At 40.3% G+C, this 288,358-nt stretch overlaps 1 protein-coding gene and 1 long non-coding RNA gene across 4 annotated transcripts; one reads left to right on the top strand and one right to left on the bottom strand.

Annotated features, from left to right (window-relative positions):
* Window positions 1-12,582: 12,582 nt before the first annotated feature.
* LOC124720316 lies at window positions 12,583-22,030 on the bottom strand. The gene is made up of 3 exons (XR_007006125.1): window positions 21,559-22,030; window positions 21,265-21,430; window positions 12,583-13,465 (listed from the first exon to the last, which is right to left on the bottom strand). It is a non-coding gene; the product is annotated as an uncharacterized LOC124720316 (long non-coding RNA).
* A 41,843-nt stretch (window positions 22,031-63,873) lies between these two features.
* On the top strand, window positions 63,874-260,308 carry LOC124720062 (dynamin-like 120 kDa protein, mitochondrial). 3 transcript variants are annotated; one of them, XM_047245329.1, is made up of 21 exons: window positions 63,874-64,028; window positions 82,728-82,989; window positions 97,696-97,831; window positions 109,241-109,402; window positions 112,262-112,303; window positions 125,718-125,783; window positions 134,691-134,851; window positions 156,475-156,638; window positions 173,208-173,346; window positions 178,677-178,802; window positions 184,525-184,755; window positions 186,782-186,927; window positions 204,758-204,919; window positions 210,742-210,929; window positions 217,812-218,026; window positions 228,720-228,839; window positions 230,632-230,769; window positions 243,001-243,201; window positions 247,043-247,136; window positions 256,430-256,540; window positions 259,769-260,308. In XM_047245329.1, the coding sequence occupies exons 1-21, from the start codon at window positions 64,000-64,002 to the stop codon at window positions 259,831-259,833; spliced, it is 2,958 nt and encodes a 985-aa protein (XP_047101285.1). In that variant the 5' UTR covers window positions 63,874-63,999; the 3' UTR covers window positions 259,834-260,308. The 3 variants fall into 3 exon arrangements, with proteins under 3 accessions (XP_047101285.1, XP_047101286.1, XP_047101287.1); XM_047245330.1 differs by lacking the exon at window positions 112,262-112,303; XM_047245331.1 differs by lacking the exons at window positions 112,262-112,303; window positions 125,718-125,783.
* Window positions 260,309-288,358: the final 28,050 nt, after the last annotated feature.

The following is a 288,358-nucleotide window of genomic DNA, read 5'->3' as shown; positions in this document are numbered from 1 at the left end:
TAACACGTGGAGTTAACCACGGTCAGACTCACGATTAGCTAACCTCGGTTATCTCGCTTCTTAATCGGCGTTGGTGCAGTTAGTCACAGTGTTAGAAGTGATGAGGCACTGGGGTGTCACAAAAATTGATGAAGTATTAAATGACTGCAAGTCACTGGAAAGCAATTTTCATGGCCTTCATGCACGTACACACACAGAAACAGTAGTAACCTGCCAGACTGAAGGAAAAAAGTAGCATGTTAGAGTTAATTTATATCTCTCCAAAGCATACGATACCATCCATCGTGGTACCCACTTAGAAAAATTTTAGGCACAAGGAACATGTAAAAACTGATTTGAATCACACCGTACACAGATTGTAGAACTGATTTCAGCTTACTCCACTCACAAAATCATTTCAGTATCAGATACAAAAAAAGTGCAAACAGGAGTACCACACAACAGACAGCACTAATGTGATCTGTGAACCTAAGCAACTGCTGTGAACTACTACTGCTTAAGTCCCAAAGCATGTCCACTCACAGTTCAGTTCAAACAGGTTGACAATGACAATAAATTGAAATAATTACATGTGACTTGGTAATTTAAGTCAAAACATAAATCCACATCTAGTGCTGAGCGACAATTAACAGCTACAAAATTGCTGGGGAGTCATGTCGATAAAAACAAATTTTAATGACCACATAATAAAACTAGCACAGAAACTCAAATCAGCCTGTTTTTCCCTTAGTATTATGGTAACATTTGTACCTCAGAAGATTCCAGGATGGCAAATTTCTGCTATTTAGTCTCTTACAAAATAGTGAGTAAAATAGTGAGTAATATATTGGAGTTCCACCACTTACCGCACGAAACAACTTTTTTCTTTCTTTTTTTTCCATTGCAGAAGAGGGCTATACAAATAACACACAGCCACCTGCAGATACACTGCAAAACCATATTCAGAAAGCTTAAAATACAATATCTGATCAAAAGTATCCTGGTGGACATTAACAGGGGATATGTACACCTGCCACCTTTACAATAACTGGAGCTCGGCTGGGACCTTTCAGCAGGGTGTCTCTAAGCCTGTGGAGGAATTTTAGCCCCTTCTTCCTCGAGAACTGCACCCACACGAGGTAGTGATGTCGGATCTGAAGTGAAATCTACGTTCTAGCTCATTTCGAAAATGTCCCAGGTGGGGACTGGGCTGGTCAGACCATTTCAGGAAAGTTATTGCCGACAAATCATTGCTTAACAGATGCTACTTTATAGCAGGGTGCACTGTCCTGTTGATAAAAATATCCACTGTAAGTGCACCTCTACTGCACGTAGTACACAATTCTGTAAAATGTCTTCATGCCCTTCCATATTTAGTGTTTTCTTAAATGCAATTATGACACCACACCTAACCACAAAAAGCACCCCCATACCGTAACACCACCTCCTCCGTACCCCACTGTTGGCACTACACGACAGCAGGTAACGTCCTGAAGGAATTCATCACACCTGAATCCTTCCATTGGATTGTCACTGTACACGGTGCGACTGAACAATCCAATCACTCATTCCCAGTCATCCACTCTTCAGTGACACCACTCTTTACACAATCTCAAGCAGTACTTAGCACTTACTACAGAAATGTGTGTCCAATGAGGAGCTGCTTTGACCACTTTACGCCATTTTTGCAACTCCCTATGCACATTCACTGAGCTGGCTGGAATGATGATAGCAGTCTGGAACACACCTGTGATTCCTGATCCATTCTCCTGATTTTGTGCAATTTTTTTATCGTCCTCTGCAATCCTCAATTGGCCCTGTCCATCAGTACGTGACATTTGATTCGTCTCTGACTGTTCCTTCACATTTGGCTCCAAAACTTCATGCTTGTCACTGTACAACTTGCCTCTTCCCCCCCTTCTTCTGAGCCTAAATGTTTCAGCAGATCATCCACGTGTTTCCTCCAGTTCAATTTCTCATCAATGCATACATCCAGAAATTATGAATATTCTGTCTTAGCAACAGACTTCTGTTCAAATTCTATATTTATCAACGGCGTTATGCCATTTACTGCGCAGAATGGTATGTACAGTATTATCTCAAAATTTAGTGAGAGTCCATTGGCAGTGAATCACCTCATATTTTCTGAAAGACACTATTTACAACTTCCTCATCTAATTCTTGTTTGTTGTGTGTCATTACTATACTTTTATCAGCAGCAAAATGAACAAGCTTTGTATATTCATGAATATAGAGCGCCAAGTTATTAATATATATAAGGGAAACAAGACTGAACCCTGATGGACAGAATTCTTTATACCTCCCCAGTTAAACGACACTGCTGATTTTTGCATGCTATTGTACGAGGTGCATTGAAGTTCTAAGGCCTCCGATTTTTTTTCTAATTAACTACTCACCCGAAATCGATGAAACTGGCGTTACTTCTCGACGTAATCGCCCTGCAGACGTACACATTTTTCACAACGCTGACGCCATGATTCCATGGCAGCGGCGAAGGCTTCTTTAGGAGTCTGTTTTGACCACTGGAAAATCGTTGAAGCAATAGCAGCACGGCTGGTGAATGTGCGGCCACGGAGAGTGTCTTTCATTGTTGGAAAAAGCCAAAAGTCACTAGGAGCCAGGTCAGGTGAGTAGGGAGCATGAGGAATCACTTCAAAGTCGTTATCACAAAGAAACTGTTGCGTAACGTTAGCTCGATGTGCGGGTGCATTGTCTCTGTGAAACAGCACATGCGCAGCCCTTCCCGGACGTTTTTGTTGCAGTGCAGGAAGGAATTTGTCCTTAAAAACATTTTCGTAGGATGCACCTGTTACCGTAGTGCCCTTTGGAACGCAATGGGTAAGGATTACGCCCTCGCTGTCCCAGAATGTGGACACCATAATTTTTTCAGCACTGGCGGTTACCCCAAATTTTTTTGGTGGCGGTGAATCTGTGTGCTTCCATTGAGCTGACTGGTGCTTTGTTTCTGGATTGAAAAATGGCATCCACATCTCATCCATTGTCACAACCGACGAAAAGAAAGTCCCATTCCTGCTATCGTTGCGCGTCAACATTGCTCGGCAACATGCCACACGGGCAGCCGTGTGGTCGTCCGTCAGCAATTGTGGCACCCACCTGGATGACACTTTTCGCATTTTCAGATTGTCATGCAGGATTGTGTGCACAGAACCCACAGAAATGCCAACTCTGGAGGCGATCTGTTCAACAGTCATTTGGTGATCCCCCAAAACAATTCTCTCCACTTTCTCGATCATGTCGTCAGACCGGCTTGTGCGAGCCCGAGGTTGTTTCGGTTTGTTGTCACACGATGTTCTACCTTCATTAAACTGTCGCACCCACGAACACACTTTCGACACATCCATAACTCCATCGCCACATGTCTCCTTCAACTGTCGATGAATTTCAATTGGTTTCACACCACGCAAATTCAGAAAACGAATGATTGCACGCTGTTCAAGTAAGGAAAACGTCGCCATTTTAAGTATTTAAAACAGTTCTCATTCTCGCCGCTGGCGGTAAAATTCCATCTGCCATACGGTGCTGCCATCTCTGGGACGTATTGACAATGAACGCGGTCTCATTTTAAAACCATGCGCATGTTTCTATCTCTTTCCAGTCCGCAGAAAAAAAATCGGAGACCTTAGAACTTGAATGCACCTCGTACTGTTAATTTCAGTCTCCTGCATTCTTCCAGTTAAATATGGATTAAACCGTTCGTGCACTGTCTCACTCTTATCACATTACGCTTATCTGGACGAAATTCAAGATTCACAGAATCAAAAGTGTTTGATGGCTAGAGAACTTGGATAATCCAAAATACACATAAATACATGTCTTTACCATAAACTTCTGTTTAATTAATTTGCAAAATGTGATACATATCACTCGAACCCCACTGCATTACATTCACACTGTTCGCTGCAAAACAACAATTTATTTATTATTAAACTTGCATTATTACAGCTGCATTAGGCACGAAAGTCGCACATATTGGTGAGGCACGGAAATTTGTGCCGGACTAGGACTCAAATTTATTTGCAAAATTACAGCTAAAATACACTATTTTGATCGCTTGCTTTCAGTTTATTTTCAGGAAAAAATTGTTTAGTTTTTTTTGTTTTCAACAAATTTTGTCCATACTTTAATGACAGGCCAACACATTACAGTGTCTCAGTGTGCACAAGAATGGATTCCTTATTTTCACTCTCTTCCTCTACCAAACATACTCTGCTCACCATATCCATCTTAACTCACTCAAGAAAGAAAATCGGGATCTGCGATCGAAGCCAACACTAAGTGAAGTGATGCAAGACAAAAGTAATATATCGTCTGAGTGGGTAAAAGTGCCGTACAAAAATAGTGTTCCAACTACAAAAAGAACAACAAAGTCTGCTAAAACTGTCACATTTTCGGAAAAAAACAAATATCATGTTTTGCAAACAAGTGACTGTGACAACGACTCTCCAAATGATCGTGAACTTGAAAAAGTCAGTGAACTGAAAATGAATAGCGTTTTTTCAAATAATGTCAACAACAAACACAGATCAGGGAAAAAGAGTAGTGTACTATTACTAACAGACAGTCATGGCAGGAATCTATCCAGCATGCTCCGTGAGAAAAATCGCGACATAGCAGTGACTAGTGTAGTGAAACCAGGAGCGGGATGTAAAAATGTTGTAGACATTAACTCTCAGACGAAATTAATGCAAGAAAATGACTATCATCTGTATAATGGGTTCAAACGATGTGGCAAAAAATGAAGCAGAGGTTTGCATGAAAACGCTACATAATTTTTTTACAAGCTAATAAATGCAGAAACACAGTAGTTGCCACACTTCCTCATAGGCACGATCTGATTTATAGTTCGTGTGTAAACAAAGAAATTCGGAAAACAAACATTAAAATAAGGAAACTGTGTTCTCAATACACTAAGTGCGATGTACTGGATATAAGCAAGCTGCATGGAAATCTGCACACGAAGCATGGAATGCATTTGAACTATGAAGGGAAAAGATTTGTTTGTGATCGTGTTTGTGAAATAATCAAAGAAAGACTTTTAAGGGATAGAACAATTTATCAGCTTCCTGAACATCCTTCCAACAGCGAGGAAAACAAAATAAACAAGAAAGAAGAATGAAAATACAACACTGCTGACGTTCCTAATTTACACTAGAGGTATGTGATGCTGTAAATATGATTCCCAATTACCAAATCGTGAATACGCACGAACTAAAAATTTATCACCATAATGTGCAATCCCTGCATAATAAGATTGATGAAATTAACGTTCTATTAACACATGAACTGAATGATATCTCAGTGTTATGCATTTCTGAGCACTGGCTTAACCCAGAATTAATCCAGAATACGAAAACAAACAAATTTGTCTTGGCTGCTTACTACTGCAGGAAAAACAGCAAGCAGGGTGGGGTAGTAATTTACACGAAGGATAATGTAGATTTTATTACACTACCTGACTTAACTAGGGCAAATGTCGAAAAGGATTATGAAATTGCAGCTATAAAAATTACTCAGTTCAACCTGGTTATTGCTACAGTTTACCGATCACCGTCCGGGAATTTTGAACTTTTCTTAAACAAAATGAAGTCATTGCTAAATAAAGTAAATAAAATGGATTGTGAATTGATAATCTGTGGTGACATCAATATTGACTTCCTCAAGAACAGTGGAAATAGGGAGACCATTTTGAACCTTGCAACGTCCTACAATTTAAAGGCTGAAGTAAAAGCAGCTACCCGAGTATCAGAAACTTGCCAAACAGCTCTTTATCAGTTTCTAGTAAAGAAGAGTTTACACAACACCTCACTAAAAATTTTCAATGCAGGTTTTAGTGATCATCTTGCTCAAATATTAAGCATAAAAGTACAAGGCAGTATTATTAACAACATGTCTTTTAGAACAGCATATCGAAGCTATAATCAGCATAATGTGAACTACTTCAACAACTTATTACAGAAAGAAAAATGGCTAGGAATGTACAAAATGAACGATATAAATGAAAAATTTAACACTTTCATTGATACATTAACCCATTTCTTTGAACTTGCATTCCCACTGAAAACATTAACCATACGGGGAAACTCTAGAACAAACAGCTGGATCACAAAGGGAATAAGGGTTTCATGCCAGAAGAAAAGACTACTTCATGAAATATGTAACTCAAAAAATACCTCACCTGTAGTACGCGCATACTATAAAAAATACTCCAAAATATTAATAAAAGTAATAAAAGCAGCAAAAATAATGCATAATGATGAAATCATTTATAATTCAGCTAATAAATCAAAGGCTATGTGGAGTGTTATAAAAAAAGAATGTGGAGAATACAGACAACCTTGGAAAAATATAACACTATCACATAAAAATAAAAAAGTAACAAACCCCTTAGAAGTAGCCAACACATTTAACAACTTTTTCACAGGTGTTGCTGAAAATATGTTACAATCAAACTTTAAGAGCATCCAGGCAAATGAATATAAAATAAGTGCATGTAGAGGATCAATGTACATCAGTTCTGTTTCACAAGATGAAGTAGCTAAAGCAATAAAAGGACTAAAAAATTCCAAATCGGCAGGTATTGATGGTATACCTGCAACAATGTTAAAGAAGAGCGCATCAAACCTAATTGAAGTACCCACACATTTATGCGACTGCTCACTTTAGGCAGCACTTTCCCTGATGTGTTAAAAACATCAAAAGTTATTCCTGTGTATAAAAAAGGGGATAAAGACAATGTAAATAACTACAGACCCATCACAATTTCCTCCTGCATCTCTAAAGTACTGGAAAAAGTTATGTATGAGAAACTTATGAAATTTATAAATAAAAACAGCATCCTATGTAATGAAAAACATGGATTCAGAAATAAGAGGTCAACGACAACTGCTGTGTATGAGTGCACCAATTCCATCCTAAACCTGATGGACAAAAAACAGGAAACAATAGGAGTCTTTATTGACTTGTCAAAAGCTTTTGACGTGGTGGACCATAAAAGTCTGCTATCAAAGCTAGAAAGATATGGTATTCGAGGTCTGTCCAACAAGTGGATCAGTTCCTTCCTGACAAATCGTATGCAGCAGTGTGCGTCAAGCACACAAATACTGAACTAAAAACTGTATCTAATCACTTATCTGACTATAAACAAATAAAATGTGGTGTACCCAAGGATCCGTATTGGGACCCCTTCTGTTTCTTCTGTACATAAATGATCTAAGCTTAAATATTGATGCACACAAAACAATAATATTTGCAGACGACACCACGATTCTACTAAAAGGAGACGAAACCAAATTCTTAGGACTTTGGCTGCAGAGTAACATCAGATGGAATAAGCATATTGAATATCTCTATGCAGAACTGAGCAAAACATGTTATCTTCTTTGTTCATTAAAATCAAGCTGTAGTGAGAAAACAGTATTGAATGCATATCATGCGTACTTTCATTCTCGTCTTAGATATGGGATCACCTTCTGGGGAAACTCTAAAATAGCTAATAGAACTTTTAAACTACAAAAAAGGGCCATTAGAATCTTGTTTCGGTGCAAGCCTAGAGACTCTTGTAAACCCCTGTTTAAGAAATCTGGTATTCCCCATTACCGTGTGTATACATTATGGAAACCCTTTTGTTCTTTAAATTAAATGTAGTAGGCAAGGACCAGAGACTACAAAAAAACTGTGATATACATGAGCACTTTACCAGACAAAACAGAAACTTACATATGACTCAAATCAACACAGCACTGTGCCAAAAAGGTACTTTTCACATGGGAGTTAAGCTTTATAACAAACTTCCTGAAAACATAAAAGCTATCACTGAGGTCAATACGTTTGTAAAATCTCTAAGGTAATATTTACAGCATCACTGCTTTTACTCCATTGAAGAATATTTAAATTTATGAAATGTGTTATATAAATACTTACGTGTAAAGTTTATTATTGTAAGTTTAAATATGTATGCCTTGAAATTACTTTCAGCCTGTATATTTATAACTTGACCTGTCCAATGTCTTAGGCATAAGCTGCTATGTAGACAACAGGACCAATAAAATACAATCTACAATCTATGTCACTTAGTAGCTCAGATCTCTGTCCATAGGCACTACTATTTAGCCACTCACAAATATTTTTATTGTATGTCTTTACTACCGCAAATGGGTGTTTTTCTTCCCCACCCCCCAACCCCAAAAAACTGCCGAACTTTGCACAGATATGCAAGCTAGAAATCCAGACCAAGATGATTAGGAACTTGATCCCATTAATTTTGAAAATATTCTTGCACTAGAGATTAAAAAAGGAGTGATCTTTAATCTGTCAGTCATTTCTTAGACACTGCTAATACACTCAACTTTCCTGGAGTTCTTCAAAGTAATATGTTGCTCTGTTGGCTAAATCTGATTAAAAGCAGGCCTTGTCAGTTGTCATACTACTTTCAGCACTGATTGTTTTTCTTGCCTGACAGTAACCCTTGGCAACACTCATTGACAAGAGGACACAATTCCATACTACCCCACACACTTCTAGCAAGATCACTAGCACTTTATTAACAAGAACGCAGTTTGTACGTCTATATGGATGACAGAAATTATTTTATGAAATTAATGAAGAGATAACAAATACCTTGTCAAATTTCCAAGTGGCTATTGCTTCTTTTCATCGACTTACTGCAAATGTACTCTGAATTATTACTAATGCCACAAGCTGGGTTTCCTTGCATACATGGGGCAACTAGAATCATTTAGAAACAAGTGTTGCAAATACCCATTCATGCGCAATAACAGACCCGAGTCAGAATATCAGTAAAAGATATGTTCAATAAGTAAGGCAACACTTATTTTTCTGAAAGCCAGTTGGTTTTATTAAGGATTCCAATACATCATATTATTCCCAACCCTTTTGCTTACAAAACCCTATTTTTCAATCATAATATCTGTTCAATGCGTCAGCCTTAAACCATCTTATTGGGACGACCTGAATGCCTGCACGGTACCATTCCACCGATCGATATCTGAGCCAATAGAGACGTCCTGTTGTGTGTTTGTGATCTGCCAATCACCTCGAATGGGTGCGTCACACATTCCAATGTCGCAGGAGAGAGAACTTCGTGTCGGCAAGTGGGAGATCGAACAGGTTTGCGAGACCTTATTGCGACAATGACAGGCCTCTTGCCCAATGACTCACCATGCTTTTGTTCACTGCCTGATCTTTGTAGACATTCTGCAAGTACCTATGAATATCTGTGACGCCCTGGTTTTTTACCAAAAGAAACTAAATGATAGCTCTCTGACTGGAATGCACCTCCATTACAGATGTCATTTTCAAGGTTACACATGATGTGTGATCAAAATGTAATGGGAAGTTTTTAATTTCACAGGCTTTGAAATACATATAATTTTTTTTATCTTGTTGGTACACATGTTCCTGGTGTAGGTTTCATTTTTAGTTGTATTGAATTTTTAGTTTATTATTAAGAGTTGAAAAGGTTGTGTGTGTTTTCAAGTGCTCATGAATTTTTACTTTAGAAAAAGATAGATCAGAAAATTCGCTTTGAATTTTGCTTGAAAAATGGGATAAAGCAGAACACTGCATTCGAAATGTTGACTGGCTTTTGGCGAATCTACTATCAGCAAGACAAGAGATTACGAGTGGCATAAACATTTCAGAGAGGATTGAAAAGATGTAGTCGATGACAGCCCTGGATGCCCTAGCACATCAATTACTGAAGACAATGTGAAAGTGGTAAAGAAAATGCTTTGATGTCGGCATATCCTTCAGCTTATAACAAACAATATTTTTGGCTGATTTCGGCACGAAACATGTAGCAACAACATTTCTTCCAAAATCACTGAATTTTATTTAGAGCGAAAATGACATCATACAGATATTGCTCAGGAATTTCCGAATGCAGTCGACAATGATCCACAACTTTTATCCCTTGTATCAATTGAAGACATACATTAGAAGCTTCACATTATTAATATTTGCACCTTTATGTGGATCTTAAGTATGGATCCACTTCATGTGTGTGATGTCCTTAGGTTCGTTAGGTTTAAGTAGTTCTAGGGGACTGATGACCACCACATGGAGTATGTGAGTACACGTTTTATTGTCAGATGCTTGTTTTGCCATGTGAAGAAATTTTAATTAATAACTACACATACCACATTTTAACCCTTATAATGGTGATACTGGTTAATCATGTAGCCTAGCTATAGCGCCCTCTACTGGCCTCAGTTTCCTTGCATAAAAACCAGACATATTCTGGTCACCAGCAGCACTTATTATGCACCTACATGTTTAGTTTGATGATACTAGATCAGAGTATTTTATGGTATGTATGGCAGGTATACATGGCTGTTAATCATGTAAACATTTTATCTTTCTTATGTAGCACCAAGACTTTTATAGAGTTAGCATCAACAAACTAACTCTGTTCGTTACACACTGTTCTGCTTTTGTAACAGATCTGAAGATGGCAGGAGCCGAAACCGGTCATAGTGGGGGCATAAATATATATATATATATATATATATATATATATATATATATATATATATATATATATATATATGTCTGCTTGTGTCTGTATGTGTGGATGGATATGTGCGTGTGTGCGAGTGTATACCTGTCCTTTTTTCCCCCTAAGGTAAGTCTTTCCGCTCCCGGGATTGGAATGACTCCTTACCCTCTCCTTTAAAACCCACTTCCTTTCGTCTTCCCCTCTCCTTCCCTCTTTCCTGATGAGGCAACAGTTTGTTGCGAAAGCTTGAATTTTGTGTGTATGTTTGTGTGTGTTTGTGTGTCTATCGACCTGCCAGCGCTTTTGTTCGGTAAGTCACCTCATCTTTGTTTTATATATATATATATATATATATATATATATATATATATATATATATATATATATATATATATATATGATCAAGACAGACCTGTAAAATAAAGTGCCAAAAATTTAACCCTTGTGTAACCTTCATAACACCCAATTTTTCAGATGAACTGAAACTAGTGTACACAAATCTCAGGTTATTCCTCATTTGCATCTTCAAAATAAGAGCATTTAAATAGTAAAGAACATAATGGACACTAATCTGTATTCAGGTTACCCAGGTAACCAAATATCTCCATTAGAACTGATACGAAGTTCACAAATGAAGTACTTTATTTTATTTAATATATTGATAGTTTTATTATTTATTATGCAACCAAGTAATAATAAAACAGATTTAGTCATAAACACGTGCAAAATATATCTTTCTTTTTTTTTTGCTGTGTGTGACAAAGTAAATTACACAATATTATATACCTACTCACAACATTATATAACTAGGCCTACAAATGTTTGCTGCTTGTTACAATGGAAAGATAAACTTGAAATTGTCATTTATTCACAAAGCCCACATACTGTTGTTGTAATGCAATGCTCTCACATACTGGATTTTTGCATTGCTTGCAATTTTTTCTTGTTTTCCTCTTCCTTTTTTTTGCTTGAGATTTGCATACAAAACGATCACCAATGATTTTCAGCTGTCCAGAAGAATCTCATTTTGGCTGAGCCTCCACTTGGATGGAACCAGAATTAGAGGTCCTCCTATCATGCACTCAATACCCCATTTTCACTGAAAATTTCCTTAAGCAGTTGGGATATGATGATCTTGAGATAATGGAAGGCACTGCCAAATGTTTTCCCAAAGCTAGTAGAAACCGTCTGAGTCTATGAGTCACACTTTTTGCTTAATGATTGTTTCCTGTGTAAACAATGTATGCCGCCATGCTAACAATACCCAGAATGTTGTAAAAAAAATGCTAGTGGCCATATGCGTGTCCTCCTTTTTACAGTGTAATGAGAACACTTCATATTATTAACATGTTGTATATACGGTTCTCGGGCGAGACGTCGGATGTCATAGTGAAAACTCCACAATATTTCATCAGCGCAACTGGCCGACATCTTCAGGTGCGACGAACACACTGCTAAGGCAGGACCAGAGTCCCCTACTTAGGCCCAGCGCACACTGCACGAAGCAGAGGCAGAGCCGCTTTTGTAGAGCACGCTTTCCAATGGGGCACCGCATACTGCACGCAGCCGAGGCGCAGGGGAGGATTAGCTGGGTCAGCACTCTGTCCCGCTGTCCGAGCCGCACAGTTTTCCTCTGCCTGCGGCCCGAGGGGTCCCTTATCTCAGGTCCCATCTGTCAGCAGTTCGCACCAGCAGCACAGAGGAAGCTTTGCCTGTGGCACCGCGCTGCACTCGGCCAGTAGTGACTTCCCAGCAGCAGTGTGTGCGTCTGCGACAGTACCTCACTTTCGTTCTTGAACGAAGTCTTTTTAGTTACGGAACACCTCATTCAGTTAGTTCAGGACAACCCAGTGCTGTACGATACTAGTCATCCGGACTACATGCGGAGTAAATTGAAGGACCAAATATGGAAGAAGGTAGCAGAGGAATTACATTACAGCAATTGTAAGTACTATTTATTAATTAATTTATTTATTTTATATGCATTTTCACAATATACATTTAATATTGATGACATAAGTCATTCTCTTTAGTATTGGCCTCTCTTTATAGCTGCATACTGCCATCGAACAGAACCTTCATTAAATTTTTCTCTCTTAAGAAAAGCTTCACTCGTGTTTCTGCACCTACTTGGAGCAGGCGACAGAAGTTGGTTGGTACTCAGTGGTCCCATGTCGTCCACCTCGGCGAGATCATTTGACGTAATGTTATCAGTCCTCAAGTAATTGTGAAGTACACATGCAGCTGTCACAATTCTATCTACAGTCTCTAGTTTACACTCAAAAGGCCATTTAAACACACGAAATCGGGAACTCAAGATACCAAATGCACACTCTACAGTTTGACGAGCACGAGACAGTCTGTAATTATAAACTTTATTTTTGTCATTGCCAGTAACTCTGCATTTAGGGTGCGGTCGCATTAAGTTTTTTAATAATGGAAATGCCTCATCACCTACGAAAACGTAAGGGGCTCTATTTTGTTGTCCAGGAAGCAATTTATCTCCTGGGATTTTTAAAGTTACGTCAGTTTTCTTCCTAATGCTGAATTAGAAAAAATATTTCCATCACTAAATCTGCCCATTGAACCAACGTCTATAGAGGTAAATCTGTAATGAACATCGACAGTAGCCATTAATACTACAGAGCAATGCTGTTTATAATTGAAAAACGAGGAACCAGATAATTGAGGTTTTCGCAAAATGATATGTTTCCCATCAACAGCTCCAAGACAGTTGTGAAACTGCCATTTCCTCTCAAAGTCAGAAGCAATATTTTCCCACTAACTGTTGTTGGCTGGGGTAGATAAATGGGTTGTAGATGCTTCCATATCGCTCCACACACATCACAAACTATCTTCGACACTGTCCTTTGACCCATGCGGTAGCTTAGAGCGATGGTTTTAAACATGTCCCCCGTCGTTAAATACCTAAAATGAAAAAAGACAACAATCCGTTTATGTCGCATAAGCAGAGTGGGCAGAAAGTTACTAAGTGTTTTGACATTTATGGTACGTGTACACGAAATCACAGAATGTTTCTGACACTACTAGGGGAATGGGGCAAAACTATTTGAAAATGTAACTGTTCACCTTTCTTATGTCACTTTATACAGAAATATATGAAAAACTAAATTCAGGAATTCCTTGTTGCAGGGGAAACAGCAAAAGAAAATTGGAGAAAACTTAGGGATTGTCATCGAGATGCCCTCCGTAGACAGAAAAAGAAGAGTGGGCAAGCAGCCAACTCAATCCGCCCATGGCTGTACCAAAAAATCAGATGGTTTAGTTCCATATATGGCCAACAGAGGTACAGTAACAACTATAACAGAAGAGGTAAATGCTACAACGAGTGTTGCAAATGATGGTGAAGGAGATGACGTAACAGACACACAGAGGAACGAAACACAAGACGACTTGGGGACGCGATTGTCAAAGAAGAAGAAGAAGAAGAAGAAGAAGAAGAAAGCAGGTGTCAGTAAAATCATTCTTTAAAGTATTAACAGCTACGAAGAGAGAGCTAAGAAAAGAGACATTTTACGCAAAAGATCACTGCATCAAGAAAATGACACCTTACACCAATTTTTCATGTCGATGTACCTATCGACAAAAGAGATGCCAAAGGCGTACCAAGTGTTGGTAAAGAAAAAAGTGTTTCAGATAGTATCTGAAATGGAGGAGGAAATTTTGACTGAACCAGTGGCTCAACGTCATTCATCAATATCATCATGCAGCACAGAAAATAGTTCGTCTACCACGTCAATATCTGACTCTCCTGGTACGGAGTTTGAACCTTCAGCACCACATTTACTATAAACAGTGTTATGTCCATTATTTTAACAAATTTACAGACGGAAATTGTTTCTCTGAACTTTAATAAACACTGAGAGAAAAAATACTTCATTTCAATTGCATACCTTAAACATACAGCTAATTTTTCTTCTGAAGGTATGGGCTCCCGCATGTGACTTGGTTTTCCTCTAATGTCTTGCTCTATCAGTGTATGAACCTCTTCAAACTGCCGTCTGTTCAGTCGGAAGCTTTCCCTGAATACGTGAGAAGGAACTTCCGTAGACAACACATATTCGCCATGTGTTCTTCGCTTTTGCACGTACTTGCTTTTCCATAGAGATCTTTCTCTGTTCTTGTATGCACTGTACAATAAAATAACACTCCCGAGTTCCGAATCAGAATCGGAATCTAAGTCTAACTGCATAGACAGACCCGCGGGGGACATTGCTGGGCATTCTGTGTTTCGCGAGCGCTGGGCCACCACTGAGCTCTGCCGTGCCTCTGCTGCGTGCAGTGTGCGCTGACCGGCAAAACTTCTGTCATTCTGCTACGCCTCTGCTCTGCCTCTGCTGCGTGCAGTTTGCGGCGGGCCTTATGCCAGTCTTAGGCTGCGTTCACACTGCCGGCCGGGCCGGGCCGGGCTGACGCGTACTGGCTCAGCTCGTGCCTAGCCAGCTCAGGCCGACGAGTAGTGCATTCACATTGCGCGCCGCGCCGAGCCGGGACGGCGAAATGGGGGAAAATCCACTTCTCCGATTTTCATGTTTTAAAAATTCTTAGCGGTACATAAGACTTCGCCACATCGTTTTATGAACTTATTTTTTCCTTAAAAGCGTTACTTACGTCGTGAAAAAAGAAAAAGTCTACTTTTCGTTTCGCGTGATTTCTTAGTTTCGTAACGCTTCCCAACCGATTGTGAAGAAAGTATGCGGCTAAAGAATCTGATTTTTGTACATGTGGTAGTGCAACATCTTAGCTTCGTATTGAATCATTTATCTTTCCATGTTTCTTAACAGTCATTGTGAAATGATGCTATTTGTCAACGTTCTGCACTTGATTCACAAATCTTGTAGTGAAAAAGTTATGTAGCGGGTAGCTTACTGTTAGATCCGTTTTAGACCATACATTGTTGCGAATGAAATGTAGCTAAAAGTACCAAAAAGTTTTTGAAATGATAATGACACTGATATCTGTCTCTGGTCACAAGTAATGCGAGATATTCAGTGGCGTCAGTGCCGCGTCCGCAAGCCACGGAGTTCGAGCGGTTACAGCTTGGTTTAATGTAGTCATATAATGCAGGACAGAAAAAAACTAATTACTAGTGATCAGTGGTGTAAAACTAATCACAAAAACAAACTGGAGATTTGTGATACGTTTACTGCAGAAACTGAAGCGCAATTCTGTAGTCTCGTTGTCTACTTTGACAGAAAAAAAAATAATGGAGAGTTAATGAAACTACTGAAGATCGACACAGATGTCCGTTTCATTGTTCTTCATTATTTTTTTCCTTCCTTGGCGGGCTGCGCTGCACCGTCAAGGTAATCCCTACTCTTTGGCTAAATGGCTGCTAGTTGCCGAAGGCCAAATAAATAAATTAAAAAAAATCCCCACCCTTCGACAGCTGACAAGCAAGTCACTAGAAAACGCAGCTGCAGTCAACAGTTGCTCGCCTTTGGCTAGTGTGTGCTGTCGTGTAGAACAATGTCTTCACTCTTTTATTGGTATTGTTTTGACTCTGCAGTTACTCGTCGAGTTTTGAAGTACAGATGAACTAGGAGGTTATGGATTCATCCCATAAATAGCGACAGACATTTAGGAGAGTTTTTTCCTTTACATGAAGAACTTAAAAACTATTCTGAAAAATTTTATTCATATTACAGAATGAATCATAATACATTTCAGTATGTGCTGCAGAACATTCAAGACAAAATTTCGAAACAGAACACAAATTTTCGCAGAAGTATAACAGCAGAAGAAAAATTGTGTATAACGATAAGGTAAGATTCGTTAGTACACACTTTTTGGTTTGCAGTAGAACTTTGTGCAGCATTCACTACCTCCAATTAATTGTAGTCATGCTTTTGTATTTTAAATTTCACAAACGCTTACCTCTGAGGGGAAGAGAGTTTATGGGACTCCTGAGAATCATCAGTAAGTAATTAGCTTCGTCATTTTGGGTAATGTCTTGCTGTGCCTTCAACGAAGAATCGCAGATACACTCCTTCAGAATTTTCCAACTTTTTCTTCGTTTTTCTTCATGATGCAGCGCTTGGCAGTGGTGATAGTTCATCATGTGGAGCCACTGATGACCTCACAGAATTCTTTTCATTTCCTTGTAAGATAGACAGACTGATATGCCCTTTGACTCAGTGGTTCTATTTCCACTGGTAAGGAACTGTGCATAGCTCTTGGAACTTAGGAAAATCATATGACAGAACAAAGCCCAAGTGGAATTGCATTTTAATATACTATTCCCTGGATCACATGACCTTATTTTGCCAAGTTATACAAGTTATTCTCTGCAACTGTCTCTCAGGTCTTTGCATTTCGATTTCATTATTTTAATTGAAAGAATATAGAAGGATGCAAGAAAATGTCTCTTTAATTATTTATTGTTGTATAACTATGAAATGACATGGACTAAGTAAATATCTACTGTGCAAACAAAACTGTAAAAACTTCGCCCAACACCACACTTGAGTAACACATTTTACGATTTTTTTTCTCAGGTATCTGTCCACTGGCATCTCCTTTCATGCACTAGCATCGTCATTCCGATTAGGAGTGTCCACCGTATCAGTGTTGGTGAAAGACGTTTGTATGGCCATATGGGAGTCACTTGCTCCCATTCATTTACCAACGCCAACTGTTTCTCGATTTAAAGAAATTGCCAGTGAAATGCATACGAGATGGGGATTTCCAAACTGTGTTGGATGTATAGACGGGAAGCACATACGTGTCCAATGTCCTAAACTTTCTGGCAGCACGTTTTACAATTACAAACAGTATTATTCGATTGTACTCCAAGCAGTTGCTGATGCAAATTACAAATTTATAGCTGTGGATGTTGGTGCCTACGGTAAACAGTCTGATGCAGGCGTTTTTAAAGAAAGTATGTTATATAAGAAACTTACAAATGGGGAGCTGTTATTACCGCCACCAACAAGACTTGAAGGAATGTGTCAGGAACTACCGTACGTCATTTTGGGAGATGAAGCTTACCCCTTATTAGAGAATTTGATGAGACCTTTTCCTCGCAGAAATTTGGACAACGAGAAGATTCTATACAATGATATGCATTCCAGAGCTAGAAAAGTTGTTGAATGTGCATTTGGTATAATGACCAATAAATGGAGACTACTGAGGAAGGAAATTGAAACATCCGTTGACGTAGCTGATCACATAGTCAAGTGCATTTGTCTACTCCATAATATTGTCATTGACAGAGAAGGATGCAATGTTGAAGCTGAAAAGTTTTGTAACAATGCTGATATGCAGACAGCTGGTGCCACATTCAACAGAAATTCCACATTACGTTCGAAAACTGTCAGGAACACTTTTGTTGAATATTTCGTTAAAAATGCAACTTAAAATAATTAAAAAACCTCTCAAATAAATTTTGGAATTGAAAGTACTTTGCTATTTACTGTATTTTTTTTTATCTCATTTCACTGTAAATAAAACAAATAAAATTATAAAGGAAAATAATTCATATTTGTGCGTACTATCTGAAACACACTCCTTGGTTACTTCGTTCCATAATCTGGAAACTGCATCATTACTGTCATACTAGCCGAAATTCTGATACCAAATTGATAGACACAAGTTAATGTCATGTATATGTTATTCTGCATCCATTAAAGTAAGAACATCGCAAAAAGATGTCACAGACAACAGCTTATAGTAACGTGCCACAACATGACTTTACAATGCATTGTCATCTGGTAGGGACACATTTCCGTCCCTCAGTGACACTCATATCTGCCTCCGTTTACAAGTAAATGCGAACTATTCAGTGGCAGCAATGCCGCGATCGCTGGCAAGCTATTGTTGTAAATGCATGTAGATTAAATAAATGAAATAAAAGTAATTTCGCATGTATCATTATAATAAACGTAATTTTTCCTCACTTATTGTGAAATGTGAGGTAACATCTTAAAATAAAAGACGTGTGCAGTCACACTTGTGAAGAAAGCAGAAGGGAGACGTGTGATGCGTGTACTGCAGAAGCTGTAGTGCTGCTCCACAGGCTCGCGCCTGCGGTCGGCTCGCGTCGGCAATATTAAACACTCGGAATGTCGTCGGCTCGGCTCCGGGAGGCTCACGCCGTGTCGGCGCGGCCCGGCCGCCAGTGTGAACACTGCAATTCAAAACCATGTGTTTGATATCGAAGCGGGCGGCGGCCCGGCCAGGCTCGGCTCGGCCCGGCCGGCAGTGTGAACGCAGCCTTAGGCAGGAAGTCGCATGCGTGGAGGCGCCAAATTCGATGGCCAATGGTGACAATATCAACCGATAGCTGGAAGGACAGCAATGCCACCTACAGGATGATGAACCAAAGACTTCAGCGAACGAGCGGAGTCCGCCACCGCTGCTCTATGCTGCCATTGGCCGCCCCAGCGACCTCTGCTGGAAGCCGCAAGCAAAAATGCGCGTCTGCGTAGGCGCCTTGATTATCCTCCCGATGCCAACGGAATATTTATGTTGCTGGCCAATCGTCATCCGCCTTATGACCAATAGTACTCCTATCTGCTCAAAGCGACTTCAATATTGCCAGTGCTGGATCCCAAGCTGCACTAAGCTGAAAGCCCGTGTCTCTGTTTACAAGACTCGTCAAGCTACGTATTTCCACTGCTTCCTTAATAACACTGTCCCAGTACGAACTGGTCGATGCGAGAATTTCGGTATGTTGATAATTCATAGAATGGCCTGTACTGAGACAATGCTCGGCCATTGCAGACTTTTCTGGTTGCTCCAGACGAGTGTAGCGTAAGTGTTCAGTACATCTCTCTTCTACAGTGCGACAAGTTTGTCCGATGTATGACATGCCACAGCTACAAGGAATCTCGTGAACACCGGGTCTTCTTCGGTCAAGGCTGTCCTTAGATGAGCCCAAGAGAGCTCCAAGTTTTGCTGGCGGACGAAAGACACATTTAACTTTATGCCTCTTCAATAATCTTTCTATTTTTGAAGAGACACAGCCGATGTATGGCAAGATGACCAGTGCCGTTTGTTCTTCACCTTCTTGCTGAAGGAGCTGAACACCATAACGAAAAGTGAGTTCCACAAGTGCTTCCGAGATTGGAAAAAGCACTGGCACAAGTGTATTACATCTTCATCTGTGAGGGTTTACTTTGCATGGGGCAAAGCTGATGATCAATGACTAGTCTTTAAGAAACACAAAAATTCCTGTTACCTTTTTTATTCCTTTTAATCGCAGCTTGTGTAGCACTGTCAATCGTCGCAACTTCATACAACTATGCGGCTGAAGCGGATATATTCCACGATGTCCCACAACAAATTCCGCATTTTTTCAACCAAAAGCCGGCCGGGTCGGCCGAGCGGTTCTAGGAGCTACAGTCTGGAACCGCACGAACACTACGGTTGCAGGTTCGAATCCTGCCTCGGGCACGGATGTGTGTGATGTCGTTAGGTTTAAGTAGTTCCAAGTTCTAGGGGACTGATGACCTCAGAAGTTCAGTCCCATAGTGCTCAGAGCCATTTTTTTTTTTTTTCAACCAAAACTATAGTTCAATTCTTTTATCTTGGCAGTTCGCGCATGCCCGCCCAGACGCGGGAGATTGCTGCATTGCCAGTTGTACACGCCAAGAGAAGCAGCGCCATAGTACAGTTCGCAAACTTATGTTTAGGGGGGAGCGCGCAGTTTATTAAGTAAAGCCACCACGGCCGCATTAACCCTTTCGCTGCTACAGAGACGTGCTCCCCGCTTCCCGCGCTGTGCGCGAATTTGTAACTGCACTGCTCGCCTGTGCAGACACACGGTATTCCGACTACTTTGACACTTTATCATTCAATTTGACAAAAACAAATGTAGTAAACCATTGCACGAAATTTTGAAGAGTTTGCAGAGGTTAAAGTCCATAGCGTATACTTTCCGTATGGTTGATTTTAGTTGCCACTAGAAATTTCAAAAAATTACTTTCAAATGAATAAAATTCATGAAGGAAGACACTTCGATATTGTTTATAAAATAAAGAAAATATTAAGCACCGATCATAGTTTGAACTCTGAACCTTTCGCTTAGTAACCACGCACTTTAACCATTACGCTAACGCAGCTCGTCATTCAATAATTCTCCCGGAGGACTTTAAAATATCACGCAAAATACTGACAAACATTGTTGGTATGATTATGAATTACTCACGTTTCGTCAAAGTACAATAGGAAATAAACAATTACCGCTTTTCTTTATTGCGAAAAAGCGGTTAGTGAGAATCATACAAACACTTTTCCTTGCTATCGCCTGCATTAGGAGGCTTATTGCTTGTTTGGTTTAATTAGTTAATAGAATATGAAGCAATTGGTATAAAGAATGCTTTTTCCAAACTTTCTATAAAAAGAAAGTCTGCTATCAAGACATTGCTTTTGCTCTATTACTTTATTTTTGACTGAACATTTCTAAAACTGAAGACACTCGTCCATGCTCTGCACTGCAGTCGAGCTCTGGCAACGTCGTTCTCTGTTCATTGGCTGACTGTGTTTTGTGACGTCAGATGCGCAGAACGAACCTAAACCTGGCCGCCGTCGTAAATGACGTGCACTTTAGCAGAGGGAAAAAAGTGTTGCATTACTTATTGAATGCCTCTCATCAATAGCAACTCTCGAATGAATAAAAAAAAAAAAAACATTACTGTAACCACGAGGTTTGGTCTTCACAACAAATTCTACTTAGCAGCATAAATTCAGCAGTCATTACGAACCTCATAGAACCAATAAGCGAGTTGTCTGTCACCGATGGCAACAAGCTCTGCCACAATGTAGGTCACACACATCTTGCAGGGTATTTGATGTACTTCACATTAGAGATGTGCTTAGTACGGCTCGCCTCACCATCTCATCTGCAAGCGGGCCATTCGTTCAACTAGCCTGAAAATTATTTTCTTACGTTATTATCAGAAGCTAATTATTCTAAAGTAATGTATCCGACACACAAGGTCTCCACACACTGCCAGAGTCAACTCTTGACAGCCAGAGTCTTAACTGTAATGACTTACCTGGTAAGAAAAAGCAATCAAAACTTTATGAGCAGTCTTCCAACTGGTTTGCTGCAGCCTGAGTCAGTTTTCTCTTCACCTGGGAGCAGCAGTTACACCAAACATGCACGAGTTGTACATTTTCCAGACTCACTCCAAATTCTTAACTTGTGAAAATTACAGCATCATCTTTGACAGCTGTGTTTGCCCCGACTACTGTCGGGCTCCCCACTGTTCTCTTTAGTCGAAACGTCACCAATTTCATCCTAAATTTTATGTTTCCACTTGTCCATCTATCCTCAGGTGACTGAAATTCACACAAGTGGGAGAAAGTGGTGCACAAAGCCAGAAAATCTCACTGTCTCCCCACACGACCCGGTTATCGGGTTACAGACACCCGACAGCCACCGTTGGCATGAAACTGAGGAAAACTGGAATGTCGGTGTAACATCTCTCAAGTGATCCAGTAATAATGTCTTTGTGAAAGTATTTTCCAAGTATGTACAGTCCAGCACTTCTAGTTACAGACACCCGACAGCCACCGTTGGCATGAAACTGAGGAAAACTGGAATGTCGGTGTAACATCTCTCAAGTGATCCAGTAATAATGTCTTTGTGAAAGTATTTTCCAAGTATGTACAGTCCAGCACTTCTACTGAAGAGCCTACTACATTCATTACGGACCCGAACAGCATAGACCGACGGACCTTGTTTATCAGACACGGCTGCCATCTGAAAAATGAAGACAAATAAATTTTTCACATAAGCCTCATTGGTACCCATATAAACAAATTACAAACTTCACTGAATCTTCTGATAAAGTAATTCATAATGAAATCATAAATGTTGAATTTTAATGAGGTAAGTTACTAAGTATAATGTGTACTAAGTCTGCCTCAAAATAAGTTTGTAAACATAAGACAACTAAGGAACTCCTGTCCCTAGTATAAAACAGCTTCAAACATCTGATTACTTTACAAATTACGATTCAATGTGTTAAATACCTGACATTAAGCACCTAAGGAAGAAAACGTTTAAAAAAGATTTCAAATTTGTTGGAAGTTGCTAAGTCTACTCATTATGAAACAACAGGTGAATACAGTTCGGGTAATTCATTTTCTGTTTCAAGCAAGCTTTTTGTGGATCTCAACATTTATGGCATAACTGGATGGATAAAAAAATTGACTCACCAAGTGGCGGCAGGAGAAAAAACATAGAAATTATGCATGTGCAAGCTTATAGAGCCAGTGGCTGCTTCTGGCAGGAAAAGTGAATGGTAGAGTTAGGTGGAAGTTACAGAATAGTCACCCCTCTCATCCCATCTGGTAAGTCTCCGCTGCCCCAGAGTCCTGGGCGACAGTTCCGTAACTCTCCCATTTCCTGTACTCGCTAGTCCTTTTCCTTAATCCCTCTTCCTTCTGCTTCAACATTTCTGCCACAAGGAGCCACTAGCTCAGAAAGCTTGCACACTTTTATATGCTTTTTTCCTCCGTCGCCTCTTGGTGAGTAGATTTTTTACCATCCAATTAAATTTTCAACATTTGTTGTCATATCACCTGAACTGTGCATCGTACAATAATTTAATTTCCCAAGTATATTCAGTGGTCTACATGGATTCCGTCTGAAAACTGTGATGCAAATGGAGTCAGTAGTACAGAAGTAATCAACTACAACATGTCTGATGCTTTTTACTACATGGACAGCAAAAATGTAGTATGTGATAAACTTTTTTTTCTTTCATTGTCTTTTGTGGGTGCAATGAGGAAAAGTTTCATAAAGGTTTGAAAATGTGTTAAGTTTCTTTGAAGTCCAGATGTCAGAGACTCAGATCGGTACCAAATGATGTGTGTCAATAGAGTATCAACCAAAACTCCGACTTAGTTCATGATGTGCTGTCATAGGGCAGAACGGGAGTAAGTGTTAATTAAATGTAACAAGAATTACTATGGAGCACATCAAAAGCACACCTGTGAGTAACAAACACATTTTACTTCTGTGGGGAAATTGGTAGGGAGTAAGATCCTCAGATTCAAACCCCAATGACGACAAATTATTTTCCAGTAATATGCGTGAAAGTGTTATATGGGACAACATGTTTATGACGTGTAAAAGGGCTGTTTGGTGGTTACAGCCGTGTTCTCTTGACAGTCTTCTTCCATTTTGTTTCTCTGAAAGTAGTAAACCTATAGCATACATTTGTAGTTTCACAGCATATACAACCAGAAAAGAGAAATAAAGAAACAATTGCATCACACATAAGAAAGTAATGGTAGTAATAATAATTAATAATAAACAAAATAATAAGATCAACAATAAGCCCACAGTGCTCAACTGATGAAGCAAAAGCAAACTGCCGAAAGAACATAGCTATAAATTCCAAAGAGCCCTTTTAAAAGTCAGGAAAATGTTCTCCCATATAAAAATTTCCACACACAAGCGGTTAAAAAAAATTCATCAGTGGGGTTTGACTGCTCTACCTTCTCATCCATGTGAGATCTACAATACAATCACTCACAGGTATGCTTTCCTGTGCTCCATACCTCCGGTGGTACTTTTAATTACCGTTTATGCACGTCCTACTGGACGACAGCACAAAGCACGAACATACAATGTTTGGTACCAATCTCAGCGTCTGAAATCTGGATGTTTGGGTGTAAGTGCTCTAATTCTCAAGTACTGGGTGAATACAGTCGCTTGACTTCTTGTGTTAAACCTTTAATGTACGATTATTCCTGTTAATGAGAAGGTTGAGCATTTTAAGTTTATCAAATTGTTCAATAACTGTCCGAGACATTCTAAATCAAAATTTTTGTTGCCCTTGAAAGTCATTAGATAGCCAACCTGCAACGGGAAGTGTGCCCTGGATCAGCTTTTTATAGAGAAACAAAGTGTCTGAATGGCGTAGCCTATGACTTTGGTAAAAGGAAACTTACACTTTGGCCACACTAAGGAGCTGTAAAACTTATGTATACACTGTAAAATGAAAATCAATGCATCACCTATTGAAATAACTGTTTCCAAAGGACTACTTTGATACAGCTTTTCACAATAGTCTATACAATGTAGTTTTTTATCCTGCATAACCGCTGGTTGTTTAGTCATTCCACAGACTATTTTCACATTAAACATATTTTTTTTCTCTAAAAATGATTATTTCTACTCAATAACTCACGTAATTGTTAAGGGAAAACATCTTCAATTGACATTTCTAAACATTTCTGCCGCCTGTGAGACATATTTCCGTAAGTAGACTGACAGTTTTATAGCTACATGTTTCACACCTTTCTGTGCCAAAGTTCGAGTCATCACAGGATAATACCGATCTCTTTCCTTCTAGTGTTCTACTCATGAATATTTCTATTACTCGCTAAACCTATCTGACTGTTGATAAATTCCTCACGTGAAGGCTGTGGACAACACTCACAGTTGCTTAAAGGGGAGAGGGAGAGTGAGCGAGTGGGCGAGCGGGCGGGCGGATGAGTGAGTGTCTTGAGCAGTGAATACCTAGCATTTGTTTACCCCAGAATACTTTCCCATAAGACATCAATGAGTAAAAGAATGCAAAATATGCTAATTCACTGATGTCTATATCCCCAAAATATGCAATTATTCTTATGGCTGAAATGCATAACTCCATTTTCAAAGTTCTTTTCCAAGGGAAAACCCAGAAGAAATGCCCCAATTTAATCCTCGTACCACTGAAAAGATGACTTGAAGTAAGTATTAGTATCAGCGATGTTGAAAAACAGCTGAAATCATTAAAATCGAACATAGCTACAAGGCCAAATGGAATCCCTGTCGGATTCTATACTGACTCTGCAGCTGAGTTACTCCCTCTTCTAACTATAATCCAGCATAAATCTCTTTAAGAAAGAAACCATTTCCAATTCTTGGAAAAAAGCACTAGTCACACCTGTCTACAAGAAGGGTGGTAGAAGTGATCCACAAAACTATCATCCAATATCCTTGATGTCAATTTGTCGTAGAATCTTAGAACATATTCTGAGCTCAAACATAATGAGATACCTTGAACGGAATGACCTACTCAATGCCAGCCAGCACGGATTTCAAAAACATCATTCATGTGGAACCCAACTTGCACTTTTCTTGCATGATATACTGAAAGCTTTGGATCAAGGCAGTCACGTAGATGCAGTATTTCTTGGTTTCTGAAAAGCACTTGATTCAGTACTACATGTACGTCTATTGTCAAAAGTTCGACCATATGGGGGTTTCAAGTGAAATTTGTGACTGGATTGAGGACCTTTCGGTTGGAAGGACACAGTCTTATCTTGGATGGAGAGTACAACCAGATGTAGAAGTAACTTCAGGTGTACCTCAGAGAATTGTGTCGGGATGCTTGCATTAATGTTTTATATTAATGACCTTGCAAACAATATTAATAGTAACATCAGACTTTTTGCAGATGATGCTCTTATCTATAATGAAAAGCTGCATAAACATTCAGTCACAGCTTGATAAGACTTCAAAGTGGTGCAAAGAATGGCAACTTGTTTTAAATGTTCAGTAATGTAAAATTGTGCACATCACAAAATGAAGAAACGTAATGCCTTACGACTATAATATAAATGAGTACCTGATGGAATTGGCCAGCTCATACAAATACCTGGTGTAACACTCCGTACGGATATGAAACGGAATGATCACATAGGCTCAGACATGGGTAAGGCAGATAGTAGACTGTTTTAGTGGTAGAATGCTGGGGGAGTGCAATCAGTCTACAAAGGAGATTGCTTACAAATCATTGTTTGATCAGTTCTAGAATATTGCACAAGTGTGTGGGGCCCATACAAAATAGGTTTAACAGGGAATATTGAACATATACAGAGAAGGGTAGCACAAAGTCACAGGTTTGTTTAATTCATAGGAAAGTGTCACGGGTATACTGAAGGAACTGAACTTAAGGACTTTTGAAAATAGATGTAAACTATCCCGAAAAAGTCTATCAACAAAGTTTCAAGAACCGGCTTTAAATGGTGACTCTAGGAATATACTACAATCCCCCATGCATCGCTCACATAGGGATCATGATAACAAGATTAGAATAATTACTGTATGCACAAAGGCATCCAAATAATTATCCTTCTCACACCCTACACATGAATGAAATGGGACGAAAGATTAACAACTGATACAACGGGACGTACGTTCTGCCATACACCTCATGGTAGTTTGCAGAGTACAGATGGCAAAAGTAACTGCACGTAAAAATTTTTCAGATCTACTTTACGAGTTTTCCAGTTTTAAGTTTTTATCAATACGCACATCAAAGAACTTATAGTATATTCTACCCTGTTTCTTAGTTTGTATCAGTATACTATGTTAACAGCTGGCAGAATAATTTCAACAGTAAAAAACTGGGTAACCTGCCCCCCCCCCCCCCCCCCAAAGTTCTAAGGCTTGTCCATTTATTCAAAACTAGTCAGCAACTATCACAAACACTTCATTTATTATTTTCACTATTGATGCTTCTCTGCTTTCCTTTGCAAAAATGATTAATTCTGTCTTCTGATTAACAATGCCTCTGGCTCATTTTTCTGATATACTTTAAAATCACCACAAATTAACAATACCATTCATCTGTCTGACAGAGCACAACAATCCATCAAAATTTTCCTACTGTTCAGTGGAGGCCTGCATTACAAAATCACAGGTATGAGATTCCCCACTATGAAATCATACAACCTGATCTACACAGAATTTACTTATGTCTGCATTTCAGTATATATATTCCTTTTTCAACTGACAATTACTTCTTTATCCATACTTCATCCACATGAATATGCAACTGATTTATAACCACTTATATTAATATACTGCATCCCTGTTGTCCCATGGTTTTCATACAAATGGCCCCTCAGCTTCCTGTTTACTTCCTTTACAGTAAAGTTAATCCAGTGCTGCTCATAGCACCACATAACTTACACCAAATCCACAATTATGTGAAACTGTAATTGTGCACAATTATGCGCTTCGTAGCTTCTTTTGTCATAGGTCACCCCCCACCCCAATTTTTTGCTTTTAGCTGTGCTGTTTCCAGCTGCTGACTATCAACACCTGATCCGTGTTAAGATTTTAACACATTTGTTCCAAGTTTTGTGTTATCTGGCAAAGACTAGCACTTGGTTTCACAAAATTTGTGGCCTGGTACTCTGCACCTAATTTTTCCTGTAGCTAATGGCTCTCTCCACTCCCATGACTGCTACCTAAAAGCACAACCCTTCTTTTCCTCTCCTGCTCTCGACTCTACTTCTCTGAATCTTATATGGAATCCACATCCATTTAAATTTGCTTAGAATAGTTGGTGAAAGTTATGCAGCACCCCCCCCCCCCTGCATTTTTGTAGTTTATGTAAAACCAATGCAGACAACATGCATCAAAACACTCATTATAGATTGTAAGTCTCAAACACACATTTTCTGAATTTACTTTGAAGTTTTACTTTATTATGATGAAAAGGACGTTAGATTTAGGAACGTGTGTATAAATATGATGCAAACGTATACACCACACTATGGTGCATGCCAGTCTGTTGCTACATCCTTTATTTGGCATTCATAGTTGTTGACTCTGACACGTCACAACCAAATTAACAGTTTTCAACCCAACCTAGACATCGGGATATGCTATGTTACCATTACCAAGATTTCAGGCGGTGTGTCCCAATAGCACTCTCTAGAACAACATTCAATCCTTTGTCTCCTACTGCAATTTAAGCCTCCACCCCCCCCTCCCCCTCCTCCACACCTTTAACCTTCATTACCAAATTAGCTACCGATAATTCATTATGCCTCAGACATTGTCCTAACCCATACATTCTCTAAAAAAGGCGTGAACACAAATTCCTTTTCCCAAAATTTCTTTCACACCTAACTGTAGGGCAAGATCAAATTTCAAAATCTTTCTAAAGCTGCCTGTAACATAAGATTGCCCAACATTTAAATTTGTGTTGCCCTCTTTTTTCTGAGATTTTTTTCCCCAATTTCACATCCACTTATTAATTTTACGGCATTGTCAGACTTACGATTACGGAAACAGTAAAAAATAGAAACAGCGTACAGAATAAGTAAAAATATTTCCAACTGAATAAATACAAAAAACGCTGAACAACAACATAGCGAAACAGCCCAATAAGACGAAATGACGACTATGTATCATTCAAAGGACTTTATATATAAAAAATACGACAATATGGCAACAATAGTTCAAGTGTACCTGAGACAATACGATTTGAGAGGTTAAGAGATTTAAAATTACGTGACCTAGAAATCAGTAAGAATTTATTACATGAGGAAAGTCTTAAAATTCTAAGATAGATGCGATATGACCAAATCTGTAACGGCATACAAACATGATGAAAAGGCAACATATTAAACTCAAAGCAGCACACAAGAAGGAATTAACATTGGCATGTGACCCTCAGCAACACACAAGGGGAAAAATTAATGAGAACTGTAGAACAGTGTTCTTCTCTTTCCCGGTTTACATTCATATCCTCAAATTTCATTGGTTTCTTAAAGAATCACATGACTCTTTTCAATCCACAATACTCAATCACAAACCGGCAGAATCTACGAAAACAGCTTCACAGTTCGTTTCTTCCACGTTAGCTTGTGCAGAATCTGGAAGTGTATTTGGCGAAATACGTAAACTCACCTTCCAATCTGTCACTTCGTTCCAAACAACAAAACCGCGCGTTATAATCCACTTCCCGTCTTCAAATGCGCAGCGCACTCTGCCGGCTAACGCCAAAGATACTACAATTCCATGGTTGCCAATTGAATTTGGAATTGCAACTGAGGTAAAGACAGTTTTTCTTTGTATTCGTCGTTATTTGATTTTTCCAGAAGGCCGATTCACGCTTGACAATGAAAAGAAAGTCAAAACATTCCACAGTGCATTTCAAATGGCGGCATTCACACGGGCCCTCCATACCGTAAGCACCGATCTGCGCAGAATGGAGCGGAGTGCTGGTGAGTGAGCAGCGTGGTTTCAGAGTGCACGGTAAAAATGTAAGACGAAACTCTAAAAACTGCAAGCGCCGCTTCCAATGTTTATCGTCGGCTGAAGGGAGAATAACAAAACGTCACTAGTATGTAACACCAGTGCTGATAATACGAAAGATATGTTGTTGTTGTTGTTGTGGTCTTCAGTCCTGAGACTGGTTTGATGCAGCTCTCCATGCTACTCTATCCTGTGCAAGCTTTTTCATCTCCCAGTACCTACTGCAACCTACATCCTTCTGAATCTGCTTAGTGTATTCATCTCTTGGTCTCCCTCTACGATTTTTACCCTCCACGCTGCCCTCCAATACTAAATTGGTGATCCCTTGATGCCTCAGAACATGTCCTACCAACCGATTCCTTCTTCTGGTCAAGTTGTGCCACAAACTTCTCTTCTCCCCAATCCTATTCAATACTTCCTCATTAGTTATGTGATCTACCCATCTAATCTTCAGCATTCTTCTGTAGCACCACATTTCGAAAGCTTCTATTCTCTTCTTGTCCAAACTATTTATCGTCCATGTTTCACTTCCATACATGGCTACACTCCATACGAATACTTTCAGAAATGACTTCCTGACACTTAAATCTATACTGGATGTTAACAAATTTCTCTTCTTCAGAAACGCTTTCCTTGCCTTTGCCAGCCGACATTTTATATCCTCTCTACTTCGACCATCATCAGTTATTTTGCTCCCCAAATAGCAAAACTCCTTTACTACTTTAAGTGCCTCATTTCCTAATCTAATTCCCTCAGCATCACCTGACTTAATTAGACTACATTCCATTATCCTTGTTTTGCTTTTGTTGATGTTCATCTTATATCCTCCTTTCAAGACACTGTCCATTCCATTCAACTGCTCTTCCAAGTCCTTTGCTGTCTCTGACAGAATTACAATGTCATCGGCGAACCTCAAAGTTTTTATTTCTTCTCCATGAATTTTAATACCTACTCCGAATTTTTCTTTTGTTTCCTTTACTGCTCGCTCAATATACAGATTGAACAACATCGGGGAGAGGCTACAACCCTGTCTTACTCCCTACCCAACCACTGCTTCCCTTTCATGTCCCTCGACTCTTATAACTGCCATCTGGTTTCTGTACAAATTGTAAATAGCCTTTCGCTCCCTGTATTTTATCCCTGCCACCTTTAGAATTTGAAAGAGAGTATTCCAGTCAACATTGTCAAAAGCTTTCTCTAAGTCTACAAATGGTAGAAACGTAGGTTTGCCTTTCCTTAATCTTTCTTCTAAGATTAGTCGTAAGGTCAGTATTGCCTCACGTGTTCCAGTGTTTCTACGGAATCCAAACTGATCTTCCCCGAGGTTGGCTTCTACTAGTTTTTCCATTCGTCTGTAAAGAATTCGCCTTAGTATTTTGCAGCTGTGACTTATTAAGCTGATAGTTCGGTAATTTTCACATCTGTCAACACCTGCTTTCTTTGGGATTGGAATTATTATATTCTTCTTGAAGTCTGAGGGTATTTCGCCTGTTTCATACATCTTGCTCACCAGATGGTAGAGTTTTGTCAGGACTGGCTCTCCCACGGCCGTCAGTAGTTCCAATGGAATATTGTCTACTCCGGGGGGCTTGTTTCGACTCAGGTCTTTCAGTGCTCTGTCAAACTCTTCACGCAGTATCATATCTCCCATTTCATCTTCATCTACATCCTCTTCCATTTCCATAATATTGTCCTCAAGTACATCGCCTTTGTATGGACCCTCTATATACTCCTTCCACCTTTCTGCTTTCCCTTCTTTGCTTAGAACTGGGTTTCCATCTGAGCTCTTGATATTCATACAAGTCGTTCTCTTATCTCCAAAGGTCTCTTTAATTTTCCTGTAGGCGGTATCTATCTTACCCCTAGTGAGATAGGCCTCTACATCCTTACATTTGTCCTCTAGCCATCCCTGCTTAGCCATTTTGCACTTCCTGTCGATCTCATTTTTGAGACGTTTGTATTCCTTTTTGCCTGTTTCACTTACTGCATTTTTATATTTTCTCCTTTCATCAATTAAATTCAATATTTCTTCTGTTACCCAAGGATTTCTACTAGCCCTCGTCTTTTTACCTACTTGATCCTCTGCTGCCTTCACTACTTCATCCCTCAAAGCTACCCATTCTTCTTCTACTGTATTTATTTCCCCCATTCCTGTCAATTGCTCCCTTATGCTCTCCCTGAATCTCTGTACAACCTCTGGTTCTTTTAGTTTATCCAGGTCCCATCTCCTTAAATTCCCACCTTTTTGCAGTTTCTTCAGTTTTAATCTACAGGTCATAACCAATAGATTGTGCTCAGAGTCCACATCTGCCCCTGGAAATGTCTTACAATTTAAAACCTGGTTCCTAAATCTCTGTCTTACCATTATGTAATCTATCTGATACCTTTTAGTATCTCCAGGGTTCTTCCATGTATACAACCTTCTTTCATGATTGTTAAACCAAGTGTTAGTTATGATTATGTTGTGCTCTGTGCAAAATTCGACCAGGCGGCTTCCTCTTTCATTTCTGTCCCCCAATCCATATTCACCTACTATGTTTCCTTCTCTCCCTTTTCCTACACTCGAATTCCAGTCACCACACGAAAGATATATGGTGGAAATAATATTTTAATCTTGCCCTGCGGTCACAACCTTAAAGCACTACCACCAGATATATTCTACATAGTAATTTGCATAGTGCCGTGAGGAACCATCTCGGCAGTGACTATTTTTTTATCACCAATCCCACATCTTTAAAAACTTTTAATGTCCTCTCACTATAACATATTTTAATTTTTCTTTTTTAGATGCAGGCAAATTTTAAAACTTGTTCTGTAACAGCAAATCTCACCAATCAGCAATTTTTTCTAAATGAATTGAACATGTCTTCATTACCTTTTGCTCGCCATATTATTGACAAAAACCACTGAATAGTAAATTTTGACTAGGAGCGATGAGTGCCTATGATCTTTTATCGTTGCAAGTATATTTTATTCGGACGTTTGTTAATTTCAATATTCACTAAAAATGTGATGACTCTGTACTTTGCTTTTCAACATGTAGGCTGCACCTGGAAATGCAGCTGTAGTCCACGAAACCGTTTGTGTTTTAATAAACAACAATGTTACCAGCTGTTAGCGGATTTCTTCCTAAATTCATAGTTACAATAATACTGCTCTTGACAGAAACTGATTTTTCTCTTAAACTGAGTAAGTGTTAAGCCAACATTGACAGTGTAAAGTACAATTAATCTACTTTTTGCAGAATCTGATTTTGCTCTTAAATTGTGCTAATATTAAACAAACTTTGACCATGACAGAAATAAATCAATTGACCTCCGAATTAGTTGAACCAACTAGGTGAGATTAGCACTGTGGAAGGAAGACTGTATGGAAGAAACGGTACCACCATGTCCTTATCTTTACAGTTCGTTAAAGCAAGATTAAAGAAACTAAATTCAGATTGGAGTTAAGTCAGAAAATCAGCTTGCATTTTCAGACATATGAAAAATTAACTGCTCGTATTAAGGATTGCACTATCACGGACAGCGAAAACTCACCTCTGCCCCAAGATGGCAGAATGCTGCAAGCAGCCACATGTCACAAGCATCTTCTGCCTTCTTCAGTCAGTTTCTGCATCACTCGAACATCTGTTCTCTACACCCCCAAAAAACTCTTTCCCCCTGACCAACTTCAAATCTCTCAAAAATTACAGTTGGAGAGACTAACTGTGTAATATTGCCAACATGATGGCCAAGTTCCTATAAATCAGGGAAAGACAACCAATTTCTACCTCTCTGCACACACGATGCACATTTAACTTTCACAAAGTTATTTATGTTTGGTTAGTTTCTCTACACTCTATGCTAGACAAACTAAAGCACTCTCACTGGCTAAATTATGATTTTGGAGAGAAGCATTGGCACCATTCCATTGTTCTACTGTCACCAGGACATTAGTCTTTAAAGATGCCAGCACAGAGCAGCTGGTTACTGTACTCACCTAAGGAGAGTGGTGGAACATACTCCAACTGCCATTCCTTTGGCACTGCTCATCAACACAGAAAAGGCAGGAGGGTGGGACGTTCAGACTGATGTCAAAAACTCAGAGCTGTGGAGCAGTGAGATTTGTCATTGGATCCCTCAGACGCTACAAAAGGACCTTCAGCCCAAAGCGAAGACTTTCTCTTCCAGACACACAGCCCCTCAGACCACCAACGTAAAAATGGAAAACTATACTGGCCTAGAAATGAATCGGTATCGCATAATGGTATGTGACGATCAGATAACTGAAGTTTAGTTTTAACTTTGCTACAAAGCAAAAAATACGGTTCTTCTCCTTGTCACAAATGATATCGACGAAAATACCATCACATGCAGTGTCTGGCTGGTACCTTTTCTGTCTCAAATTGATGAAACTAGGCTCTGAAGTTCAAACTGACTGTAAGGGTGCATGCGGCACCTGACTTTCTCAAACATCTCCATTTTTTTTGTTGCAGCTATAAATTTAAGTGTTTCCTCTTCTCGTCAGTGGCAATTGCTTCCTTCTTTATACTTCAATTTAGTATTTTCTCCTTTTTTCGTGAGTGATAACTGGGGTAATCCATGACAATCTTTATTCCTATTCTAAATCACATAATAAATCTAAAAATCAGTGGTTAAATCCATCACCATTAATCTTTTCATGACACTCACTTTCTTTGTAAGTTATAAATGTTAGCTTTGTACCTTTTATAAGCACATATTCAGATGAATTTGCGTGACAGTCGGTACTTTCAAACTACAATTGCCTTTGGTATCCTGTCGGATGTTATTTTTGGTATGACTTTCTTTGAGCTATGGCGACAATGATTCCCTTTTGTAACCCTGAGCTTTTTTCTCAAAATAGCGGCCCTTCCTGCTACATTATCGGACCTGTCCATCAGAATGCGACTTCGGTCTTTTAATTTTCTGTACCATATATACAAAGATTTCTCAGTTCTTCTTGTCGAATGATGGCCCACTGTGGAAACAGTCTTGACCTGTATAATATCTGCTACAATTTGCCTTGTAAGATACATGCCACAGTCGTAAAATTCCGATGCACTGTAATAAATAATGTCTTTCTGGATATCGTCCAAATCAGTGACAATTCTTTTTCCAGTAATATCTTTCCTTCGAGGATGAGACTGTATTTCTTGACCACAGGTTTCCATCCAATGCCCACGTTTCTGCAAATATCGTCTGTATGGTTTGTAACGAAACAACATATTTACCACTGAAGTGCATTGTCGATAGGAATACGTTTCTTCTGGCTATGTCTTTAAGGTCTATAAGAAATTCATAAATCACTCCTTTTGTCTTTGTGTATCTTGATACTTAGTCCTCTTCACTGCCAAATAAAAATAGCACCACTACATGATGAATATCACAGCTTTCTTTGCAGGAGTACAACACTTCTACAGCGAACGTATAAGTGAAGGCACGGTAGCAAAAAAAATTGCAAAGCCATGCTCACAGTATCATGAATTAAGCACAGTGTTGCCCATGAAGCCTGTTAAAGATAAGTGTTCATTAGTTAACTGTTGCTTGTTGCAATGCTACCTAGACGACACCTGTCGTTGAAATTACGCTACAGCAACAGTGTGAGCTTAGAGTCAGCGGCCAAGCCAGATAAGTTGCCAGTTAGAAATGTAGGGAAGATGAGGTTTGGGAGAACTGACCAACCACTCTCAGTCGCCATGTTTGGCTCTCCCTAGAATAGATTTTCCTACTGATATATTGAATCCAAAAAGAGAAAAGTGTGAGGTGTGAATGAGCTGGTATTGGATAAGAATTGTGGAAGGTGGATAGACGCAATATGGAAGGCAGAGTGCATGTATTTACAAGATTTTAAGAGATCTGTAGAATTTAGTAGAGGTAACATTATTACTTCCTACTGCAATATTTATCAGTGAACATGAGCTCCACATCTTCATAACTACAGGCATTACAACGAGAAATTTTTTACGCTAATGAAATGTCAATTGTATAAACAATTCTTAATACTGCACCTAAGAGAACTGGGTGTCAATATGGAAAAAGTGCAAAATTTTGTACATTTTTCTTTTGCATGTTAACTAAACATACCACAAACATTTAAATTCTACTACACCCAGAAAACTCTAGCTCATCTTTATGAGTTAGCTTGAAATTTCACACTGCATTGCTGCGTTTACATACATCACAATTTCAGAAGAGGTAAACCAAATTTCGTGCACAATATTCCATAATAAGGCATCAATGGATTTTGCTAACCCAGTTAAAACTTGGTTTCCTGGTTGTTAGTTATTTAGTGAACAGCCTGTGGTAATCAACTGTTCCAGTTTGTGATTTAATCAACATGATAGCTGTTTCTCATTGGTTAAATATTGAAGGTGGATATTTTACTGGTAACTCCAATATTTCTTCTTCTCCTTTGCTATACAAAAACCAATTCCATCCAGATTAACCCACATTTCTAAATGCAATTAGGTACGTGATTATTCCATCAAGATCCAAAATGGTAGAGAATTTAAATGGGAATGAATATCGATTGTGGAAAATGAAATCCAGCAGCTATATATGTGGTTTCAGGCCGAGAAATGGGATGTGTACATGACTAATCAGAAACATTGAGAAATTCGTTTCTGAAAACAAGTTTTTGGACCCCATGTAAACACAGTTATGACATTATAAAACGAAATTAATCAAAGTCTGTCAGCTTCTTCATTTTCTAACCCGAGTCGAAAAGGTCATATGGCATCGCACTACTTTCCACGACCAATCCATATAGGAGAATAAGGTTTAATATCTAATGCTAGAATTATTAATGTAATTTTTGTGCCTGTCTGCAACTAACTTGAAGATCTACGTGAGCATGATCTATGGTTCATGAACAGCATTGAATTTAGGTATTCCTACTGGCAAGTTTCGCTGCAAATCGATTTCATGAGATATATTCCTTTTCTATTTGGTAGTAGGAACTACTAGTTTAAAGTTTTACCCTTTGACTTATATGTCAGATTGGGTTATTTGTTGCAAGCCCTTGATAAAGTCCTTGCACAAGAGCTCCTGTAGCAAGTCACTGTATATACTGATGATTTGCTGATTGCTGCTGCCACTGGTTCATGTCACATTAGCCTAATGCAAAAGATCATGCAAGCTTTTAGGGATACAGGAGTCACTACAGCTTACAAAAGTCAAAATGCACAAAGCAGTCCATCATCAGGCCACGAGTGGCCTACCAGGACCATCCGACCGCCGTGTCATCCTCAGTGGAGGATGCGGATAGGAGGGCCATGGGGGTTAGCACACCATCCCCCAGTCGTTACGATGGTATTCTTAACCGAAGCCGCTACTATTCGCTCGACTAGCTTGTAACCTCCCCACAGAAATGAAGGATAATAATTAAATGTAAATGGACATCGTGCTGTTAAACGTAACCATCCAGCAGAAATAAAGAAAATTCTATGATAATGAAAACGAGCCAAATGTTTGCTCCCCACAAAAATTATAGAATAATAATGACCCAAATGTAAACTGGACACAAAAATTAAGAATTGAAGATTAATCATTAAACCCACAATAATAGGGCAGCAGCGCTGACCTTAGGCCCTGTGCAACAATTAATGTGATAAATTGATTCTGGGAGGAAAAGCATAGGAAATATTGTTTCAATTGGAATGATTCTTTTCTTAAAAACGATTGCTTTGAAAACAAAATTATTATTGGGGCATTTCTTGAACAAATTAATTACAATTAACAGATGTTATTGGCTGAGTGCAATGCTGCTTCATTACCTTATTTAACAATATACCTCATCCCGAACCGTGACCAGAGACCCATGTCGACGCCCGCCGACTCCTCACACACAACTTCCGACTGAGTACAACTTGCAACTGAACTCTCGCGCGGTCAAGCGCAGACTAGCAACGATAAACAACTCTCTGGTCAGAGATTCTGTCATGCCTCGCCATCGCTGGTACTGAACACATACGCGTTTCAAGCTCCTCAATCGGCAACACGAGGATGAGGTCACCCCAAAAAATGGCAACAGCTCATGGCGACCTGGATGGTCATCCATCCAAGTGCCGACCACGCCCAACAGTGCTTAACATCGGTGATTTCACGGGAACCGGTGTATCCACTGTGGCAGGGCCGTTGCCCAAAATTCATGAAGAATAAATATAATTATTTGGTCTTATAATAACACAACTATGTATATTAGCTAACAAAGAAAAAAATAGTGTGATAATAAACTTTCCACATCATCAAACACAGAAACAATTGAAGTCAATCCAAAGGCTTTGCTCCTCCTGTCAGTGGTTTGTGCCTAACAAAGTACTCAGTAATGATGTGTGACAAATATGGACAATGTCTCTCATCAGAAAGATTGATGTCATACGAACCCGACATGAGTGTAGACTTTTGTCTAGTGATGGATGCCTTGCAAATATGTTTGGGTTTTCACTATTTGCAATTAAATAAGTTGAAGGGAAACTGTGATTTATGTTATAGGTAATTCAACCCATGTCCTTAATAGATGTGAATAGGTTAGAGGCATTAGCAGTGGTGTGAACGTGTGAATACTCCAACTATTATTTAATCAAACACCACACTAAGTATACTGTGACCACAAGGCATTAAGTTTCTTGCTCAGCTGCAGATTCTTGCATTCATGACTAGCGTGTTGGTAGCCATCACTGAAGGAATACAGTATAAGTCATGGATGCAGACTATGTGTTGGATGATGCATTGTTGTGGTTACTGCAAGGATTAGGTAATATTACACAATATCTGGACACCAAAGGATAATAAAATGATAGTAGTGAAAACTGGTGTTTACAGGAAATATTTTTTAGATCTATGTGCATGTATGTTGGAATTTACGAGAAGCTGAACCTACCTGGCACAAAGTTAAGGAAAGACTCTCAAACAAATATCATGACCAGATCACATCTCATTATCTAGTTTCATCCGAGAAATCTGAGTAGGAGGTTGAAGAAAAACTTATTTGGACACATTCTGTGAGGCCACTTCGAATTAAGAAAATGTTCAAATAAGCTGTATGAGTATAATAACTTTCTTAGTAAGCTCTGAAACATGCAACAAATTACAAAAAACCTATGTGATTTGTCAAAAAGCAAAAGCCTCAAATATTTGTCATGAGAGTCACTTACATCCTATCATTCTCACCTGACTGTAATAATTGTTTGCAACTGACATTTATTGAGCCCTTCCTCAAGCAAAGGCTGGTAGCATTCTACAACGTTTTTCGTTAGTATTTGCTACTGTACTGAGTCAGAAATGAGACAAACATGACTATAATTATACATACACAATCAGACAATTTCGAGACTATTGGTAAGCCTGAAGAACTTCTCTCGGATAACAGGCCTCAATTTATCGGTGACAAGTGGATAAATTTCCTAAGGATAATGGGATAAAACTAATTTTAGTGTTAAATATTATCCAGAAGGGAATCCTGTAGCATGATGTTTCCATTACCTGCATCTGCTCATGCATACTTACACATCATAGGGCTGGATACAAATGGACAAATTACCTGGAACGTTTTGGAGCAATTGTAAATACTTTGCCAAACATGGTAATAAATTGCACTGCACATGGGTTGTTGCTTGACAGGGAAAAAACGATCAATGGTGTAAACTAATTTTTAAGATTGAACATGAAAACAGTGCCATAAGAATAAATTCAGGCAAGCCTTAGCTAACTTTGTATGAAGGGCACTTCAAATAAAACGAGTCACTCATGGATGTTTTGACCCAGTTAACAGAGACCATTATTAGCCTTAAAGAAAAAAAACAAATGGAAGTTGTGGTTTGAGCCATCTGAAGATGTGTGTATCCCACACCTGTGATCATGTTTACTTTGCATTTAGGACTTGAAAAGAATAAAATGGCCATATCTGAACCAGGGTACAAACCCTTTCCGCTTAGAAGCAAATACAAGGGGCAAAAATGGTGTCTCTGCCTGTAAATAGTTTTCCTATAAATAATGCAATAACATTATTCGTTGCATATTGTAAGCTTATTTTTCAATTTTTGTGCTGGTATGCAAGATATTTCCCCTTTCATCTTAGAATGATTCTTGGCGATTGTTAAGGAGCCTATATACTTCTTAATTGGACATTTTTTTTAGGTAACATGCAGGGTTAAACTAATGTTATGTGATGCAATATAATTTACTCCTTTAGGCTGACAATATTAATTTATGTTCGGTGGTTTTGGAATATTTGCTATGTCTTGTGTTACTTTTTCTTGTATAAATACCGGTACTAGGTGACAAGACTTTGTGTTCCCATGGAAGATCTACGTCTGCATCTACGTACATACTCCACAAGCCACAGTGCGTTAAGTGGTGGAGGGTACCCTGTACTACAACTACTTGTTTCGTTCCTGTTCCACTAGCAGACAGAACGAGGGAAAAACGGCTGTCTATGTGCCTTCATATGAGCCTACATTTTTCGAATCTTTTCTTCCTGGTCCCTATGCGAAATTTATGTTAGCGGCAACAGGATTGTTCTGTAGTCAGTTTCAAATGCCAGTTCCCTAAACTTTCTAAGTAGTGTTCTTCTAAATGTCTTCTCCACTGCAGCGATTCCCGCTTCAGCTCCCAAAGTATATCTGTAACATCTGCATACTGATCGAACCTACTGGTAACAAATCTAGCAGCTCGCCTCTGAATTGCTTCAATGTCTTCTTTCAGTTCGACGTGATGTGGATCTCAAACACTCGAACAGTACTCACAACCAGGTCACACGAGCGTCCTATATGCAGTCTCGTTTACAGATGAACCTCACTTGCCTAAAATTCTGCCAATAAGTCGACCAATCGCCTTCCCTACCACAATCCAAGCATGCTCGTTCCATAGAATATCGTTTCACAACGTTATGCCCAGATATTTAAAAGACATGACTGTGTCAAGCAGGAAATTACTAATGCTGTATCCAAACATTACAAGTGTGTGTTTCGTACTGATCTGCGTTCATGTACATTTTTCAACATTAAGATCCATTTTGAAAACACTGGATTATATTGTTATTTATTGTGACTTCAATTAATATGTGTCATAGAGTTTTTTTCATGTAGGGGAGATGCTTGTACCTTGAATGTGCATGAACCTTGAGCAAATCTTATATCTCTGGTCTTCACTCTTTGATTTCAATCACACCAAAGGTTGCCTACACTGATATGAGTATAGTCAGCAGTTGTTACAGGAAGAAGGAGCAACAGTTCCAATTTCCTACAAAAATCGTCATTTTGTCACCTAAAAGTAAGTCTTTCTGTTCTTAGTTCAATGTTAGTACAGCTATGTACATAGCAATAAATGGGAACTGAAATGCTTAGTATATCCTAAAAACCATGCTGTGATAGTCCTGTCATGTTGTTACTGTAGGTTAAATGTAAACCATTTGTTAAAGTGGGGGAAAATTTTACCTTGTACTTGGTTATATTTTATTTTGAGCATGGCACAAGGCACAATGCAATGTTAGTAGATAACAGAATGTGTTACTAAAACTGCAGTATTAATTTTGAAAGATGCCAAGGAGTAAGATTATCCCATCTCTGGGAGCTCTGAAAGAAGCTGCAGCTGTTGTGGACTGCCAGTGAGAAAAACAGTGAGAGATTTTCGTGTTTCAAGAGTCACTCTACAGAGATATTTACAAAATCCTACGTATACTGCCTACAGAAACTGTGCTGTCCAACGGATATTTAGTCCTGCAAAAGAGAATGAGTTGGTTGATTACCTCATAACTGCCACAAAAATGCACCAATTGAATTACGAACATTTGCATTCCTGAATAAAAGCATGTCTCCATCTTGGGACAAAAAAGGAGAACCTGGTAAACGATGGTACATCGACTTCACGAAACGCCACAGACGACTATGCTTAAGAAACACCGAAACAACGAGTCTAACTCTTTCAGCAAGCTTTAGTAGGCACAATATTACCACACCCTTCAGCACTTTACAATCAATAATGGACAAAGTAACATTAACATCAGAAAGAATATATAATGTTGGTGAGAGCGGTAACTCCATTGAGCATGTGCCAGGAAAAATATTGGCAGCTAAGGGTTGCAAGCAGTTTGGACCTAAGAGATCAGCTGAGTGTGGCAGTAATGTATAATGACTGCATGCTTTAATGCATTAGGCAACAGCATGCCACCCATGTTCATATTTGCAATGGTCAACTGTAAGGAACATACATTGAAGGGTGCACCACCTGGGTCTATAGGTTGTGCACTACCAAGTGTATGGTCCAACATCAGTATTTCTTGGAAACACTTGGAAAACTTCATCTCCCATGCGAAGCCCAATTAAAATGACAAACTGCTGCTAATACTTGACAACCGCAAAACTCATATCATCATGGGCAGTTTCACATCAGCAAAGGACAATTGTATAATCTTACTTACGTTGCCTTTTGTAGCCACAAGCTGCAGTCTCTACATGTCTTTGGTCCACACAAAACTATCTACAATGGTGCAAAAGCAGAATGGCTACAGTCACAACCTGGAAAACCTATAACCATTTACAATGTTGCTCAAATTGCAGGTCGACCTTATCCATTACCATTCACACCTGTGAATATTCACTCTGGATTTGGAGCAACTGGGATATGGTCTGTAAATGGGAACATATTCCAAGATAACGAATTCCTCACATCATGTGTTATGGATAGACAGCAACCTACTTTGAATACAGAGGCTTCCCTAGGAACATTCAACTGGCGTCAGGACAAAGTGGTATTTCTACTCATCCACCAACGAAATTACAGTCATCCCCTATAGGGTCACTATGACCATAACTGAAAGCTCTTCCACGAAACAGTGGGTCTACAAAAGTGTGATTCATCAACAATAGAAACACAGCACACTGCATGAGAAGAAAAAACGAAGGGGCTGTCAGCCAGAAAAGGCAACTATTTAAGTCGAATGCAGAAGGAAGGAAAACTAAGGAGAAAATGATAGAGGATTCCACATCAGACAGTGACTCCTGTCAAAGTGATTTGTGTGAGGATAGTGCCAGTGATGTGAGTCTGACTAACTTCTCATTGCAAAATCCGTCAGACAAAAAGGAAGCAGACGATATTTCATTTGATTGAGGCATACACATACAAGAAGCTATGCGTTCTGGACAATGGGTTTTGATGAAATTTGAAAAAAAAAATAAAATACCTTGTGGGAAGGTTTATTTCTGTAAAATATGGAGACCTGACTGTAAAATTTGTATAAAAGGGGGAGAGTAGGTGGAATATTTGTATGGCCTTTAGTAGATAATGTTGGTGAAATTTTGCAAGAACACGTTGTCAGATTACTTCCAGAATCAGCATTATGTAGGTGTGGGAAACTGAGATTCCCTCTTCATTTGAAGGTTACAACATAAATGAATCAAAAATGGATTAAGCTTTCTAATACACATTAACAACGGCTCTGAGCACTATGGGACTTAGCATCAGAGGTCATCTGTCCCCTAGAACTTAGAACTACTTAAACCTAACTAACTTAAGGACATCACACACATCCCAGCCCGAGGCAGGATTCGAACCTGAGACCATAGCAGTACCGCGGTTCCGGACTGAAGCGACTAGAACCGCTTGGCCACCACGGCCGGCCACATTAACTATGTGCCAATAGAGATTAACAATATAGATGTGTTACAAACGCTTCAGACAGTAAAAGTACCTTTTGTTATTGAACTGTTAATTAACATACACTTTGAGGCCTAATTGTTTGCAACAGGTATAGTACTATTGTGTGTGTTTGTATGGATGTTCCGTGTTTATTCGAAGTAAATGACTTGTCATTTTACTTTCAAGGGTGGCTCATGGTATATAACCACACTATACCTTGAGCCAACTACAACATTTTGTAAAAATGTCTCCATAGCCCAACTGTTTAAAAATCTGATTATGTGTTCTGATCATTCGGTAGGAAATAAGACAAGTAATGCAATGGGTAAATTAGCACACCAAAAACCTTACAACTTCGTCTAAATAGACGATCCAAAAAGACGTCACCAAAGTACAAGCCCTTCCTCTACATCCTCATGGACTACATAACAAGATGACTGATGAAAAAGTAGACTGTTGTTTCTGCTGTCATCACATTCCAATTGTCAATACAACTCAGATGCCTGATGCAAAATTATGTCGTTAGATGCAAGACAAATACCCGAGGCCATCTCACTGTTGCTTTTTGGATTGGTTTCTGGTAACTACAGAGTGAATCCCAGGATGAAAAACCAACAAATCCCATTCACATTTACAGGTAAGTATCAGGTCTGGCATTTATACAGGGTGGTCCATTTTTAGTGACCGGGCCAAATATCTCACGAAATTAGCATCAAATGAAAAAGCTACAAAGAGCTAAACTTGTCTAGCTCGAAGGGGGAAACCAGATGGCGCTATGGTTGGCCCGCTGGATGGCGCTGCCATAGGTCAAACGGATACCAACTGCGTTTTTTAAAAATTTTATTACATATTCGTGTAGTACATAAAGAAATATGAATGTTTTAGTTGGACCACTTTTTTCGCTTTGTGATAGATAGCGCTATAATAGTCACAAACGTATAAGTACGTGGTGTCACGTAACATTCCGCAGTGCGGACGATATTTTTTGTGGACGGTATTTGCTTCGTGATACATTACCCATGTTAAAATGGACCATTTACCAATTGCGGAAAAGGTCGATATCATATTGATGTATGGCTATTGTGAACAAAATGCCCAATGGGCGTGTGCTATATATGCTGCTCCGTATGCTGGACGACATCATGCAAGTGTCCAGACCGTTCGCCGGATAGTTACGTTATTTAAGGAAACAGGAAGTGTTCAGCCACATGTGAAACGTCAATCACGACCTGCAACAAATGATGATACCCAAGTAGGTGTTTTAGCTGCTGTCGTGGCTAATCCGCACATCAGTAGCAGGGAAATTGCGCGACAATCGGGAATCTCAAAAACGACGGTGTTGAGAATGGTACATTAACATTGATTGCACCTGTACCGTATTTCTATGCACCAGGAATTGCACGTCGACGACATTGAACGTCGTGTACAGTTCTGCCACTGGGCACAAGAGAAATTATGGGACGATGACAGATTTTTTGCACGCGTTCCATTTAGCGACGAAGCGTCATTTACCAACAGCGGTAACATAAACCGGCATAATATGCACTACAGGGCAACGGAAAATCCACGATAGCTGCGACAAGTGGAACATCAGTGACCTTGGCGGGTTAATATATGGTGCGGCATTATGGGAGAAAGGATAGTTGGCCCCCATTTTATCTATGGCAATCTAAATGGTGCAATGTATGCTGATTTCCTACATAATGTTCTACCGATGTTACTACAAGATGTTTCATTGCATGGCAGAATGGCGATGTATTTCCAACATGATGGATGTCCGGCACATAGCTCACGTGCGGTTGAAGCGGTATTGAATAGCATTATTTCATGACAGGTGGATTGGGCGTCGGAGCACCATACCATGACCCGCACGTTCACCGGATCTGACGTCCCCGGATTTCTTTCTGTGGGGAAAGTTGAAGGATATTTGCTATCGTGCTCCACTGACAACACCTGACAACATGCATGAGTGCATTGTCAATGCATGTGCGAACATTACGGAAGGCGAACTACTCGCTGTTGAGAGGAATGTCGTTACACGTATTGCCAAATGCATTGAGGTTCGACGGACTTCATTTTGAGCATTTATTGCACTAATATGGTATTTACAGGTAAACACGCTGTAACAGCATGTGTTCTCAGAAATGATAAGTTCAGAAAGGTACATGTGTCACATTGGAACAACCGAAATAAAATGTTCAAACGTACCTACGTTCTGTATTTTATTTTAAAAAATCTACATGTTGCCAACTGTTCGTCTAAAATTGTGAGCCATATGTTTGTGACTATTACAGTGCCATCTATCACAAAATGAAAAAAGTGGTCCAACTAAAACATTCATGTACTAAACGAATATATAATTAAAAATGGGGGTTCCTATTTAAAAAAACGCAGTTGATTTCCGTTTGACCTATGGCAGCGCCATCTAGCAGGCCAACCATAGTGCCGTCTGGTTTCCCCCTTCAAGCTAGACAAGTTTAGTTCTTTGTAGTTTTTTCGTTTGACGCTTATTTCGTGAGATATTTGGCCATGTCACGATCAATGGGCCACCCTGTATATGAAATGGTGTGATCAATAAAATATAATAAATTCTGATGACTTTACTCGTGTGTCGCTGAGCAACTGTTTAAACTTTATTTTAATGTAAGTTGTGTTTCATTGTACTCATATATTTAGTGATTTCATGACAGTGTTTTACTTCACAAGTGGAATTTCTACAGTAATAATATGTAAAACACATCTGAAATCAGATATTAAATGCTATCATTTTGTTATATTGATCTGTTTATGAAATATACTGTGACTGCCATTATAAATCCAGCTCTTTATATTACTGGCTACGATTTTTAAAAAATGTGTTTGAGATACATCATGAACATGAGAAAAACATAGAGACAATTCAGATGATTTGCACACTAATTACTACATAAAATGTGTCCGTGGTGTATGTGGTCTTGTGACAAGTAATGCCTCCGAATTTTTTATGTGAAAACTCCCACATCTTTTTAAATACAATGAACGTTATTAACATTCTAGATCTTTATTCTTTATGTCTGCATATTTTCAGCCATCTGCCACTCGAGAGCTCCGAATTGTAGCATATAACGTGGTGGATGCAACATAACCATGCCAGTGGGTGAGAAACAGTGTGTTGCAGTCGAGTATAGAATTCCAAGAGTTTCTCCACACATGGAGCATCGCCTCCATCAGTATGACAATGCTAGACCATGGACCAGAACTGTGACATCTGCAACAATACAGCATGTCGGATTCACTGTCATCGATCATCCTTCGTATAGTTCCAGCTTGGCCATATCCGAAATTTATCTGTTCCCAAAAGTAAGAAAAGAAACACCTTCTAGGACTTCACTTTGATAGTGATGAAGTAGTGCAAGCAGAGGTGAGGTTGTGGCCCCATCAACAGAGTCAAACATTCTACAGTGACGGTATCAACAAACTGGACTCTTTTTCGGAGAAGTGTCTTCGTCGCCAGGGTGACTATGCTGAGAAATAAATATATAGACATGATGAATAAGGGTGTAGAATGTTAAAAAACGTTTATTTTATATAAAAAGCTTTAGAAATTTTCAAAGAAAAATTCTAAGATGTTACGTTTCAAATGGTTCAAATAGCTCTGAGCACTATGGGACTTAACATCTGAGGTCATCAGTCCCCTAGAACTTAGTACTACTTAAACCTAACTAACCTAAGGACATCACACACATCCATCCCCGAGGCAGGATTCGAACCTGTGACCATAGCAGTCGCGCAGTACAAGACTGAAGTACTTAGAACCACTCAGCCACACCGGCCGGCTGTTACGTTTCAGTGCACCCTTGTATATAATTATGATTGTGGTCTAAACTTTCCCTTTTTTATGTACTGAGAGGCTGAGTAGAGACACCTCTGTGTGAAGTCAGGATAGCTGTTGGGCACCTGTAAAGTGTCTTTGACACTGCTATAATGTTATTAGAGTTCAACCATTTGTTCACAATATTTACTAGTCGTCATTATTCTGCACCAGCCTCGACTGATGCCTCACTAATCTTCTTGTTGGATTCTAGCTGATGTATGTCCAGTCAGCTCAGCATCTGCATTCGCATGCGAGGTCTTAGAGTCCTTGGCCCTGTGGTGGGTTGCTAGGGATCAGCCTTAGCCATTTCCCAGCATGAAGTGGCCTCATGTAGGATGCTGGATTGTCCTCGGTTCCATTCCAAATTCTATGCTGACCACTGATCATCAGTCAGGGGTGTTGGTTGTCATGTGATCAGTTGATTTCCTCACTACCAGGTGTGGTAGGTTCCAACACCAAAGATTCCTGAATATTGAAGAGGAAATAGACCCTAAGAGGCACTGTTGTGGGCTAACATGTTGAAGAACGAATATGCTTGTCTCACTTCCTTTGGTTTTCTATCGTAGTCTTCTTTCTATTGAAAGCATATTCTCACTCAGCAGACAATGTCAAGTGTCTGACCCACCTGAGACATACCGACTTGCTTAACGCTTCTGTCTCTGTCTCTAGCATGACTTGCTTTTACCTGTGGCAGTGTTGATGAGTTTTTATAAAGTAATTTCCTACCCCTTACTATCCTGTGCCACAACACATCCCTTCTCTTTAAGAAAGCGTCCCGAATTTTCGATTTCATCCACTTATTACTAATTAGTCCATGCTTGTCTTGTATTTCAAAAAAAGTTACCATATAATTGTTTTCTGGGCTGCTTCCAAACCTAAGTCTTGAATGTTAGCTTAATTAATTAATTAGTTTTTCGTTATGTCCTGGTTGCATATCCCATATACACTACACACATACATTACTTATTACTAGTTCATATCCATTCCAGTTATCTAATGGATGGTTGCGTCTTTTGAATGAGATAAGTTGCACAAATAGACGCTAGAACCAAGATTATGCTGGTCGTTGATGTGCTGAAAACAATGGTACTTTGACTATCTTTCTCACGATATTGTTTAACATGTTACAATATTCAGTTGACTGAAATTCATACTCTTTCTGACGTTATTAATTTTGCTAGGGATTGCAGCCAAGTGAAATCTAAGGTATCGCTAATAAAAGTTACGGTTTGGTTAGGCAGTATGAGTGGTGATTCGCCGGCCAGTGTGGCCGAGCGGTTCAGTCTGGAGCTGCGCGACCGCTACGGTCGCAGGTTCGAATCCCACCTCGGGCATGGATTTGTGTAATGTCCTTAGGTTAGTCAGGTTTAAGTTGTTATAAGTTCTAGGGAACTGATGACCTCCAATGTTAAGTCCCATAGTGCTCAGAGCCATTTGAAACATTTTGAATTTGAAGTGGTGATTCCTTCATCCAACACAACATTGGTCAGGACATGATAATGATTATTATGCCCTGCTGGTAGGTAGAAAGTGAAATTGTCTTCCTGCCAGTTACTGTTCCAGCTATAAACATGGAATAAACCCATTGATCTCCAATTTTCTGGGATTTGGGTTAGGACCTAAGACTTTTTTCTTGAAATCTACTGCTTCCATTTTCTACCCCTACATCTCATCATGCTCTTCAAAGCCACCACAAAGTGCATGGTAGAGGGGAATCCCATTGTATTAGTTTTTAGGGTTTCATCCCATTCCACTGACATTTCGAACACAGGAAGAATGATTGTTTGAATGCCTCTGTGAGTGCTGACAACTACTATATTTCACATGACTGTTTGTTTTATGTATCACTATTGTAGCAAAAAAATAATATTTTCTCCAATACAATCTTTGAAATCTGCAACAGATATAACAACATGTTATGCTGTATAGTAACTAATAAGACTTCATGAGTTTGTGTCTGTATCCATTTCCCAACTGTATTTTTTTAAATTGGAAGTGGGTGTACCATGCGACACTGGAGGTACATGTTTTATATCTACTACTGAAAACTGTATCCTACTGTGCAATCTACCTTGATCACTATCCACTTTTCCATCAGACAGGCATAAAATAAGGCTATATTCTTATTTATTAAGGGTAAGACATATTGTAGTCCTTGTGTAGTCTCTTTCTTGTTTCTGTAATGCCATCAAAATCTGCTGTGGATTTAACAACATTGCACTCAATTCCCTATGTCCTGCTTCATGCAGATTTTTGTCTTCAATCCTTGCATTGTCTAATCTGTCTGGTAAGGTTCAGAATGGTGGAGCAGTTACCACATTGCTATCTAGTTTTGCTTAACTGGGTTTGTATTTTCTCTAGATCACTACTTAAGACATTCCTGTTGTTCTGTGCACATTGCTCTAATTCTGCTATTCAGTTCTGTACCATTTTAGAGAGTTGAGCATTCCTTGCTCCATGTTTCATATCTGTGTTGAGTGCCAGTCTACTTTTGCTTTTGTATCTTCATATCCTCATTATCTGCTGTTCCAAACTCTGTTTTTAACAGTTTCCAACCTCATTTCTTATGTATTGCCGTTCATGGCACTACTTCTGTTAACAGTTGCAACTGAGTCCTCAATTTCTCATATGAGGTTTTTAATTCCTGAATGAAAAATAAGTGCCATCAGTCCCGTCTGTCTTTTATATGAGTATATAAAGACTGAACATGAGAAGTAAAGAATATTAATACTAACCTAAGTAACAAATACCATAAGTGCATTTCAGTTGAGAATTTATGCTATTTATTCCTAGACCTAAGTGCATAAGGTACATTTCTCTGATGTTCCTTTTTCCTTGGTAACTCTTCTTTCTCCATGATGGTTTATGGAATCTATTGCAATGCATCAATGTCACATCGAAACGGTTTTACTCTACTTACATTGACTATAGACATTCTAGCTGGCAACTGTAATTTTACGTTGACTGGTGAAGTCATTTCCCTATCTTGGTAAGGTCCATGATACTTCGTTAACAGCTTTTTTATTTTGCTGTTGGGGTAATATCCACTGCCCTATTCTATATAGCGGCAGTTTGCTCATCTGTTGCCCAATACGTTCTTGCTTCTCTAAAAGATTATTGGCATACTTCACCTTTTGTGAAATTTCTTTCAATTCCGTCACAAAATTCTCCAGGTTTCACAGTGTAGACCCAGTTTATGTTGAATTACTGCATTTTTCGCCCATATATCGCTTCGTATGGTGAGAAACCAGTTGCAGTATGAACTTTTGAATTATATGTAGTGACGACAAAACTTAAACATACATCCCAGACTGAATGCTGTGCATTAACGTAATGGCTTAACATCTTGGATAACGTCCACGTCTCGTGGCCTTGTGGTAGCATTCTAGTTTCCCGTGCACAGGGTGACCGGGGTTCGATTCCTGGCGGGGTAAGGGATTTTCTATGCCTCAAGATGGCTGGATGTTGTGTGTCTTTCATCATCATTTCATCCTCATTCACTCGCAAGTCGCCATAGTGGCGTTAAAGAACTTGTGGAGCGGTGGCCGAACCGCCCCGCGAGGGTTCTCCTGGCCACCAATGCCATACGCCCATTATTATTATCTTGGATAATGTATGGTACATCACTTCGTTCCATCCATTTGTTTGAGGATGGAACAGGCTGGTATGCAACTTCTTAATTTGCAGTAAGTGACATAACTACTTCATTAGTTTGGGTACAAATTTCGTTACCTGTCCTGTAATAATGGTTTCTGCCATGCCAAATTTCAGTAACTGATTCTTTCTCATTGCCTGTACTACCATACTCGTCTTCTGGTCTGGGACGACTACCATAACTAAATATCATGAAAAATGTTGTAACAACATAAGAACATATTTATTACCCGCACGTGTTGTATTAAAAGGTCCTAAGGTGCCCAACTGGTACTCAAACGCAATACCTTTGTCATTTACAGACAAGTTCTCTACCAACTGAGCTATTCAAGCATGACTCACAAACCAAATTCAGAGCTTCACTCACACCAGTACCTCTTGCCTACTTTCCAAACCCTGCAGGTATTCGGTGCACGTAGCGGGGCTAACATTCCTGGAAGAAATGGCTTACCCACAGCCCTAGGAATTGTTTCCAGAATTAATTTTCACTCTGCAGCGAAGTGTGTGCTTATTGAAACTTCATGGCTGATTAAAATTGTGTTTTGCAAAACTCAACTCGCTCTGGCCATGAAATTCAGAGCGTCTTAACGCGGGATAAAATCGTGTTCATTGATTTCTGGAAGCCATTCAGTACCGCTACACACTGTCGCTCAGTGAACAAAATACCAACTTACCGAGTAACAGAAAAGATTTTTAACTTAATTCAGAACTTCCTAATATTTATTAGTCAATATGTTGTTCTTAAAGGAACAGAATCGGCAGATGTAAAGCAAATTTTGGGAGTAGCCCCCATGATGCTGTTCAAACGAGGCTGCTAGCTATAGGAAATTAGCATTACTGGGAGACTGTAATGAAATACAGGAAGATATGGGAGGGTCAATGATTCGACAAACAAAAATCTTGCGAAATGCAGATCTCCCTGTTCATCCATAAAATTCAGAGTGTTCTAGACAAAGGCTCCCATGTTGATAATGTGTTCCTTGACGTCTGGAAAACATTCAGTGCCGTTCCTCACTGCTTTTCCTTTAACAAATCACGAGCTTACTGAATATCAGACCAGATTTGTGATTGGATCGTAGCAGATAGAGCTCAACATGTTATTCTTAACAGGAAAAAAATGACAGACGTAAAGGTAATGTTGGGAAAACCTCAATGGAGTGTTACAGGACACTTATTATTTACAGTATACTTAAATGATATAGTGGATGATGACAGCAGTTCTGTCAGGCTATTTGCAGACGGTGCTGGTGCCTACAGGATGATTGAAACCCCACAAAAAGCTGTAGCAAAATGCAGAAAGACTGGACGATGCTCAATGATAGGTGAAGTGCTTGACAGTTGACCAAGAATACAAATGCATTTAACTTAGTGTGCATAAAAGTGTAAAGTAATCCAGTATTTTTTTAATGCACTATTTGCAGTAAAGTACTAGAAACATCAACTTCTGTAAAATGACTGGAAGCAACCATCTGGAACAGCCTAAACTGGACTGATAATGTAAAATAATAGTAGGAAACTCAGATGCCAAGCTGAAGTTCATCACCAAAATTGCCTTATAAAACAGTCATTCGACACATTCCGGAGCATTTCACATCAGTTTGGAACACTTATAAGGTGAGATTAATAAAAGTGAAAAGAATAACTGAGAAAGAGTGGTATTTTTCATCATGGGTAGGTATGAGATCATCACAGAGATGCCTAAAAAACTCAAGTTGAAGATGTTAGAAGACAGACACTGTGTTTCATGGAAGATTTAATGTTGAAATTTTTACAGTGTACATTCATGTAAAGGCCATTGTATATGATCAAACAATTTGTCAAGCAGTACTAGGTTCCACAATTATTTGACTAAGCATAGTGCTGTTTGATGTGTTTGTAAAACATAGAGCATATTTGTTGTTTTTGAGTGAACTTATGATAGACAGCACATCTGACAAAATGATGGACGTTGTTTGTATCGATATTTTGCTACACATCTAGCAAAAAAGAGTTTCATTACAATTTATCTCATTGTACTGTGAGTTTCCACAACCACGAAATGTAAATAATATAACAGTGGCAATTGCCAAAGTGGTAGATGAACTGTGTCTTCCCAAGCCATAAATTACACAGTAGGAGTTTAAGAAGAAAATCCGTATTCTACACGCAACATACAAGTGAAAATGCAATAAAATAAAATAAATCGAAGCTATCCAGATCTTCCATGGACGATGTGCATGTTCCCATGTTGTGCTATTTTATTGAACTGTTATTAGAAGACATAGTAGAAGAAAATAATTTTTGCATAATTGTGTCTTCTTTTTGAATGTTGGGGCAAAGAAACTCCGACAGCAATTAAAAGTCTGACTGTCAATTTGGAGGAAGCTGATGTAATCATAGGTTCCTGGTGTATATTTTCATGGGTACACTTATATCTCAAACTTAAGCATTCTCTAGACCAGAGTCTTGTTTTATTTTACTTCTATATACACAGTGCTAGTTCAAAGCAAGCAATAGTTTGTCTGCATTGGTGTCAAAATACTTTTCAACATGAACAGCATCTGCTTCAAAAGTAGATTAAATTGACAAACTTTGTTGGTATGTGTATGGGCTTGTTTGAGAAATTCATGCATAGAGAAGAACGAATTTGGTAAACAATATGATTAACTGCTTAACATATGATTCCCCCCCCCCCCCCTACCCCATCCACGCACGCACAGACAAGAAAATATTTTGACAATTAGAGCCCATATGGTGGTTCATCAACAGTTGTTCTTCCTGCATGCCATTATTGAATGGATAGTATCAGAAGTACCCTCTGCCACAAACTGTAATGTGGCTTGCAGAGTATAAATGTAGGTATGACCTATAGACACAAAAGTCTTGAGTGGTATGTGTTATACAGTCTATAAATTATGAACATTTGCCTTTAAAAAATCGTGCTTCATCAGTAAATCTGAATTTTCTGAGACCCATGTGAATGATGTAGAAGGTCTGTGTTCTCATCTGGATAAAATTCTTCAAACATCACAGTCCAGAGAACGTTTCTGAGTATTTGCAGCAAACAGACGTTTTTGGCTCGTGATAATGTGCTCTTAGAATAAGAACCTAACCTAATAAGTTGCACACTATCTTGGTAATGTTTACCAATTGTGAACTATTCTGAATATTATTTTAATGCCATTTAAGGAATAGTGAAATATTTTAAAATATTGTTTGTGTTTCCTCCAGAAGAGAATTTACTATATCTTTCACAACTGAAGTCAGCTGTGATCCAATGACAGATGCTACAATTTTTATGGTTCTGCAGGTACCGCACATTCTCTATCTGTTCATGGATGTAAGTGTGAAATAATATTCAAGAATACTGCTAGAAAGAGTGGAAGTTGTAACATAAAGGTTTAAGGAAGTAAAGTCCATAATAAAGAACTACAAAGTGTAATTAAGTTTGGCAACAGGCAAAATGTTACAGAAGAACCTGAAAAAATAGAGAAGAAGAAGAAACGAACTAAGGAAGTTAAACCAGACCTGTGGAAAACAAATGGTCAGAAGTAATAAATTCAGTAAAGGAAAAGAAGAGAAATTAATGAACGCTACTATTGGATTGGTGGTGTAAATGCACGGAGAAACTACTTAAATTTGTTAGCTGAATCAGAGAAGTCAGTGTAGGACCAAACCTCACGTGTGATGCATGATAAAATTCATTTCCATGAGTGCCATTTCATTATAGTCATAAAGACTCTGCAAAAGAGTACCTACCAGCAGATCATGAAAGTTTGAAAAATTTTGAACTCTATATAGAAAAATGTGGAAGTCCACATATTTCTCCCAAAAAAGACATGAGTATATGGGAACAGATTGAAAGATAACTTTGATCTGTCTTAATAACCAATGTGTGACAAATGCCATATGTTTGAGGAAAGGAAGGACAATGAAACTCTAGAAAAACGGTAGAAAATGAGAAAGATCTGAAAAGTAAAGTGGTAACTGGGAACAATTGAGATACATTCACTGTGGCTTGAACGAGAAGCTGCAAGAGGATCCACTGGAGTAGCCTCCAGTGTTCTTGATAATGTGAAAAACAAGAAAAATTGCTGATAAACTGAGGGTGCTAGTGTGGGATCTGTGTAGTGGACAGAATCAAATTAGGTGTTTTCACACCGAATCTATAGTTACTAAATGTCCTGAATATAGCGCAACTGTCAACCCTATGACACAAGTCTATGATGCCGTAGTCTAGCTAGTCGCAGTACCATCAGAGTCCTTGATTCAAGCCTTCCACTCGACTCAAAAGCAGAAGGCCACGAGCTGTTGTGGGAGTAATACTGTAAATGTGAGCTTCGTTAACTCCATGAGCAAAGCCGGTATTTTCAGTCCTCCCTGCTAGTCACTGGAAAGATCCAAGTATGATCTCAGAGCCCAGATGCGAAACATCATTTGTTCCAATATGTGTCACAGTCTGTAGTTGATTGCACACTATTCCCTCAATGGCTGCTAGAATAGTCTCTTCAGCATTCTGAGTGAGGCCTACAGTCATACACACTGTATGTAGCCAGTGTTCCTTCCCATCCCTTGCTACCATTTCCCTGAGCATTACCATTATTCACCACATGTTTGAACAGCCGATGATTGATAGATTTCTACCCTTTTGTGTTTGCCTCTTCTTGACACTAGACAAAGCAGGTTACCCCAAAACAAGTGCAGTGTGTCCCACTGGCTCAGTTTCACTTTCAGTGCAAAGCAGTGCCTCAGACATTCGTTAGAGGGATTAGTATAGCACCTTGAGCCTTCTCTGGCCCCTTTACACTATGTATAGGATGTCTTGACATGCCACTCATTGTCAAGTGGACATGTAACAATGGGGTTTTTGAGGGCATGGTTACTAAGAAAGTTCGACAAGAGTATTATTTTACGATAAATGTAGACAATATACACTCCTATTAAAAGGGAGAACTAATGTGACACGACACGTTACTTAATCAAGTGACAGTAAATCACAAACACCGATTGAATACGAGAATGGTTATACAAAATACTTGTAAATTGCAAAAATCTTTGCAAGCTTCTGAAATGATTCAAAATATACCTTTTACATTTAAATACTTAAAGAAATATGGGAAATGTTACTTGTGATTGAGGATACTGTAGCCAAGATTTCTAAAAAGCACAGTTAACTTAACAGCTGATGATATAGCACTACACAGTATAACATGTCCCTGCAAAGCGCGGGCTATGTTTACAATTGACAAACTAATACTACACAATATATATTGACACCAACAGGAGTTTTTAGAAAATCAACAGTATAAAGATGTTTAAATTTTACATCAATTTATTGTACATAACTTTTCAAAAGCTAATTTATGCAGGCTGATGCTAATAAAGAGAAAGGAAATGCTGGGACTCGGTTTATATACTTAAGTATAAGTAAATAGACGTGCGAATTTCACGAATTTGACCACTTAGCTGATTTTGCATCTCCTTTTACACTAGCAAGCCAAAAAAGAACACTGCAGCTTCAGTGTAGCTCACAACAACGACGTGAAATGTCAGAGCACAACAGGTGCACATCTATAAGGAGTTACCAGATGCTCAACATCGTGTGTGAGAGCATGAAGTTGCTGAGGTTCATACTATTGCAGAACAAACAATATTGTAACAATATCTTAATGTCCGTATAATACGTTTTTGCTTTAGTCATTGCGTCTAAATATTATGATGAAGTGGAGATTTTATTTATTTTATTTATTTATAGAATAGGGATTTACTTCCATTGTTGACCCAATTAAAATCCCATGATGTTTCCTTGTTCACACTCACTGAATGTTGTCCGCTTCTGGAAAGTAGTACAAAGTTTGGTTACAAAATTAACTGAAGGTAACGTTGTATTTACAGCACCAGTGAGCTATAATAGCCTTGACTAACCCTAAAAATAAAAACAATTCACAAATATTCTTGTAAATGGCACACAGAACAACACACGAAAATTTAGAAACTGTGCATTTAGGAATTCACTAAACAAACCACACTGATAATAAAGAAGTCTCCTGCTGTCAGGCACCTCAGTGTTACTTTTACTTTAATGAGTGTCTCAACATTATCTTTCATATGTACATCTAAGTTCTATATAGATGTATACTAATGTTGGGTTTCCACAGGCATGAATTTCTTATGCACGTATGATCCCATTATCACTTGTTTCATCAACTTCCATTTGTAAACAGCCCACTTGCGCACTATCATGACAACTTCCAATTATGTTACAAAAGTTAAAAGTTGCTTAAATCTCTTGCACGATTTCACATTCCCCATCATCGCCTAAGAGTTTTAGCAAGTGGCACTAAATGGATGTGCCTTCATTTTCGTCTTGTTCATTAGACAGTTCATGTCCTGAATCGTTTGTTTATGTACATGAATAATTAGTGTCATTTCAAAATAACAAACTAATCAGCTTAGTCTTCAACTAAATAAATAAGTACTTTTTAAAGTGGCAAAATGTTCTGAATCCAAGCAACAACAATATAATTCAGCAATTGTTTATATTCTCTTATTTATAGTAACACAGGATAGTTTCAAGTAACATACAGATTCAAAAGACATTGCAACTCAGAGTTCGATTTTCTAAGGCTCATACTATGGCAGTACAGTTAATACTGTAAAGATGTCCTTTATTTCAATATAATAATAATAATAATATTTCTTGCTGTAGTCATTCAGAGTAAATGTTATGGTGAGACGAAAGTACAACAAATTTAAAATTGGAGTTTGTAGAAATGACAATGCCAAATACGTAATTTAAACTAACTGTTGACAGTAATATGCTCACAATGCTTAGTTTTGATGAAAACGCAGTTTCATAATGTGCTTTTACTTGTAATAATTTCTGACAATCAGTAAAGAAATCGTAAATCCACTTCTCCCAAATTCAGTCCACTGCATCTTCTAATTCAGTCAACTCCATCTTAAGTCAATTTCAGCCTTCATCATGATTCTGTTCCACAGCGATCTGCCCATTAATATGTTATAAATTTGTAACTAATAGCTAAAAAAAGATCAGTGAAAATCTGGAAGCTAACCTTAGACTGGTTAATAGGTAGGAGAGGAGGCAATGATAATTGTAAATGTTTGAAAATGTCGTTTTATGGAGAAACCTAGTTAATGCCATTTCACCCTGGCCATCACATCATGTCCAGCTATTCCACAAAGAAGTCACAAAGGTCAACAATGGACATGTCACATAATGTCAAGGTTTCTCAGGAAGAATGATTTCGCAGTGTTATCATCTGCTAAAGTCGGAAGTTAACCAGTATTCATAGCGCTCATGGTTATTATTGTTAGGACAAAAAAATATATATCCAACCTCTAAATGATTGCGGAAAGATTTATTAAAGTGCCACAACTTAACGTAAGATCAACAACAGATCAACTCTATAAATATTTTTTAAAGCTTCACAGATCTCTAATACAAAGAACAAATACATCAAATATTAACTTTGCATCAAAGACACTTGCACACATGTAACAGAAACAAATATGAACTTGTGATATTATTTACAATCCTTTAACACTCTCCCACAAGTTCATATTTCATCACCAAATCAAGAATTTAACTTAGTCTCTATTTTCATTAGTTACTTCCATCCCAATCAGAGTTTTCATTCTTGACAGTTTCTTTGCTGATAATCCCTTAGTAAGAATATCAGCTACCTGAACTTGTCTTGAAACATACTCAACATTGATCTTCTTCTCATTGACTATATGTTGTATATACTGATAGCATTTTTCAATATGCTTAGAACGTTCATAGAATCCTGCGCCTTGGACATATTTAATAGTACTTTGATTGTCAATGTGTGAAGTAGGAATGAACTCTTTTCAACACTGTCAATATCTTTCAATAAAATATCAAGCCATACTAAAGATTTACTTGCCTCACTGGCAGCAACAAATTCAGCTTCCAATGATGATTGTGCGACACATTTCTGTAGTTTACTTTTCCACATTACTGGACCACCACATAACTTCATTAAAACTCCACTTGTTGAACGTCTAGTCAATTTTTCATCTGCATAATCAGGATCGCTATAACCTTCTATAGCAGAATTGTTCGTTTTCCTAAACTGAATTCCATCATTTATTGTACCCTTCAAATAGCGAAGAATCCGTTTAATTAATTATAGGTGTGCTTCGGTAGTCGAATCTTGTGCTCTTGAAGCAACATTTACAGCATAAACTAGATATGGATGTGCCCCCAATGTTAAATATGTGAGACTGCCTGTAATTTCTCGGTAAGTGCCGGTATCAGTAGCTGATGGTGAATTACCAGATATCCATCCAGGCTCAATTGCTAATGATATTGGCTTTGTATCAGTCATATGATACCTGGCTAACAGTCTTTTCACATATGCAGTCTGATTAATCTTCATACAGTCATTAAATTGCAAGACTTGCAAGAAAAGATAACAATCCACTTCACCTACTACCATATCAAACTCTTCATGTAATTGTTTTGTGTAATTATTAATTGTTTCACCAGGTCCCATTATCAATCCATCATCCACACCAAATGAAACGATAAAATTTTCATTAAAATACATACAAGGATGAGCATTACTCTCCCGCAAATTTGATTTCTTAAGGTATAACTTTAAACACTCATACCAAAATTTTGCTGCTTGCTTCAGTACATACAAGCTTCAAAGCAATCTGCAAACACGACCTCTACCATCATCATAACCTTGTGGTTGTTGCATATAAATTTATTCCTCCAGTTTACCATTCAAGAATGCTGTTCTAATGCCAAATTGTTTGATGTTGCAATTTGTTTCAACAGCAACACACGAGAGCGTTCTCAGAGTTTCAAACCTAATCACAGCAATGAAAGTTTAAGAAAAATCAAGCCCTGGCCTTTGGTTAAACCCTTTTGCAACTAACCTTGCTTTGTATTGTACCATGTATTTGTTATTATCCAGTTTAATTGCAAACACCCATCGATTTCCAATAGCCTTCTTTCTAGCTGGTAAATCAACTAATTTACAAGTACCAACCTTTTGATGTGAGTCCATTTCTTCATCCATTGCAGCTTTCCAATTTTCTACATCTGAGGATTTCACTGCTTCGTCATAGTTCCTCGGAACTTCTCTCAGTATCACCATCTTTTGTCGCTCAGATTCATCTCTGTATCGTATCGGCCTTCTAATTGTTTGTCTGTCCCTCAAAACTCGATGACCATCTGCATTTTCAGTCGCTTCTACATGATCTTGACGATCCAGTCTTGTAATATTTTCTTCTGATATTTCTTCATCATTAGAATCAGATGTTTCTGTTGGGGATATGTGAACAAACATTTTCCATCGTGCATAGTGGTGTACAAGATATTATACGGCATATACATGTTCCGTGTTTGTTGATGGGGCAACGTAATATAATTTGGTAGACAAATGTATTAATATGTGTTGTGCGAATAAAGCATAAGTTTATTTTGTCCCTCAAATCGTGTTAACTGTCATTTAGCTGCGTTAACCTGCATAAACTACAACAGTTTCTGTATCATTCATACTCGAGATGTCAATTAATTTGGTCACTCTTCAATAATTGCTTAAATATTTCATCCTTGAATTTTACATCTCGGCTAACAATAACTAAATATTTATCTGGAAGGTATACACGATGCCACAGTAATCATAACCAATTATATAACCTTCCAGAGATTTGGCATCAAATTTTCTCCATTTCTGTGCTGGAATCCAGACAAAACATCGTGTCCCAAATACATTTAGATGATTAAACTGACCCCGCCTTCTCAAAAATAATTCTGTTGGTGTCTTTCCTTTATCCTTCGTTGCCCTGCCCCAGTTCATTTCAGAGTATGAGTAGCTGCAAGTACAGCTTCTCCCCATAAAGCTTTTGGAATTTGCTTTGCTGAAGCCGTGAACATACCATTTCGCAGATAATCATGTTTCCATGCTCAGCAACTCCATTTAGCTGTGGTGTATGGAATGTCTCAATCCAATTGAGTCAGTAAATCTTCTCACATCACACATAGCCACCATTAGTCTTCAGTTTTTTAATGGTACATTGAGTTTGTGTTTTCACCATCTCAATACATATAGGGAACTTCTTCTTTACCTCCTCTTTTTTCCGTAAAAGCGAAGATTAATTCACCTGGGCTAGTTGACTTGTCAACTCGTGAACTAAAACCTAGATTATGATGTTTACGTAGCATACAACCTTCACATAATTCATTGTCTAACCTTACATTGATATCATGCACTGTCAAAAATATTTGTACATGTTGTTTGTTCTGGTGCCAAAATCTTTCATACCACAATTGAAGAGTATCAGAAGCTTCCTTTATTACACAGGACTTTATATGCTTAATCACTTTCACCGCCAAGATTGAAGTTCATTTTTGCTTTTAGATAGAGCAATAGCAATTGGAATATCGTCTCTAGAAAACGGCCATATTTTACCATCATTTTTGATACTTTGATCAATACCTTTTTCTCCGGCCTTTTTAACAGAAAATGAATTACAAGCACCATCTGGACAGTACCATACATTTTCAAAATACCGTCTGGTCCACTTTCGTCCATTCAAACTTTCAACATCAATACGACCACTCCCAAATGCTTCGATATGCACATTATTTTTAGCACTGTCCATTTTCTGTGGTACATCAAAAGAAGTGTATAAAACATACCAGTCTTGACGATTTGTAACGTGATGTGTCCCGCCACTATCAATATACCACTCGACACATTCTGATACATCTACATTTGTAGGTAAATTACATACTTTAAGCAAAGTTTCTTCTGGAATTTCTCGTAACATTGCAGAACCACAACTACCACTAGGACAATTCCTGGAGATATTACCTTTGCTCTTGCATTTAAAACACACAATGGGCGTTTTGCAGCCTTTCGAAATGTGTCCAATCTTACCACATGAAAATCATTTCTTCACATCGCAGCTGCTTGAATTTTGCGCCTTTTTCGTACTACGCAATTTAATTTTGCTTCGTTACTGATAGGTACACTACCCTTGGTTCTTGAAAACATTGCAGCAGCTACATTTGTTTCTTCTCTGTCTTGAATTCGCAGCTCATAATTCAAACACCTTTTCTGTAATTTATGCTATGTTTTGTCAGCTTGTGACAGATCATGCCAAGTTACGTAAATGTGATCAAATTCTTTTGGCAGTGGCTGAAGCAAACTTGCACACAAATAAGCTTCCTCTATTGGCTTAGTTAGCATAGACATCTTTACTTGTACTTCTTCAAATTTTGCTAAATGACCTTGCATACCGCCTGACCATTCCCATTCGATATTGTGAAACTTATGTCGCAACAAGTCGATATTTTCAGCAGACTGAATAACATAAATCTGGTGTAACTTATCCCAAACATCTTTTGCAGTTTCAAATGTAGCTAGTCGAAGTAGCGGTTTTGTTTCTAGTGACAAAACAAGACGTTTCTTCACTTTTGAACTCGCTTTCGTCCAAGCATTTAATTTCGTTACATAATCTTCAGCATTTGTTTCCGGTTTCACCAAAGATCCGCATACAAAATCGTAAAGAGCGTCACATTCTAAGACAGGCTTCATGAGAATACGCCAGGTAGCCCAAATTTCTTCGCCATTTACTTTTTCAACTGGTTGTTTTTCTTCAGTCATAATGTTTTGCCCTTATTTTCTGTTTACGCTTACAAACACGACGAATATGTTCGTAAACTGTCTGCAAAAAGGGTGATCGCGTCACGAGCCGTCTGCATGAATTAGTCGAATCTTACACTATTAAACACGTCTCAGTTATATATCAAATCAATGCTGATCGCAACCACGCTCCTCTGCTACCATTTTAGGGTACAAAAAATTATATCCAACCTCTAAGTGCTTCCGCAAAGATTTATTGAAGTCCCAGAACTTAAAGTAAGATGAACAACAGAACAACTACATATATTTTTAAAACTTCACAGATTTCTAATACAAAGAACAACTATATCAAACATTAACTTTGCATCAATGATACTTGCACAAATGTAACAGAAAGAAATATGAACTTGTAATAAGTAGCGGATTTCGTGCTTCTTTGTTTTATTCATCTTTATTTTATTATTGTATTTTGTTATCTTGGCCAACTGCAAATGTTCCGTGATAACCTGGATTTTTTTTTCAGTGGGTGTTCTTGCACTAGCGAGGTCAGATATCTGAAAGCAAAAAATTTTGCAGGCTGTACAAAAATAGAACTGAGTGAGCCCTGTATGGTGTATAAGTAAGAACATAAGTTGAAGTAATGTTCATGAAATAATATTTTAAGTGAAAATTTCATCGTGAATGTATGAGAAAAATACAGTTATTTATGACATCATTAGTTACATAAGGACAAAACCGTAATGGGTTAGGTAAACAATATCAATTTAGTCATTCATAAACACTGTTCGATGTGTTTGTATGTGTATATTTCCGTTAACAGATAAATGTCATCATTTGAAATGATATTTCTTTTCTGAGCACTTAACCACTCAAAATTGATCAAGAAGATAAGTTATGAAGTTCGCTTTACCTTTTAATAAAGTTTATGCTCATTACTTCTTCAGTTACGACACTATACTGCAACTTTCATGGACAGTAGCTCATAACCTCATTTTTACTGTACGGTACTAGGCTAAACGAATTAACGTGATGTGACCTGACGGGTAGTGTGAAGATAACCTTACGTGACAGTGGCGTGACGGGCAGTATAAACTGATTTTTAACGAGGTGAATCAGCAGCAAAACCATGACATTGTCCAGTGTTTATGATTTTCCCTGTATTGAGTTCTGTTTGTACACTTCGTTGTTATCCAAGTTGCAGATCCTAGGTCTTTACGCAGTACTCAAAAATGTCCGCGGTACTCAATCTGTTGATTATTTCTGATTGGTGTTTGTTACTCTGTGGTAAAATATGTCTCATGTATGAATTTGTTAGTGTTATATACCATACTTGTGTATATGGGTAACTATTTATTTACACGTGTATTACTACAGTTGGAATTGGTGATAGATGTGCCAATTCCATTTCGTCTATGTGAATTAGGTTCTTCGAATCCGCTGCGCACTGTCTCGATTTTAGCTCTGCGATCATTCGAGACGCCAGGATCGAAGTATCGTTAATTTACTGGGCTACTCTTGGTGATCGATACTAGTTGCTCCAAAGATGCTAAATAGGCATTGAAAACTTGGAGCGAGTGTTTGGGGAAAATGTGCAACAAACTGATAAGGGATGATGAATGTTAGTGTATTTTGAAATGGAATAACACACTAAAGGGGTAAACATTATGGAGCAACTAATGAGAGGAACATTCGGGTGAGTCATGAAAGCAAATCATAATTAGTGAATGGAGACAGAATCACGGAATATGCACTTTTATTCTAATGCTGAGTTAAAAAGTACCTAAAAGTACCTGTTTGTCTGCTTTGATTAACGTTTATAAGGCTTTCTGTTCGTAGTAAGCGTTTCGATTTGGTGCCTTGCAGACATTGTATCCGCAGGATAGGTTGAAAGACCGGTTGAAGTATGAGAACATATTCGTCTTTGAAGATATATCTCTACAAAACAATTAATACAAAATCCTGCGTAAGTTCGAGGTCCCTATTTTGACATGTCAACTCGATTTTGCGTAAGAATAATAAATGCAGCTCTGTTTTGCATGAGATGTAATCCGTCATATAAAATGACATGTTTGTAAATTTGTCCTCAATGTCAATGTCCAAAGCCGACGGGTTGTATCCCCTGCTGCACTAGTCCCCTCATTTTCAGACAAAATATCTGTGATGATAAATGGACTCAGTGACGTTTGTCTGAATCAACTATCATTAAGATTATGCCGAAACATAATCCTATCATGAGTCAGACGATATTTGTGTCCAAGAGACTTACCATTTACGATCTCCGCCCTACCCCTCCCGTGACACACGCCCACAAACGTGTTTACACGATTTGTCAAAGGCTTGTAACTGTTGGGGTACCCCATCTGCAGTGGCACATCATCTTATAAAACAATATTATTTTATAAAACACACAAATATTCCAAATTCGGGATGCTACCAAGACTTAATAAGTGGTGTGGATAGGCCTAACATTTATCATAGTGTAAAAACATAGAAATACTTTTTGAAATGCATATTGTAAGTTTTATGCTACTGTCACTGTGTTTCCGTAATGCACATTGCCAGTTCGTCGTAGAAACGTGTAATTACCACGTTTCAGTGCCTACCGCTTCTGTTAAGGAACTAGTGTAGATGATAAAAATAGAGCTGTTAGTGATAAACTTGCATTGAAATCTATTTTGAGCTGCCTGTTGTGACACTTTGTCCTGGAGTAGCTTATTAAAAGATCTCAATTTAGTCCTGTATTTCTCTTTCCTTTCTTTACTCGGTAAAAATTAATATTACCTTTGTTAGATTTGGAAGGAAGTGTCATTTACATTATAGTTCACGGGTGCTTGCGGTGGCACATAACAAAGGTTGTCTGATGTTCCTCAAATTGAGGTTGTAGTGACATATATTGTGGAACAGAAACACTCATAGTTCAAGTAAGCTGTGCGTTTGTGTGTTGTTTTCCTAGTCTTGTTCCATAAGGGGCATGTATGATTGTGGTTCTTTACCTCCATTGTATTCATATTGTGTGATGTTAATGTAGATGTAGTGTCACTTGTGAAGAATTAATGACAAGAGGGGTGAGTTTTTTTGAAGAGGTGTTTGCAGGGTGAATTTGAGCCAATACTAGGTATAATTTTTCTCCTAGCATAATTCTTTGCTCAGAAAAATACTTTCCTGTAAGTGTGGTTGCCCAAAAACTAATTCTATAACTTGTTAGAGACCGGAAAAATGAAGAGTAAACTAGTTTCTACTGTTGTACTGTCATGTAGTGTGAAGCACCAACATTTATTTTGGCTCAGATTCTTTCACATATATAGTAATATACAAATCTAACACTGTGCTCTCTTTTATGTAACATCCTCTCTACATTTTTCCAGTCAAGTAAATTCCTGTCACTGGCATGGGAAGTTTCAAATAAATATATTGGCCTAAGAATGTCTCGGAACTTACTTACACCTCCGTAAAAGTCTTTAAAGTTGTTAGGCGAATAACATTGAACAGTCAGTGCTTGTGTGCCCCATCTCTCGTGGAAGTATTAAAGGATACAATACAGTGCAGCAGGTGTGACTGATCACTTTCAACAGGGCATAATTATATTTCTCAGCACTACCTTACCACTCTGGCACAGTACTGTCTTCCACACTGTTTTTAACTATAAGTGTATAGTGATCTGCACAGGAATATAAGATTTTGCTCTGGGATGTTTGTTTTTAATGCCTTAAAACATGTAAAAAAACTTGAAAATATCACATCTCAGTAATCAAATAGAAGGTTTCATCGGGCACAGAACAATGTATTAATTTTAGACAAACTATCATGAAACATTTGTTGTCTTTGTCAACTTGCAACCAAACTGTGACCTAACGCACACCTCCCACTACAGAATGGATCAGTATGCCACTGCAACCTTTATTTAAAAGAATAATGCCGTAGGTGATGACACAACCTTCTTTTTTATTATGTCACTAGCCAAAGCAGAATGGTCCACGAACTTGTCTGCACTTCGCCATTTAACTGATGCTGGCGTCCAGATTTTGATTCTGTGATGTATGAAGCACCTATTAGTCATTAATGCACATATCAGTGCACTGCATCAGTAATAATTTGTTTTGGATCTAGTGAACATACTGCTGAGCAAACAGTTTCCTCTTGGCACAGTGAGTTTTCATAATGCATCAGATATTACCTTGGTCCACCCATATGCTTCATAAAGAAAATATGTAATGTAATTCCCATTGCAATCAGCTGTCAAGGCGTCCCATAGTAAATATAAGCAGTGGTGTATATTTTCTTAACATGTAGTTACTTAAGATGATAAACTTTCAAGATTATGGTCTGTTGACTGTGAGAACCGTCTGCATTTAGGTTTTATTTTATTTCAATGTAAAGTCGAAACTGGTAGCCTAAAAATAAAACCTAAATAACGGCTGTTGGTATTGTATTATTAGAAACTGACCAGCCGTAGTCCCACACTCCAGACAGAAGATGTAGCTACATTCTTTTATCACTGTAAGTTTCTTGAACTTTGCACGTAACTTAGAAACAGCACCTTTATCTATACTGATGGTTCTAAGACCAACTCTGGTGCCATAAGCATCTTTGTCATTGGCAACAAACATTTTAGATACCAGCCTCTAGAACAGTGCTCGATTTTTACTGTAGACCTTTCCGTCATCTATCAGGCCACCCAGTATGTCCAATGACAGAGGCTTGTTGATTGTGTATTATGTTCTGATTCATTTATTGCCCTCCAGAGCCTCTGTGTACTATACACATATCACCCTTTATTACAACAAATCCAACAATGCCTCACTTGCTTGCTGCTGATAGAGCTCGTGTGGGTCCCTGTTCATGTCACAGTGCCGGGAAATGAAGCTGCCGATGCTGCAGCTAAGGCTGCAGTCTGACTACCTAGCCATGTAACTGTTCTGTCCCTTCAGATGATCTCTGTGTTGCCACACGTGGAAACATTATGTCACTCTAGCATGAGCACTGGTCTTCTCTAGATGTGAACAAACTCTGGGAAATTAAACGCCTACCAATGTCTTGAATCACTTCGTCTCACCTCTCTTGCCACTAGGAGATACTTTTAGCTAGGTTGTGTATTGGGCACTGTCATTTCAGTCACTGTTATTTGTTAAGTGGGGACTCTGCACCACTCTGTGCTTGCTACAACCAACCATTGACAATGTGCTGGTGCTGATTTTACAACCGTTGTGTTTTAATGTATGTTTGCCATCTGAATCATCAGATATTTTACCAGATACAGCATGAGCTGCTGATCGCATTTTCCTTTTTATTCGCTGTGATACTGTGATTTCGGCTGTTTCAAGCCTTAAAGAAAAAAGAGGGGGGGATTTAATATGATACAGGTGCAAATACTCGACTGACTCATAGTCTGCCATAACTAAAATATATTAAACTGCTCCACTTCCTTTGAGCAGTGACCTATAAAAATCTGCTGTCACTCCATCACATAAGCATTTACGTATAATCAGGTACAATTGATAATGCTGTCATGAGCTTCATATGTGTGAAATAGCTTTGACTTTTGACTGCAATTTTTTACATAGTTTAAACTTACACATCTGCTATATACATTTTTTGAACTAAAGTGATCAGGTGCACTTATGGTGTCAGTGGCTCTTGGATTGCATGCTGATGTTGGCAATTTGTTTATATCAGTTGTAGCCAATCAGATGATATTATATGGCAGTCGGTAAGAATCACTGAATCTAATGATTTCTTTCAGTAAAAGATGCAAATTGATTACATTTCTTTTCGATGTGATGGGTGCCAGAATAACTTTTACTGGTCTGATTATTACATATTTGAACGTTTATTACAGACTTTTGCATTTCTTTGGCGACTGAAAAAAGGCTAGATTTGCTGATAGATGACCTGTAGTGAAGCGTAATGCCTAAGGTTGGTTGGTTTGGATGTGACAGTTTGATTACGAGTTGATGAACCCAGTGAATGTGAATGACAGAAAACTAGATGTGCTGACAGACTGATCTGTGGTGTGCATCGAAGGCTCGTTTAGGGTGGAACTTGATAATTTGCTTGTGAGTTGGTGAAACCAGTGTATCTCAACACGAAAAACTTGACTGTCACAATAAATTGATCTGTAGCATAGCCTGATATAGGCCTATACATTTTCATTGCAATAACTGCTTGTGTGTCTTACTTTGGATTTTGCTGAAAATTCTGATGTGGCTAAATTATAACGTAACAGAACAAAATACAAGTTAACTTTATTTACAAATCATAGGAAATTGTCACTAAGAATTCATATTGACAGCTGACTCCCGATTTATTGTATTTCGTTGTTACCGGCATTAGCCCCCATTGCTGCATCCAGTGACATCACAAATTCACTTTTACTGTAACATGTGACTGTAATTGTCATATGGTTACCTCATTAAAGGTTTATGATGATCTCTGTCACATGGCTTCACCATCATTGCTCTATTTCAGTGCGTTTTGAGTATAAAACTAAACCCTTAATTTTATGTATTTTTTTTTTTTTTTAGAATTAAATACTTACAAGAAAATGACCATTTTGTGAACTTGTCATCCATCCGAAAGTTAAGAGCTTGATGATCGGAATAAATTACGATTCCTTGCCAGTGAAAATTAAAGCTTTTCAAGCTTGTGAAACATTTTTTTCCCAGTGTAGTGTGGTTCATGCTTATTTAAAGTTTAACTTGTGTCACAGAGTCACACAGGAATTCTGCGACCATTATGCCATTAACTCAGCACAGTCTTAACACTGCTTCAGGTCCCTGTGTAAAAACAAATCCACATATTATAAAAAAACCTCATTGACACATTGTGGGCATTGTCCATAAACATTTCAGCTGTCACAAAAGCAAAAATTACCAATGCCATGCCAGGCTGAAGCTATTTATGTTTAACTGGCGATAGAATAAGGCCTGGCACATATAGTTTTTTCATTGCTTCTTCGCGGTCTGTGTAAATATATGATACTTCATTGTAACACCCAGAAATTGTGGTGCTGGCAGTCGGTCATTCACGTCAGCTCATTCTTTAGTCGAGTGTTTTGTGGGATTTTGACAGTGATACATTGATCAATGTTTTGAACTAGTGTATTTTATAATAGTTTATGCAAAACTCTTAGAAAACACACTGTGTGTCAGTTTGCACTTCATGTATATTTGGTTTTGCGAGTGTAGTGGTGATCATAACCTACAATCTCCTCCTCTTCTGTGCTGGATGACTTTTCTGCAGAAAAGTGTAGCGAGGGGTGAGTGAGAACAAGCGGTTATAATTCACAGTTGTGGCAAATTCTTTGAGATTTTCTGTACAGTAATTGGTTATGATTGTGTTTGCACCAAAAGGTGGTTCGTAGAATGAATTTTGATTGTGATACGGAGAACATACATTGATGGTGGTACAGGTGATGAACTGGGATCATGACATACCCTTTAGTGGTGCACGGATCAAAGATTGTTTGTGATATAAGCATCGTATTTTGATCGTGGTACATAGAACAAACTAAGATGGCGCCATAACTTGGCAGCTTCAGCCAACAAACAGCTTGTTGTGGACCAGCATAGCTGTCATTAGCCCATAAGTCTGCAAGGGCACCTGTTGCTTCCATTAACGAATTAAATGGAACACCAGTGCATGATGTTTGGTTGTGCACTGCTCCACGCCTGTGTCTACGTGTGACATGTGGAGCAACAAACACAGCCCCAGCTGGCAGTGGCTTCTTCTGCTCCATGTATGGGCAGATCAAGCAGCACCTCGGTGGTGGTGGAAATACCAACACAACCACTTGAGACAGCAGCAAGATGTACACGCTCTGCATTGCAGAAAGGTGCTCAGAAAATTGAGGAAGAGTAGCTTCTGAGCACAGAGTTTACTACCCCAGAGGTGAATCCACCCCACATTGTTAACTAGTTACATGAATGAACACATCATTGTACATACAATAATATGAATGTGGTTCAAATTTAATGCAAAGTAAGCAAGCAAAATCAGACAGTGTAAATACACAACAGAAACAGATTATGCAATTATACAAAATTAATGGGTCCACTATTCAAAAAAGTCTAGTTTTAGTCTACAAAAACATTTTTGCGAAATTAATTATTAGTTAGTGGTGACTTGTTGTTTCTCCTATAGCTGTGTTGGAAGAGTATGTAACTTAATTAGATTACATTGAGACAGGATATTGTTCTAAACCCATGCAGAGTTCGTCTACTAACTATGCTAGTAGTAATAGTTTCTATATAACCTAATGAACATCTGCTCTCACAGCATTCTAACAACACCAACATAGATTAGATCTGCATGGACTGAGGAAATCTAGTTTTCCCAAAGAGCAATGTTAATACGGATAATAGTAAAATGAATAGCACCACATGTGGACACTGGACTTGAAATTCAATCAGGCCCCCTTCCCGAGGTGGTGTTGGTGAAGGAATATCTCTATCTGCTCATTTCTGAATTCTTTTATTCTCTTCTTAAATTATACAATAAATTTATGATTTCCTACTTCCAAATTCCTGTATTTTTCTTTTAAAAAATAAGTGCAATTGTTGTAAGTAAAGAAAAGATAGCACCAAAATGCGGACAAAAGAACTCCACCTAGCTCCGCCTTCACATGGTACTGCATTGACAACGGTGGCCATGGCTGCAAGTGTGTAGCACAATTTTGCTGCACAGTGGTGGCTATGGGCAATGGCCAAGAAGTCTGTGTCGAGCACTACTTACACCCTACATAAAGCAATAAGATGGCAGGCCCTAGCAGTCATAATGCAGATTTTCTTTTATTTATTTATTTTTTTGTTAAAGGTAACTCTGTGTATTGTGACGTGATTAGCTTGGTCATGCACACATGCCGCCCCCCCCCCCCCCCCCACACACACACACACACACAGGTGCGCGCACATGCACACTATGCAATCAAAAGTATCTGGACACCCCCCAAAACATACCTTTAGATTTCCACACTTCCAAACATTCCTAGGTCCACTGTTTCCGATGCGATAGTGAAGTGCAAATGCGAAGGGACACATACAGCATAAAAGAATACAGGCCATCTATCCAGACCATCACACAGGAATTCCAAACTGCATCAGGATCCAGTGCAAGTATTATAACAGTTAGGTGGGAGCTGAGAAAACTTGGATGTCATGGTCAAACAGCTGCTCGTAAGCCACATGTATTGCCAAAAATGCCAAATGCTACCTCACTTGTTGGAAGCAGTGTAGAAGTTGGTCTTTTGAACAGTGGAAACATTTTCTGGAGTGACGAATCACGGTACACAATGTAGCAATCAGATGGCAGGGTGTGTCTATGGCGAATGCCTGGTGAACGTCATCTGCCAGTGTGTGTAGTGCCAACAGTAAAATTCAGAGGTGGTAATGTTATGGTGTGGTTGTGTTTTTCATGGAAGGGGTTTGCACACCTTGTTGTTTTGTGTGGACTATCACAGCACAGGCCTACACTAGCTCCTTCTTGCTTCCCACTGTTGGAGAGCAATTCAGGGATAGTGACTGCATCTTTCAACACGATCAAGCACCTATTCATAATGCACATCCTGTGATGGAGTAGTTACATGACAATAACATCCCTGTAATGGACTGGCCTGCACAGAGTCCGGATCTGAATCCGATAGAACATCTTTGGGATGTTTCGAATGCCGACTTCATGCCAGGCCTCACCTCATTGCAGCACTCCATGAAGAATGGGCTGCCATTCCCCAAGAAACCTTCCAGCATCTTATTGAACGTATGCCTGCGAGAGTGGAAGCTGTTGTCTAGACAGGGTGGATCAACACCATATCGAATTACTGCATTACCGATGGAGGATGCCACAAACTTGCAAGTCATTTTCAACCAGGTGTCTGGATACTTTTGATCGTGTAGTGTGTGTATATCGCTGGTGTGGATGGCAGAAAAGAGATATTTTTTATTGGGCCAATTAAGAGTGAACTGTCGTTAACAAATCACTTGGTAGGTGATGTACAATTTTATGTGCTTTTAATGACTGAATCTCTCTTTGCAATCTTCACAGTCCAAAGATCGACAGTGTTGTGCTGACTGCATTTTTTGGTTTTCACTAATCAGGGAGATGAGTGACTCAAAAACAAGGAAAGTCTTATTAATCAGTTACTGCCTTTTGTAATAAAATATAAATTTGAACAAGCCAACCTAAAGTCCAGTGTTAGACGTCCCTACAATGTCGGATGTTTGTGCCATTGTAGCTGTGAATTGTAACACTCTATTAGTGTGGTATCTCTGTGGCAGGAACTCAGGAATTTTCAGAAATTCCTGTGTCGCTGCATGTTGTCAGAACTGAAGTATTTCCAGAATTTATTCTGTGCTGACAATACTTTTATAGTAGGGTTTCTTCTACTGAGGGGAGCACATACGAGTTACTAGTCAAACATAGGCCTAGGAACTCCGTGGAAGAGATCTGCAAAAACACTGAGAAATTGTTGTTGTTGTTGTTGTTGTTGTTGTGGTCTTCAGTCCTGAGACTGGTTTGATGCAGCTCTCCATGCTACTCTATCCTGTGCAAGCTTCTTCATCTCCCAGTACCTACTGCAGCCTACATCCTTCTGAATCTGCTTAGTGTATTCATCTCTTGGTCTCCCTCTACGATTTTTACCCTCCACGCTGCCCTCCAATGCTAAATTTGTGATCCCTTGATGCCTCAAAACATGTCCTACCAACCGATCCCTTCTTCTAGTCAAGTTGTGCCACAAACTTCTCTTCTCCCCAATCCTATTCAATACCTCCTGCTTCTCTTTCATGCCCCTCGACTCTTATAACTGCCATCTGGTTTCTGTACAAATTGTAAACAGCCTTTCGCTCCCTGTATTTTACCCCTGCCACCTTCAGAATTTGAAAGAGAGTATTCCACTCAACATTGTCAAAAGCTTTCTCTAAGTCTACAAATGCTAGAAACATAGGTTTGCCTTTTCTTAATCTTTCTTCTAAGACAAGTCGTAAGGTTAGTATTGCCTCACGTGTTCCAACATTTCTACGGAATCCAAACTGATCTTCCCCGAGGTCCGCTTCTACCAGTTTTTCCATTCTTCTGTAAAGAATTCGCGTTAGTATTTTGCAGCTGTGACTTATTAAACTGATAGTTCGGTAATTTTCACCTCTGTCAACACCTGCTTTCTTTGGGATTGGAATTAATATATTCTTCTTGAAGTCTGAGGGTATTTTGCCTGTCTCATACATCTTGCTCACCAGATGGTAGAGTTTTGTCATGACTGGCTCTCCCAAGGCCGCCAGTAGTTCTAATGGAATGTTGTCTACTCCCGGGGCCTTGTTTCGACTCAGGTCTTTCAGTGCTCTGTCAAACTCTACACGCAGTATCATATCTCCCATTTCATCTTCATCTACATCCTCTTCCATTTCCATAATATTGTCCTCAAGCACATCGCCTTTGTATAAACCCTCTGAGAAATTACTTTGTTAAAATTGATTGCCAGAAACTTGTTACATTAGTATGCACACTACTCTGACCTGCCACTGCTGTGTCTTTTGCCTTGGCCCAAATTGTTAAAAAGTTTTCGAGACTCACCAATGTGAACATCCTCAACTAACTGAACGGCTTTTCTGCTGGAAGCTTATCACTTTCTGTTGGCACATTCAGTGGTGTGCATTACCCTGTTCTGATGTGAACAGTATGTCAGCATTCCTAAGGTAGCAGAAGCTATGAGTGTTTACAGGATTTGTTGTGTGTGTGCTGTCAGCCATTTCAAATTTTTGCTAAATTAACCTCAATTTTTCTAGTAATTATCAGCATACAATCTCAGGAGTAGTAATAAAAAAGAAGAGAAAAACAAGCATTCAGTTATTACTAATGAGTTACACAAATTACTTTCAAAACAGCAACTTCTAATCTCATAAGGCAACTTTTTGGTAAAGTAGGCCCTCAGTACGAACAATTAAACTCAAATGTAGATATTCAATGTGTATTTCAGTTATCATCACAGTACATTATATAAAAGCCAATAGTTACCTTGTACCGGAAGAAATACCTTTATACTTCAACAAGAATGCAATGCTACAAATTCTAAAGAAGGCAGGTGTCAACAGACATCAATGCTGTGAAACTATTGGTTTAATAATTCACACTTGCAAAATACTTGTACAAATTATTTAAAAAAGAATGGAAAAAATGGTGGAAGCTGTCTTTGGGAAAGATCAATATGGGTTTCAGCGAAATATGAGAACATGCGAGGCCATTCTGATCTATTCTACTTCTTAGAAAATACGTTGAAGAAAGGTAAAATTACAAAAATAGCATTTGTAGTTTTAGGAAAAGCCTTTGAAAATGTTGACTGGAGCACACTCTTTAAAATTATGAAGGTGTTAATGATAAAATAAAGGCAATGAATGATTATGTACAACTTGTAGAGGAACGGATTGCATTTACAAGACTGAAAGGGCATGAAAGAGAAGCAGGAATTGAGAAGGAAGTAAGAGAGTTGTAGCTTATCCCCAGCGTTATTAAATCTGTACCTGGATTAATGACTAAAGGAAACTAAGGAGAAATTTGGAAAGAGATTTAAAGTTTAAGGAGAAGAAATAAAAACTTCTAACATTTGCTGATGACAGTGCAATTCTTTTAAGACAAGGCACAGGACTTCAAAGAGCAGCCAAACAGAATGGATAGTGCCTTAAGAGTTCATAAGATGAGCATCGACAACTGTAAAACAATGACAGTGGAATGTAATCATCTAATTTGAGTGAACGACATGTATTTGTAATTGCGAGTGTGATTAGACACTAGCTGCGCAACTGTGGAGTGATGATGAAAATACTTGCCAGAGTGGGACTCGAACCTGAATTACCCACTTATCGTGAGCTGTCGCTCTAACCACTTCGGCTATCCTAGAACGACACCAGGGCCAACCCAAATTCCCATATTTCACTGTATCTGTCCTGAAATGGCACAGTGATAATGTGGAAGTTTGGGTCAGCCCTGAAGCTGTGCTCGGGTAGCCCAAGTGGTCAAGGCAACCGTGATAAGCAAGAAATATGGGTTTGATTCCTGGTACAGCACGAACTTTCATTGTCACTAATTAGTTGCGCAGCTAGAATCTAAATATATTTGCAATTGGAAATACATTTCGTGCAGTTGTCGATTGCCATAGTGTCTGTTCCTTCAAACATGCATGCATATCTGAAGGACACTGCAAATACTAATATTAGTGATACTGACAGAATTAGATCAGAGAATAAGGCACTAAAAGTAGCAGATGGATTTTTCCATTTGGGCCGCTAAATAACTGACAAATTCCGAAGCAGAGAGGATATAAAATGCAGACTGGCAATAGCAAGCAAAAGTTTCTGAAAAACAGGAATTTGCTAACTTCTAATATCATTATTGAAGTGTTCGGAAGTCTTTTCTGAAGATACTTGTCTAGAATGTAGCCTCATGTGGAAGTGAAATGTGGATTATAAGCAGGTCAGACAAGGAGAGAATAGAAGCTTTTGATATATGCTGTTACAAAAGAATGCTGAAGACTAGATGGGTACGTAATGTAACTAATGAGGTGGTACTGAATAGAATTATGGAGAAATGAAATTTATGGAACAACTAGACAAAAAGAAGAAATTGGTCAATAGTACATATCAAGGAATAATGAATTTGGTAATGGATGAAAACATATGGCATAAAAATTTTAGAGTGAGACCAATGAATGAATGAGTAAATACAGTAATGGATTGAAATGGACGTAGGTTGCAGTAATTACACTGCAACAAGATCAGCAAGTATAAGATAATGTGATGGGTACTTATGAAGTTTTATTTGTCAGTGAAAAACATAAAGTTACATAATTAATTACTGCACAGTACTCCGCTTTATCAGTGGACTGTGACATTTTGTTTAAGGTCCTCTAGTGGCTTGCTGTAGCACTGTTATGCTCTGGTTTCAGTCAGCATCAGAACTGCTATTAAGTACTTTGAAATCAACAAAAGATTAATTTCATAACAGGATATTTTTCCCCCTCAAGGTGGCATTTAAGATTTTGAGGATAGCTCGTATGTTGTTAAGAGCCGTTGCAGGAATTACAGGTTGGTTTTTTTGTGGGAAACTAGTGCTGGGTGAAGGATATAGATTGCCAGTAGCATGCTGTGGCAAGCACTCAGGTTGTCTTCAAGACAGGCTGTACTTCTGTGTCCATTGTTGCACTCCTCTAGTTTAGCGGTACTGGTGGTCATTCATATACGGGGTGATTTTCATGGTGCAGGAAACAGTTCATATAAAGATAAGGAGGAGAAAAGGTCATGTGAAGGGTGAAGGGTGACAGTGGAAACCAATGTAAGTGCCATTTTTCCATAGAATGCATTTTTAGTGCCACAGTGTTCTCAGAACACCTAGACTTGGTCCTGGTGCCAAACAGTGGAGAAAGTCATTCAGACGTGCCCACGCATTCCTTTTGTTGAGCTGTACTTCCCTCTGGAATTCCAAAATTTAGATAAGTGTTTTTTGTTGACTACAGCCCTTCTAGTTAAAAATGTAAAGCTGTATTTATGTACTTTTATTATTGCAAATAAAACTTAGTGTGTCAGTATTAATGGCACTTCAAACAACAATTTTTTTCCTGCTATTTTGTTGAAAAGCTGCACTTTTGAGAATGTGGCTGTTTACAAAATACAAGACGGTCCTTGCAAAGAAGAAAACAGCAATCCACTACTGTTAGTAATGCTATTTATTTACACAAGTTGCACAGTCTCTGCCTTCAAACTGATAGGTTTGTCTTCAGACGGTTGCTCTAGTTTATATTTCATTTGTTGTCGTGTACATTAATTGTTGCAAAAAAGCAGCTGCCAACAATTTAATATAAACATGAACAGATGTTTGAAGATGAACCTGTTGGTTCGAAACCAGTAACAGTGCTACTCGTCTCAATAAATAGCAATAGTATCAGTGCCTGGTTGCTGTTTTCTTCTGTGCAAGAATCAGCTTGTAAAAACTTTCTTATTCACACACCAGTCAGTTTCCTAGTATGACATTTAGAATGTTCTTAGTAGAATATTTATTTTCTAATTTGTATCATTTCTTGCAGTGAGTGGGATAATTCTGTTGTACCTAATAACTTCTCAATTTTTGGGATACAAATCAGTTATGTTCAAACTGAGGTGCATTGTTGCTCTACTCCCCCTCCCCCCACCCTGTCCCCTGACAAATGCCAGATTTAACACTTTCCATGTCCACTATTCGTGTGGATGTAAAGACTGCAAATGCGTTCCAAAAGAAGTACATCCTGTTGAAGATGGAAAAGATATCTGACAGTGTAGGTTTCAGTGATTGAAAGCATACATGAAAACACACCAGGCAAGCGGGAGTGATCCATCTGTATTAGTGTCTTACTCGTGCAGTAACAGTGTACCGTTAGCACTCGTTCAGTCTCGATGTACTGGTGGGGATTGTTTGTGCCTGTCTAGTGGGACCAGTCATTCCTCTACAGTCCCTCAAATGTGAGGCATATCTGCACATCCTGCGGGTGATCCTGCCTCCCCCGCAGGGAGACGTGTCTTTGGTGGTACAAAGTGAAATACGGATTTTGGGTGACGTTGCCCGAGCTCTCCCCCTCATTTCTATGCGGAGGCATCTCGCCGAGATCTACCCCGTCCACTCCTGTTGAGACTGAACTGGTACCGATGGTTCACTACTCCCTTACTACTAAAACACTCGTACAGTCGTACAGACAGAACATAATCACTTGCATAGGGTGTTCTCATGTGTGCTCTCAGTCACTCAAACCTACACCGTTAAAGATCTTTTATCTCCAGCTTCAAGTGGGTGTACCTCTTTTGGAACATATTTCCAACCGTATTTCCATATGACCTTTTTTGCTGCTTATCCTCTCAGGCACTATTTCCTGCAGTTTGTTGCCGTTTTGCAAAATTTCCCTGCATGTAAGGCGAGGAAAGAATGCCGCATCCAGAGGTCAGCATCTGATTCCTCGTCAAGATTCGAGAGAAAAGTTTATCTAGCAAAGCCAGATCGGTTACATTTTGTGAACGTGTGTGAAAATGAGGAGCTGGTAACACTGTTTTATTGTGCAGTGCATCGGAATGTACAGAGGAATGTGTATCATTCTGCACTAACGTACTAGCTGTCGTAGCTACTGTAGACTTCCGGGACATCAAACCTCTGTCTACAACAGAGCTGTGGTTCAAATTCTCACCCTGTTCCTTTCTTACTTTTTAGACATCCGTTCCCCAGTTCTCGCTGTTTATAAGCGGGCCACCATTTTGTCACGTGACGGTAGCTCGTCACACGACAGTGGAATCTATTAAGCTTCATACATGTGTCTACTAACCTGTGCAGTGCATGGCTGTAACTGGTCCAGTCAAGTTCACGTAGGGTGGTTTCCCGATGGAGTACACAAAGGACGAATACTACTTCAATGTGCTTCTGGTGCTGAGTGCATCCGATAACTGAGCTGCTGCTGCTGCTCAAGCATGTGCTGAATGGTACAGTCAAAGGTGCCATGATATAATGCTTTTCATCACCTGGAGCATCTGTGTCCTCAAGCAATGGACAGAGGTCATCCGAACACTAGATATACTCCACAGAGGACACGGTTCTTGAAACTGTTCACCAGTCACCTCGACGAAGTATCCGTGATATACGAGGCAGCTCCAGCTGTCTCAAAGACTGGTGTGTGAGGCTACATTCCGAACAAAAACCTTCAGCACATCTCCTTAGGACTTACATTTGTACTTGATATTAAGAAATATTTCTTTTTCAACTACTGCTTCCCTCTCACGCCATTCCATTCTGTTGAAACTGCACAGGGTGCCCGCTGTGGATAATCTTTCAGTACTTGTATTGTATCTCTGCTATAGTAAGACTTTGAAAGAATGTATTCCAGTAACACTTGTCTTAAGCTTTCTCAAAATTTTTAAATACTAAGACATCAGTCCGTCTTTCTTGCAGTTTATCTTATAAGATCATTCATAGGGTCAGTATTGCCCCGTTTGTCATTGCATTTCTCTAGAACTCAGACTGATCTTCCCTGAAGTCAGTTTCTACCAGTTTTTTCGCTTTTCTGCAAATGATTCATGTTAATATTTTGCAAGTGTGACTTATTAAACTTATGCAACAGTATTATGAAAAGGATAACTGCTACTCACTATATAGTGCAGATGCTAAGTTGCAGATAGGCACAACGAAAAGACTGTCAGAAAGTAACTACCGACACACGACCATAGTCTGCTTCAGTGGCCAGTCTGCAACCAGACAGTGGTCATGTGTGTGTGAGTTGTGTGTTGTCTATTTTTGACACAGGCCTTGTTGGCCAAAAGCTCACTTTCTGACAATCTCTTTGTTGTGCCTGTCTGCGGCTGAGCACCTCTGCTAAATGTTGAGTAGCAACTATCCTTTCCACAATATTGTTACATTCCATCCTGGATTTTTCACTGCTTTATTAAACTGGTGGTTTGGTAGTATTCACACCCTCCAGGTCCTCCCTTACTTGAAACTGGAATTATTACATTCTCCCTGAAGTGTGGGGGTGTTTTACCTGTCTCGTTTATGTTGCACACCTGGCTCTCCCAAGGTTGTCAGTGGTTTTGAGAGGAAGTCATATACTCAAGAGGCCTTGTTTTGATGTAGGTTATTCACTGCCCTGTCAAATTTTCCTCACCCATCTGTTTACTTTCACCTCAGTTTCGAAAATAGCATTAGACCCCATCCACGGGTCTTTAAAGGATTGAACTCCCGTATGGAACACAGGTTTAAGCATCTGTTTACTTTACAAATGTGTTAATACGTTAAATATTTTACATTAAGAACATAAGAAAGAAGAAGTTTAGAAAAGATTTTAAATTATGTTAATAGTTTGCTGTAATTCGCCAAGTGCTCTCATTACCAAGCACTGGATGAGTGCGGTGCCAGTAATTTTACTGTATTTTAAACAAAAACTAATTCTTCATATATCTCAATGTTTATGATGATACTTTTCCTGCACTGTAGGCCGTACACTGATATAATTAATTGTAAATACATTGGACACTATCTGCAAAATGTGTCGTGAATAGAGTCAGTAATAAAAAAAAATAATAAATTAAAACATCATGCCTGCTGCTGCAGTTTTACTGGATTAACAACAAAAATGTGGTTAGAAATAAACTACTTTTCATCATTTTGTGGGGGTCTCAATGAGATTTTTTTGTAATGGATTGAAATAATATGTAAAATTTGTTAGAAGGCACCACTTGCTCTCATTCTTGAAAATTGGATGAATGTAGTGATTTGCATGTGCGAGTTAATGCTGCCTCAAGACATGCAGAGTGTCCCAGGACGAATGGTCATTATTCAGGTATATGAAGTGAATGACCATGCGAAGCAAAAAAGTCTAGTAAACGTGCTCTACAATACATACCTTAAGAGCCGCGAGCATTTATTCAGTAGAAGAGATATCTGATGGTGGCAAAGACGAACAAGGGCTCATAGCTGGCAAGGTATGCGCCTTACAGCCCACATTTACTGGACCCTTTTATTATTATTATTATTATTATTATTATTATTATTATTATTATTATTATTATTATTATTATTCTATACTACCACCTCTGAAAATATGAAAAGCAAAGAGCTTGCAGTAGAAGAGATTTGTTTCACATTATTGAAAATGAAGAATTGCTCATGGCTTTGGACGTACACGTTTTAGAGTCCAAGTTTAGTAGACTTTTTGTTTCAAATGATCATTCCTGTCTTGTCCCTGGATATTGACCGTTTCTCCTGGGACATACTGTGTTAAACATTTAGTATAAGATTATAATTCTTAATTAGTAGAGCTGCACACTTCTGTCGATATTAAACCTACTATCAAACAACAGTGCTTACAATTTGATAGTTCCCATTCTTTCCATGTCAAACGCTCTCTCCCATACAACATCGGCATTCGTGGCAAACGTGTTTGTTCGGGTGCACTCTTTATGGCAATACACCACCACTCTTTCAGCCTTCGCTGGACATAATTATCCCAACAGCCTAGTTTAAAAGCAGATTTCCTGGGCCATCACATGCAATCCTGGTACCGCTGATCCCTCCAAAAAACTACTTTGGAGTGCACCACTGTTACTCAGTGTTATCCTGGGAATGTATTAATCAGCTACTCCGACAAGGCCGTGACTTCTTAAAATAGTGCCCAGAAATGAGATCCATTCTGTCTTTTGCCCACCACACCTAGAGTAGCTTTTCATTGTCTTCCCAATCTCCACAATATTCTCGTCAGACCCTCTGCTCCTTCTGTACCTATCTCCCTTCCCTTTGCTCTTACCTCTCTTACCGTCCCTGCTGCATGACTTGCACCACCACCTATACCAGCCCTGTAACTGGAAAAACCTGTATTATGTCGCCTGTGAAACGACACGTGTCACTTACCTGCTGTTACGTGAACACTGTTCAGCTTTTTACATTGGCACAACTACCACCAAATTATCAATTAGGATGTATGGGCATAGGCAGAGGGTATATACTGGCAAAACGCAATGGCAGTCGTGATCTCGGTGCCTGTTTCACCGCACGTGCCATCTGGGTTCTTCCCCCAGACACCAGCTTCTCAGAACTCTGCAGTTGGGAACTATCGCTACACCATATCCTCGGTCCTAATTTATGTTAATTCCTTCTGTCTCAGCATTTCTTCACAGTAATTACTTCTACCTTCACTCCATTTTAGTTTTCTACATCTTTCATTGTCTTACCTGTCTATTTTTCACTGCCCCCCACCCCCTCCCACCACTGTTACATACAATGCACTTTGCTTTTCACTCTTATTAACTCATGCACAATGTTTAAGCAGTAATGTCTGCCTTGCATATTACGCAGTCTTCCACTTTTAAGCTCTCAGGTTTTCAAATCTTGTCCGGTGCAGTCCCCAACAATCAGTCTTTCCTTCTCATTGCCTCTGGTAAGTCTCCCCCTGACCTGTGGTGCTGGGTGACTTTCCCAAAATTTACCCCATTTCGCAAACCTCTCCAGTCCTTTTCCTCCACCTCACTTCCTTCCCCTTCAACCCTTCTTCCTGAAGAAGTAGCAACTGGCTCTGAGAGCATGCCTAATTATAACCTTCTTTTACATGTGTGTGTTCTGCCGCCTCTTGGTAAGTGGGTTTCTTTTATCTATCTAATTACATTTTGTCTTAATGTGTAGAGTATGACAGCATTCCAAATTTTTTAAATTTCGTCAACAACTGCATGAAATATTGAAAATCAAAATTTTTGTTGCCCCTGGAAGCCGTTAGATAGGCATTAGGAACTGGGCCCGTGCTCTGGATTAGCCATTTAGTAGTGTGGATTGTCTTTACGCGAATTTCATCTGACATCCCTGAAGGTAGGGGGTGGCTATTCGGCAGATACGAGTGATAAACACTATCTTCTTTTTTTAGGTACCGAGTGGTGCTCGTGCGGCGCAGTGGTGGCGCAGCTGTGCCGATGGTACGCTGGCTGTGCCACCTACACGGGCGCGCCGGCTACCACCCGCACCGCCGGCACGCCAGTCCTCTGCTGCTGCAACCGCGTGCGCCGGCCGGTGCGTACGTGCCACGGAGGGGCGTGGTGATGTTTGTCGGTAGAATCTTGCGAGGGGCGTTGAAAATTCGCTACCTACTGCTCGGCGGTGCTGTCGGAGGGGGTGTGACACTGAACAAGGTAAACTTTTCCACTCGTTTCCTGAGGCCACACATGGCTTGAAGTGTTCTGTCAGATATTGTATTTAATGCAACTTCTTCATTATCTCTTTCTATTCGAGACAGTGACATCTGGAAAGGTTATACCATACTTCTTCTGTAACTGTATGTTATTGCTGTTAAGAAGATTCATACCGCAATTCTAATTTCTTTTAAATAATGTAACATGTCCATTCGTATTAGTAAACTGTACAGGATATGCATAAAGTGACAGGATTCTTGTTGCAAAACTGTTAAATAGTCTTGAAGTAGTTTTAGTTTCAATATATTACTAGTTAATTGTGCTAGTATGTGTTTGGAATAACTTTCATCTGATTTACACAGTTGTTGTTGTTGTTGTTGTGGTTGTGGTTGTGGTTGTGGTCTTCAGTCCTGAAACTGGTTTGATGCAGCTCTCCATGCTACTCTATCCTGTGCAAGCTTCTTCATCTCTCAGTACTTAACTGCAACCTACGTCCTTCTGAATCTGCTTAGTGTATTCATTTCTTGGTCTCCCTCTACGATTTTTACCCTCCACGCTGCCCTCCAATACTAAATTGGTGATCCCCTGATGTCTCAGAACATGTCCTACCAACCGATCCCTTCTTCTGGTCAAGTTGTGCCACAAATTTCTCTTCTCCCTAATTCTGCTCAATACCTCCTCATTAGTTACGTGATCTACCCATCTAATCTTCAGCATTCTTGTGTAGCACCACATTTCGAAAGCTTCTATTCTCTTCTTGTCCAAACTATTTATCGTCCATGTTTCACTTCTATTCTTGGCTACACTCCATACAAATACTTTCAGAAACGACCTCCTGACACTTAAATCTATACTTGGTATTAACGAATTTCTCTTCTTTAGAAACACTTTCCTAGCTATTGCCAGTCTACATGCCACAGTTAGTAACATCTATTACATGAATTGTACCCGTTCAGATTTTCAGTGTGAAAATATTCTTAAGACTCTCTAAGAACACTCTGCAGATATCTTCCAAATCTCTTTCGATATTCAGTGTTATCAAATGTTCTCCATTGAAGAGGTAATGTTACCTATTCTGAGGCTCTCCTCCAGCAGTCCATGTGATGTTGGAAGCTCCACAACGTACTCAGTGTTACCTAAAGGCATGTGCTGGAAAACTCTAGCTGTTGCACCCCACCCACAGAGTAGCCCAACCAAATAGTAATACAATACAACAAATTATTGTATTAACATGGGATATCATATGCAGAAATTCAGGCTTGCACTTTTATTTGAAGCATGCCTTCAAACATAACATTAATAGAGAAAATGTTTACTCATTTACGGATGGCGAGGGTACAGAAAAATTCACACCTCTGATTCTGGACAGAAACAGTCCAAATTTTACTAAGAAAAATTCTGTAACTTCACACATGCTGTTCCCTATAAACCAGCAAGTGTATTACTATTTCTTAAGTAACTGTAATCCAGACATTAAATATTATATAGAGATCTTTTCTTCATTCATGCATTTGAGTACGATGCAGAGGAACCGGCGGAAAAATGCCCGTTGGGGCACAAAAAAGGCAGATATGCTCCTCTGTCAAAGACTCTGACAGAAAAGTGGGAAACATCTATCTCAGTCCTCATTCCACCATCCTCACAAAAAAATTTCGGCAAAGTAACATATTTGTGCTCTTTTAACACACAACATTGTAAATCCTTTTCTTCATAGTTAAGCCTTCATATTCAGCATCTCATTCTCACTGCCACTGTCTATATATGTCTGTCTCATTTTTCTCCCATTGCCACTTTCTCCTATGTGTCTCCCCCACTGTCACTGACTTCATTCCTTTCTCTTGCCCTTTCTCAGCAGTGTCTCCCTCTCTGACACTTTGCCTGTCTCTCTGTCCAACTGTTGCTGTCTTCCATTCCCATTCTTTTTCTCTCTTTCATGCTTAAAAGTCTGCTGCTTCCTCTTGAGCTACTGTTCCCTCCTCTCCACATACGTGCGTGGTGAGGGGTTGCTCAAGGTTTTGAACTGTAGACTGCGAAACTTTAACTTTTGAGTATAGGGCACTGGGAAAATGCCCAAATTTTTTAATGTGTGGAAGTAGGACGAATGGGAAAAATTGACAAAAGTTGGCCCCCTGGGGAAAGAAGGGACCCAGCAGGAAAATGCCCTTGTTGGAGCACAAGAAGACGAATATGTTCCTCTTTAAAAGATTTGGGTGGAAGTGTGATAAACCAGCTGTCACAATCCTCGTGCCCCAACAACAGTTTTGGCGTGTGGACATATTCATGCTTTTAGTGGAGAGACAGTGATGGTGGAAGAGATATGAGACAGTGCCTCTGTGTGTGTGTGTGTGTGTGTGTGTGTGTGTGTGTGTGTGTGTGTGTGTGTGTGAGAGAGAGAGAGAGAGAGAGAGAGAGAGAGAGAGAGAGAGAGAGGCAAGAGAGGCAAGAGTATTGGTGGGAGAGGGAAAGTGACAGTGAAAGAAAAAGAGAGAGAGTGATGGAGGAGACAATAGCAGTGAGCGCCAAAGAAAGAGGAGATAGTGGTGGTCAGGCTGTGAAAGAGAGAGATGGTTGGAGGTAGTAGCAGTGGGAGCAAAAGAGAAGGGAGGCAGTGGAAATGAAACAGAGATAAGTGGAGATCAGATGCAGGCTCGTGTGGTAGGGATCCCCCACCCCTGCCTCATCCTCGCCAACACCTCACACCCTTCCTGCCGCACACCACAAGAGTGAACTTTAATGCTCTTGTATAGGGGAGGGTACGTTTTGGACCGAAATTTTAAACACGTGTGTAGAGAGGAAAAAATAAGTTAGGCCTCCCAGAATTTTTGGGCTGCCAACGATATGGTGGAGACAGTGGTACTTGGAGGGAAAGTAAAGGAGACATTATAACTGAGCTTGTGGTGTCTTTCCATATTAGTATCAAAAATCCTGCAGTTCTCTTGTCAGAAATGATACAGTGCGCCTTCTTGTGGTCTGTTGCCATGTTGGCGCACTTTCAAGTCAAACCTACAACAAAGCACAAAGGAAAAAAGCTGATGAATATTTCGTAACAAACTATGATTCTCTGTGTTTAGTAGTTTTTGAGTTACGATTTTTGGAAATTATAGCAGAACTTTATGGACACCCTGTTTATTGACATTAAACACATAACAATGACACATTTTAACTTGGCTGCTATGTGAAAAGTGCCGTGTATGGAAGCTCGTGATTGGTTCATGGTGAATTGTCTGCTGGGACAAGTCCCACCTCTTCCTCCAAGTGCAGTCAGATCATAAAAGAAGGAAACATGTAGTGAGTTAATGCATCACTGGAAGAACAAGGTAAATCTTCGTCCACTTTTGTAACAAATATTAACAATTGCTACAATGTTAACAATCACTGGACACAACATTGTCCGTGGATCTTCCCTGTATTCACAATGACTACTTAATGCTACAGTGCATAATACTGCAACATAGCTATAGGTTGGGAAGAGTGTAAACATAGGAGAGTGGCTCAAAATCAGCTGACTTTCACAGATCAGAGACAGGCCAATGTAAAGTGTGCGATTAATGGATCATTGAACTGATGGCATAGTTAGATTCTGTCAGTGGTAACATCCTGACACAGCTTCTCAAAATAGAATGAATATCAAAGAAGGAACATTCCATTTGTCTTCCTACACCATGTAATAACTGTTGTCAAAATTATGTATGTATCATTTGTGACTTCTGCACCTCTTCAGAGAAGGTTGGTGATCTCTGGAAGTCATATATTTGTGTCAGAGCAAGTATTTTCTCTTGTGAAGTTTCTGCGATTGCCGTCACGTCCCGAAGACGTGGGATGTCGCTCGGCATGACGTGACGTGCAAATAAAATTACTATCCCGTGCATTATCTGTGCTTTTACTTGCAATACCTCATTTTATAGTTTTCATTTATGAGTATTGTTCACTGCTAAGAAGACATAGGAATATGCGTCACTCCTCTGGATTAGTAAGTTCCAGCTAGAAGTGGGATGCTTAAAGCTAATATTCTAATATGAGCTCCATATTTACATCTGTGGGTGAAAACGTGTGATGGTGGATCAGATAGAATCTAGACTCCTCTTTCTAATCGTTTTATTTACTGTTACTGCAAAACCAAATACAATAAAAGTCTAGATCAGGTAAGTGGCATACTCACATGTTTTGTGCAACAGTGTTGTTAGTGCTCACTGTGAGGTATGTGGGAAGGGGAGGGGAGGGGAGGGGAGATAATGTCTTTCAAGGTACGAAATGAAGGCGTATTGTCACTGTCTCGTGTTAGTATACTTAGTATACCACAACCTCCGAAACTGTAACACATTTGGAAGAAATGGGAAAATATTTTGACAACCGAGATTGTATATTTAGTGTACGCTTTGCCGTTAGGTCTCAACATAAGCACAAAATTTGACATATTTTGAAAAAAACCAGTCAAATATGTATGACAACAGACATTATTAATTTAGTTTTTGTGAGTAAAACTTAGCTCGTGGCCTAACCTTGGCCGTGAGCTAAGCTTAGTAATATACCAGTATGTCACTGACTGGTTTTTTTTAGTGGTCACATTACAACCTAGCCACAACCTCATAATTTGTGGTGTACTAGGGAAAAAGTCAAATATTTGTCATGTTGTTGTTGTTGTGATCTTCAGTCCTGAGACTGGTTTGATGCAGCTCTCCATGCTACTCTATCCTGTGCAAGCTTCTTCATCTCCCAGTACCTACTGCAACCTACATCCTTTTGAACCTGCTTAGTGTATTCATCTCTTGGTCTCCCTCTACGATTTTTACCCTCCACGCTGCCCTGCAATACTATATTGGTGCTTCCTTGATGCCTCAGAAAATGTTCCACCAACCGATCCCTTCTCCTAGTCAGGTTGTGCCACAAACTTCTCTTCTCCCCAATTCTATTCAATACCTCCTCATTAGTTATGTGATCTACCCATCTAATCTTCAGCATTCTTCTGTAGCACTACATTTCAAAAGCTTCTATTCTCTTCTTGTCTAAACTATTTATCGTCCGTGTTTCACTTCCATACATGGCTACACTCCATACAGATACTTTCAGAAGCGACTTCCTGACATTTAAATCTATACTCGATGTTAACAAATTTCTCTTCTTCAGAAACGTTTTCCTTGCCATTGCCAGTCTACATTTGATATCCTCTCTACTTCTACCATCATCAGTTATTTTGCTCCCCAAATAGCAAAACTCCTTTACTACTTTAAGTGTCTCATTTCCATACCAAGATTATAAATGTGATTGCTGCTCATTTCACTTTTATCAGTTTAAACTGTGCTATTAGCTCTCAGTGAAACCACAACCACATAATTTTTGACGTATTCAGAAAAAAGCCAAATACTTGTCAAAATAGCGAGAATTGTCTCTTTTGTCACCTCTCGTTGATATGTCAAAGTGTCATTACTTTGGCTACGTGAAACAGAGACACTGCCAACCTAAGAGCAGTAGAGATACACTGCCACGGCACTTTCCTACATGACATTGTATTTTAGAAGTGCACTTAGTCCACTGTGTGGGCAGCTTCTTGACCCTGTTGTGTAATTGGACAGTCGGACTCGAAGTTTTTGCGGCTGCGTAGTCTCGGAAGAGCAAGCCTGTTACTGCTCCTCACACGGTCCAGACAGATGACAATCACTGGGCGATAAACCTGTGCTGTAAGGAGGCTGGATGAGTGGTACTCCTCGTATTTCTTCAAATTTATAGCTGCAGTAAGGGTTTGTGAACTTTTGTGAAGAAGATTGACTTGTCATATTTGTTTGCTATGTCCTTTCCTGCAATAAGCAAATCTAACCTCATACAAAAGGTGGCAGTAATATCCTTTGTTCGTCACTGTGCAGTATGCCATAAAGTGTTTTGTCTTTTACTGTGGTGGCCCCAACTTTGCTGCTGTTCACTGGCTAGTTTTGACTTGTTTGTGGTGCCCTGTAGGTCTTGTGTGACTCAGAACGTGCTCTTTCTAACTGCAGATTTTACTGGGATTCTTTCACTAACCAGCAGATGTTCAACTCACAAGGGACCCACTGGGAGGGCACTCCACGGCAATGGCTCGAGAGCTGACCTCGGAGCGATTTCGGACACCGTCAAACATCAGTTGCATTCCTGGAGATTGCAAATGGCATTAAATTTCTCATTAGTTATACATATGCGAGGATAACAATTGTTCTCATTTGCTATTTGTTTCTGGCCTTCCTCGAACTCCTTATGTCAAGTAAACACACAATGCTGTGATTGTGTTTAGTCACCAAATTGTGCTTGCTAAGCTCAGCAGACAAACATTAATCACTCTTTAGTGTCAGTCGATTTTGGAGTGCCATAAGTGATGTAGCAGTCTTTTGACCCCCACGACTGACCTGAGTCATGGGAATGAAGTGGTATGTGCCAGAGCATTCTATGGAATGCACGTGGTGTCGCTGTAGAGATGTGGCACAATGGTAGAAAGGACCTATTGGGTTCAGATTTGCCCATCACTGTGCCTGAATAAAGTTGCCTGATGTATCAATGCAGATCATCTGGCTTGTCTACAAGGAATGGTGTGTCTCTTCAACCATGTAATGCAGTATAAGAACAGTGGTCAGAAAGAGGTCCTAACTTCAGGGGACTAGAAATGAGTTTTGTGTCTCATCACTAACAGTTGGTTTGTAACCCGACAGGAATATCTGCTGTCAGTGAACGCAGGTAGGTATCTCTGAAGTAGTCTGGCATATTTTGCAAAGGGAACAGTACACAGTGGATGTTTGGAATGGAGTACCTTGTTAAAGGCCATTGCTCTCAGGAGCACATAAAGCTGCACACCTACAGTGGGCCAAACCACACAGAAGTGGACAATAATTGACTGGAGGCATGTAATGTGGTTGCAGTTTTGCGTCTTTTCGAATGGTGTGAGGTGTCGAAGGCACTGACGGATGGCACCGTGAGGCCTTCAATTTGCAGCCTGTGGAAGGTAAATTGTAAAATTTGTGAATGGCTGTAGTGTGAGCTGTTATTGTGCTTTATATAGCTTGAGTACACCTTGACACTGTTTTAAGCTGCCGTCTGTTACCTTAAATGTCTCTTCTTGGTGAGTTTTTGTCTCGCTACTTCATTCTCATAGTTCAGATTCTGCTTGCTACCGCCATGCTTGAACTTCTAAAACTTCTGGACTCATTGTGTATTGTAGGCAATGATAAATGAAAGATCGCAACTTCTGCTCCGAGCTATGAAATGACTTTAAATGAGCTGTAGCTCAAGTAGGTTGTATCAATGAAGACGTCAGTCGTTAAAACACTTGTGACTCATGAGTCGTATGGATACTCAGTGGTAAATTAAAAGATAATTCACTTGTCCTGATGACGAAAATGGCATTGTCAGTAGGCTGCATATTGTGGGCAGTCCATGCCACCTTCAACTGGAGGCATCACGGTGTAAACACGCAACCAGCCAGGAGATGCCTTGCATTCACTACCATTGTACCTCAGCCCTCCTGTAGCATCTGTTCCAAAATAAATCGATACATACGGCCTCTAATTTGACCTTACACACCTGTTTCCTCTATCACGATCATCTTTTGCAGGGATAATTGTTCGTAGTTGACCAGGATACTTGCTAAAACTTCCTGGCATACTGAAATGGTGTAGTTCAGGCTGGAGATGATTTTGTATTTTTTTGTACTGTGACTTGGGCTCAGTTATTCAGGCTTCTCTCTCTCTCTCTCTCTCTCTCTCTCTCTCTCTCTCTCTCTCTCTCTCTGTTAAAAAAGGAAGAAAAAAGTAGAATGTTTATGTATGCCTTCTCAGTGACCAAGTATTCCCACTTCTGCATCTTCATAATGAGTTTGGTGTGTGCATTCCAGTATTCCAAGATGACAGACATCACAAAATTGCAGAACATTCGTAATTATGTGCCAATGGTTTTTTGAGCAAAATGCAGTTGGCATCCCTGCTCATGCTTGTGTTTAATGTGTAACTGCCGAAAGTTTAATTGTTGTATGTCTGTTAGTTATTGTTCACTGCTGTACTGAGTGAAACATTGTGTCACACGGTTTACGAATTTCGAGTTTGCCAAGTTAGAGAAGCAACTCGTCCGCATTAAATTCTGTGTGAAACTTGAGAAAAACTTTACAGAGAAACATCAAATTCTGCAAGAAGCCTACGGTGATGAGGGCTTAAGCTGCACTCGGTGCCACAAATGGTTCACACAGTTTAAAAATGACCGGACACAAGTTAAAGGTGACCTTCATTCAGGAAGCCTTTTGAAGTGTGCCAACAACACTCTTTTAAGGAACATTGACGAAACGGTGTGTGCGAATTGAAGACTGACTGTCCGAGAGATTGCAGAAGAATGTAACATTTCAGTTGGATTGTGTCACGAAATACTGACACAGCATCTTGGAACGCATTGTGTTGCCGCCAAGTTTATCCCACGGTTTGTGAGTCATGCGTGACTATTGCACAAAAAATGATGCCTCTATGCTGCTTCATCCTTTGTACTCTCCAGATCTGGCCCCTGCAGACTTTTTTTTGTTTCCTATATTGAAAACCCCATTGAAAGGACAAAGATTTCCAACAATAGATGAGATAAAAGAAAATTTGCAGATGCTGATCCAGCAAGAATGTACCAAGACTGTTTCTGGAAGTGGAAAAAGCATTGACAGCAGTGTATCAATTGTGAAGGAGAGTGTTTCGAAAGGTGCCGTGCACAGTAAGTAAAAGGTAAGAGTAGAAAAATTTTGTGGACAGAGTTCCGAAATTTTTTTGAACAGACCTTATATGTTGTTTATTTGACAAGCATTTGCGCTCCCAATCACACTTCACCTGGTCCATTAACTCATCCGATGTTAATCGTGCTGGGACTGTTTGGAACAGCAGACAGCAGGTAAAATGCAACAATAGACATACCTGCATTTTGCTAGCTCCCCCATCCCCGCACCATCTTTCTCTGCCCCCCTCCCCCCTCTCTCTCACTCTCTCTCTCTCTCTCTCTCTCTCTCTCTCCCCCTCCCCCTCCCCCTCCCCCTCCCCCTTCCCCTTCCCCCTCTTTTTCACACACACACACACACACACACACACACACACACACACACACACACACACACTCCTGTGGTGATCCTGTAGCTGTCACCACATCCCACATGGCTGTTGCCCTCAGTTTCTGTCTTCCCATCCTTCATTATCTTCTTCTCTTTCTCTTTTTCTTGTGCCCTCCTTTACCCCATTTATCCCTGTAAAGACAGTTTGCCTAGGGCATCATCATCATTGGCAAGAGTGTGGGTTTTATTGAAACCAAAAATGTGCAAAAACCAGCCAACAGAAGGCACTAGACAGAAGGGTGCTGCTTTCCAAACTGTCAGCACAATGGGTGCGAGGTACGTCGATATGTTAAAGCCTGGCTGATAAAGACCTGCCGGAAGATATGACAGTTATGTAGGATGGTGCTCTATCTTATATTGCTACACATTTGAAAGATATCTGACGCACATTGTTTGGTGAGGATTGCGTGCTGAGCTGCCACATCCGCCGTGCTTGGTCTCCCAGGTCCCCATTCCTCAGTCCATATGATTATTGGTTGTGAGGTTACCTGAAGTCACATGTATACCACTATCTTCCAATCTCATAAGGGATGGTACAACACTATCCAAAGACCATATCTCACCATACCTACAAATATGCTGTACAGTGCTGTTCACAACATTGTCCCTCGACTACAGATATTGCTCGTGAATGACAGCTGACATATTTAGCATTTCCAGAATGAGATTTTCGCTCTGCAGCAGAATGTGTGCTGATATGAAACTTCCTGGCAGATTAAAACTGTGTGCCGGACCGAAACTCGAACTCGGGACCTTTGCCTTTCGCGGGCAAGTGCTCTACCGTATGAGGAACCCGAGCACGACTCGCGCACGGTCCTCACAGCTTTACTTCTGCCAGTACCTCGTCTCCTACCTTCCAAACTTTACAGAAGCTTTCCTGCGAACCTGGTCCCGAGTTCGAGTCTCTGTCTGGCACACAGTTTTAATCTGCCAGGAAGTTTCATATTTAGCATTTGTCATAAACATCATCATCTTCGCTAAAAATCAACTGTTAATGCTAATTATTGCTTTTGTACCACACGAAGCACCATCTGTTGGTCATTTTGGGCACCTTTTTCTTATTTCAGTGAAATCCCGCGTCCTTTCCAGCATGTATTTCAATTTGTACCTGTCTGCCTATGTTATTCCACAAATTATTGAATTTTCAAATGTTAACAACTTTTGAGTCACTCTGTATCTGACAATGTCTTGTTCATTTTATATATTATATAATTTGTACTTGAATCTCCTCCTCCTCCTGACATAAGTTTTCTTACACTGGCCCAAGAATTTGCCTCAAGATCTTTCTTTCAAAGATGCCAAGTTGCTTTTCATCAAATTTTGTTAATGTCGATGTTTTGGCACCGTATGTTAGCACCAGACTCACTAAAGCTTTATACGTCACAACTTTAGTTTTCTTGATCAGCAACTAGGTTTATGTGCCCACAGTAGCAGTTGTTGGCGAACGCTATTTTTGGATTTCAGAGCTGATATTATTTTTCCAGTTTACTTATGATCAAAGATAGGTGAAACTGCATACGGCATCAAAATTATACGAACAAATTTCTGTGGACAGGCCTTATTAGGATACTCTTCCTTAGTTATGGGCATATACTTACTTTCCCCTTCATTTATCTGTCGATTCATCTTTCTAGCAGCTCTTTCAAGATCTGTAAAGGCTTCTTTCATTATTCTTGGCTTTCTTGCCGTTGTGATCTGCGTATGCCAGCACCTGAAGTGATTTTTATGGGATAATCCCCCCCTGTTTTGATGCCTGCATCTCTTACAACTTTTGATAAGGCTATGTTAAACAGAAGGCAGGATGATTCATTCCCTGTCTTACCTATTTTTTGTGGTCACAACACTTGATAACATATTCTGTATTTTAACTGTAGGTGTTTTCCATAGCACTTTTGCTAATGCAATCAATTTATTAGGAATCTCTAACTCTTCCATTGCTGTATACAAGGCCCATTTGTCAGTGCTGTCATAGGCTCATCTGAAGTCTATAAAGAGGCGACAAGTATCGATCCCAAATTCTGTACCTTTTTCTTGTATTTGTCATATTGTGAAGATCTTTGTCGACGAACTCCACATTGATAGTCCCCAAAGGCATTTTAACAAAGGGTGCAAGCCTATTAAAGAGGATGTTGAAGAACATTTTTTATTCTGTAGATAATAGGCGTATTCCCCTACAGTTCGAGCACACCATAACGTTGTCTTTCTCATGTATTGGGCGTTTCATACATATTCAGAGATACTTTCTTTTAACCAAAGCTTAATTACAAGCAGTCGTAGAGGGAGACCAATAGATGAATACACTAAACAGATTCAGAAGGATGTAGATTGCAGTAGGTACTGGGAGATGAAGAAGCTTGCACAGGATAGAGTAGCATGGAGAGCTGCATCAAACCAGTCTCAGGACTGAAGGCCACAACAACAACAACAACAACAATTATGTGGGAATGTTTCATAAATTCCTTCCCTGTATTTGAATGAGTTATGACTGTATTAGATCCATTCCTGGGGCCATATTATTCTGCGTGTTCTTGAATACTGCTTCCACTTCTTCAGCAATTAGTACTGGTCCCTCTGTTTCCGAGTGCCTTCTATTTACAGAGGGTGAGGTTCCTTGGTGCTCAGCCGAATCCTAATATAACAGTTTTCAAAGTGGTGCATCACTGCTCAAAATTGAGCTGTATGTATTTCTACATAAATTTATCTCATTTTTGTCTTTCAAGTGTTCCGTTTGAAGAATTTGACAATGTCAGACACAGACAATGTAAAAGATTCTTTAAAGAGTTTATTAACAAAATCAAGAAACGCTGTTCCTCTTCTTAAATGAATAATAGCTGTAGTTAAGAAACGAACAAGGTGATAGCACAAAATGAAAATGAGAGGTCTCACTGAGACTGTCTTAAAGCAACGTTAGACTAAACTTTCAGTTCTGCCATCAGTGCACGGAGTTCAATTTCCACAAAAGGTTTAATTCTTCTGTCAAAAAATGGAGTTAAAGTTCCTTTGGAACAGTCTGCAGTCACTGTACCACAAGAATAATTTGAGCCAAGTTTTACGACATCCAGTATTGCGAAGACAGATCTGTCAGCGGTGTCACAGTGACCCGAGGTTATGTCCGTAGCGCCGGCGGCAGAGACGGTGGTGTCGGCGTGGGCCGGATGTCCGATTCCTGGCTCGGAGTCAACTGCTGAAGGGGGCCGTGCACTGGACTAAATACTGTTCAGCGGCAGGATATCGTGGGATCTGTTTTCTGTCACACATGTTGAGGAAGCAAGTAGCAATGCGCAAGTGCAAAGTCTACTTTTTGGCAAAAGTAGTTGCCTGGCAAGCCAGCAACTCCACGCTGCTGAGACGGAATGATGTATGGTCATCCTCGCAGACATAATGTTGCAACATACCACCTTTTCGTTCCTGCTCTCTGTCTGTTTGTACAGCTTCTTTTCTTCCCTTCTTCCTAGTCTAATGTCTTACAGATCTTTAGGTATGATCTATCTTTTGCATTCTCTTGTATGCTTAATTTTTAATTGCTGTTACTCCTGTGTAGGATACGGTAACCTGAAATGTTGCACAATCCTCCAGGGTGGGGCTTGAATTGTTGCTTCCCAGCACTCATAAAACACAGATACATGCTATAGATGGCTGTAAAAAGCCTTTGTTAAACCTATAGGATCTGATGATCAGTGAGTTTCTTCAGGTGCATGTGGGATACACAAAGAAACTTCTGGACACACTTCTTCATTGATTTGAGGCCATTATCAGGGCTACAGGCAGTGTGCTGCAGTATTACTAACATTTCTCTTGGGATTGACTAATTTTATGTGCAGTGTGCATATATCTGTAAAATTTTTGCTGCTTGTACATCTTCATGGCCAAGAAATTTAATTAATTACAACAACCAGCCACTTTTTTATGTATTTTTATTTATACCTATACACATTTAAGACTTTTGTCCACCTTTGGTTGCTGTTGTATGTATTTAAATCTTCAGTTAGTGCATCATTATTAAAATATTGGATACAGTTTGAATCTTGCAGCTGCCCAGTGCAAAATAAGGATTTTATTTATGTACTACACTTGTGTGTATTATATTTACAATATAGTGGTTTAGCACCTGCTACTTCACTCACATATCTTTTTCTGTGCGATTCAGGCAAAGCCGATTTGTGGTGGCGACTGTTAAATAGCTTTCTTTGATTTAGTTCACAAATTTCAACACCGTCTAAACTTCTCACACTAATCCAGGCCATAGAAGTATGGTCTTTCCTGGATGTACTTCTGACCAAAAAGCAGTTCTGTAAACTAGAGTTGGAAGTTTTTGTTAATCTTGCTTTTTGAGTTCATGTACTGGTATTTCCGTAGAAGCTTTCATCACATATTTCTTTATTTTTAACCAAGAAGTCAAATGCCAATTTTTGTAGATTTAACTTTAAAGATGTTTCATTATAATGAAATATTTTTGTAAAACTTTTTGCCCCCTATTTCACTCTTTTAGGGGTTGAATTTACCACTGAAATTTATTTTTTTTATTTCTAATCACGAAGTCACATACCAATTTCCGTAGATGTAATTTAAAAATGTATTAATAATTGTTTAATAATGATGTATTTTTCAAAAACCTTTAACTCTTTGTTTCACCCCTTAAGGGATTGAATTTCCAAAAATGCTGAAACACGTATTTTTGTGTCTCTGACCAGGAAACAAAATACCAGTTTTTGTAGTTACAGTTTAAATATTGTCTTAATAGTGACATAAAAAAAAACTTTTGTCCCCTTTTACGCCCTCTTAAGGATGGAATTTTGAAAAGTTCAAACACAATCAATGTTTACAGTGTAAGCTCAACACCCTTTTCAAATTTCTGTTCTTAGTGTTTGCGGCTGGGCAATGAGTCAGTGAACCAGTTAGGGTGTTTCCTGTTGTGTATAGAGATAACTCATTAGAAGCACTTACTTTCTGTCCTGCTTGTTGTTGCTCATATTTTTGACATTTGTAAGTGTGGCATAAACACCTTTTGCTTTGTGCATTGTTCGAAATGATCACAGCCTCCTCCACGTTGCTGACTGATGTGTTTGTTTAAGTCCGAAAATTGTGAACCTGTAAGCGAAGTGTAACTTAGATATAGACAGAGTTTTCTGATATAAACAAACATTTTAGTTGGCAACACGGTACGTACTGTGCTAGATTTCATAAAGTAATATAATCCACAGACAAAGACCTCAACATTCAGTAAAATGAATATAAAGTAAAGAAATTTGATGATAAGATGTTAAGCAGTTCTGCTGGGCAGCAATTTCTCATATATTGTGAAGAGTGGTAAAGTGTCAGTCTGTGAATGCAACCTGCCTACAATGCTCGCTTGATATCCCTGCCTTTACTGCATAGAAGCCGGCACTAGCTCATCAGCTGTACACACTTGTAACATGCAGCCGCCTTCATATTTGATCCACCATCGTACACTTAATGCTTTACTGATTATCGAAGGGGAGGGGGCGGAAATGTGTTGCACGTTCCTTGTCCCTGTGGGAACTGGGAAGCAAATATATCGGTGGAGTGCACACATCCCACCGGCCACAGAAGTTTCTCACCTACAGTCTGTACAGAGCATCTTTTGCCGTGGCGTGTTGCAGACGTACGAGAAGTGGAGGGACTCCATCCCAGACATGGGCTGGCTAAGCGACATGTTCCCTGACACGGAGCAGTGGAACAGCTTCCGCTCGTCACTGTCGGAGGTGAAGGACAGCATTCGCGACAGTATAGACCTCGGTAAGTGTATGCTGGTGGCAGGTGGCGGTAAGTGCGACACGGTCGATCGTGACAGAGTTGGAATTATCCACATATTTGCAAATGTGCATCGTCAGATTTCTGTGGGTGTGGGATCTGCCCCGTATCGGTTGGTGAGCAGTAGTGGACACGTAAAGGCAGCCCTGGCACTTGGATAGTGCACCAAAAATGAGCATCCAGCTGTGGTAGACTTTCTGTGGCCACTCGGCGAAATGAGGCTGATTGTTAGTCAGCAACCTGTGTGTGTGTGTGTTGCAACAACAAAAGTTTGGCTAAGTTCTGACTTCCTGTAGTAAGTGCGCACTGTTATCTAGCCTTACAACTGTATTGTCACTGAAAAGAACATTATATGAAGCTTTCAGAGTGAGAAATCCCTCCTTTCTGTCTGAGTGAAACCAAATGGAGGATAGTGTCTGATGATGGCTGAGTTACACATAGATCAGAATAATGCAGTGATTGACAGCAAGGGCAGTTGTAACAACAGCAGCCAACCAAAGGCAAGTGAGCACACGTTCTGTTCTGTTCAGTTGTGTCAAATCACCCTGTGGACATCGTAACACCACTGTTGCAATTCAGATTGGTAGGGTGCTATGTTTCTCAGTGCAGATATTCTTATTTTAAGAAGTGGTGTCAGAAGCCAGAAGTGGACAAGTGGAAATAAATTGAGTGTAAAACCCTACAGCTGTTGTTGCCCCAACTGTATTGGTTGTTTTGATAATGGAAACCTGAGTTCTTTCCCTTCTGTGCATAACTGCCAGTTACTTTATTGTTCTGATCTAATTATAGTCGGATACATTTCTACAAACAGAGGAAACTGTGTGATGCAGATTGTGTGTTGGCAAGTGTGCATCTCATAATGATTTTGGCCAAACATTGAAACAGATGCCGTGCCTAGCAATTATTGGAAGCCGTCATAAGTGATGAGTGTTGAAAATTTTGCGTGTAGTTTACAAGTAACATTAACATTTCACTGAATACTAGAAGTGTTGAGTAATTGGCAGGGACATTAAAAGGAGTGAAAACGTCATTAGACTAATTTTTCATTCTTTTTCATGTTCCAGTCGACAACTGAATGATGCTATGATTCGGGGAGCTGCTATCTTTACACTTAAATTATTTACATTCTGCCAGAACCTTCCATAACACATTTCATATAACTAAATAAATATTCATTTTCTCTTTAGAATTGACTGTTTGGTTTTACTCAAGGAGGAGGAGTTGTGAAGAAGAAACATCTTCAATCTTGATATGTGAAGCACTTCCACAGTTGTGTTTTTCACTAATTTCAGAGGCAAAGTAGATTAACTTCAAGGAGCACAGAACATTCTTCTTTCTAGTATTTTTACATCTATCATTATTTCCTTCAGTCTCAACTGAAATAGTCGATGACAAATTTGGGCATTAAGTACATAGTTTGTGTGATTAAAAATTTTTTGTCACCTTTGGATTTTCAGTTAAAAAAGTGTTTGTTTATTGCATCATTGATTTGTGTAGAGTGATTTCAGTGTAAGGCCACTGTGTAGTGTTTCTTGACACATTCAGTATAACAAGCAATAACATCGGTATATTACTGACATAGAAGACTGCTTAAGATGACCGAGACAGTCGGAAGTAGTCACCCTAACTAGTTTTTTCTTCCAAATAATCGTATGTTTGTGTGACAGTGTGGTAATGTGGAATTTGTGCCATTGCCCTTTGTCATGAAAATATCAGTGTTTTTCCTTGTTGTGTAGCATCCGTGTGTTAAATCCAATAAATTGGCTCTAGCGGCCTACAGCTGTACTATAAACTTTTATTTCTCACACCAGACCCTTTTTGGAGCGAATTTAATTTTCAACACAGTCAAATGGTCAAAAAGAAATGGAAATATGTTACAGGAAACTGTTTATGCAAGTAGAAATGAACACTCACCTATTGTCTTCTGTTCTACAGCAGTATTTCTTATAAATTAAGAATACGGTTAAAAACAAATCATTAGGAACAGCTGTTTTAAACCCTAGTATATTCTTAATTTTTCAGAAAAATTGCAGACTGAAAGATAATTTATGTTTTACATCATCTTAATATTTCTAATTAGAATCAATTGAGATTTTTGGAATGTATTTTCAGTCTACAACTGAGTGTGCACTGATTTGAAATTTCGTGCCAGATGAAAACTGCACTGGACCACAACTCGAACCAGGGACCTCTGCCTTTCTCGGGCAAGTGATCTACCGACTGAGGTGTCAGAGTATGACTTACGAACCCCACCCTCACAGCTTTACTTCTGCCAGCACCTCATCTCCTTCATACCAAAGTTCTCAGTTCCCCTGCATAACTTGTGTGACCAGCACTTCTGGAAGTAGAGCTGTGGGGGTGAGTATGGCTCACGAGTCGTGCTCAGTTAGCTGAGTTAGTAGAGCACTTGTATGTGAAAGGCAAATGCCCAAGGTTAAGTTGTTGGTCCAGCACACAGTTCTAATCGACTCAGAGCTTTACACTTTAAGATGATTATTCAAGCAGCTACTTTCTGTATATACAAAAACAACAAAATAATTAGTTACAATGGAGTTGTGGCATTTGGATGTGCTTTCCAATGTGAGACTTAAAGGCATATTGTTGTGGACTGACAAGACAGCCAGTCCACAGTGACGGGTAACCGAAAGGCACGCGCTTAAACTCACGCAGGCTGGCGTGAGGTCTGAAACAGGAAACGTAATGAATGCTATAAAGAAAAGTACGTAGCTGCTTGAATACTTAACTTTAATCCACAATTGGTGAACATTGGTCTTGTTACTGTACATGCTTCATTAGATACATAGCAAAGGATAAATGGCGCCTTGCTAGGTCGTAGCAATTGACTCAGCTGAAGGCTATGCTAACTATCGTCTCGGCCAATGAGAGTGTAATTCTCAGTGAACCTTTCCTAGCAATGTCGGCTGTACAACTGGGGCGAGTGCTAGGAAGCCTCTCTAGACCTGCCGTGTGGTGGCGCTCGGTCTGCAGTTACTGACAGTGGCGACAAGCGGGTCCGTCGTATACTAGCGGACCGCGGCCGATTTAAAGGCTACCACCTAGCAAGTGTGGTGTCTGGCGGTGACACCACACACATATTTGCAAGATGTTTCAAATGTAATATAGCCTCTCCTCCTCTTATTTTATCTTTTTAAGTATTTTGGCATTGGTGTCATTACTTGTACCCGTGCAACTTCTTTTTCCAAATAATGCTGTCCTGAAACTCTGCATTTTCCATTTGTACTTTAAAAAATGTTCTATTTCTTATTGTGTCAAAGCTGACTACCACATTTTTGATATCCCCTCCTATTTCTTTCAGCACTGTTATTTTGGATCTGTAATAGCTTAGTAAGTTAAAAGATTTGTTTTGTTATTCTGTCGCTATTTATTCCCGCATAGAATTCTATTTTTCATTTTCTCATTACAACTTTGTGACTTTCAGATACAGTTCTGCATTAGATTTTAATGTGTATTCTGGTTAACTGCTCCCTTTAGGTCATAGTATTTTTCCTTGGATTCTTCTTTCAATTTTCCTAATTTTTCGAGATATCTGTTAGTGTTCAGTTTAAGAGTTTTTGCTGCGTAGAACATTTCCTGCATGACCACTGTTTCGTAGTGTTTCAGATATTATGATTTCATTTGTCACAGAGAGAACTACATGATGGCTTCATACTGAAATTAGCTGGTAGTGCACAAGTGTATGGTAAAATAAACAGTAATTTCAGGAATATTAAATAAAAGCAAGAGTGGCAAAATAGTTTTAACCTATAAAGTGTTAAATGCAACTGTGGACAGGTGCACAAGAATATTAATAGGTATCTTCCAAACTGCACGAAAAGTTTTTTAAAGACGTACCTGTGTAAAATGCACTAAGATTTCTGATTATTTTGTGGAAAGTATACTTATTGTCAACAGAGGAGTTGCAACAAAGTATTATCTTTTATAACACTGAGGAACATGTTCAGTTCCTGGTTTAGATGCTTGCAAAATTGGTGGTTATTCTCAGATCAAAAGCAGCCTAAAATGCCTCCTCTTGTCATTTTGCCTGTTTGACACACTACTTTAATCAGTGATGTATTTTTTTACAGTATGAAACTGACAGCTGCATTTCTCAAACGAAGTAATGTTGGATAATCAAAGTGTAACTGTTAATTGTATAAAAGATTTGCTTTGACATTTGACAACAAGTTTAGTGGCTTGTATTCTTGAAGTTTGATATTGTAGTCTGTGATGTCCTTGTTTTGAAAGTATTTGAGGCTGCACATAATGAGCAGTAGTTCGAGATAGTGCTTCAGAATGTAGTCAGTTGGTGAAAGCTTTTGTTGCTGTATTTATAATAAATCTTGTGCCACTGAAATTTCAGCATAGTAGCAGTAAATTGTTGAGTTGTAGAAAGTAGTGAGGAGTGTGATAATACTGCACTTCGTGGGGACGTGTTTTTCTGTTTAATTTGCTGTTCATGTGGTTATCAGTCTTTCTTCATTGCATTACATTTTCTCTGTCCATCAGAAATGCATATTTGTACCAGTAGCTCGCTACTCCTCTACAATCTGCCAGCTTGCAAGACGGAGAGGTGAGCCAGATCTGGATCGAATCCGTGCAGCAGATTGAAGGCTTTGGGCTGTTACAGCATCCAGCACTAGTTTAGCACTCGGATAGTTTTCCGTGAACGTTCAGGCAAATACAGGGCTGGTCCCCAAATTCTCCTCAGAGAATAGGATACACGAACAGTTAAAATATAATGACACACGGTACAAATATATATTATTGACAGGCAGATGATGCCATGGTTGCCATTCTTTTGGTTAACTTTGATAATTTTGTTGTCAGGAAGGGCCTCCAGCCACAAAAGTGTGCGTGCACGCGCGCGCGCATGCTGACAGACTTTTGTCTATGACTACCCTCTGCCTCCCACTCATGGTTGTGGTGATAGATTGCCATTGGTCTCATGCTGTTATAAGGGAGTTGGGTTGCAGTATGTGGCAGTGGGTTAGTGTGTCGAGTGAAAATCTGTGAAATATGGAGCAGTAAGTACTCTTGGGAAAGACTATATACTCTGTGACTTACAAACTTTACCATGTGTGTGAAAATGTATTTATTGATATGAATATAATAGAGGGAAACATTCCACGTGGGAAAAATATATCTAAAAACAAAGATGATGTGACTTACCAAACGAAAGTGCTGGCAGGTTGATACACACAAACAAACACACAAAATTCAAGCTTTCGCAACCAACAGTTGCTTCATCAGGAAAAAGGGAAGGAGAGGGAAAGACGAAAGGATGTGGGTTAATGGAGAGGGTAAAGAGTCACTCCAATCCCGGGAGCGGAAAGACTTACCTTAGGGGGAAAAAAGGACAGGAATACACTCGCGCGCGCACACACACACACACACACACACACACACACACACACACACATCCATACGCACATACACGGACACAAGCAGATATTTGTAAAGGCAAAGAGTTTGGGCAGAGATGTCAGTCGAGACGGAAGCACAGAGGCAAATCCCGGGATTGGAATGACTCCTTACCCTCTCCCTTAAAACCCACATCCTTTCGTTTTTCCCTCTCCTTCCCTCTTTCCTGATGAAGCAACCGTTGGTTGCGAAAGCTTGAATTTTGTGTGTTTGTTTGTGTGTCTATCAACCTGCCAGCGCTTTCATTTGGTGAGTCACATCATCTTTGTTTTTAGATAAAATGTGTTTATTGTTTCATTCCTCTGACATGATATGATACTTGTGTAGTTTTGTCAGTTAGACTTTAATAATACATGAAATATCCAGTAGATCAGTTTTTAATCTCTCAGGGCGTTTTCGTCAATCACACTTTGCCAACAATCAACAGATACATAAAGAAAGTAATCCAGAGGGACTAAACGTTAAAAATACTCATAACTAACAAATGAATAATCAAATGGTACACTATAGTGATTTCAGATAAACATTCTGCTTATTCTTAGTGAGTATAATCCTTTTCATAATTTAGCATATTTTCATCAATAACTTCATTTATTCTTCTTTTGCATTATTATTTGTGAGTATAGTCACCCACCACATTATGGATGAAACATGTTGAGAACTGTATCACCAGACCTGGATTGTGAACGAATCAATAAAAGAATCTGCACATATATGGCGAAGTTCGTAAGTCGTATATCATTTAGCTTTACCCATGAGTATTTATTGCTATATATTTCACAGATTTTTGCCCACCACACTCACCCAATGCCACACACCAAGACCATAATAAAATAAAATTTGCCAAATTTTGAAATCTGGACACAATACTACAGGTGATAAGTGCTAGTAGGTGATAAATGCTAGTGTAAAAAAAAGAAAGATCTCTCTACTCCACTCGTAGCTGCCTCTGCGAACTCAGAGAGAGATGACAGAAGCAGGTAGATGGACACTGTTGTCTCTGCTGTTGAAGAGCTCGGTTGTGGGTGTCAGTTTCTTTGGCCGATACATGTATGCTGCCATTTTGTGATTGGAGTGATACCGTATTTACTCGAATCTAAGCCGCACTTTTTTTCCGGTTTTTGTAATCCAAAAAACCGCCTGCGGCTTAGAATCGAGTGCAAAGCAAGCGGAAGTTCTGAAAAATGTTGGTAGGTACCGTCACAAATAACTTCTGCCGTCAAATATATGTAGCGCTACACAGGCATGCTTTGTAGACACAGAGATAAATACTGGCGCCAAAATCTATGCGTCAGTAAATAAATAAAAAAGGGGGGGTGGGGTGGAAGACGAGCTTTTTTTTTTTCTCCGCCCCGAGTTTCGACCACTGCATTTTCATACATTATCCAACGAAGTAAATACAAATTCCGTATTGTTCATCTTCGAATGTAGCAGAATTTCAATGTACTCCGAAAATCCGACTGGCAAGACTAGGGATGTTTGTCAATATGGCCAACTCTACGTTCTGAATTTTTTTCCTACCAGTGAGAAGAGTTGGTTGCTAATAGGAACTTTTATGAATTGTGAATCACATGCAAGTATTCTTTTCACCATAAGAAGAATACAAATATTAACATTTTGCCATGTATTCTTTCGTGTTTTCTGCTATCTCATTTAAATCCTGTCTGCCTAATAAACTACAAAACTAGAGTGAGACAACAGCAAACGCGGAAGAATATACGTATCGTGTCATGTTTATATTCGTATTATTCTTGTGCCTAATAGTGATAAAGTCAGAAATGAAGCATGGCAACTGACTAGATTTTTAAATCTAAGATGACTAATTTCTGTGCAGAATTTGATGTGCTAAAGAAGCGGCCGCAAAGATTTTCAAACGGAGAAAAATTTTCGCCTAACTCTCGTTCAGAACATGTTCTATCATACCCAGTCTATTATTTGGTTCTTGTTGATCATTATCAAAGAAAGCAGCAGTGTAAGTAAGAACAAATAGCAATCTCTTGCCATTGTTTCGCTAATGAGATGATACCTTTTTTTTAAAAATAAAAAATAAAAAAAAAAAAAAAAAAAAAGGCGGTGGGAGCGCGCACAAAAGCAAGCCATGCCGCGGGCGGCGACGGGCCGTAAACACGCACTATCAGAATGTGACAAACAATGCATGACGCAGTACAGTAATGCATTTTCAGCTTAGAGTGACGTAAACACCTATAACAAAGAAAACGGCACTCATCAGTTCAAAGCAAAATAAGCAGTCGATTCAAACCAGACGAAGCACGTGAAAAAGGATGGGTACCCGTATAAATACGGACGGAGCGCCTGACGCATAGCAATGGCTATCTGGTAAAGCATAACTGCTAAGCTTACGACTCGAACCAAACCACTATAGCTGTATCGTCTTTCATTCGAACTAAATTGTGTCTCGTATTACAATGGGCCAGCTTTGTTTCGATTTGGAGGTGCGGCCTAAAAGTTTTCTCTCCCCTTGAATTTCGAGTCTCAACTTTCAGGTGCGGCTTAGATTCGAGTGCGGCTTAGATTCGAATATATACGGTAAATGGCAGTCAAATCCAAATGTCGAAGGATGTAAGTTAATGCGGATGTAGTGTCCTGCGTGACACATTTAAGTCGTTTAAAGATCTGGGCATTATGTTGCGAAGCAGTATGAAACGGAACGCACATGTGAGGATTGCGGTAGGGACGTCGAGTGGTCGACTTCAGTGTATTTGTAGAATTTTGAGGAAGTGTGGTTCATCTGTAAACTAGACCGCATATAGGATACTAGTGCAACCTGTTCTTGAGTACTACTAGAGTATTTGGGATCTGTATCAGGTCAGATTAAAAGAAGATATCGAAGCAGTTCAAAGGTGGGCTGTTAGATTTGTTACCGGTAGGCTAGAAAAATGTGCAAGTCTTACGTAGATGCTTCGGGAACTTAAATGGGAATCGCTGGAGGCAAGGGAACATTCTTTTTGAGAAACACTATTGAGAAAATTTAGAGGACCAGCATTGAAGGTGACTGCAGAGTGATTCTACTGCTGCCAAGCATAAGGACCACAAATATTCGATACGAGAAATTAGGTTTCATAGGAGGCACGTAGACGGTCATTTTTGCCTCACTGTATTTGCAAGTGGAGCAGGAAGGGTAATGACTAGTAGTGGTACAGGGTACCCTTCACCATCCACTGTACGGTGGCTGGCAGAATATGTATGTAGGTGTAGAGTTGAAGAAGTGGGCTGGGTGGGGGGAATAGAGAAGAGTAAAAGAGTAGTGGTTGCATTGGCGGAACGAAGGCACGGAAAGAACAGTATTGGGAGTAGGAAAGTGATGGTCGACACCAGGGGGATTGCGGAAACAGAGGATATGTTGTCGGCACAGTTCCCACCTGTGAAATTCAGAAAATCTGGTCTTGGTAGACAGGATCCAGATGACACAGGCTGCGAAGCAGTAATTGAAGTGAACAACATTGTGTTGGGCACCATATTCTGTGGTCCTGCTGTCTAGAAGCTAAGCTGCAACCATTGTACTGCTTTCTGGGTATCACGGGAGCCTTCAATACTGTTCTGTGTGTGACGTCTGCTAATAAGCGAAAGATTGGCAACTGTGAACGCTGGGTCATCTCGTTCTCTTTTCTCGATCAGAACGTGACTTGATTTTGTATCTTCTTCACTTATGTATGAGGTCTGTTCAAAAAAATCCAGAACATTGCCAATTTAGTGTCAATGGTGTGTTGGAGAGGAATGCTGTTGACATCCGTGCACACGCCTGTGTTTAATGTGTAACTTCTGGGAAGTCCCACTGTTGTATGTCTGTTAGTTATTGTTTGGTGTTGTATTGAGTAGAATGTTGTTGCTCAGTTTGCGAATTTTGAGATGGCAGAGTTAGAGGAGCAACGCGTCTGCATTAAATGTTGTGTGAAACTCGAGAAAACCTTTACAGACACACTTCAAATATTGCAGGAAGCCTATGGTGATAAGTGCTTAAGCCACACTTGGTGTTACATATGTTTCACACAGTTTAAAAATGGACAGGTGCAAGTTAAAATTGATCCCCATTCAGAATGCCCCTCAATGTCTATCGACAACACTCGTGTTAGGAGCATCAGTGAAACTGTGCATGCCATTCTGATACTGTCCGAGAGATTGCAGAAGAATGTAACGTTTCAGTTGGATCATCTCACGAAATCTTGAAACAGTAACTTGGAATGCATCTTAGTGCATCATGTTGCTGCCATGTTCATCTCATGGCTCATGAGTCAAGACCAGAAAGACCTCCCCTCACAATCTGTGAAGAGTTTGTGGATCGTTTTAATGAGTACAAGATGCTACTTAAGAGAATCATAACTGTTGATGAGAAGTGGATCTACGGTTGTGTGTTGAGACCACGGTTCAATCTTCACAGTGGATTGGAAAAGATTTTCTGAGGCACAAAAAAGCTCATCAGGTCACTTAAAATGTCAAAGCCGTGCTGATAGTTTTCCTTGATTTTGAAGGATTACTTCATCAAAAATTCATGCCACAGAGTCAAACTGCTAATTGATTGTACTGTCGGGATGTGTCGCGATGCCTGTGAGAAAATGTAAGAAGGAAATGACCTGAAATGTGCTGGACAATTCGTGGCTCTTGCATCACGATGATGCATCTCGACATTCATCTCTGTCGGTGCATTACTATTGCATAAAAAACGGAATCACTGTGTGGCCTCTTCCTCTGTACTCTACAGATCTGTGTGCAGTGAACTTTTTTTTTTTATTTCCAAAGTTAAAAACCCTGTTGAAAGGGTGACGGTTTGTGGTTTGTCAAGGACAGGCAAGATAAAACAAAATTCGCAGATGGCGCTTTGTGCGATCCAGCAAGAGGTCTACAGAGACTGCTTCCGGAAGTGGATACGGAATTGTGAGTGGAGTATCAATTGTGGAGTAGTATTTCAAAGGAAATTGTGCACAAGAAGTAAAAGGTAAGAGAGAAAAAAAAAATTGTGAACGAAGTTCTGTAATTTTTTGAACAGAGTCTTTGTCTATCAGTTCATACAGATTTCACCTGATGATACAGCTAAAATTCTGTGAAAACAGTCATGTGTATAAATAAAGGACTTACAGGTAAAGCAGTCCTACCTTTTCAAAATTCCAGAAAACTCCAGACCTAGACAAATCTAATACAGTGGAGAATTTTTCGAGAGTGGAGTCAGGTTAAAATGAGAAAACACGATAACAGAATGAGGCCGAGTGCACTCCAATCCGGGATTATATTGGATAGACGGCTCGTCAGTCTCACGAGGGGCGCCGAGGTGCTGCCTCCAATGTGCGATCGTGCTGCCGCCCGATAGCCGGACCTGCAGTGGCAGGTGCTGGCACGGGCGAGTTCTGTCGTGACGGTTTGTGCCAGTGCCTCGCGTCCTATTGCGGTAGCTGCTGCCAGGGTGCTGGTGTGATAGGATTCGTAACCACATATCCTAACTTGATACAGTAATTGTTCTCTTTACCTCTTTTTATTCCCGGCTCAGTACGCTACTCGAGTGTGGGCTGGCGATTCGAGGAGCGTACGCGTCACGTGTGCACGAGTACTCCCTCTCATAAAATTGTTGTCATTGCCATCCCCTCTTAATGATACGCATTGTCTCTCGGGTCGGTTCTCCACGTGAAAACAAATAATAAATTTCGACATTAGTTTTACTCTCTTTTACGACAGTCTTTTTGTTTGGGAGTATCATTTACCGATAAGGCGTATGTAGGGATCCGTAAGGCTCTACTAGAGTGATATGTAAGACCACTGGCCTACAGGGGCACTGGTACAAAAATGTTCCTCCGATGGATAGCAAAAATATAATGTAGTAAGTAAAAGAATGGTAACTGCTTAAAAGATGAAACTAAATGGGAAGACTCGCGTCTCTGCCAGTGGCGACGGTGTCACGACAGGGTTGCGTACGACGTGTAGCTCGGCGACACTAGTCTCGGAGGCAGCTTTTGTGTAAACTTTCAGACCCTAGGATCTACAAGCTAGGAGAGGCGAAGATGCGGGGCTTCCGGGAGTGGTTCAACAGCCGACTGCAGGACGCGATCGACGCGGCGGAGCGGGAGGAGGGGCTGCGGCCGCTCCCGCCCGGGGAGTCCGACGACAGCTTCTCGGCCAACCTCGCCTCCAGTGAGTATTCGCAGCCGACTCTGTCTTGCTTCTCGCTCACGTGTGAGAGCTGCGAGAAGTGTTGAACCTAATGGTACCACCTGTTGGCTTTGACGCGTGACCTCATCAAAACTGCAGACAAACCTATAGTGTTGTGTGTGTGTAAGCGGGGGGGATTACAGATCGGTCTGTTGCTATAACTTGCGTTACAAAAAATAATGTAGAAGCAAAATAAATAATGTCTGTTTGCACTCGTGATGTCACACACTCCAACATCATTACTTTACAAGTCAAAGCTGACATTAGGTATCAGAAGGTTCTAGCGTCTTGTGCCTTTTTCATTTACAAATTTTAGTTGTCCATCAAACTCTTGTTGAGATGTTGAGCAAAGTCCACGTGGTTATTGAATGATCCACTCAGAGCTGAAAGAAAATTTAAGAGCAAGAAGAAAATTGAATAATAAAAAAAACCTCAGATTCATGATAGTATATGCACAAATGATAAGTTGCAGTGTGAGTTCTTAAATTAATGTGAGAAATTTGTGTACAGAATCAAAGGAGTGTACCACAAGAAAATCTTTCAACTGAAAATGTGAATGTTTATTACTAAGTGTTTCAGTTCTGCTGGAAAACTGTTTAAAATGTGAAATCTATTTCAATACTGCTCTCATTTCCATTCAATGACTAAAAATGTGTTGCCTGAGTGTAAATAGCTTCCTTGTCTACCGTTTGATGAAGGGACTATATGTCACGCGATGAAAGAGTTAGAATTCTGAGGTGCTTATGATGACCACCACTGCTCCCTCTTCCTTATCCTTGTCCTGGTCTCCCAGCTCTAGTGACCTCAGTGTGAACACCATATTGAATTCTTATCTTTCCTGTCCCGCTGTACTGTGTTGTAAACCTGTCGGAAACCCTTTCACGAGCAGTCGTCTGTAAGAATGTTTCTTGTGGTTCTGGAATAATTCGACTTGTTCAGTTGTGTGTGGACAGACAAAAGAAATTTACTTTGGTTGTGGCCACTACATAACATAGGAAATTTTACAAATGTTACTTGCATTTCTCTTATCAAATAAGCTGTGTCAAGTGTTTGGCATGTTACAATACAGAATTTTCCGAGAAGTCTGCATGTCTCCCTCAGTCAGCTGTATTCTGTTTCTGTGGCTAAAAATAGTGTTAAATGCCAAAATAATTGCTACTGGACCTTTGGCAAGACCCTGAATGTGATGTGTGGACAGTGTTATGAAAGACCTACAATAAGTAAAACTGCTGGGAGGATTGCAGGAAAGAGCAATGGTAAAGTATAGTTAAGGTGACATCTGAGCGGAGTGGGTGATCCTCTCCACCTGATCGTGGCAACAAACTATTTAATTACAATGAAAAGTGACTACAAGAAAATTTTTGTTTGTGTTATTATAATAGTGTGTCCATTTACATGTGTCTTGCGATGCACATGAAAGAAATACCACAATGCCATTGTACTCTCGCTGTGTAGGCGTAGGTATAGTTTTCTGGTGGGAATTAAATGGTGAGAATTGTTGGAGGGGGAGGGGGGGGGGGTGGTAGTGCGGTAGAGTGAGAAAGTAACTCCAATAGGCACAGACTCCATAGACCCATCTCGGAGGAGGAGAAACAGAAAAGAGCTTAGTGTTGCAGCCATGGCTCCTAGAGCCTCAGTCTCACAAATCAGGTGATACTGCAGCATGATTTGGTTGCCAGAGTGGCTTTGCTGATGACAGTTTATCCTACTCTGCCACGAACCAATCTGTTATTGTTACATCAGCAGAAAGGTAACTGATGAAAGAAGTGGTCTTTTTGTAAAATTTAAATGATAAAAATTACTCACATTAGGGCAGTTGTGAAGTAGTTTTGAACAGACTATACTGCATATTCAGAAATTATTCTGCCGAGCAGGAGGAGACCTCAAGCAGATATGGTTTCAGCTTTTGTTTGAGGTTAATTTTATTACCTATAAAATTCTTTACATCGCTGGGTCAGTGGTCATAGATTTATACGTTAGAATACCTCACTCCCTTCTGCACTACACTAAGACAGAAAGATGGTTAGTATAAATAATTTTTCCTTTCGGTATTTATGAATGTTAGTGATGTTTTTTTTAAAAAAAGTGTGGTTGATTGTCATGAATAAACTTCATAAGAGGGTAAATATATTACCAGGCTGTCATCAGTATGCCCAGCTGCTTAAAGAGATGTCTACAAGAGGCACTGGAGGGAATGCCATACATTATCCTTGTGCACACATCTGGGCAACACCATTTCTTCAGTGATAAGTTATCTAACAATATGAGGCCATAAGACATTAGCTAATGAAAATAGGAAAAGCAAGTAGACTTTCTGACATTTTGCATCTGCACAATCTAAACATGATCCGCAATGAAAAAGTTTACTTTTAGAACAGGCTACAGACTCCAGTAGTAAGAAATTGTTAAGAACAGATTTAAATAATTAGAAAATTTAATGTGATGTTATGTATTGCAGTTTTATGTACAATTATTAATGGCTTTTGTCATCTGACAAACAGAAAGAAAATGACACTGAGGTTAAAGTAATTATAGTATTTTTCCAAATTCTGATATTTTTTCCATTGTAAGTGACAGAAGGTATATTTGTAGGTGTATAGCCAGATCGACAGTTCCAATTTTTTGCACACTGTTTTCACGGCTAGCTGTGATGAGTAGTTGAATTTTTGCACAACTATTTTGAGGACTAGATCACTTACTGAAACAATGGGATAGAACACAGAACTGTTGAGCTTGCTAAACACGTGGAAATATAACTTCAGAATTTATAATTTCATGAGGCCATTGCAGTATATTTCCTGCGACTTTTATATGGTGTTTTATGTTTTCTCAATATTACAGGTTTCCAGACACTGACTGCTTTTCTGGAGAGATTAATAGAAGGTCTGTAAAGTGAGGCTGGAGCGTTTGAAACACTACTTCCCTCGTGCTCTTGCCATTCTAGTTTTTTTAGCAAGTGGGAGTGGAAAGATGAATCCTTCCTTTCACCCGTCCGCTACTATAGCATTGTGCGATTGACGACAATAGGCGAGTTCCGTGCCCTGTTTGGGCTGTGGTGAGGCATGTCGATGCCACAGCTCTGACTTAGCTAAAGATGTTTTTTCGTTTAGGGTCGGCAACCATTTTCTATCTGAGACTGGGAGAAGCCTTACTGTTGATCACTCACATTGGATATCATCTGACATGAGTTCTGTTTTCATAGAGAGTTGTGATGTCAGTTTGGTCCTTTCTCTCCCGAGATGTGAGTGAGGACGTGGTTGACGATTGCTCAGAAAGGTGCCTTTCACAATCTATGACTGCAGTTATTTCTGGGAGTAATTATCAGATACAGAGAGCTTTGAAAATATTCTGTCTGCTCCCAGAAGAAGTGTCATCTACTACAGATTTGAATGAGCAGAGAGAGTTTCAAACATCTGTTAGGAGTTAAAATTCTGACTGATTAGGCATTGAAGAGATCAGCCAGCAAGAGGAATCGCTAATCCTTTGTTCGGCTAGGATTAGTCTGACCGCAGTATCTGTTGTGTTTTTAAATACGTCACCTAATGATAGCTTGAGTATGTTCCTACTGCTAGAAAGAATTGTCTACTATATAAATTGTTTTTTCTTACTGCCTTTATGTTCTTGTCTTTCAGTTTAACCAACTTATAACAGGCATTAACCGAAAATTATGTTCTCGTAGGTTAGCACTTTCTTTCATCAGTCCTTTGAATTATGAAACTGATAGCTACCACATACACTATTTCAAATTCTCACATCAAGTTTTGGTTTTCCATGCCCCTAAATCACTTAAGGAAGATGCCAGGACGGTTACCTTCAAAACAAATGGCCGATTGCTTTCCTCTGCCTTTTTCAAAGCGAGCTTGTGCCCTTGATATTGTTGTCTGACATCTTGATTTACAATTATTTGCTTGCATTTTTCCCATTTACAACAGCCTCAGCATTCATTTCGTGATAAAGATTTTAAACAGCACTTAGCAGGTGGGCTGAGATTTGTTACTTGTCCACGATTTTCCATAGTTCGTGTAACCATTCTTTCAAAAGCTTTGAAGTGATATATGAAGGCTGTAAATGTAGGTTTGTTGAATTCTTTATGTTTTTCACTTAACTGTGTCATACTAAATAAACAGTCTGTACATGATTTGGAACTCTGATTGATTAAAACTCCGTGCCAGACAAGGACTCGAATGCAGAACCGTTGACAGGTTTGAGTCCTGGCCGGCTGTTTGTTAGAAAGTTTCAAATTGGCTTACTATCCACTGCAGTACGAAAGATTCATTCAGGAGTCTTTATAGGATCTTACTCTTATAAAGCTGTGTTGGTCACTTAATAGCATTTTTTCTTATATCTGACTGTCTGACAAAATAAAAAAAAGACTCACCCAGGAGGGAAGGAGGAAATGAAATGGAGCTTTATGGGTTGAGGGGGTGCCTGATGTTCCACTGATTACAAAATTGAGTCAAATTTTACCGTCAACTTTGCAGTATGAGGTGAGTTATGATCCTGAAGTTACACTGCTTCTGGCTCAGATGTGTGCATCAATTCACTCGGAAGGGTGCTGTACATTTGTTGTACCCTTTCCTGAGGTAAAAATGAGGGGATGGGATGTGTGTGTGATGTTCCAGCCGTGACCCGAGGTCGTACCCAGCAACTCCCTGCACGTCGACACCGGGGTAACACAACTGTGTCCCTCGAAAACGTCGGAAATACGGGACTTCTCCAGGTTGCCACTGTACTTGTTGACGACGGCCGTCCAGGGTAGTGCAGAATACAGTGCGATGCTGTTCGTCAACATTCTGTCCTCTCAGTTGAGGCACAATTTGACAAGTAGCTCTCTGTGTTCTGCTTACGACAGCTTACACTGGGAAGGCAATTTCGTTGTCTAGTTGTTACTGATATCCAGTCAATGGTGCCGAGTGACAGTGTGTCTTGTCCTTGGATTGCAAGGGCTGATGTGAAGGGGTTGCAAAATGCTCAGTGCACAGTATGTGATCTTCTCTGGTAGTGGTCAGATATGATTGACCGGAACCTTGATGACTGGTAAGCCTGTCCTGTGAGCCACTGCCACATCCAAATGCTTCACGGGTCTGGATATTATACGATATGACCAGCTGTGCAGATGGAGACACAGTGTGTGTCCCCTTCCGAACTCTGTAAGGTGTTGGTAATGCTGAATCATCCGTGTACACGGTACCACACTGTCCTTCACAGTGATTGCTCAATGTCTGATGCTGATTTGTCCCTCACATACCCTAACAGGCCTGACAACACAACATTAAACATATACTGCTCTCTAGTGGCAGTCCTACCTGTCACTGAGAATTGCAAATCTCATCATTTAGATACCCGCTGATGACATATATATATATGTATACAAAGTTAGAGTGACATCTGACCGTGTCGTCTGGGTGATTCACTTTTTTGTCAGGTGGTTTGTGTTTCCCTCTTAGTTTTCATCAACATTTTTCTCAGGAAACAAACAGCATGTAATTGTTTGAGAAAATAAGGGAAAAATAATAGGTAACAGAAAACGTTGATATTATTGATGTTAGGAAGAATTCCACTGATATATTAAACTACATACATCAAAAAAAGTTTTGCATCTCCCCAGTTTCCAGAACTCCTGAAGATATATGTTGACTGTGGATATTGTATCACACACACAGTCCCTTTGACTGTTCCGAGATGTCATTAAACCCACCCAAAGGTGTAAACAACCGTGCATGAGCAGCACCTAGCAGACGGAGGGGGTCCAACAGCCTATCAGTTGCAGTCATTCCACCAGGAAGGAGGTACACGGCTCGCGTTGTCTGCAGTTCAACCGTGCCTAAATGGTCAATACCACAGTTCGATCGCGTCCGCATTGTTACTTTGTGCCAGGAAGAACTCTCAACAAGGGAAGTATCCAGGTGTCTTGGAGTGAACCAAAGTAATGTTCAGATGTGCAGGAGATACAGAGAGACGGGAAATGTCGATGACATACCTCGCTCAGGCCGCCTGACGGCTAGTATTGCAGTGGATGACCGCTACCCACAGATTATGGCTCGGAGGAACCCTTACGGCAAAGCTACTGTGTTGAGTAATGCTTTTCGTGCAGCCACAGGACGTTGTGTTAAGACTCAAACAGTGCGCAATAGGCTGTATGATGTGTAACTTCATTCCTGACTTCCATGGCGAGGTCCATCTTTGAAACCACGACACTATGCAGCGTGGTACAGATGGACCTGATTACATGCCGAATGGACCGCTTAGGATTGGCATCATGTTCTCTTCACTGATGAGTGTCGCATATGCTTTCAACCTGACAATTGTGGGAGACATGTTTGGAGGTAACCCGGTCAGGTTGAGCACCTTTGACACACTGTCTATCAAGCGCTGCAAGGTGGAGGTTCGCTGCTGTTTTGGGGTGCATTATGTGGGGCTGACGTACACTGCTGATCATCATGGAAGGTGCCGTAATGACTGTACAATAAGTGAATGCCATCCTCTAACCGATAGTGCAACCACATCGGCAGCATATTGGCGAGGCATTTGTCTTTCTGTACGACAATTTGCGCCCCCACTGTGCTCATCGTGTAAATGACTACCTTCAGGATAACGATGTCGCTCGAATAGAGTGGCCAGCATGTTCTCCAGATGTGAACCCTATCGAACATGTGAATTTCTATCGACACATGTGAATTTCTATCGAACATGTCTGGGATAGATTGAAAAGGGCTGTTTATGGACGACGTGACCCACCAACCACTCTGAGGGATCTACGCCGAATCGCCGTTGCGGAATGGGACAGTCTGGACCGACAGTGCCTTGATAAACTTGTGGATAGCATATCACGATGAATACAGGCATGGATCATTGCAAGAGGACGTGCTACTGGGTATTAGAGGTAACGGTGTGTACAGCAATCTCGACCACCCCCTCTGAAGGTCTCGCTGTGTGGTGGTACAACATGAAATGTTTGGTTTTCATGAGCAATGAAAAGGCTAGAAATGATGTTTATGTTGATCTCTATTCCAGTTTTCTGTACAGGTTCTCGAACTCTCGGAACCGAGATGATCCAAAACTTTTTTGATGTGTGTATAATATATTCTAGAATTACTCTCAAAATAGTTTTTTTAATGTAGTATGTTTAAATTTACTGAAGGGTTTGTGATGCTCTGCCCCTCTTCACGTAAGTGCGCTGTTAATGCAGATTGGGGATTACTAAAGTTAGGGTTGCCCTGAACTCTTATATCTTATTCAAAATGACTTACTGGTTGGCCCTATTAATTTCTTAGGGCAATTCCACATATAATTTGTATAATGCCACGACTAAGTTAGCAGTGACAATTTTTTATTGCCAATCTGGCCCCTTTAAAAACTTTTAGGGTCCTCTCACTATAAAATATGTTTCTTTTTTCGTTTTAGATTCAGGCAAATTGTAAAACATGGCACTGCAGCCCTTAGTTCATCTTAAATTAATGGAGCAAGTCTTCTTTTAACATTATGAGTGAATTTTAGATATTCCTTTATTAATTTTAATGTGCACAAAATGTGATGACTGCTGTATTTTGTTTTTTTCCGTATAGGTTGCACTTTGATGTGGTTTTAGGCCTCGAAATCGGTTGTGTTTTAATGAACAACAATTTTACCGGTTATTAGCAGAATTCCTCATAATGTCATGACTTTCAGCAGCTACGGATGCCCAGAATATAAAATTGTTGAATTTTTCTGGTGTATAGTTAAGAACTAGATGATACAATTGATGCGACAAATCGTGCCACATTGCAAATTTTTGTTGAGGGATTGAGTGCCTTGCTGAAATTGATGCTCACTTCGCTTTGTCAGCTTATTGCCTCTTTCCACCCTCATTCCCATTGTACAGGTCATCTGTGTGTAGACGGTCCCTATAAGGCAGTGAGTGGTAGTGGTGCTACAGGATGCGTGAGATGGCTGTGTTAAATGAAACGAAGGTTGACGGGGGAGCAGTGAATGAAGGTGATTGTGATAATGGAACAACAGTAGTATTCTGTACTGGAGAAAGAGGTGCGCTGTGGACGAAAGATAGGAGGGGTTTGTGTTTGTGTTGGTGTGCAAACTAAATGTGACAGTTTCTTTTTAGCAGAGCAGAAAGGTGATTTGTAGCTACAAGTATGAGGCTTACTATTTCAGTTAGTGCAAAAGCAATGAAAGAAAAATATGTTTTGTAGAAATCATTTTAATTTTTCTCAAAATATTCACCTTTAAAATTTGTATGCTTTTAAATATGTTGTAACTAATTCTGGAAACATTTTACGCTCTTATTTTTAGCCATTCTCGGACCCATTTTCCCTTTCTCATTGATTTCCATTGTTTATCAGTTGTAGCTAATGTAATGGCAGCATGTGCTTTCTATTGGGTGAGTGACACCTTAACCTTGTAAAATCATGTTACCAACTGACATAATTATTGACAGTGTATGTTGCTTCAGTATACTGAAGGCTTGCCAAACTGGTATTGTCAGTAAATACTGAATGTGTGCAGGCTCCTTAAGAGTTAGTCAGCTGAGGTTCTCCTTTGTGTAAATAATTGCAGTGCACCTCATTTCTGAGCTGTGATAGTTAGGGCTGTGTTCAGGTGTGTACTGTTAGCTGCTTCTAATATTGAATTAATACACCTGCAAGGTCAGAGCATCTAGCTTCTTTTGTTGGGAGTGAAAGCTCTGTTCCACTGAATAATTTCTCGGAGGAAGGATTCATTTTCCCCCTCGCTATTAGATTCCATTTGTTTTCAGTGACTGATAATTCAATAACTTGAGTTCATAAGAATTTCGTACTTGTTTAAAAACAGTGTATGTGATATCAATATGCAGTAACATTTTCAGAAACTGATTTTGCCTCTATTTGTAAATGATTTTGTTTTAACCAGTGTACAGTATGCAAAATTGCACATAAAAATTGTGAAAGTCTATCTTTGAATGTACTTTTAATTTTTTACTAATCATAATTTATTCTGCTTTGTTTTTAACTGGCTGCTTTGTGCTGCTGTAGATTAGCTGTGGTGTTTGGCTGTTGCTGCTTTGCTCATGTAGTTGGCTTTCTGTAGACCTTAGTGTTTTTATTTTGCTTATTTTGGGTGCTCATAAGTTGCTTATCACAGAGGTATTATCCAGTTTTGAATGGGGCCACATTCTCTGAAAATTTAATCACCTCATTGAAACGGTATGATTATACTACTATAAAAAAAATGTAATTATTTTTTTTCTCTTGTTCTTTAAGAAATATATTTGACTATGCATATTCTGGATAGAAAATAAAATCTGTTGTAGTCAAGTAAATCTCTTCTCTGCAGTCAAGACAACAAATTGTGTAAAGTGAATCTTCTCGATGAACTGGAAATAATTGGTCTTGCTGTTCATAAATAAAAAATTACTCTTCTTAAATGTCAACAATCCTGCCCAGATGAGAAGTAAAGATTTTATTTCAGTATGTGTGATATGATATCCAGTTTTAACATTTCTGCTCACATAGGCAATCAAATGATGACTGACAGTTTTACGTTTGCATTGTGCTTATTTACAAACAACAGAAATACCTTATAGTTTCACTTTCATTGAGGCATAAACCAAATTATACAATATTGAATGAGAATGTCTCCTTTCCGGGATGCTGCAACAGTCATTTAAGTGATAGACCACACACGCCCAGTCTTAGATTGCACACTTCTAACATGTTATAGTATCACCTGTGGAGGTGCCCATTGATGTGCAGCTTGGGAAAGATGACATTTCCTCAGTATGTACAAAAACAAATGAAAATATGGAAATCAGCATGCAACATTAACAAAAGCTCACACATTTCAGAGTCTCTTCATAAACTGATATTAATAGTATTAATTTCCATGGTTTTCTTTTGTAGAATATGCCTAAAACATCCTTTATGATGCAGCAAGTTCCACCAAAGCATAGTGTTGTATCTTTTACAGAGATATGCGTCGTGAACCCAGAAGGTTTTCCTTTGTAAGTCAGTTCAGAAATTGCAGGAAGGCAAGTACTTTCACACTAGTGACACAGTTGCTGTGATTCAGCCATGTGGTTCACTTAAAGCCGTGCACAGCTCTCTCAGGATTGCGTCACACATTGCCAGACACGCAACTGAACTGCTCGGCAGAGACTCCGTGGCAACAGCTGCGTGCTCATGTGAGCCACTTACAAAATGGCAGCAAAATGGTGAATATTTCATAGAAAAAAATGTGAGAGAGGACATCTGTACAGTAATCATTAGAGCTTGGTGAGTTCTGCACGACTTTATTCGCTAAACAGATGAGTTAATGTTGGCTGGAACTTTAGAAATAACTGGTACAGAGATATGGAGCACCGTGCTATAAGAAACGACTGTGCCACGAGTATCTGGGACAAATTCACAGATTACTTTGTTAGCCCTGAAGAGGCTATTCTTAGGCAAATGAATAAGATATAAAATGTGTTCCAATAAATAATAAACAAACCAATACATGTGGCATTCTTTTTTATACAGTTTTATTTTCAAAGTAAAGACAAATTTTTTCTTCTCCCAATCATTATGTTTTATGTTTTACGATCTTACTGCTATAATCCTTATTTCCTGAAACCCAAATTACGGGACAAAATTCTGCTTCAGTGATGAAAACTTCCAACTTGCAGCATGATACACAAACAAAAATCTTTAAAACGACACAGGAAAAGCCCGTTATTTGACAGTCGCAAAGTACAAATGACCAAAAATGCTGTACAACATGGCGATATGGCAACTTTTATTTACTTTTTCTGCAGCCGCACTGCTAGATCGCCACTTGAGAGAGGGTCGAATGTGGCTGAGACATCTTAAAATGTCATGGGACCAGTGGCTGTACAACATGTCATACAGTCATATGGCCAATTTGTAGGGCCTTATGGGAACTGCCTGTTAAACGAAGAATGCGACTCAGCTGCACAAGTTTGTAAGGAGCCTAGCACTTCCACTAACAATTTTCAGATTGATATCAGATTTACTGCTTATTGTACTCGCAGCAGTATTAAACCTTATGACGAGAATTAAATGAAACCATTTTTTTTCAAGCTTGTTTGTTTATGGTTATTCACAAGCACACCACAAGGCTACATTTTTGGTAGCATTCTGGTGCACTTGAAAAGTCAGTGTAGATGAAATTGGCCAATTATGATGCATAAAACCAGGAAAGATAGTTTCACTTAATACTTGTAATAATGTTCACCATTGTGATGAATTGATAGTATTTTCCTTACTACAGCTAAGCTGCAGCAGTTTTAGTGCTGTCAGGTAAGTGGTCACATTGTTGTGACCGATGCTGTATCTTGGTGATAATTATTTCAATAAAATTAATAGTTTATCACCTTGTTATGCTACAGATCGTTTGTGCTTTCTCTTACATCAATTCTTTTTGCATCTTTCTAGCTATCCTTATTTCGCCCAAATTTGAAGCATATGTATTCGTGATTATGAACATTAATGGTTGTTATTTGATCTACATTTGTGAAATAAACTTGCCTGTTAAAGATCTGCCATTGTTGGAGCATGAAGCTTTAGTTTATTTTTGTCACACAGCCATGTGCGGTCTTTTGGGATTGCTCTCATACCTTCAGAAGCATACAGTACATTTTGTATAGTTTAGAACACATTTATTTTTAGTATTTGAATTAATTCCAGATGTGAAGTTAATCATTAAAGATACAATGGAGATCCCTGCGGTTGTAAAGCCTGTCCAAGTGGTCCACTTGCAATTGTGGTGCATGAGAGAGAGAGAGAGAGAGAGAGAGAGAGAGAGAGAGAGAGAGAGAGAATAAACAAATAAACTTCAAATAGTTTGGCGCAAGTTCCCAAAGGTTACGAATACTGTCTCATGTAGTGGCACAGCTGAGTGAATACTGTCCACTGCCACAAGGAAGTCACACGCTCCCACTCACTTGCACATAAGCTGCAAATTAACAACGTGCACTTGCACAATGCGCTTGCCTTACACCATTACACCATTACACCTCGAGCGTCCTTCCTCTTCACAATCCGTGCCGTTAACATTAATAGCTGTAACAAGTTCTGTTAATTCCTTTTTGTTAATTATGAACAAAGTTGAAATTTATAATCAGTTGTCACGTTCCTCAACGTCCAATATAGGTCTCATTGTCAGTGTACTTTAACGGCAAACTGAATGCTCGAATTATTTCATCAGTTAGTTATTCATTCATGCACATTTACAGTCCCGTAGCTAAATCGGTGATCTTTATTTGTCTTAAGTATTTTGCTACAGCTTTAATTTTAGTTACACATAATCGTACTCAATCATTTGGGATAATACTTGTAGAATGGCCTATATACAGCATACAGTTCCTCCTCATAAAAGAAGGAAAATCGTCAGCTAACGCCAGTTACAATTCTCAATGCATTCCAACACTTGCTGGGCCCATTAAAACCACTGTGTAATGACAAAGCTGTACGGGGTCCACATTTCTGTAGCCACGCCGAAGGGCCACTTGCCCGTCAGTCCGACTTGGCGAGTGCACATCTGCCGGACGGTGAGTGTGGAAACTGGCGGTTGCCCGTTTCTGAAGCATCTGCAGAGTGGTGGGAACGAATGCCGTTCACACAGGTTCATCGTGCCGTTGGAGTGCTCTAATGCATTGGCCTGAAATGATTTCAGTAAAGTAAATTTGAAGTTACTGACAGGTTTAAATCGCTCTCTTTCAGTTATTTTAGTTATTTTCTGGCTATCGGACTTGGGTGTGGCAGTTATATGTAGAGAAGTAAACCCGACTGTGTGCCTAATGAGAACATGTCTGTCTTATGAATTCCAGATATTAAAGTTGTTCAGTTGAAAAACAGAAAATTTCACTCTGAAATAATAACAATCTTTAGCACATAAAACACTTCCCTAATATTGCCTAAACTTGTATAGTCGTTTGTTAAGCTCGTTTCACATTCATACCGAAGCAACCATTGCTACATTGTGTATCTCCATTGATTAAACAGGTAATCACTGACCACAAAAGCCTTTTCATTACATTCTACTATTATTGTGTTCCTCCACAAAACTTATAGAGTAACAAACTTGATACTGTTTCAACCTAAAATCTTGTAACTAATCTCCTGTGCCATTCTGCAAAATGACTGAATTACTCACATTATTGAAAAGTTACTTGGTCTGCTTTGATAATGTGTAACTTACTTTTTGAAGCCTCTTCTGGATAGGAAGATGACACAGACATTGTTCTTGCAAAACCCTATTGGGAAAACTATGGATATCATGCTGCTGCCACCATCATATATGTTGTGTAGGGACCACGAGAATAAAGTAAAACGGCATCAGGGCACATAGACAGACATATAGACAGCCAGTATGTGTCTTGATCGGTGTGAGAATTGTATAGGACAGAAACTCTTGAACAATGGTGAAAACATCCTCTGCCATTTGCTGTACATAGGCTTGGGGAGTAGGTGTGTAGATATACCGATGTAGTGGTATCCGTCCCTGTATTGTGAATTCCGTGTCTTTAGGTAAGAATTCTGAATGTGATTTCTTGTCCTTTGGACACACTGTACATTACTTTAGTGTTTTTCATATTGTATACGGGGGGTTTGAGTATTACGGCTACAAACAAAAGGGGTGAGTAGATGATGATAAATAATCCTAATAAACATAGATCCAGAAACAAGCGATACCCTGATACGACATTTCCACAAGTGTACTTCACACGAAACAACCATTTCGATGATGTTCCAGATATGTAATTTTGTCACTATTACGAGTATTTTTAACATCGTCTGGATTAGACATGGGAATCGTACCTATTGGTGGTGTGTGAAAATTTGTGCCGGGTCTGGAGTCAAACCTGAATTTTCCACTCATCACGAGCGGTTATCTTAAGCATCACATCTATCTGTGCACGCTACGAGGACCGATGCGAACTTCCGTATGTCACAGCATCTAGACCTTGGTGCCCGCATCTTACCTGGATTCCCGCAGAAGGGTTGATGAACCAAACTTTTTCAATGTTAACTATTATATGTATTGCTACCTAGACTGTAATTATTATTACAGTGTCTGTTCCTTCAGACATGTATGGATATTTAAAGGAACAGAGATTGATAACGATCTGCAAGTGTCGTAATATGAAATTTTGTTGTAGCTGTAAATATTTTTCACATCAGCTGTGTTAGGCATGAAAATCATACATATTGCCACAGCTGCAGATTGTCACCATTGTTTGTTCCTTCAGATGTGCATGCAGGTCTGAAGGAACAGACATTCTAATAATAAATATTACAGCCTACATGAGCAGTAAGATGCTAATACTAAGAAACTTCCTGGCAGATTAAAACTGTGTGCCGGACCGAGACTCGAACTTGGGACCTTTGCCTTTCGCGAGCAAGTGCTCTACCAACTGAGCTACCCAAGCACGACTCACGCCCCGTCCTCACAGCTTTACTTCCGCCAGTATCTCGTCTATGCTAATACTAATGTTGAACACATTTGCCTCATTATCCCTGGTTGCGAAAGTCCAAGTAAGCTGTGAGCGATGGGGACATAGACACTGCATACGGGAGTTCTGATTGGTTCTGGAAATGCCCACAGATAGCGGAGACAGTTAAGGCGAGCACTCGCGATAAGCGGAGAGTCAGAGTTCGAGTTCTGGTCTGGCATGGTTTCCGTGCCTGATACAGCTGATTTAAAAAATATTCACAACTGCGACAAAATTTTATAATTTTACTACAGCTGGAAATCGTCACTGACATCTATTCCTTCCGACATGCATGCATGCTTGTTCCTAGTGGTACACAGATGCTCGTTTGGTACTCGCACGACAGTACAATGGCACCCTTTCGTGTGGTAATATGTAGCGTGAATCGTAGATACGTATATTGGTCGTGACTCCCTAGTATCGTGGCCTCCCGTGTCTGTCAGCTCGACCCCCGTTGGACTTTTTGTGTGGGGATTTTTAACCGCTTTCCTGTATTTCAGACCTGTTCCTAGTTCCAGTGAACTCTATTGTCACTGAATTTGGAACGTGTCTGCGATTTTTTAATATATTGGCATTGATTAGGAGATGTGCTGAAGCCTGCCTTCACATTATTGGTGGCCACGTGAAACTCTTGTTGTAATGCTTTTATCCATAAGTGCATGTCTGCAGTTTGGGTCCTTGGGGACTCTTACACTCACCTGTAATATCATACTGGAGAAATCGTTGGTTTTCGGATGGAATATTTTGTGACTTATTTTCATTCCAGAGGTGATGCAAAATGACTGTTGATACAGTCCAGTAGTTAGTCTGCAATTCTTGTATTTTACTGGCATTTTTTCTGTTGACCACTGTACACTATCAGTGCTGCAAGGGTCCTGCTACATAGTGCCCTTGAAACGTGAACCAGCTTCTCCGCCATGGACTTTGATCCACTGCATCGATGATGTTGGAAGACACTTCGTGAAATAACACGCCCAGAAAAGTTGACCCGTATCAATTTCCTGTAACATATAATCCTAAGTTCTTGTAATTGATCGGCTACACAGGCATTAAATTCCAATTAGATGTTTGGACGAATGCATCTCATAATGGACCCTGAACAATTTTTACAATTAAATCTGAACATCTGTTGTCTTTTTGGTGACAATTTCTTTGACGTTGTGGATGCCACTTGCCCTCTGTGCCCTTCACTTGCGGCCCCGTGGAGCAAACGACTCCACCCAGCAAGTAGAAGGACCATTCCGCAACCTTAATCTCCCATAGCACGGGTTCTGTACAGCTGGGATCTGCAAAAACCGTCAAAAACTTCCTGAAAGTGGGGTGCTTCTTACATCCTACCTACTTTAACCTACGAACATCTTTTGTGGGTCAACGGAAATTGAGGATGTGGAACATCTCATTCTACAAATGACATGTTACACCTCACAGACCTATGATTATTAGGATTATTTGCTTGATTCATTGTGCCTCAAATAGTCAAACACCCCTTATCCCTTATATTCTCCCAGTTCCATTATATCCTTGTAGCTGGGGTTGTTACTGTGGGCATTCAACAATGGTACCTAGGCAGACTCACTCCACAGTACCGTACAGTTTAAATGGATTTTTTGGATTGGTGTACTTAACTGAAATGGATTCCATTGTCCTTGCATGTGGCATGTGCATCTTACATTATTTGGTTTTTGTATTTTCATTTGGCATTTTTTTATCCTTATGTTGCATCTATTTGCATTTGAGTTTTTAACCAAACAAAAAGTTAAGAAAAATTGTTAAAAAAATTCTTCCATTGCCGTTTGTACTTGACATTTGTCCTTTTCTCAATTTTCTTTTTAGAGGCAAAACCAGATTTGAAACTGAATGCTGCAGATCCGAAATACGACGAGGCAAGGAAGAGGCAGGGTAAGTCGGGATAGCTTTTTAGTCCACTGAGAAGCTAAGGAAAAGCAGGCAGTGCTCTGGAGTTCTGTAGTGTACTGGCCATGCCCTTTGTGATTGTCATTACTGATTACTTTATATTTATTGTGGACAACTATAAAACTCCTCATTAAAGTTAGAAATTTGACAGATTTTGAGCAAAGAACCTGACCACTTTATGGCAAATGAAATTTGGCTTGCTGTTATTGTTCAGCAGTCAGTGGGAGAACAGCATGGGAAAGTTTCAACCAAACTTAGTAAATATACAGTTTACTACCGAGGAAAAGAATACTGTGTGCATGACACCCATAGAAACACCAGGATGGGGGTGAGAAAATAGTGACATGTCTAACATTTTATCATCCCATTCAATATATATTCAAAGATTTATGATTTTAAGTCACAAGTACAAGTTGCCTAAACAAAATTAAACATTCATTAAACTGTACTTTTTCATATAACATACATATGCGTCGAAGTGAGCATCACTAAATTATATGCAGACATTGTCGTAGCAAAGGCGCTCACAATCTAGTTTCATTACATCTGATTCTGTATCATTATTAGAGGCCAAACTGAGAGCTTTAGAAAGCATTCTAAGGAAGTGTAATTCTTCCACAGTGATGCTTTAGTTTAAAATCCTTAATTGACACTTTCTTAACTGTTGTTTGGTTTAACAATCAATAGACTCCAGTGGGAGTTGGACGAAATCCTTAGTGCTTGATATTCTAGCACAAGGAACTCTTCAGTAATCAACAGTAAGGAAATGTAATTGAAACCAAATATTTATTGCAGTGTAAAAACACAAACAGTGGCGACAAATAATTCTTAATTCCTATGTTATTTATGTCCTCTTGAAAGTGGACATAAAATATACTACCTGTAAAGTGTTGGAAAAGCTCAATTCCACATTTTTTACTTTCATCTGCTTTGATCCCAGTTCCTTAGCAAGAGCTATCCTTCGTAGATTCACATGGCTGTGGGCCTGCTGAAATCTTGTATATCTGCAACAGTAAAAGAATGCTAAAGTGACATATAGAATGTAAACGACTTAACATAAATCTTTAAAAAATCTCTCTTGGTAGTCAAGTGATTACATACCTGTAGGCTAATAGCAGAGTGAGGCATTTAAGTTGTAAACAGGTCTTCATGTTCTCTTATAGAGTAAAACATTTGGAAAGACTAGAGGCATCTATTTATGTCTATAATGTTGTCAAAAATTGAGTGGTCACCATGTACCACCTGGGGGGGATGACAGAGGTCAAAGTCTTGCCTAATCATATGTAGTGTAAGAGCTTATGTTTGTGACATATTAGGTCTGAGACGCAGACTGGGCTAGCCAAGATAGTGCCAAGAAGGGAGTATTAAAACTGGGTGATCCTGCACGCAGTAAGGTAGTTTCTTGACAGATGGTGGAGAAAATGGTGAAGAGAGATACCTAATTACGGTTTGAAAGGTGTGTGATTAGTAGAAACTATAAGAGAACAGAAGGTAAGAAGGAAGTGGTAAGAAAAAAAAGTGACAAGTATCAAGGAGATTTGAAGTGTGCGTAGATGATTAGTTTTCGTGAACAGAACAGAGAAAAATGTTAAAATGTGAAACCAGAAAAAAAGGACCAAATAAGGGAGTGAATGTAGAGAATGGAAAGTGGGAGGAAGCAGATTATTAAAATAATAAAAAAAAAACAAAAACAGAGGATTTGTAAAGTGGTAGTGACGGTTAGTTATTGTCAACAGAAGAATGGAAGATTACAAAAATATGAGGTTAAAACCTAAGTGGAGCATAATGTAGGTAGAGGTGACTAGTTTTATTGATAGCTGAAGAAAATGGTTAAGGGAATAAATATTGTCAGAGAGAGATGCGAAAGAATAGACTAGGAAAAACAGGGTGATAGAGATTAGCCAGGAGCTAAACAGAAATGTTATTAATGGAAGAGATTTGTGGATGGAGGACTAACGATACATGATAACATGAGGCAGCAATATGGACATTTGAGATTGTTCAGCAGGTATTTGTTAAATTTGTAATTGTTTATAAACTGGCACAATCACTTAATTTTGGCATGAATATGTAAAAAGTAAAATAAAAAATGAAAATACGTAACAACTAAACTACTAATGTAGGATATAGTGTGATAATGTAAGATACAGAAAAAATTGGCCGAACACTCACAAAGCCACCGATGGAACCATATTGGCAGTGAATATGTTTGTGAAGTGTATCGTATGAAGGACAAACTTGAACTGTTTAGACGAGAAATATTTTCTAAATATTCTGCTCTGAATGTCCTGTGATTCCCTGTGGCTCGTTACAGAGTAACATACTTACGTTTTATTGGATTTGTTACCCAGTAACCTTTTTTTTGTGGAAATATCTTCACAACAGTGGAAAGCCTGTAAAATACAATCACAGGAGGATGCACTTTGTCGAAGGTGTCTCAAAAGGTACTGTGCCGCAGTTGTCATCACTGTGGAAGCAGCTCAGCATAGTGTCCTTATGTTGCCCTTCAGTTGCTTTCGGTGTACACGTACACCAAGTACGTATAAGCTGAGACTCCAGCAGTACATCCGTCCACACTAGTGTGTGTCATGACTGACACTGCTGGAAAAACACGACCGAGCAGAACTGAAGGGTAAAGTGGTAATTACTGTGCAAGTACCGTTAGTAAATGGATCAAGTTTGGAAACAAACTAGACTCAAAGATTGTGCTGTTGGCATTTGTACTGTTGTGACAAATATTTTCAGTGTAATATACACACAGAAATAAAGTGGGGTAATGAAGGGGAACAGGCTGGGCAAAACATACTAAATTCTTGATATGGGTTTCTTCATAAAATAGTACTTAATAATGAGTCTCCTAATATTAATATTTTATAAAATGACTTTTGACCACAGTAATGAACTTTTATTGTTTACTTGCATACAGAGTTGTATATTCAGTGGGTGCTAGGCTCACACTAACAATGTCACAATATAGTAATATACACTGAGCTGACAAAAGTCATTGGATAGTTATATACAGGTTTACATATTGTGGTAGAATCGCATACACAAGGTATAAAAGAGTACTTCATTGATGAAGTCGTCATTTGTACTCAGGTGTTCCATATAAAAAAAAATTTCTAATGTTGTTATGGCCACACGAATTGAATTAACGGGTTTTAGACACGGAATGGTAGTTGGTGCTAGGTGCAGGGGACATTCCATTTTGTAAATCATTAGGGAATTCAATATTCCAACATCCACAGTGTCAAGAGCGTGCTGAGAATACCAAATTTCAGGCATTACCTCTCACCACGTACAACGCAGTGGCCGACTGCCGTCACTCAATGACCGAGAGGAGCAGCATTTGTGTAGACAAGCAACACTGCATGAAACGACCACAGAAGTCAGTGTGTGACGTACGATGAACACATCCGTTTGGACAGTGCAGTGAAATTTGGCATTAACGGGCTACAGAAGCGGATGACCGACGTGAGTGCCTTTGCTGCCAGCATAACATCAGCTGCAGTTCCTCTCTTGGGCTTGTGACTGTATTGGTTGGACCCTAGAAAACTGGAAAAGCGTGGCCCGGTCAGATAAGTCCTGATTTCAGGTGTAAGAACAGACAGTAGAGTTGGACTATGGTGCAGACCGCACAAAACCGTGGACCCAAGTTGTCAGCAAGGCACTCTGCAAGCTGGTGGTGGATCCATAATGGTGTGGGCTGTGCTTACGTGGAATGGATTGGGTCCTGTGGTCCAATTGGACCGATCTGTGACTGGAAACGGTTATGTTCAACTTCTCGGAGACCATTTGCAGCCGTTTGCGGACTTCACGTATGCAACCGGCGAGGGAATTTTTATAGATGACGGTGCACAACGTCACTGTGCCACTGTTGTTCCCAATTTGTTTGAAGAACATTCTGGACAATTCGAGCAAATGATTTGGCCACACAGATCACCCAACACTAATCCCGTGGAACATTTGCGGGATATAATTGAGAGGTCAGCTCGTGCCCAAAATCCAGCACCAGCAACACTTTCGCTGTTACGAATGGCCGTACAGGCGGCATGGCTCAGTATTTCTAGGGGACTTCTGACTTTTTGAGTCCACGTCGTGTTGAGTTGCTGTGCTGCACCAGGCAAAAGGAGGTCTGATACATTATTTGGAGGTATCTGATGAGTTTTGTTATCTCAGTGTACATTATTATTTTGCTTCTCTGTCGGCACCACTATCAGTGCAAGATTCTGATCTCCTACTACGCAGTCTGTGCTGTGTCGGTAGCTCCGTGTGGGACCTGCTGTCGTGTAGTGACGGTAGTGATGTCTGCTGCCGAACTCCGTCCGGAGAGTATTTCGAACAAATAATAAAATACAAAACAGATATTTGAACAGTCTTCAGAATGATGTAACTTTTCAGGCTTTCCCGGCGAGATCTTGACATGTGGAATAATCGGGTCTACTGCCGGATGTTTGTGTCGCTCTGGCACAATATTTTGGCCACGTAACTCGTTGCCTTCTTCAGGTGATACCTGAGACTGCCGTATTGAAGGATTTTGTCCAGTATTTATGCTGAGAGGGCACTGGGCGCTCTGTTTGCCGTCCGCACCCGCCTGGTGCCGCTTGTAATATGTTCTCTCTTCCCCGGTGCTACCTTGGACGTCAGCGCCCAACTTGGTCGCCATCTGGGCATAAATACTGGACGAGATTCTCCAATACGGCAGTCTCAGGTAGCACCTGAAGAAGGCAACGAATTATGTGGCCAAAATATAGTACCAGAGCGACACAAACATCCGATTATTTCACATGTCAGTCTTCAGAATGTTTGCAACTTTGTTTGTTGTTTGCAGCCTTGTGCTACAAACATTTTCACTTACGCATTCGCATCTTATGCTACCCTGAACTGCTGGCAAGAACTTCACTTTTTGTATTTCCGTCAGGAGCTACACAAACAAGTGAAGGGAATGGATTAATGATGTATGGTGGTGCATGAAAAATATTTCCTGTTGAAATCAGACAAAGAAAAAGATGTAGGCATTGTTGGTGGACAATATCATATTAGAGAAGACACGGGGAGAACAACATGCGGTAAGAGCTGAATTTGAACAGCTCCGATTTTGAAATTCTAATGAATGCGATAAGCCTAGTTATTTCAAAGAAAGAGACAAATTTCAGTAAAACAGTTGCTGTGAAGTGAAGACTCTTTAGGTTTTGTCAACAGGAGATTCCTATCAAAGCTTTGCATATTTGTTCCATATCTCAAAACCAGCCAAATCTCAGGTAGTTGCTGTAACTTGTGTAGCTTTGGTTGAAGAATTGAAAGATTATGTAAAGGTAATTCAGTTACGTTAATAGTAGTGAAACACACATTTTGTTGACCACAGACCTGTACGTATATTAAAATCACACAGATGATCATCATCTTCAGCAAATGCTACTGCTTTCATTTCATGGTCACTGGCAGTTCCAACGAATGTGACAGGGTAATCTGCTTCATTTTAGTGCTTTTATAATTGGTTCAATGTATATTTCAGAGACACTCTCCTGCTTCACAATGTGTGACAAGTTCAAATATCTGGTTCCTTGTCGATTCCATTTTATAAAACACAACACAGAATGCAACACGACGTGACACAACAAATCGTGTAACATTCCACAAAGTAGGACAGAGCATAAACAAACAGTAGTGTCGTATGGCGTTTTTGTTAGTTGCAGTTTAGAAACAGTTTCCTTTTATCTGTATTGACACAGCTGTGGAACATTGTTCTTCCATTTGCACTTGTTGCAAACATCAGTAGTCCCATTGTAGCTGCAAACAACATTACAAACATTGCTGCACAACGTACATGAAAAGTTGATATGAACATGGCTTAATATACGAGGCATTCTGAATAGTAACGTTACTGAATTTTTTATGTGAAAACTCTTACATAAAAGAAACTTTATTAACGTTTTACACCTTTATTCTTCATGTCTACACTTCTGGCCATTAAAATTGCTACACAAAGAAGAAATGCAGATGATAAACGGGTATTCATTGGACAAATATATTATACTAGAACTGACATGTGATTACATTTTTATGCAATTTGGGTGCATTGATCCTGAAACATCAGTACCCAGAACAACCACCTCTGTACATAATAACGGCCTTGATACGCCTGGGCATTGAGCCAAACAGTGCTTGGATGGCGTGTACAGCTACAGCTGCCCATGCAGCTTCAACACGATATCACAGTTCATCAAGATCATCAAGTGACTGGCTTATTGTGACGAGCCAGTTGCTCGGCCACCATTGACCAGATGTTTTCACTTGGTGAGAGATCTGGAGAATGTGCTGGCCAGAGCAGCAATCGAACATTTTCTGTGTCCAGAAAGGCCCGTACAGGACCTACAACATGCGGTTGTGCATTATCCTGCTGAAAAGTAGGGTTTCGCAGGGATCGAATGGAGGGTAGAGCCATTGGTCGTAACACATCTGAAATGTAACGTCCACTGTTCAAAGTGCCATCAACGCGAACAAGAGGTGAGCGAGACGTGTAACCAATGGCACCCCATACCATCACGCCGGCTGATATGCCAGTATGGTGATGACGAATACGCGCTTTCAATGTGCGTTCACTGCGAGTCGCCAAACACGGATGCGACCATCATGATGCTGAAAAACAGAACCTGGATACATCCGAAAAAATGACGTTTTGCCATTCATGCACCCAGGTTCATCATCGAGTACACCATCGCAGGTGCTCCTGTCTGCGATACAGCGTCAGGGGAAACCTCAGCCATGGTCTCTGTGCTGATAGTCCGTGCTGCTGCAAACGTCGTCGAACTGTTCGTGCAGATGGTTGTTGTCTTGCAAACGTCCCCATCTGTTGACTCAGGGATCGAGACGTGGCTGCACCATCCGTTACAGCCATGCGGATAAGGTGCCTGTCATCTCGACTGCTAGTGATACGAGGCCATTGGGATCCAGCACGGTGTTCCGTATTACCCTCCTGAACCCACCGATTCCATATTCTGCTAACAGTCATCGGATCTCGACCAACGCGAGCAGCCGTGTCGCGATACGATAAACCGCAGTCGCGATAGGTTACAATCTGACCTTTATCAAAGTCGGAAAGATGACGATACGAATTTCTCCTCGTTACACGAGGTATCACAACAACGTTTCACCAGGCAATGCCGGTCAACTGCTGTTGGTGTATGAGAAATCGGTTGGAAACTTTCCTCATGTCAGCACATTGTAGGTGTCGCCACGGCGCCAACCTTGTGTGAATGCTCTGAAAAGCTAATCATTTGCATATCACAGCATCTTCATCCTGTCGGTTAAATTTCGCGACTGTAGCACTTCATCTTCGTGGTGTAGCAATTTTAATGACCAGTAGTGTATATATTTATTTCTCACGGTATAGTCACCCTGGTGACAAACACAATCCTCCGAACGAGATACCAGTTTGTTCAAACTGCCGCTGTAGAATTTTTGATGTTGTTCACGGAGCCACAGTCTGACCTCTGCTTTCACTGCTTCATCGCAATCAAAGTGAAGTTCTCGAAGGTGTTCTTTATTTTTTGGACACAGATCAAGATCGGATGGGGCCCATTCGGGACTGTGCGGACTATGATCGACAGCTGTGAACCTGAGGCATAAGATTGTTGCAGATGTGACAGTGCTTGGGTGTCCCATGTGTGAATGAAATTTTCTGTCGTTAGAAACTCAGTTACAGCATATTGTTTCTCAGGCACCAACATAGGTTACGTTGACATGCTCAGAACCATCTAGTGGCAGAGGGCTGAAACTTACATCACAGAAGCAGGAAAGTCAACCGAGTAATGTGCAGTGTTTGAGTAGTGATGATTGAAACAAACGTCTGTATTGTAAACCGACATCATTTATTCAAAACGTGCTATCCGTCTTGACTCCAAAAAGTGCCAGCTTCAGGCCCCAAGCGTAATCCACTGTCAGTGTACGATTCACCGTGGCAAATACCGACAGAGTCTTCCAATGGAAACAGTAACTTATTAAGTAAGTTGTGTGAGTGTGTGGAAGCAACATGTTGTCTGACCATTGATGGGCTTGTTACTACTACAAAGGTACGGAATCCAGTCGATTCTGGCCCCACTGCATGTGACTGTCAGTTGCACATGCTGGCCTAACGTGATTAATAAGTTACTGTTTCCATTTGAAGACTCCTTTGGTCTTTGTCACTGTGGTTTATACGTCGATGGCAGATTGAGCTCGGGGCCCGAAGGTAGTGCTTTTTGCTGTCAAAACTGGTAGTCCATTTTGAATAAATGATGTTGGATTACAGTACAGCTGTTGGCTTTAATTAACATCACTCAGGTACTTCATGTCCAGCTGCTGTCCCACTGTCCTCAACTAATTACCAGAGTAATATGCACATCATATAATATCTCAACCGATACTGAGAATAGAACAAAAGTTCGGAGGCATTACTATTCAACATGCACTTGTACATAGAAATTGTGCACTTATGTACTATTTAAACATCAAAACCATTATCATTACACACCTCTGATGCTTACTGGAAAAACCACAAATTAAATTCAGAAAACTTCTGTACCCTCACAGTAAAAAAATGAAATGCAATTACTCTGTTATGAGCTACAGGAAACCACAGGTCCCTTATACTAAAATTGCTCAAAAAATATCACTGAAAAAACTCTGAAATTTTGTTGGTGGAGTGTATGTTCAACCTGGTTAGTTAAGTGATGATGTGATGTGAGATTGTTAGAAAGTCTCAGACTGGGGAGGTTAGTGGTATTCGGATACGCTGTGTGTGTGTGTGTGTGTGTGTGTGTGTGTGTGTGTGTGTGTGTGTTAGATGTAAGTTTGTGGCCACCATGTGCTCCCACCACGGGTGAGCTGTGAGCCGCAGGGCACGTGCTGCAGAGACGTCGGAGCAGCGCATGGAGCACCTGCAGGACGAGCTGATCCAGGTGCAGCTGCGCTACCAGAAGGAGCTGGAGCGGCTGGAGCGCGAGAACAAGGACCTGCGCCGCCAGATGCTGCTGCGCGCCAGCGCGGGGCAGCTGCCCGCCAAGAAGATCAAGGTACCGGGGCCGGGCAATAAGGGGGTTTATAAATGGCCGCTAAGCGGCACTGTCTAGACTTGTTGATGTTATTGTTTTTAAATTTGTCATTTATTTTTCTTAAAACACTGGCAGCACAGAAATTGGTTGAGTGTTTAATGAAACAGTGCGGCAAAGCAATGAAAAGAAACAGAAAGTGTGATATGTTTGAGATAAATTTTGATTTGAGAAATAAGTTTGACTGTTTATGCATGTGTTTGCCAACCAGTAGCCAGCTGTTTCTGGGACTACTGTGTATAACATTGGTATACACTGAAGAGCCAAAGAAACTGGTACACCTTCCTAATATCGTGTAGGGTCGCCGCGAGCACGCAGAAGTGCCGCAACACGACGTGGCGTCGACTCGACTAATGTCTGAAGTAGTGCTGGAGGGAACTGACACCATGAATCCTTCAGGGCTCTCCATAAATCCGTAATACGAGGGGATGGAGATCTCTTCTGAAGAGCACGTCGCAAGGCATCCCAGATATGATCAGTAATGTTCATGTCCGGGGAGTTTGGTGGCCAGCGGAAGTGTTTAAACTCAGAACTGTGTTCCTGGAGCCACTCTGTAGCAATTCTGGACGTGTGGGATCTCGCAATGCCCTCCTGGAATTGCCAGAGTCTGTCAGGATGCACAATGCACACGAATGAATGCAGGTGATCAGACAGGGGTTTACATAAGTGTCACCTGTAAGAGTGGTATCTGGACATTTCAGGGGACCTATATCACTCCAACTGCAAATGCCTCACACCATTACAGAGCCTCTACCAACTTGAATGCAGCTGCAACTGACATGCAGGGTCCATGGATTCATGAGGTTGTTTCCATAACTGTTCATGTCTTTCAACTCGATACAATTTGAAACGAGACTCGTCCGACCAGGCAACGTGTTTCCAGTCATCGACAGTCCAATGTCAATGTGTCATCAGGGCTACACCAGTGGGCCTTCGACTCCAAAAGCCCGTATTGATGATGTTTCATTGAATGGTTCACACACTGACACTTGTTGATGGCCCAGCATTGAAATCTGCAGCAATTTAAAGAAGGTTTGCACTTCTGTCACATTGAATGATTCTCTTCAGTCACTGTTCATCCCATTCTTACAGGATCTTTTTCTGGCTGCAGCAATGTCAGAGATTTGATGTTTTACCGGATTCCTGATATTCACAGTACACTCGTGAAATGGTCATACAGGAAAATCTCCACTTCATTGCTACCTCGGAAATGCTGTTTGACATTGCTCGTGCGCCGACTACAACAGCACATTTGAGCTCACTTGGGTCTTGATAACCTATCATTGTAACCGCAGTAACCAATCTAACAAATGCAGCAGGCTCTTGTTGTCTTAAATAGGCGTTGCCGACCACAGTTCCGTATTCTGCCTGTTTACATCTTTCTGTATTTGAATCCGCATTCCTATATCAGTTTCTTTGGTGCTTCAGTGTATCTGGCAGCTGGAGCAGATTTTGAAGATGTGAAGTTCATATATCCTGCATTGCACCTCGTATGTGGTCCACTAGTGTCATAATACTTCGCAACATAATATGCACAGCCTGACAGCAGCTTTAAAAATGTTAAATTTGATGATAATTATGTCGGCATGCTTGTTTGACAAACCCATGTATGGTAAACAATGAGCAAAACAGAAACGTTTGTGCCTTTACTGTGATGTAGAAATAGCAGCAGGCATGGCTGAGACGGCAGTACATTTTATTTCACATGAATCTACAGCTGTGAAAAAGGTCTGTTTCTGATGTATTCCACACAATTTTACTATTCTCAGTTAGAGGGTTGTGTAAATTAGTGTAATAAAGTGCTTCAAAAATTCTACCAAGAAAATTTAAGATGTGGGTATGATGTCACAACAGGAGACAAAGCTTGGATGTATTTGTCTGAGCAAGAAACAAAGCAAACACAAGCTGTTTGGATCAACTGAAACTAAGAAATACAGTACAATAACAAAGCTCTCCCAATATTATTGCATGTTGTTTTGGTTACATTGGACATGACGTGACCGTTGCTGTAGGGGATCGAAGAACAGGTAACGCTGAATGGTATATTACAATTTGTTTGCCACAAGTTATCAATAAAATTGACATTGCCAGCTATCACATGTCACATTGAAGTATTGAGAATTTGGTGGAGCAAAAATCAAATTAATGGTAACAGTGGGAAATCCAGTATGGAATGACATCACTATGGAGAGGATAGATTACTACTCTCCTTTCTCACCACGTAGAGGAGGCATTGAGTCACAGATACGCACAGTGAAAGAGAATGCTATAAATCTTCAGCTATTGGACTAAATCCTTCATTGGACATAGAAAACTAATGCACAGGCACACAAGTGCAACCTGGAGACTACAGTGAGCCTGTGTGTGTGTGTGTGTGTGTGTGTGTGTGTGGCGGGGGGGGGGGGGGGAGGCAGAGAGAGAGAGTGAGAGAGAGAGAGAGAGAGAGAGAGAGAGAGAGAGAGAGAGAGAGAGAGAGAGAGAGTTGTGCTCGCGTGAAAGCTGAACATTTCTATCCTTTCTGTATTGTTGTTGTTCAAATAAATGCATCGTACTCTTATTCACCTGATTCATCACCTAAAGACTTCTTTTTGTTCTCTTATGTTACAAAAAAATTGCTTTGAGAGTAATTTTGATAACTTAAGGAAGCCATTAAATCCTTCCAAAAGTTGCATTTTTATGCTATCAGTGGAGCAAGAAAAAGCTCTTCAGAATTTGTTGAGACACATGCAGAAGTGTACAGATGGTAGAGGCAATTTTTTTCAGATACAGGAAAATGATTTTCACTGGAAAAAGAGTTTCTTAGGTTGTTTTTGTAAAAACTTGAAAGGGTCCTCTCATACACTGTATATAACTAGTCAATGTTGTTTGTCATGGGAACATAACTTGCATAGCCCCTTTCTGTAAATATCAAATATTTTTCATAGATTAGAACCTAGCATTCCTTTTGATATATCTATCCACTGAATTTTACTGGATAATTCTAAAGACCTATCTGTCTTTTGCAGCTTGCTTACTATATATTGCATGTGGTATGTCCTGAAAGGGTCTTCTGTACTGGTGTATTGTTAAGTGTTATTTATTTAAATAATTTCACATATTTTTGTTATAATTTATATTTTTTCTTACTGCTACAGATATGTTTGGTTACACAAATACGTTGAGACTGGATAATATTCATATATTTTTTCATGTAATTTGTGCAGTTGATAAATGGGTGTAGGAATTTCAACACAGAATTTATCAACCATCAAGAAAACATCATAAACTTGTGGCAGTTGTGTTAAAGTTTGCATTCCGTGTGATATTGCTTGCATAACAGATCTGCTACCTTTAAAGTGGAAGTAATGATCAGATCTAAAGGTGGTTAGCTGAAAATTAAAACTGATAATTACTAAAAAAAAAATTTAATGTCATTGTGGTGGTTAGTACATTCTCTATACCGTAAAAATTGGGTGAACATGGATTCCATAGACATGATGTCTTTTTTCTTAAACAAAAGTGAGAGAGAAACTCAGAGAAATAACCGTTCCTTCTGCTCCAGGCGAAAATATGGTACGTAACATTTCACACTCATCTGTTGTACCACTTCAGCAAGTTTACTCTTCTTCGAAAAAAAAATTGTATCTATAATTCACAGTACATGCTACTTTGCAGAGCTTTCACCTCTTCTCATCGATCCTACTGGAAGCTATTTTGTGGGACGGCTTTCATCGAATGCTTAACCACTAAATGCCGACAGGTACTTGCGTCAAACTCTGTAAAACCTTGTTCCATTAATTAAGTAAAAGCAGGCAGATTTGTAAGAAACAGTTATCAGTTTGGCAATGTAATTTTAGGAGGAAACAAAATGAAACTCCACAAGCTGAGATGGTATGTAACGTTGTTTCAGGGATTGCAACATCGAGTAAAATTTACAAAGAATTTGGCAGTAATAGCCTGCATATAAGTACGACGTTGCACCTACTCTTACCATAATGCGTGCACCGATTTGACGGGAAGCGGTGCACCGAGCTGTCCTATCCTCTCCCGATCGGAGCTGGCCCACAACTGTTGTAACTGGTCCTCGATGTCACGGATACCGCCACTGAGACGGAGTTCTGTCAGGGACAGATTTGGTGGTCTTGCTGGCCACAGTAGGACCTCAACATCATATAGACAATTGATAGAGGCAAGGGCAATGTCTGGATGAGCATTGTCCTGTTGAAAAATTGTGTTGTGGTTAATAAAAAAAGAAAAGAGAGAATAAAAGAAAAAGGAAAAAGGTTGAAAATGTGGGAAGAAATGGTGAATAAAAAAGGGGTTTTATAATCGTAAATGACCGTGAAAAAGGGGAAAAATGAAAAGCAAATCGGACTTCGTATTACAGAAAAGCTATTGTTGGGGTGGTCTTTGTGGCGTTTTTGAGCAAAAGTTAAACCAATTTCCACTACAAAAATTATTGAAAAGAAACAGAGAATAGCAAAATGTAACTGACAGGGGGAAATGGCATAGCTGAGAGATCATCCTTTACCAGGTTAACTTGTCTTCTTTCGGGCGGCGTCCAGGTCTTCAAAAATCTCCTACTTCATTTCTGCATGAATAGTCTGCTCCGAAATCTTGCAATCGTCCAGGAATCACTAATTTATACCAATTAAAATCATCTTGATACTGTATGCAATTTAATTTACTTTGCTACTTCCATCCTCCGAATTTCTTAACAACTTCCACAATATGTCTACACATTAAAATCAGATCAAGACTAGCTAATAAGTTTTTTTTTTAACGTCTTCATCAGATCACGTCTGCCTTAAGCTCCGGCTATTAGGAGACAATTAAGAAACGAATTGAAAACAAAAAAAGGTTACAATTTTGGTATTTCCTCTGCCGTCGAGCGCTCATACCGCTGCGACGGGATATTTTTATCTGAGGGAACGAGTGTAGCGCGGCGAAATTCAAAGTCCCACTGCAATTGCACGACGGTACCATCACACGAGAGGTAACTGGTGAGGCGCAGAATGTTCCTGACGTACCGCTGTGCCGTCAGAATTCCTTTAATCACTGGCAGCCGTGACCCGAAGTCGTATGCGGCAGCTCCCCATGCCGTGGTAGGACAGCTGTAGGTCTCCAAAATATTGGAAGAGTGGACCCAGTCTTCAAGTCAGCACCGTGCTCACTGACGATTGTTGTCCGGAGCAGAGCAGAGCCGCGATTCATTGTCGAACACGGTGTGACGCATTCGTCATCGGTGCAGGCTTCTCAATTGCAGCACAACTGCGGATGCAGAAATTTCATCTAGATCTACATCTACATCTACACTTTTCAAACCACCGTGAGGTGCACGGCAGAGGGTACATCTCATTGTACATTTGTGTTGCAGTAAAGAAAGCCACCACGTGGGACAGTAATTTCCTAGTCTGACGGCTGCTGGTCTGTGACCAGTGGTGTGTGACAATACAGAATGTTGCAGGGAGTCCATTACTTGTTCTTTAGTGACAGATACAGATGTGAAGGAATTGCAAAGTGCTCGGTGCTGAAGGTGATCCTTTCTCATTGAGGTCAGATCTGGTCACCTGGATTCTTGATGACGAATACTCGTGCTCTCACATTCCTGTGCGGTCCTACTGTGGGTCACTGTCATACTTACATGCCACAAAAACCTGGATATTGCGTGATTCGACCAACCTGTTAAATGGGAACACACTCTTTTAAAGTGTCGATTACACTGTGTTATGCAAATACAGGGCATCTCCGTGTCCTCCAAAGTGATAACTCGACATCTAACACTGTTTGTACCCTTTGTATATCCTACTAGGCCTGGTAATAATATTAAACACAAATAAATCTGATGCACTATGGTGGCTGTTCGACCTGTCTCCGAGAACCGTAACTCTAATCGTGTATGTACGTGCCAGTTCTATGTATGTGTACAAAGTTGCATTGACATAGGCCCATGTCTTTTGGGTGCTTACTTTTTTTTGTCAAGTGGTGTATATGTCCATTTATATGAGCTGTTTGCTTCCATAAAATTGAGAAGCAAACACCGTAGTGCAGTGTGCTAATACGTATAGTTGAAAGCTAATCTGAGGGAACTCGCCACCGATATTGGCATATTATGGCCAATTTATTTGTTGGGGATGTATGGTAAAAATTAATTGTGTGTGGGTTGTGTACAGGCACTTTGAGTCAGCAGCAGATGGATGTTTCCATACAAATTGTGTAGGGATGCATTGATTTGTAAATTCTCAAAAGAAAGTCTTTTTCACCAAATGAAACAGTTGTAAGTCAATTTAAATCACAAGCCCTAGAAATTTAGAAAAGCTAGATTTTTTCGACAGCGCTGAATACAAAGTTATGAAGAAGCAGCAGATTAAAAGAAGAGAATTAGTTATCTGTCTATACTGAAATCTCTAACATCAAGTCAATACACTATCACAGCAGAACGGGAAAGAAGCCACAATAATTAAATAACTACCATTCTTCTTAACATTGTTCCACTGGGATGATCTCCATGGATTGGGTTTCTAAATGAGTTACTACAGTAGTTACACACATTGGACTCAATAATTATCAGTTGCCTCCATTTATCATCAGCAGCCATTTCTTACATTGCTAATAATGTCCTTAATCTAATTGTACAGGTCCAAGCAATTATTTTGAACATAAGGCATCTGGGAGTAGAGCTAAGGAGTTAGCTTTTGTACCTGAAAGTACTTCTTTATTACTTTCAAATTTTCTCATTACTTTTGTAGTGACGTTAAGTTGTGAAAAGACAAATGAAATTAAACTCGATTCTATACATGAAATTTTGCTTGTCGGTTTGATTACAGTTCATGGCAAAAATCTGCATTTAACATTTGTACAGTCTGCAGATTTCTGAGTTCAGCTTGATTCGAGCCCATTTCCGTGTTTAATACAGTTGTCCCTTTGCTCCGAAACATGTTAATGTTCACTGTAAGAAGGGTCATCGTTACGTTGAGGTTGTTAAGACTGTTTGTCAGTACACAAAAATATGTCGGTTGCATTTCTTTGCAGCACCTGTTTGCCTTACAAGCCGTGCGACTGTGTGTGCTCAGTTGTGTCTCACGTGGTGTTTCCCTCTGATTGCAGGCAACCCCGAGCCTCCGCCAATACGCGTGGGTACGTCTCTCGCAGTCGACTTCCTCTTTTTGGCAAGAGAGAGAGGCTGGCGAAGACTGTTGTGTTGCGCTGCTTTCCTATTGCTACCTTTCCCTGTGTACTAAAGGCACGTGCTGTTTTCCTTTACTCTATCCAGTATACCTACGCCGCTTCCCGCTCCTCACCTTTCGCTTTAACGTTGCTATTTCGGCCCTTGTAATCTGTTTGTGCACCCGAAAAAGTGGAAGTGCTTTTCCTTTATGTTAGGTGTATTTTTACTAGTAATACACCGTCTCCAGTCACAATATTTTATCCTCTGTCGAGCTGTAGCTTGGAAATGCTGAAGACTTAAACAGAAAAGTAAAATATTGTTACTGAGAATGGATGTTTACTACTGAAAATATCTCTGACCTAGAAGCTACAGTCAGGGGCAGCAATGATGAGCTGTCCACTAATAACTGCTTTACCTTTGTTGTCGTGTGTAACACTAACTCTCCTTTAGTATATAAATATTGAAAGGAGTGAAAGTAGCAACTGCTGCAAAGTCGAGGTGTTCAGTGGTCGATAGACACGTAAGCGAGATTCAAATGTTGCCAAGCTTTTGCGTTATGCCCATCATCATGACTAACAGACTACATGTACAGATGCACTGCTACATTCTAACACTGAATGAGGGCGATTGTATTTCAAAATTTAGATTTTAGCGGAAATCAGAAATTAATCTCCCCCCCCCCCCCCTTTTTTTTTTTTTTTTTTTTTACATAGTTGACCTTTATCATGAATGCAGAAACTGTGTACCACTTTTTCTTATCATGTAATATTTGGTGAAAGACAGTAATACAGAACAATTTCTACTTTTCTTCAGTAAGTGTACTGGCACTTTTTTTCCACGTATTCTTCACAACTGTTACGCTAATGTTTATATAATCATTGCTTCAGTCTTCATATTGGAGTCAAGAACACTACCAAGTTTAGAATTCAGGCTCAGAATATACAGTTCTGAATGACTTATCAACTCATTTGTTTTACATGGATTATCGTCATTGTTATGTTTGTCTTCATTTATTCTTGGGAAGATACGCTGCTCCAGAATATACTGAAGTGGCAAAAGTTACGGCACAGCGATATGTGTACATACAGGTGGTGGTAGTTTTGTGTACACCAGGAATACTGTATTTAATCGAATCTAAGCCACACCTGAAAAATGAGACTCTAAATCAAGGAAAAAAAATTTTCCCGAATCTAAGCCGCACCTGAAATTTGAGACTCGAATTTCAAGGTGAGAGAAAAGTTTAAGGCCGCACCTCCAAATCGAAACAAAGTTGGTCCATTGTGATGCGAGACATAATTTAGGTCGAATGAATGGCGATGCAGCTACAGTAGTTTGGTTCGAGTCGTAAGCTTAGCAGTTAAGCTTTACCATGTAGCCATTGCTACGCGTCAGGTGCTCCGTCCGTATTTATACGGGTACCCTTCCTTTTTGAAGTGCTTCGTCCGGTTTGAATTGATTGCTTATTTGTCTTTGATCTGACAAGTGCAGTTCTCTTTGTTATAGGTGTTTACGTCACTCTAAGCTGAAAATGCATTACTGTACTGTGCCATGCATTGTTAGTCGCTTTCTGATAAAGAGTGTTTACGCCGGCCTGTCGCCGCTCGCCGCATGGCTTGCTTTTGTGCACGCTACCGCCGCTTACAATAAAAAATAAATAAATAAATAAAAATAAAAAAGAGGAATCATCTCAGTAGCGAAACAATGGCAAGAGACTGCTATTTGTTGTTACTTACACTGCTGCTTTCTTTGATAATGATCGACAAGAACCGAATAATAGACTGCGTATGATAGAAGATGTTCTGAACAAGAGTTTAGCAAAAATTTTTCTCCATTTGAAAACCTTTGCAGACGCCTCTTTTAGTATGTTACATTCTGCACCGAAATTAATCATCAAAGATTTAAAAATCTAGTCAATTGCTGTGCTTCATTTCTAACTGTATCACTATTAGGCATAAGAATAATACGAATATAAACATGACGTATGTGTATTCTTCCCCATTTGCTGTTGTCTCACTCTAGTTTCGTAGTTTATTAGGCAGGCAGGATTTAAATGAGATAGCTGCAAACACGAAAGAATACATGACAAAATGTTTTTATTCGTATTATTGTTATGGTGAAGAGAATACTGCATGTGATTCACAAAAGTTCCTATTAGCAACCATCTCTTCTCACAGGTAGGAAAAAATTCAGAATGTAGAGTTGGCCATGTTGACAAACATCCCAAAAAGTCTTGCCAGTCGGATTTTCGTAGTACATTGAAATGCTGCTACATTCGAAGATGAACAGTACGGAATTTGTATTCTGGAATCATTCTGTATTTCCTTCGTTGGATAATGTATGAAAATGCAGTGGTCGTGGTCGAAACTCGGGGTGGAGAAAAAAGCTCGTCTTCCACCTTCTTCTTCTTCTTCTTCTTCTTCTTCTTCTTTTTACTGACGCAGAGTTTTTGGCGCCAGTATTTATCTTTGTGCCTGCAAAGCATGCCTGTGTAGCGGTACATATATTCGACGGCAGAAGTTAGTTCTGGTGGCACCTACCAACATTTTTCAGAACTTCCGCTTACTTTGCACTCGATTCTAAGCCGTTTTTTGGATTACAAAAACCAGAAAAAAATGCGGCTTAGACTTGAGTAAATACGGTAAAAGGACAGTGCATTGGTGGAGATGTCATGTACTCAGGTGATTCTTGTGAAAAGGTTTCCAACGTGATTATGGCAACACGACATGAATTAAGACTTTGATCACAGAATGGTACTTGGAGCTAGACGCGTGGGACATTCCATTTCTGAAATTGTTAAAGAATTCAATATTGCGAGATCCGCAGTGTCTAGACTGTGCCGAGAATACCAAACTTCGGGCATCACCTCTCACCACTCACGACGCAGTAGCCGACGGCCTTCAGTTACTGACTGAGGGCAGCAGTGTTTGTGTAGAGTTGTCAGTGCTAATAGACAAGTGACACTGTAGGAAAGGACTGCAGAAATCAATGTGGGACATACGGCGAAGGTACCCATTCCGACAGTGCAGTGAAATGTGGTGTAAATGGGCTATGACAGTAGACATCTTATATGAGTACCTTTGCTAATAGCACGACATCACCTGCAATGCCTGTCCGGGGCTCAAGACGGTGTCTATTGGACCCTAGAGGACCGGAAAAAGGTGGCCCGGCCAGACGAGTCTAGGTTTTGGTCGGTAAGAGCTGACAGTAGGTTTCATGTGTGGCGCAGACCCCAGGAAGCTGTGGACCCGAGTTGTCAACAAGGCACTCTGCAATCCATTTGTGGCTCCATAATGATATGTGATGTGTTTACATGAAATGGCCCGGGTCCTGTGGATTTGCAGCCACTCGTGGGTGTCGTGTTTCCAAACAGTGCAACTTTTCTGAACGACAGTGCCCCATATCATCTGGCCACAGTTGTTCACAACTGGTTGGAAGAACATTCTGGACAATTCGAGTGAATGGTTCGGCCACCCAGATCTCTCGACACGAATCCCGTCGTATATTTGTGGGTCATAATTGAGAGGTCAATTTCTGTGCAAATTCCTGTACCGAAACACTTTCACAATTACGGATTGCTGTAGAGGCAACGTAGCACAATATTTCTGCAGAAGACTTTCGACGACTTGTCGAGTCTGCGCCGTGTCGAGCTGCTGCCTGCAGTACGCTCGGCAAAAGGTGGTCCGCGACAATATTGGTAGGTACCCCGTGGCTTTTGTCACCTCAGTGTGTGACGAGACAACTTTCTTGGCATAGTGGTTATCTCTGACGCACGCACTCTTAACAGGTTGTCTGTTAATTGCCCTCGTGAATCGATCAATCTGTTAGTGAAACCTGTGTCAGGATTGTTCATTAGTTCCTGAGATCGTCCAAAACCCACAAACAGAAAAACGTTTTGGAGTACTTTAATTTATGATATCCATACACTATCTAAGCAAGAGTATCGGGACACCTCTATGTAGTGTGAAGTTGACCACTATACCATGTGTACCGGTATGAAATGAACGTTTAGATACAAATGTGTCGATAAAGAACATTTGCTGTGAACAAGCCTTAATTTTTTTTTTTTTGCTTGGTTGGTATGACATCTGTGAAAGATATTTAGTATACATCAAGTCATGGAACAAACATCATCATATGTTTTCATCGTGTTAAAAATGCCGAATTTTGCACCAGAAAGTGATGATTTGCGGAAAGCACTAATTTTTTGTTTTCATTTGAAAAAAAGTGCTGCAGAGTCGCATTGAATGCTTGTCGAGGCATATGGTGCTCTATCAGAAGCAACATGCAAAAGATGGTTTCAACAGTTCAGAAATAATGATTTTGATGTAATAAATGAAGAACATGGGAGACCACCCAAAAAGTTTGAAGACGCCGAATTGCAAGCGATATTGGATGAAGATGATACTTTGAGTCAGACGCAAATGGCAGCAATGCTAAATGTTGCACAACAAACAATTTCTGACCGTTTGAAAGCTATGGGAAAGATCCAAAAGTGTGGAAAATGGGTGCCACATGAATTGAATGAAAGACAGATGGAAAACCGAAAAACCATTTGTCAAATTTTGCTTCAAAGACATGAAATAAAATCAATTTTGCATCGAATTCTTACTGGCGATGAAAAATGGATTTATTTTAAGAACCCTAAATGGGAAAAATCATGGGTTAATGCGGGACAACCATCAACATCAACTGCAAAACCAGATCGATTCGGCAAGAAGACAGTGCTCTGTGTTTGGTAGGACCAGAAAGGGGTGGTGTATCATGAGCTTCTAAAACCTGGTGAAACTGTGAATACTAATCACTACAGACAACAAATGATCAATTTGAACTATCCATTGATCGAAGAAAGATTAGAATGGGCCAGAAGACATGGCAAAGTAATTTTTTTTCACGACAATGCACCTGCACACAAAGCAAAATTGGTTCAGGATACAATCAAAACACTTGGCTGGGAGCTGCTACCACACCCGCCGTATTCACCAGACTCGGCCCCTTCTGAGTACCATTTGTTTTCACCAATGGGACGCGCACTGGCTAAGGAACACTTTGATTCCTACGAAGAAGTCAAAAATTGGGTGTCTGATTGGTTTGCTTCAAAAGACGAACATATTCGTTGGCGTGGCGTCCACAAATTGCCAGAAAGGTGGTCAAAATGTATAGAAAGCAATGTTCAGTACTTTGAATAAAATGTTTTTACTTTTCAATTTAAAATTAGTGTTTCATTTTCACAAAAAAAAAAACGCCCATTTCATACCGGTACACCTGGTATGTCATAAGAGATGGACCTGCCAGTACATAAAGTGACGGTGAGTATTGGGTTGTCAGTAGAGAAGCAGTGATGGCAGAATACGCCTGTCAGGAGAGTTCACTGGCGTCACATGTTGACGAGTCGTCAAAAGTCACCTGAGCAACAAATTTGTCAGGGACATTCGACCCTTCTAAAGCTCCACATGTCGACAGTCAGTGAAGTGGAAATGTGAAGGAATAACCACAACTAAATCGAGACCAGGCAGTCCTCTTATACTGACCATTTAACACAGTACTGTGAAGTAAATCCACATGCGTCAGAAATAACAATGTTGGCAATGAGACTGCCAATTGTAGATAAAAATCTGTGCCCGAGATTAAAACAAAGCAAGTACGGATAATGTGGTTGACTATTACGGACAACATCCTTTGGAATCACAGACCGTGAAGACTGGTAACGATAATTCATCTGAGAAGAGATTAAAACCGTGTGCCGGACCGAGACTTGAACTTGTGACCTTTGCCTTTCGTGGGCAAGTGTTCTACTGCAAAGGCAAAGGTCCTGAGTTCGGTCCTACACGCAGTTTTAACCTTTCAGGAAGTTTCATATGAGCACACACTCTGCTGCAGAGTGAAAATCACATTCAGTGAAATGAGGGATTTTCATAATCTGTCGAGCTGGATACCCGCGTCTCGGTATGAGGGATTTTCATAATCTGTTGAGCTGGATACCCGCGTCTCGGTTGAGCAAGTAGCCTGCTAACTGTATTTCTGTGGGCTCCTTGACCACTGAATCGCAGTAGGATGAGGCTTTGACCGGCATCTTGACCTAACTGTGATACGTGAATGACCAGTGGAAGTATGATATTCGGCCACTGCTGATCTGTTGGGCTGTAGAAGGCAGGTATATCGTGTGTTCGGTGCAGTGTTCTTGTAGAGTGAGTATCGTATGTATTATGTACCTTTTACTACATCTGACACTTTGCTTACAGACAGTGTTATTTCTGATGCATACACTTTTACCCCACTGTATTGTGCCAAGTGATTTAAATTCTGCCAGAGATTAACCTTGATGACAGCTGTATGCTAATCAGTCAAAATGTCAGGACAAGAAAAGTATTAGCATTGGACAGATGTATGCCCAAAACACTTCATTAGTTTCTTCACATGATTTACAACTGTTTGTGTGGTTAATGAAAAGGCCACTTCAGTGCTCCATTAAACTTTATGAAATCCAATATCAGTTTTGGCTTTTTTATTAAACCATACATTTATTAAGCCATACATTTGATAGCTGTATAAATGTATATAATTAGAGTTGGAAAAAACGAGACTTACTTATGTTTATGTACAGATACCATAATACTTTGTCCAAAATATATGTGTCTGTCCAAAATATATGTGTCTGCTAAATTTAAAGTCTTGCTTGTCTAATGATATTGTGAGAATGTGGTCATCTCAAGACTATAATTCTTTACATTATAATTATCCTTTGGGTTATGAAGATTTATGTTTTGATGTATTTGAATTTGCACATTGTATAAGTAAATGGCTAAAAATGGTTTTTTAATAAAAGTGGAACATGGTTTTAGTGGACAGGGCTTCCGAATTAAGTGCAAAATTACGCTCTTAGTGTACAAAAGATGAAGTACGGGAAACTGTAGGGGTTGTTGGTATAGCTTGGATGTTAGCATAGCTTGGACATGTTGTGGGCTCTTACAGAGTGTATTTTCAAACATCTATATACAGTTAAAATTTATGGAGAAGGGAATTTTAAGTATACATTGCTCATTGAGCTTGTGTACTTCTGGATGTTTTTGGTGGGAGTAAATTTCTATTTCTTCAAAAATGTCTATAAAGTATCATTTATTCATTGTATGAAGGATTACTAGTTTCTTCTGATATGGTGCATTGTATGAAGTGAGTAGCAAAGGAGGATTTATTTCTTGTGTTTTTCTTTTTTGTTATGTGTGTTCTTTGTAACACTCTTTAAAGTTCCTTCCTGTTTATCCAACATTCAGAGCAGTAAATTTTATAGATGCTACTGTTTTGGTGTAAGTTTTGTATTATGAAAAAGATAGTTACTCACTGTGTAATGAAGAAGCTGTGTTGCAGCAAGCACAGCAAAAAGGCTGCCAAACAAGTTAGCTTTCAGTCAAAAGACCGGACCTACACACTGCCGAAGCCAGGATCTTGTATTATATCAATGTCACATATGAAAAGATGTAATAGGGATTGAGATTTATATGTGATGAATTAAATTATGTTTTTTTAAAAAGGATATGAATGAAGAATTTGTAGGAGACTGGATCATAGAATGGAAATGAAATAAAGTGTTAAGTACACCAGGAGTATAATTCTACACCTGACTTTGATGCTCCCAACCGATGCAACCGTGTTGCACTTTTTAGTAAAAATCATTTTAGCCTCTTACTCCTACAACATGCAAATTCAAATATGTCGAAATATAAATTATTGTAAACCAGAAGACTATTTATAATGTAATGAATTTCACAGTCTTGAGACGATTGTATTCTCATGATACCTTTAGAAAAGCAAGGTTTGAAACCTGCCAGGCTTGCACTTCACATGTCTCCTGTAAGTTTCATAGTCTTATCTGTATGTAAAAATGTAAGCCTTGTTTTTTCATCTTCAGTTATATATATGTATACATCTGTCAGGTGTATGACAGTTTCAGATCCGCTTGAGAATGGCATAACAGAAAAAGGTGAAATTCTACAGAGCAACTGGAGCAGGTTTTTCATCAATTCCCAGTGTTTCTTATGTGCCTATAGACTACCCAAAGTCCAGTTCTGTGATGAGTTGTTGTTACCTTTACTGTGTCCCAGTATTTGTACTTCTCTTCATGCAGATGCACTAATATTGTTGTGTGTGGAATTAAATAACTTGTCTCGTCTCATCTCCGCTACGAGCAGTGTGTAGACATATATGACCAACTCCTTTCTGTCTTCTTAAATCACCTTCAACCTGCTTCCTCTTCTTCCTTATTATTTTAGGACAGTATGTAGACAGCTACTCAATTCATATTTCATGGACAAGCTTTGTCACTCACCCACCACATCTTGGTCTCAGTCCCATCATATTGTAGCTGAGATGCTGTTAATCACAACTGTTTTCTCTGTAGGCCTGTACAAATTATCTCTAGTATACTTATAAGAGTTTCTGCATCTCACTTGAAAATGAAATTGTGTTCCTCTGGACATGGAATTAGTTGCCTCCTGAAAGAGCTTTACTAATGTATCAGTCATTCGTGTGACTTGGGCATTCTTAATATTTCTTAAATAGTTAAACTTGTAGAAAACTGTTTCACATCTGATAGTGCACAAAGGGATATGTGCACAAAGGGATATGTGCACAAAGAGATGACTTATTTTGCAGTGCATAAAACACTCATAACTTTCTCACGTTCAAATATTTTCAGGCAACTTTTGAGTCTACTGCAGCATGACTGGTGTGTTATTCCTGTACCGAGGCTCACCTGTCATTTTTGTTTACAAGTTGGTATTAAGACAACTGGTCTTTTGACAGTACTGAATGCTGAAGTTGAAGTTAGGAGGGACCACTTATCTTACAAAACATTTGAATACAGTAATGGAATCAAAGAACTAGCAAGGATGATAGTTTATTAAAGACCAAAGGCAAATTTGTTACGGATGTTCTTAACAAAGGTCTCACGGTAAAACATCCGTACTGTGTATAACTGAAAAAATGAGAGAAGTGTCATCCAAACACACTACACATCAACACTTATCTACTAGTGACAATATGTACGTAGACTATCTGATCAAAAGTATGCGGACACCTCAGTGTAATGTAGAAGTGACCACTAGATGTCACGAGAGGCAGGCCCTTCGGCATAAAAGGATGCAGGGAATATTGGATTGTCAGTAGGGGAAACAGTAACGGTCGAATCGGCCACCGAGCAAAGCTCGACAAGTTTTAACTCCTCGGTGCTGAATGTCACGAATTCGCATCGTACCGATTCTGTGCCAATAATTGGAAGGGTAACTGTTTCTGAGTGTCAGTGCCAGTAGATGGTTTTCTGCACAAAGCTGCCGACACTTATGACAAGTGCTGCATTCTCCCGAGTGGTGCAGGTACCACCAAAGTGCCACAATTTTTTATTTTTGTCTTTCCTCTAGAAATTTATTCAGGTTCGTGTGGACTAGTCGATGTCTATCACACGAGTAACAAATCCCTCAGGAACATTGCAACCCTTACAAAGCCACCTGTGTTCAGTGTCGGTGATGTGATTGTGAAGTGTAAATGAGGAGGAACAAGCTCAGTTAAACAGAGATCAGGCAGATGTCACATACTGACGGTCGGGAACCCTCGAGTATTGCTGAGGGTGGTCGTAAAAGGTTGTGTGAAATTGGCAGAAGAAATCACTTGTGAGTTCCGGAGTGCTACCGGTACTCCAGCTAGCACAATGACCGTACTTAGAGAGTTAAAAAGAATGCGATACGGTGGTCGAGCAGCTCCTCGTAAACCACTTGTTTGTGTAGCCGGTGGTAAGGAACGCTCCTGGCGGTGCGAAGTGCAATACCCTGGACAGTGGACGACTGGAAACGAGTGATTCGGAATGACAAATTGTGTTATAGCCCGTGGCCGTGCAATGGAAGGGGTCAGTTTTCCTGAATGCCTGGAGAATGTTAGTTGTTGTAGTGTGCAGTTCCTACAGTGAAGTTCGGAGGGGGTGGTTTTGAAATCTGGATACATTTTTCGTGTTTAAGGTGTGGTCGCATTATTGTATATAAGAAGTCATGAAATGCAGAAGAGTATGAATACATTTTGCAGCCTAATGTACTGCATACAGCGGAGGAAAAGCTTGAAGATGACGATTGATTGTATCAGCATAACAATGCATCCTGTGATAGAACAGCATCTGTGAGGCAACAGACTGGCTGTCCAGAGTTCTGACCTGAACCCAACAGATCACCTTTCGGATGAGCTAGAACGTTGAATTCATTCCAGACTGCAGTATCTGACATCACGCTACCTTCTCTGGTTTCGGCTCTTGAAAAAGAATGGGCTGCTGTTCCTTCACAGACATTTGGACGCCTTATAGAAAGTCTCTTCAGGAGAGTTTACGATGTCATAAAGACAAAGAGTGGACACACTCCATATAATGTCTACTAATACGTGGTGTGTCTAAAAAGTTTGGTAAATGCTATCAGACAACAAACAAAACAAAAGATACAAACAAATAGTCTTTATTGCCCTTCAAAATAGTCACCACCTGCTACAACCCACTCTTGACAATGTCTATAGAGCTTCTGGCAACTATCAGCAAAGGCCTCCTGTGGAATTGATTGCAGAACGGCTGTCACACAATCTTTGGTGGCATTCACATCCACATCCACAAGACATTCACCTTTAATGACCGCCTTCAAGCGGGAAACAGGAAGAAGTTCGCAGGGGCCAGATTGGAGGAGTACGGTGGGTGTTCGAGAACAGCTACCATTTTCAGCACCAGAAATTGGGGCACACGGACCGCGCAGTGTGCAGGGGCATTGTCGTGGAGCATCATCGATTTTCCAGTCCTGTGAAACTCTGTCTAAAACCACCAGATATGCTGTAGCAATCGGTTCAAAACTGACTGCTAAAATGCAGCATTAATGGTTTGATCTGCAGGAACCAATTCCGTGTGGATGATGCCATTGTTATCAAAGAAGGTGATCGACAGTGTTTTCACCTTTGATTTTTGCAGATTTTTTTTGTTTACGGGGAAGACTGAACACCGTGACATCGATTGCTGTTTTGATTCCGGGTTGAATTGATAGCACCAGGTCTCATCTCCTGTGACGATGGTGTTCAGAAGCAATGGACCCTGGTGACACATGGAAATGAAGTCACCAACAGTTTCCATCCGTTTTGCTTTCTGCTTGTGTTTGAGCTCCTACGGCACAAACTGGGAGCGGATCTTCCGGTTATCCAAATCACCGCAGACAGTGGTGTGCACCGTGTGTCTGCTAAAGCCCAGTTCCTCTGCAATCAATCAGAAAATCCGTCGCCGATCTCGTGCTAGGATTTGTCGCACTTTCTCAATCTTTTCTAGGTTCTGCTTGTCGATGGCCGATCTGAACGTGGCTCACCCTCAGACCCATGCCCTGCACCTATCACACTATTGATTTGGACCAGAAACTTGCTCTTGTAAATTGGATTTTATTTCAGAGTTGGGTGGAAGGATTACTGTAGTGTTCTCGACAGTTGACTTAATAGTCCATTTTTCGTTAAGTATTTGTACTGAATTAACACCACTTCCTAAAGCTACCTAATTGTGAATGTTATGGAGCTCTCCACTATGACTGGCAGGAAATCACAACATGAGAAAATTGATCTGTGACATTTTGTGCCTTAAATATATTATAGGTTATTTTCCATTTGTACTTTTCTTGCTGCTTCATTTGTCTAATTGGTGTGGCAGACCTCTCAGAGGGGCAAATTTTTTTTTTTCCATTGTAGTACAAGTGTTCAGTGGCTTATCAGGATCAAAACACTTGCTGTTCATTTATATGATAAATTATAAACAATGTCTTCCCTTGTTCAGTTCACTCATATTGTAGGTATTTTGATGTCCTCTGTTGGCACATATAACTTACTTTTTCTTTGTGTGTACGAGAGATGCGTTCTGAAAATTTGGCCTCCTGTTATTGTCACACAGTGCATATGATGCTAATTACTCATGGTAACTAGTAGCCAACAACTCTGCATTGTATCTTGACGAAAGCTCATAAGACATTTACAGTTAGCAACAATTGTGCTGCTTAAGAAACTTTCCTGTTATATTCTAGAAATTTATTCGGCTTATCAGTCCACACCTGTAATTGGACACCACACACAAATACACAAACACTAAAAGAATTGTGGAAAATTGCTTAATTGATGCTTGTTGTCAAATGAAATGTGTGCTGCTCCAGGATTAAGTAATGGCTGATGGCTTCATTTGTTGTGTTTCTGGTACTGCCACATGCTACTAAATAGTAGTTCCTTATGCATTGCTAGTAGGTACTGTCTATCATATAAACTACTTCGTCTTATTTTTTATGTTCTTTTGTTTGAACCTAGTCCAATATATAACATGGAATGTGTCAAAATAATGCTTTTGTGAGTTAGAACTTTCCTCTTCTGGTCTCTTCAATTTACAGTAAACTAGATAGATTCCTAACCATTCTCCAGTGGTTATTTGCCTGTAACAGATCACAAGCTTAAAAGAAAAATTATACATGTGTATGTGAGAGAGTGAATGTTTCATGTTACAGTATAGATTACAGGTAGTAAACCTTCCCCCCAACACTCCTCCATGATTGAGGTGTAAGGCTTTGTACTATTTTTACTTCAACATTTGTGATTATTCTAGCCACCTAATGCTGGAAAATTTTATTTTATAGTAAACTTTATTATTTGATGGAAACATTAAGACAGATTGAGGTGGTTATTCTATATGCCTTACTCCGGTAGCTTAGTCTTGGCACTTTTCTCAAGTTTTAAATGAAATAAAAATTCCCACTTTGTCTATTCCCATTATGTAAGACATGGGAATAGACAAAGTGGGAATTACATAAATAAGTAAAAAATTTTGTTGGACTACAAACTGGTTACATGCCAACCTGTTATAGTTCACAAAATTTTGTTGTTATATATTTCACTGATCCCCATTTCATAAATTACTAACACTTGACGTTTATTACTCAGTGCCTGTGCGACTTCTTTATTGTGGCTGTGTAAGTGATTGTGGTGGATGCAGTATTTTCTCTTAATGTTTGTACAACTAATTCAGTACTGTTGGCAGGAAAAATTTAGACTGAAGCTCTTACCCTTAAAAAAAAAAAAGTGGTAGGGCAAATTGTCTCTGTTAGTCACAAATCCAATTCTGCACCTGGATTTGAATGTGGTTTGTATGTTTTTTTTTTTAATTTCATTTTTTAAATCTTAGTTATTTAATATTTGTAATGCTCCAAGAGATTTGTAATGCTCCAAGAGATTGAGGGTGTGTTTTTAACCACATAGTATTACAAGTAATGAAAGAAGTACAGGTAAACCTCTCAGTGTATAGTTGAGATGTTGAGTGAACAACAGGCACACAAACGAGATTTAAGTCATTGCTTCCTTCCTCGTAGTGTTTCTGTCAGTCAGTTATTAGTGTACAATAAATTATTTAGTGTGGAAGTGAAGGTGTCTGTAAGAGAATTAGGTGATTAACATATGTCATTAGGAAAATTGTTTGAAAAAACTAAGACACTTTTAGTCATCAATCTCCTGACGAGTTTTGCATCAACCTTTCCATTTCAGAGTAGAACTTGCACTCAAAGTCCACGGTTATTTGTTGGATATATTCCAACCTTTGTCTTCCCCTAAGTTTTACTCTCTACAGCTCTCTCTGGCATCTTGGAAGTTCTCCTCTGATGTCATAACAAATGACTTATTGCTTTCCTTGCTGATTCTGTGTGGAACTTCCTAATCCTTTATCCTATTTGTCCATCTAATTTTCAGCTTCCTTCTATAGTAAATCTCATACGCTTCAATTCTCTTCTTTCCCAGTTACTCACACTGTCCACGATTCGCTATTGTACAATGCTGCACTCCAAACATACATTCTAAGAAATATCTCCCTCCTATTAAGGCCTTTGTTGGATACCAGTAAACTTCTCTGCCCAGGAATACCTTTGCTAGTCTGCTTTCTATGTCCTCCGTACTTCACCATTATGTCCACCTTGTCCCCAATTTTGATCTAAAGTTTATCTCTAATATCATTTCTACTACTCCTTACTACTGGCGAGTACTTTATTTTGGGATGCAAAATCCTGAGTACTGCCAATAGACACATTCGTAAAATGAAACGAATGAATTTTGCCTCCCAAAATTAATTACTGGCCAGCCGTACTATCTCCTTGAGTTTATAAAAGTTTTTTTCTATTAAGTTTTCCTCTTGGTACAGTTATTGGCAGTATAATTAAATGAGAGTTAGTGAATTGTAAAGAGTTAGTTCTAATTGTCTACATTACAGCCCTCTTTGAAGAGAAGCGCTGCGGGTTACGGCCATTACACAAGATTTGGTATAGGTGTCCAGACAGGGTTGCAGTTATCATCACTCTATACATCTCCCAAAGTCAATACAGGCCCACCTTCTCCAACTCAGAAGTTGACCCGATTGCCACCACACGTGTTGCAGAAGTCGCTGATCGACATGTACTCGGAGGTTCTGGACGAGCTGAGTGGCTACGACTCGAGCTACAACACGCAGGACCACCTGCCGCGCGTAGTCGTCGTGGGTGACCAGAGCTCGGGCAAGACGTCCGTGCTCGAGATGATTGCACAGGCCCGCATCTTCCCCAGGTGAGCTGCTGCTTACAATAATGCAGTTGCTGCTGCGGCTAGCAGCACGTAAGGTAGCATTTGCTCTCACATTCAGAATGTGCACTCTGTTGCATTTGCGTGTTAGTCATCAATAAAATGTGCTCGGCTCAGAGTACGTTATTTTTCTGTTATGAGTCTAGACTGAAGTGCTGTGTTCAAACCATAAAACTACTCTCTTATGTTTCATCTGAGTTTGAGGGGAGACATCTTTTGAGAGTATAGTATTTTACGTCCCCAGGTTTTGTGTAATGAAATCCACCCAAAGTTCTGTTATATTTATATGAGATCTTATAATACTTCTGTCCGCTACTGTTATACTCTAACCTCAAAGCTGACAGCAGTTCGTATAAGGAAATTATTTTTATTCAAGCAGTTATAGTATATAAAGAAGCAGAGCAGTGTTACCCTCTGAGAGGAATTTTGTTACGTTGACCGTGTTGTACCTAACGGAGGTGGCTTATCGGAAGTGAAAGCCAAAATTACGTTAATATTTAAACAGTTCCAAACAATATTTTACCTATCTACACTGTTCAAAGAATAAAGAAAACGGTTGCCAGCCTAATTAGGCAAGAGAATGATTGACATTCTAGTTCAAGAAAATAAGTATTAGTAACTTTAACGGACAAACACAACCTATACTTTGCCACATGTGAGTGCAATAAACTCTGGCACCTGAATACAGTATGTTCACGTTAAGGTTAGAGCTACCAGATCAGAACAAACTATTTGCAGAAATATAACAGATAACAAAACACACTATTACCTTGAGGGCTTAGTCAAACTGAATGGTCTCGATAACATTACTATTAATATTCACTGTAGAATCATAAAATGGACATAGGTTCAATATTACTTTTCAAACATTTTCTTACCTGTCAAAAAATTATAAATGTAGTTCACTGCAAAATTATAAGCTGGTCATAGGTTAAGTCTCTCTCAGCTAAATACCTTTTTATTTAGAATGAAAATTGAATGGAATTCACTAACAGATTACTTCTCAGTGTCTTTTGAATAAAGAAATTATTGTTTTCATAGAGAGTGGTCTTTCTATTAATCGTTGTCTAGCATGAGCACAGTAGACAAACTGTTAATCCTGTTACACCATTAATATGCACTTTTAATACACAAGAGGAGTTTAATATTGTACAGAAGTTCACTTGAATAGGAAGAGTAATTGAAACTTGCTATAATTAAGTAACTTTGTACATTTGAACTACTTTCAGTGGAGGAGGGCCCATAATCTTGACCACTGTAGCAGAGCATACTAAACACACTTTCAGTACACTAAAGAAACAAGTTCTTAACAAATATGAACATGGAACATTAAACAGTATTAGTTTCCAACTCATACTGCAGTAGGAAACTACTTGATGTGGTTATAAGACAATAGCTCACCTTTGGTTGATTTTCAACAGACTCCACTGTGATCACTTACTAAACAAAACTTTGTAAGCCTCAGTTTTGAGAACTTTCACTTTAGAAGTTGGCAACAAAATTTTAATAAGCAGTCTTAATAAAAAAAATTATTTTCAGCAAGTATTATTCACTATGTTACTCAGTTCTGCTAAAACACTGAGCTTTAATGTTATTTCAATAAGGACACTTGGTAACCACTTTAGCGTGGGAAGGGCCCTAAGTGGTTGTGTGACTAGGGATAAAAAAAAAATCAAGGTAGGTATAAGAGTTTGAGTATAAGTTACCTTATATTTGAATATAATAGAGGGAAACATTCCACGTGGAAAAATATATCTAAAAACAAAGATGATGTAACTTACCAAGCGAAAGCATTGGTATGTTGATAGAGAGACTAACAAACACACACACAAAATTCAAGCTTTCGCAACCCACGGTTGCTTCATCAGGAAGGAGAGGGAAAGACGAAAGGATGTGGGTTTTAAGGGAGAGGGGAAGGAGTCATTCCAATCCCGGGAGCGGAAAGGCTTACCTTGGGGGGAAAAAGGGACAGGTATACACTCGCGCGCACACACACACACACACACACACACACACACACACACACACACACATCCATCCACACATATACAGACACAAGCAGACATATGGCCTTTACCTTATATTTGTGCACACTAAAACATCCAATGAGCTGATCCGTCACCATAAATTTCTACTATTCCTTGGTTCCTTTTCAGTGATTGCGCAATGTGGTGGCGATTACATATTGGTAGGTAGATTTGCAGGTAGAATTGCCGGACTCTGTCATTTCTTGGTGGCAATGATATACATCAATTCCAGAATAGTTCCAGCTCTTTATCCATTCATCCGAGGCATCGGAAAGCGCCACGGAAAGCCTCTCTCGGCACCACCACAATATACAACTTTTACACGAGCAGTTGACAGTTTGGTAGCTCGTCCCCAACTGACTCTTTGTTCCACCTTTCCTACCTAGGCCAACCACAATTTGCGCGTACTACACAGTTCCGTTCCCGAGGGGAACCACAACACCTTTCACGTACAAAATAGCTAAGAACCCTAACTGAAGGTCAGCAGTTTACATAACAGCAACTAAACGTATTAAATGAAACAGAACGTTTGCATATGTTGGTAGTTCTACACAAAATTATTTAAATAATGTTATTTAATTTTAAAGATATCCAAAGAGATTAAATGAGGAAGACAAAATATCATTACAGAGAGTATACTTCATTGCAGTATCGAATTAATCGTACACTAATTACAGAAGTTCAATGATGGGGTGTTGAACAAAATAGAAAGCTAAATGAATCAACAAAAGGTATGTAATGTCTAAGCTATGGTGTTACAGTCACAAGCTGAAAAGCCAGCACGACACACACACACACACACACACACACACACACACACACCCTCTCTCTCTCTCTCTCTCTCTCTCTCTCTCTGTCTCTAAGAAGAAGAAAAAAGAAAAGAAAAATGCACCACTAAGGAATTATTGAAATGGGATGGACATCGGTAGATGTGACATACATGTACAGATGAACAGAAAAATTGGAGGCTTCATTCAAGAGAAAGAGCTTCACAAAGTGAGTCAGTCACACATTGGTCCACCTCTGGCCCTTATGCAAGCAGTTATTCAATTTGCCATCGATTGATAGAGTTGTCGGAAGTCCTCCCGGGGGTAGCCTGCCGAATCGAGTCCGACCGGTACGTTAGATGGCCAAAATCCCGAGCCGGTTGGAGGACTCTGCCCGTAAAGCTCCAAATGTTCTCAACCGAGGAGAGATCGAGCGACCTCGCCGGCGAAGGTAGGGTTTGAGATGCTCAGAGACGAGTAGTAGAAGCTCTCACTGTGTGCGAGTAGGCGTCACCTTGCTGACGTGTCAGCTCAGAATGGCTTTCCCTAAAGGAAAACTAAACGGGTTGTGGAATATCGTCGACATACCACTGTGCTGTAAGGGATGAGAACCGAAGGTGTCCTGGTGTGAATTGAAATGGCACCCCAGACCTGGTTGTCGGGCCGTACGGCAGACGACAATCGGGTTGGCATCCCACTGCCGTCTGGATGTCTCCAGACAAGTCTTCGGTCTGGAATCTTACTGACTGGAGTAGAATTGCCGCCAGTGATGAGTCGCACTTTGCAATGAGCCCCTGTGACCAGTGAAGATGTGTCTGGAGATGCCCCGGCCAGTGGAGGGATACTAACCTGACTGTCGCCTGCCTTATGGCCCGAAGGCCGGGAATGCTGGTCTAGGGTGCCATTTCATTTTGTACCGGGGCACCTTCGGTAGACATCCGCAGCACCCTCGGAGCACATCAGTACGTCGACTATATTCTGCGCCCCTTTTAATTGCCCCGCATGTCCTGGGCTTATGTTTCGGCAAGATAGTGCCCACCCACACACGGCAAGAGTTTCTACTGCTCGTCTCCGTGCTTGCCAAACCCTACCTCGGCCGGCCGTAATGTCGCACCTCTCCCCAGTTACATTTTTTAGCATTGTGAGCACAGTCCTCCAACCGACTCAGAATTTTGGTGCTCTAACGCACCGATTGGGACGGAGTTTGCTACGATATCCGTCAGGAGGACATACAATAACTCTGTCATCGATGCCAAGCTGAATGACTGTTGGATAAGGGCCAGAGGTGGACCAGCATGTGACTGACTTGCTCAATTTGTGAAGCTCTTTCTCTTGAATAAATCATCCATTTTTTCTCAAATTGTTATCATTTATTTGTCTGTACATGTACATCAGATCTGCAAATTTCCATCTTTAAATTGATTGTGTGTGTGTGTGTGTGTGTGTGTGTGTGTGTGTGTGTGTGTGTGTGTGTGTGTGAGGGGCAATCAAAACAGGACCAACATGCTGTCATTCTTTTATTGGCTACCAAAGGACAAACACTTGTAGACGTTCAACGGAGAATGAAGAATATGTATGGGGCAGCATGTCTGTTGAAAACAACCATTGTCGATTGGTGCGTTGAGAGGTGCAGCTGCTTCATGATAACATACGTCCTCATACCACAGTGGCATAACACAGGAGTAGGAGATAGAGTACCTACCCTATAGTCCTGATCTCTCCCTATGCAATTACCACATCTTTGGTCCCTTGTAAAAAGGCCTCGAAGGTTCAATGACTTGTGTCATACAAGAATATGCTATGGGCAGTTGCAGAGTCCCTCACACAGCAGGACATGGTTTTTTACTAAACTGCTATCTCCAGCCTGGTGCATCTGTAGGATGGATATGCAGCAATTTTGCCTAAGTGATTCACACACACACACACACACACACACACACACACACACACACACACACACACACACAGAGAGAGAGAGAGAGAGAGAGAGAGAGAGAGAGAGAGAGAGAGAGAGAGGGGGGGGGTGGGGAGGGGGGGGGGATCAAACATCTAGGGGTGATAGATATACCACATCATGGCAAACAACTTTTGTTAAAGGTTTGCAGGCACTTCCCGGTGATGTTAGGCATGTTTTTTTTATTGGTTATGCCCCTGAGAGATGGCAGGATGTGAGCACAGTGCTCTATATGTGCGTGCCTTGTGTGTTGCCTGTAATCCAGTCATATTCTCTGTCTGAAAGGCAGTAGACCAAGGAAAATTAAAGTTCCTGATTAACTTCTAAAATATGTTTCTCTGCTTAGAGATGTTCATTCTTAAACTTTCCTTATTGAAAATCACTATATCAGTTTACTGGGCTAGCTAGTTTGCAGCACATCTGGTTAGTAGACCCTGCTAGTTCAGTGCAATTTTTTTGTCCCAAGGTTGGCAAATACAACACATCAGTCATCACTGTGGCCACCACCTACGTTCCATGTCAACGTGCAGTAACCGTTCACAGGTGGCAGATGGCAGCACTGCCAGTGGAGAGTAAATAAAGCGTGTCAGAGAGACGTGGAAAACAGTGCAGTAGTTGTCATTTTGCGGGAATGGAGCAATTTACCTGACATCCGAAGGGGCACGATTATCGGATTTCGGGCCTAAGGTGGGAGCATTTCAGAAACAGCTAATTTTGTAAACTGTCCACGTACTGCTGCGGTTAAAGTATAGTGTGTGTGGCGAAATGGTGCTGTCCAGAACCGGTGCTGAGGCACCTATTGTGCACCACTGCGGGGATGTGTACGGGCAAATAGACCTGCAACCTTTGAGCTGCTCATTGCCCAGATGAACCGAGGGACTACCAATATTGTCTCCTCAGTGACTGTTCGGCAAATGTTGGTGCGTACGGACCTCTGCTGCACGTGCCTAGTTCGTGCACTGGTGCTGCCTGCTGCTCACAGGTGAGAAAGGCTAGACTTTGGATGCCGATACCACAGCTGCTCGTGCATTGAGTGGCTATATATGGCCTTTCCAGACAAATGACGTTTTCGCTCTGACGGACAGCTGGCCACCGGCACGTGTGGCGTGAAACGTCTGAAAGCGACGACCTGCCGTGGTTGTCGGAAGGATCCGGACTGAATGGCATTACTTGAGTGATCTTGTCATTCTGGAAGACTTGGGAAAATGTCCAACTGTACACGCAGTTTGTGTTTCCTCAGCACGATGGCGTATACTGAAGAGCACATAATGAGTTTACTGCACAACCCTGGCCATCAAAATGACCAAGTTAAACCACAATCGAGAATATGTCAGACTACCTCGATCGGGCTGTTCACGCAGGAATCTTCACCTGAGAAACCTTGTGCATCTGACCGTGACACTGGATTTGACACAGCTCCACGTCCCTGTTGGTACCTTCTGGAACTTCATTGACCCATGCTTTGCAATTGCTAAACGTGCTTTGGAATTGGATATAAGCCCTAATCCGCCTCCCGCCCCCTCCCGCCGCCGCCCGGCCCCCTGCCCCCTCCCTCCATCTCCCTCCCCGTCCATCTCTACCCTCTCCCGCCTCTTCCCCCATCTCTCTATGGCCCCATCCTCCCCCCTTCTGTCTATTTCCTCTTCCCCCACCCTCCCCCCTCCCTGCTGCGTATGCTTGAAATGAATGGGTAAATCAGTTGGGACGGCCTTGCCGCAATGGCAACACCGGTTCCCATCAGATCACCAAATGTAAGTGTTTCTGAGCTCGGCTAGTACGTGGGTGACCGTCTGGTCTGTCGAGCGCTGTTGGCAAGCGGGGTTCTCTCAGCCCTTGTGAGGGAAACTGAGCCATTTGATTGAGAAGTAGCAGCTCCAGTCTTCTGAACTGACATACATCCTGGAGAGCAGTGTGCTGACCACATGTCCCTCCATTTTGGCATCCAGTGACGCCTACATGCTCAGGATGACACGGCAGCCGGTAGGTACTATCGGGCTTTCATGGCATGTTCGAGCGGAGTTTAGTTTTTAAATCAGTTGGGATCATTGGTTTTCAGGAGAGTGAGAACTCTCTGGCTGTTGGATCTGTGTAGTTAGTAGTGTCAGTGACATTATTTCCCATAGTCTTAATTTGCAAAACTTGAAGATTACAAAGTTTTGGACAATTCAAATTCCATAGTAGTATTGTAATCAAGGGCTGACAATCCATAAATAAGACTTCCCTGTTTTTTTGTTAAAACTGACTGCGAGGGAGGAAACAAAACATAACAATTTTCTTTCTCAGTAGTTTTGAACAGAAAGTCTGTACATTGTTGTTTAAAATGTACACACACACACACACACACACACACACACACACACACACACATTGTTGCTCCTAAGAGTTGTGAGTTGTCAGGTGCATTTTCTCTATTGTTTCAGCATGTATTTGCAATTTCTTTTTTGCGGTGTGTAGCTGGAGTCAGCCCGAGCAAATACTGCCCATATTGTCTTTAATTTGTTGCCCACTGTCAATAGAAAGCATCGGTTTGTTTTCTGTTACCAGTAAGATTATTTTTAAAGTGGAATTTTGCATCCTCATTGGATAAAGCATTCCAAAATCAGCCTGGTGCAACATTCGTTGTATCTATAATGTATTACAGGTGGTATATGCCCCAGAACAAATGGGAAATCTGGGAAAAACCTGGGAATTTTTTCATCCCAGAAAAACCAGAGAATTCTAAAAAATTCCGGACATTTTTCATTGTTTTAGTTTTCAGTTAAATTTTTGTAATTTTGACTGGTAAGAACTGATAGTCTAACAAAGAATTTTACTTTAGCCTGCTACTAGAGAATAATACTGCAGCAATAAAACATAAACAAGGAAAAGAAAACCAAAATAAACTTAAGTTGCAAAGGAAATGTGCCATTTCCAACAACTAAACACAGTGCACACACAAGCGTCTGCCAACACCAAAATGTGTCAAAGGCTTTAGGACACAACAACTAACTGCTTATGGTGACTATGACATCACAACGGTTTATGTTAGGTTCATTTGAGTAGTTGCCAGTGGACTCGTGCGCATGCGCAGTTGAGTACGAGCATTACCTGCTCCCACTTATGGCTACCTGAAGTACGTCTGTTAGCTGTATCAGCAGTAGGAACAAGCAGCTGGACACTAGCTGGAAAAATTCTTCTGGTGAGCCCAAGCTGCCAGATTCGCTCATGCGCAGAGCAGTCTAACTTGCAGTGGAAAGGGCATTAGTCTCCACATGACCCATGTTTAGGTTTAGTGATTTTGTTATTTCTTCCTCATTTACAACTCTCATGTCAAATGAAAACAAAATGGATTTCTGTGGCCATTCAATATGCATTCACATACTTATGGAAGGATAAAATATGTTGTTAGTTTCAGTTTCCTGATTTTTATTTTATTGTCAGGTTTTTGACAGGCACGCATTAATTGCCTTGCAGGACACTGAAGTTATTTTTGTATATTTGCTAAAGAAATTTGGCTTTTATTAATCTTTTCCGCAGAGGCAATCAATTTATTTGAAACAGTGTTTCAATCCACATTATTGGCTAGTGTCAACTGTTTGCTGAGTTCAAAGTGACCGTCTTTATCTCATGGCACGTATGGCGTTATGCCATAATAAAGAACAAAACCTGAGATGATACAATACTGGTACTCCAAGAAAATTTGCAGCCTGAAAACAACACTAAAAAGGTTAATATCAGGGTGGGGCCTACATATTTGCAAATCTGGACATACATATCTGCATTTTACACTGAATTATGCTTTTTAGTCTGGTTTACAAAATTCCGTTGCTCTCGGAGTACCTCTGAGGTTCTGTTTTGTTTATGACGTAATGTAAGATGTCTTACTGCTATATGGGTATGAACATTTGGGCTTCCTACATCATCATAGCTGCAAACATGCAGCAATGCCATTTTATGGTGTTCTCTGACAATGGCTGAAACGAATTCTAATAGGTCGTGGGAAAATATTGTGAATGGTAGTTGAAAAGTGTTGCTTTCAATGTCAATTTCATTTTATGCAAGATAAATTATGTTACGTGTGCAAATGTGCTTTGAATTTCTTAAATCACAGAGCATTTGATTCTCATTTACAGCTTAACACTCTGAGGGCCAACCACTTAGAAGAATTTTGAGCCAAGACATTTATGTATTATTTAAAGTTTTACTGACACGTTTGTGTGACGTATATTAAAGTGTAACACATGCAAAAAATACCAATATTATATATGAAAGCTAAGTACTTCTTGCAGCTACACTTTGTATATTCATTTAAACCATTAACTTTTCCTACTTACGTGTTCACGCTACTGAATAGTGATGTCGGATGCTATTGGCTGACTAAATCACATCTCCTATGCTCCGAATATCTGCCATCGTCGAATGGCGAGATCACGTGACGTCAGCTATGACCGGTTTACTAAAATGCATCGCAACCTCGATTTCATTGCTTTGGAGACTAATGTGCTGTGTTTGGTGGCATTCAAATATATACTTTGGTAATATGAAAATATGCAGCGTACTTTTTTTTAAAGGTGGGTGGTTGTTCGTTTTATGAAGTGCCGGGAAATTTCTACGCCAGTGTATAAAACCTTAACCATTCAAAGAGTTGATAAGTTTTATGGTTCTGAGAGAAAGTATACTTAACACAGAAAAAGCGTGTTTTCACCTGGGGAAAAAGTGTGTTTGGACGGATATCTGGGAAATATTTTTCCTCGTCCACGTATTCACCCTGTATTAACAGCGACAGTAAAACACGTAAAATAACAAGTAATGCAGCAGCAACAGCACTGTCCTGGCCTGCCCTGACTGCCACGGCCTTGCTGCAGTGCTGCTCAGCTGCTGCTGGATTACTGGTTCCTCCACGTGTCTTACTGCCACTGTGAACACTTACAGCTAAACCAGATATTGCTCCGAACTAATTTGGGAACACTCTGTCAAACAGACACGTGAAATCACATTTTAAAAGTTACTTTGTTTGTAACAAGAAACAAATCGACTCTTTCTGTCGACACTGGGCAGTGCACGAAAGGTTTGGTGGACAATATGTGAACGGAATGGGAAGAAACCCTAATAACTATTACAGTGGGTCGTACCCTCTTGCACTTCATGATGGTTTGCAGAGTATAGATGTAGAATTAGAAATATTTATGTGGGTGGATTGGACATAAGCATTTCAAAGCTGAAATTGCTAATATCTGCTGAAACGTTGGAGGAAGTGTGCATGACATCTCTTACAAGGGAACCTCCCCATCGCACCCCCCCTCAGATTTAGTTATAAGTTGGCACAGTGGATAGGCCTTGAAAAACTGAACACAGATCAATCGAGAAAACAGGAAGAAGTTGTGTGGAACTATGAAAAAAATAAACAAAATATACAAACTGAGTAGTCCATGCGTGAGATAGGCAACATCAAGGATAATGTGAGCTCAGGAGCGCCGTGGTCCCGTGGTTAACGGGAGCATCTGCGGAACGAGAGGTCTTTGGTTCAAGTCTTCCCTCGTGTGAAAAGTTTAATTATTTATTTTCAGACAATTATTATCTGTCCGTCCATCCGTCCAATGCGAGGTAACTGCGCATTAGTAAGGGGACGATATACCTAAACGAACATCGAAACACGCGACGTCAGTTGACTACAGCGCACGGAAGAGAGAGTATTCCTGCTAACGAGGCTCCCTGGCTGGCAGTTGACTGTTCGCTACTTTGGACGAGAGTGCATTAAATACGTGAGATGTATTCCGTGGGCAATATGAATCCAGCAATTATAGCTTGCAACTTCAATAACAATCACACGGTTTGGCGGTGCGATCGCAAAACAGAGACACTAAACTTATTATAGTGAACAGAGACGTCAATGAATGAACGAACAGATCATAACTTTGCAAAAATAAAGAAGGTAAAGTTTTCACTCGAGGGAAGACTTGAACCAAGGACCTCTCGTTCCGCGGCTGCTCATGCTAGCCACGGGACCATGGCGCTCCTGAGTTCACATTATCCTTGATGTTGCCTATCTTGCGCCTGGAATACTCAGTTTGCATATTTTGCTTATTTTTTTCATAGTTCCACACAGCTTCTTCCTGTTTTCTCGATTGAACTGTGTTCTGTTTTTCAAGGCCTATCCACTGTGCCAACTTCTAACTAAATCTGAGGGGGGTGCGATGGGGAGGTTTCCTTGTTAGTAGGGACACCCGATTACTAATCGATAAATCTCAAACTGTAAATTCAAATGAGGAAGAGATTAATTTATGCACAACTAGGCTGAAAGAAGAAATTGGTTGGTTGGACACATTCTGAGACATTAACGCATCACTAATTTGATAAAGTAGGGAAAGGTAGGGAGTAAAAATTGTAGGAGGAGACCAACAAATGTGTGCAGTAACCCGGTCTAAATGAATGTATGTTTCAGAAGGACGATTAAGGTTTACGGTCCTGTCGACATTGAAGGTTTACGGTCCTGTCGACATTGAGGTCGCTGGAGACTGAGGAGAAACTCGGAAAAATAACAGTATGGTGAAGGAAATCGGCCATACCCTTTCAAAAGAACCGTCCCAGAATTTGCCTGGAGAGATTTGTGGAAGTGACAGAAAACTGAATCGGGATGGTCGGACACCGTGGTTGCCTGGAGATGAAGCAGCTTGCAAATGGTAGACTAGTGTGGAGAAATGTTTTAAATCTTGAGACTGGTTATTTTGCTGGTGTGGTTTGTTATCTTTGTCACCACCATTTGAAATCCCTGATGGCTGTTCCACTGCTAGATGCAATATGCAAGCTGTACACGTGCCTTTGCTTTCGTAAACTGCATGGCACGTTTGCCCCTTGCTCTTCCTCGGACAGATCTTTGCTATCCAAAAATGGCGGAAACTTTACAAGGTCCTGTATGTTATAAAACAGATCTTTGCTATCCAAAAATGGCGGAAACTTTACAAGATCCTGTCAGTTTCACCAGATTTTGCATTCCTCATCTGTAGATTGTCTTACAATGTCACATGATGTGGAATATTTCATTCCTATTGGTCGGCGAAGTCTGTTATAAAATTGTAGGGTTGACTTTATGAATTGAAATAACAGAAGCCAACATGCATAAGTTTCACCCAAAATTCCTCTCTTTGCAAAGTGCACTTCCATATATTATTTTACTTAAACCCTACTTTCTTTCTGTTAAAAATATTATGCTTTGTAAATTTCTATTGCCTTTCGATACAAGTGAATGTGCTGATGTATTGTCTTGGCTAGAATATTAGTTCCCTGTAGTTTTATTCCATAGCCTTTGCACTGTAACCAGCGTTCCACTATGGCCTAGTTTATTCAAAGAGACAATTCCTCTTATATTGGGCTACACAGGTGTTAATACATTTTTTGTGGCTCCAATATACAGGGTGCTCCAAAATAATGTTCATGCTCTGTGAAAGTGAGTCTCTCTCTTTAATTAATGCAAATAGAAATAATTTTTGTGTGTAATGATTCCAAAGACTGTGAAGAGCTTAGCATCAGTTCCGTCTGTTGCATGATTGCAAACGAATGTGGTACTATAGCTTTAAGAACCAAAGCTGTTTCTAAACTGATACTGGAAAACGAGGAATGTGAGTGAGGTTTGACAACATTCCAGAGTTGAAGTTGGATTATCTTTCACTCCACAGTTAACAATCACAGGAATCTGAAAAAAGTTTGAAGTTGATGGAACAGTGCATGATGTGAAGAAATGTATGTAAAGGAAGAAAAAGACATTCAACAGACAATGAAAGTGGTGTTGATGCAGTAATTCAGTTGTAGACAAAATTCCTGAGAAAGTTTGAGGCAAATGGTCTTGTGAGATTGAAATAAGTGAAACCATTGTTTGCAAAATTATGTGGACTAAGAGAGGAAAATGCATTCTGGCACTTCTCTGTGTTCTGAATTTGACTGAGTGGTTCAGCACGCTTGAAGAAGATGAACATTTCCAAGATCTAATTCTTTGATCAGATGAAGGGACTTTAAAGATAACTGATCAAGTAACTGCTGTAATTGCATGTACTGGGATAGCAAAAATCTGTATGGAACTGATGAAAGGCATTTGGTAATCTGCCAAGACTATCATCCTGGTGTGGCTTGTCATCTAGAGCTTTCAGTAGGCCGTACTTCTTTGAAGAGACTGTCATAGGTGACTCTTATCTAGAAATATTGCAATAGCAACTACAGATAAATGGCATTTTTGACAGTGAGCTAATATAACAACGAAAATAATCAATTTTTGACAGTATAATGTAATTGGATAGATAAAAAATCTACTCACAAAGCAGTGGCAGGAGAAAGCACACGTAAAAGGAGGTTATACTTATGCAAGCTGTCGGAGCCAGTGGCTCCCTTTTCCAACAGAAGGGTTGAAAGGGAAGGAAGAGGGGTGAAGGAAAGGACTGGAGAGGTCAAGGAAAAGGGGTAGATTTCCAGAAATGTGGGTCAGGGGAGCCCGTCCAGTAAGTCTCTACTTAATAGCAGTTCTGGTTGACTTTCCTGAAATTTGTCCCTTTTTTTTAACCCTCTCCAGTCCTTTTCCTTCCTCCGTAAGCTCGGATAAATATAAACTTCTTTTATGCGTGTGTTCCCCTCCCGCCACTTGGTGAGTAGATTTTAGTAGGAAGAGCACTATTTTCAACAGGATGGGTTGCCACCTCACTTTCAGCTCGATACGAAGGAATTTCTCAGCCGTACGTTTCCTTTGAGATGGTTAGGGCAAATATGGTACGTAGTATACAGCTCGTCATTGGATTCGACCCCCTTAGGCTTTTATCTCTGGGATGCCCTGAAGAACACAGTGCATGCTGCAAAACGTAGAGACTGGATGGTCAAACAGAGAAAATTGAGCAAGCCTGTGATGATATTCCATTAGAAAATACAGCTGGTATTTTGCTCCTTTCTAAGTCTTTGTTGACTGTGCATTGCCATGGTACCTGGTTATTCTAACCATGTACCATCTTAAGTTACACCTTAATGTATTCAACACAAAAAACTTTTCATTTCAGTGTTATAAGGAAAATTACGTACACCTTTTATAGAGCCATGCAGTTAATCTATTTCTGTCAAGGCCTTAAAATTATTTTAACCCCATGCTTCACCAGAATGTTTCCAGTGAAATTACTCTTCTTGTTTGTAAATGCTTGGGATGTATAGCAGCTGTTGTTCTTTATTGGTTATGGAAATCTTTCAGATGAATGATCGCTTGTAATTGATGATGATGTTGCCTGTAGAAGACAATAAGATATATTGCGCCCTCCTAACTCCAAGACCAGTGTTTCGTCTCTGAAGATACATCCCGCAGACAGTGACGAAATGTTGGCGAATAGTTTTATGCGTCGACCGCTTTCTCCCTGACTAGAAGTTGACATCGGCCGCAAAAGCCTCGGTTGTATCAGAATATGTCATGTAATTGACCCACAAATGGACCTACACAGTTCAGGTCGGCAACCTTGTGGTGATGTCTCCTGCCATCTTCGTACACAGAATGTCACAAAGTGTGTGATTCGATAAAACTGTGAAACAGAGCTGCTGCTCAATACTTGATTTCAGGAGGTGAAATATTTGTACTGTCGACAGGCACATACACAGTGTATCGTAATTAATGGCATAAAAACGTGCAGTTGAAAGTACACGATGCTAGAAGCAAAAAGTCTCAGTAAGCAGTGCTCCAAAATGCATACCTTAAGAGCTACGAACAATTCATCTTGGATATAGTGAAACAAATTTCTTCTATTGCAAACTCATTCCTTTCCATATTTTGGGAGGAGGTGATCTGGACCAAAACAAGAAAAAAAAAACATTCCAGTAAGTGTGGGGTCTAAAGCACTTACCTTAAAAGCTATGAGCAATAGTTCATCTTCACTACTATGGAGCCCATGCTCTACTGAGCAAGCACTCTTTGCTCTTGAGGTTTGCACTATGAAACCCATTTTATACTGGACATTTTTTTTTTCTTCTTTTGGTCCAAACTACTCTCAAAATACGGAAAGCGAAGAGCTTGCAAAAGAAGGGATTTGTTTCACAGTATCGAAAATGAAGTACTGCTCGTAGCTGTTCAGGTGTGCATTTGAAAGCCCACATTTACCGAGACATCTAGTCGAGTGTACTTTCAGCTGTTTGCATTCACACTATCAATTATGATGCACCATGTATAAAGGTACAGGATGTTGTTGTTGTTGTTGTGTAGAAACGACTTCCTGACACTTAATTCTATACTCGATGTTAAGAAATTTCTCTTCTTCAGAAACGCTTTCCTTGCCATTGCCAGTCTACATTTTATATCCTCTCTACTTCGACCATCATCAGTTATTTTGCTCCTTTACTACTTTACGTGTCTCATTTCCTAATCTAATTCCCTCAGCATCACCTGACTTAATTCGACTACATTCCATTATCCTCGTTTTGCTTTTGTTGATGTTCATCTTATACCCTCCTTTCAAGAAACTGTCAATTCCGTTCAACTACTCTTCCAAGTCCTTTGCTGTGTCTGACAGAATTACAATGTCATCAGCGAACCTCAAAGTTTTTATTTCTTCTCCCTGGATTTTAATACCTACTCTGAATTTCTCTTTTGTTTCCTTTACTGCTTGCTCAATATATAGATTGAATAACATCGGGGAGAGGCTACAACCCCGTCTCACTCCATTCCCAGTCACTGCTTCCCTTTCGTGCCCCTCGACTCTTATAACTGCCATCTGGTTTCTGTACGAATTGTAAATAGCCTTTCGCTCCCTGTATTTTACCCCTGCCACCTTCAGAATTTGAAAGAGAGTATTCCAGTCAACATTGTCAAAAGCTTTCTCTAAGTCCACAAATGCTAGAAATGTAGGTTTGCCTTTCCTTAATCTTTCTTCTAAGATAAGTCATAAGGTCAGTATTGCTTCACGTGGTCCAACATTTCTACGGAATCCAAACTGATCTGTACTGAAGGTACAGGATAGCCAAAATAAAATTGTCCCAGAAAATACAGTGTCTGACAAAAAAAAAAAGTGGAGCATCCAAAGGGGAGGAGGTAATGAAACGAAACTTTACTGGTTAAGGTGGGTGACAGATATGAATGAGATTTACAAAGGTTTTGGCACTGGGATAGGGTTGCTGTCTGAGCTAGTCCCACACGTTCTGTTGGGGACGTTGAGCCCAAACAAAACAACACCTCCCTGTACAAAGACCTGTGTGCATCTACAAAAGATAATGTTACACCTCTGGTGGAACAGCGGCAGTGTGGTATAATACGAATTGCTTCCTCAAGAGGTACAAACATCACTTCTGACTTTTATTGTCAACAATTGAGACGTCCTGCAGACGCAGTCCGAGAACAACAACCGGGAAGACTGTTCGAAGTGACGGTACTCCAGGCTAATGCCCGCCTGCATTCTTCTATACTGACAAAAAACAGTTTACAGCAGTTATATTGGGAAATCATCCTCACTCACCTTATTCACTTGGTCTTACGCCCACAGGGTTTCAGCTTTTCAGCTCTCTATCAAACAGCTTTCGAGGAACCTCCTTTCTGGATGAAAATGTGCTCTGAGCGTGGCTTGACGAGTTCTTCGCCTCAAAACCACTCGATTTCTACAGTCACGGAACTGACAAGTTACTGCAGCGTTGGCAGACTGTTCTAAATAGTGAAGGGAAATACATTATTGATGACTAAAGTGTCTGTTACTTATATCTGTTGTGTTTATGAAAAATGCTACGAAGTTATGCGCCACCCCAATAGTTTCTTCAGGTGAATTTTCCTTATGATACAATGAACTGTTCAGTTTCTGTTTCGTAGGTGAAATGTCAATGTATGTTGCAGAGGAGCGGGTGAGATGATGACCCGGGCACCCGTGAAAGTGACTCTGAGTGAGGGTCCGTACCACGTCGCCCAGTTCCGTGACAGCGCCCGCGAGTTCGACCTCACCAAGGAGTCCGACTTGGCCGAGCTACGGAGGGAGGTAATCCCGCTTCAGAGCTTTCGTTTCCTGTCTACACTTTACTGTTATCGTCAAGCAATTATGGCCAACTGACTTAACACCATTGTGCCAAACTTATCTTTAAAATAATCTCACCAACAAATAAATTTTGAAAAAATTAGATCCTCTTCTGTGTCGTTTAAAAATCTCATTCCCGGCTGTCCTGACGGTCTTCGTCCTTTGGGGGGATTCTTCTAACACAGTGTTGACGTATCTGTTTTTGTGACCTCTCATTACATGATTAATCCACTTATGGTTGATTCACACTTGATGGAACAGAATGTCAAAACATTCCTCGGCACATTTGAAATCACTGCATTCACAGTGGCCATCAACGGAACGGAACGGGGCGGGACGGAACAGAACAGTATCACCGTCAAGGTTTCTCGGGCAGAAAGTTTTGATGTTGATGGTGGGGAGGTGGTATCATTGTATGAAGGCTTTCACGAACGGATGACGTATCTTCTGGTAAACCTTCCGGGATGTAAGGTCGTGGTCCATGAAACTCTTCAGCTGGATGTCCAGCGCAGCTCTGGACGAAACGTTAGGAGCTGAAGAGTCGGCAAGACTCACCGGAGGAGAAACACCCCTCTGAAGATGTCCAGCGCAGCTCTGGACGAAACGTTAGGAGCTGAAGAGTTTCATGGACCACGACCTTACATCCCGGAAGGTTTACCAGAAGATAGGTGGTATCATTGCCTGCTAACATTGGAAGTTAACCTATTTTCGCCATGTTCAGTCATGTTACAGTAGTGCATTTAATGCTTTTGAATGTTCTTAGTCTTTATTGTATTATTTTCATTTGTTTTTGCAACACATTACAAATTTTCCATGACAGCTTGGATATTTTCTTCCATTGAGTGTTCCAACATAAGAGGTCAGATATCTCAAAGCAAAAATTGGATTTGGTTTTGCAATAATTAGACAAAGAAATAGTCTACACTGTGTGCAAATTAGAACATAAAGTTAAGTAATCTCTATTTAACAGTTGAAAGTCAGGTTGGTTGAAGGAGAAAAATGGATGTGTTTTTAAATTAATTGGAACTTAGTAGAAAAGGAAAAAAAATGATGGCTAAGCTGAACAGGCTTCATGTATTGACTTGTTTGATAGCTATAATTTCCTGGTGTGTGTGTGTGTGGGGGGGGGGGGGGGGGGGGGGGGGAGTAGAGGGGGAGGGGTAAGTGAGTGCTTTGAAATGTTTGGACGACACTTCCCTTGTTTTCTTTCTTAGCAGTTTACCGCACAAACTTTATCAAGAGCATCCATTATGAAGTTTGCTTTGGCTATTAATAAATGTTAACATTGTTAGTTCCTACTATGTTCTGACTTTTTGTACCGTGGACAGTGTATTACAGCCGGCCAGTGTGGCCTAGCGGTTCTAGGCACTTCAATCTGGAACTGCGCGACCGCTACGGTCGCAGGTTCGAATCCTGCCTTGAGCATGGATGTGTGTAATGTCCTTAGGTTAGTTAGGTTTAAGTAGTTCTAAGTTCTAGGGGACTGATGACCTCAGATGTTAAGTCACATAGTGCTCAGAGCCATTTGAACCATTTTGAACAGTGTATTACCACCTCACTTTGACTATTCATCACTGGGCTAAGTGAACTGACATTGTGTTGACTTTCCTCTAGTGTGAACACCCCAACATTTGATGGTGACATCACCTGCCATTCTGATCCATTCCATTAATATGTAGTGTAAAATGACCTTTAATCCTTTTGGCTTTTGTTATTATTACTAAGCCATGTTCTTTAAGTATGTTATGTATTCTTTGTGTGTGTGTGTGTGTGTGTGTGTGTGTGTGTGTGTGTGTGTGTGTGTGTGGTCCTGTTCCTGTTCCTGAATTCACCATTCATTACTCATAGAATCTTTCAAGATGCCAAATATGTTGTGAAATATACTGTGCAAAATAAAGTACCACTTTTTCAAAACCCCTCCATTGTCTCCCATCATGACGCATGAGCTTGAAATTTGGGTCAGAAATGCCTACAATCTTCCTGTGTAATGGTGCAAAAGCTCAGTGTCCTGAGACATCACGCCTGAGCTCACTGACACTTCAAACGGCAATGAGGTGTAATGTACAGGGTAGTCAGAAACAGTCCCAAAAACTTGTAAGGGTGTTGCAGGGTAGATTGTGCTGCAAAATAATTGAAAAGAAAAAAAATTTATTCGCTGTGCCATTTCCGAGTTGTACTGTATATCATGGTAGTTAGCCAATCAGGTCTTTGTACATACAGGCATCTGTTGGTCCACGAGTTACCACATGTTCAAATACTCATTACTAGTTAAAATGTGCCTTTTTCAGAAGTCAAAAATGTGAGCTCGGTGAGCAAAAGCTACATCCATTTGGGTTGAGGAAACCAAGTGTACACACCCATTTGGTGACACTGACTCTGGTAGGCTGCTTGAATTTGTGCACGATGATTTGATTGGTTACATTCAATGTTAAATTACTCAGAAATGGCATACTGTATTGAATTTATTTCTTAACAGTTATTTGTCAGCACAACCTACCGTGCAACGCCCTTACAAGCTGCAATTTCCATGAAAATGCTATGAAATGAAGTGTCCATTTGGATGCACTTTAATAACTTTCAGATGTCTTGTCCACACTTTGTGTTATTTCCAAAATAATCTTAAACATTTTGACACTCCATCGTTTTCAGAGCCTATAAAATGCAACACCAAATTGGTCTCAAAAGATGTCAAAATACACACACCAAAAAAAGTTTTGCATTACCTCAGGTCTGACAGTTCCGGAACCTGTACAGAAAATTGAAATAGAGATCAACATAAACATCATTTCTGCCCTTTTTTATTGCTCATGAAAACAACACATTGCATGTTGCACCAACATACAGCGAGACCTTCAGAGGTGGTGGTGGTCGAGATTTCTGTGCACACCGGTACCTCTAATACCCAGTAGCATGTCCTCTTGCATTGATGCATGCCTGTATTCATCGTGGTGTACTATCCACAGCTTCATCAAGGCACTGTTGGTCCAGATTGTCCCACTCCTCAACAGCGATTTGGCGTAGCTCCCTCAAAGTGGTTTGTGGGTCACGTTGTCCATAAAAGCTCTTTTCAATCTATCCCAAGCATGTTCAATAGGGTTCATGTCTGGTGAACATGCTGGCCACTCTAGTCGAGTGATGTTGTTATCCCGAAGGGGGAAATCATTCACAAGATGTGCACGATGGGAGCGCGGATTGTCGTATATGAAGACAAATGCCTCGCCAATATGGTTGCACTATCAGTCGGAGGATGGCATTACGTTTCGTACAGCCTTTATGGTGCTTTCCATGACCACCAGCGGCATATGTTGGCCCTACGTAATGCCACCCCAAAATGTCAGGGAACCTCCACCTTGCTGCACTCGCTGGTCAGTGTGTTTAAGGCGTTCAACCTGAGCCTCCAAACACGTCTCTGACAATTGTCTGGTTGAAGGCATATGCAACTCTCGTCAGTGAAGAGAACATGATGCCAATACTGAGCGATCCATTTGGCATGTTGTTGGGCCCATCTGTACTGTGCTGCACAGTGTCATGGTTGCAAAGGTGGACCTTGCCATGGATGTTGGGAGTGAAGTTGCACATCATGCAGCGTATTGCGCACAGTTTGAGTCGTAATACAATGTCCTGTGGCTGCACGAAAAGCATTATTCAACATGCTGGCATCGCTGTCATGTTTCCTCTGAGCCATAATCCGTAGGTAGCGGTCATCCACTGCAGTAGTAGCCCTTGGGCAGCCTGAGGGCGGCATGTCATCGACAGTTCTTGTCTCCCTCTATCACCTAATGTAACAGCTGTACTAAAAAGACTGCCTACACTACGCTTGTCTGTCCTCGTTTAGAATACTGCTGCCTGGTATGGGATCATCGTGCACAAATTCAAGCAGCCTACCAGAGTCAGTGTCCTTGACAACTTACAGTGTGCAAAATACTAACATCAGTAAAAGTTCATAAATAGCATTTTATAATCATTCCAAAAGCACAGAAATACCAGTTGAGGCACACAGCACTCACTTATGAAGAACAGATGGCACTCATGCATTGCTATTTCCGCCAATGGGAGGAATTGCATAATTGCCATAGAGGAAATTCAAACAATTTGAGGAGGTGCAATCCTGGAGCCCCATAAATCAGTTCCATGAACAGTATGGATTGCCTTATCTAATTAATTTCGGAACCTCCAAACATTTTAACTAATACACAGTCCACTTAAAAACCAATGAAATATTACTGCTAATGGTACATTGGCAATTGTGCTACCTGGCATAATGTGATCCCTTTTATTTATATCACACATCACAGTTTTTTTCTAGGAATCAGAGATAACTTCTACACAGAAGTATAACTGTACGACGAACCATAAAATATGTACACACACACACACACACACACACACACACACACACACACACACACACACACAGAGAGAGAGAGAGAGAGAGAGAGAGAGAGAGAGAGAGAGGGGGGGGGGAGAGGAATGGGAGGGAGGGATAAGAAAATAATAAATATAGATTGAAGGTAAATTGATCTATGTTATTTAATTGTGATCCCAATTGATGGTTCCAGTTGCAGGTAACTTATCTAATGGCTTAAAGGAGCAACAAAAACTTCATTTTCTATATTTATAGAATTATTGACCAATTTTGAAAATTTGAAATGTCATAATTTACTCAATAAGAGATATAATCTTACATTAAAGGTTTAACATAATAAGAGAATTATTGCAATATTTGTAATTGTGTATACTGCATGTCTCAAGGCAGCATGACTCATTGCACACCAGTTACCCAGACCATCTTCACGCAGTATTTGAGAATGAGAGTACTTAGTGGTTTCCAACAAATTTTATACATAATATCAGGCCTTTACAAAAACTTTTTCCCTCTGAGACTCCCTACAGAATGATGAAATGAAATAGTTTATTGCCTACTAAATTTTTGCTGTTAATGCACTAGAACTTCAGTATCTGATATGATGCTTTAATGTATTACATCTTTACTATTAATTCTATTTGTAACACACCGTATGGCAGATACTGTCCACATGTACCACTAAGTGTATGTGCAAAATTATATCACTGTACAACACACAATTCAGGAGATATGACATCATAAGTGTAGAGATGCGTGAAAAACTAGCTTTTGCTTAAAATGGAGCACAAATTACCCAGACAGAGGTTTAGTGGTAGATGAGGAAAGGGAAAAATTAGTATTTTGTTATGAGTAGTATTAGGGCAAGTGCATGTCTTCCACATTGTGATATTTCAGGACGTCGGCCTAATGATCTTTATTTTTTTCGCAGGTCGAGATCCGCATGCGGAACACCGTAAGGGATGGAAAGACAGTGAGCAGTGAGGTGATCTCGATGACAGTGAAGGGTCCCGGCCTGCACAGGATGGTGCTCGTCGACCTGCCGGGCATTATCAGTGTGAGTGTCGTAGTGTACTGTCTGTGGGATAGCCGAGGTGAGCTGTCGGACGAGTGTGTGGGTTTTGTTCAATTTTGAGTGTGACTAGATAGGGAACCACACTGGGTGGATGTGATCTCGCCCAGTAGCGAAGCGAGTGTCGCTATCTGGTGGAGTTGCTAGTAATTCTGTTGAATTGTGGTTTGGCTGTGGAGCTGGAACCTCATGGGTTGGTCTCCTCTGACCTGCACCAACTGAGCAGCTTGGCAGACTCTTGTTGCCTACTGAATGTTGTGGTTAGTGTCTGGTACACTTATTTAGGGGTTAGAGAATTCACGTTGTCACATAGCTAACACAAATAATTTGTCCTTAGATGTAGTTAGTGATTAAAGAACTCTGGTTTAAACTCAACAAAGATTGACTGATCTTTAACTTGCACGTAGGAGAGTAGTGAGCAAACGGAATCTCACCAGAAAATTACACAGTATCCGTTAAACTTCGGTTACACAATAAATCACTCAAATCTAAAGGCCGTAAATTCAACTAAATATCTAGGAATTACAATTACAAACAACTTAATTGGAAGGAATACATAGAAAATGTTATGGGGAAGGCTAACCAAAGACCAGGAGGAATCTACAATACAGTTCTCTATTGTCTCCCAACTCAATACAGACATTATTCTGTTTGCTTGCTTTCATTCCCACTATGATACGCAAATCCATTGTGCACCAGCAATTCGTCGAAAGTTCAGAGACTGGCAGCTTGCTTAGTATTCTGCTAGAATGATAAGTAACTCTACACTAGATGTAGCCAGTTGTCTGCCTTAATTTAATTTTAAATATGTTCCACTGAGACATCAGTACAATGAAGTCTATGGCAGATGACTCATTATGTTCAGGTAAATAAATTTCATATAATCCACCCTTCTACCTGGGATGTGGGTGCAAGCCTTTGAAATGTGTCATGGAAGAAACTACGGACAACTTGGAACCCTTACACAGAAAATGTTGTGGGGAAGGTGGGCCAAAGATTGTGTTTTGTTGGCTGAACACTTAAAAGATGCAACAAATCTAGTAAAGAGACTACCTACGCAACCGTTGTCGTCTGCCCTCATCTTAAGTATTGCTGTGCAGCATGTGATCCTTACCAGTTAAAACTGACAGAGGACATATAAAAAGTTCAGAGACTGGCAGCTTGCTTAGTATTATTTGAAAATGGGGAGAGTATGTCATAGATATGATAAATGGGTAGGTGTGGCAGTAATTAAAACAGAACTGTTTTTTGTTGTAACAGCATCTGGTCATAAAATTTTAATTACCAACTTCTTCCTCTAAATTTGAAAATATTGTTTAGAGTCCAACCTACATAGATAGAAATGACTGTTGCTAGAAAATAAGAGAGATCAGAGCTCGCGCAGAAAAATTAATTTTTGTTTTGTACTGTTTGAGACTGTAGCAGTAGATATATATTCTTAAACTGGTTCGATGCCCCCTCTGCCAAACACTTTAAGGGCGAATTGCAGAGTAATGATGTAAATGAAGATGTAGAAAATAAAAGTTTACCAATGCCGATAAATGTTGTAATTAGCTTGTGTACTGTATCTAATTGCAATTTCCAAATGACTGTCTGACATGGATGACTTAAAGGTCATTGACATTCAGTTTGGAAACAATTTGAAATAAGTCCTGACAGGAGGTAGCACTCTCCAGGAAATGACCTATATACATAAATATGAGAGGATGATATATGAGAGTGCCCGTGTTCGTAAGTTTTTTTTTTTTTAAATTGTATATTTAAGCCACAGATCATGCAGGGGTATCATTAATGGGTTGGGCATATTACCAAGTTGACATCAGACAATCTGTTTAATAACAGTACCAAGTTGACATCAGACAATCTGTTTAAAAACAGAGAAAATTTGGATTGTAGAAAACCAGAAACCTAAACTAGTTGTTATACACAATTACACATACTTGAATATGTTAAATAGTAAGTAGTCAACCAAATATGCTCAGAGAGGCACTCAAAATATAAAAAGTCTGCACTACAGTTGTTGTAACTGAAAGCTACAAGTAAGTATGTAATTCTATGAAGTTGGTATCTCTTACATCCATAAAATATTATTAAAACTATTCACAGCATAGAATTGATGGTGAGGAAAGCCTTCTCAGAGTGAAAACTAGTAGGAAACTAGTGCCACGATCCGGCCTCACATGGGTAGCATGAAATATCAGCGGCTGGAAAACTTGTTTGGCATAGCAGTTATTTTGTTTATGGGCCGCTGGCAAGAGTTACGATTAAAATTCAGAGAACTATGTTAGGTAACTTAAGATAAACTCTGAATACTATTATAACTAAATTATTTAAGCAGCGCACACCAGGGAAGTTCTCAGGAGGCACTACTTACTTGACAGTCATCGTCATAGTTCACCCGATTTACACAAAATGTTTATAAATCACACGAAAACATTCCTTATGAATCACTCTGTATATTAATGAGAACAGTATCAAAATCCATACAATACTTCCTGAGATTAGCCTTCACACACCGACAGAAAAATATGTCGGGGGACTTTAATTTACTAATTTGTATACATTATGTACCTACTGGTGTAGAGGTGTAGATAAGCTACATATACACTATTTTAGAAGTGGGACAGGTGAAGCTTGCCTGATTATGCTCTTTGCAAGTAGCAAACTGATGACTAGCAGTTGCAAAAGTAGTTAAATGGCCAGAATGAAGCTACTATTAAATAGATTTGAAGCAACAGGAAGAAAAAAGGGGGGCAGGAGGGGGGCCATGTGGCATGACGACCTGGCAAGAAAAGAAAACCTGACGAAGAAAAAGGTAAACAAACTGGGGAGAAGAGAGAACATACGGGCTAGAAACACTTCAAAAAAGGCTGTGATGTGGAAGTGTCTTTGCGTTTCAGTATGTTGTTGTTGTTGTTGTTGTTGTGGTCTTCAGTTCTGAGACTGGTTTGATGCAGCTCTCCATGCTACCCTATCCTGTGCAAGTTTCTTCATCTCCCAGTACCTACTGCAACCTACATCCTTCTGAATCTGCTTAGTGTATTCATCTCTTTGTCTCCCTCTACGATTTTTACCCTCCACGCTGCCCTCCAATGCTAAATTTGTGATCCCTTGATGCCTCAAAACATGTCCTACCAACCGATCCCTTCTTCTAGTCAAGTTGTGCCACAAACTCCTCTTCTCCCCAGTTTTATTCAATACCTCCTCATTAATTATGTGATCTACCCATCTAATCTTCAGCATTCTTCTGTAGCACCACATTTAGAAAGCTTCTATTCTCTTCATGTCCAAACTATTTATCGTCCATGTTTCACTTCCATACATGGCTACACTCCATACAAATACTTTCAGAAACGACTTCCTGACACTTAAATCTATACTCGATGTTAACAAATTTCTCTTCTTCAGAAACACTTTCCTTGCCATTGCCAGTCTACATTTTATATCTTCTCTACTCTACATTTTATATCTTCTCTACTTCGACCATCATCAGTTATTTTGCTCCCCAAATAGCAAAACTCATTCACTACTTTAAGTGTCTCATTTCCTAATCTAATTCCCTCAGCATCACCTGACTTAATTCGGCTACATTCCATTATCCTCGTTTTGCTTTTGTTGATGTTCATCTTATATCCTCCTTTCAAGACACTTTCCATTCCGTTCAACTGCTCTTCCAAGTCCTTTGCCGTCTGACAGAATTACAATGTCATCGGCGAACCTCAAAGTTTTTATTTCTTCTCCATGGATTTTAATACCTACTCCGAATTTTTCTTTTGTTTCCTTTACTGCTTGCTCAACATACAGATTGAATAACATCGGGGAGAGGCTACAACCCTGTCTCACTCCCTTCCCAACCACTGCTTCCCTTTCGTGCCCCTCGACTCTTATAACTGCCATCTGGCTTCTATACAAATTGTAAATAGCCTTTCGCTCCCTATATTTTACCCATGCCACCTTTAGAATTTGAAAGAGAGTATTCCAGTCAACATTGTCAAAAGCTTTCTCTAAGTCTACAAATGCTATAAACGTAGGTTTGCCTTTCCTTAATCTTTCTTCTAAGATAAGACATAAGGTCAGTATTGCCCCACGTGTTCCAACATTTCTACGGAATCCAAACTGACCTTCCCCGAGGTCGACTTCTACCAGTTTTTCCATTCGTCTATAAAGAATTCGTGTTAGTATTTTGCTGCTGTGACTTATTAAACTGATAGTTCGGTAACTTTCACGTCTGTCAACACCTGCTTTCTTTGGGATTGGAATTATTATATTCTTCTTGAAGTCTGAGGGTATTTCGCCTGTCTCATACATCTTGCTCACCAGATGGTAGAGTTTTGTCAGGACTGGCTCTCCCAAGGCCATCAGTAGTTCTAATGGAATGTTGTCTACTCCCGGGGCCTTGTTTCGACTCAGGTCTTTCAGTGCTCTGTCAAACTCTTCATGCAGTATCGTATCTCCCATTTCATCTTCATCTACATTCTCTTCCATTTCCATAATATTGTCCTCAAGTACATCGCCCTTGTATAGACCCTCTATATACTCCTTTCAACTTTCTGCTTTCCCTTCTTTGCTTAGAACTGGGTTTCCATCTGAGCTCTTGATATTCATACAAGTGGTTCTCTTTTCTCCAAAGGTCTCTTTAATTTTCCTGTAGGCAGTATCTATCTCACCCCTAGTGAGATAAGCCTCTACATCCTTACATTTGTCCTCTAGCCATCCCTGCTTAGCAGTTTTGCACTTCCTGTTGATCTCATTTTTGAGACGTCTGTATTCCTTTTTGCCTGCTTCATTTACTGCATTTTTATATTTTCTCCTTTCATCAATTAAGTTCAATATTTCTTCTGTTACCCAAGGATTTCCACCAGCCCTCATCTTTTTACCTACTTGATCCTCTGCTGCCTTCACTACTTCATCCCTCAGAGCTACCCATTCTTCTTCTACTGTATTTCTTTCCCCCACTGCTGCCAATTGTTCCCTTATGCTCTCCCTGAAATTCTGTACAACCTCTGGTTTAGTCAGTTTATCCAGGTCCCATCTCCTTAAATTCCTACCTTTTTGCAGTTTCTTCAATTTTAATCTGCGGTTCATAACCAATAGATTGTGGTCAGAGTCCACATCTGCCCCTGGAAATGTCTTACAATTTAAGACTTGGTTCCTAAATCTCTGTCTTACCATTATATAATCTATCTGATACCCATTAGTATCTCTGGGATTCTTCCATGTATACAACCTTCTTTTATGATTCTTGAACCAAGTGTTAGCTATGATTAAGTTATGCTCTATGCAAAATTCGACCAGACGGCTTCCTCTTTCATTTCTTAGCCCCAATCCATATTCACCTACTACGTTTCCTTCTCTCCCTTTTCCAGCACCCGAATTCCAGTCACCCATGACTATTAAATTTTCGTCTCCCTTCACTATCTGAATAATTTCTTTTATCTCGTCATACATTTCATCAATTTCTTCGTCATCTGCAGAGCTAGTCAGCATATAAACTTGTACCACTGTAGTAGGTGTGGGCTTCGTGTCTATCTTGGCCACAATAATGCATTCACTATGCTGTTTGTAGTAGCACGCCTTTGAGTAAGTGAGAATAAATAATAATGTAGAATTAAATTTCTGATGTTGTGTATGTACTTTCTGTTGATAATGCTTTATAATACAGTGGCATAATATGGCAGAGGAGTAAGTGTCAGCTAAATATGTGCAGACGCAGACAACCGACATGGCCACAGACACGCGGGAGGCGATCCGGCAGATGTCACAGGCGTACATGTCGAACCCGAATGCCATCATCCTGTGCATCCAGGACGGCTCGGTGGATGCGGAGCGCTCCAACGTGACCGACCTCGTCGCACAGATGGACCCTCAGGGCAAGCGAACCATCTTCGTGCTCACCAAGGTCGACATGGCCGAGGAGTCGCTCGCCAATCCGGAGAGGGTGAGTACGTTTCAGTTATACACGCATTCTGTGGGTCATAATTGTGACTTTTCCGTATGATGTGGAACTAGAAAGTTTCACAATTACAGTTTGAAAAGCGAAATTGTGTCGGGGGTGAATCAAAATTAAAATTATTAATATTCTCTCTCTTCTCCTTTCTCAGTTTTCATAAGCAACAACTATGTAATATTTATCAAATTTGAACGTGTTCTCCTTTCTGTATAACATTTCTCTGATCATTGCAGCTTAATTTTTTCGACGTCTCAAAACTAAAATTCACATCAGTAGTGGTTTAGTGATTTCTTCTTACGAAACCAAAAGTTTTGCAAAAATCAAATGGTGGAAAGTCCAGGATGGAATAACAGCAATGTGGAAAGGACATACTTTTACTCATCAGGTAGAAGAGGGGTTCAGTCACAGACTGGCACAATGAAAAAAATACTAGTAATATTTAAGCTTTCAAACAAAATTATTTTTCAGATGTGTAACTCTCAACATTCAGACAGCAACTTACACACACGTGGTTACTTTATCTGGATACTGAGGCCCACCTGTGACTGTATCTGATGTGAGCAGCTGCCTGTTGAGGTAGGTGATGAGGGTAAGGAGGGGAGTATTCCTTTCATTGTGCCTGTCTGCGACTCACTTCCTCCTATATCTGGTGGATTTTACATAAATTGTATTTGTCTTATTAGTATTGTTGTTTTTCACATCTTTGGAATTCCATGGGGATGGCATACTTGGAGCTTCTCACAGACAGTCCATATAGTGTCGATTGCTCCCTGCAGTGCCTACTGTGACTGCGGGATTTCTGTTGTCGAATTCTTTCCGTTGCACGTCTCGTGGGGAGTACGCCAAACAAATAATAAAAATATAAAACAAATATCTGAACTTACATAGACATTCATCTATGTATAAGTAAAAGGGGTTTGGAATGCCCTTTTTCTCTTTAAGTATGATTAAAATTACTATAAAATTAGTTGTACACATTTAATTTTTTTTATTTAGTAAGTTTTTCCTCCACACAACAGTTTTTCTTCAACATAACCAATACTCGAAAATTACTGCGTTTGTTACATAAGATCTTAATTTATCTCCTCAGGATGTCCCTCCAGGTGTTTCAATCTTGTAGATCTTGTTCCTCTGCCCCAAGTCTTCTCACTGTTAAGTGTACATTTTGGAGCCAGGTGGTCATAGGAAATCCTCTTCTCTTTTCCCCTCCAGTTCCCATTCCAGGATCAATTCTGGTATTCTGGTTTCCTCCATTCTTCTTTTTCTTGTATCAATCACATCATGTATTCTTTCTCGTACTTCCATTCTCTTAATTATTTCATTATTTCTTATTTTCTCTTTACTAGAAATTCTTGTGGACCTTCTTCAGAAGTCCATTTCTGCTGCTTGCAGTTTTTTTTGCATTTCAGATTAATAGTCCAAGTCTCCAGCCCATACATAACTATGCTCTCTAGTATCAATTTATATATGATTCTTATGATTAGTTATTAAATTTCTGCGCCACAAGATTGAGTTCAGCATCCCAATAATCTTCCTTCAACTGCTAATTCTTTTATTAATTTCTAACTGTGATTTTTCACTCCAACTTTAAAGTGGATTCCAAATAACAGAAAGTATTGGCCACCTTAATTTTCTTTTCTCCTATGCATAAGTAATCAGGATCATTATTGAGGTATTCTGTGTTCTGATAGTTAATCTTTAGTTCTCAGTTCCTGATTTCCATTGCTAACTGGTTACATATATAATTTGCGTCCTCCCCATCTTGTGATATTACTACTTGATCATCCGCAAATAATAGGTGGTGTAAATAAACTCCATCTGTAATTTCTAGCCACATACCAGAGCTACAGACACATTCCTATAAACAAACACAAAATTAATTAGCTGTGTGACTACCCATCAAAAAGTACACCAGCTATGCAGCAATTTAGTTTTGCCATAAATCATTAGAGTAACTTGCATATGTCAAAATGGGTGTGAGAATTGCAACTGGCATGTTGACTTGCATGTGCAGATGAAGAAGATCCTGGCAGGCAAACTGTTCCCGATGAAGGCGTTGGGCTACTTTGCTGTGGTGACTGGTCGTGGCCAACAGGACGACTCCATCCAGAGCATCAAAGAGTATGAGGAGCGATTCTTCAGGAACTCCAAGCTCTTCAAGTGAGTCGAACATTACCAGTAATCACATTACGTGTTAAAGTTTTCTAATTAAGACCATTTTCTAGCATAGTGTTGCATAGTATCAGCTTTCAAACTGGAAACTGCTGATTACCTTTACCCTTTACCTTTAGCTTTACCTTTGTGTGTGACCACTAAGGCTGTCAGTCCCTCCCCCCTCTCTCTCTTTTCCCATTGAAATTCAAAATTGCTACACCACATTTCTATGAATAACTTTCAAGACTCTTTTTGATTTAACAGTTTGTATATTCTCTTCCACAATACATACATTAATCACATTACACTACCATCTTCTCAGTTCAGTATACAGAATAAGAATAATATATCAGAAGTTGATTTTGCATTCATCGCTCATATATATATCTCTACTTTGGAAGTCTGCACATCTCTGAGACAGGTCTGGAATCTGGCAAATACCAATTTCCATGTCCAAGCAACTATTTCCTCTCACAAAGTCACTGCAGTCGCCATTATGTGTTGGAAGATCTACATTGGCCCCAGTGTAGGTCACCACATTCTGAATAAAAATAGTATCCCCAACCAATAACTGTACCCTTACACCTGACACATTATTTTATTATTTTTAGTTAAGAGTATCATTTGTCTGTAAGAAGACGTAGGCATATCCATGAGTACTCTAGAATGGTACTTATCTCTATACTGTTCAGAAGGTGGTGTTGCTATAGTCCGATTAATATTACTTCATAGTTGATGTCTGTCACTTGCTACTACGGTGTTACCATATCGGCTGCTGCCTACCGCTCAGTTATAACTGACACACAAACGTGGCAGGTCCATTCACAAATGCTGTTAATGTGAAATGCAGAGCAATGTTGGAAGCGGCAACTGCGAGATATATTGGAAATGTGAGATGCTGTGTTGACAGCTGATTTTAAATGACCAATGAATGAACTGTGGCAGATGACACGTTTTGCAGTGTACCTAAGGAAATGGTGGTCAACAGTGTGCAGCAGATCTAAAAGCACGATCACTCTGTTCACAGTGATTAAAGCTAACCTCTACGACCAAACTCGAGACACACACAATGCAGTTTCAGTGCTAAAAGCAAACTGTAATTTCTTACTGTCATTGGTTACCTGAAACTGTCCTCACACTTGATACACGAGCTGACACATTACCAACTGACGAGCAGTCCTTTTTGGTATTTTGTTAGAGATTATAGGCGACACAAGCAGATTGCAAATGGAAAAGGAATGATAGGAAGAAAAATAAGAGGAAATAAAAAAGTCAATATGATTGTGAAAATGACACGGAAAAGAACTAGTGATCAATAATAAATTTGAAACAGTTAATTGAATAACAATAATAATCAAACTTCCTGGCAGATTAAAACTGTGTCCCGACCGAGACTCGAACTCGGGACCTTCGCCTTTCGCGGCCAAGTGCTCTACCATCTGAGCTACCGAAGCACGACTCACGCCCGGTACCCACAGCTTTACTTCTGCCAGTATCTCGTCTCCTACCTTCCAAACTTTACAGAAGCTCTCCTGCGAACCTTGCAGAACTAGCACTCCTGAAAGAAAGGATATAGCGGAGACATGGCTTAGCCACAGCCTGGGGGATGTTTCCAGAATGAGATTTTCACTCTGCAGTGGAGTGTGCGCTGATATGAAACTTCATGGCAGATATAGCGGAGACATGGCTTAGGTAGGAGATGAGATACTGGCAGAAGTAAAGCTGTGGGTACCGGGCGTGCTTCGGTAGCTCATTTGGTAGAGCACTTGCCCGCGAAAGGCAAAGCTCCCCAGTTTGAGTCTCGGTCGGGCACACAGTTTTAATCTGCCAGGAAGTTTCATATCAGCGCACACTCCGCTGCAGAGTGAAAATCTCATTCTGGAGACATCCCCCAGGCTGTGGCTAAGCCATGTCTCCGCTATATCCTTTCTTTCAGGAGTGCTAGTTCTGCAAGGTTCGCAGGAGAGCTTCTGTAAAGTTTCGAAGGTAGGAGACGAGATACTGGCAGAAGTAAAGCTGTGGGTACCATGCGTGAGTCGTGCTTCGGTAGCTCATTTGGTAGAGCACTTGCCCGCGAAAGGCAAAGGCCCCGAGTTCGAGTCTCGGTCGGGCACACAGTTTTAATCTGCCAGGAAGTTTCATATCAGCGCACACTCCGCTGCAGAGTGAAAATCTCATTCTGAATAATAATCAAATCCTTATGGTCAGATTTAGAAATAAAAAATAATTCACTATTTTTGATGCACGAGATAACCTACACGTGAGGTTTCAGTATTAACTGTTGCACTATGCAACCGTGCTATGTTATGTCGTTACCTGTATCACTCTGGTGATCCAATCGCAATGATGTGATTTGGTATCCAAACAAATAAAGAAAGAACGCCAGACGAGGAATTTCAACTGAACTGATGAATTGTTGTGGCAGTTTGGCAACGGCAAACATTTCAGGCGTGATGTTGAGTGCTGTTATTGGAGGAAACCAGCTCCAACACTTGAAGTATCAACTATGAAGTAATTTTAATCAGACTGTAGTCTGTTCAAAGTAGAGCAACTGCTAGCTAGTGAAGAGATTGTGACTAAATAAATATGGTGTAACAGGACACTTTTCACAGAAAAAATTCTACCTACCGCATTTACTCAAATCTAAGCCGCACTCGATTCTAAGCCGCACCTGAAAAATGAGACTCGAAATCAAGGAAAAAAAATTTCCCGAATCTAAGCTGCACCTGAAATTTGAGACTCGAAATTTAAGGGGAGAGAGAAGTTTTAGGCCGCACCTCCAAATCGAAACAAAGTTGGTCCATTGTAATATGAGACACAATTTAGGTCAAATGAATGACGATACAGCTACAGTAGTTTGGTTCGAGTCGTAAGCTTAGCAGTTAAGCTTTACCAGGTAGCCATTGCTATGTGTCAGGCGCTCCGTCCGTATTTATACGGGTACCCGTCCTTTTCCAGGTACCCTTCCTTTTCCACGTGCTTCGCCTGGTTTGAATTGATTGCTTAATTTTCTTTGATCTGACAAGTGCCTTTTTCTTTGTTATAGGTGTTTACGTCACTCTAAGCTGAAGATGCATTACTGTACTGTGTCATGCATTGTTTGTCGAATTCTGATAATGAGTGTTTACAACCTGTCACCACTCGCGGCATGGCTTGCTTTTGTGCGTGCTACCGCTGCTTACAATTAAAGAAAAAAAGAGAGGAATCGTCTCATTAGCGAAACAATGGCAAGAGACTGCTATTTGTTGTTACTTAACACTGCTGCTTTCTTTGATAATGATCAACAAGAACCAAATAATAGACTGCATATGATTGAAGATGTTCTGAACGAGAGTTTAGCGAAAATTTTTCTCCGTTTGGAAATCTTTGCAGACGCCTCTTTAGTACATTACATTCTGCATAGAAATTAGTCATCTTAGATTCAAAAATGTAGTCAATTGCCGTGCTTCATTTCTGACTGTATCACTATTACTCATAAGAATAATATGAATATAAACATGACATGATATGTTTATTCTTCCGCGTTTGCTGTTGTCTCTATCTAGTTTTGTAGTTTATTAGGCAGACAGAATTTAAATGAGATAGCAGCAAACATGAAAGAATACATGGCAAAATGTTTATATTCGTATTATTCTTATGGTGAAGAGAATAGTGCATGTGATTCACAATTCATAAAAGTTCCTATTAGCAACCATCTTTTCTCACAGGTAGGAAAAAATTCAGAACATAGAGTTGGCCATATTGCCAAACATCCCTAACAGTCTTGCCAGTCGGATTTTCGTAGTACATTGAAACACCGCAACATTCAAAGATGAACAATACGGAATTTGTATTTGCTTCGATGGATAATGTTTGAAAATGCAGTGGTCGAAACTCGGGGCGGAGGAAAAAAAAAAAGCTTGTCTTCCACCCTTTTTTTTTCCAATTTATTTACTGATGCAGAGGTTTTGGCGCCAGTATTTATCTTTGTGCCTGCAATGCATGCCTGTTGAGTATAGATTTAAGTGTCAGGAAGTCGTTTCTGAAAGTATTTGTATGGAGTGTAGCCATGTATGGAAGTGAAACATGGACAATAAATAGTTTGGACAAGAAGAGAACAGAAGCTTTTGAAATGTGGTGCTACAGAAGAACGTTGAAGATTAGGTGGGTAGATCACATAACTAATGAGGAGGTATTGAATAGGATTGGGGAGAAGAGAAGTTTGTGGCACAACTTGACTAGAAGAAGGGATCGGTTGGTAGGACATGTCCTAAGGCATCAAGTGATCACAAATTTAGCATTGGAGGGCAGTGTGGAGGGTAAAAATTGTAGAAGGAGACCAAGAGATGAATACACTAAGCAGATTCAGAAGGATGTAGGTTGCAGTAGGTACTGGGAGATGAAGGAGCTTGCCCAGGATAGATTAGCATGGAGAGCTGCATCAAACCAGTCTCAGGACTGAAGACCACAACAACAACATGCATGCCTGTGTAGCGCTACATATATTCGACAGCAGAAGTTAGTTGTGGCGGCACCTACCAACATTTTTCAGAACTTCCGCTTACTTTGCACTTGATTCTCCTTCTTAGCTGCAGGCAGTTTTTTGGATTACAAAAACCGGAAAAAAAGTGCGGCTTAGATTCGAGTAAATACGGTTAGTCAGAAATACTGTTAAAAAGAAGATTTCTACATACAGATTTGAGGGAGTGGAAGCCACATTTCACTTCACAGAAAAGATTTGTAACAAGAAAGAAAGCTGCTCCTGGAACTGCAAAATTGAAGTTCTAAAACTGTGATCAAACCAGAGGCAACGTGTGCATCAGAGACGCTTACTCCTAACACGAGACATTATAGGAGAAGTGAGTAGTAAAATAATGGGAAATAACAAGAAAATCTTTACAGGAGTTAAAGATGGAATACATCTCCCAAAACACAGTGCAGAGAGCTCCTGCCAGATCTGTTGTTACACTCCCAATGTGTAGAATCTGACTGCTGGGACAACTAGTAAGAATGGACTCGAACAGCTTCATCAGACAGCCTCATGCAGTCTTCAAAAATGTTATTAACTGACCCAAACTAATGCAAACAAACAAAAAAAGTGTTAAGGGATTAGGACCACCAGTTTTACAGAGCTGAGATGCAATCTCGATGAAAACGAGAGGAGGGCCAAACAGCAGATATGGATGGAACAACAGAAACGAACTCAGTTATTGGTCTTCCTTTTAGCACAGTATTCTTTAATTACTTATTTGAGAAAGAAAAAGATTAACATTTTATTTTGTTTATTTCAAGAGGTAAATTAATTTGGAAATAAAAAATGCACTGCCTGACAATAAAAGTGAAGCACCCTGAAATATGGTCAGCTGTCAGTGGGACATAATATAAGTATACCATGGTGGCTATGTAAACAATTTGAGTTGTGGAATCGTACAGAGTTTGAAAGGGGCCTCACTGTGGCTCTCTACTTGGCCAGCTGGTCGAATCCCACAGTGACGGATGTGACAGTGGCCGATGTTGAACTGCACGAGATACGAGGATAAGCATTTTTGTCACCTCGGACTCGGTCGACCACATTTGAGCACCGTGAGGTCTGATTGCTGTATTGTGCACCGAGCACCTCGTAACCCCTTCACGTCAGCACTCGTCATTTGAGAACGAGTAATGGGCTTCCGACATCATTCTTTGCCATTGTGCCGTGCATTTGAAGTGGTGACATTAACAGACAGTGCAGAATTCTGACAAATGGCATCACATTGCATTCGTCGATGCACTCTCCCGGGAGACTGGCATCGGTGAATGTGGTAGCAATCTGGGGAGACGAGCTGATCTTCCAATGTTTCAGAGAAGCACAGGGGCATTACTCCTGTCATCGTGGTGTGGGGAACCATCGGGTATGACCCGGTAGTGATTGAGGGAAGCCTAATGGCACCGTGCTACATTACATTCTCAATCTCTGTGTGTTATGCCTCGTGCACGTGTTTCTGCTTGTGAAAGAGTATTGTACTGTCATTTTTCAATAGGACAACGCTTATCCACATACGGTACGTTTGTCTGTGAACTGCCTGCGTTGTGTCGAGGTACTTCCGTGGCCGGGAAGATCCCCAGATCTGTCACCAGTAGATCTAGCTCGGACGCTAACCCGGTCCCAGTGCCAGCATCCGATACATTGAGGACCAGTTGTGACACGTGCGGGCCAGTTTGCCTCAGGAGAACTTAACAACAGCTTTGACACCTTTCCCAACCGAGTCTGCACACGCATCCAGGCTAGATCGAGTTCAATGTTGTACTGACAAGTGGGCCAAAACTTTGTATATTTGACTCAATTTTATCATCGCCGAAATAACATACTGTACCCTCTCGACCAGTAATCTTATTTTTTATTTCTTCTTCCCCTACTGGGTGCTTCTTTACTTTTTCAGTCAGCATGTAAAATTATAAGACAGAATTCGTATCCAGTAATTTACACTCTCTCTCTCTCTCTCTCTCTCTCTCTCTCTCTCTCTGTCTCTTTCGCTCACTCACTTTCTTTTCCTCCAGTAGCAGGTTCAGTGACCATCAGAAATCTAACATGAAAAAAATTTACAATGTAGGAAAAGATAGACAGCTACTTATTATAAAGATGACATGCTGAGTTGCTGACGGGTGCAATTAAGACACTTACCCATAAGCTTTTGGCCACAGCCTTCATGAGAAAAAGAGATCTAACATTCTGCATGGTGTCTGTCTGTTCTAAGTCGTGTCTCCCTACCACTTTCGTGCAATGATGCTCTGAGTGTGTTTTTTAGGGAATTGACTAGTTTGAACCCGGGACCCGTTGCTGGTAAGGAGACGCCAGACCACACGACATGTAGAGTTCAGAAGAGTTCAGTGAGACTAGCGATGATATAATCAAATACTTAATGATTTCAGCGTCAGCTCCACTGCACTCCCTGTAAAAGAATCTTAATACTAACTAAATTTAGTGGAAGGGGTTCAAGGCTTTCCTATTTTTAGTTAGCTGGTAAAATAATGTCGAATAAGCAGCTAAGTTTACCATTGGAATTTTTCTTCTAAGAAACAAAACATAGGAAAAATTTTAATACAGGATGATAAAAACCAACTGCGTTCAACAAAAATGTGAACGAATATTCCCTGAATGGGTTTCCAGGTTCTATAATGGATTAAAGGATGACCTACGCCATATCACGTCCATAATTTAGGTTTCAATTAAGTTTCATAAGAGAGGAAACTATCGAAACTGGTCTACAGTCACCCTCAATTATCTTTAATTACTTATTTAACTTGTCGTTAATTACAGTGACTGATGTGGCTTCTCAATAATTATATAACAGAAAAATCATAACGTTTCGGATTTTAACTTCAAGTAGCAAATGTGAATACCACGAAGTTTAATTGACGATCGACACTAGTATTATGCAAAAAGGGAATGTAACAGATGAGACTTCTGCAGTTCTGAGTGAAGCCTTATGCACTCTTATGCGGCATGACGTGCGTTCATTACCTTGTCGGTGGTTAGGCAGCGTCAGGGAGCAGTGGGCGGCACAGCTCCACACACCTCGCCGTCTCGGTAGCAACTCTCTCGAACTTCTCCTTACTACTGTTTACCGAAGTTGGTTTAAGAAAAAGGTATCTGGCTGCGTTTTCAAGTGACCAATCAGCGTCTCAATGTTAAGCTCCGCCTACAAAAATTCTGTCTATCCAGCGAGAAACGCTGTACTTTTCGTGGTGGGGCAATGTTTTTAATGTTTGCTATGTAACAGAGGCGCGTGTAGTCTCATGCTAAAACTTGCAGCTGGTGTGACCCCTTTTAGTGTTATCATAAGATCTATACTGTTCTTGCCGGCCAGAGTGGCCGAGCAGTTCTAGGTGCTACAGTTTGGCACCGCGCGACCGCTACGATTGCAGGTTCGAATCCTGCCTCGGGCATGGATGTGTGTGATGGCCTTAGGTTAGTTAGGTTTAAGTAGTTCTAGGGGACTGATGACCTCAAAAGTTAAGTCCCGTAGTGCTCAGAGCCATTTGAACCAATACTGTTCTTCTGGAGGGCTCTATCTTTTAACATGGGCTGGGGGACGGACCTCTTGGCGGTCGGCCGACGATGCGGGTGTCCCATTGTTCCGCTCTTATCGTAGGGCCTTCTAGCCTACACGGTTCTGCTCTCGGCTTCTGTTCTCGTTTCTCCCCTCGGAACTGCGTCTGTCTCACGGTGGGAAGGTACGACATGCATTTAGGCATTCTTGTGTTAGTCTGTGGTATTACATTTGCTCACTCGTTGATTGTATTACTTTGGTTAATTTAATGTCAGGATTTATTCAGAGCTGTGTGGCATATTGCCGGATTTGCTATCATGTCAGGGTTTTCATGGAAGATGTTGGATTTGCCTGACACCTTACAGAGAAATGCACACCATTCATTCGCACAATCAAGCACACCTCGTGCACACAAGACCGCCATCTCCGGCAGCTCGGGCTACAATGCAGCTATCACGTAGGATGGAAACACCGATCCCACATGGAAGTTGCATTGTGGCTCGAGCTGCCGGAGTTGGCGGTCGTGTGTGATTGAATGTATGTGTTTGCCTTTTTGTGGCGAAGGCTGTGGCCGAAAGCTTATGTATAAGTGTCTCTTAATTGTGCCTGTCCGCAACTTATTGTGTCTTATTGTATCTTTTCGTATGTTGTTAATGTAATGTAATTAGATAGAATAAAAAATCTACTCACCAAGTGGTGGCAGAACACACATGTAAAAGATAGTTATAATTAGGCATGCTTTCAGAGCCAGTGGCTTCTTCAGGTAGAAGGGTTGAAGGGGAAGGAAGAGGAGTGAAGTAAAAGGCCTGGAGAGCTCTAGGAAAAGCGTTGGATTTCAGAAAAGACACCCAGAACTGCAGGTCAGGGGAGACTTACTGCACAGGATGAGAAGGAAATACTGATTGTTGGAAACTGCATTTGACAAGATTTGAATACCTGATAGCTTAAAGGTGGAATACAGGGTAATATGCAAGACAGAGATAACTGTTAAAATATTGTACAAGAGTCAATAAGAGTTAGAAGCTAGGTGCATTATACATAACAGAGGTGGGAGGGAGATGGCGAAAAACAGACAGCTAAGAAAATGAAAGATGTAGAAAAGAGTAGTTATTGCGAAGAAATGCTATTGCAGAAGAAATTAATGTAAATGTGGCCGGATGGATGGCAAGAACAAGGACACGGTGTAGCACTAGTCCCCACCTGCGGAGTTCCAATAAACTGGTGTCTGGAGGAAGAATCCAGTTGGCGCATGTGGTGAAACAGGCACCGAGGTCAAGACTGTCATATTGTACAGCAGGATATTGTGTGTTGCCAGTATACACCATCTGCCTATGTCCATTCATCCTAACTGATAAGTTGGTGGTAGTCATGTCAATGTAAAAGGCCGAACAGTGTTTACATAACAGCCGGTATATGACGTGTTGTTTCACAGGTGTGTCTCCATTCGATAGTATATGTTTTGTGAGTTATAGGGCTGCTATAGGTGGCGGTAGGCGGGTGCCTAGGGCAAGTCTTGCATTGTGGACGGTCACAGGGGTAGAAGCCGTGGTGTAGGGAGATGGTAGCAAAAGGAGCATAGGGTCTGACAAGAATATTGCGGAGATTGGGAGGGCGATGAAAAGCTATTCTAGGTGTGGTGGGTAAGATTTCAGAGAGAATGGATCTCATTTCAGGGTATGATTTTAAGAAGTCATGGTCTTGTCAAAGTAGCTTATCAATACATTCCAGACCAGGATAATGCTGTGTGTGCCATGGTGTGCTCTGAACTTGTTTTCTGGAGGGATCAGCAGTACCAGGATTGGAAGTGATGGCCTGGGAAATCAATTTTTGAATTAGGCTAGTGGGGTAATTACATCCAGTGAAGGCTGAGATGAGAATGGTGGTGTATTGCAGTAAAGTGTCTGCATCTGAACAAATTTCTTCACAGAAACTACTCCTTTCTTCATTTTGTTTTAGTTTTCTATGTCTTTTATTTCTTTTTTGCTATCCCCCTCCCACCTCTGTTACGTATAATGCACCTAGCTTCTCACGCCTATTAACTCGTATACAATGTTTTAGCAATTATCTCTGTCTTGCATATTACCCTGTCTTCAACCTTTAAACACCCAGGTTATCTAATCTTCTGCGGTGCAGTCCCCGACAATCGGTCTTTTCTTCTCATCCCATCTCGTAAGCCTCACCTGACCCATTGTTCCAAATGACTTTTCGGAAATCTACACCTTTTCCTAGAGCTCTTCAGTCCTTCTCCTTCACCCCTCTTCCTACCCCTTCAACCCTTCTGGGTGAAGGAGCCACTGGCTCCAAAAGCTTGCTAATTATAACCGTATTCTGCTTGGTGAGTAGATTTTATTATCCATCCAGTTACATTATATTGTCAAAACTCGATTATTTACATACATTGTTGATATTCCAACCTGAAGTTTTCATTGTTTGAGGGGAAAAAAAACATTGATTGCAGTTACTTTTTCATCGTAAAATGTAATTTTTATTTCTTTTTTCTCCTCTCTCTCTCTCTCTCTCTCTCTCTCTCTCTCTCTCTCTCTCTCTCTCTTCTTCTCTTCTAGTATATAAATGTGTTTCCCTTGTCTCTGCTACTCACTGCTCAACAGAGCTGATTAACATGTCTATTCCTTTCTTACAAAATTCTTCCATTCTTCCAATAAATACAAGAAAAAGATTCACAGTGGTTATTGTTAAAAAACCAAAGAACATAACCTATGCAGTATCATGGAAGTCTTCCTCTTAAACATCCTCGGGCTGAGCAACAGGGGACCCCAGCAGCCAGTGTACAGTGCACAGCAGTTGACTCCCAGTCAGCAGAGCAGTCATTTGCCCCACTTGAAATAATAATAATAATAAAGCAGAGTCAAATCCTGTTGAAAGAAAATTAAACAGATTGAATGATAGAGTGTTAGAACACAAAATGTATGTACCAGCTGTTAAGTTTCTGAGCCTTGTGATAAAGTGTGTGCCTGGAAACTGAGAGGTTGTGGGATTGAATCGCAGTCGGACCACAGGAGTTTTCAGTCTGCCTGTTCAGATTCCATGTTAAACTGTGGGTGTCTTTGCTCCCTTCGATAAGTGGGATCGATTAGGGACGCACGAGTTGCCGAAATGCAGTCCAATTGAAAGACGTTCGCCACACCATTGAGACACATCAAATTATCATTATCGCTCAATTTTACCCTGCAGATATGAAGTGTAGCTAAATGTGACACACAACCTGGGATTGCACCAGCAATAGGAGAATAAATGTTTGTGTCAACAGTTCTTTGACAGTTGGAAGTTACCTCTAGGAGGCAAAGTGTGTAGTACTGCTGATAGATACGTATAGTAGTTAGATTGAAAATACCTCTTCAGTTGTCTTCGGTGAATGTTTCAAGAATTGGAAATTAGAAGTGTCACGTTTTCTACAATATTCATTACCCATACCCCTATTCTTTCAAACCTAGCAATCATCATTTAAACAATTCTGATGGAGTAAATGAAAATAGTTTCTCAAGGCTATACATGTTCGTAAAGCCACAACACAAGTGATATTATATCTTAACAAAAAATATCTGGTTGGTTTACTTTTTGCCACGGGGAACAAAATATGCTATGTATTTAAAAACTTTTAAGTTATAGCATACATGTTGACTGTACATTGGCCAGAAAGTAACTGATTACAGCACTAATGTCAACATTAAAGTTTTAACAAATGCATTTTTCTTCGTTATTACTAATTGTCAGTGCAGATAATGTTGTGTGACATCAGGCCAGTTTACGTGAAGAACAGCTGTTGGCTTGTGCTTGTTTTCTGTGTCTCGTGCAACAAAGAAAACAAATTACAAACAAATTGTAGTTTTTAGGGTTCCGTGCACCAGCTGATAAAAAATAAACCCTTATAGGATCACTTTGGTGTCCATCTGTTTGTCTATCTTTGTTTCAAAACTCCTATTTTTCATGAATGTGTGTAGGTATCAAGTTGAATATTATGTCAGGTACTAAGATCTACAGTCCCTTAGTGGTGTAAAAATTTAAGCTTCTAAGCCAGTGCAGTCAAAAGATGGAGCCATATATATCACAGATTTTGATACTTTCAAAACCATTTTTTCAAACCTATATAGATGAACTATGTATATATACATCTCAGGACTGGTGATCTAGTGGTAGGAACTGTGAGACAGGGGATCGAATCTTGGTCGGACTTTGGATTTTTCAGCCCTCATTTTAACCTTGCCCTCATCTCTTGACCATGTGAGGAGTTTCCAGAAACATTATTTGGTTTGGCTTCCACATATTAGACTTAAGGTTTATCCATTGGGGTAACCGAGTCTGGGGAACTGGTTGGATAACTGCAGTAGGTTAGGAGCACACACACCACCGAAGTGGCATTATTTAGTAAGACTTGCACCAGGCCTTTGAGCCACACCAAGTTGTTTTTGTTGTTGTTGTTGTTGTCGTCGTCGTCGTCGTCGTCGTCGTCATCGTCATCATCATCATCATCATCATCATCATCATCATCGTGTCCTCCCTCTGTCGGAGAAGTTCCGGGACAGATTTCTTTAAGACGATCCTAGTTCCTATAGAAGTAGTCCCCTTGGCTATCTATACACAGTTGCCATCATTTCTGAAGGTCTTGGAAGCAAGCAGGGAAATCATCTGTGATGCTTGTGAGCTCATTTGTCACAGCCCATTGGATGTCTGTGATATCTCAGTGAAGCTTTCGTTTCAGTCACCTTTTCACTCGTGTAAACAAGAAACAATTGCAATCACCTGACTAGGTGAATATGCTAGATGTGGGACGGCAGTAACAGAATGTCTGGCCAGATACTTGGTAGCAGATAAAGCAGTATGGCGTCTTGCATTGTCATGCAGTAAGAACCAGTCCTGCAAATGCCACAAATCAAGGTGGCAGTGTTGAATTGCTTGTTGTAAACATTTCAAGACTTAAGTGTAAACAGTTCAGTTCGCTTTTTGTAAACAGTTCAGTTTGCTGTTTGTAAACAGTTCGGTTCACTGTTTGATCTGGAGGAACATACTCATGGTGAACTAATCATTTACTGTCAGAGAATGCGATCAACATTGTCTTTGTTCTTGAAGGTTGTCATTTCACTTTTTTGAAGGCTGCCGATTGAAGACTCTGTCATCAGTGCTTTGACACCTTGTGTGAGAATCATATTGGTAGCACCAACTTTCATCACCAGCAGTTATCATTGACAGAAACGTGGGATCACATGTGGCTCTATCTATTAGATCAGCAGAAATTCTCCACCTTTCCCCTTTCTGTTCATCTGGTAGTGTGTGAGGGATAAGTTTTGCATTAAGTTTCCATTTCCATAAATCTGCACGTAAAACAGTATGATGCAAATGATGACTCAAATTATCGTAAAACAGTATGACGCAAATCAGGATTCAAATTAAGTTGTTCAGATATCGTACAATTAGTTACGTGATGGTATTCTTCCAGCGATTGCCTTACATGCTTCATGTTGTATCCTCTCTTCTGCTTGACTCCTTCGTCATCATCGGTGGTGGTTGTGGTTTGTTTGGTTCTCTATTCTTTCTTCTTTGCGTGCTCGGCAGATCCTCAGGGTCGTATGTTCGAGGAAGTGGGGAAGGGGAACATCTTATTCACGTTTCGAAATTATGATATACAACAAAACATTAAGAACTTCCAATCTATAGCCTTTGTTCGAGTATGGCAGGAAATGAAAAAAAATAAGTATCACTGTTTTGACAGAAGTGATATCGTTGCTGCAAAATTGTAGTGTCTACAGTTGGTCGTCTACTGAAATGAGAAGCAACAGATGAATTGTCTTTTCATGTAACTGTAGTTTATTGGGGTCCCGATTTGGCTAAAAAAAAAATCTCATTCATTCAGAACTCAATCATAATTAATGCCAAATTTTATAGTGTTCGCCTGTGTGTGTATGGGATTTACAATGTATAACTCCGTTCCAACTACACGTAACCCAAGACTGTTGATACGTTGCTATGCAACCATACAATCAAATCTAATTCCCGAAATTTGTCTTTTGTCTCGTGAATTGATTATCTTTCGTAATAGTTAGTTAAAAGTCAGTTCAGAATCGTATGCTTTCTCAAAACAACTTCCGATCTAATTATTAACGTTAATAATTCTTCGTTTTAAACGAAGTCTACATTGATGCTGTAGCGCGATCCCTTGTAACATACATCGCGCCTCGCCGATAAAATCCACAAGATGTGACCTTTATTTGGACAGCTAGCGTATTCCTTTTTGTTTCCCTGTCTCTCGTCCTTTTACTACTCAAAGGACTCAATAATTAATTAAAATTGCCCTCTACGCAATCAGTTAGGACCAAAACACGGAATTCACTTATCGCGCACCAGAGTAACTTGATAGAATGCTAACATCTCTGTCTTTATCAAAGAAAAAATATACTTCTTCATTGTCAAGTCTGTGTCCAATCACTATTATATCACTGTGAATATGATATAATAGTCACATAATTTTAATCAAATCATACACAATTATTTCAGTAGCTTTTCAAATAAATAATCAAATGAAAAACCACAAATATTACTATTGGGGTACGTGCAATACCTTTCGATATATCAAAAAATTTTGATTAAGTGTGACATCACACATTAACATTTTCTGTTAGTCTACAACCCAAGCATTCCTGGGAATCGAAACTTCGCTGTTAAATTACTTTCGGAGCATTTCTTACTTTTACCACGATTGACATCTGAGGCAAGGTTACAGCATCTGCATCAGTATATGCTGTAGACAGGTGACCTGCTCTGGGATTTGTCTTGCACTGAATCTCTGCCTTCACGAAACCTTTTTTGCCGCTTGAAAACATGTCTCCTTGAAAGCGCCTTGCCTGCTTATGCGTGCTTAATCATTGTCCACATTTCACTAGGAGTTTTCCCGAGCTTAATGCAGAACTTGATGTTCACTCTTTGCTCACAAACAGCATACATTGTCATAACTGGTATGCCAAGAACCCAAACAGTGTGTTGCTAAGCACACTCCTGCCACCTAGTGAGTTTGCACAGAAACGTGGCCAAGGTCATTTCGAGGACACATACATACTGGTTAAAATAAATCATCATTTGTTCTTCTTACTATTGCAAACTCGGAAATAAAAAAAAATTAAAAAAATAAAAAAATTAAAAAAAAAAAAACCTGTCCTGAACTTTTCTGACAAAGTGAGTGTATGTATTTATATATAATTAAGATTGTACGGAATCCTGAGAGTGTGAGTTCTCATGCACTTATATAAGTGCGATGAGAACTCACACTCTGAGGATTCCAAGGGAAACATTCCACGTGGGAAAAATATATCTAAAAACAAAAATGATGTAACTTACTAAAGGAAAGTGCTGGCATGTTGATAGACACACAAGCAAACACAAACATACACACAAAATTCAAGCTTTCGCAACCAACGGTTGCTTCATCAGGAAAGAGGGAAGGTGAGGGAAAGACGAAAGGATGTGGGTTTTAAGGGAGAGGGTAATCCCGGGAGCGGAAAGACTTACCTCAGGGGGAAAAAAGGGCAGTTATACACTCGCGCGCGCGCACACACACACACACACACACACACACACACACACACACACACACACACACACACACACACACACACACACGCACACACACACACACCTATCCATCCGCACGTACACAGACACAAGCTGACATAATTATTATATTCATATATGTAGAGGGAAACATTCCACGTGGGAAATATATATCTAAAAACAAAGATGCTGTAACTTACCAAACAAAAGCATTGGTATGTTGATAGAGACAATATCGAAGACAAACACACACACACACAAATTTCAAGCTTTCGCAACCCACGGTTGCTTCATCAGGAAGGAGAGGGAAAGACGAAAGGATGTGGGTTTTAAGGAAGAGGGTAAGGAGTCATTCCAATCCCGGGAGCGGAAAGACTTACCTTAGGGGGAAAAAGGGACAGGTACACACACACACACACACACACACACACACACACACACACACACACACACACACACAGGTCTGCTTCTGTCTTGATATGTGCGGATGGATACCTGTCCCTGTCGCTTTCTCGTTTGGTAAGTCACAGCATCTTTTGTCCCACGTGGAATGTTTCCCTCTATTTTATATATATTACACACACTATATTATATAGTAATCAACATGCATATACAACATACTTTTCCATAATTGGTGGATGCGAAAAAATCCACAGTGATACAACCCAAATTCTGTATCACTACAAGCACTAACAGTTACTTCCTCCGGGAAAAGTAAGGGACAGGTTGAAGTAGATGAAAGAGAAGCAGGTCACTCGGAGCCCACGAGGTAGCGAGGAGTAGCGTAGACAAAGACGAAAAGAGAGGGAGGAGGGCTGTTGTCAGAGTAGTAGGAGGAGATCAGAGATGGTACATTGGTAAGTGCTGTGCCAGCTTCAGTCCAGAGGTGATGAGAGAGACTCAGAAGTGCAATTAAGAACACAGCAATTGGAATTAGGAGGTGACAAGAAAAATGTTTCTGTTTAGCCAATATCAGACACCTAAAATAGATGCCAGAAAACAAAATTAAATTGAAACAAATGAGCCGTCGGTCACAATTTTTAGTATTATTAACCAGGCTGCGGATTGGGCATTGCCGATTTAGCCACCGCTACCTGTTGTCCGGTGTCCCTGCCCCGCAGTGCCCGTGGCCATCCGTTGACGGTGCGCCATGTTTCATTGTCCTGTCCCCGTTTTATTCACTCTCTTGTTGTCCTATGTCTGCCGTCTACCTTACAGGAACTTTTAGCTGATGATGCTCGAGCAGCTGCTCGTGTCCTTCGTTTGATTACATTGACGGACGTGTCCAAAAAGATCTAACTCTTTTATTTTGTTTCTCTGCATCTTTGAAAGTACTTTCTGATGTTGCCCCCTTGCGTTTTTCTACGCTATTAGTGCACTAACGTTTGTGAGTGGGCACTAATGACCTTAGTAGTTGAGCGTCCTAAACAAAACAAAACAAAAAAAGAATGTAAACGTTTAAAGTGACCTATAACATAATTACAAATTTATGGAAAAAGAATTTTTTTATATAAAAGTGTAAATAGTGACTAACAATACAAGACAGCGACAGCGACAGTACATACATGTCACATATGGAATAAATGACAGGCCAGAAGGGCTTTAGTCACAATTTATTTATTTTTTTTTTTTTTTAATTAAACAATGCATGAAGGTGAGCCCCTATGGGCTGCTCATATCTGTACAGCCACAGGTTGCAACCTGTGGCTTTCATGCATTTAAAAAAAATTGTGTCTAAAGCCCTTCTGGCCTGTTATTTATTGTATATGTGACATGTAAGTGATGTCTCTGTCTTGTATTGTTAGTCAGTACTTCTTCTTTTATATAAAAAATTTCTTTTCCTATAAATTTGTAATTATGTTATAGGCTACTTTAAATGTTTAGATTCTAATGAAGGCACTCTCAAAAGTGTTGAAACCTGGTTAATAAGACTAAAAATTGTGACCGAGGGCTCATCTATTTCAATTTTAATTTGTAAAAGGTCACTGAACGAAGCAGCCATGTTCAAAACAATAATCAATTCTTAGAAATTTTAATAAAAGGTCTATAGTGTTTGCAAACAGTGGTGCAGGAATGGACATGACTTACATGAAGTTCCTTCATGAGGAACGGTGTGTGTGTGTGTGTGTGTGTGTGTGTGTGTGTGTGTGTGTGTGTGTGTGCGCGCACGCACGCGCACGCTTGCCCAACCACACCCTCACCCCTACACCCACCCATCTTTGTAGCAGGTTGTCACAGGACTAAGGCATTTTATGGTGAATTGATTTCAGGGATGGAGTGGTGATGCCAAACCAGGTGACGACACGCAACCTGAGCATGGCGGTTTCGGAATGCTTCTGGAAGATGGTGCGTGAGACTGTGGAGCAGCAGGCAGATGCCTTCAAGGCGACGCGCTTCAACCTGGAGACTGAGTGGAAGAACAACTTCCCCAGGTACGGACCACGTGGGATGTCTGTGCGAAATCTCTGATGTGCATGAATCTTCGTGGCAGTGCACTTACTTTAACCAGTAGTAATTTTGTAAAAACATGTTGACAGTCTAATAGTACTAAAATTTCTAGTGATGCTGATATTGACAACTTGCTTGAAACATTCAGAAATGTAAATCTAGCACCTAAGAAAATGCGGTTTTTATCACCAGCACAAAAAAAACACCCGGATTAAATGTACTGTAAACTGAGTGTCGGAATTCGAGAATCTTCAGTCGGAATTCGAGAATCTTCAGAGTGATCTCTGCAAGACTTGAGTTATCTAGTGTAGACAGTGTTCTTACTGGAGAACAATATTTATCTTAGATGCACCACTCCAGAATGTAGGAAAAATGTATAAACAAATGAACATGTATATTTATATCAGTATAGTGGCACACACATGTTGAGCTGTGCTCTTGAATTACTTCATATGTTTATCACTCTCTGTGCCCTAAGGAAGCAGCCATTTCGGTAGGTTGTGAGTGACAATCGATAGGTACCTACAGCTTTCTCATTGCAGCTGGCTGCAGCGATATTTGCTAGAAGATGGCACTGTGTTCAGAAAAGAAAAACAGTTGTAAGGGGCAGAGATAAGAGATAGCAGAAATGTCGCAGGAATGGCAGAAAGTGTGGTCCAGTTAAAGAAAATTCGTATAAAACTTTTGTTGTTGTTTTGAAATAAGGTATAGCTGCATAATACCTATACCTGAACATTTGTTTATGTGTAAATGATGGAAAAAGGATTTGTAATGAAAATGACAAAGCAACAAAAGATTTTCTAAGATATACAGTTGTAGATACGATGAAAAGTGTCAGATAGTATGGACCGTACAACAAAATATAGGTTTCTAAATTAAAAAAGTGTCATTTGGTTCCCAAATAAATTACTCCATTTAAATATTAAATGTACATGATAATAAACAAACATCTAAACTTGTCCACTGAACCTGACACAGCGCATTAAACTTATGGGCTGAGGATTTCTGGAAAACAGTTCTGGGCGCTTCTTCATTCAGGTTTGACAGAAATTTTTACTTGTCACTTTTTTTTTCTCTGTTAAACCGGTGAGACAGTTTTTAAATTTTCTGCCAAATGATAAGCCAACTTTTGAAACTCAGTCTTAGCCAGCAGCATTAAGTAGGAATCAAAACTGCTCCTGTGCTACAAGCAGTTCTTCATACTTTTCTTAAAATGTTGGTTTGGAAAACCCACACATAAGGGATCATAGATATCTGCTGATTCCCTAAAATCATTTTGCTTTCCTTTACATGTTATGTTATGTTAATCGGGGACCTAGAAATGACGGACAGGCTCCGTCCCTGCCGCAGTCGCAGTGGACCGCAACCCCATGGCGACTACCGCAGTCCACTTCACCCCTCCGCTGCCCCACACTGAACCTAGGGTTATTGTGCGGTTCGGCCCCCGGTGGACCCCAGCCAGGGAACGTCTCACGCCAGACGAGTGTAACCCCTATGTTTGCGTGGTAGAGTAATGGTGGTGTACGCATACGTGGAGAACTTGTTTGCGCAGCAATCGCCGACACAGTGTAGCTGAGGCAGAATAAGGGGAACCAGCCCACGTTTGCCGAGGCAGATGGAAAACCGCCTAAAAACCATCCACAGACTCGCTGGCTCACCGGACCTCGACACAAATCCGCCATGTGGATTTGTGCCATGAACCCACACACCTTCCTGCCCGGAAAGCTGTGCGTTAGACCGCACAGCCAACCGGGCGGACTTCCTTTACATGTACAGGGTGGTTCAAAAAGGGCGCTGTTTTTGATACTTCAAAGTATGAAGTTTATTTTTACAAGAAACAGAAACAAAATACATAGATATGTTCTTCTAGCCTTCCAATTTTGTGTAGGAAAAATGTGAGGCATACGACCACCTCTACTGTGCTGACATGCAAGAACTCTGTCCATGAAATTCACTATGACTACAAGACAAGTTTTCACATCCATTTTGTTGGCAACTCATCATATTTCCTCCTCCAAGTCATGGATGTTTTGGGGTGTATTGGTATGCACCGTTGACTTAAGATGACCACAAATGGCGGAGTGATATCTGTGCTTTCTTCCGAGCACTGCACGTTTGCCATTTTGCGGCAAACCTGAGAAACACCAAGTGGCTCCTACTTGTCACAGGCACGTACTAACCACTGTTCCTCTACTTGTAATTGAAATTGGAAAGGTTCAAATTCAGCAATGTAGGAAAAGACAGAGTGCTACTACCATAAAGAAGACACGTCAGGTTGCAGACAGGCACGATTAAAAGGTGGAAATTTGTCAGTACATTCACTGAAGATACTCCTCAAGTGCAATATTGACTCGTAACTGGTGATTGTCAGTCCAGAGTAGAGAACCGTCGTCAGACTCATACGGAAATGGCTGTTCCCGTCGCAGTCCGGTAAGTAATGACTAGGGTCCGGATTTTAATTACCTTAAAAACAGTAAAATATGCAAGCATTTATGACCTAAAACTTACATAAGCATGACATTAAAAAATAAAATATGACTTAATAGAAGTTTATTTAAAGCGTTCTTGTTTGTTTATAATTTTTTATTCACCATAAAGTAATACAAAATTCACTTCTCAGAATATTGTAAGTATAGTTCTTTCTTTCTGTAGGGTTTATGGTTAATTTGCACATATTTTTTGAATGTCTGAATGTTTTATTTTCTAAACCCAAAGTACAGTGAAAAAATCATCTATCGAAACAGTGAAACAAAGTTTTTATTTCTACATAGTATTTAAAGCATTTCACATTATTTAATACCGTGTCAATCTTCAGTATCTGCAAAGTTGCACTGGATCACAAGGTGCATTTTCAGGTTGTACACTGTCAAAGATCTACGGTTGTCGCTGAGGATAGTTTTGTACCTGGAAAAGCTCCTCTCCACTTCACAAGACGTCACTGGTGTGTATTTGAAGGCAGCCAGATCACTGGAGTTAAGCTTCGTTTCAGTATCTTCAAATGTTGCGGCATTCCCTGAAAGACTGTCACTAATTTTGCACAGTGTAGAATATCCAGGATTCCATTGGAGAACACTTTGCCATTTGGTTTTCAATTTGTCAGCCACATGACCATAAGCTCGACCCAACTCCCTCTGCACATGTTACCCAATACTCAGGGCCTCACATAGCTGAGTGCTAACAGCTTCCAGTCGTCTGATGGCTTTTGGTATCACGGAAAAATTGGCGTAGATATATACCAAGTTTTGAGACAGTGTATCTGTAAAAACTTCTTTCACAATTTTGATAGCACTTGATTCATTGCTATCAAGATCACAGAAGATTGTCTTTATTTGGGTGTAGTTGGTGCAGTAATACTCACAAGGGAACCTCCCCATCGCACTCCCCTCAGATTTAGTTATAAGATGGCACAGTGGATAGGTCTTGAAAAACAGAACACAGATCAATCGAGAAAACAGGAAGAAGTTGTGTGCAACTATGAAAAAAATAAGCAAAATATACTAACTGAGAAGTCCATGTGGAAGATAGGCAACATTAAGGACCATGTGAGATAAGGAGGGCTGTGGTCCCGTGGTTAGCGTAAGCGGCTGTGGAATGAGAGGTCCTTGGTTCAAGTCTTCACTCGAGTAAAAATTTTAATTTTTTATTTTCAGACAATTATTATCTGTCCGTCCGTTATGTTTTCATCACTTTTATCGAGTGATTATCACATCCACAAGAAAACCTAAATCGGGCAAAGGTAGAAGAATCTTTTTACCCATTCGCCAAGTGTACAAGTTAGGTGGGTCGACAACATATTCCTGTCATGTGACGCACATGCCGTCACCAGTGTCGTATAGAATATATCAGACGTGTTTTCTTGTGGAGGAATCGGTTGACCTATGACCTTGCGATCATATGTTTTCAGTTCCCACTGGAGAGGCACGTCCTTTCGCCTACTAATCGCATGTTTTTATGATGTGGTCACAAAACACAGACACTAAACTTCTTACAGTGAATAGAGACGTCAATGAACGAACAGACAGATCATAACTTTGCGAAGATAAAAAAAAGTAAACTTTTCACTAGAGGAAGGACTTGATCCAAGGACCTCTCATACCGCAGCCACTCACGCTAACCACAGGACCACGGCGCTCCTTGGCACATACTCTCCTTGATGTTGGCTATCTTGCGCATGGACTACTCACTGTATATTTTGCTAATTTTTTTCATAGTTCCACGCAACTTCTTCCTGTTTTCTTGACTGATCTGTGTTCCGTTTTTCAAGCCCTATCCACTATGCCAACTTATAACTAAATCTGAGGGGGGTGCGATGGGGAGGTTCCCTTGTCAGCAGCATTAAGCCAAGAACCCCATCATGTAAGAACAGGTTAGGTGGGAGGGGGGTTGAAGGTACTTGTTCCTTGAATTTCTGCACCCGTAGCAGAGCCTTCACATAGATTTTATTGCCACAGGAAATTAATTTGTCCATGTCAGGGTAATTTGATTGCACCTCTTCGGCAGCTCTGTGCAGCGCATGTGGCTTACACCATACTGGGGTAGAGAATCTGAAGCCCTTTGGCTGCTTTAGCCGTATATGAAGCACCATCTGTTACAAGCAGCAAAATGTTCTCTCTTTCACACCATCCGACTACAGTAGCTTCAGAAAGTTGTCAAACAAAATAGCAATCATCGAATTGTTTACTCTATTGAGAGCTTCACACGTTAATAGGAACATATCTCCAGGGCCATCAGCTTTTAGAATACCAACAACAACATTTGCAATATATCGCCCACTAATATCTGTAGTTTCATCAATTGACAGCCAGACCTTTTGCTCAGCAATAGTAATTCGTATTTTGTTGAGCACGTCATTGTGGCATACGGATAAATAGTTCTTTCTCAGTGTAGATTCATCTGGAACTGGATGTGTTGTGTACTTCTCCAAGAACCGTCTGAAGTGTGGATTCTTCAGCTTTTCCAATGGGATGTTGCAGGACACCATCATCTCACACAAATCCTTGCAGAATGATTGCACGGTTGACAATTGACCTGTCTGTTCAAATAACAGCATTTGCCTGCTGTTATTTTCAGCACTCCGTTTCACACAGCTGCTGTGTGTTTAGCGTTATTACAGTGTTGTTGCAAATTAAAGCGCTTTTCTGCACTAATTTTAACTTCACACAGTTTACAAAAAATATTATCCCATCAGTACTAAAGAACTTCTCTCCAAATTCTCGAACATATCCTTGCAACTTCACGCTGTCGGAGCACTTTGCTTTAGGCATGTTGAACAAGGCAATGGCTGTATTCAAACTGGTTACTGGGAACACCTGTGTGACTGCGATGATTACTACGGCAGAAGCCGCCTTTGTTGGCTCTTAGAGCGTATTGTCGACTCTGCACAACAATGTTTTGTGTTCGCGAAACGACTGTTGTGGTGCAACGAATTTCTGCTACGGTCCTGAGAAATAAAGGTGTGTACTAATTTATCTGCTCATCTTTCATAATAGCACGTCAAATATTGTCTCGTGAGCAACATATTCATTTTCTTATTCGTGCGTCCCTTAAGATACAAGAAAAACGATATGTGCATTTTTGGCAAAAGTTGACGGAAATATGACCTATTATATTAAAAGTTAGCCACAATATGACCTATTACTAAAATTTGTTGAAATATGACTTTATATACACAATAAAAATACATTTTTCAACACTAAAATGCCTAGATTTGTGTATAAATTGTTCTAAAATTCACCCTATAGTTTAGAAAAAAGTATGACTTGTCATTAAAATGTGGGCCGTAGTAATGACCGAACACTGTTCCCAGGTTGCGCGAGCTGGACCGGGACGAGCTATTCGAGAAGGCGCGTGGTGAGATCCTGGACGAGGTGATCAACCTGAGCCAGGTGCCGCCTCGCCGCTGGGAGGAGCTGCTGATGCGCAAGCTCTGGGAGAAGGTGTCGACACACGTCTTCGAGAACATCTACCTGCCCGCCGCCCAGACCGGCAACCAAGGTGCGTGTCATTCTGGTTCAGGTGTTGTACACTCCAGTTTCTTTTATGTTTAATTTCCCTGTCAGTGTGGATTATTATTTTTTGTTTATATTGTTGCTAGAAAAAGAGATTGGAGATAATCGGGCCGTATATTTTTATAATTGTACAGGATGGAACAATGGAAACGTGTTTTTCACAGTTAAATAATTGAAATCTGGTTTTATTGGGGAGGGGAGGGGGAATGGGAGAACTCAAATTCAGTAATAGTAGTTTTATTACATTTTTTAAATCTACGTACCTTAATTAGGGTCAGAAAATAATGTCATTGAGATGATGTCCTTCTTGCTGGACACAAATTTGGGTCCTATGCTGAAAGCTATGTATGGCTGTTTCCGACATTTCGTTCGGCACAACTCCAGGTTCCTGACAACTGGAAATCTTGAGGTAACCAATTGTGCAGGGCTTGTTCATGTACATTCTTAATTTCATGCATCCCACAAAAAGAAGTCAGAGTGATAGACCAGGTGAACACGGGGGGCTGAGGAACGTCGGCATTTGTGAAATTGTGTGTCCTGGGAACATCTGTCGAATCGGTTCCGTTAATACTCTCACTGTGTGAGCTGTGGCACCCTCCTGTTGTAGGTTCATTTCTCTTGTGTTCACTATACGCCTTTCGAGTTCTGGGTGAAGAAAGTTGTTTAATGCTTCAATATAACACGCAGATGTCACAGTAACTGCAGTTCCTCCATCTTCAAAAAAAGTAAGGCCCAACAATACCTGTCTCGGAGGTACTGCACCACACCTTTACTTCTGAGCTGTGGAGGGGTATTTGGTGTAGTTCGTGTGGGTTCTCCAACACCCAGTGCCTATAGTTCTGTATGTTGACATAAACGTCCAGGTGAAAATGAGCCTCGTCACTCACAAATACTGGAACATCTGCATCTTCCAAAAGAGTAGTGTCCATTATGCCACAAAACTGTGTTCGTAAATATTTTGGGTAAATCAGTATGCATCTGATTTCATTTACCTGTGTTTTGATTCCATTTTCCTTGGTGGTTTCACTCAAGCTGTGGAAATTATTTGATTTTACCACAGTTCATCTCTGTGAATTTTGGAGCTTGTTTCTTGTAGGGCTCATATTCTGACATTTGAAAAGATAATCTGGAGACACTTTTTCTTTATTGTTAACCTGCCTCTGCCTAAGGTGAGGATTGATTTCTGTTTGTGCTTTCTTTTAACACTCTCTCAAGGAAACAGTTGGATTGTGAAAATATCTGAGAATTTTCTTATAAATGTAACCTTGTACTTTGTGTCTGTATTGTGATTGAAGAGTTTTCACATCTAGACCACCTTCTTTTAATATCTGGAATAGTGATTCTCGTTCAACTGTGTAATAGACTTTTATGAAACAACCAATTTACTACAAATTCCCTGATGCCTTGGGATGAGCTTTAGACTGCAGATTTTCTCTGGACACAAGTGCCCTGGTCTGAATCCTGCCTGATATTCTCAAATTCTCGATTCATGTTGTTTCTGTGTTATATCAAGAAGACACTGGGATAGTTTTGTGTGCACCTGATACTACTGAGATTCTTCAGTAGTTATTTATGTCTACTCTCTCTCCCTTCTTGTGTAACTAGAGAATTAAGGAATTTTTCCTATCTTCTGGGTTTTATTATGTTTGCATAATGTCTTGCATGAAACAAATAAATCCGCTTTACTTAAATTTTTTACCTCGATAAAACTTAAGATATAATTTCATCAAAACTAAGAATTACCTCCTTTTTAAATTTCGTTAGTGACTTTGATTGGGTCTTTTGTGATATTCAAACTTAAACCAATAAACTGTGCTGGAAGGCTAAACTGTCTGACCATCTTTTAATAGTTAGTGCCCCAGGAAGAGGATATTTCAGTATGCCATGCTTTATAAGATATACTGTGTTGAAGTCGTGGCCCTCGCAATGTGCTGAGGTGGGAAGTACACCATTCATTCATACCCACTTGTTGCTGACATTTAAGAAAAGAAACCTCAACCACTCTCTTAAATTCTTTTATTTTAAACAACCAAACATTATACCAGATCAGCAATCATGTACATCTTTATTCTTTTGCCTAAGTTCTGTTATTTATCTTTCCTTAATTTCCAATTGTTGGCACAAATGTGCATTGTCAAATTTGCAGCACTATCTGTCAAAAAATAAATTAGTGCATTTACAAGCATCTACCCATTTCTGTTTTGTCTCATTTTTGTGAGGAAGTACATGAAACTTGATCCCTAACTTTATTCATTGTCTGCAGTGGTTAGCATAATTGTAATTACACAACAAACCGCTATTTTTCACTGAAAACAATGAAGAATATACACTGAGAATTTTAATAAAATTCAGTTCAGATCACAATAATTTTGAGGAGTCATTGTTAAAGCTCGTTATTGTGCACAAACTGTGTGATCCCTATTTTGTATTCCTGTAACTGTGGCATTAGGGAAGTGTGTTGGGACCCGTGCTGTTCATGTTTTACTTTAATGAAGTGATATGTAATATTAATCATAACCAAAGACATTTTTGTGGTGATGCTGTTAACTGCAATGGAGTAACTTCTGCAAAAAGCTGCACAAATATTCAGTCAGATTTTGATAAGATTTCAAAGTGGCGCGAAGATTGGCGGCTTGCATTAAATGTTCAGAAATATAAAATTGTGCTCTTCGTAAACCAAAAGCATCTATATTACTAGGACTTTATCCTGGAACACAGTACCAGTTGCAATATAGACACAGCAAAAATTTGATTTTGAATATTTTGCATAATTATTGACCAAATTTAAAAATTTTGAATGCCATCACAATCTACTCGTTAAGATGAATAAACTTATATTAAAAGTTTAACATGGTAATTTGAAAACTGTTTGGTTGTGTTGAGGTAACTTAACATACAGCGTGGAAATATGCAGACTCGTTCATCCAGTATTTGGGAATGAGAGGACTTAGTGAACCCTGTCAGACTCTGCACATAATTTCAAACCTTTGTTAAACTTTTTCTCAGTGACACCTCCCACAAAACAACAAAAGGAAAAAAGATTATCACTTACCATGTTTTCACTGTTTATGCAGTCAAACTCCAGCATCAGGCATAACAATTAATTTCTCACTACCACTACTAATTTTACCCACATCACACTTTACATGCAGTATGTACGTATATCACTGAATGTACCGGCATAATTATATCATTTTACAACACACAGTTTGAGAAATATGACACCGTAAATGTTGAGATGAGCTTGGGAGGGGGAAGGGGGAGGGACTAACTGCTTCTTAAAGTGAAGCACAAATTACTCTGTTTATGTTCATCCATTGTTTCATAATGAGAGCATTTAGCAAGTAGCAACAACCTATAAGCATAAGTTCAAATCTTTCCTAAACATTTTCTTGCTTACATGCTTTAAACGCAAATATTTAACACATTACCTCATTTGTAAAGAAGCTGTTTTATACATTGTAGTTTGATTCTTTTAAGAATCAGGGGTAGTATACTATGACCTCAATATCAGTGAGTTGCAAATCCAGTGCTCCAACTCATACAAATGCCTGGATGTAACAGTAATGAAAAGGATAGATTACTACTCAAAATATAGCTGAGATTGTGAGTCGCAGATAGGTGCAACCAAAAGACTGAAACAATTAAGCTTTCGACCAAAAGGCCTTCATCAGAATTGGACAGTGTACATAGGTACGTTTGCATGCGCACGTGCGCACACATGCACATGCACGCGCATATGCGTATTCATTTCACATACTTGTGACCACAGTCTCTGGCTCCTGAGGCCAGGCAGCAAGCAGCAGCGCATGGGGTGGGAGCTAGGAGGTGGCTGGGATAGGGAGGTAGAAGGAGGCTGGGACAGGGAGGGAGAGCAAGAGAAGGGTGAGGATGGGGAAAACGCTGCTTGTGGGAGCATACAGGGATGCGGGGGGGGGGGCAGCTAGGTGCAGTCAGGATGTTAGAAGGAGGGCTTGGGGGGGAGGGGGGATGGCAGCCAGCAGAAAGAGAGAAATAAAGATTGTGGGTCTGTTGGTGGAATAAAGGGCTGGAATCGGAACAGGGAAGGGGATAGGTGAGTAAAGGATAATGACTAACAAAGGTAGAGGCCAGGAGGGTTATGGGAACACAGGATATATTGCAGGAAGAATTCCCACCTGCACGATTCAGGAAATCTGGTATTCATCCAGAGGATCTGGATGGCATAGGCTGTGAAGCAGTCACTGAAATAACTTAAACAGTTGCCACCCACTCCATATCAAAGAAACCCTTCCATACATCCTAGCCACCTGTGGCTGTTGCATCTGTATTGACAAGCAGTCTCTCTCAAAACATTCTGAGGGGTCTCACTGAGGCCTTCACAGACTGTGATTGCCCTATCAGTCCTGTACAGAAACAGATCTTGTGTGCCTTATTTCTCCAGTCACCCACACCCCACCCCCACTTCACCTCCCAAAGTCCCACCATCTGGCCACAGAGGAACATTCCCCTTATGCCTCGTTATTGGTACCACCTCCAGCTGAATGACATTCTCTGCCAGGGTTTTGACTACCTCTCATAGTGCCCTGGAATGAGGAATGTCCTACTCACTACCCTCCCCTCCCCTTCCCACAATGATATTCCACTGCCCACCAAACCTACACTATATCCTTGTCCATCCCAACACAACCCCTGCTTCCAACCCCTTGCCTCGTGGCTCATATCACAGAAATAGACGTAGATGCAAGACCTGTCCCATAAATTCGCCCACCACCACCTACTCCAATCTGGTCACAAGCGTCACCTGTCCCATCAGAGGCAGGGCTGCCTGTGAAACCAGTCGTGTGATCTGCAAGCTAAGCTGCAACCGATGTGCTACATGCTGTGTGGGTATGACAACTGTTAAGCTGTCTGTCTGCACGAATGGCCACTGTCAAACTGTGTCTGAGAAACAGCTGGATCTTCAACTTGCCGAGCACCCTGCTCGACACGACATTCTGTATTACAGTGAGTGCTTCACAGTCTCTGCCGTCTTGGTCCTTCCCTCAAACACCAGCTTTTCGGAATTGTGCAGGTGTGAATGGTGTCTACTAATCGTATATTCCTCAACCTTCATCGGTCATTGTCCTTTACAGACCTGTCGCTTCCCTGTTGCCACTACAGCACTGCACAGCCCTCTATTTTACCAAGACACCCACAGTCTGTTTTACTTCTCTCCTTTTCTCCTGTCCCAGAAGGTGGCATACTTGAAATCATTGGCAGAATTCTGGGAAATGCAATCAGTCCACAAAGGAAATCATTCACAAAACACTTACGCTACTTACCCTGGAATACTGCTAAAGTGTGTTGGAACCGTAAGAGATAGATCTGTTTTAAAGCCAATGTTGAAAAAATTATTTTTCTCTTACTGAACTTTATTAGTTAATGTGCTTTAATTATTAGGTTTTGTTTTTGTTGTCGGCACAATGCTTCTTGAGGTGAATTTTTCCTTGCAGAACAGGTTTTGGGCTTCAAATTTAGTTCTATGACCTCTTTTAAATGAAATGCAACTATATGTTTACTCCTTTTCTCCACATTTCTTAATAATCTTCACTGATAATCACAACTAGTTGTCAATTTCTTGACTTTTCTGGAAGATTCTGGAACATACTCAAATATTCTAGAAGGAACATTGTGGCCAGTCCCAGTCACTTTGGCACTCGATTCCAAGCTTCGTTCCTTCCCATCTGAAGTCCATTAGTATGATGGCCTCTTTTGACACCCAGATGTTCAAAGCAAACCTTCTTCATGGATGGGGCATAGATGGCTACAGGACCATATAATACCCGTGGGGCTGCGGGAGTGTGTGGCGGAGTAATAGCCGCACGCACTGACAAACCACACTTAGATATATTATGTTGTCATGAACAAATGCCCTCTTCAGACACCCAAATCTTCATGACTATCCCTTGCAGTTCCAAAATGAAACCTTCTTCATGCATGGGGGATGGAGGATTACCAGACCATATGACCCCCATGATGCTGCAAAATTTGCTTGCTATGTTTTGGCAACACACACACACACACACACACACACTCACACACACACACACACACACACACACACACACACACACACACACACACACACACACAACACCATTTCAGTGGTCGATATTAATGCTGATATTAATCTTTGATGATGGTGGTGGTGGTGGTGGTGATGGTGGTGGTGATGATGATGATGACAACAGTCAATGTTTCTTGTTGCAGAAAAGCACAAAATATGTGTGATAATCTTAAAATTACATTAATGAAAAGAACTGTTTCTTATACACAGTTTTTTGGTTCAGGTGTGAATGTTACATTAATAATATTTGCATTGTAAACAAATAAATTCATTATGTGTGAGAAATTTTATTGGCTTGTGAAGTGAAATAAATGAATGTATCATGTTCTGTACTAATCACCGAGAGTGTACCACTAGTTCCGTGACAATAGGGCCAACAGGGGTATTGGACTTACGCAAAGAAAGACAGCACAAATGAGCGAAGGTTTGTTTGACTCGTTGGAGAGTATCACAAAGAAGCTGAAAAAAATGAAAGGGTAAACGCAAACTTTCACGTGAAAGCCAGCTTACAAACTATTAACAACCCGGTTTGAGTGAGGGGTATAGAAATGTTCTAAAATCCCCTTCGTGCTGCTTATGTAGGGATCACAGAGACAGCAGGGTGCACACAGGCATCTAAGCAGACATTCTTTTCACACTGTGTACACGAATTGAACTGGTAGATCCACTAATGGCTTACAAATAGTGCAAAGTACCCTCTGCCGTGCCCTTCGAAGTGGTTTGCAGAGTACAGACACGGGCGTATCGTTTCGCCTTACTGACGGAACATTCGATCTGCAGGCACGTTCAACACGACGGTGGACATCCGACTGCGGCAGTGGGCGGACCAGCAGCTGCCGCAGAAGTCGGTGGAGGCCGGCTGGGAGGTGCTGAGCGACGAGTTCCAGGCCTTCATGCAGGCGGCGAGCCGCAGCAAGGACCACGACGACATCTTCGACAGCCTCAAGGCGGCCGTGGTGGCCGACGCCATGCAGCGCCACTCCTGGGAGGCCAAGGTAGGCCGTCCGCCCGAGGTGCTCTCTCTACGGCAGCTGCAGTCGTCGTCATCTCCCGTTCGCTTCACCTAGGTAGCGAGTGGCGGAGGCTCGGGAGCTCTCGTAGGCTCCTAGTTATTGCAAATGCGACAGTAATGGTTTTAGTGCAACGTAGCCAGTGTGTGCCTGTTTGTCGTCACATTCCACTTCCCCGGGACTAAACGATGTTCACATTCAGGTGTTGCAGCCTCTATTTCCAATATTCAAATTGTATCTGGAAGGATGGCACATTTCCTAATGAAAGAAAAAGTTCTGAAGAGGATCGAGAGTGAAAATGTGAAAGTGACATGTAATTGCTATTTGATAAGCCTCTCCTCCTTTCTGAATTTCCGACAACAACTGTGAAACGTATATCAGATCTGACTTCATGCAATATTTAGTTTCTCTCATCATTGCACCTTTGCTTTTTCACACACCTGTGCGTGCACACACGGATGCTCTTGCACACAATCAGCTGTTTCCTACAAATTCAATTTAATTTTCTCGTTGTCATTGTTATCGAGTTCTTTCTCATTCCGTACAGCATCGGTAGCTCGGTGCAACACCTGCTGTGACAGGGATGGTATCGAACTCTACCCACCGCATGCTACCCAAAGAGTACCTCAGACAGATAATAAAAATGCAAAACAAATATTTGAAAAATATGTAGGTTTTTATCTACATATAAAGAACAACTTTCAGGTCTGTCTGGTCTGTAACAAAACTAACTATATACGTGCTCACTCATTTATCGACGAGGGTACAGATAGTTTCACACCTGTAATGCTTATAAGAAATTTCCGAATTTAATTCGGCTAAATTGTGTACTCTTTCACTACACAGTGGCACAAAGCCACCATAATCCCTGAGCCTGGTAAGAACAGACTCCTTCCCTCCAGCTGCCATATCATTTCCATCATCATTATTGTCTTCGAAGTGAAGGAACAAATGGTCAACAGGGGCTAGTATCGTGGTTTGAATCTCGGAAACTGCTAACAAATGTTCAGTGTGGCTTTCGTAGGCATCACTCCAGTCATCGATTCACCTTTCTGTATTGTGAACAACTTCTGCTTAAGACCCGGACTGTAGTTGTATAATTTTTATTTTTTAAAGGTGTATGGTGCTGGAGGATGGGACTTCTAAAACCAGCTGTTACACTTCCTTACCTACAGAATTTTTAAAAGACAAGGATTTTTAGTAAGTGATGGGCTTGCTTCATCAGACCTTTTTATTCAGAATAGGGTACCTCAGGACTGCATGTTGAGCACGTCTTATTTGTCAACCTATTATTAACTGTCTCCCACCAGGTATCTAAGGTTCTCTTCGTGGCCTGTTCCAGTTCTCAGCAGATATATTTATTCAAACTGCAACTTCGGCACTGTCTCAACTGTCTGCTCTTCCACTTTCCCAATTGCATAACTTTATGGTGGCGCAAGGAATTTCTTCACATCTCGGTTCTACTGCTCTTCTCTTCATCAAAATTCTTGAGGCTAACACTCTGTAAAAAACTATGTTGTGGTATGATCTTTGCTGAAATTGACGAGCATTTGGAGGGCAGACTTCGTGTAATAATTCCGACGCTTTGACGCACAGATCTGCAATAAAACTACTGACTTGCTTGTCTGGAGTACATTTCCCCCTTACGATATCTTGTGGACTATTTCTCCTGTGCAGTCTGGCCTATGCTGGAGATAAAAAATTGTGCTTATCTATGCCCAAATAACTGAAGTCCGCATATATTGTTCCAACTCGGACAGCTTTGGAAAAATACCATATACGACTGTCCGCAGTTTTGCTTTCACAACCACACAGAATACTAAAATATTTCAGCGTCCACTCTGTAATGGGTCTCAGAACAGACTTTCCAGCTGAATTAATTCTTCTTGTCCATTGTCAAGGTGTACACTATTCTAAGGAGTGCAGCACGTCTCCGAGGCGAATGCAGAGCTGCGCAGAGTAACTGCCAAACTGTCGGGCGCTACAGAGTGTGACCAAGCTCCTAGTGCCACCCCATCTTACAGAATTTCTGCATCTGTCGAGCTTGTTAATGTGGACAAGCAATACAAATTGTCTACACAATATGCGTATCCAATTTTTAATATAATCTGGAAATACAAACGTTTTATCTGGGCAGTAACCAGAGATTGTTGGCACTGAAACTCTATAGCGTGTAAGGTGGTGTGTGTGTGTGTGTGTGTGTGTGTGTGTGTGTGTGTGTGTGTGTGTGTGTGTGTTTATTTTATTATTTTTTTTTTTTTTAAACATCTGTTTGGCTGGAGTCATTAGTACTTCTGTTTGTGCTGTTGCCCCTGCAAGAGGTATTACTTCTTCCCCTGAAATCACCTTTCGTTGTTCACTTCAACATCACTGTCATTATTTGTAGTACAACAGGGTCAGTACAGACTTTGCCGTCGGTCATCGTGCTGTTGTTCTACCGCTGAGCATCTGCATCACTATCGTCTAAAACGGACCGAGTGGTGTTGACGACTTCGTGAACTTCAGCGGTAAATTCACACCTTGTAGACCACACTGTTTTTCATGATTTGAGAATCGATAGTCAGAGGAAGCTGGGATATGCCATAAGGAGCTTTTCACCTTTCCAACTGACTTTTGCGGGCTGTGCAGTTAGGATTGCCACCCGGTAGCTCCCTGTTTAAGTTAGTAGCTTTTCCTGCTGGATTGAAAGGGATGTCTGAACACAGTGCTCTCTTTTTCACTGAACCAAATGAATAATATTCCATGCAGTGTTTTGTTTCTTGCTTTCTTTATTATACCACAGCTCTGCTAACTGTCGTTAGTCGTCATTTTGAAACGCACATCTTCAACTTCTTTTTGGCTCTGCTTCCAGTCTGACACAGTTGATGGGACATCAACTACACTATATCTGCAGTTATGTTTTACAGCAGTTTGTCTTTTTGTTCTGTGCCTCCAACCTTTTGTCCATCTAAAAATCTTCACTATGACTACCTCTCTCACTACAAACAACGAGCCGACACAGCATTTGTGACCCACCTTACCGTATCTGAAGTGCACGTTTGTCAGCTCTAGATTTGAGTACTTGTCAAATGCCAAACTCTACACTCAAAGTACCTTTTCCTTCGGAGTTAACTGCGCTGTTAATACATCTGTCACAGCAACTACCTTAGGGAACAAAACATGTTGTGGCGAATATTACTGTTATGAAGGCCCTTTATGGATACGTGTTGTACTCAACTTTTTTGTTGTCTACACATGTGTAATACATACTTGCCCAGAACATATCTGTAACCTGAAGAACATCATCAGGTACAAAAATACTCTTGTTTGTTGATTTTCAGAAGGCATACGACTCCATCAACCGAGAGGCATTAATGGATATTTTGGAAGAGTTTGGGGTGGATGATACATTGAGGAAGCTGATCAAACGAACTCTCACCAACACTGTGTGAAAAATAAAATTTATGGGTGAGATATCAGAACCCTTTACAATCAGAACGGGCATAAGACAGTGAGATGGACTATCCCCACTCCTTTTCAAGTGCATCTTGGAAAAGGTCATTTGAGGGTGTACAAAGTTGTTACTCCAAGAAGAAACAAATAAAGAGCACTTCAGACTTGGTCCAAAGTACAAAGGGGTGTACATTGACTGCTTGGCATTTGCAGATGACCTGGCCATTTTTGCTAACAACATAGAGTCAGCAGTCAACAAGATCAATAGGCTGTCAGAAATTGCTGTGAAAGTTGGACTCCAGATTTCTATTCAAAAGACAAAATATATGATGAACATCTGTGATGGACCTGAATGGATGTGATCACAATCTGGGAAACATCGGAAGAGTTAAGAATTTCAGGTATCTTCAGGAGAATGGATTAGAAAAAGAAGCAATTAATGTCAGGATGAGGAAGTTAGTCGAGGCATACCAACTGACAAACAATACCTATAATAAAAAGTCTATCAGTAAAGGGACCAAGTTCTGACATTATAATACAGTCGTAAAATCTTAGGGCTTATATGCGTCCGAAACTTTGACTACAAATAGACGAGGTCAAGCTGAGGGGTTGGAAAAGCGAGTGTGTAGGATATTAAGGAAAATCTTAGGTAATAGATGGGTCGACGGACAATGGCGAATGAGAGCAAATGAGTACTCGTACAGCAAGACAGAACCTATCACAGCATCCATTAAGAAGAGACAGTTGTTATTTTACGGTCATCTCGTGAGCGCGGACGGTGATCGACTAACGAAAAGAATACGGAGTTTCATCTAATCTAAGAAAGCGAGGTCGAGATGGTTCGAAGAACTTGAAAAAGATCGGTAGCCCAGAGAGAGAAATTCCTGACAGGAACAAATTTAGAAGATCGGTGAAAAACTACCGAGGTTTTAAAATGGCACCATCGTCCAAAAGACGGAGAGGACCTTTGTCCGAAGAGCGTAAACAGGCACTTCTAAGTCCGAGCTGAAACTAGAACAAGACCTAGACACTAAAATGAAATTGGTTGTTACCACGCAGTCCGTAGAGGCAAAACTAGATTATAAAAAGAAAATACTTTAAATTTTGCAATTGTGAAACAGCCAGTATAATACTCGGCAACTTTCTGTGTCAGTTCTGAGTGTCCTGTGTGCTCTAAGTGGCATCACCTGGGGAGTGGACTGGAGAGTCCATCTACATTTGTACGGATATTTAGCCGTATTCAAAGTAGACTGCAGATGCACCGTGTGTTCATACGTATGACTGCCCATTTTATGTATTCTGAGTACATTTTCACAATTGTAGAATCCAGTGCTTAACTATCGCATTCCCCACCAGTCCCGTTACGAGCGTCTGCAGGAGCTGCCGTTTAGTGTCGCCCCCAGACTAGGGCACCGACATCGAGGTAAACGCACTGGTATTCAGCTGTTTAGAGTTGTAAGGTTGCACAGCTGCACCACGGGCAATGTGGACACCACGCGAGTTGGCGAGACCCTCTGGCAGCCTAGGCAGTGCGGAAAATACGCGCATTCCTCAAGCAGTTGTGTTTACGTATCTGAAGTATAGTGACCTAAGGTGAGTGGAGTCGCTTCGGTGTAGAGGTAGCAGGTTCTGGAGGCGCTGTTGTGAGCAGGGTGGCTGGGAAAACTCTGCTACAAGATATGGAAATTTTATTTGTCTCAAATTGTAATTCCGAGGTGTCACAACACCCCCGGATTCGCCCTCTGCGAGCAGGAGGTGCACCGGTAATGCCGCAGTCGTGGGACGGCCATCTGACGTCCGCGTCCGACTTCACCGACGCCGTTTACCTCGTTCGGTAGTTTGTGCCCGAGTCGGCACTACGTGGCCCCGAGTGAACGGAGCCGGTGACGTGTACGTACACTGAATTCGCGTAGGTGGCCACGGCTAGTGGGATAGAATCTTGCCCCGTGTGGAGGAATGATGGCAGTAATGTCCCGGTTGCAAATTGCCGCCCTCTGAGGCACGAGTTTGGTGCTGCCGTGGCACCTGGGTGACGGTTCCCAGTTGTGTTGCCTAAATGCACAGGGCAGAGTGGAATTGTGAGGCATGCTGGCTGGCATGCAATGTGTTGTATGTAGACTGCCAGACTGTGCAAAAATGTGCTGGAAAGACAGGGTGTTTATAGTGATCAGTAGCACACTTGTTGTGCTGTTACACTGATTCAATGCATGTACAGGTCAACATCTGTGTCCTCCAACTGTGTGAAAATACAAGGAGCTGAGAGAAGTCGTGGGACAACCATGTACACGTATTCAGATGGCGGTAATATTAGGGACGTGAGGTATAAAATTGTAGTACATTGGCAGAGCTGTTGTTTGTACTCGAGTGATTCGTGTGAAAAGGTTTGCAGCGTAATTATGGTCGCATGACAGATATTAACAGACTTTGAATGTGGGGTGGTAGTTGGAGCTAGACACATAGGATATTCCATTTTGGAAATCATTAGGGAACGCAATATTTCGATATCCACAGCATTGAGAGTGTGCCGAGAATTTCAGGCATTACCTCTCACCACAGACGATGCAGTGGCCAACCGACTTCACATAATGACCGAGAGCCGTGGCTTTTTCTGGGGGCAATACTAAATGGCAGCTTCTGCAGAGGCTCGTAACTGGACTGGTGGGGTATGGAACAGTTATGCACTGGATTCTACCATTCCGAATTGTATTGAGAAAATGTAAAGTGGGCAGTCGTGCACATGAACGTGTGCTGTCAGTGCTGACAGAGAAGCAACACCACGTGAAATGACCACAGAAATCGGTGTGAGATGTAGGACAAATGTATCTATTATGACAGTGTGGCAAAACTTGGTGTTACTGGGCTACGGCAACAGTGAACAGTGCGAGTGCCTTTGCTGACGACACAACATCGCCCACAGTGCCTCTCCTGGGCTCGTGGCCGAATCGGTTGGGCCCTAGAGAACTTGAAAACTGTGGCCTGGTCCAGTGAGACCTGATTTCAGACGGTAAGAGCTGATGGCAGGGTTAGTGTGGTACAGACCCCACAAAGCCACAGACCCAGGCTGTGAACGAGGCACTGTGTGAGCTGGTGGTAGCTCCGTAATAGCACGAGCTGCTTGTACGTAGAATGGACGGGTCCTCTAGTCTGACTGAACTGATCATTTAGTCAAAATGGTTATGTTCAGTTACTTGAAGGCCATTTGCAGCCATTCACGGATTTCAGTTTTCACGGATGAAAATGCGCCTTGTCACGGAGCCTTAATTGTTCGCAATGGTTTGACGAACATTCTGAACCATTCGAGCAAACGATTTGGCCACTCCGGTCGCGCAACACGAATCCCTTCGAACATTTGTGGGACATAATCGAGACGTCAGTTCGTGTAAAAATCCTGTCCTGGCAACACTTTTTCGAATATGAACAGCTGTAGAGGCAGCGTGGCTCAGTATTTCTGCAAGGGACTTCCAGTGACTTGTCGAATTCGTGTCACCTGGAGTTGCTGCCCAGCAGTAGCTAAAAGGAGGTCCAACATGATATTAGAAGATATCCCGTGGTCTTTACACACAGCTGGACGGGATCTTCTTTAATTCAGTAACACCCAAAATTGTGGAATGGTGCCTTTTGCAGTTGGTACTACTCACACACAGTGACACACTTATCCTAGGTTATTCTCATGGTTTACTATTCAGCTTTTGGTGTACACTATTAAAGATTATTTCGACTTCCTCTCAGTTTGTCATTTTGGATTTGAGAACGACTTGCTCACCCCCCCTCTCCCACCCTCCCCCCACCCCCACCCCCACCCTCTGCGCCCCCCCCCCCCCCTCCCGCTCCATGAACCATGGACCTTGCCATTGGTGGGGAGGCTTGCGTGCCTCAGCGATACAGATAGCCGTACCGTAGGTGCAACCACAATGGAGGGGTATCTGTAGAGAGGCCAGACAAACGTGTGGTTCCTGAAGAGGGGCAGCAGCCTTTTCAGTAGTTGCCGGGGCGACAGTCTGGATGATTGACTGATCCGGCCTTGTAACACTAACCAAAACGGCCTTGCTGTTGTGGTACTGCGAACGGCTGAAAGCAAAGGGAAACTACACTCGTAATTTTTCCCAAGGGCATGCAGCTTTACTATATGATTAAATGATGATGGCGTCCTCTTGGGTAAAATATTCTGGAGGTAAAATAGTCCCTTCATTCAGATCTCCGGGCGGGGACTACTCAAGAGGACGTCGTTATCACGAGAAAGAAAACTGGCGTTCTACGGATCGGAGCGTGGAATGCCAGATCCCTTAATCGGGCAGGTAGGTTAGAATATTGAAAAAGGAAAATGGATAGGTTAAAGTTAGATATAGTGGGAATTAGTGAAGTTCGGTGGCAGGAGGAACAAGACTTTTGGTCAGGTGATTACAGGGTTATAAATACAAAATCAAATAGGGTTAATGCAGGACTAGGTTTAATAATGAATAAAAAAATAGGAGTGCGGGTAAGCTACTACAAACAGTATAGTGAACGCATTATTGTGGCCAAGATAGACACGAAACCCACACCTACTACAGTAGTACAAGTTTATATGCCAACTAGCTCTGCAGATGATGAAGAAATTGATGAAATGTATGATGAGATAAAAGAAATTATTCAGGTAGTGAAGGGAGATGAAAATTTAATAGTCATGGGTGACTGGAATTCGATAGTAGGAAAAGGAAGAGAAGGAAACGTAGTAGGTGAATATGGATTGGGGCTAAGAAGGAAGCTGCCTGGTAGAATTTTGCACAGAGCATAACTTAATCATAGCTAACACTTGGTTCAAGAATCATGAAAGAAGGTTGTATACATGGAAGAACCCTGGAGATACTAGAAGGTTTCAGATAGATTATATAATGGTAAGACAGAGATTTAGAATTGGGGAGAACAGGAGTTTGTGGCACAACTTGGCTTGAAGAAGGGATCGGTCGGTAGGGCATGTTCTGAGGCATCAAGGGATCACCAATTTAGTACTGGAGGGCAGCATGGAGGGTAAAAATCGTAGAGGGAGACCAAGAGATGAATACACTAAGCAGATTCAGAAGGATGTAGGTTGCAGTAGGTACTGGGAGATGAAGAAGCTTGCACAGGATAGAGTAGCATGGAGAGCTGCATCAAACCAGTCTCAGGACTGAAGACCCCAACAACAACAACGGCTAGCCGTCATCCACTTGGTCTTCTTAGGTCACTTAGCATTTTATAGAGAAACCATGTAATGACCTTCCCATGACTGGGTAGTGCATTATAAAATAGCCATTTATTCCTGGCACTCTGTAACAATGTTGACCTCTGCAAATATGCTTGTGAAATGTCCTCTGCATACATCTGTAACTACATACAGACTTCACAAGCCACCTTACGGTATGTGGCAGAGGGTATCTTGTACCGGGTAGATATAATTAAATTGACGGTGTTCGGAGTGCTGCATCGTGGGCTGTATACATTGTACGATGCTGCGATATCATAGATATGTTAATTAATCAGTGTGGTCATGGAGTTTGCTGAAAAGAAAGAATAGTTCCACTTTGTGCTGCCAGTTGAAAATACGGCGCTATAAGAAGTGAGAATTTGAAATGTTTCCTGTCTCGATGTCTGTATGGTGTTTGTCACTTGGCAAAGTGCATTGATTTATTTTGTGAAGTGACTCTTGGTGTAAAGGGTTAGGAAGGTTGAAGTTTTCCATATGAAATGCAGTCGCTAAAGAAAGACCCTGCACTGATGGTAAACTTATTTTAGTTGTTTTATCAGAATGGCAGCAGTAGCAACACTGCATTGCGGAAAGATTGCCAACAGAAACAGCAGAAACAGTTGCAAAATAAATCGGTTTAAGAGTATTATAAAGTAATTTGAAGAAACAGGGTGGTGCAGCAGGCAAAAGGCGGTGGTCCAGTCCCGTGGGAGTTGTTGAAGTGGTGATCACAAATTCTGACCCAGCTTCAGTGTTGGTAGGTGGGACATGTATCACAGAGAACGCAGTGAGTTTCTCTGTAAGTGCCCCTTACACAAGCAGTGAGTCGCTGGGAGTCTCGGCAGCAGTGTATTGACTATATTCAGTAGCACTGTTGCCACCCCCCCCCCCCCCCCCCCACCATGCGTGAGATTTGCTGAATGATTTCAACCATTATAATGGATATCACTGTATTGTGAAGCTTTGACATGGGAAACGAACTGCCGTGTTCACAAGTAGTTGATAAGCATATGCTGACCAATACTTGTAAAGTTAAAAGAGGTTAAAATTTATTACACTTGATTACAAATGCTCTTCATATTATGTCTTTCATTAGCCCCAAGTCTGGTTTGTACATCTTTCCAGTCAGTATTTTGCAAATACATCTTTTTCATTTATTACTCTTGTGTACTACTTCTGGTGTAAATTGATTACTGTAGACGTTTCTTTCCCAAGAAATAATACATTAAAAAATGGGTTCAGAGTCCTTCCACCGAGGAGAAATCATTGGCAGTACCAGGAACTAAACTTGTATCATTCACAGTGTTGTGCTCCCAAAATGTCTTTACTTTTTTCTTCCATTCTTGCAACCACTTCTTGCCAACATCCTATTCAAGCTTCTTTGCAAACCTGTGATTCATTATATAGTCGGCAACATCATTAATGGCCTATGGCCGTGCAGCCCACCATGAATTTGAACTCAGCTGAAACTGCATAGACAGCAACTACATTAGCTTCCTGCATGTTGCCAACGTCACGGACTGGCTCGCCTGAATCTGCTTGATGTTTGAAGAATGAGTACTTGTTAAAAATAAATTTCCTTGCCAGTTAGTGAAACATTTGGCACCTCCTAGATGTTTCATCCATTATGAGAAAATACAGAATACCACAGAAATTGGTTAATTGTAGTTATGCACACATGCTCAAATTTGATGGAAGTTTACGCAGTATGGAATGAGGAAACGGACTGAACACCGATTGGCTAACTGCACTGCTGTCTATTGTGCATCCCCAGTCCAGAGGTTATAAATGCTGTTGTGGACTATAGTGTTCCAAAAGCTAGACAATCAGTTATGATTCCTTCTTCTAACTCTTCCTTACTTACTTCTAAGCAGTGGTTTTTTAATCTTTGACTTCATAATTTTGAATAGTCTTTTGGTGAATGTGTTGTTGTCCACCCAGTTTTACAGTGTTAGTGAACTCATCTACTAGAATGTAGAGGTCAAATGTTCACCCATTTTCTTTTGTGGGAATATTGATAAGCTATTTTTGTTCGCCCTACAGGCTTCTGAGATGCTGAGAGTTCTCCAGCTAAACACCCTGGAGGACCGCTCGATAGCGGAGAAGCGTTACTGGGACGATGCTGTAAGGTTCCTGGAGGCGAGTGTCAAGGACAAGCTGGAGGTGGGTCTTACTCGTTCTGATCACGTTACTATTGTTAATGAGTTAAAAGTATTGTATTCTTTGCTTTTTATGTCTTCAGTACATGAGAAGTGACCATCATATCTGTAACACCATATGGTAAAACACATGTGTTGCTACTGTGCCAACTGTAAAGCCACTCTTGCACAGTGAGAGAGAATTCTGTGGAAGTGCCCAGTCTTTTTGTCAGTGTAAAGATATGGCCACGTGATGCGTCTTTCCTCATGTGCAATCGAAGACAAAAGGGCACAAAAGCGCATGCACAAAAATTAGTAGAAAGGACGTACAAACGGATATGTGGTCCTTTGTCCACACGTTGCCTCACTGTCGAAGCAATCTGCTATACGCCTATTTCTTTGTTCGGCGATTTGGGCTGCATTTGTTGTGGTGAAAGGCAACAGAAAAAGAAAACATGAGACCAGTGTGTGTAAAACAGTTTCTAAATAACAGAGCAATGTTTTGTTTGTAAATTTCAGTTTACAGTGAGATTAGGTTTTCTGCATGGGAAATTGCAGAGATAAGGCTGGCAATAATATTTTGTTAGTTGGCAAGCAGCAACGCACATAGCAGTTTGAGCCATTTATTTCACATTTCAAAACAAGGCATTTCAGCAATTCTTACTGAAACTGAGAAATACTTAAGGGAGGCTCGTAGTTGTTCTGTGAAGGAGTTGTACTGTGAAGGTTAACTGACTGTCAGTATGTCATTCATATATAATTTTATAAAAAGTTATTTTACACATCTTCTGTCAAAAGAGATTATATTAACTGCCTCAAATTTGGTAATGCAATTGACCTCAAAATGCACTAGAATGGAGGTTATGTTTTTCAATTTTGTATTTTTTGCATCGTCAATATGCTGCATTTCATTTATAATACTGTGTTCAGGAGCTTCATCTATCTCATCTTTTCTGTTGTTCCGATGTTGTGCTCCTCAGTTGTTGTGCTGTTAGGTTCTAATAATGTGAATATTCGCCCACAGTTTTCATATACACTTTTAATAAATTTGTAGGCTTTTTCTTTTCTTTTCTCCTGCTTCGAGATATATCTCATTCTTTAAGGTGATTGGTCAGAAACTTTTTATCTCGTAGTTAACAGTCAGGGCATTACAGTTCAAATTTTTATTCAAATAATCTTTAGAGGTGACATTCCATTCACTTAACTGTGTCTGTAATCATCTGTAAATTTCAGCGTGCATTCTTTGGAGGTGGAAGATATTACTTCACATAAACTGCCTCGCAGTGTACCTCGGCACACTATACAACAAAGCACACACAGGTCCCTGCTGCCTGTCATTTGCTAAACAGCACTAGAGATTTCCACCAAAACCAGGAAGCTGTGTGCTTTTACTCACGGCCTTCATTTTGAGGAAATTATTTCTGCACAAATTCACATTTGTATTGGTACTGTTGGAAATGTAAATGCTTGCACAAAGTTAAACATGAGAAAAGGCACCATGTACATGCATGTTCAGACCAACTCTCTGTCTACATGTAATTGACTGACGATACTCGTCTCGAGGATGCACTTTGATAAGGTATCATCTCGACACAATATTTCAGCTGACCAACTGCCCACCATCTTTTCCACTCGTGATGTTCACAGTATGTGGTCCCTCCAAAAATGGGCTACAAGACTTCACGCTAGAGATTAGGAACTCGAGTAAGTGCCGTCCCTGCACGGCCGACTGTTTCGGCATCCTGACGATTCGACTGTGCGTATTGCCCGGGGACGTCTGTCCGGCTGCCTCTGAACGCATTGCCTTTTCTGTCTAGTCTACAGACAAGATCCTGAAGGAGATGCTGGGCCCGGGCTTCTACGAGCGGTGGGTGTACTGGAGCTACCAGACGGCGGACCAGGCCCTGCGGTCGGCAGTCAAGACCGAGCTGGACAAGATCCTCTACAGCGACCATGTGAGTGTACCCTGGGGGCTGTGCCCATGCTTGTAGTGTTCCCTGTTGGACTTCTGTGTATTGGATTCAATGGAGAATTTATACTCTTCTTCTTCTTTGTTGACTCTTGTCTCGAATGCAGCAATACGAGACTACTTTTCTCGAAAGAACTATTCTTGCTGGAAGGATGTGTCATTTGTACTCTGCTTCAATAAGTATTCGAACATTTTTCTCGTACGTACAGGGTGTCCCCCTTAGGAGTTGTATGTTTTGCCACATATTTGCAATTTCACTTTTGCAGTGTTGTAGTGGTTAATAAAAAAGAAAAAGAGAAGAAAAGAAAAGGTTGAAAATGTGGGAAGAAATGGTGAATAGAAAGGGGGTTTTAAAATCGTTAATGACCATGAAAAAGGGAAAGAATGAAATGCAAATCGGACTTTGTATTACAGAAAAATTATCGGACTTAGTGATTTGGAAAAGCTATTGTTTGGGGTGGTCCTTGTGACGTTTCTGGACAAAAGTCAAACCAATCTCCACTACAAAAATTATTTGAAGGAGAACAGAGAATAACAAAATGTGTTTAACAGGGGGAAAGGGCATAGATACGAGTTCATCCTTTACCGTGTTAACATGTCTTCTTTCGTGCGGCGTCCAGGTCTTCAAAAATCTCCTACTTCATTTCTGCGTGAAAAGTAGTAGCTGCTCTGAAATCTTGCAATCATCCAGGAATCACTAATTTATACAAATCAAAATCGTCTTGAGATTAAATGCAATGTATTTTATGTTGCTGCTTCCATCCTCTGAATTTCATACAAATTTCCACAATACGTCTGCACATCATTAAGTTGTTTTTCATCTTAATCAGACCAAGACTAGCTAATACGTTTTTATGTCTGCTCTAAGCTTCCTCTCTCGAGAGACAAAAAAACGGATAGATAACAAAAAAAGTTACAATCTTAGTACTTTCCTTTTCTTATATATTTTCTCTGCCATCGAGTGCTCGTACAGCTGCGACGGTATAATTTATATCTGAGGGAACGAGTGTAGCGCAGCGAAATTCAAAGTCCTGCTGCAGTGTGTAGCAGGAGCCAGTCTAAACGAATAACACTCGTCACGTCTTTCGTGCGACACCCGATATCGATGCAAAGAGTCCATTTGTTTCCCATTACAAACAAAATTATTTTTAAAGCAGAAATTAAACAGCCATTCAATAGAGATATTCCAAATTAGTCTAGTGGGATATTTGTTTTAGTGGAGATAGTAAAACAGAAAGAATAAGCAGTACTCCGGCAGTGACGTCACCATCCTGGCCCGTGGCCACATCGCCGCCTTGCAGCAAGGCTACTCGGTCACCACTGTAATTCTTCTTATCCTTTGTTTTACTATCTATGTTAACTGTGCTGCATACCACTAAAACAAATATCCTGCTAGATTAATTTTGGATCTTTCTTGTGAATGGACATATACAAATTCCATTTTTAAAATAATTTTCTTTGTAGTGGGAAACAAATGAACAGTTAGCATTGTCACTTGGCATTGGTGAAAGATGTGATGAACAGTATTTGTTTGGTCTGACTCTGACTTACTATACACTACAAAAATGAAATTCGAAATATCTGCCAAAACATCAGAGAATATGCACCTGATGACCCTTTGGGGGAATATGCGGTATATTGTCCACAAACATATACAGTATCTTTCAGGTGGCATCAGCTTCAATTGCAGTATTCCTTTTCGGATTAAGTTCCTTTCACATAGCATCGAGGATTCAAAATGACAAACCGATTCCTAATTTTTTTTGTTTTGATATAAATATAGTCATTATCCTCTTTTGCTGTGTTTATTCCGAGGATGACCCAATTCTCCAAAGAAAGCCAGCCATTCACAAGGCTTCTATATCGTACCTGTGTGAGTATTTCCTATCACAAAGTTATTGCAATTACATTCGCGTCTCGAAGGCACGCCTCGTCCTTCATTTTGGTTCTCCACGTGCAAATAAACTAGTAAATCCAACATTGTTAAGAATATGTAGGGATGCACTTTACTGTTCTGGAGCAGTACGTAACACCACAGGCAATGGGGGAGCCTCCCCCACAGAAAGGGGGCAGCACCTGAAAACCTCTGTCTCGCGAGATCCGACTCTCGCTCTCGGCACACGGTATCCACAGTGTAGTGGATATCGGAAACCGGGTTGGTGTGGTGTTTCTGGACTTTGGAAAAAATTTACATTTGGTCCCTTGGCGACACGTTCTCTAGAATGTAAATCTCTGCACGCTGTCTGATTGCGTTTGTGACCGGATCGAACATCTCTGTCACAGCCAGAACACTACACTTATTCTGGTTGGAAAACCACCTGCAGACACTGTGAGGTAGAGACCCTTTTACACAAATGACTTTTGTGTCTCAGTCCACTGCACGTGGCAAGTGAACCTACTGGTGTATTATTGCCGTGCTGCGACTCGTTTGTCACGAGTAGTCCTTTTTTCTGTTCTGTAGTTTGGCACCGACACAGTGAAATAAAGGCTCTGAGGCAGTATCCTTCTTACAGGAAATCGGAATATAGTAACAGAATTGAGAAACTAGCGATGCCAATACAGAACTTAAAGTTTGTTGTGTGCTCCAGTCCTGCAATATCCGGATTTGAGGGGCATTCGGATGTGACCGTGGTACAGTGGTCCATCGGTGAACGGCACGGAAACATGATGGCAGGCACAGTCGTAGTCGAGATTCCGTGTGACTGCCAAAAGGAAAGATTGTGCACAAAATACACCATAACTCCTTCATGTCTGTGCCTGCCATCTGAGAAAAAAGTGTTGGATTCCTTGCAACGTTGTGTGTCATCCTGTCCCATCGGTTGAACTCTAGCAACAGCTGACTAGTGAATTATAGTCCCACACGTAGGCTACCATTAACACAACAGTGTGAAAGAGTGGATTTCCAGTGGTACTGTGAACAGGAAGCACAGACTGCTGACAAATAGCATCATGTGTGTTCAGTAATGAATTGTGATTCTTCACTGCTTCGGGTAACCGATATTGGCAAGTATGACAGCGATCTGGGGAGAGGTCCCATTCTTCAACCTATTGGAGAACTGTCAGTGTTATCCGTGGCGTCACGATGTGGGGAGCCATCGGGTACGATCGCAAGTCACGGCTGTTAGTAATTGTGGGAGCTTTGACGGTACAGAGGCACGTCACGGACACCCTATATTCTCACACGTTACCTCTCGTGTGACAGTATCGTGATGCTACTTTTCAACAGGATAATGTTTGACCACAATCGTAACACGCCTCTGTGAACTGTCAGTGTGATGTAGAGGTTCTTCGGCAGCCAGTGAGATCCCCAGATTTGTCCCCAATAGCAGCACCAGTGTCTGGGATGTCGAGGACCAGTTACGACTGTTGGGGGCCAGCTTGCATCAGGAAAGGACGTGACGGCTTTACGACACCCTCCCTGACTGAATCGGTGAACGATGCAGGCCACAGGGGCTGTAATCTTGTACTGATGCGTGGGCTCAGGCTACAGAATTTACTGTAAATTTGTTGTGATGTGCATCTCCAAAATAACATCAATGCTCTTTCAACTCCTAAAGTTTCGTCTTGTTTCCTCCTCCTCTTCTCGGTGCTGCACCTTTTATTTTTCAGGGAGTGTAAAAAAGATTTAACAGCTGACATCTATAATATCCAGCACAATGGAAGCACCAGGTTTAACTGGTTTATTTGCAAGATAAAATTTGCATAGATGCACAGAAAGGGAGATTGTATCCACTAGACATCAGCCATATTTCTGGGCACAGATTAGAAGCCACAGATACCTGTCTCACTCACGGATACCTGTGCTGAAGCGTCCACGATTTCTCGACAGATTGTATCTCGTGAGCCCTGTACTGTACTGTGCCTTCCTTGGCTCCGTACACAGTGGATTATCTGATTCCTCGTGTCAGTTAGTGGCAAATAGATGAAACACACAAATATGGAGCATTGACTAATTGGAGGCACACTTCAGGGAAAGTTCTGCAAATTTTTCAAAATTTCCTTGTGTACGATTTCTTGTTTAATCTGTTAGCATATTATGTCTCTGTAGTAGAGATGGTGAACCGTACTGTTTCCTCAAGCACTAGAACACAGTCCTCCGTTCTTCTGAGCCTGCTTATGCGTTCAACGAATTCAAAATTAATATTTTGTGCACAAGCTGGACAGAAAGTCCTGAGAAGTTTTGGTCTTTCGTTAAATCAGTAAACAGATTGAACCCACCTGTCCAGATATTCTGTGATGGTGTCGGCATCAAAATGGACGACGACACAGAAAAGGCTGAAATTTTAAATGTCTTTTTCCAAAAATGTTTCAAAGAGGAAGATCGCTTTATAGTTCCTCCTTTAAATCGTTGTACAAATGACGTATTGGCAGATATTGAAATAAGTGACTGTGGGACAGAAAAGCAATTTAAGTCTTTCAACATAGGAAAGGCCACTAGACCTGACGTGACACCAGTAAAATTCTACATTTAGTATGCGGACAAACTTGCCCCTCTTCTAGCGACAGTCTACCGTAGATCTTTGGAGGAGTGGAGTGTTTCTGCCCAATTGGAAAAAAGCGCAGAGCCTGTTATTTTCGAGAATGGACACTGAAAAAATGCAAAAAAACTATCATTAGTCTGTTATAGAATTTTGGAACATGTTTATGCTTATGTATTAGGACATTTCTGGAGACCAAAACTCGCCTCTTTAGGAGTCGACACGGGTTCTGTAAACAATAAGTGTGTGAAACCCAGTTCACTCTCTTCGTCTGTGAGACCCAGAAGGTGGTAGATACTGGTCCCCAGATATACAGCGTGTTACAAAAAAATACAGCCAAACTTTCAGGAAACATTCCTCACACATGTGGACATATGGACATGTGTCTGGAAACGCTTATTTCCATGTTTGAACTCATTTTAGTTTCGTCAGTATGTACTGTACTTCCTCGATTCACCGCCAGTTGGCCCAATTGACGAGAATCCGCACGCAATTGTGCAATCACGTCATCAACACAGATTTTCTGTGAACATTTGGGCAGGCATTGTTGGTGATGTCTCGATTGGGCCCCATGTTCTTCCACCTACACTCAATGGAGCACATTATCATGATTTCATACGGGATACTCCACCTGTGCTGCTAGAACATGTGCTTTTACAAGTACAACACAACATGTGGTTCATGCACGATGGAGCTCCTGCACATTTCAGTCGAAGTGTTCGTACGCTTCTCAACAACAGATTCGGTGACCGACGGATTGGTAGAGGCGGACCAATTCCGTGGCCTCCACGCTCTCATGACCTCAACCCTCTTGACTTTCATTTATGGGGGCATTTGAAAGCTCTTGTCTACGCAACCCCGGTACCAAATGTAGAGACTCTTCGTGCTCGTATTGTGCACGGCTGTGATACAATACGCCATTCTCCAGGGCTGCATCAGCGCATCAGGGACTCCATGCTACGGAGGGTGGATGCACGTATCCTCGCTAACGGAGGACATTTTGAACATTTCCTGTAACAAAGTGTTTGAAGTCACGCTGGTACGTTCTGTTGCTGTGTGTTTCCATTCCATGATTAATGTGATTTGAAGAGAAGTAATAAAATGAGCTCTAATGTGGAAAGTAAGCGTTTCCAGACACATGTCCACGTAACATATTTTGTTTCTTTATGTGTGAGGAATGTGTCCTGAAAGTTTGGCCGTACCTTTTTGTAGCATCCTGTATATACTCTGTTCCGTGCCTTCTGCAAGACATTCAATACAGTTCCTCATTGCCACCTAAGGAACATAAATGAGCATACGGAATATCAGGTGACCTGTGTGATAGGACTGGACAGTGTTTCTAGCAAACAGAAGACAACCTGGTATTCTCAGTGGAGAGAAGCCTTCAAATGTAAAAGTGATTTCAAATGTACTCCATGTTACTTTTCACAAAGCATTTAAGTGATACAGTGAACAACATCGGAAGGTGCTTGAAGATTTTTGCAAGTGATGCTATTGTATAGAGAGAAGTCGTAGTGCTAGAAAATTATAGGGGAATACAGGAAGGTCTGCTGAGGATTGATATTTAGATTAGTGTGTGGCAACTGACTCCCAACATAAACAAATGTCACATATTTTGTGTATGTAGACAGAAAGACCCAATATTGTTTAACAGTGTAATTGTAGAATAATCACAGGAAGCAGTTACTTCCACAAAACATCTGGGAGTATGCGTACGGAGCAATTTAGAGTGAAACAACGAATGTGTAATTAATCACTAGTACTGCAGTTGTCAGATTGAGATTCATTGGAAGAATCCTCAGGAAAGTAACTTGCAGAATGGTTGTTTGACCAATACTTGAATATTGCTCATCAGTATAGGATCTGTACCAGATAGGATTGGTAAAGGAAATATAGAAGATCCAAAGAAGAGCAGCACATTCTGTCCGATATCCCGCATGACGGCCGCCTGCACACAGGTGTGACACCTGCAGTGTTAAAATGTGAGGACATTCTCATATTCTGATATTGAGAAGACTATCTACACTTACAGTGAAAATGTGCTTAATTCATTAGACAAAAAATTGCAGACAACTGGTATATTTTGTGATCTGTCAAAGACATTTGACTGTGTAAATCACAATATCCTTTTAAGTAAATCAGAATATTATAGTGTAACAGGAAATGCTGCAAAATGGTTCAAATATTATATCTCTGGCAGGAAACAAAGGGTGTTATTAGGAAAGAGACATGTATCAAGCTATCAGGCATCATCCAACTGGGAACTAATTATATGTGGGGTCCCGCAAGGTTCCGTTTTAGGGCCCCTTACTTTTTCTTGCATGTATCAATGACCTTTCATCAGTAGCATTACCAGATGCCAAGTTCATTTTGTTTGCCAGTGATACAAACATTGCAATAATTAGCAAATCAAGTGTAATCTTAAAAAGGTTAGTTAATAAAATATTTGTGGACATTAATCACTGGTTCCTAGCCAATTCTTTGTCACTAAACTTTGAAAAAACCCACTACATGCAGTTCAGAACTTGAAAGGGATGTCCCACGAGTTTATGCCTAACATACGATGACAAGTAGATAGAAGAAGTGGGCAGCGTTAAATTCTTGGAATTACTGCTTGATAATAAATTCAACTGGGAGGAGCACACCACAGAACTCCTGAAGCGTCTTAACAAATCTCTGCTTGCAATGCGAATTGTGTCAGACATAGGGGATATAAAAATGAAAAAGCTGGCATACTATGCTTACTTTCACTCCATAATGTCATGTGGGATTATTTTTTGGGGTAATTCATCAAGCCAAGCTAAAGTTTTCCAGGCACAAAAACGGCAGTAAGAGCTATATGTGGTGTGAACTCGAGAACATCCTGCAGAAGCCTGTATAGGGAACTAGGGATACTAACTACTGCTTCCCAATATATTTATTCTTTAATGAAATTTGTCATTAAAAATATATCACTTTTTCAAACCAACAGCTCGATTCATGGAATCAATACTAGAAATACGAATAATCTTCACAAGGATTTAAAGTCACTTAGTCTTGTACAAAAAGGTGTGCATTATTCAGGAACACACATTTTCAATAACTTGCCAGCAGCCATAAAAAGCTTAACAACCAATGAAATTCAGTTTAAGAGAAGCCTAAAGGATTTATTGGTGGGCAACTCCTTCTACTCCATTGATGAATTTCTCAGTAGAACCAACTGATTAGTGTGTGTGTGTGTGTGTGTGTGTGTGTGTGTGTAAGTACAATACAACTTCTGCACAATTTCAGTGCAGTAATGTGTTCATTGTAAATAAGTATTACAGTAGTTCTATTACATGTTTATTACCTTATAAATAAAAAAAACTTTTTTTTATTTTAAGTTCAGTGCATTAGTGTTTGTAAAATGATTCTTTCATATAGCGTTCATTAAAAATGACGACCATGCCACTTGGGACCTTTGGAATGGCACATTAGCTTATTTGTTTGAGTTGTAAATATTTGTCATGTATTGTTGTTTTTCTGACATGTTCTACATCCTGGAGGACCTGCTCACTACGGATCAATTGGAATGAAAGTAAATCTAATCTTATCTAATCTAATCATTTGAGGTGATCGACAGATCACAGTCAAACACCTCACTGCACAACTAGACGTCTTTGTCGGCAGTGCTGACACACCTGTCCACCAGTCGAGTACTCGGAGCTGTCTGCGTGCTGGGTTCCTCGGTGCCTAACAGGAGAACATAAAGAACAACACGGTACCTCTGTGTAGAATTGCTCAGTGTTACGAGGCTGCGAGTGATGATTTTGTGTCAAACATTGTCGCAGGCAACAAAATGTGGACAATCAGTTCGAACGGGAAAGAAAACGGCAGTCCACGGGGTGATGTTACGACACCTCTCCTCCGAAGAAAAAGTTCAGAGCCACACCCTCACCCTGTAAAGTCATTGTGACAGTCTTCTAGGTCTCTGAAGGAGTTGTTCTGTTTGCTGTCCCCCCTCACAGTGCAATGATCATCTCTGAAGTGTATTGTGCTGCCCTCAGGAAGTTGAGGAAACGACTTCTGCACGTTTGTCACCACAAAAATTAAAACTAACTTCTTCTCCATGACAACGCGAGGCCACACGAGTCTGAGCACCCGAGAGGAACCCGTAAAACTTTGTCCGACTGTTCTTCCTCGACCACTGTGGGGCCCAGATCTCGCGCCTTCCGACTTCCACCATTCTGGCTCAATGGGGGATGCACTCTGCAGGAAGCAGTTCGTGGGCAGATTATTGATGAAGTGAGATGTTGGCTGTGACATCTACCAGTAGAGGAATGCAGGCGCTCCCAGTAAGGTGGCAGAACGCCGTCACATTCGACAGAGTTTATGTTGGAAACTAGGGCTTCTGTCGCCAAATGAGGGGGAATAATGTGGTGTATTGGAATCCTGAGTAAAATCAACATGCTTCTAGAAAAAAAAAATTGTGTTGTTTTACTTATTGAATTCACCTCATAGCAATAAAATAAAAACAAAGTGACATTGCAATTACTTTTCTTTATAGCAATAAAAGAATGCTTCCAATATAAATTGGCTAGTTACCTATAAAGGAGAGCATAAAATAGGATTTCTCTCACGTAAAGTTTGTAATTCACTTAGATGTTGAACACAGTAAAAAGAGAATGATTTGCAAAAGATCATGTTTTATTATTCTGATAGGCATTGTTCATACATACTGATTAATATTATTGTTATGTCATCAATTTGGTCTCGTTTACATTGCAATATCAGACAGTTCGCGTGAACGATTGATGCAGATTTAGGAAAATGTTTTGGAACTATCATTACCAGTGAAAGTTATTTCGCTCGATAATATTATTGGTTTACATAACAGTGATGGCTGCAGATCTTCCTGTGTTGGGCCCAAGTGTTTCAGCAGGAATTATTGTTCTTACTGCTCTCACTTTCGTTTTTGTGATGTGTCTCTAGTTCTTTTTCTTGTGTTTGATCTGAGGTTTGCATCTGTTGATGTGTCCATTATCAAATAGTTGAAAATCCAGGATGGAATAATGACAATATTATGAAAAGGATAGATTTGATTTAATTGGATAGATAAAAAACCCACTCACCAAGCGGCGGCAGAACAGACACTTAGACACTTAAAAGAGGATTGTAATTAGGCAAGCTTTTGGTGCCAGTGACTCCTCCTTCAGGCAGAAGTGTTGAGGGGAAAGGAAGAGGCGTGAAGTAAAAGGACTGGAGAGGTCTAGGCAAAAATTCTGGGTAAGTTATCCAGATCCGCGGGTCAGGGGAGACTTGCCGTACGGGATGAGAAGGAAAGACTGATTGTTGGGAACTGCAGCAGACGAGATTTGAAAACCTGCAAGCTTAAAGGCCTAAGACAGGGTAATATGCAAGACAGATATTATTGCTTAAACATCGTGCATGAGCTAATAAGAGTGAAAAGCTAAGTGCATTGTATGTAACAGAGATGGGAGGGGGTCAGTAAAAGATGGATGGGTAAGACAAAGGACGTACAAAACTAAAGCAAAGTGTAGAAAATAGTGGTTACTGTGAAGAAATGCTGAGACAGAAGAAATTAATGTAAATTAAGGCCAGGTAGGTTTTGAGAACCGAGGACGTGTTGTACTGCTAGTTTTCACCTGCGGAGTTCTAGAAACTGGTGACTGGGGAAAGAATCCAGATGGCGCGTGTGGTGAAACAGGCACCGAGGTCACGATTGTCATGTTAGAGCATGCTCTGCAGCAGGATATTGTGTGTGGCCCGTATACACACTCTGCCTGTGCCCATTCATCTTAATTGATAATTTGGTGTTATCATGCCGATGCAAAAGTCCAAACAGCGTTTACATAACAGCTGGTATATGATGTCTCATTTCACAGGTTGGCTCTCCCTTTAATAGTATATGTCCTGCCAGTTACAGGTCTGCTATCGATGGTGGTAGGAGGGTGCATAGGGCAAGTCTTGCAGTGGGGACAGTGGCAGGAGTAGGAGCCATTGGGAAGGGAGATGGGTACGCATAGGGTCTGAAAAGAATATTGTGGAGATGGGGAGGGGAACGAAAAGCTATTCTAGGTGTGGTGGGTAAGATTTTAGGGATTTCATTTCAGGGCCCGATTTAAGGAACTCGTGTAGCTGATTAATACGTTCCATACTAGGATAATACTGAGTCACCAGTGGTGTGCTCTGAAGTTGTTTTTCTTTTTGGAGGGATCAGCAGTACCAGGATTGGATGTGATGGCCCGGGAAATCTGCTTCCAAACTAGGCTGATGGGGTAATTACATCCAGTGAAGGCTGAGGTGAGAATGGTACTGTATTGCTGTAAAGAGTCTGCATCGGAACAAATACGTTTGCCTCGGATGCCGAGGCTGTATGGGAGGGAATGTTTGACATGGATAGGGTGGCAGCTGTCAAAATGTAAGTACTGTTTGTTGGTAGGTTTAATGTGGACAGAAGTGTGTAGACGGCCTCACCAAAGAAAAGAAAAAAAAAGTACTATTTTATGAGAATAATTTCTATTTGTGTACAGATTTCCAAAACCGGCCAAATTGAGTAATAAACAAACTAACAATGTATTCTAGTAAAGTAGGCGTTCTTGGAATCTGATAAATCCAAGCTACAAAACTATAGTACTGAATTTTGGAAATAATCAATATTTAACATTGTAACATTCTAGATTGTGAAGTTTTTGAATATGAATAACTGTATATTTCGAAACTTTTTGGAAAAAGTAAAATGTTTGTTGAAAAAAAAAGGAGAATGGGGATTTTTAGATGAACTATACTACTTTAGATATAAACAGATATTTGCTATCTGAAAATTTTGCCTCCAGGTGCTTTTTTTTGTGCATCATGAATAATCTTTCAAATAAAATATTTCTAAAGTATCGAGATGTACAGGGTGTTTATAAATGGATATCAGGGTTTTAATGTTTTATAATATTTAATACATTATACTTATATTTATAAATGATATGTCAAATGAAAGAGCAATCCAAACAGTCGTTTTTGGCACCAGTGCGCACCTCACTGGCATAGCGAAGCACCCAATTGGTTGAACTTCACTGTACCCAAGCGCTGGATAGGCCGCAAGGGGCCGAATGACAGGGCTTGCTTTGCACGGCCTCCAATCGACCTAACACCATGCGATTTTTTCCTTTGGTGTCTTCATTGAGGATAGTGTGTACGTGCCTCCGCTACCAGCAGACCTCCCTGGATTAAGAAACCGGATTGAAGCAGCTGTTGCTACAATCACTGAAGACACACATATCAACGTTTGGGTGAAGTCGGCTATAGACTTGATGTGTACCGTGTGACAAATGGCGCTCACATTGAACATTTATAAGGTTCTTGGTAAAGCTGTTTGAGTTACTCTTTCATTTGACATATCATTTATAACTGTAAGTTTAATATAATAAATATTATAAAGCGTTAAAACCCCAGTATTCATTTATAAGCACCCTATGCTACTATCATCATTAGTCTTAAAAATATCCAGTGAATAACAAATTTCACTGGAAAAGGCATGAATAAGAAGTAAGCTGTTTTAAGTGATTATCATGTATGTGCTCTTAACAAAACAAGATCTGAGTAAGAACAAAAACTTATACTAATGTCAAGAGTGGTTTAAGAGCAAGTACGATGGTCCCACATGGTTCTGTTGCAGCTCTTATTAATTTTGGTGGCAGACATTAATGTGAATTATAATATGAGGATACCAAAGACAACAAACGTAATCGGTCTCCAAACGTTTTCAGAAACACTCGCCGTCGCTGTCGTACGACGAGTTGGCAGCTGTGCGCAAGAACCTGCAGCGGACAAAGATCGACGTGGACTTCGAGTTCATCCGAGAGACGTGGTATCCCGTCTTCAGGAAACACTTCCTGAAACAGAGCCTGGCCCGTGCCTACGACTGTCGCAAGCTGTACTACATGTACCACCAGGGCCACGAAAAGGAGGTACGTCATCTCTGTTTGTGTATCGTGTCGTGCACACGTTGTGGGAAAAGGCAGGAATGTAAATACGTACAGGATCTGACAATCAATAATACGAATGGAGGAGTGCTCCCATTGAGAAGGGTAAAAGATAAAGATGTTATCTTTCTCTTCTACTATTGTACATGTACACTATTTGATCAAAAGTATCCAAATACCGCTATGTAATGTGAAATCGGTAACCGGATGTCGCAAGAGGTGGACCCGCCAGTATAAAAGGAGGCCGGGTGCGTTGTGTTGTCAGCAGAGGGCAGTAACAGTATAGTGGTTTGGTCGTGATAGCTCAGTGTCTGTATTTCATCTTCAGTATATATTAACATTTAGTAAGTGGTTGTACAGATCTCTTGTGAATTTGTAAATCAGAACATCATCTCCAAATGGACTCTTACAACAGGTCCAAATAGAATGCAATGACATTTCTGGCAAACTCCTTTCAACTGTTTCTGGGCATTGTCATTGTAGGCAGCACCTCTTGTTCTGTGCCTTCTGAAACTCTGCCAAGTCTCAACACTAAATTATAAGTGTCACGGTCACAGCAGTTGAGAAAACTGGATTGCCATCATCCAATGTCCTGTGCTCGTACTTCTCCCATTGTGTCTGCAGACGTATCAAATGGAAGGACCCTCAGTTGGAAGACCTCTACTTAAATAATTTATAAATGATGATTTTAAATGAACATGTTTGATCGACTTGAGAGGAAAAAGTATAATGTGTTATTCTGAATTAATAACATGTCACACCACAGTACAGTGGATAATGTGGCTACTACTGGACTGTGCTCTAGCTCGGTGCTCTCTCGAGTGTGGAGCTGAAACACCGGTACGGGCAGGACATTCCTATTTGCCGACGTCTTCTCACGTGTGCACTCAGTCATTGAAATCTACGCTGTCATAGGTCTTTTGTTGCCACCTTAAAGTGGGTGTGCCTGCATTTCTGCCCATATGTCCATATGGCCTTTTCTGCTCCAGTGCTCCACACTGTTTCCTGGAGTTGTTTATTTCCCCAAAATAGGCAAAGTTGTTGCACCTGGAAAAGTGTCCCAACTCGAGAGCCCATAGAGCAGTTCTTTGCGCAGTATATTGGGCGAGCCAGTAGAAGCGGACGGTGCCAGTACAGCCCCTGTCTGGCTTCGCTGGCAGCAGCTGTCTGGCCCACTAGCACTCAAATGTAAACCGTTCTAAATATACAGCTATAGGTCCAAATGCAGTAATGCAGCCCTTGTCACTCTTCAAGCTTTTCTAGCAGACGTGTTGTAAATAGTCTTCACGGGTTAGCCGCCGGATCACGTTGCACAAATTCCACAATATATCCTCGGAGCAACTGCCCGACATCTTCAGGTGGTTAAACCTTGCCGGTGGCTAGGTACGACCTGAAGATGTCGGACAGTTGCTCTGAGGAAATATTGTGGAATTTGCACAACGTGATCCGGCAGCAAACGCGTGAAGACTATTTAGAATGTAGCCCTTTTCCATACATAGTTTCTTCTGTGGAGCACCACCACCTCGAGCAACTTTTGCGCCACAAAATTCTGCCGACGCTATATGCACTGCATAATTTGTTTGTAATTCTAAATGTGAACAGCTACCCAATGACGAATCTGTCAGTTCAAAACCGATAAGGTGCTATTTCTTCTTAATAAGTAGCCTTATTAACCTTGATCCTTTCCTCTAAAAAGCTTTTACATATATGAAGATTGGAAATGAATGTGAGGTGGTCTTTCAAATTTATGTTAGTAGATGGCACACAGTCTTTGTGCTGAGCTGTTTTTTTCTTGCTGGCACTTAGAACCTGTCAGTACGGGTCAGATCCGGCACTTAGGTCATTTTCTGTTTCCACTCCTCATATGCTCTCTTGGCTTTTGGGTCCTAATGACCCAATTGGTATTTAAGGATGTAATACTCATAAAGTATTAAAAGTTATTATGATCTTAAACTTGGATTGTGTTAGCTAATCTATGTTTGTGACAGGATTATTGCTACTCACCATATATAGCGATAGGCACAATAAAAAGATTCACACAATCATAGCTTTCAGCCATTAAGGCCTTTGTCAGCAGTAGACACACACACTCATGCAAGTTGCGCTTGTGTGTGTGTGTGTGTGTGTGTGTGTGTGTGTGTGTGTGTGTGCGCGTGTGCGTGCGTGTGTGTCTACTGCAGACAAAGGCCTTAACAGCCGAAAGCTATGATTGTGTGAATCTTTTTGTTGTGCCTATGCGGCTCACCGTCTCCACTATATGGTGAGTAGCAACTTTTCTTCTCTTTTATTGTTACATTCCATCCTGGATTTTCCATTATTTGATTTGCGGTAGGATTATATAGTTTTGAAAATATTTCCACTTTCTCCCACAGCACTCGTATAGGTGCTAATTTATTTGCCCTTCGACCAGGCTTGTCATCAAACTATGTCACACATGAGATGCAACAGAACCACTTCTATGGCATTATGACGGAAGGATGGCTCTGTTTCTGAATACAATGTACAATTTATACACTTTGGCCATCAATATAAACCAATACAGGTTTCAAGTGTAATTTGATCTCATTCTTTCCCGCTGTCACCATGAAATTTTTTTTGCCCTCAATATTAGCCATTCCCGCCACACTGTTCTGAATACTTTCATCCGTATAAGAGCTTGAAAAGAGAATTTTTTTTATCACTTACACTGGATATAGCATATATTGTTGGACAAGAAGTCTGTTTTATAATGTTAGGACTGGATGCTGTTCCATTTTGTTGATGCGGGAAAGGTCCTAAGTTCCACATGACATTTTTGTCATTTGGCAGAACCACTTGCATGTTGCCGTGTGAGATATCAGTCTCTAAAGTGTCTTCTGATTCAGATGTAGCTTGAATGCTGCCATCACTTGTTTGATTTTCTTCTGTAAAGATCGTCTCCTCACTGTCATATGCATTTACTAATTCTTTCAGTCATTCATCAGAAAAAAACTGTTTTGTTATGATCAACACACAAAAGCTACTACATCAGATACATTAACTGTTCCACACCATACAGTTGATGAAATATCAGTGATAGCAATAATGTTTTGATAGTTTGAATGTAATAATCAACCTGCATTGTTGTGTAAGTTCACATATTTCAACAGTAAGCAAGCAACTATATGCATTGTTATAAAAAAAAAAAAAAAAATAAAATAAACAAACATTATGTATATATCTCAGAGGTGGTGAAATAAAATTTTATTACCAGTGTTTGCACAAGTCAGGAATTTTTAAACATCCAGGTCGTATAGACCAAAGGGGCACAAATGTAACAAATTAAGCTATCATAAAGGAAGCTTTAGGTCAAAAAAGTTCTCCTGAAATAGAACAAAAAAAAGAAAAAACACACACACACACACACACACACACACACACACAGACAGACAGAGCTGTTGTGTCTGGGTGCAGTCCGCTCTCCTCCCTTCTTTCCAGCCTGCCCAGCTGTGGTCACCGGTGTCTGTGCAGTTGTGTGTGTGTGTGTGTGTGTGTGTGTGTGTGTGTGTGTGTGTGTGTGCATACATATTATTTTATCCTGAATTTTTCCATTGTTTGAAAAATAAAGTCGGCATGTTTCAGGTGCAAGGGTTTAGATATAAAAATGTTATGAAAGAATAAACTCCTGCTTGGGTTTTGTTGACTTGAAGGTAACAGCAGGATTAAGAATGGCTGGTTAAACCTGCACTTTATTTTTCCCCATCAACTGTAAATTAAGCATTTTGGCATGCTGCTGTCATCGGATACAAGAGGAAATAGACAATCGCTTCAGAGTACGGGTGGCGACTGAGTGTGTGCTGTGTTGCAGGTGGACTGTGCGGATGTGGTGCTCTTCTGGAGGATCCAGCAGATGCTGAAGGTGACGGCCAACGCTCTCAGGCAGCAGGTCATGAACAGGGAAGGTACGCACCTCTTGTTTCATTTCATTTCTTATTTGTCAGCTTCAGTGGGATCCCGTGAGCTGAAGCTGCTCGGTTGTGAAATGAGTTAGTGCATTGCTGGCAGAATGCTGATAAGAAAATTTATGAACAAAATATTGTGAGAGCATAAAGGAATAAATCACACACATAAACTATGAATAAATAATCAGTGCCTTTGTACTGTGAGTAAGTAAAGGTTGGGGGTGGGGGAATTCCAGAAAGAAAAGAGACAGAGATTTTACAGTACACATCTTTTCACCACAAACTGAAAATTTCACCTTCGATGCATTAGCATGTGTAGTAAGTCACTAGTACTTCTTTAAAGGAAATGTTTCCATAAGCATCAAACGTAATATTATCAGCAGTATGAAAACTATGCTGCAAATAATAAAGTTGAGTGAAATAAGGCATGAATAAGAAACTATCTACACTACTGGCCATTAAAATTGCTACACCAATGCAGATGATAAGTGGGTATTCATTGGGCAAATACATTATACTAAAACTGACATGTGATTACGTTTAATTACAATTTGGGTGCATAGATCTTGAGAAATCAGTACCCAGAACAACCACCTCTGGCCGTAATAACAGCCTCGATACGCCTGGGCATTGAGTCAAACAGAGCTTGGATGGCGCGTACAGGGACAGCTGCCCATGCAGCTTCAACACGATACCACAGTTCATCAAGAGTAGCGACTGGCGTATTGTGATGAACCAGTTGCTCGGCCACCATTGACCAGATGTTTTCCATGGTGAGAGATTTGGAGAATGTGCTGGCCAGGGCAGCAGTCAAACATTTTCTGCATCCAGAAAGGCCCGTACAGGACCTGCAACCTGCAGTCATGCATTATCCTGCTGAAATGTTCGGTTTCACAGGGATCGAATGAAGGGTAGAGCCACAGGTCATAACACATCTAAAATGTAACATCCACTGTTCAAAGTGCCGTCAATGCGAACAAGAGGTGACTGAGCCATGTGTCCGATGGCACCCCATACCATCACGCTGGGTGATACGGCAGTGTGGCGATGACGAATACACGCTTCCAATGTGCGTTCAGAGCGATGTCGCCAAACGTGGATGCGGCCATCATGATGCTGTAAACAGAACCTGGATTCATCCAAAAAATGACGTTTTGCCATTCGTGCACCCAGGTTTGTCATTGAGTACACCATCGCAGGTGCTCCTGTCTGTGATGCAGCGTCAAGGGTAACCGCAGCCACGGTCTCCTTACACGAGGCATCACAACAACGTTTCACCAGGCAACACCGGTCAACTGCTGTTTGTGTATGAGAAATGATGCTGCTGCAAACGTCGTCGAACTGTTCGTGCAGATGATTGATGTCTTGCAAACGTCCCCGCCTGTTGACTCAGGGATCGAGACGTGGCTGCACGATCCGTTACAGCCGTGCGGATAAGATGCCTGTCATCTCGTCTGCTAGTGATACGAGGCCGTTGGGATCCAGCACGGCGTTCCGTATTACCCTCCTGAACCCACCATATTCTGCTAACAGTCATTGGATCTCGACCAACACGAGCAGCAATATCGTGATACGATAAACTGCAATCGCGATAGGCTACAATCCCACCTTTATCAAAGTCAGAAACATGATGGTACACATTTCTCCTCCTTACACGAGGCATCACAACAACATTTCAGCAGGCAACGCCGGTCAACTGCTGTTAGTGTATGAGAAATCAGTTGGAAACGTTCCTCATCTCAGCACGTTGTAGGTGTCGCCACCGGCACCAGCCTTGTGTGAATGCTCTGAAAAGCTATTTGCATATCACAGCATCTTCTTCCTGTCGGTTAAATTTCGCGTCTGTAGCACGTCCTCTTTGTGGTGTAGCAATTTTAATGGCCAGTAGTGTATTTCATGTAATTATTGTACATGTGCTGTTAACAGAATAAGATCAAATTAAAAATATATAATTGATGTCAGGAGTTTTTCTGTTACAATGTGAAATCACTATTGTTTTAAAATGCATCATTTTTACTGTCTAAACAATTGCAGATCTGAAATTGGGTAAGTAATTTTATTTTACAGTGAGTGATTGTAGAAACAATGTTGTGAAAAAATTGAAACTTAATATGAAGGTCTTTGTTAGATATTTTTTCATGGTTTTCAGAAAGATCTGAGTCAGTAATAATGCCTTGAATCACTGTTTGGATTTTGGTAATGAATCATGTGCAGAAAAGACTGTTTACAATTGGTTTGTAGATTTGCATTGTGGTGTTGTTCCTGCCAACGAAAAATTCTGTGATGGTCGTCCAAAGTTGGTTATCGTTTCAGAAAACATTAACACTGTGCGTGAAGTGATGTGTGCTGATCAATACCTGAGAGTGAGAGAGAGAGAGAGAGAGAGAGAGAGAGAGAGAGAGAGAGAGAGAGAGAGAGAGAGAGAGAGAGAGAGAGGGGGGGGGGGGGGGGGGGGATCTTTAGGCACATCAAAGACTGCAGTAGGTTCTGTGTTGCACAAACATTTAACTGCCACACACATCTGAGTAGCAACTTTTCAAAATGCCTAATGTCCACTGGTGGACAAAATTAAGTTTGATATGAAATCCTGCTCTACACACTTCTACAATCAGATCTCGTTAAAATGATTTTTAAAACCTTCAAAACAAGCTTTCAAAAGTAGCAAATGAAAACAAATAGCATTTTGTCTTGTACTATGAATGGATCAAATTCAATGTCCATCTTTTTATTTTATTTTGTTTTATTAACCTTAAAGCGTGCGTGCCGTTTTTCATAACACAAGTGGGCACGCGCCGTACTTTGTACAAATGTAAAGAGTAGCAGTCTCTATGGTTCCGAGGTAAACATGTATGAGCAAAATCATTGTTTTATCTTAGTTTAATTAAACAGTGATAAAATAAACGTACATAATATGGACTAAACCACTGTTTAATTTAATTGTAATGAAATAACTTTCATTAATATCATTCCATTGGCACAGATGGGTGATACCCCATAGTAATAACCCACTCGACCAGTGCAGTTGCATCAGATCCCAGCCAACCGCATATGCAGTTACTAATTACCTTGTAGACAGCTGCCTCATTGTGGGATTGTGCTGCTAGCTCGGAATCTGGGGCATTTTCTTCCACGCAATGTAAATTTTTTTCTCACTGCTGCTTACTTGGACATAGGACAACACAATTTATCACTGTGTTAGCTGAAGCAATAATGAAGAAATGGGGATGGGTTCACAATTGTGAAACAACAGTGGAATGGGGCAAAACAATTATTTGCAGGTGGCACACTTTTTACACTGGCACGCTCGCTCGAGGGTTAAGCGACGTTGGCTACAGTGTAAGAGCGGTGGACTGAAGTGAAAACTTTTAACTTGCCAACTTGACCAAAATGTATTCATTTTCAAACAATGGAAAATCCAGGATGAAATAATGACAGTATTATGAAAAGTATAGATTGCTACTCACCATATAGCGGAAATGCTCAGTTGCAGACAGCAACAACGAAAAACAACCAAGAAAGCTTTCGGCCAAAAAGGCCTTTGTCATTCATTTTTAGTATTACAACATTGTTGGGTGCGTTGTTGCAAACTAATGAAATTGATGTCCGTAATAGCTGATATACCACAAAACACAACAAACTGCATTTGCTCCACCCCAAAAGTCCTCATATCTTGAATGAAGAAACAGACAACCAGTGTTATAATAAACACTCTTTCATCAATAGCCCTAACTGTGTATTTTGTGTAAAATTCGAAAAAATTAATAAAATGCTCTTGTATAAGTTTTTTGTTTCTCCTGAAAATGATGTTTTCTGACATTATGCATTTTGAAAAGTTAGTCATGATAGATTCAGGACTATTTCAACAGAAGCTCATGAAGTAACATATGTCAGCTGCTGTAAGGAACTGCAAAATCCATGTAGAAAACTGAAACGGGAGGCAAAACTTGAGTATATTTGTACAACAGGCAAGCAGCTGTTTGGGTGTTCAGAGGCGAGTAGAAAAGTCGTTCATTCTGAGAAGCACTTGCTAGAATGTAATCACTGTAGTTGCACTGGGCATGTCACAAGCATCGACTTAACACTAGAACCACCGGAACTAGTACTATACTTAGAACCGTCGATGTCGCCAAAGTGACCACTTTCTTTGTAAGTACATGCTGTGCTGTTTAATGTAAATATTAATGACCTTGATAACAATGTATCACTTTAATTATGTTTAATAACAGTATCATTGTATTTTACAACAACAATGGGAACATAATATTACTAATATTAAAGAACATAGTTCACAATATTTATCTGCAACCATACTAATTGTATTGCAGTAGTTTTAAAATTAATAGAAATTAATCTTACTGGAGAAACCAAGTACCCATGAATATGTTAAGAGAAAGACCAATCATAAAATATGACCATGTATAGTACCTAATCCTACTTACAAGCATTACAAACTACTGTCTTTATTACTTTATATGTACACGGCCCACAAACATATCTCTTGCATTTACTGCACACTTCATTTGTCTTGTTTCTGCATTTCCTCATTTGGCATAGTTTTCTTAATTTCGCAGGAATTTCCGCTTCTTCTCTTTCTTCATCACCATTGTCCTTTTCTTCCTTTTCTTTTCCACCCCTTGGCATCTTTTCCTGATTTCTGGTTTCCATATAGGCTCTACGTAATTCTTCTGCTAGATTTAGGATGAAATTCCTCCTACTTATTTTGATCCCTATCACTAGCTTGAAAATGATCCATGCGTTGATGGCTGCTAAATCAAGGATATTGTGAAATACGTGTGCAGGCCATCGACGAGTACCAGAGCGAACAGAATATTTCCTCGTCATCTGGTCCGAGATATCTACAGCAAATTTTGTGCTATTGTAGAAGCTCACTGTTTTGGGAAGGTGTTTCGAATTATTTTGTATTTCAACATCTGTGTGCATGGTGCTATACAGAAGAACATTTTTGTTCTTTTTCCCTTGGTAAACAGTCAGAGTACCACCTTCCCTTTTCAAGAGAACAGACGTGTAAAGAGGAGTTTTCATTTTTTTGTAGTGTTCAGAATTTCTTTTCTTGCACGGTTGGTAGTGCCGACAAGACTAGTTTTCTCTTTCTCCAGTGTCTCCCCAAGTGTGACCGCAGAGAAAAAATTATCAGTAGTCACATTTCGCCCCTTATTGCGATATGGAGCTACCAACTTCATTACTACTTGTTCTGAAAGTTTCCCATTAGGTGCCCTCTGTTCGTTCTTTCCTACAGAAGGGAACCCATTACAAAGATATTTTGTTTCTACATCTGCTAGAAGCCAGGATTTGATTCCGAATTTATCAGGCTTATTCAGCATAAATTGCAAATACGGAGACCTGGTTCTGCTGGGGAAAAGTTGTTCGTCCACAGTGACATTTGATCCAGGTATGTAATTCAACTGACAGTTTTCTATGGTTCCAAGTAGTTGATATAAGTCAAGTTTGTCACTTTTCAAACGTTCCGACCATGTATTTTTTTCATCAAAACGCAGATATTTCAAAGTTTCTTGAAAGCTGTTTCTGCTCATTGTGTCAGTGAAAAATGGGGCTCCCCACTTTTTCGACCACAACTCATCTACTTCAATACATCTGGCACCTAGTGCACCACAAACATATAATAAAGCAACAAATGCATCTAATTCTTCTAAATGCAAACTCCAGGAATCATTTCCAAGAAGCTGTTGTGCCTCTACTTCTGTGCATTTCTTTATGTGTTTCAACATTGATCGATCAACTAAAAGGCACCAGGCACTCGAAACATTATCATTTGAGACGTGCCGCTTTGCGTGTGGAGTAGGTCCCCGTGTTTCTTTCAATATATGCTGTTGACCTCTCCTACATGGAGTAGTAACACCGAAGTCTGCTTCAGTCCACTCCATGATCCCGTCCTTCCCCAGGAGTTTTGAGCCAGGTTCTGGGAGTGAACCCTCACTTCATTCTGCTTTTCTACGTCGATTCTGTATTGGTCCACTTACTGGAGGTGCAGTTCTTTTTTTTACCCAGTGTAGGTCCTTCTCTAGCATTGTTTATATTACTGCTTGGTCCTGGTTCAGCAACTGCATGAGGAAAGAGACAATTAGAAAGCTACAACTCATTATAAAGATAACATACCACACAATAAAATAGCAGTAACAGAAGTAGCAGTAGAAGTGTCAGCTCTATTATAATAGTGATCATTATTCATATAGTAATAATAATAATAATAATAATAATAATAATAACACAAGTGAATGTAAATTACCTTCATCTTCAGTCTCGGAGCTGTCACTCTCCACATTAGTTTCAGGTTGGTAATCTTCATCTGTAGAATCTTCCACAAGGTCCTCAACTTCAGGACTATTTTCAGCATCCGATTCATACAAAAGTGTGACAATTTCTTCATCTGAAAGTGGCCATGGCCGTGGTATGTATCGCTGTGATGTCTGAGCCATGTCTACTGCTCTGAGACCAGTACTCAAATAATCAGTCTTGTTTATGCAAAACCCATTAGCAAACAATAAATGACATATTGCATTGTTCAGCTTTTAAATTCAAACATTGTGAATAAACTTCAGTAACCAACATATTTAGTACATTGTTGACGAGTTCTAAGAATAAATCCGGGGAGTAACGCACAACAATCTTTAAATAATCTGTTTTCAAATATACATGTAATGTGGTCAAAGTGACCACTCAGCAGTTTTAAGTATAAGTGGTCATTCAACGAAAACTAATGAAGATAAAATAAATATTGGACTATTTATATGATCTACATAAACATTTAGGAAAAGTCATTAACTCACAACAGCATAGATTAGAAATTGACCGCGGCTTTTCGCGGATGGTGCTGTAGTATACAGAGAAGTTGCAGTATTAGAAAATTGTAGCAAAATGCAGGAAGATCTGCAGCGGATAGGCACTTGGTGCAGGGAGTGGCAACTGACCCTTAACATAGACAAATGCAATGTATTGCGAATACATAGAAAGAAGGATCCTTTATTGTATGATTATATGATAGCGTAACAACACTGGTAGCAGTTACTTCTGTAAAATATCTGGGAGTATGCATGTGGAACTATTTGAAGTGGAATGATCATATAAAATTAATTGTTGGTAAGGCGGGTACCAGGTTGAGATTCATTGGGAGAGTCCTTAGAAAATGTAGTCCATCAACAAAGGAGGTGGCTTACAAAACACTCGTTCAACCTGTACTCGAGTATTGCTCATCAGTGTGGGATCCGTACCAGATCGGGTTGACGGAGGAGATAGAGAAGATCCAAAGAAGAGCGGCGCATTTCGTCACAGGGTTATTTGGTAAGCGTGATGGCGTTACGGAGATGTTTAGCAAACTCGAGTGGCAGACTCTGCAAGAGAGGCGCTCTGCATCGCGGTGTAGCTTGCTCGCCAGGTTTCGAGAGGGTGCGTTTCTGGATGAGGTATATTGCTTCCCCCTACTTATACCCCCCGAGGAGATCACAAATGTAAAAGTGGAGAGATTCGAGCGCACATGGAGGCTTTCCGGCAGTTGTTCTTCCAGCGAACCATATGCGACTGAATAGGAAAGGGAGGTAATGACAGTGGCACGTGAAGTGCCCTCCGCCACGCACCGTTGGGTGGCTTGCGGAGTATAAATGTAGATGTAGATAATAACATGTTAAAATATAAAAAGTGGTCAAATTGACCACTCGGCAGTCGTAGTGTTAAAGGACCTGAGAAACATGTACTAAAACTACCTGGCAAATTAAAACAGTGTTCTGCACTGGGGAAGAAAATTTACTGGCAAATGGTGTACCAAAAGTTGCTTGGATTAAATCATCAATGGAATAAATAAAAGTAAGTTAAAAAATGGAAGTATCACATTTTTTTCATTGTGAAATTGCCAACTGGTGGTATGTCAAACAGTTGTTTGACAGAAACAGGGAAGCAAATTGTTTCACCATCTATGTTCACTCATTTATCAGCTTATTGTTTCTTCTGGTCCCCTTATGTCAAAGAGAAAATACTTGAGCACATACAGACTTAAATTGACGATTTCAGAAGGTTACGATGGGGTACTGTGACAGTAGCACGGCTTAATGTGGGGAGGGTAGTGGCGAGTGGGCAACAAATTTCGTCATACTGCCAACTGTGGGGAAGCATCCCTCGTACCTTGCTTTTTATGAACATATACCACAAAATAGGCCTGATTTCTGTCTCCAAAGTGCTGTTTCTGTTTCAAAATGACAAGTTTTGGGTAATGTCTCTCATCTTGACTTATGTTAAAAAAAAAAGTTCAGTTCTAATCTTGTGTGTACAATGCTTCAAAACCAAAACCTTTTTATGTAATTACAATACAAAAATTGTATAATATACCAAATCTTGTAGCTACAGAGTAACTTGTTACAAAGTGCATAACAGAACTACCAGTTGACTGTTGTATACTAAAAACATACATGTATGCTTCCACTTTATATTAAACTTTTAAAAGATTTAATTGGTGTAAAGTGTGTGTAGCTTTAAAGCGAGCTCCCTAGATGTACTAATGACTTAAAATTCAATACAGGCAAAAATTTATAAATAAAACATTCCAAACCATAATACTTAAAACATTAATTGAGAGAATAGGGGACATATTTTTAAATGTATTTTAAGTTTTTTCCTCTTACAAAATAAGTTGGTATGTGTAGAGCATTCTCACTAACATTATGTTAACACTTTTGAATGTTTTATTTATAAATTAGTTGAATATTAAACAATGAAAAATCCAGGATGGAATGTAACAATGCCAGAGAAGGAAAGTTGCTACTCACCATATAGTGGAGATGCTGAGTCGCGATAGGCACAATAAAAAGATTCACACAATTAAAGTTTTCGGCCATTAAGGCCTTTGTTAGCAGTAGACACATATACACACACCCGCACACACACACACACACACACACACACACAAATGCAACTTGCACACACAAATGCAACTTGCACACACATCTTCAGTCTCAGAGAGGTGAGAGTGAGTGGGCTTTCAGCTCTCTGAGACTGCAGATATGTGTGCAAGTTGTGTGTGTGTGTGTGTGTGTGTGTGTGTGTGTGTGTGTGTGTGTGTGTGTGTCTACTGCTAACAAAGGCCTTAATGGCTGAAAGCTTTAATTGTGTGAATCTTTTTATTGTGCCTATTGCGACTCAGCATCTCCTGTGCTTACCTCAGAACTGTCGGGCTCGTACGGACCTTCCAGGCGATAGCTTTGCTTTACTGTGTTTATTCACACGTATTAAGTTTTGAGAAATAACTGTGAATCTCTGTCCACACACAGCACGGAGGCTGGACAAGGAGATCAAGGAAGTGCTGGAGGAGTACAGCCAGGACCAGGAGAAGAAGGAGAAGCTGCTGACCGGGAGGCGCGTCACGCTGGCCGAGGAGCTCAGTGAGTACTGCCCCCCGCCCCTCCCCCCTCTCCTTCACTCGTTGTTCCTTTCCTATGAGGTGACTGACAGGAACAGAGCATTTTTGAAGTAGCTAATATAGCATGGCGGTTTGCCTGGAAAATTGCAATTCTCGAGGAAGTTGAGTTAACTGGAAAAGTAGGGGAATTTTGAAAAATGTGGGATTTTGGGAGACCCTAGCATGAATTGAATGGATTTTGGTGAGAAAGAAGTGTACTGAGCTTGTTTTGCTACAAATTTAGCTGCCATTGTGCTTTGGAAATAATCAATTGTGGAGTCTCGTAAGGAAGGGTGAAGGAGGGTGTCGTATTGTATCGATGGTGATTGTTCGGTAATCTTCATTACTTTTTTGCGGGTCATTGTGTTCTGGGCCCATTTCCAATTGAGTAATTTTTAGAGTGATGAGATGTATGTCTAAGAATGTGTCACCTTTCTGTGAATTTGTTGTTAGCACTAAAGCCTAAGTGAGTTTCATTAATTTTATAAGAAAATGTGAATACCGTTCCCTACCTGAACGTACATATTTTGTAGATTGGCATTAAACATTTAGGCTTAGAGCTTTTTTCTATTAATTTCAGTGAGAAGTAGTATTAGGCCTTTTATTTGCACTGTGCCACTTGACGCTAATAATGACGTACTTTGAAGGGTATCCAGTTTGGAATACGACAATTGAATGCCGACATTTAAGTGTGTTTGTGCAAGAATTTCTCATAATAATAAGATAATGTGACACAGCATCAAATGGTGACAGCCAGTAGTAACAAAGGAATTTCCAGGAATGGTTGAGACTTTATAACTTACAACTTATTGTTGAAACTGTAAATCGTAGCTGAACTTGAAATAATCATTAATAATTTATATTTTGTGGGAACCAAAGTACAGTTGAACCAGATTTATACCTATATTAAGAGAAAGAGAAAAGATTACTTGTAACTCAGAATTAGTTGGAAGTCAGATATAAAAAAAAGAAAAAAAAAGGTCATACAATGGGGCCACATATGTAAACTACGCAAACAATAGAATACAGTATTGAAAGAAGAAAATATTATTCAGTCCTGCTTAAGAGAAATTAGATACTGTGTTGCGATTTGATACTGTATTAAAGAAAAAATGCATAATTTTTAACATGTTCCTACATTAAAGAAATCAGATAATTTGGCTTCTTTCACATTTCTTGTATTAAGTGTATAGACCTCATTTTGCAAACTTTAATAATGAATTCAGAGCTTTTCTGCTACAGCTTTTCACAGTGATGTAGCACCTGCATACATAAATTGCACTTAACACTTCACCCAAATGAGGTGTTTCGAGATTCAAGTTGTCACCTCCGTCACTGTCGCTCGAAGCTGGTCCCCCGTCTCGATCGTCACCGCATTGTTGGCACACATTGGAAATAATCTCCTCATCCCGTAGTTCCACACACATAGCAAGATTATCATCAAAATGTACAGAACTGTCCAAATCTGTACCCTCCAGTAGAGCTAGCTCACTACTGGACTCGACTTCACCGTTGCTGCCGTCATCATCATCAGCAGCAGTCTCTTCTTGGAAGAAACCAGCTTTACAGAAACAGTTGTTGGATGTGGATGACACCAGCTGCCGGACGGTCGAAATAAATTCCGTGGCTTGTAGTAAGTTAGTGGAGAGATTTTCATTTCCTGCATCAGTCACTACTTTCAAATGTTGAACCAGTGTTTTTCCAGAATGCACTTCGAAATTTACAATACTGTCCATATCAAGTGGGGTTTAGAACTCTGGTATGTTTGGAGGGAAAAATTCCACTGTAACGTTTTCCAAAACTACTTGTGGGGGATGTGCTGTACATTGATCCATAAGGAGGAAAATCCTCTTTTCTTTCTTTTTTGTTCTAAGGTCCAGTTTCTTAAACCACTGTTCCATCAGAACCAGAAGCTTCCAAGAATTGCTGCTGGATTTGTATTCCTTAGGTTTCATCTTTACATCTTTGAAACACCTCGGATTCATAGATTTTTCCTGTCACAAGTTGGGGAATTTTGTCAGATCTATCTGCATTCAGGGTGTGAACAACTTCAAAAAAAGTTTAATTTTCTTCCCTCTGTGGCACGAGTCACCCTTTTCAGCTAATGTTTTACTAGGAAGCAGACTGTGGGATAGGCTGGTCTCGTCGCAGTTGTAAATATTTTGAGGTTGATAATCCCTTCAGATACCCTGCAGGACCTCATCAATCCAGTATTGCACTGTGGCATTGTCCACAACTTTCGATTTGCCAGAAATTGTTCTCCCTGTGATTCCGTGACAATCTTCAAATCTTTGTAACCATCCTCATGAAGCTTTGAAATCAGCGGTGATGTTCATACTTCTAGCTTAATGTATTGCCTTTGCTTTCAGCAAGCCGCCACCGGTCTCCCTTTTTTATGACGGCTGCGTTTTGTTGGTTTTGCATCCAATTAAACTACTGTTTCTTTTGCTGATGGACTACATATTATGTGGTATAGGCAGTTCCTAAGTACAAAGCAATTTCATATTTTGTTTTGTGTGGATTAGCATCCACCTCTTGTATATCTGATATCGAGTGTAACTTTTCCTTTTTCTGTTCTCCACGGCCGATCAAAAGTGACTGAAAGATAGAACCACTGTTTGGCAGTAAACGCAGCACAAAATTTTTAACTTCTCGATTATTACCACGAAAGAAATTGTTATATTGAAAAGACAGTGCCAGGAGTGTCTTTGTTTCAGTGCTGCCTGCTCTGGTTAACCACGTCTTTGTCCCTTTCCTCCTTGGTGCCATCCACTCACTGTATGCGTCAACAGTGTTATGGGAAATATCACAGGGCTTCTTTTAGAACATCAGTGCTCATTACAATAATGCAAAAATCAATTTATTTCATTGGAATTTGCTCTGTATGACAGTGAATTACATAATAATTCACTACATACATACATACGAGGTTTAACTTACACACTTTTTATTTATTTTATTCTGGGACTGACAAAACTTCATCTATAAATATAAATAAGAATTAGCCAAAACAGAGGTAGATATAAATCAGGCTAAGCTGTACTTAATCGATGTGACTGTGTTGACCATTACGGGAATGTTTTTCCTACACATCTGAACTAACTTACATTTTTCTACATTTAGAGCAAGTTGACTGAGTATTGCACAAACTGTGTCTGGTGTGAGTAGCGACAGTAAATTGCATTGTGACGGCCTCTTTTGTCTGCCACAGAGAGGGTGCGGCAGATCCAGGAGAAGCTAGAAGACTTCATCCAGGCGCTCAACAAGGAGAAGTGAGCGGGCGCCGCGGCGACTCCGGGAGGAAGGTGACTGTGTGTGTGTGTGTATACGTGTGTGTCAGTTTTCAGCCTTGCTGCAAACCTTAATCTAAGTTAATTTATTTGATTCGGCAGAGGAACAACGCCTGCCTCAGTCTACGGCAATGTGAAGGGCAGACAGACTGCCACCACACTGTCGAATACATTGAGTAGTACTGCAGTTCTCCCAATCTGTGGGAGCGGCAGTCGTTTTCAGAGCCTCGAACTACGTTATAACCATTTCGAAACTATTGAGAAATAATTTACAGGCACGGCACAAGTAATTTTCAATGCGGAATACTCTATAATTTATCTAACATTAGCATTCCGACTTGCACCACGAAACCTTTTGTAGTGTTTTAGATGTGTCCACAAAAATTGTATAAATTAAGTGAAGCCTCTCTTTTGTAAAATATATGTACATATATGTGTAATAAAGAATTGTAGCTCTCTCAGTTTTGTGTCATTCTTATCAACATTCTGTGAATCACTGCAAAGTGTGTGCCAGCACCATTACTGCTGTGGCATTGCCACTGAAAATACAGTTATGAGGTGACAGTATGAATCACTGAAAATAAAATACATGGTACAAGGTAATGGAACTGATGGATTTCGTAAAAGTAATGAAATGCACCCAAAGATGAATTGTAACAATCCATGTCCACAGGAACATCGTGAGCATTTATTACTGTCACTGAACATTAACATATCACTTGATATTATGAAAATGATAGTGCTACTCACCATATAGCAGGGATGTTGAGTTACAAACAGGCACGACAAAACAAAGCATTCTTTTTGTTGTGCCTGTCTGCGACTCATCTCTTCTGTTCACTATTACCTGCTACGAAAATAATAAAAGTACATTTATACTCTTGTATAATCTCACCACCCTGAATGTTTTTATGTCTGTTGCTTTTCTGGGGAACATACTCTTCATACATAGAGGGATCTATATTCCGTAGGCCATCTTGCAATGTGTGGCAGATGGTACTTTGTGTACAGTGGTCACTTCCTCCTTTTTGTCTTCCAGTCATGAATGGTTTGCATGAAAAGCAATTACTGGTAAGCCTCTGGTATGTTCAGATCTCTTGCAATTTCATCTTCACAATCTTTATGTCAAATATACACTACTGGTCATTAAAATTGCTACCCCATGAAGATGATGTGTTACAGACGCGAAATTTAACCGACAGGAAGAAGATGCTGTGATATGCAAATGATTAGCTTTTCAGAGCATTCACACAAGGTTGGTGCCGCTGGCAACATCTACAACGTGCTGACATGAAGAAAGTTTCCAACCGATTTCTCATACACAAACAGCAGTTGAGCGGCATTGCCTGGTGAAACGTTTTTGTGGTGTCTCGTCTAAGGAGGAGAAATGCGTACCATCACGTTTCCAACTTTGATAAAGGTCGGATTGTAGCCTATCGCGATTGCAGTTTATCGTATCGCTCGCGTTGGTCGAGATCCTATGACTGTTAGTAGAATATGGAATCGGTGGGTTCAGGAGGGTAATACGGAATGCCGTGCCAGATCCCAACGGCCTCGTATTACTATTAGTCGAGATGACAGGCATCTTACCCGCACGGCTGTAACGGATTGTGCAGCCACGTCTCGATCCCTGAGTCAACAGATGGGGACGTTTGCAAGGCAACAACCATCTGCTCCAACAGTTCGACGACGTTTGCAGCAGCATGGACTATCAGCTCGGGGACCACAGCTGCGGTTACCCTTGACGCTGCATCTCAGACAGGAGCGTCTGCGATGGTGTACTTGACGACAAACCTGGGTGCATGAATGGCAAAACGTCATTTTTTTGAATGAATCCAGATTCTGTTTACAGCATCACAATGGTCGCATCTGTGTCTGGCGACATTGCGGTGAACGCACATTGGAAGCGTGTATTCGTCATCGCCATACTGGCGTATCACCCAGCGTGATGGTATGGGGTGCCATCGGTTACAAGTCCCGGTCACCTCTTGTTCGCATTGACAGCACTTTGAACAGTGGACGTTACATTTCAGATGTGTTACGATCCGTGGCTCTACCCTCCATTCGATCCCCGCAAAACCCTATATTTCAGCAGGGTAACGCCCGACCACATGTTGCAGGTCCTGTATGGGTCTTTCTGGATACAGAAAATGTTTGACTGCTGCCCTGGCCAGCATATTCTCCAGATCTCTCACCAATTGAAAACGTCTGGTCAATGGTGGCCGAGCAACTGGGTCGTCACAATACGCCAGTCACTACTCTTGATGAACTGTGGTGTCATGTTGAAGCTGCACGGCACACGCCATCCAAGCTCTGTTTGACTCAATGCCCAGGCATATCAAGCTGTTATTACGACCAGAGGTGGTTGTTCTGGGTACTGATTTCTCAGGATCTATGCACCCAAATTGCGTGAAAATGTAATGACATGTCAGTTCTAGTATAATACATTTGTCCAATGAATACCCGTTTATCATCTGCATTTCTTCTTGGTGTAGCAATTTTAATGACCATTAGTGCACACAGGAGGAAGCAATATATTTGTTGACTCCTCTAGGAATGTATCTTCTCGGCAATTTAACAGGAAATTGCACTGTGATATAGAACACTTCTCTTACATTATCCACCACTGGAGTTGACTGAGTATCTCCGTGACACTTCTGCGCTTCATAAATGAACCTTTAGTTAAACGCGCTCCTCTTCTATAGATCCTCGCTATGTATTCACTCAGTCCTATCTGGTAAAGATCCCATATTAACAAGCGGTATTGATATTGGCCAAACGAGGGTTTTGTAATCACCCTATTGACGTATTTCATTTCCTGAGGGTTCTTCCAGTGAATCTCAGTCTGGTATCTGCCTCACCCACAATTTGTTTTATTGGTCTTTTCTCTTAAAATGGCTGTGCACACATACTCATGGATATTTTATAGAACTAACAGCTTCCAGTGGTTGTTTACAATTGTGTAATGGTATAGTAATGAGCATTTCTCACTATCTGTGTGAAATATGCTACATTTGTTTATGTTGCGTCCGTGCAGGAAGCGTCAGTCCTCTGCAGGTCTTTCTGCATGTTGCCACAATTCCCTATAGTTGCAACTTCTCTGTATACAGCATCCGTGAAAAGCCTCGTGGAACTTCCATTACAGTGTACTCGGTCGGTTACGTGTTGTACATCGTGAAAAGTAATGGTTCTATAACAGTCCTCTGGGGGACACACGAAGCTACTTTCACATCTTTAAGATTCCTTGCCATTGAGTTTGACATGCTGTGTTCTATTTGCTAGACACTCTCTAATCCATTTGGTCTGGTATTCTGTGCATTCATATTTTGTTCATTAGTTAGCATTGAGGAATTGTATCGAACGTTTTCCAGAAGTCGAGGAACACGTCATCGACACAGGTGCCGCTTTCTGGCTCTTGTGGATGAACAGAGCGAGCTGGATTTCACAAAGTTGTTGTTTTCAGAAAACACGGTGATTCCGACAGGAGAGATCTTCACTCTTGAGAAATGTCCTAACATACGAGCTTAAAATACTCCAAAAATTCTGCAACTGCCAATGTCAGAGGTATAGGCCTATAGTTTTGCGTGTCTCTTTGGCCCCCCTTCTTGAAAATTGGAGTGACATGTGCTTATTTCCAATCATTAGGAATGCCTTGTTCCTCCAGAGACCTACTGTACACTGCTGCTGGAAAAGAGACAAGTTCTTTCACATACTCTATGTTGAAATGTATTGTCATCCTGTCAGGTGTAGTGGCCTTTTCTCAGTTGAGTGACTTAAGCTGCTTTTCTATCCCACAATCATTTATTTCAATATCTGCCACTACATCATTTGTACGACAGTTTGCACTCGAGCTCCTCCTGTAATCTTCCTCTCTGAAACAGTTGTGGAAAAAGATGTTTTAGTGTTTCCACATTTTCTGTGGTGCCATCTATTTCAGAGCAGTTGTGATCACAGTGTGTCTGGATCGATTGCTTCGGTCTGTTCACTGGTTTAACGTAAGACCAAAAGTCTTAAAATTTTCTATTGATGTGGTATACAAAATTTTACTCTGGAATTCAGGAAACACTTCATTGTCATTCCATTCCAATTGATCACATTTTTCTGAAGTTTCCCACTCTTCCATTTTCAGTTTTGTTCAAATGTACCACAGGTACAGAAGAAGAATGGGTAGCTTTGAGAGGTGAAATAGCAAAGGCAGCAGAGGATCAAGTAGGTAAAAAGCCGAGGGCTAGTAGAAATCCTTGGGTAACAGAAGAGATATTGAACTTAATTGATGAAAGGAGAAAATATAAAAATGCAGTAAACGAAGCAGGAAAAAAGGAATGCAAATGCCTCAAAAATGAGATCGACAGGAAGTGCAAAATAGCTAAGCGGGGATGGCTAGAGGACAAATGTAAGGATGTAGAGGCTTATCTCACTAGGGGCAAGATAGATACTGCCTACAGGAAAATTAAAGAGACCTTTGCAAAAAGAACCTGTGCGAATATAAAGAGCTTAGATGGAAAACCAGTTCTAAGCAAAGAAGGAAAAGCAGAAAGGTGGAAGGAGTATATAGAGGGTCTATACAAGGGTGATGTACTTGAGGACAATATTATGGAAATGGAAGAGGACGTAGATGAAGATGAAATGGGAGATACGATACTGCGTGAAGAGTTTGACAGAGCACTGAAAGACCTGAGTCGAAAGAAGGCCCTGAGAGTAGACAACATTCCATTAGAGCTACTGACACCCTTGGGAGAGCTAGTCCTGACAAAACTCTACCATCTGGTGAGCAAGGTGTATGAGACAGACGAAATACCCTCAGACTTTAAGAAGAATATAATAATTCTAATCCCAAAGAAAGCAGGTGTTGACAGATGTGAGAAATATTGAACTATCGGTTTCATAAGTCATTGCTGCAAAATACTAACACAAATTCTTTACAGACGAATGGAAAAACTGGTAGAAACTGACATTGGGGAAGATTAGTTTGGAATCCGATGAAATGTTCGAACAAGCAAGGCAATACCCACTCTACGATTTATCTTAGAAGATAGGTTAAGGAAAGGCAAACCTACATTTCTAGCATTTGTAGAGTTGGAGAAAGCTTTTGACAATGTTGACTGGATACTCTCTTTACATTTATGAAGGTGGCAGGGGTAAAATACAGAAAGCAAAAGGTTATTTACGATTTATACAGAAATCAGATGGCAGTTACAGGAGTCGAGGGACATGAAAGGGAAGCAGTGGTTGAAGAGTGAGACAGGGCTGTAGCCTATCCCTGATATTCAGTCTGTATATTGAGCAAACAATGAAAGAAATGAAAGAAAAATTTGCAGTAGGAATTAAAATTCATGGAGAAGAAATAAAAACTTTGAGGTTTGCCGATGACATTGTAATTCTGTCAGAGACAGCAAAGGACCCGGAAGAGCAGCTGAACGGAATGGACAGTGTCCTGAAAGGAGGATATAAGATAAACATCAACAAAAGCAAAACGAGAATAATGGAAATAGTTTAGACATGAAGACATTAGAACCTTTTGAAAAGTGGTCCTACAGAAGAATGCTCAAGATTAGATGGGTAGGTCACATGACTAATGAGGAGGTATTGAATAGAATTGGGGAGAAGAGAAATTTGTTGCACAACCTGACTAAAAGAAGGGATCACCAATTTAGTGTTGGAGGTTAAAAATTGTAGAGGGAGACCAAGAGGTGAATACACTAAGCAAATTCAGAAGGATGTAGGTTTCAATAGTTACTTGGAGATGAAGAGGCTTGCACAAGATAAGGTATCATGGAGAGCTGCATCAAACCACTCTCTGGACTGAAGACCTTAACAACAACAACAACAGATACACCATAGAAATAAATTCATGCAAAATTTGAGCTTATAATTCCCAACATGATGGAAAATGTAGCCCTATGCTGGAGAGGCTCTTCGACAGTGGTGCAGTGGAAGCGAGCAAAATTCAAATGTTTGGGCCATTCTGGAGCAGCAACCAGGAATGTGTTGTTTTCAGATACATACAGCTTTTGGTCCTGAATCAGAAAACACAGTATGTCAAGTGTAAAACACTTTGTGAGCCAATATATTCCATCAAAGTACCCCAAAAATGCGCAGAGAAAAACATTTAAATTATTGGGCCTTCTTTGAAATTGGAAAAGTACAACAACTTGGCACATACATAACCGGTACCTGGGGCAAGACTCTACTACTACATCTTCCTGTCCAAGCACTTATTGTGGATCATACTCAATCAGAAACCATGTACCAAATATAAAACTGCAGAAAGTGAACCAAGTTCAAGTGCAAATGCTGCATAAAGATTATTTCATAAATTATTCTTTCCAGTACCACTGGAAAGAGTACACTTTCCTCCACTATAAATATCTTGTCGTTTACAGTTGATTCAGCAAAGGGATGAAAAGTAAGGTTGAACTCCAACAAAAATCAAGTGCAGTATGCTACCATCACAAGATAGCACAGGTTGTTAAATGCACAGTGGGAGGTCAAGCAAAAGTGGTGATAGGCAAATTTATGCTGATTTACAACTAACCATGAAGACCTATACAATTTTCATCTAAAGACATCCCTCTGTGAAGCCACAGGACAGTAGTTTAATCTGATATTGCAAAATTGTATGAACATATGATGCCTGTATATATTGTCCAGAAAAGAAGGATTTTATTTCAATTAGAAGTCCTAATGAAACAGAAATAGAAATGCCTATTGCTTATAAATTTGAAAGAGTTGTTTATTCAATATTTGAAAGAAAACATGCAGCTGGAAATTGTATTCCCAAAAAATTGTGTTTGACACTGACTACAAAGCCTTCTTGCCAGGATTGTCTGTAATTTAGATTTGAAGGATTACGTGCTTCAACAGTGTGAAAACTGCCCAAGAGGAATAGAATTAGAGAAATATGTAACAGAAGCTTTTAAAAGCTTTGATTTTGACAATTTAAATGAATTCAAACAATGAACCTCACACTTATCGTGGTACACTGGAGACAAAGCAGCTGCCTATTGAAGCATTTAGTGAAAATTTGATTGCCAGAACTTTGAAGCTTAATAGTCACCACTATGTTGCAAAATACCAGACTTGTCACTTTAAGAAAAACAAAGAAAATTTGAAGCCCAGTGAAATAGTCCTTCCAATTCGTTTTATGAAAAATTATTCTTTCATCACCCAAGATGCTCGTCAAGGATATCACTGGGACATTGGTCAAACAACACTGCACCTGTTTGCTGCATACTATAAAGCTGAAAAAGTACAGTCTATTAGCTTATGAATTGCTGACTGATTTTATCAGTCTGTGCTACCACAAACAGGACTTTGGTATAACTGCTAAATGGAATTTTTTTTGCACAAGCCACATTAAATCTCCAAGCGATGGAATTGGTGGAGCGGCTAAATGCATAGCAGCAAGAGCAAGCTTTCAACAAATTATAGATGATCGACACCAGAAGATTTATTCAAATTTTGTGACCAACAAATACAAGGAATCAAGTTCATTTTTGTTAGAAGGCAAAAAATAGAAGACGAAGGATAGCTACAAGAGCAATGATTTGGAAAGTGCAATACTTTTTTGCCAATGGGTTCGAACCACATTCAAGTTAGCTGGGTTTCGAGTGAGAAAACTTCTTTTGAGGCTTCGATTTACAAATCATCTGATCCCAATGTGGCTTTCATGTCAGTTTTAAGCCTTATTCCTGACCAATACATTGCCTGCATTTACAACAGTGTGAGGCAGATTGGTAACATGTGAAATTGGTACTGAAGAATATGGTACCCTGATCAAATTCATGCACCCTTTTAGTCCATCTTGTTCATTCTATTGGCTTCAAATGTTGGCTTCCTGAACAGCACACCGCATGAATATAGCAGCACCTTCAGCAACTACAACAGGACGTCATTATAATTTTCCAGAAACAATACTGAACAGTATTGAGGAAAAATTTAAGGGAACCCGGAACCTAAAAATGATGAAATTTTGGATTTTCAGTTTATTGTGAAATAAAATACTACAGATCTTCCTCTTTAAAATGACATATTAATCTTAGCTGTAGCTCAACTCCAAGTATTGAAAATATTATTTTCAATAATGTGCTGTAGAGGGCATGTCGCGACATTGAATTTCCATGGATACATGTTCATTGAAAACATCGTTTTTCAAAACTTCCGGTCTTTCCAAAGACTTTATATTATGTTGGCAACACGATTTGATAGGCAGTTGTTTTGTCTGCGTATTGTAGTCTTTGGATACTGTTGTTTACATTGAGCATTTGGTGGTGATTGTACGATTTGTGTTGTATTTCTATTGCATAACTGGAACTTACCAAATATACCTCGATTTAGTAACAGAGTTTACAAGAGTGAGAAGCCTCCTCCGAGGTACACTAGTGGAACTGACAATTTCTCTGACCTTGGGAAATGATTCTGAAAATAGTGAAGTGAAATCTACTCCTGTCTCTAGCACAAGCAAGAAGTTGCATGGATCAACTGAAAAATACTGCCGTTTATTGGAGAAGTGTAGTGAGGATAATGTGAACGAAATAATTAACATTTCATTGCTCTCAAAGGTGACTGAGAGTTCAGTAGTGTGTAAGGAATGTTGCAAATTGAGTATGTCAGTAAATGTCAAGCAACACATTGGACTTGCAGCAGAAATCTGTCTCCATTGTACTAGTTGTCATTACAGTGTTTCATTTTGGAACTCAGAACATGCCGAAATAGGCCAAGGTGAAACTGATAGTGAGAAAAGCAAGTACTATGGTGTAAATATTAGATGTGTTTATGCTCTAAGGCCAATAGGTAACGGATACTCTGCTGGTCAAATGTTTTGTGGTGTAATGAATCTACCACCACCAACAACGAAATTCTGAAAATATAATTCGGTTGTTGGATCCTGTGTCGAAGATATTGCCCAAGAATCCATGAAAGAAGCAGTGGAGGAGGCTGTGGCGGTGAAAGAAGAAATTCCAGATGTTCAGAATCCTCGGGACCTGACTGTCGCACTAGATGGTACGTGGCAGAAGTGCGGACACACTTCACATAATGGGGTAATAACGGCAACAAGTGCTGAGACTACAAAAGTTATAGATGTTGTAATTAAATCCAAGCACTGTAGGTGTCCTAAAAGAGTGAAGGAATTACAGTGGGTCTAGTGGGGCCATGGAAGTTTCCGGTGTGAAAGACATTTTCAGTCGCTTTCTTCTGTGGTACAAGGTCAGATACCTACAGTTCCTGGGTGATGGTGATTCGAAGTCTTTTGCTGCTGTATCGGAGCTGAAACCTTATGGAAATGATGTTACCATTACTAAACAGGAGTGCATAGGTCATGTTCAGAAACGTATGGGAACAAGGCTGCGTCGACTGAAGACCTCAATGAAAGGCCAAATACTCAGTGATGGAAAACCTTTGGGTGGAGCTAAAAGATTGACAGACGGGGTAATCAACAGATTGCAGAGAGACTATGGACTGGCAATAAGACAAAATACTCACAGTGTTGATGCAATGGAAAAGGCTGTAATGGCACCTTACTACCACACCTTATTGACTGACGAGGAACCACTACATGGACTATGCCCACAGGAATCCAATTTCTGGTGCAAGTGCAACAAATATCAGGGATCTGAACGTGTATACAAGCATTATCACAGTCTACCAGAAACTGTCGTGAATGCTATAAAACCAATTTTCAGATATCTTTCTGCAACTGAACTTTTGAAGAAATGTCTCTATGGACGTACACAAAATCAAAATGAGAGTGTGAATAATGTATTTTGGACCATAATCCCAAAAAACGTGTTTGTGGAAATTGATGCTCTTCATTTTGGAGTATATGATGCCATTGCTACGTACAACAAAGGTAACATTATAAAGTGCAATGTGCTGCAGAAGTTGGATGTGATGCCAGGAAACTACATGGTGAGTGCAATGATGTTAATAGACAATGAGGGGAAACAGGTTGCTGAAAGGAAAGAAAAGGAGTGTGAGAGGCAAGCCAAACAAAGAATGAAAGGTGTGAAAAGAAGGCTAGATGGGGAGATGTCTAGTGACAGTGAAAACCCCTCTTATGGTGCTGGACTCCACTAAAGTGTTAGAGAAACTTTGAAACTCGTTTTCCACAAGTTCACTTTTTTGCCATATAAGGAACATTTTCTGCTAAACTATTAGAGATAAAGACTTAAAATTTTCAAGGAATGTAAATAGTGCCAATATACACCTTATATCATAGCCTTTATGTGATACATAATTGATAACAGATTTTATTTCAAAGATATTATGACAAAAAATGTGTCAATTATTTTCAGTAACAAAATAATTAATATCTTCCCAAAAAACACCAATAAATTAAAATCCATTTGGTAAATGGTATTAAATACAGGGCTATTACAAATGATTGAAGCAATTTCATAAATTCACTGTAGCTCCATTCATTGACATATGGTCACCACACACTAGAGATATGTAGAAAAACTCATAAAGTTGTGTTCGGCTGAAGCCGCACTTCAGGTTTCTGCCGCCAGAGCGCTCGAGAGTGCAGTGAGACAAAATGGCGACAGGAGCCGAGAAAGCGTATGTCGTGCTTGAAATGCACTCACATCAGTCAATCATAACAGTGCAACGACACTTCAGGACGAAGTTCAACAAAGATCCACCAACTGCTAACTCCATACGGCGATGGTATGCGCAGTTTAAAGCTTCTGGATGCCTCTGTAAGGGGAAATCAACGGGTCGGCCTGCAGTGAGCGAAGAAACGGTTGAACGCGTGCGGGCAAGTTTCATGCATAGCCCGCGGAAGTCGACGAATGAAGCAAGCAGGGAGCTAAATGTACCACAGCCGACGGTTTGGAAAATCTTACGGAAAAGGCTAAAGCAGAAGCATTTCTTAAACAGGAGATTGGAAAACCGATGGATCGGTCGTGGTGGAGATCATGATCAACAATTCATGTCATGGCCTCCACGCTCTCCCGACTTAACCCCATGCGATTTCTTTCTGTGGGGTTATGTGAACGATTCAGTGTTTAAACCTCCTCTACCAAGAAACGTGCCAGAACTGCGAGCTCGCATCAACGATGCTTTCGAACTCATTGATGGGGACATGCTGCGCCGAGTGTGGGAGGAACTTGATTATCGGCTTGATGTCTGCCGAATCACTAAAGGGGCACATATCGAACATTTGTGAATGCCTAAAAAAACTTTTTGAGTTTTTGTATGTGTGTGCAAAGCATTGTGAAAATATCTCAAATAATAAAGTTATTGTAGAGCTGTGAAATCGCTTCAATCATTTGTATTAACCCTGTATTTGTAATATTATACTGTAAAAGTTTCAATAGTCTCGTGTTAATAGTTCATAAGAAAATGTTCGTTACATTTAACATTGGAGGTATAGGATGATCCGGGTCCCCTTAAGTCCATGGAGCAGTAATATTAAATAGCACCAGCTTGGGAATCAACATGAAGAGACCGACATATCAACTTGGGAACCACGGCAAGAAACTCAACTGAACCATCATAACCTCAATAAAGAAACCAACAAACACGGCTTGGGAATCAACATAAGAAACCCAACTGAGGCTGTGGAACCTTTATGATGAAACCAGCAGGCACGGCCATCTATATGTAATAGAAAAAGCAGTGTTTGATAACATCATAATACCCTTTTTGCGTTTGCAACTATACCCAATCACTACTAGGACAGGTACAGAAACTTACTCAACAAATGGTTCTGAACTAGGTTAGTCATCAAATTTCCATGATTTTCATGAGTAGCTGGAAAACCGACATTAATCTACCCATTGTCGTTCTTGCATGTCTTGAAGTTACGGATTCAGCAACCTGTACTGTGTTGCAGTCTTTACACATGGCTTGTGTTGAAGTTCAACTTCTTATTTGGTACTTTACTGTGCTGACTCTTAACATCCAACAGGTTGTTTCCAGTGCAGAAAATTGTGCTCTTTCCAATAGTACTGGAAAAATTTGGTGTCATGTTTATGTTGAGTATAATCGAAAATAATTGGCCAAACATAAAATATGCTAATAGAATCATGGACCAGGCTTTGTCAATGAATGTGCCAAACTGTAGTTCCTTTGTACGAGGTGCATTCAAGTTCTAAGGCCTCCGATTTTTTTTCTAATTAACTACTCACCCGAAATCGATGAAACTGGCGTTACTTCTCGACGTAATCGCCCTGCAGACGTACACATTTTTCACAACGCTGACACCATGATTCCATGGCAACGGCGAAGGCTTCTTTAGGAGTCTGTTTTGACCACTGGAAAATCGCTGAGGCAATAGCAGCACGGCTGGTGAATGTGCGGCCACGGAGAGTGTCTTTCATTGTTGGAAAAAGCCAAAAGTCACTAGGAGCCAGGTCATGTGAGTAGGGAGCATGAAGAATCACTTCAAAGTTGTTATCATGAAGAAACTGTTGCGTAACGTTAGCTCGATGGGCGGGTGCGTTGTCTCGGTGAAACAGCACACGCGCAGCCCTTCCCGGACGTTTTTGTTGCAGTGCAGGAAGGAACTTGTTCTTCAAAACATTTTCGTAGGATGCACCTGTTACCGTAGTGCCCTTTGGAGCGCAATGGGTAAGGATTACGCCCTCACTGTCCCAGAACATGGACACAATCATTTTTTCAGCACTGGCGGTTACCCGAAATTTTTTTGGTGGCGGTGAATCTGTGTGTTTCCATTTATTTAGCTGACTGGCGCTTTGTTTCTGGATTGAAAAATGGCATCCACGTCTCATCCATTGTCACAACCGATGAAAAGAAAGTCCCATTCGTGCTGTCGTTGCGCGTCAACATTGCTCGCAACATGCCACACGGGCAGCCGTGTGGTCGTCCGTCAGCATTCGTGGCACCCACCTGGATGACACTTTTCGCATTTTCAGGTCGTCATGCAGGATTGTGTGCACAGAACCCACAGAAATGCCAACTCTGGAGGCGATCTGTTCAACAGTCATTCGGTGATCCCCCAAAACAATTCTCTCCACTTTCTCGATCGTGTCGTCAGACCGGCTCGTGCGAGCCCGAGGTTGTTTCGGTTTGTTGTCACACGATGTTCTGCCTTCATTAAACTGTCGCACCCACGAACGCACTTTCGACACATCCATAACTCCATCACCACATGCCTCCTTCAACTGTCGACGAATTTCAATTGGTTTCACACCATTCAAATTCAGAAAACGAATGATTGCACGCTGTTCAAGTAAGGAAAACGTCGCCAGTTTAAGTATTTAAAATAGTTCTCATTCTCGCCGCTGGCGGTAAAATTCCATCTGCCGTACGGTGCTGCAATCTCTGGGACGTATTGACAATGAACGCGGCCTCATTTTAAAACAATGCGCATCTTTCTATCTCTTTCCAGTCCAGAGAAAAAAAATCAGAGGCCTTAGAACTTGAATGCACCTCGTATTTTTTCATCCTGAGATATCTGACCCCAAAGAGGGTAAAAATCTCTGCAGGCCTTTTGAGCCAGTTTCATGCATTATGCTGGCTCACAAAATGCTTTAGATTCTGTCATTCTGTACTTTCTGATCCACAGATGAAAGTTATCCAAGATCTGAAAGTGACAGTTCTCTTCTTGATTTTGTCTTGTAATAAAAGAGCTTTGAACATTAGGTTTTGTTCATTTTCATGCACATTCATCAGAAAGCCATCAAAATAGAAGGATAAGTCTATAACCACCGCAAATTTCATGAAAATTGAAGCTCAAGGAGTGGGAGGCTCATGATCACTTGAGATGGAATGACCCCTCTTGCATGGCTCTCCTTATGCTGATTTTGGTTTCACATAGTTTTTGTTTGTCTGCGAGGCTTTGACTTTATGTAAATTCACGGTTAACCTCTCTTTGCTTTTGAGTGGGTCTTTTCTGATCCTCATAACTTTACTCAGCATGTAACTGCCTAAAATGTATTGTACAGTAATTGTAAACTTTGTTCGTTGATACTCAGCAATGTTAGTGCTGGAGATAAAATTTTCATGCTGACCTCACAGGCAATCAGAAATCTGTTTCTTGTCATTTTCACAAAGTAGATGAATCTTCATACCTTTGTCTTTATTCATACACACATCAAAAAAAGTTTTGCATTACGCCTGTTCCCAGAACTCCTGAAGACAGACATCAACTGTGGATGTTGTATGATAGACACAGTCCCTTTGACTGTTCAGAGACATCACTAAACCCGCCCAAGATGTGAACAACCATGCATGAGCAGTGCCTATTAGACAAAGGGGTCCGACAGCCGATCAGTTCCAGTTATTCCACTGGGAATGAGGTACACGGCTCGTGTTGTCTGTAGTTTAACCGTGGCTCAACGGTCAATACCGTGATTCGACCATGTCTGCAATGTTATTTTGTGCCAGGAAGGGCTCCCAACAAGGGAATTGTCCAGGCATCTCGGAGTGAACCGAAGCGATGTTGTTTGGATGCGGAGGAGATACAGAGAGACGGGAACTGTCGATGAAATTCCTTGCTCATTCCGCCCAAGGGCTACTACCTACAGATTATGACTCGGTGGAACCCTGACAGCAACATCACCGTGTTGAATAACACTTTTGTGCAGCCACAGGACGTCGTGTTACAACTCAAACTGTGTGCAACAGGCTGCATGATGCGTAACTTCACTCCCAACGTCCATGGCGAGGTCTATCTTTGCAACCATGACACTGTGCAGTGTGGTACATATGGGCTCAGCAACATGCCAAATGGACCACTCAGGATTGGCATCACATTCTCTTCACCAATGAGTGTCACATATTCCTTCGACCAGACAATCGTTGGAGGCAATCTGGTCAGGCTGAACGCCTTAGATGCACTGCCCAGGGAGTGCAGCATGGTGGGCGTTCGCTGCTCTTTTGGGGTGGCATTATGTGGGTCCTACGTACGCTGCTGGTGGTCATGGAGGTGCCGTAATGGCTGACGATATGCGAATGCCATCCCCCAACCGATAGTGCAACCACATCGGCAGCATATTGGCGAGGCATTCATCTTTGTAGATGACAATTTGCGCCCCCATTGTGCACATCTTGTGAATGGCTTCCTCCAGGATAACGATATCGGTCAACTGGAGTGGCCAGCATGTTCTCCTGACATGAATCCTATCAAAGATGCCTGGGATAGGTTGAAAAGGACTGTTTATGGATGACGTGACCCACCAACGACTCTGAGGGATCTACACCAAATGGCCGTTGAAGAGCGGTACAATCTGGACCAACAGTGCCTTGAGGAACTTGTGGATAGTATACCACAATGAATACAGGCATGCATCAATGCAAGAGGATATGCTACTGAGTTTTGGAGGTACCAGTGTGTACAGCAATATGGACCCCCACCTCTGAAGGTCTCGCTGTATGGTGGTACGACATGCAGTGTGTGGTTTTCATGACCAATAAAAAGGACGCAAATGATGTTTATGTTGATCTCTGTTCCAATTTTCTGTACAGGTTCCAGAACTCTCGGAACCAAGATGATGCAAAACTTCTTTTTGATGTGTATATTTATAGCTGTATTCAGCGATGCTGTAACAATCTTACGATCATCAATTCCCTGCTCTATGGTGAATCAAAAAGTTCCAGTCTATTAGTTACCAGCAGATCTAAGATGTTATCTTCATGAATTGATTCATAATTAACTGCTCAAGGTAATTTTCAGATGAGGCATTTACAACAATGTCTCACATTGCCCTGTCCCTACTACCAGTCTATAGCTGGTAAATTAAAATCATCACCTAACACTACAATACGATCAGGAAATGTTTACAAAATATTTTCTCTGAAATGTTTCACCACTACCGCTCCTGATGCAGGAAGTCTATATATGCATCTGATGACCATGATTCACCCCCTTTAACACTAGGCTTCACCTATATTATTTTGCATTTGGAATCTGTTTTAATCTCTCTTGATAGTATTGTGTATTTCTTTTGGCTAAAAATCTGCCTCCTGCACCACTACAGTTCAACCTATCTTTGCAATATGCATTCCAATACGAGTTTAGAATTTCATTGCCATTTACATCTGGTTTCAGCCAGCTTTCTGTGTGTAGTTGTTTGTTACCATTTATAAGTGAGTCCAGTTCTGGAACCTTTCCATAACCACTTCTAGAATTAACTCATACTATATTAACATTTTCTTTCCCATGAGTGAGACTAGCAGTCATCAGAAAAGTGGCCAGCTACATGTGGGAACAGAGAATGGCTCTGAACCCACGCGGCAGGCGCCATTTGTGCCTACACACACTGAAATTTGCAGCTAGGTGCACCCAGCAAATTACTGCTCACTTTGTCGATGCCAAGTTCGTACTACATTATCATTCAGGTAAATCTTCTAGCTGTTGACCCTTGAATAAAAGGTGCAGTAACAGCTATCTTTGCAGTTTCCTTCACAGATACATGGTGCATAACTACTTGTAAGCTACAAAACCGTTTGTGACGCTCTTGTACACTACTGGCCATTAAAATTGCTACACCAAGAAGAAATGCAGATGATAAACAGGTATTCATTGAGCAAATATATTATACTAGAACTGACATGTGATTACATTTTCGCGCAATTTGGGTGCATAGATCCTGACAAGTCAGTACCCAGAACAACGACCTCTGGCCGTAATAACGCCCGTGATGCGCCTAGGCATAGAGTCAAACAGAGCTTGGATGGCGTGTACAGGTAGAGCTGCCCATGCAGCTTCAACACGATATCACAGTTCATCAAGAGTAGTGAGTGGCGTATTGTGACGAGCCAGTTGCTCGGCCACCACTGACCAGACGTTTTCAATTGGTGAGAGATCTGGAGAATGTGCTGACCAGGGCAGCAGTCGTACATTTTCTGTATCCAAAAAGGCCTGTACAGGACCTGCAACATGCTGTCGTGCATTATCCTGCTGAAATGTAGGGTTTCGCAGGGATCAAATGAAGGGTAGAGCCACGGGTTGTAACACATCTGAAATGTAACGTCCACTTTTCAAAGTGCCGTCAATGCGTACAAGATGTGACCGAGACGTGCAACCAACGTCAGCCATACCATCACGTGGGTGATACACCAGTATGGCGATGACAAATACACGCTTCCAATGTGCGTTCACTGCGATGTCGCCAAACACGGATGCAACCGTCATAATGCTGTAAACAAAACCTGGATTCATTGGAAAAAATGATGTTTTGCCATTCGTGCACCCAGGTTCGTCGTTGAGTACACCATCGCAGGTGCTCCTGTCTGTGTTACAGCGTCAAGGGTAACTGCAGCCATGTAGATAAGATACCTGTCATCTCGACTGCTAGTGATACGAGGCCGTTGGGATCTAACACGGCGTTCCATATTACCCTCCTGAACCCACAGATTCCATATTCTACTAACAGTCTTTGGATCTCGACCAACACGAGCAGCAATGTCGTGATACGATAAACCACAATCGCGATAGGCTACAATCCGACCTTTACCAAAGTCGGAAACGTGATGGTACGCATTTCTTCTCCTTACACGAGGCATCACAACAACGTTTCACCAGGCAACGCCGGTCAGTTGCTGTTTGTGTATGAGAAATCGGTTGGAAACTTTCCTCATGTCAGCACGTTGTAGGTGTCACCACCGGCGCCAACCTTGTGTGAATGCTCTGAAAAGCTAATCATTTGCATATCACAGCAGCTTCTTCCTATCGGTTAAATTTCACGTCTGTAGCATGTCATCTTCGTGGTGTAGCAATTTTAATGGTCAGTAGTGTATGAAAAATTTAACAGTGTTTGTTCAGTATACAGCATTGTACTGAAGTGTATTACGACATTGCAAGAATATGATGGATGATTCGTACATGATGCATACTAATTTCTTTCTTTTTTTAACTTACTCACTTATTTAGTATTTGTTTTCAATATATCCTTACAGTCTTTCAGTATAGTCTCCCTGCTTCCATCTGACTGAATCCCAACATCTCAGAATCTCTGTTATTCCATCCTGGATACCACTATTTTTTTATCTGTCGAATGGCTTTGGTAACAGTGGTAGAAAGCACTTCCAGAGAAAGGTAATCACGTATATGCATAGGCTTTTCCACCTTCGAGAACAAGTCAAAGTCCGGTGGACTCGTGTCCGGGTAGTAGGAAGGATGCGGCATCACTTCCATTCCGTGTTCGTGCCGTTTCTGGGTCACAGCATTGCCGACACGCGGGCGAGCATTGTCGTGGTGAATGAGTGGTCCGGCCTCGAGCAACTGAGGTCAGGTTTTGTGCAGGTCTCTGCGCGGTTTATGCATGAAGTTATGATAGAACCCTGCTGTGGCACTTGTTCCATACCGGACTCTATCTGTTGTGATGATTCCTTGGTGATCACAAGCAAAAGTCATCATGTGATTGAGTGCATCAAAATTTCTTTGGGCATGGAGAATCTGAAGATCTGTGTTCATTGGACTGAGATTTCGAGTAATCCACGTTTCACCAGTAGCAACAATTCAACACAAGAATCCGTTACCTTCATGGTCGTTGCACAGTCTAATATAACAGTCGCGACACTCACTGCTGTAAAAGTTGTTGCCATTTGACAGATGGAGCGACACTAGCGCTCAGAGCGGCAGGTAAGGTGAACGTCAGAAGCGTCGTAAGCATAATGTTTGTTTGCATCCATTTCCTACGTAATTTCCGAATTATTCGAGTTAGTTTCTTGCCTCCAAGAGTTTGTGTAGTACCAGAAGGCATATATGTTTCTAAAAATGATTCTAAAATAAGCGCAAGTATGGACAAAAACCATGAATAGTGTGGCAAGCTACAACACATTCGTGAAGAAACACTTGTGACATTGGACAGAATTGCAGCTTACCACGTTGATATCAAAAGAATATAAACACACAGATTCACATGTAAGAAGCACAGACATGTACCTCTACATGCAAAAGCGATCAACAGCTCATTTATAGTTCTGTAGGCCTACTGTGTTTGTCATTGTCGCTTGTTGCCACAATACGACCTTCAGGTTTATATTACTCTAAATGGGACATGCAACTGCCAAATAGTGGGATAAATATGCTGAAAACATAATGAGCTGATTACATTACATTTCACGAAAAACCAAATATTTGAATAATTTTCAAACAATCTGTCTGTAGGCACTTTCCTTGTCCCATAATAGTTTCGCTCGAAGTCTAGCGACCTGCACATTCTGACACTTCACATATTTTTGTAAGACACGAACAGCTGCACTTAATCTAACCACTTCATCGCCAAAGCAGGTCTTGTCTTGATGATTCTCACGAATCTGGCACTAATAAATGGAGAGTTGAACTAGCTGCTTCTGTGTCATAGGACTGTTTTACAGCTTTAGACTGACTGTCGAATCTTTGTGGCAGTTTCTTCTTCATCGTCAGTTGAGGTGGCTTATTTGGAATGTCAAACAGTGTGGATACTGCATTCCACACGAGTTTGTTATTGTCTGCGTTCATGACCTGGTTTTGTTCGAAATGTAGCGAAGAAAACCTAATATTATTATACAGGTAAACCGGGTCTTTCTTCATAAGGTCTTCTCGTCTGCTATTAACTAGCCATTTTTTTCCTCCTATAACGAAACATTCATGATTTATACACAGACATTTGCAAATGAATCGTGACGATACAGTTTAGTAACATGATGGTATATACCTCTCAGGATCCTTAGGAAACCTAAAAAAGACAGCTGCGGTGTCTTCTTCCTGTTGCTGCTGCAATTTATTGCGCTACAAACGCTCCCGATGGTAAAAACCATTGTATAAATCAAAATAAAATCACTATTCGTTTTCACGATCGCGCCGAACTCACAGTTCAACCTGCCGTCCGCTTGGAGCACTGCTGGCGCTGAAGGCAACAAAATCGAGGCGAAGTGTCGCGACTGTTATGTTAGACTGTGGTCGTTGTTTGAGCAAGGTTTGCAGTGGCTAGACGTCTCACAGAAATCTCTCTCTTCTTCAGATCATTTGTCAGAACATGGAATACTGCTATGGGGGAGTTTCTGTGCCTTCAGAGAGTTCCTGACAAGTCACAGTGCGATCTTCTTCGAGAGAATCTGCCACAAATTTCACACTTTATTCATCTGTTTACTTTTTTGGCCTTCCAGGTATTGCTCTATGCTCATACAACCACCACAAAAACAATAAATCCGACATGGAACTGTACAGTGATACGCTGGCTGATTTCATCTCAAACCATACATGTCTATGGTGAATGTGTCACACCACTATTTCAAAGTTTTCTGAAAAAGATAAACATTGAAGTTCCACATGATACCTCTCCAAAACTGCAATATTTCGGTTTTATAATAATTTGTTAAAATGCTACAGACCTCTCTAAATGAGAGTATCCGTAAAAGTGTTGCAACAAAAGGGAAAATTGAAAACTTGTATAGAAAGAAACCAAAAGCGATAGAAATCTGAATTTATTATCAATAAATACTTTGTTACCATTACTATCAGGCATATTTAATATATACATACTTCTGACGTCTCTCTCTCTCTTTCTTTTGGGAAAATGAACCATGACTGTTTGTAACTCTGTGTGAATTTCAAAATTATGTTTTGAAAATATGAATAGTCATAGGATGTTAACTGCCTTGAGAAGTGATAAAGTGGAAGGACTGCTCACTGCTAACTGACAGCTATGACATTAATGCATAAAAATTCTTAAACTGTCAAAATATTTCTACATAAAGGTGAAAGAATGTTAAATTTCCTGGTTATTTAGAAATTATTTTGTCCACTCCCCCATCCTAAATGTTCTAAAAATTTCATGGTACATTAGTTGGTCATTGTGCTTAAGGAATCTACAATCAGAGTGGGCTGTACTTGTCTACTCAGAATGTGAGAAATTTTTAGGTAGACCTAGCTCTGCCCTCAAGGTCAAAAAATCGTGGACACTTAAATATTTAAATTTATCGCTCATTTTAAATAAATCCCATGCAAAACAGTTGGCTACAGTGTAACAGTCAACACCGCACTGTTGAAAAGAGTTCTTCAACCCTTTTTGTTTTTTTGAATCTCCTTCTTATTGAACATGTGTAGACAAGCTGAATTTGCACATGGACAAGGATGATACAGCAAGAGCAGTATTTGGGAAATGTGCCCAGATTTTTTGATGATGGCCATTTGAAAGCATTAGCAGGACCGCGAGGTACCATAAAGGGGTCAATTAGACACTTATTACCTCTCCCATCCACCACTGATTGCCATTTTTTTTTTTTGGTTTGAAGCGGCCCGCCACGAATTCCTTTCCTGCGCTAACCTCTTCATCTCAGAGTAGCACTTGCAACCTACGTCCTCAATTATTTGCTTGACGTATTCCAGTCTCTGTCTTCCTCTACAGTTTTTGCCCTCTACAGCTCCCTCTGTTACCATGGAAGTCATTCCATCTTGTCTTAGCAGATGTCCTATCATCCTGTCCCTTCTCTTTATCAGTGTTTTCCACATATTCCTTTCCTCTCAGATTCTGCGTAGAACCTCCTCATTCCTTCCCTTATCAGTCCACCTAATTTTCAACATTCGTCTATAGCACCACATCTCAAATGCTTCGATTCTCTTCTGTTCCGGTTTTCCCACAGTCCATGTTTCACTACCATACAATGCTGTACTCCAGACGTACATCCTCAGAAACTTCTTCCTCAAATTAAGTCTGGTATTTGATTACCATACACACAAGAAATGAAGTGACTCACTACAAAGTCTTATGTATGTAATGTATACTATGGTCTCTGTCTTTCACACACAGTAATATGCTGCATTTCTCAGAGAAGCGTTGTTGCAATGTATGTGCCACTCGGGGATGCAACCCAGTAGTGACTCGATTGAATTCCTATGACTGGCTTCATAGTATACCACTCTTTTATCTTTTTTAAACGTAAGTCCTTTAATATATACTTTCATTTAGAATTAAGAAATTCATATTGGTATAGTGTGTACAAAGCCAGTGCAAGATGTTTACAGAGACCCCCTACCCCATCTCGTGCACTTTTTCCATAATCTGTTGCTGAAAATATCCATTCTTTGTCTTAATTCCTGTACTAAGTGTTGAACAAGCTCATAAAGCTGAAAGCAGTTTTTAAATGAGATGCTGCACCGTCAGTCACTTACACATATGTTTAAGAAATGCACGATCTCTGGATGCCGTTTCATCATTTATCAAGCTGACAGCATAGCACGAATGATCACTTTCATGAATTAGATCATCACTGACAACAGCAAAACAGTGTGATGTTCCAACGAAGTGAGCAACATCTGATGGTGGCAATTCTGAATCTCGTTCTGCAAAGCAGAACTCTCCTCCCTCCCACAATGCATAGGTTATGTCATTGTCAGTATCCTGAAGGTGTAATGCTTCAACAGTCATCACTTCAACACCAGGACACATTGTACACTCTTGTAACCAACATATATGTGGCTCTTGACATATACATAAAAGTATCATGTCCATCTCTCTGTACTTCTTCTTTGTGTCACTGCTTATGGATAAACAAACAAGTTTCAAATTAGTGCGGTAAATATGTGTGCATACTTCTATCGCTGGCTGGCATCTTACCCATTTTGGTCGTAAGAAGTAGAATTTTGTGGGACCAATTTTTAAATTCGGGTTCTGCTCCTTCTTTACAGGATATGCTTCTCTTATTGATCTTGTCATACATCATTTTAACACTTTCACCATGGACTGGTCACACTACAAATTGCAGCTACATTGGCGCCTACGACGCCACCGCCTACCGATGCCGTCGCCGCCGTTTCGTGCTTTCAATCCTGACGATCAATGCTGGCCAGAAAACATCGCACAGCGCGAGGCACACTCTGCAGCATACAACATAACAGGCACAAAGCGGTTTGCCTTTTTCATTGCCAATGCGGGTGTTCAGAAAAAAAATTATACTCACGAAAAATATTGAACTCTCGAAAAATATTAACCCCTTAAAATGTATCTATGGCTCGAAACTTGTTTTGCTCCTGAAAAACTCCAACCGCTCGAAACTCTTAATCTCTCGATAATTATAGATCTTGTGAATAATATCGATATCTCACAAACAACGATCTGTCGAATAACATCGGTCGCGCGAGAATATCGAACTCTCGACGAATATCGCTGTAAGAAACTTCCGATCTTCTGTAAAATGTCGATCATTCGAAAAATAGCGACTTCTTGGAAAATAGCAAACTCTCAGAAAAAATCAACCTCTCAGTTAATATCGTCTGCACGGAAAATATTTATCTCTCCTAAGATATCTCTCTCGATAAATATAGATGTCTCAAAATATCGATCACATGAAAATTATCTATCTCCCGAAAAATAACGCTATGGAAAGTAACGACTCCAGAAAAGAGTAAAAATCTCGAAATCTGTCAATCAGTCGTAAACATCATTTAATCGAATAGTAACTATATCCCAAAAGGAATCGGTCTCGCGAAATGTATCGATCTACCGAAATGTATTAATCGATTGAAATGCAACGGTCAGACGATGAGGATCAATCTGTATAATAGATCGAATATTAGCGATTCATAGAAAATCGAATTGCTGAGAATAACCTATCTCTCGGAAAATATCTGATCTCGCTGAAGGTATCGATCTCTCGGAAATCGGCCAATCCTTCGGAAATATTATTATCTCTCGCTTTTATATGATCTCTTGAAAAGTATCGAACGTGCATAATCTTTGAACTGTCGAACAGTATCAATCGCTCAGAAACTAACGATCAGTCAAAAAGTATCTATCTCTCAAAAAATATCTATCTCTCTAAAACTATCGATCGTTATTTTCGAGAGGTTGTTTTTTTTTAAGGAACACAACAATTTTGAGTGGTAGATACGTTCCCAGAGGTTGGTATTTTGTGAGAGGTCGATATTTTCCGTGAGATCGATATTTTTGAGAGGACGAAATTAGTTCCAGTCGCTCACTGTTAGCTTTCCTGAGAGAAACGCAAGCAATGTTCTGGCATTAATTTAGTGCGAAAACAAAGGACATAAACGGTAGGATTTCTAACGTTTTAGTACAAATTAATACTTCTTGCGTTATCTCGTGGAATTTGGTTGCTACACCTAGGTCAACTGCAAGGCACTTCAAGCAGTCAGTAATTGTAGTTCGACATTTAAAACATGACCTGGTATATGGACTACTTGTCGATTGCATTAGCTTAGAATCTTCTATTTTGTACAGAATGAAGAGCCTGGAAACCTCAGTATGTTACAAAAATTTCCAGCCGATAAATGTAAACTTTCTCGAGGTAGGGGTGAGCAATTTATCTAAAGATCAATACCCTTCGAGACATCGACGCCTTTTTGAGTGATCGACATATTTTGACGGATAGATACGTGTCGAGCAATAGATATGTCTCAAGATCTCTAAAAACACTTCAATCTTTGCAAACGCATCGTTCTCCCGAGACGCAGCGCCCTCTCTAACGCAATCGTTCCTCGTTACGCGTCGATCCCTCTCAAATGAACGATCCCTTGGAATGTGTAGGTCCAACGAAACCAATAGATCTCTCGATACGAATCAATATGTCAATAGTATTATCACCAGAAAAGTGTCCATTCTTGAAAGATATCCATGTATCTAAGGATACCCACATCCCACAAATGTCAATCTCTACAATTTATCGATCTCTCGATATGGAATGATCTCTCGTATGTACCGATCTCTCGAAACGAATAAACCACTCAAGCAGAATCAATCTCACGAATAATATAAATCTTTTGAATGGTCTCGATCTCTCGACTAGTATCGTTATCTCGAGTCTTATTGATGTTCCTGTAGTATCGATATACTGAAGAATAACGACCTCCCTAATAGTATCGATCACTGGAATAATACATGGTGACTCGGAAATGTTCTGAACTCTGGGAAATTATCCAATATCTATGCAAGTCATTCACTCCACAGTATCAATTTCTCGCGTATGATCGATCTCTTGTTAAATACCGATCTTTCGGAACAATCGACGTCTTGAAGGTACCGATCCCACTGAAAACTACATATCTCTCGTAATGTATCGAACTGTTGAAAAATATTGATCTGGCAGAAAGTATCGGAACTAGGTAAAAATATCCGATGTCTCGGAAAATATCCGATGTCCCGTAATATTTACGATCTCTCGAAGATTATTCGATCTCTTGAAGGATAACGAATCACTCGACAAATATCGTAAATCCAAAAGTATGCCACAAGCAGAATCGACACTCGAAAGGAATCGATTGCACGAAACGCACTTATTTTACAAAAAGTAGCTTTCTCTCGAAATGAATCAGTCTTTCGAAAGGTAACTATCTCTTGAACAATATAATCTCAAAAAGGACTTAGATCCCTTGAAATGTATCGATAACATGAATAGGTCCATATTACTAGTCGAACGCCTCATTTTCAGAGAGCGACATTTGTTGTGATACCTATACATATCGAGAGATCGGTACCTTTAAGTAACGTAAATGTTGATGCGTTTCACGAGGTTAATAATAATATACTTTCGAGAGACTGATCTATTTGAGAGAATAGCTATTTCCCGAGCGATCGACATTTTACGAGAGGTGACATTTTTTGAGAGATCTATATTATCTGAGAGAAAGATATTCTTTGAGAAATAGATGTTCTTCGAGATGTCAATGATTTTGAAGAGATCGATGTTTTTTAAGAGATAGATATTTTTCGAGAGATCTATATTTTCCGAGAGGAAGATATTATGAAGAGATGGATATTTCCCTGAAGCTGTATATTCGATGAGTCATGGATATTCTTAGAGAGAACAATATAATTCGAGCGATCGGTATTCTGTGAGATTCTAGTTCTCTTTGAGACAAAGATGCTTATCAAAAATTAATGTAGTTTCAGAGATCGATACCTGTCTAGAGATCGAGACATCTCGTGTTGTTCATACTTTACCTGATATCGATACATTAATGGCGGTCGTTACTTTTACTGCTACAGTTACCTTATGATAGCTCGATATGTATTTGGTGGGCCGTTATTTCCAGGAGATCGATATTGTCTTATTGTCTGAGAGGTGTATATTTATAATAATATCTATATTTATCTATACATCGATATTCTTCAAGAGTTCTGTATTTGTCGTTAGCTCCTTGTGTTTCAGAAGACAGGTTTAACAGGAGAGATCGCTATTTTTTTGAGAGATTAAATATTTTATGTATCAATGTGTCTTAGAGATCGATACTTTTCGAATGATCTATTTCTATAGTGGATCGTTATTTTTCGAGAGATCTATACGATTCCAGAGATCAACATATACCGAGAGCTCGATGCATTGGGCGTGATAGATACTTCTGGGTGGACCTATGCATTTGGGTAGGACGATATTTTTCCAAGATCTATATTTTTTTCCATAGATCGGTATTTTCCAAGGTATCTTTGTTATCGAGATATTGATATTTTCGTGAGTTCGGTTCTTTCCGAATGATCATAATTTTTAAGCAGTTGAAATTTTACTATAGATCGTAATTTACTGGTGATCGATATTCATGAGTACTCTCTATATATCGACAGTTCCAAATGTGGATATTTATAGAGACTCATAATTTTTTCGAGATCGTTATATTTTAACACGTCGATATTTGTTGGGTGATAATTATTTTTCCAGAGATCGATATTATTATAATTCAAGAGATCGACATTCTTCACGAAGTCTACATTTTTCGACACGCTGGTAATTTTCGAGATATCGTCAATTCTAGAAGAGTATTATTTCATGAGCACAACATTTTTCGAGCAGGCGATACATTTCAAGGGATCTATATTTTTGAGATATCGATTTTTTTAAGCGCTTGATAAATTTTGTGAGGATCATTTAGTTCCACGTGATAAATGTTAGCTTACCCGAGAGAATGGGATGTTCTGAAATTATGTTATTGCGAAAACAAAGGACATAAACGGCAGGTTATCTTACGTTTTTAGTACAAAATAATACGTTTCATGTTTTCTCTTCTAATGTGGTAACTGCAGCTAGTCTCGAGTAAGATCTTAAGGTCCTAGGTCAACTACAAGGCACCTCAAGCAGTCAGTAAATGAAAATTCTGTAGCTGAAGCATGACCTGTTATATGGATTACTTGTCGATAATATTACCTTAGAACCTCCTATTTTCTACAGAATGAAGAGCCTGAAAACCTCAGTATGTTACAAAAATTTCCAGCCGATAAAAGTAAACTTTCCCAAGAGAAAGGCGATGAATTTGATCTTTTTGTGACATCCATTCTTTTAGCGATCGTTACTTTTTGAGAATTTCATACTTTATGTGAGACTGATAGTTTTCGAGCTACTGATACTTTTCGACTGGCTGATACGTTTAGTAGGCTACATACTTTTCGCAAGATCGACCACTAGAATAATATTGATATCACGAATATCGTCATTTTTGAAACATAACAGACATCTCAAAACATCGATATCTCGAAAAATACTGGTATCTCCATAATTTCGATCTTTTGAATACAGCATATTGTTGGAAAATGTCGACCCCTAAAGATAATAACGCTCTATTGTAAGTATCGAACCATCACTGAGTAAGACGCCTGGAATGATATCGATCTCACGAAAGGTATAGACGTCTCGATGGACATCAATCTCTCTAAATTTATTGATCTCACTAATAATATTGATCTCTTGAAACGTATTGTCCTATCGAAAAGTAAAGACCTAGCATAAAGTATCGATCTAATGAATGCTATCGACGACTCATAAAGTTTCTACCATGGACGTAAAAATAAGAGGAGTTGTCATGACGTCACAAACTTGAAGCCAACCCAAGTGAAGATTCGCCATGTTACCTACCCCAAAACATTCGCTTCTGGTGATTTGATTCCGTGTAGTCATGAAGTGTTTTGATAAAAAATGCCGGCTTCCGTCGCTTACAGGTGTACTAATCATTCTGATTGTAGTCAAAAGTTTAAACAAATCACATTTCATTCGTAAGTGGGCTTATTTAAGCGCTATTTTCTTATATATACTTGAAGTTCTGATGCACTGTGAAGTTTTACAGTATGGTCTTATTTCTGTGATTTGACTTTAGATTTCCTATTGGTCGAACGCGAAGAGCTCTCTGCAGGTGAACAATACACTTGGTTTTCATTGTTTTGTTATTCCCAAGTAAGTGAAGAGTCCTGGCAAGTAATAGCCTGGAAATAGGGACTAATGTTTTAAAATGCGATAATTTAATATAAAAGTAATGTAACTACATGGAGTTAGTTAAATCTTCAGAAAAATGTGTGGAACACCTGCTACAGTGGTTAAATATATATTTGTTAAAGCAAAGTTCCCTATGTAAGTGCAGGCTATTTAGATCATTACATTAATCACTGTGTTGTCGTGTTACCCTGCAAATTGCTGTTATTTGCCACACTGAGTGTCACTTGGTAGGTACAATTTATGAACAAAGCAGATGTGTAAACAACAATGGGCCTAACAATCTTAAATTCTGTTCGTTTACTTCGTAATTTAACGTATCTTTCAATTTGTTGACATGATAGCTGTCTTGTTTATATCATCCCTGCATACATCTATGGGACACCAAAGGAAATAATGTAAGTTCTTGC

The sequence above is a fragment of the Schistocerca piceifrons genome, chromosome 11, assembly GCF_021461385.2.
Source record: "Schistocerca piceifrons isolate TAMUIC-IGC-003096 chromosome 11, iqSchPice1.1, whole genome shotgun sequence".
NCBI lineage: Eukaryota > Metazoa > Arthropoda > Insecta > Orthoptera > Acrididae > Schistocerca > Schistocerca piceifrons.
Note: the sequence above shows the minus strand (reverse complement) of the source record. Positions and strands in the feature narration are given on the sequence as shown.

Excerpts from the sequence above, each read along its gene's own strand:
- LOC124720062 (XM_047245329.1), top strand. The coding sequence starts at position 64,000 with ATGGAGCAACTAATGAGAGGAACATTCGG. Across the intron at positions 178,803-184,524 it reads ACCTGCCGGGCATTATCAGT|ACGCAGACAACCGACATGGC; the intron begins GTGAGTGTCGTA and ends AAATATGTGCAG. Across the intron at positions 243,202-247,042 it reads ACCAGGGCCACGAAAAGGAG|GTGGACTGTGCGGATGTGGT; the intron begins GTACGTCATCTC and ends GCTGTGTTGCAG.